We start from the raw sequence: 288,358 nt of genomic DNA, 5'->3' as shown, positions 1-288,358 counted from the left end.
GGTAGAATACGCCTATAGGTATCTTAAGTGTTGTTAAAAATCAGCAGGAAGGCAACAAAGAAAACATTAATGGGAAAGATGAAGGAAACAGGATGTAACAACGACACAAATGAATGAGTATCAAAAATCTGTAGGAACAAATGCACAGTTAGAATACGCCTACAGGTGCACAAGTATCTAACTGTTGTTGAAAAGGGCAGGAAGGTAACAAACATAACATTGATCAGAAAAATGAAGAAAACACTGAAAGGAGAAAATGAAGTACTTAGTTCCATAAGAAATGAAGGTTTTTTTTAATCCGACAAGGATTTTTTTCCCCAGACCCAAGGATTAGAAAAGCAAACACAGAAACTGAGCGCAATGCACAGTACACTGGTTTGTAAAGTAAATATGAGGGTCTATAAAAAAGTTAACTGTCTATTATGCAATATGGTAAATTTGGAAAAACTGCAAACACTAATACACCTTTTTCTTTCATCACAGAAATGGAAAAAAGTGATTCTTCCGTCAAGTATGATAACCAATTCAAAAAAAGTTTATGGATTCTGAACAAGGTAAGGAGTAAGTATATTGGCAGGTATTTCTACACATGGGAATCTACTTGTCTAATCTATGGTAGTAATATGCTGCAGTGCCTGTAGGCTGGCCTTTCATCTGCGGTGAGTAACCTACCACCTACGCCTTACAACCAAGTTTCAAGGAGTACAGTGCCTATCCACAACCATCGCTGCATATGTAAAACATGGTCCTTGTAAATTAGCTGCTTATAAATTTACTTTTCAGACCATCGTCTAAAGCCATGAAGTGAAGAAACTAGGGCATCAACACAATGACCACAATCCACCACACCCATATTAACTTGTAACACCACTGCTTATGACTTCAGTCTTGCGTGCATGGGCATCGGCCATGCACCCAAAACTGCAGGGTCTCCCCACAACCACCTCGGTGATGTGTGGTAGTGGGGGTTATTCTATAGGTGTGTTATCCTTCAGTACCTCTGCCCAGAGGCTTCCCTCCTAGGTGTATGTCTGTAGATCTTACATGGGATGGGTGTGCAGTGTCTTCCAAGTCTAGTACTTACCACTTTCAGCCATGCACCCAAGACTGCACGCACTCCCCACAACTTGCCAATCAAAACGCAACACTACGGGTGTGTGCATGGGTGGCACATGTGGCAGTGGTTGTGGCCAGGGCCTACAGTCTTGAAAGTAAGGCCTTCAGCCGACAGCCATGCATCCAAGACTCTAGGCCGTGGCCACAACCACCGTAGCATGTGCCACCCATGACGGCGTACAAATAAATATAATGATAGCCATTAGAAAAAATAATGCATTCATGGCATGTTGTCAATTTCAATGTTTCCTAACACCACACGTGTCCTTACAAATCTGACAACTCTCCTGTGCACTGCACGGGCTGAAATACTGGCCTTATTGGACCCCTCATTTTCTGTGCGTACAAGGAGGCCACGGGACATACGTCATAAAGTAGGTATAAGTGTATTGTGCATACAAGATGTCCATACACATTACATCATGACGAGCGACCCCCAGAAGAAGTGCATTAATCACCCATATGTTAGGACTGTAGCCCCTGGCCACAACCACCGTAGCATGTGCCACCCATGGCGGCGTACTAATGAATATAATAATAGCCAATGGGAAAAATAATGCGTTCACGGCATGTTGTCAATTTCAATGTTGCCTACCTATACCCGTGTGCTTTCAACAGTTACAAATTTCCTGTCCACTACATGGACTAAAGTGTTACAAATGTCCTGCCCACTACATGGACTGAAGTGCTATCGTTATTACCCCCCACATTTACTATACGTACAAGGTGCCCATAGAAATTACATCATGACGGCCGAAGAACAAATGCATAGATCACCCATTTCTTACTGTCTGAACCTTTCCCAATGCTCCGTGACACAGCAAAATAGGTTAATGAAAAAAGCATGTGTACGCTGGTTTTTGCTCCGCTTTCGTCGGATCCAAGATGTCGGGCGCATCCAAACCATCTGATGCAGAACACGTCTCGGAGCAGCCAATGGGCAGAGACGTCGCGTGTACGCGGTCATGACGGCAGCCCCTTAGCCAATCGGTTTCTTGTTCGTCGACCGAACAGGGAAGTGTGACTGCGGAGCGAACATAGATATCACTAATTATTTCAGACCTACTTTTTCATAATTATAAAGAAACGCACTGCACATATGGTGACAAAATATACAAAAGCACGCTTTCTGGACCAAGCCCCTGTACCTGCCGCAGATTTCGTCAAAATCTGTCCAGCGGTTTCACCTGTAGCCGTGCGCAAAGTTTTTCCCCCATTCAGTCTATGGGAAAAAAGACGTTTTGGGACCCCCCCTATAAATCTGCTCCCCCTGGACAAATTCTCACCAAACGTTACAAAAAGATTCAGAGTGGCCCATATATATTTTTTGCAAAGTCTGGTGAGGATTCGTCCAGGGGGAGCGGAGTTATAAGCCGCCCAAAAAGTGCTCTTCCTATGCAAACAGCAACTTAACCATAACTACATGGCCACTACCGTGGCCATGTAATATATGTACATATATATATATATATATATGAAAGGAAACTTTGTACTGTAGTACGTAGAGACAGAATGCACTCCAAAGAGCAGTTCAAAAGTACAAATGTTCTGTGAACACCGAGTCGAAGAAATCACCAGAAGTTAATAGGCAATAAATAGTCCTTTATTATATGATGCTGTAGAAAAAAGAAAGACACATCGAAAACGATGCTTTTCGTGGTACACACACTGCTTGGTCATGTGTACACATATATATGTATATGTCTAAAACAGGCCAGGCAAGCAATACATTATAAAATATGTATTTGCAATCTCCAAGAGATTATATAACTCCTGGTTTATATTCAAAAATCCCCAGTGTTCTGTGCAGACATGAGCTCCTCTAGTGTTGAGGGAAAGGCTAACATTCACCAGAAAAGGAGCCATGCGGAGATGACTCAGGTCCTCCAAAAAGCCCTGGGGGCCTCATTAGGACAAGCGCTACAGCAGATAGCTCTGATGGAGGACTGGCTCAAGTTCTCACAGGGTATGGGGGAGATTAAAGGGCTAAAAACACAGGGGAAAACAAAAGGGGGCATAAAAGCAGCCTGCAGGGCAGAAGAAGCCCACACCCCCGGGCACACCACCAAAGAGGAAGGGTGGTAAGAGAAGGAGAGTAAGAGTAAAGGCGGGGCCTATCAGGTGGCAGGATGAATCCTCAGACACCTCTGATGAGGGAGAGGAGGACTGGGAGCAAGAATTTTCGGTGGAAGAAGAAGTATATTCCATATCTTCCTCAGAATAAGAAGACCACAAAGTGCCAAAGAAGAAGAGGAAGGAGGAGACAGAGGAGGATGGTGCAGGTGATGATTTTAATCCTGAGGCACTAATCCACTCAAGGTCTTCCGAATGGGAGCCGCCAACGAAAATAGCGGCCTACTTAGGAAGTGCCTGAGGGCGCTTCTAGCTAAAGAGGCTAGGAGTAAAATGAGGGCAGAATGCCCTAGACCTCACCTCCCAGAGGGTGCAGCAGATACACCCGAGATCGATGACAAAATCATCACGTTCATGAGTAAGTACACTTAGGACATGAGAAAAGGTCTAGATAGGTCCTTGCGTTCATGCCAGGACCAAATGCTGGACATGACAGGGCCCCTCACTAAGATTCTACAGATTGGCAATGAGGCAGAGAAAAGAAAGGGGGAGCCAGTGGACCCGACGATCCTGATCGGGTGGGCCCAAAGGGCAATATGTATGTTGGGCAACGCCAACCATGCGATCACCACAGAGAGAAGGATTTCTCTGCTGGTAAAGATAGACTCTAAGCTAAATGAACTAGCTTCTTCAGAGTCTCGTCGACCACAAAAGGAAAACTTTTTGGAGATTCCTTCATTAAAGAGGTAACTACGTTCGCTAACTCCTATGCGGCACTGGACCTATCCAGGAAGGCTATTTCAGGCTACTATGTTTATTAGCTTGTAAGAGGTCATCAGACGTTAGAGCACTAGAAATCAACAGGAATAGTGTATCACCTAACGGAATGACCTTTCGCATAACGAGAAGGACTAAGACAGGTTTGAGAAGGGAAGTGAGACTTCCAAGAGTATCCCAATTACTAATAGCAATTTGTAAACCCTTTCAGGCCATAACACCGGCTACCATAGCCAGATGGCTTAGATGGGTAATGGAACAGGCAGGCATTGACGTAGTAAAATATGGCGCTCACTCAGCTAGAGGAGCGATGGCTACCAAGGCATTCAACATAGGGGCCAGAGTAGAGGACATTATGAGGTTGGCAGATTGTTCCAATGAATCGACTTTTCATACTTTCTATTTTAAACCAACGGAAAGTGTGGCATTGTTAGTGGTGAGTAAGCTTTGAACAAGCATAATCCGAGCCTCCGGCCTTGACGTAGAATTCAGATTTTAAACACATTTGTTCCAGAAAGTCATAATTCTATTAAAGACATGGAGGAGAAGGATTATCCCACCCTATCAATCGTAATAAATGTAATGGAATGTAAAAGTACTGGAATGTTTTACATGTTTTACTGCATTCAAGTGTTACAGTTTTGTTAAATGCACAAAAGGATAATATATAGAAATTGTGGTTGATTTTAGGATTTTCCCACCCTCTTTCAATTCATAGTCACCTGTTACTCTATGTATCTATAGGTACGGTGGCGGTCAACAAACAATCCGGATATTGAATTCATAGCAGAATGGAACGGACAGGATTGCAAAGTTCACTGAACGCATCCTCGACTGGGCAAAGAAAGGGGAAGTAAAGTAGAAGGACATGGTGATTTATGGACAAGGACTATTATGATTGGTTGAAGTTATCACATGGTCAGTTTGAGGAACAATAAGAACAGAACTACAAAGACTCTGAAACAATGGTTATTGTAGTTTATTGAGTTTTGTTTTTCATGTTTTATTGGTTTGTACTTTGCTGATGAACAGTAAAATGGAAAGAGAAGCAAAATCCTTCGCCTCTGTGTCTTTAATAGAATTAAGACTTTCAAGAAGGAATGTTTTGCAAATCTGAATTCAATGATATGTTGATCAAGGGATTGGTTTTAGTGTTTTGCTGTTTTGTCTTGCAGTGCCTGGTTTTGTAGGGAGTTTGTGTTACTGCTCCTTATATGACACCAGAATTTAAAAATGCGCTTTTGGATGTTGAGCATAAAGGGAATCTCCCTAGTTCTGCTCTGCACCCATGGTTTGGGCAATTTCTTTGCACACAGGACATGTTTGCAGAATTTCTGTTTTGATACATTTATTGAACTAACCAAAAATTCTGTGCAGAGATAGATTACAGCATTAGCTTTCGAAGTGCCACATACATCTTCCTCAGATGGTGCAGTGTGAAATTATATTATTTCACACTGCACCATCTGAGGAAGAAGTCTGTGGGACTTCGAAAGCTAATGCTGTGTGAAAGATGTGTCCAATTCATCATTTCATCATGCTCTTTTTAATATTGTACATAGACTCACTCCTGTAAAGAAGGATCGGATTAATGGTGCTGTCAAAAAGCTTTAGCATTCATTTTACAGGTGAATTGAAGTATGATAGTTGCTTCTTGATGGCGTAGATGCACAAGCGGCTTTCTCTCAGCGTGTTTTTTATTGTCAGTTTATAACTCCCAGTTGCACCTTTTCTGAGTCCTTGGTAAGTGTAGTCTAAAATGTGCTGAACTTCTATGCCATTAAGGAATCGTTTGAATGTGTTACTGTTCTTTGCTTCTGTGATGAATCAACTTCCGGGGCACTAGTGGTCCAGTGACGAATATCGGTTTCTAAACCATCAATCAGCCCCACACCTCTAGTAAACCAGAAGGGATCAGAACAGATTGGAAACACAAGCAAATTATAAACCTCCTTCTCCAATTTTGGTAACGTGGATGGAGCGGCAGGCTTTTCTCCGCAAGGTCGTTGATCGTTGGTTAGTTGCAAAACAGCGAAATACAATTATTACCCAATGATAAAATGGACCGTCTAGTCAAGGTTGTATAAAAATATCTACTTTATTATGATCACAACAGACAGTTCTAGCACACTACAAAAAACAACCCACCCTGTAAAAGAATGCAGAGAACAGACCGTTTCAAGACAAAAAGGGGATGCTGACAGGAGGGTAGTCAGCAAAGTAATTAACCGCAATAGTTCAAAGATACTTGGTTTCAGCACAAAGAGAGCAATGGGTTGTAGAATGTCTCTACGGGCCTTCGGAAAGAGGACCAGGGAGACACAACCACAATGTACCTTCTTCTTGTAGAGGTTCTTGGTGCTTGACAGGGTCGAGTCAGTTTCAGGGCACTTTCCAACGTCTGCAACAGAGTTCAAGACAGGAGACAGCTGCATGTATCAGGCAGCAGGCAGTTCGGTGAGCGAGGCTGGACGACGGCTGCAGGCTGGCCTACATGGTGGCTTGAGGTCTGGAATCATTGTCTCAGTGCTGGATGGCAGGTCTGAAGCACTGGTTGAGGCGTCTCGGGTGGCGTGAGTGACTGCGGCGCAACAACAGTCAGTGGTGTAGTCTTTTGCAGCTCAAGGGACTCAATTTGCTTGAATATTTCCTTTAAGGTGGAAGCTGGTTGATGCTTGTCGATGCACCCCTCCTAGCTTCTTCAGTGGGCATTTGTCGTCCTTTAAGTCGGACATGCCAAAGCTGAGAAGAACAGTGGAGGCAACAGACTTGTCCTTGGTTTGGCTCAGAGACCCAACTAGGAAGCTTTCTGCAGAGCTAGCAGGGCACGCTGTGTGCTGGCTGGGTACGAGTTCTGCAGCTGCTCGAGGGTCTTCTGGATTCAGTATCTCCCTCCATTCCCAGGGAGATGTTTAGGGGAGGGATCTTGCTTCCCTCTTGGAAATACTAGCCTTCCTTCACAGGCGGAAGTTGTTAGGCAGACTGTACGTTCAGCCAGGTTCCAATGCTGAGTTCTTCTTGTTACTCCTTGTAAAGTCTTCAGATGATCTGCCAAAAGAGGGTCTTGACCCTCTTTTAAAGCTAAGTGGGCCCAGTGATTGGTGTGGGCTAAGCCTGCCTTAATGAACCAACAATCTTCTGTATGTGTGAGGTCATAACCAGAGTGCTTTACAACAGAAAAGGTAAAGGGGTGAAAACATGTGCTACCAAGTCCCACCCATCTTCCTGTCTGTTGTGGATCAAAGGGTCTCTTTGGGTAATTGAGCTCTCTGTGGTTCCTGGTTAAAGCGGCAGGTCTCCCTTGAAGCTGCAGTGAGAACAGACTTTCTTTTTCCATTAATCCACATGCTTGTACCTTCTGATTCTGAAACGGGTCCCAGACATTACAGGTCACTGCACTTGATACTGAGAGGCAGGAGCTGGCTTCAGATTGATACAGTGCATATCAAAGGTTGCTGGGTTTTCCTCTTTTGTTTTAGCATCTGCAGCCAGGCCCTGTGTGGGCCTGTTTGAAGTATACTCTGATTAGTATGCAAAGCTGCCACCAGCAGCAGAGCTAACAAAACGATAGGGAGGATCCATAGAGCCTTTATTAGTTAATTAGGCTGGCCATGGCAGGAGGAAGGTTTTGCCTCCCCATCTGAATTGCCTTGATGTACACTTGGCTGTCATTTCCCAACTAAATATGACAGAGGGGACGGCGCATGTAGGCTGTGTCCACCCAGAGTACACGGGTCTGTGTGTATGTCATGCGGTGAGCATATGAAAATGTTTGTGGATCAGCCCCACACATTTTCCGGGAGGTTGATCTACCGTCATTCAATTTCATTTAAAATTTCAAAACAGCCCAAGTTAGCGCACACCCACCGTGCAGATGGTTGAATTCCTCACACCTTCAATCTAGAATGCCACAATTTTGCCCTTTTGTGGTTTACCTCTAGGTCCCAGGTCTTTCAGTTGGTTCAGATTGTATTGGAGTCCTTTCTTAGTGGGTGCCAGTATGAACATGTCAATTGCATGTAGCAAGCATTTTATTTCTGAGCCTTTCAGTCTCAGACCTGTGGCCTGGGATTCCTCACTATTACGTGGTGCCCATCAGAGGTGCACTGACAGGAGCTGAATATCTTTAGGACACCACCAGATTTCCTGTCAAATTCTGCAATGTGCCGTTCCTTTTTGACATTACACCTACAGGCCCTTCACTGGCCCCCATGCATTGTACCCCTCTCATTTCACCCTCACTCTCCACCACTCTATCCCTCCACATTCCCATAGTCTCCATCCCTCTCCCACTGGCTCATTCCACCCCTCTCTAGCTCATCAACCCTCAGATCCCCTCGATTTGGTTCCATGTGATAATATCCCCTCAAAAATGTCGCCATACAAGAATGTCGCTGTTTTTTTGCACCGATATTAGCACATGAAACCTGCAGGGGACATCCTGCAACCCCCACATTTTTTTTAATGGAGCAATGGATACCCACTCCCATTTACCCCATATATTATCCCCCTAAATAATGTTGCCTATGCCGTTTCCCAGCGACTATATCTATGGCGACATTATTTATGGGGATAATATTACCTGATACCCTAGATTTCTATCACTTCTTCAAACACTGTTCATCACTCTCTCGGGCCCCCATGAGCCTTCTACCCCCCATAGACCCTTACTCTCTCCGTCATTCCTCTCTTCACCCTTTCCAAGTTTGTCTCACCCCTCTCCACCCTGCCCACTGCCATTTGTCGCTCACTCCTTCCCCCTCTCTGGGACCCCTCCATTTCTCTGTCTACCCGCTCTTGCACTCCATCCATCATTCACCCCTCCTTATCCTTCTCTTCCAGTGCCATCCCTCTTCCAGCTGCTCTCTCATCTTCTACCGTTCCTCTTTAACTCAGTTCTCCCTCGTTTCTTCCTTCCTCTCCCACAAACATCTTTGACCCCTTCTATTTGCTATTATCCCTTGTTGCCCTCCTTTCAACCATCTCTCAATAATGCCCCATCCCCCTTTCACCTCATTGTTTGCCTTCTTCATCCCTCTTTCAACGCATCTCCTTCCTTCTTCATCCATCTCTTGCCTGCATCCCTTTTCACCACATCGATTGCCTTCTCTTTCCCTCTTTCACCTCATCTCGTCCCTTCTCCATCCCTCTCTCGCCTTCATCCCTTGTCCACCTAACCTCATGTCTTTTTCTTCCTCCTTTCACCTCATCTGTTGCCTTCTCCATCTCCCTTTCAAGTCATTTTGTTCCTTCTTCATCCCTCTTTCAACACATATTCTGCCTTCTACATCCTTCTTTCACCAGATCTCTTGCCTTCTCATCCCTCGTTCACCACATCTGTTTTCTCCATCCTTCTTTAATCTTATCTCCTGCCTTCTTCGTCCCTCTTTCACCTCATTTCTTGTTCTCCCCATCCCTCTTTCATCTCACCTCTTCCCTTATCCATCCCTTTTTCATCACATCTCTTTCCTTCTTCTTCCCTCTCGTGCCCTTTCCATCCCTTTTTCGCCCCATCTATTGCCTTCTCCTTCGATCATTCACCTCATTTCATCCCTTCTTCACCCCTCTTCCACCTCATAGCTTTCCTTCTCCGTTTATCTTGCAGCTCATCTCTTGGCTTTTTCATGCTTCTTCCATCACTGTTCTCCCTCTTCCCTTCTTTCAGCCCTTTGTCTCTCTCTCTCCCCTCACCGCTCTTTCTTCGCTCCTTCCCTCTTCCATTTCCCCTTTGCCTCTAGTCCTTGTTTACCGCTCTTCATCCTCCTCTGCATGCCGGCTGTCTCTTTTCCTTTTACCCCTCCGCTCACCTCTGTCGTCCCTCGTTCACACCCTAGTTCCCAAAATTCTTTCTTCTCCTGTTTTCTGCCATGTTTCCGACTTTCACCCCTTCTCTTCTTCGTCATCCCACACTGAACTCCCTCCATCCTTCCCTCACTGCTCACCCCCGCATCTCTTCCCCACCCCCTCCCTTGCCTTCTGCCTCCCCTCTCCTCCTTGGCCCTCATTTCCCACTACAGCATTCGTTCACCCTCTCCCTGCATCTTTTTGTATTGCAGTACCTCCTCTCTTCCCTCCAAACCCTCCCTCGTCCCCTTCCATGCCTCGCCTCCTCCGCAGCTCGCTTGCATCTGCACCATTCCCCTCTCGCCCCACCCCCTCGTCAGACCCCCTCCTTCAAGTTTTCCAGCTCGCACTTTTCCTTCAGAGTTTCAAGTTCGAGCGCCCTGTCCTCCGCCCCCACCTCTCTTTGGCCGTCTTGCTTTGTGCGCCCACGTTCATTTTTCTCAATTATAATCCCCTTTTCGTTGAATAATTTAAGCCAACTGTGTGCCTCAGACTGGGGGAGCTATTAAGAAAGTATTATTTCCAGATGTTTGTTTTTCTATAATGCCCAGAGGCTCCATGAGGTAGCTAAGAACATGTTAACCCCTCCAGAGCCACAACCAGTGGAGTTCTGAATGTGGAGGCTGTGGCTCCAGTTTGGCATGTGCGTCCTCTGTGCCAGGCAGCGGTGGAGGCGCTGCCCTGGGGGAGGTAGGGTGAACATGAATCTCAATCTCATCGATGAACAAGCTGGTGACCAGGAAGCAATCCATGCCAACCTCGCCTTACAGCAGGGCAATCACCTGGCCATGGTCTCAATAGGCATGCATTCAAGTCAACGCAGCCTTACATTGGGAGGATAGCTCAGGGTCAACGCCGTGCTCCCCTTGGAAGCAAGACGACACGGGGCAACACAGGTTCGATCCCCGGGTCCGCACTAAGAAACCTCTGGGTATTAAGCACGTTATAAATAACCTATCATGCATTGCATGTAGCCACGACTGGGGCTCCAGACCTCGAGCAAGCAGTCATACATGCATGCATGCCTGACCTTAGAATCGAAAACTGCGACAGCCTCCACAGAGGATACAGAGCCAGTAGACACACACAAAGGCAACCTCAAAAGAAGATCCAGACATAGGACCACCAGAGACACAGGCACCACTTACCTAAGAATCTAGAACTAGAGTCTACTCAGAGCCTAGAACCGCAGGCAACCTCAACTGAGGAACAAGAACTAGAGCCAGTAGAGACACGTGCATATCTGACCTTAGACGTGAATATCTTACCTTAGAATATAAACTAGAGTCTACACCAAGCCTAGAACCACAGGCAACCTCAACTGAGGATCAGGAACTATAGCCAGCAGAGACACATGCATATCTTACCTCTAGAAATACAGTTTATGCAGAATGTATAACTGGAGGCAGCCTCAGATGAGTAATCAGAAGTAGAACCAGTCAAAAACATAGATTTTATCTTATAATCTAGAACTAGATCTCGCACCCGATATAGACATTTTGCCAGCCTCGATGGAGGATCCAGAAGTAGGACCAGCAGGGGCACGGGCATGAGGTAGTTTAGAATCTAGAAGCAGGCTCTAGAAAGGGCTTCAAGTTGTGCAGGCCCCCTCACATGAGGATACAGAGCTAGAGCTAGCAGAGACACATGTAGGCCCTGCCTCAGAATGTAGAACTAGATCCTGCACAAAGGGTAGTACTGCATGCAGCATCAACGAGGGAGCCAGAAGCAGCACCACCAGAGAAACAGGCTTCCCCCAGCAAAGAACCTAAAACGAGAGTCTACACACAGCCTAAAACAGCATGCAGCCTCATGGGAGGAACAGGCATTTAAGGCAGCGGAAACAAAGGCTTGCATTACCTTAGAATCTAGAACTAGGGATGGCACACAGTGTAGATGTTCAGGCAACCTCAATATAGGATCCAAAACCAGAGCCATCAGAAACATAGGAGTACCTTGGGTTAGGTTACAGAACTAGAGCCTAGACAGAGCTTAGAACTGCAGGAAGCTTCACCTAAGGCTGCAGCTCCAGAGTCAACAGCGGCACATGCATGCCTCACCTTGCAATATATAGAGCGAGAGTATACACAGCCTACAATTGGAGATAGGCTTGGTCTAATCACATGTACTAACGTCAGTAGCAACTTTGAAATCAGAAGCATCCATGTACAATAAACAGAGCCTAGAACAAATATATTTACCCGAGAAGTCATCAGAATATACCCGTTTATTCATGAGTTCCCATCGTACCTAATTGGGTATCCAGATGACTCTTCCCCACTGTACACTAATGGGTAAAGCGATGGCGGGTGGGATGCACTATAAGATGGGGCGTGTTGCAGGAGCAGGAAGTGTCAGGATCCATATCTGGGCAGGTGTGGTGCAGGTGGGAGGGTCCCATAGGAAGTAGTTTAATGCCTCGCTTTGAGAATATTCTTCTGATGCCATAGGGTTGCTTCTGATCTGGGGATGATCAGTCAGCTGGTCCACAGTCTGTGTGCCATGGCCTCTAGGATGTCTCACAGCTTGTGGGGGTAAGGGGGGGTGGGGGATTGGCACAATGGCCACCTGCTTCCATCGTCATTTGACTGCTAATGGCCGCACTCCTGTGCATGACACAAGGGACATGGGTTGGGGGGGCAGTGGAGTTTGCCTGCCACTGTGCTTCTTTCAGCGAACACTGATACAAATCCCAATTCATTGGGTGGATGTCATGGTTCTTCACTTTATTTTTAATCATTTTTGGAAAGATGCAATAACTTAGTTGTGTGCCCATGGGGTTCACTGACTGCATACCTTAGGGAGCAAGGTGAATGATCAAGTACATGCATAAGAGCTGGTAAACATGACTTGCCATACTAATGCTGTAAGCACACAACCCTGGGCACAAGCATGGATGGTGTCAGTAGCCCCCGTCGTGTCACATAGGAACTATAATGTGATGTGGGGGAGCAGTATGGTTTAAGATCAGGGTGCTCCATTTCACTTAGGAGATTGTTAAGGGTTAAGGTATAGCCGTCACACACACCAAGAGCTGCCTGGATGCTCCCAAAGAGTAGGGGAGTCAAAAGTGATTATCATGCAAAGTTTGAGGACTTCGCCACTATGCAACGTTTGCCAGGTTTTTTCCACCGATGCTGGTAGCAGAGGTTTTTATGCCCGCACCATTTATTTAGCTTCTGAAATTACTCAATGAGTCTGTTTGCAGCTAAATATCATTGCATTCATGGGCGCATGTTAAGTAGTTCACAACAATACAGTTGTGCTGAAAAATTGAGAAGCATAACCCCATTTGCAAAGTGTATTACTTGCTACATTCACTGGGACATAAAGACACAGAGCCACATTTGCAAAACATTATTAGTCGCTAAAGTTTCATTTAATGGAAAACACAAGACGCATAGTACATTTGTGCTTGTTCATGCATGAAATAGGCCGAAGGAGAAGTCCATTTACACACACAAAACATGGGATCTTGGGTTAGCCTAGCAAATGCTTTCTCTTAGGCTCTGTCAGTGGGCATGTGTGGCTTGTGAAATGGCCCTAGCAGCACAAACCTCAGTGAGGTGGAGGTGGTCTGCCAGCCACAGTAGATGGCATGTTAAATGCCACTTATACTGGAGTGTGGTGGGAGGGCGCAGCTCCTCCCAGAAAGGAAGGCATTATAGGCGAGAGTGATCACCAAAATGGAAATGAGAAATGGTATTAAATGCACCCCCCAAACAGGCACATCATCGGGGAGGGGGGTGGGGCAATGTCTTACATGGAGAGCCGGGCCGGATTACGAGCCTGGACGTGTAAGTATAGGAGGCTGCGGGACCCAGGCCTGGAACCGGAGCAGAAGGCGCGGTGAGAGCAAGTTTAGTGTGAGATCTTTGTCTCATTTCAATTTTAACTTACTTTTAAAAACCAAACCCAAACTCTGAACTCTGTCTAAACTCTAAACAGTTTTAACTCTGAACACTCTAAATACATTGAACTCTACACTAACTGTAAAGGTCACTAGCTGTAAACTCTGAACTCTACCAGGCAATTCCTAAATATACCTGTTTTCTTTTGTTAGATTGAAATCAGGACATACAGTCACATCCTTCAGTGGTGCAGGTAAGTCACTGCACCAAAAGATGTTTGCATGGGCACAGGAACTATACCTTAGTAAGGCACAGCCACCGGTAGTGACCCACCCACAAACAGCGCCATCACCCACCTGCCACCCAGAACTGTGGAGGAGAATAAATGGCAAGTTCCAGGAAGTCTAGAACCAGCTGGACCATGAAGAATCCATGATCGGATGTTCTGGAGAAAGACACTGCAAGGCCTTCTGAAGGAGTGTCCTTTTATCATTTCCATTGACCTTGTTCACTTTTTTCCCTAAATAGAACTATTTTTGTGACACTAATATTCATTTGACAGTGGGACACTATTTTGCATGTATTGAATTGGCAATCACTTGTGTTTTAGCATGGGAAGAAAGTGAGGCTCATGCTGCAGAAGCAGTCACGAGGGGTAGTCAGTTTCACTACCAGACCAGCCAGGAGAGAAAAACAGGAAGTGGAAGAGTCTAGCCTGATTTCTAGATCATCCTTTTGAGCCAAAAGTAATTGGTTTGCAATAAATCAGTTCAGCAAAAGTGTTTTATGGGAATATTTCTCTGCACCACTTCCTTCGACCTGTGGGTAATGTTAGTGGAATTTGTTCTTTGGTTACAGCTATTTGCAGAACATCCCTTATCGCGCTATTAATCGTATATGTTTATGTCAGCGACACCCAGTTTGGGGGCCGGTGAAAAACGTATCATCCTCATAAAAGTTACAACGTTTTGTGGTAAACTTCACAAATTGTGCAAAGGAGAAGTCCTGTACCTTTGTAGAGCGCTGCTAAAGAGACCAGCTGCCTGCAATATGCGCTGTAGCCTATCGAAAGCTGGGGTTAGATCACTCAAGCTAGCTGCCGAGGTGACAAAACACGCAGTCCCTTGCTCAGAAGGTTCATTCAGACTTGCACTGTCCATGGCTCAGAAGGCCCGTCCCCCGCTCCCAGTCCCCCACTCACAATCGCCCTACCACAAGCACATTTTCTCATAGGAACAACATTGGCTCCCAATCCACAATTCACAGACACCAATTGCCTGATTCATGGAATTATTTGCGTAAAAAACGCAGATTTGCGCTTCTTTCTGCCCGAAAATCCCTGTTTGAAGTAGGGGTATTTTCGGGCAGAAAGGCGCGCAAATCTGCGTTTTTCACGCAAATAATTCCATGAATCAGGCAGCAAGTCTCTCACCCATCCACAGGACCAGGTCAGAGCCCCTTGCCCTGCCCCATACTCACTGTCCCCCACTCACAGTGCCTCACTCACAGTTCCCCCACTTGGAGTCCCCCACTCAAAGTCCATTGCTCGCAGTCCCCCGCCCACTGTCCCCTGCTCAGAGTCCCTCGCCCAGTCCCTCGCTAAGAGTACGCTGCTCAGAGGTCGTTGCCCAATCCCCCACTCGGTCCTATGTCATTTCATTACGGGATTTTTTTTCGTGGGGTTTTTACTGCAGATTTTTCAACGAAAAAACTCATCAAATTTTTTATTTTTAATTTTGGGGGTATTCACCCCCAAAACCCCATTCTCTTTTGTTTTTTTCTATGATCCCGAACACCCACACCCCAAATGTATATTATTCCAACCCCCGTTAAAAATTCGATGAGTTTTTTTTCATTATAAAAATTTGCGATAAAAAACCCTGAGAAAATACATCCCACAATGAAACCCCCCCACTCACAATCGTATGCTGAAAGACCCCACCCACAGGCCCTGCCTTGCAGTCCCCCCATCACTCAAATGCCACTGTTCCAAGCTGCCAATGAGTGGATTTCCTGAGATGACTTTGGGGGAAGTGATCTTGCTCTTGTTTATTAAAGCAACAAACATGTGCTTCCTTTGATGAAGTGCAAGATGGGGGAAAAGGAACACACGTCCAGCCCATGCTGGATTCATCTGCTGTGGATGGGAGGTGACTGAAGCCATGATGCGAGGCCTGTGAGACATACGGTATAAGTGGCGACAGATGCAAACACTGAACAATGCCAAATGTGTTCAATGCGCATGTACTGTCTACTGTCGAGGGGCGTGGCAAGAGTTGTGTACATAAGTCCACGCAGTTGAATAGAAGAGGGGACTGCAGTTTAGCATTGAGGTGTGATGGCAGGGCCACATATGAACCTATATACTGCAATAACAGGAGGTGCTTCATATCAGGGTTTATGTCTCTGTGCTCTGGCATTGGTCTCAGAGAGCAGCACTGATGTGCATTGAGAAATCTATGTCTAGGTCACATCACTGGAACAGCAGAGGGTTCTGCTGGCCGGGTTTGAGGTGCATTGGCATCATGGGCGTCGTCAGGGCCTTTCCACTTTTTCAAATGAAAGGGGGCTCGGGCCTCAGGGGGAGCCCCAGCACTGCCCCCATATTGCCAGTGAGCAGTCTAATTATACAGCAATATATTCCTTTATACATTATTTACGTTCTGGGGCTTACAGTGTGCGCTTTGCAGCACTCGCCTCACAAGATGCGTTTGCTTGAGTCCGACCGACCATCACTTCTATTGGGGAAACAGAAATGTTATCACCTCGTTGCCTTTCAAAACTGGTTTCTGCATGTCAGCCACTTGCTTACAAAAAAGAAATCATAGCTATACAGTGGACATTCAGTGTTTCAGCTCCCTGCTGGCTAGCTGTATTGTGATATTTGGTGGCTATTAACCTTATCTTTATCTCCATTATTATGTATGCCTGTGAGGAATTCGACCATCCGCACAGGGAGTGAGCGCTCGCCTGGGCTTTTTTGAAGTTTTGTAATTAAAATGAATGATGGGAGATGAACCTCAGAAAATGTGGGGTGCTAATCCTATGCTCGCCGCACAACAAACACATAGCCAAGTGTACTCTTGGGGGGGGGGAACACAGCCTACAGGCGCAGTCCTCCCTGTCACCTTTAGCTGGAATGTGACAGCCACAGGTACATCAACGCATCTCTGAAGGGGGAAGGCAACGCCTTCTTCCAGCCATGGCCAGCCTATTTAAAATATCAAAGGCTCCATGGATCTGCCTTGCCTATTGTTAAGTTCTGTGTGGTGGCAGTGCATACTGATGAGAGTTAATTGAAGCAGGCCTGCGAAGAGGTCAGTTCACAGAACTAACAAAGGGCAGGAAGCCCTTTTGATATGCAATGTGTCAGCTTGAAGCTAGCTCCCTCCCGTCTGCATGAAGGCCAGAGAATGTCATGTCTGGGACAAATGTTTACAGTGGACAACCCCTGCAGGGCGAACCTCTTACAGATGGATGAAGTATGTGATTTGAGAGGGACAGAAAGTCTGTTCTTGCCCCAAACTTCAAAGGAGACCTGCGCTTGGATCAGGAGTCCCAGAGAGCTCAATGAACCAGAGAGACACTTTGATCCACAACAGACAGGAAGATGGGTGGGACTTACTAGTACATGTTGTCACCCCTTAACTTTTCTGTTGCAAAGAACCTGGTTATGATCTCAGGCATAACAGAAGATTGTTGGTGGGGAAACAAGAATGTTCATTAAGGTAGGCTTAGCCTGCACTAATCACTGGGCCCATTTGGCTTTAAAAGAGGGCTGAGTCCCTCTTTTGGCAGATCATTGTACGACTTTGAAAGGAGTAAGAAGAAAGACTCATTTGGACCCTGGCTAAAGGTAGTCTGCCTTACAGATTCCACTAGTGAAGGAAGGCTAAGATTTCCAAGAGGTAAGCAAGATCCCCTCACTAAACATCTACCAGGGAACAGAGGGAGATACCGGACTCAAAGGACCCATCCAGCAGCTCGAGAACTGGTATCTAGCCAGCACACAGCGTGCCCTGCTAGGTTCTGCCAGCAAGCTTCCTAGGTGGGAAGCGCCAGAGAGTTTCTGAACAAAGGGCAAGGCCGTTGCCTGCAAACACTCTTCTCAGCTTTGGGCCATGCACCTAAAAGGGCGATACAAGCCCTGCTAAGAAGCTAGGAGGAGTGCCACAGCAAGCATCAACCAGCGTCCATCTTTTAAGGACATCTTTGATACAGTCGAGCCCTCGAAGCACAACCGGCTGCACCACTTACTGTTGTCACGCTGCTTTCACTAAAGCTGACCGAGACGCCTCGACCAACGTTCCAGATCAGCAACCAGCATAGAGAAAACAATTCTTGACCTTGAGCCTCTGTGTAGGGCAGCCTTCAGCCATCTGTCCAGCCTCTCTTGCCCAACTGCTTGCTGCCTGAAACCCACAGCTGTCTCCCGTCTTGAACTCTGTCGCAGAAGCTGCAAAGCATCCTAGAACCAACTCGACGCTGTCGAGCATCAAGATCATCTCAAGCACCAGGTACATTGTGGTTCTGTGCCCGTGGTCCTTCTCCGAAGGCCCCTAGTGACATTTACGACCCCTTCCTCCCTTGGTGATGAAACCAAATAACCTTGAACAGTTAAGAGTGATTGCTTTACCGACTACCCTACTGTCAGTATCCAGCATGCATCCCTTTCCTTCGTGACAAACTATATGTTCTCTGTGTTCTTTTATAGGGTGGGATGTATTTTGTAGTGTGCTCAAACTGTCTGTTGTAATAATAATAACATAGCTATTGTTATAAATCCTTGACTTGACAGTCCCTTTTATCATTGGGTAATAATTGTATTTTTGCTGTGTTGCAACTAACCAACGATCCACGACCTTGCGGAGATAAGCCTGCCATTCCGTCCACGTTACCAAAATTGTACAAGGAGGTTTATAATTTACTTGTGTTTCCAATCTGTTCGGATCCCTTCTGTTGTATTAGAAGTGTGGGGCTGATTGATGGTTTAGAAACCAATATTCATCCTGTGCCTCTGGTGCCCTGGAATTTGATTCATCACAATTCCCCCCTCTGCCCTGCCCCCCTCTCTGCCTCAATCCGCTTTCCGCTGTAAGCAAGGGAGGGGCAACCATCGTGTTGAAATGGGACCCTGCACATCTTGAGCCGGGCCAGATTGGCATTGGCGTGTGTGGATGGGAGTCAGTACTAAAATCGGATGGAGAGCCTCAAGTCAAGGCTTAGTTGGAACTGGAAGTGAGTGGGATTTCATTACTGCAAGACCTCATCTTGCTACAGGGCCACTTTAATGTCATTGGGGAAACATCTGTCAGTCAGTGAGGGAGACGTAAACGTACTGGAGTCATGGAGTTCTGCATGTCAAAAGGAGGTGCATTGAAAGAGCTCCATGTAGTATCTATGTGCTGCACTATGGGGAAATGGGGTGTTGCAGGATTGGGGTACTTTCCAAGAGCTGCGCCTGGGTTGAGGCACAGACAGGAATGGGTGCGCCAGGAAAGGTTGCAGGTACATTGATAGAGCTTGAATACTGGCATGATGTGTGGCAGGTGAGGATAGAGGTACATTTTCACAGCTGTTGGGGGAAGGGCCGTGATATATTGGGTGGAGTCCTGCAGGGCAGTCTAGGGGTACCTTCTCAGAGCTGTACGGGTAGTGGGGGAGGGGTAGATGAGGTGCTGTCCAGTACATCAGATTGGAGGTGCTTTGGCGGAGCTATGCTCAGGAATGAAGAGGCTGCAAGTCAGGAAGGGGTGCCTAGATCGTCAGCACAGCTATGTGTGGAGCATGGCACTGGAAGGGGCCCATGGTGTGAGTGCAGCTGCACGTGACAGGAGCCTGGAGAGTAGACAGTGGCTCCTGCCTCCCGCCGTCTTGCTGTGACTTTAAGCAGGGCCCCTCTTCACTGCATCACTCCCGGTTTCCTGTGGAATGAGGCTCTGCTTTGGCAGCCACGAGGCTCCAGATGTTTGGCTTAAAACAGCAGCCCTCCTTTGACAGGAGAAGATAAGAATTCTGGTAAGAGTCCTTACATGGAAATAGCAATAAAACAGGGGCTGGGGAGGATTAGCCGCCGAATCAACTGTATACGTTGAACTTTCTGTGCTTCGGGGATCTCCCAGCCTCTCTCCGCCCCCTGCATGCAGCCTGTGCCAGCGCCAGGCTGCTGCTCTCATTCCCCCAGAGCAGACAGGGCAACTGCTCCGATCGGGCAGGATGGGCACCTCTCATCGGTCATCTCTCCTTTCTACGCCCATCTGGGAGTGAAAGGGCACCTTGCTTTTGGAGCATCCGGTAAAGAGCGAAAGACATGATGGAACAGGCCAGGGTTTCTAGAAGCAACAAGTGGCAGGTTTTATGCGGGACACGGGTTCTAGTCTAGTCTCAGGTATAGCGGAGAATCTGGGCTTTTACGCTCTTCTCTGGGTCAGAGCATGGAGTCTTTGGGATTTCCGGTTCTAATAACTCTGCCCTAGCCTTGATGTGATTGGCTACAAACAGACAGATAGTAGCCAATCACATCAAGGTATGGGCAGATGAGCGTAAATCTCGCTCAGATTGGCGTCATTTGACGTTGGTTTTAGATGATGTCATCCACCGGGTTTTTCTTTAGCAAATATATGTTATGTTATGTTACTTTGCATTTATATAGCGCCTTATGTACCATTGCTATGGTCTCAAGGCGCTGGTAGGTTGAACACCCTCGGGAACCGAAGTTCAAGTCAGTAGAGAGAATAGAGAGAGTCAAAAGGTGCGTGTGAGCACCATATATGTGTGCATCTGGTGTGGCATTCAAGTGATAGCTGCTTCATAGCGGTAAGTGTGGTGGTTGAGAGATCAAGCATGTGTATGTGTTCGTTCTGGCCGGTTGTTATCCAGACCGATTCTGGCTGCGTTAGGCCTGAGGAGAACGCCTAGGCTGGAGGGTGTGTAGCCAGCAGTGTTTAGTTAGGGTGATGGGAGGTATGGGGCAAGTGATGGTATGAGAACAGTTATACCGAATGGTGTCATGGTATCGCTGTGTTCTATTTGAGTGGTGGTGTAAAGAAGAGAGTAAGCGTGGGGTGTGATATGGTGGTTTACCTTAAGTGGTTGAGATCGCGCTCATTCCAATAGTTCCATGTACTCCATCCGTTCCATGTGCTCAGACTGTTCCATGCATTACGACCGTTTCAAGCATTCAAAAACCATTCCTTTTAATGATCTTTCAAACGTTCCATGCACTCCGAACCATTCCATGTAAAGTCACGCCATTCTATGCACTCCGAACCATTACATGTATAGCCACGTCATTCTATGCACTCCGAACCTTTCCATGCACTCAGTCCGTTCCATGCACTCCAATCCGTTCCATGGACTCTAATCCGTTCCATGCACTCCAATCCATTCCATGCACTCCTATCCGTTCCATGCACTCCAATCCGTTCCATGCACTCCAATCCGTTCTATGCATTCCTATCAGTTCCATGCACTCCAATCAGTTCCATGCACTCCAATCCATTCGATGCACTCCAATCCGTTCCATGCACTCCAATCCGTTCCATGTACTCCAATCAGTTCCATGCACTCCAGTCCATTCCGTGCACTCCCAGTCATTTTATGCACTGCAACCATTTTATGCACTCCAACCATTTTATGTACTGCTCTTTTCATTCGTTCTACCCACGTTATCCTTTCTCCATGCATCATCCATCCATATACGTCATCTCCACACGTTCCATCCACTTCACTGGTTGCACCCATTTCACACGTTCCATCCACTTCACCCGTTCCACCAACTTCACCGGTTCCACCCACTTCACCGGTTACAAACACATGACCCATTCATCCACCTACTTCATCCGTTCTACCATTTCATCCGTTCTATCCACTTCACCCATTCTACACCCGTTCATCTGTTCCATCCACATACTTCAGCCATTCCATCCACATACTTCAGCCATTCCATCTACATACTTCAGCCATTCTATCCACATACTTCACCTGTTCCTTCCCATACTTCACCCGTTCCATCCACATGCTTCACCCATTCTATCCACATATTTCACCCATTCCATCCACATACTTCACCCGTTCCATCCACATACTTCACCCGTTCCATCCATATACATCACTCGTTCCATCCACATACTTTACCCGTTCCGTCTACAATACTTCACCCGTTCCATCCACAAGCTTCACCCGTTCCATCCACATACTTCACCCGTTCCATCCACATACTTCTTCCATTCCATCCACATATTTCACCCGTTACATCCACATACTTCACCCGTTCCATTCACATACATCACCCGTTCTATCCACATACATCACTCATTCCATCCACATACTTTACCCGTTCTGTCTACAATACTTCACCTGTTCCATCCACAAGCTTCACCCGTTCCATCTACATACTACACTCTTTCCTTCCACATATTTCCATATTTCACCTGTTCCACCCTGTTCACCCATTCCACCCAGGTCATCCGTTCCACCTAGTTCATCTGTTCCACCCAGTTCATCTGTTCCACCAAGTTCATCCGATCCACCAAGTTCATCCGTTCCACCCAGTTCATCCGTTCCACCCAGTTCATCCGTTCCACCCTGTTCACCCATTCCACCCAGGTCATCCGTTCCACCTAGTTCATCTGTTCCACCCAGTTCATCTGTTCCACCAAGTTCATCCGATCCACCAAGTTCATCCGTTCCACCCAGTTCATCCATTCCACCCAATTCATCCGTTCCACCCTGTTTATCCATTCCACCCAGTTCATCCATTCCACCCAGTTTGTTTATTCCACCCAGTTCGTCTGTTCCACCCAGTTCATCTGTTCCACTTACATACTTCAACCGCTCCAACCTCATACTTCCTCCGTCCAAACCACATTTTCATTTGATCCATCGACTCCACCTGTTCCACCCACATACTTCAATCATCCTATTCAATAAATTTGATCCATTTTGTCCACATACTTCACCCGTTCCTTCCTCATGCTTTATCCGTCACGTCCATATACATCACCCGTTCCTACCTTTACTAGAGCCATTTCTTCCAACCACTTTACACGTTTCTTCCAACCACTTCACCTGTTCCATCCACACACATCACCCGTTTGCTCCGCACCCGACACCCGCTCTGCACTCGTCACCCGCTCCACACTCGACACCCGCTCTGCACTCGACACCCGCTCCTCATTCTGCATTCTACACCCGCTCCACACTCTATACCCATTCCGCACTCTCTACCCGCTCTGCACTCTACACCTGCTTCGCACCATACCCTACATCAGCTCAACATCCTACATCGGCTAAACACCCCCGCACCGTACATCTGCTCAACACCCTAAATCTGCTCAACACCCTACATCTGCTCAATACCATCATACGCTATACATCCGCTCAACATCCTAAATCTGCTCAACACCCTACATCCACTCTACTCTATTATTCACTCACAACCTACATCAGCACCACAACCTACATTCGCACAAACGCTCTTATCTACTCTGTGCTCTCATCCACTCTATGCCCTCATACGCTCCATGCCCTCATACGCTCCATGCCCTCATTCATTCTGCGCACTCATTCGCTCTACGCATATGGCAGGTATGGTGCAGAGGTGAAACGGCTGGCAGATCAGCAAGCAAGCACTGGATCAGAACAAGTGTGTATGGGAGGGAAACATGTGTGCCAAGTGACACAGCTTGTGAAAACATTGGAAGGGATATCGGGGAAGTGGACTGGGTGGGCATGTCGGTAGGGCATCATCAACGTCAAGATACCCCCACACACACGCCCCGCTCCCACATATAGTGCTCACCATACCAGTCTGATCAATCGATCCATGGGCCACATGAGTCAGAACAGTAGCAGTTGGCCAGCCAGAATCCGTGCGAAGGGTCATCTGGTGGAAGGAGGCTATGGACAGCTTGTGGATTAAAACCACGTTTTAGCTTTTTAATTCACACCAATTTCAATGCCCAGGAAAAAAGTAGTTTTCTTTGGTGAACGTCCCAAGTCTCTAGGTCAAAGCATTCGAGGGTGTGAACCGCTAAAGTTAGGGTGAACCACAGAGTCACTGTGAATCTAATAACGCTCCAGGACTTGAAAATGTCCATAGACGATTCGAGCATCAGTCTGAAGGACCATAGAAATTATTGTGAACATACATTGGGCTAGCCAACCGTGTGCACCTTGGGTGCTGGGCTGCTGGTCCTGGCACCAAATTAAAATGTGAGTCAGTGACAGGGACGTGGGCGCGGTCAACTGATGCATGGTTCTGGGAGGGAGTGCCCTTCACAGGTCCATTCTTCATGCACCCCATGAAGAACTGCGGTGAATGTACAAGACTGGTGAAAGAAGCCAAGCTTGAGGCAAAAGCAACAAAAGGCATGATGGTACCCTGTAGCTGAGTTGCTGTAATCTCTTTGAAGATGAGATGGATTTTGCAACAGTCTGCAACCTGCGACTCTACGGAGGTTCTGCACTATAGCTTCCATGATCCTTCACAACTGACTATGCAGGGAAAGGTGGATGGAAATTGTGGTCCAAAACATCCGAAGAGCCAAAGGCTGCAGACCTCTGCTTTAGGGACAGGGGCAATCACAGTCCTGTTTCTCTGGTTTGGTGTCTAGTCCGTGTCAGGTTGCTTCATGGCCACTGTGGTGTCAGCTGAGACGATCAGGTACAGAGGCACTCCAGAGTTGTGTAAGCTTCCAGTAGATGACACCGGCCACACCAGGTGATCTTGCATTGCATTGAGAAGTGAAGGAGCCAGACTCTAGCAGGCTCACTGGATCGACCCTGTCCTTGAGTTACTGATTATTGAGAGCTGTCGGCTGTCTCAGTTTTCTGCTACACCTCCATACCAGCAGAAGGGTCATGGCCTAATCCGGTTCTGGCGAGTGAGAGAAGTTACAGGGGTGGAATCAGAGAGAGAAGTAAGCACCAGCCCTTGGTCTCACTCTGCGGGGTATTATTATTATTATTATTATTATTATTGTTAATAATATTAATAATAATAATAATAATAATAATAATAATAATAATAAATAATAAATAATAATAATAATATGGTATTTATTGAGTGCGGACCTAGCTTCGAGAAGCAACGGAGTGCTTAACAGAGGTATACAACAATACAGATACACAACGGAGCGCTTTACAGAGGTGTGCAACATGGTGGGCAGTCATAATTTCGAAAAAAAATGTCGACAGATAAAAATGTCGACAAAAAAATGTCGAAAAAAAAATGTCGACTTTCGTTTTTTTTAATTATATATTTATTTTAGGGGTTCGGGAGTTAAAAAAAAGGGAACAATTAAAAAAAAATTAAAAAAGGGGGGTTGGGGGGGACCCCCCCATTTAAAAAAAAAATGCATTGAAAAAAAAAGTCGACATTTTTTTTTTCAACATTTTTTTTTCGAAATTTTGACTGTCGACATTTTTGTTGTCGACATTATGACTATAAACCGTGCAACATTACAGATGCATAACAGAGCACTTTACAGAGGTGTGCAACAATACAGATACACAACGGAGCACTTTACAGAGGTAAAAACAGAACAGATATACAGCGCGGGGTGTAAAAACAGAACAGATATACAGCGCGGGGTGGGATACAGAGGGGCACAGAGGAGGGGTGCAGATAGACCATGTGGTGGGGAGGAGAGGGGCGGACGGCGTCTAGCGAGTCAGGTGGCATGAGGGGCGATGTGATCGCCTAGGTGTCGAGACGGAGCGATTCCTTGAAGAGGTGGGTCTTGAGTTCGTATCTGAATTTGCAGGAGCGTGGGGGCGATATTCAGGGTAAGAAGGCCAGTGGAGTGCATCACCATCAGAGGATCATGGGGAGGCTTCAGGAGGACTCTGCCTCTCACCCTCAAGTCAGCATCTTCTTTCCCCTGACAAGTAACTGAAATGCACCCTTCAGATGTATGCATCACTGGGAGTGTAGGGTAGACTTCCCAAGCTGTATCATGTCTACTGAACATTTGCCAGTCAGCTAATCAGTGGTGGTTGCCACACTCGAACTGCATGGCCTACTGCAGAGTGGAAAGGCTAGGCCTGTGGGTTCGCTCTGGCTTCCAGACAGCAGACATGCTGGCCTGTGAAGCATGAGCACCATATACATATGCAAGAAGCATGCATACATATGTCTGCTAGTATTACCTCACTACTAGATTCTTGAAATGAGGGTTGGTAGGTATGTACCTAGGGTGATGCTTTCCCCTAAAAATGTGAAATGTACCACAAACTATGGGGTTTCCTTACATCCAGTCAGCAGAAGTTACTTTAATAAGGTATCCTATGGGTGCATGGTATCCCCTAGTGGCCCCAGGGGTGCACATTAGGAGTTTTAAGCTCCAGGAATGCGATCTCACTTGTGAAAAGTAAAACATATCATCGATTAACCTGAGAGGAATACAAATAAACATTTGTGGCAATTGCTGGAACAGCGCTGCTGCTTAGGACTTCGGTCTAACCAAGAAACCTTTGGGGGATTTGGGCAAGTAGACCGATTATGGTCAGGGGTGGACTGGGAATCAAGAGTGGCCCCGTAATTCGTTTTTTTTTTAAAGTGACCCCATACTGCCCCATGTGAACAAATGTAGTGAGTGAGCCCAAACCCACTAATGGGGCATGGGGTAGATTACCCACCGAAAGAAAATTTAGAAAAATGTATCCAAATGTGAATTGCAAAGATCCTGTGTACAGTTATTAAAAAGTGACGTAACATAAAAAACGCCACCATTTATTTTATCATGCTTAAGCCCGGACTTCTCCAGCTTCTAAGTGACGGCTATTCTATTCTATAGAATGTGTATTAAGCGTAAACACGCCCGCAGGCTTCAGAGCGCTGACAGACGATACAGACATAAAACATAACGAGGAAAGTGGAATCGTGGGAGGATATCCGTCAGTAACTAGAGGGACGAAAGAAAGAGTAAGGCTTAGATTCCTCCGCCATCAAACAGATGAGTTGTTAGTGGGTTTTTTGAACTGAGCGAGCAAGAGAAGCTGCCTGGTGGATAGGGCTAGGTCATTGCAGACCACTGGCCCCCAAGCATTGAGACTCAGGTCTCCAAACCGCTTAAGTTTAAAACGTGATTGCAGGAGTAAATTCTTGTTCTTAGACCGCAGGGTCATATCCGTGATTTAATGGAGCTTGGCGCACTACCTTCAAGGCATTTATACACCAAGCAGGATGCTTACAGTGAATCCTTTCCTGAACCGGCAAGCAGTGCACTGCACTGCCCTGCTCCCTACCTAGTTATTAATATTTAGGGAAAAGATATGGACACTTGGGGATGTGAAGGATAAACAGAGAGAGCAGTAATGGGGAGGGGGGCTGGGAGACAGGGTGAGAGCAGCATCAATCTTATTTTGCTGATGTACCACTTAAGACTGTGCAGAGGCTACAGAGCAGAAGGCAGTTGGAATGGATACCTAAGGGCATTTATAATTACTAGGTTACAGAGCAAAAAGTGATCAAAGGTGCTGCTTGTTAATGGGAGTGGGAGTCAGAACCTAAGTGTCTGCTTTTCTTGGTCCAAACCTTCAAAGTGACATGAAAGGGATGCTACCGGTGGTCCACTCATCACAAGTGTGCAATGGCTGACAAAAGGGAGTCACGACAAGGGGTCTGAATAAGCAACACATCCTTGTGATACATTCAGACCCCTGGGAGAAGGTGATCAGTAACGGACAGTTAAGCAGTGTGTGTTTCAAGACAGTAACAGAGACTGCGCAAGTGCTACACTGCACTCTACTGCACCGCCCCCATAAGAAGGAACCAGTGGTCTCTCTTGGCCAACGAAACAACACTGTCTGCATGTTACGTGGGCCATGCTCTTGCTCTCTGACATTCCTGAAGTGGAATGGGTGGTTGTCATATGTTAAAATATGTTTGACTTGATACATGAAACTGAAACATGTTAGTTTCATGTATCCTTCCTTTGGATTGTTTTAGTCATCAAATTCCGACTAGGAAAATTGCCTGTTGCTGTGATTCTGAAAGCCTGGAATTTGGAGACCGCTGGCGTGTGGATATTGGCATAGTTGATCTAATGCCAATTTGACCAACTCCCATTTGACTACATCTTTTTGAGCTAATTCAGAAGGTCAAATGGTACACTTTAATAAAAAAATATTTGTGGGGTGGAGTAAGGGAATAGGTTGAGGTGGAAGAAAGTCGGTGAGGGGCACAGGGTTCTCCCACCGCATTAGTGGGGGCTGCAGGGCGTTTCCCTCTGCAGTAGGTAAAAAAAAGGGTAAAAAAAATTACGTCAAATGGCCAGTAGGTCAGGTTTTTTAGGTCAAACAACCCATATCCGGCATATGCCCAGCATGTAAGAAGGGCAAACAACAGGTACTGCATTTTATGTTCCTTTGCCCACGATATCATGGTATCCGGAGAAAGAATTTAAAAACCTGTACCTGTCATAACACCTATTGTGTGAGAACACTGTCAATGGAGTTATGTGAAGGGACCATGAACCCTGATGTAGTCTTCGCAGTCCCCAGTTATTGGAAATTTGCCTGGCATATTCAAAGTACTCTGATTAAGCGCAAAGTGTAATAAATAGTTGAATACTGGGAGGGGTTAAAAACATCTAGCAGGACGTATTTTTAAAAAAATCTCTAATGTTATGTGATTTTATATAATTATTATTTAAATTTATTTTGTAAATATTTCAGTATGAATGAGTAGATTCTGTTTTTATATGTATATGTTTGGTGTTATGACTTTTATCAAAATAATCGTGATGATAATGATGATTGCTTTTATTTTGTTTAAAAGCTGCCTTATCCTCGTGCCAAATAGAATTAATTAGCAAGGATGAGCTAACCAAGAAATGTATTCATGGATTTCTCATGGGGTGGGTTCTTGTCTGTGTAAAATACACAAAATGAACTAACGTTTTTCAAATAAATGACATTGTCTAATAATAATAACTACATTTGGCTATAAAATTTGGTACCATGCTAGCCTTGCAATTCCCATTTCCTCTGAAATATCTAGATATCATGAAACCCTGTTTTGCTACCCCAGAGAAACCTTCATCAGGGCACGCCACTTGCTAACCTCTTTAGTATCCTTCTCTCAAAGGTTAGCTGAAATTGACATTGCCTAGTTTATTAAGCCAGGACTAGTCACAGGATCAATCCCTTCCTGGAAGGTCTACCCATATATGAATTTCCTTATAGTGCCCGGCTGCCGACTACCCGTCTCCTCCTTCACAAGGTGCACATCATGCCCACACATTCACATTGGGAGGGTTTAGCGCTGCCCATCTCCCAATTCCAATCAACAAGCAAATATCTGCGTGTCCCAGCTGTTCTAGCGTATGCAGACATTTATTTCACATCATTGTACATGGACCGTGCAGCAATGCAAAAAATGCTGAGTACCCAAAGAAAAGAGGCCAATGACACATTGGCCCCCTGGGAAATGTCCAGACGTTCCTGTGGCCATTCCACCGCAGATTATACAAAGTAACAGTAGGAGTAGGCATGCAGTGGACACGCGGATGCATGACAAAAGGGAATTGGACAGGAGGAATTAGGGGACAAGATGGGGGTTCATAGGAGGAACAGTCGAGAAAAAGACATCATGGACAGATTGAGATGCCCAGGGGGGGAACAGTTGGGATCATAAGATGTAAGCCTTTCTGCGAGTTTACATTAGAGGGATTTTAAGACCTTGAATCCCAAAACATGGCTCATGTCGTGCCACCTGCCAGAGAACCACCACGTCACTGGTAAAATGAGAACTCAATCTTGCCTTTCTTGTGTTTCATTTTCCAGATTCTTGCTATGCTGTACTGCTGCTGCTCACCCTCAAAATGAAAATTGGACAAAACCCAGCACTGTACCCCCACAGGAGTGAAAACCAGGACGGCTCCAATATTACAGGTGGTCTGAGGTGGCCTTGGTCATTTTGGTTAGAGACAAAGCCAGGAAACAAAGGAACCAGACTAAAATACTTGTCAATTTGTTAATGTGTCCTTTCCAAATGAATAAGTTGATTGCTGCCTACTCCAGGCACACTTTGTGCTATTTGTACAGTTCAAATAGGTGTCCAGGTGATGTCAGAGAAAGTATTGGAGTGTGTTTATCACTTAGACAACTAATTGGTGTTTATACACTATTTTGTGACCCTAGTGATCGAATGTGCCTTATCGTGCCGCATTAGTCCGATCTACTTTAGTACACTATGTAAACTAGTGGGCCGAGTCACCGTAGCCTTAACTCACTTACCATCATGATGGTCCTTATCATTAGGCACATTTAACACAAATCCCCTCTTTTTTGTTTCCAAATAATACTAATAATAGTTATAGCACTATGTTAGAAACTCTCGAAACTGCTTCTTTGCTTCGAGTTTCCTCATTCCAATTGTAACGCTACCTTTCCAATATGGAGCTACGTATCTTCAGTACCGTCCATTAGTCCTTTTTCTATGATGACATACCTACCGACACAGCACGTACGTGTAATTGGGGTAGACGTACATTTTGCTCCGTGAAATGACGGACATGACGCCGTTTTGGTTGCTCTGGCGTGTCATTCAGTATACACCCTAGCTCTGCTCCCCGCGAGACCTCAACCTTCCGGTGAGTGTGCCCGCATTGATCTAGTTCCGATACGAACCTCTATTTATTCATTTATTATGTTCTCGTTTCTCTCGGCACCGAGTAGGGATACACAATAGCGTATTCCTTGTCCACGTCTTTGCATTTGTGTCGACCATTTTCCTAATGTATGCGCTTGCCTCCCGCACGTTCCCCATTTACACTGCACGGTCTATCTTCTTGAATTTTGTATAGCCCGGCACTGTTTGGCTCCATCAAGTGTGCAGGATGTGACATATGTTTTCTCTCACTCCTGATGCTTGCTTCCCTCGCTCCGTAGCTCCTGATATGTTACATGTTGAGGCACGTTCTTAAATTTGTGGTTAGTCCACTGTTTGATTTTATGAGACATGAACTAGCTTCACCATATTGGGTTTAGTTCCCCTTTTTGGTTGTGACCTTCACTTAGTTTCCATTCATTCATGCCAAGAAATGCCATGTCTGTTGTATACTATCTGATATAGACATTTATGTCTAAACACATGTATACTCCAATTTAACAGCTAATTGAAGCGTGCTTTGCCCTACAGGTAAAATCACGCACGACTACAATGTTTTTTGGTTCAACTCAATAATAGTACTTTGGAGAGAATGACAGTAAGTGCTGCAATTCTTTCTCCAATATTAACTTGTGTTAAAATGTAATGAGATTACTCTTTGTCTGCCACCGCTTCTCGTTTTTGATGACAGGACCTTTTGTGTCCTCATTGTATAAGCATAGGGATAAAGGTGACTGGATTACAGACCCTGTTACCAGCCACACAGGATGCGATACCGACATTAATAGACGGTAAGCACCACTATTATTCCGCTTACACTTGATATAGTGGATAATTAGATTGGTGACCATTACTAATTAGGTCCCTCTCTTTTGCTTTTGTACCCAGGTTTGGTCTAGACGCTTGAACACTACTATAAAGAGAAGAGCCGATGGAACAAGTTACTCTGCATTTCTTCCTTGGGGATGCATTTGAGCAATGTCACCTTTAATTTAAACACCAGTTGTTTGTTGCCAAAACCTAGTTTTGAACTGTGCTTGTAAACCACTGAAAGCTGTGACCCTTTGGGTCTACGTATGAGAAATATTATGCCCCTGAAGAAGTTCCTGGATTAATATTACTAATTGTAGGAACGAAACATGTAGGGTTCATTTTAACACTTAAACCAAGTGTTATGAGGTGGATTAATTACCACACGTGATGACAACAAAGCATTAGACAGCGTACACATCAACCTCAGAGTAATACTTCATTGGAGCACTCTGTGTGTGGTTTGTTTTCTTTTGCTGTCTTTGTGACTGTGGTTTATCATTTACCAACCAAGATTTTGAGTCTACTGAAATGAATATTACACCGAATGGTGTCCAACATTGTGTTCTGCCTGCTATTTGTGTGTTGTAAATAGGAGTTTAAATTATTGTAACAAGATTGCATATTTTGCACATTTTGACACCTTTGGGTGCCAACTACACCTTCTAGGTATCTGCACTTAGCACTTTGGGATATTTTATATTGTTTTTTTGTGATGTTTTACTGAATTGTGTTTTATAATTATGTATTAAACATATTTGTGATAATGTCAAGTTAGAGTGCGAGTGGTATAATTTTCCCTGCACTTGTTTGTAATTGTTCTGTGATGCCAAATTTTGAAAGGTGACAATCACCCCCTGAGTCTAGCGATTTTTCTTACCTTACCTGACGAGACAGGGAGTTTGTTTTATATTGTGATGTCAGAGATCAACCTTCACTGAAACCAGAGCAAATATCTTACTATTGAGGAATCCCTGAAAACAAGAACATGAAGTCTCTGTGAGGGGTCAGTAATGTGAGGCCGACAACTGCTTGTGGGTTTAGCAAAATATGCCATTTTATTAAAGAAAGAATATATGAAAACAAAGCCTTGCTTGCCCTACTCTACTGAGGAATTCCCTGCCTAGTCTATAAGCTAAGGGAACATTCTTCAGCATGGGATAACTGTCTCTCACACAAAACAACACACACACAAAGAAAATGTATGGAAACAGCATAGTAAACAATATTAACACAATGTCTGAATGATTTTCTCCTGTCCTGGGTAAGGTCCCTTCTCAAATTGTCCAGCAAAAGAAAAGTAGGTTTTGAACCAGTTCTTAATATTTCGAACTCAAAGAAAAAATTCATCAAACAAAAATCCACTGGTAACAAATCTTTGTTGCTGGATGAAAGACCCACTTCCAACTTCTAGAAAAGAAATAGCACCAATGGTAATCCTGGTTATGATTAATTGTCTCTCCTTCCAGATAGTTCGCCACAGTTTAAAATAAGGTGTAATATTCCACAATGTCAATAAAAAACGATTCTTTAGGACTTCTTTAGTTACAACGTTACATTGGTATATTTGTCAGGATATTTTCTTTGGCTGCTTCTTCCACCTCAACAACTTCTACTGTTGATACTATGAGAACGGTCACCATTGTCCCTCAGTACATTACTGATTCAGATCACTTCAAGGTTACATCTGCTGACAACTTAGTACACCAACATGGTGTAAGTACTACTACCACAGCTCAGTATTTTTAATTAGATACACTTCAACCTCTTCAGTTAGGCAAGGCACCCTTACTTTAAATTAGTTTCTCAAAAGGGGCAGTCTCTTGCCTCTCCTGTCCATCTACCACCAAAACAACCCGGGTCTGCCCATAACAGTCACTTCTCTCTGGTTTTTGCAGTATTTGGTACCAAAGGTTGTGTGTACTTCAGAATATGTTTCCCAAGAAATGAGTTCCCCTTCCCCAGCTTTACTCACACCTTTCTACCAGTTATCACCCCCAGTAATTACCCAGAAGACTTGGTGCCACTCTCTCAGCTTCAGGTAATGCTGGCACACTTGTATCTTAGGCTACTTGAGTTTTAACAATTTCACCATGTATCTGGATGACTCTTTAATTATTGGAAAGGTTGGTTTCACTATAATAAAAGGGGGTGCCTCTTGGCTTGGGTAATGCATGTTCTTCTCTTCAATAGTTTAAAATGTTCACTTTGTCGAAATGAAAAGAATGTCACTTCTAGATACAGAATAGGATTCAGTCTTTCAGTTGAAAACACAATTAGGCACACGTGATCCTCCTTTAAAGTATATTTCAAGGTTTAAAGATGAATAGAGAATTGTATTCCTGTGTAAAGGCAAAGGCTATAGTTCTGACTTCCTTTGGGAATCACAATTAGGTAACCGCCACCTCTTTTTGATGCTGTTTTCGCACCTTATAACTTGTAACTCAGATATTGTCAAGATTAGATAATCGGTAATGGTTTAGAGAGCGTTCACTCTTCTTAATTAGGGATACGCGACCACTCTTTAAATCATTCAACAATGAATTTCAGCAATTTTATCTTCTCGTGCGAGTGTTAGGTCTTTCGTGATAGATGTGAGTGCTACATATCCATTGTTAATAATATTGTGAATGCAACAACTTCTACTTGCATAAAGTCATATGCGAGTGAACAAGTACTGTTCCTGGCAAGCCTTGTGCAAAGTGTTAGAACCCTGTGCTTCATTCACCAGCTTCTAAGACACTTGCTTTGTGGGTTGCACTTCTACTTCTACTGCCTCTGGCTCGATGGGGACCCACACCCTTCTCTTGAACAGGTGTCTCCGGTCCGGCCACTCATATTGAGAGTTCCTTCTACTCCCGAGACCCTCAGCTTGCCTCTTGCTTCTTGCCTTAGTTTCCTGCACGTCCACAGCTCGGCGACCACTGCAATAGACTCACATGTGTGAGAAAACACTTGTGCACACGCGTGTTATGAATGACATATATCATATCATATCACATGGGGAAATCGTTTCTCCTGCACGTCTTCTGCTGTGCTTTAGACTTTGGGAGAACAGCACTCTCTCAGAACTTGCAGGTGAAATCTGCTGTTTTCCATGTTCCGGCATCCTTCTTGTTCTCCCACTTCTTTGTGGTTTGCCAGCCTCATGATTTATGCCTGCTTCTACTGCTACAGCCTGCACTCCATCTCACGTTCCAGCTCGTTCTATTCCTTCCTTCCTGAGGTGCCTTTTCTGCCTCCAGGTTCAGTAATAGGCTTCAGGTGTGGGCTATTAGCCTTAATTGCCTTGTGAAAACAAAATCAAAATATCAAGGCTGAGTACCCCAAAAGGAAATACACCAGACACGGGTTACAAGGAACATACAAAGTACTTTAATTTATACTGAATTCAGTTACAAAGAACAGAACAAAATCAGATAGCTATCGGCCCTCAGTGCAACACAGCGAACTCCAGCGTGGTTCGGTGTATTCAGTGAGAGACGCTGTACATTAAAATTAATTGTTCTTTTATACTATTTGCGAACACGATGTCCAACCCTACTTCGGGTTAATATTCCCCTAATACATTACTGATCTAGGGTCCATGCCGAGTTTGCATATCCACATGTAACTGGTTTGCTTTTAATACATATATCAACAAGCCTACACGGCAACTGTGTGTTCTGGGATTCTTCATACAAATCTTCTCAAACATTAATACAATGTAGTGAAACAAGTGTTCTTAGTTCAGTATTTGAATACATTGTTCTTAACATATGCTCGTGGATTACCCAAGTAATCCTTTAAACACAGGTCAACGAAGGACAAGGTCTCAGTTCACGACCTCAACAAGTGGCCTGCAGGCAAGTTACATATTAGCTACATACAGAGGTCAAGACGGCCATGTTGTATTTCAGAATGACATCGTCCACCATTTTAACTCACAGGGTGACTTTACAAAGTGAACCTAAAATGGCGGATTGACCTAAAATGGCGGCTTACATTGATTTTAAGGTCAGGACCTTGCAACACGGACTTTTCGCAAGTGACTTATAAGCAGCTTGGCGTAGGCCAATATACATATATTCATTGTAATAGGAGGCACAATATACTTTCTCATTTGACAAACCCTCCTTTTGGCCTATGCCAAGTGCTAAACTACTTCGGATCTCCTTGCAAATAACTCCATGCATCATCGTCCATGCACCCTGAATCACTGTCGGGAATATCTATTGCCATTAGGTCATTCGTTAGAATTTCTTTCAACACATATTCTTTGGAAGTTTTATCTTGGGCATACACTTTATGTCCTATCGTACCTATCACTTGTGCACAACATCCCCCTAGCATCGAACATATACTAGGTAGACACTGAATACAGCAACAAAGAAACAACAGAATTCCCAAAATAATCAGCAAGACCGAAAGTACCTTCCAACCCCAAGATCGCAAGAAGTCCCAGAACCAAGCACTAAGATCCCAGTTTCCCTCGGGAACATGCACTTCTGAACTAAGGACGTGCTGTTTCTGTATTGCCTTGAAGATAGTTGGGGAGGAATCTGGAACGAAAACACAGCAAGCGGACCCCACTAATTTACACACTCCACCACATTCAGCCAGAATGACATCTAATGCTATCCGGTTCTGAAGCGCTACTAATCTTATCGTTTTCTGTTCTAATGTCATATTACAGAGCATGTCCGTGGTCTGGTTGATGGTTCTCTCCAGTACTCTAGCTAGTCTTCTGATATCTTCAGAATTCGCTATCTGCCCCCAAAATGGCACATCTGATTTTGCTATATCTCCCAAGATTTGTGCTGGAGTGTCACCATTCTTGTCCCACCGTGGACGAGCCTTTGAAACTTCTATTGTAGTAGCTATAAACACCCCAGGTAACAGGATCCCTAAATAACAGGTTCCCTGCCAATCCCTGGGCAACCATGGGAATGCTACATTACCGCAGACAAAGTAGACAGGTGTGCCTACATAAAAAGGTCTGTTTTCCCCAGTCAAATTTGCCAAGTTGGCACAACCTAGAAAATCTCCCATTTACTGAGTGCCATTCCCCTGTATGCAAAAAGAAACTGAATCGGGGCTATGGTTAACAGTGTAAGAAGGAGGCATGGCATCCTTATTGCCTATCGGAGCCATCTTAAAGGAAATCAAAGATTGGAAAGGACAAGACAGTCTATCAGAAGGCCTAATAGAAGCAATGTTGGGTTTACTCCCATTTGCAAAAAGCGAGCATCCCAGGGGAGTCAGACCACGTTTCTCAAAGCTATTCAAATTAGTGCCATCAAAGTTCCCCGAGATGCTATCGTTCCAACGGCCAAAAAACAGTGCTCTAAGAGAAGCATAACAAGCAGTTGTCAAAGGTAAAGGACGAATATACCAACCTAGCCTCTTATCCCCGTGTTGCGGTAAATGTGAGCAGACCCAACAGTTGCTGAGAGTCCCTAGGGGACAGAGTATGCATATGTACAAAGGGAGTAGGAACAGTAGGTACATTTTCAGTAGGTAACAAGGACTCTAAAGGATGAGCTTCCTCAAGGTACCACAAACCTAAGACAGTGACTATTATAAACCCAAATATTATTAAAAAAACACAGCAATACGTTTTCGGGGCCCAGGTGCATTGTCCATTGTCCCGGTTGGTCACCCCATCATTTACAAGTCCCATACGAGTGGCAGCGGTGGCAGGCATTGTAGTCTTCAAACGGAAACCCCAATGTTCGTTGCTGGCGACCGTGTTGTAAATCTATCAGATACACAGCAAAACCGTGCCGTAAGTCTATTTTCTTGGACGCAGATTGTAGCTTGCTTTTCCCGGTACTGATTGATCTGGAAACAATGTGTCGTCACTACCTGTTGGAAGCAACGTATCAGAAACAAGTGACGATGCCGAATTTGAAACAACAGTTTCCGGATGCAAAACTTTTGGAGAGTGTGGAGACAAAATGGCTGCTTCCCCAAGCCTCACAGGCTCAGAAAGATTCTCCGACACACTCTTGGCGCTATCTACTGCTTTGGGATTGTTGGTTGCAGCGTTAGCTAGGGGTTCTGTTTCTTGTGTATCGTGTGGCACAGTGTGAGGAAGTTTCTTGACGTGGGACACATGGATCCAATTCTTTCTTCCAGAAACCCGCACTGCTGTTTGGGTGACCAACAGGACTTGGAACGGGCCCCACCAGCGAGGTGCAAGGCAAGAAGAGCACTCAAACGCCTTGATGAGCACCCAGCTTCCAGGCCCTATGCTGCGGCCCGGGCCCTCGTATCGCACAGGTAAAACCTCTCGCACCTGGTGATAAATCAAATACAGGTTTTTAGTCAACTGGCTGCAATAATCTGAAAATAATACATTTTCAACATTTCTTAAAGAGCTACATTTAGGAAGGTTCCAGATATTGGCAGGTCTCCCCATTACCACCTCAAATGGAGAGAGCCCAGTCCTAGTTTGAGGGGTTGTACGCATGAATAATAACACAATCGCTAAGGTGTCCGGCCATTTCAATTTAGTGCTAGCACACGTCTTAGCGAGCTTGTTCTTGATGATACCATTGTGTCTTTCCACTAGTCTGGCGCTCAGAGCGTGTCTGGCCGAATGGAACCGTTTGTCGATCTGCAATGCCGCACATATCTGCAGAATTACAGCAGCGACAAAATGTGGACCATTGTCCGACCAGATAACTCTTGGTAGCTCAAACCGTGGGAAGTACTCCTTTAAAATGGTTTTCGCAGTAGTCATGGCTGTAGCATCTTTAACGGGGAAAGCCTCAACCCATTTACTAAAAGCACAGATGACCACCAGCATGTGCTTCATATTATTGCACTGTTTCATTTCAATAAAATCAAAGTGGATAACTTCAAAGGGGACAGAGGGTGGCCCAAAACTTCCCCTTGGAGTTGCTGTCCCCTTTCCCACAATGTGTTGTAGGCAAATCATGCAATCCTGGACATAGCGCTGTGCAATTTTTGAAATTTTATCATTTGCCCAAACATTCTCTAACATTTTTGTCACTTTCTGTGCACATACATGCGTAGGACCATGGGCCATGATGACCATCATCATTACATACGCGTCAGGGAGTAGCCATTTCCCTTCAACTATGTCCACCCAACACCCGTCATCATCAAGTTTCCCCAAGCCTTCAGCCCACCTCTTGGATTCTTCTAACGTGGCATCAGCTTGGATATCCCGTACAGACCCAACACCCTCATCCATTGCATAAACATTTACAGTCTCCCTTGAAACATACATCTCCGTAAGGGGATTGGTAGCAGTTTGTCTAGCTATCTGATCAGCGAAAGTATTCCCTTTTTCTATGTCATCTGTAATCTTTCGATGTGCTGCACATTTCATGATGGCTAACTGAGTAGGGAGCACAAGCGCTGAGAGCAGTTGTACTATTAGGGAGCCATGTTATATCTTGGTGCCATGTGAAGTTAAGAACCCTCTCTCTGACCAAAGTCTCCCAAAGTTGTGATCCACCCCAAAGGCATACTGACTATCAATATATATGTTTACTGCAAGCCCTTCGGAAAGTTCACAAGCTCGGGTCAATGCTATTATCTCATCGGCCTGCACAGAGTTATGCGTGATTCTCTTGGTCTCCACAACAGTGCTTAATGTGGTGATTGCATAAGCAGCTGTGGATATACCATCCGAAAGTTTGAAACAGGGGCCATCACAAAACAGCTCTCCTTGCGGATTATCCAAAGGAGTGTCTTTCAAATGTTCGGTAGTGTACAAACAGTCATGTGACTCTTCATCGCCGCAAGTAGTATCTTGCGGGAAAGGTAGGAGTTCAGCCGGATTAAGAACACAACACCTCCTAATTTGAATGTGAGGAGCAAACAAGATCAATTCATATCTTGTCAACCGTGCGGAAGTGAGGTGTTGCGTTTGGGTTCGGTTCAGTAGAACATCTACAGAGTGAGGCAGCATCAGGGTTAGATCATGGCCTAGGACCATTCCCTCACTCTGTTTTACAGACGCAGCAGCAGCAGTGACAGCTCGCAAACATCTTGGCAAAGCGCATGCTACAGGATCAAGGGCGGAAGAAAAGTAACCGCACAGCCTATTCTTCCCTCGATGTTCCTGCGTTAATACAGCCAAAGCACATCCATCACATTCATACACAAACAACACAAAGGCCTTTTCATAGTTTGGTGTGCCCAAAACTGGTGCAGAGCATAATGCAGTCTTGGGCAAGTCAAACGATTGCTGGTGTTCCGCGTTCCACGGCAATGGCGAAGAAATGCCCTTCTTTGTTAAAGCCAACATCGGTTTGATCACTAGTGAAAAATTTGGGATCCACAACCTACAGTAAGAAGCCATACCTATCAAGGCTCTAACTTCCTTCTGTGTATTTGGGACAGACATGCCAGAAATGTGTTTTATTCTTTCAGGTGTCAATCTTCTTCCCTCCTTTGACAGGAGATAGCCTAAATAGGCGACCTCCTGGCAACAATATTGAAACTTTTTAAGCAAAGCTTTGTGACCATGCTTAGCTAGATAGATAAGCAATAACACAGTGCCCTCCTTACAGGCGCTCTCAGAGTCAGCAGCTTAAAGCAAGTCATCAACATACTGAAGCAATGTACAAGTAGAGGGCAATTCAAGGGTATCAAGCTGTTCTTTCAAAGCCCTACTATAGATGCTAGGACTCTCTGTGTACCCTTGAGGTGCACGAGTAAATGTAAACGAGCGTCCCCCTAAGGTGAACGCAAACAAATATCGACTATCCTTGTGTATAGGAATACTAAAGAAAGCATTCTTTAGATCCACAACACTAAAGTAAGTAGCCGTAGCTGGAATCATGGTTAATATTGTCGTCACATCAAGCACAATTGGAAGTTGTGGAGCAACGACTTTATTAATAGCACGTAGATCAATTATGAAAAGAAATGGAATTGCATTATCGCCTTTCTTGTACACGGGTAAAATCGGACTATTACACAAACTTCCTGAAATTTCTTCAATCACCCCGCGATACACAAAGTCGGAAACAATGCATTTCAAAGCTTGCTCGCCCTCAACTGAAATCTTATACTGGGGAATGCGTGGCAGCTCAATTCCATGTTTCAAAACTATCTTAACAGGCTCAATCTGTAAAACACCGACAACATTGTCGTCAACAGCCCATAAGCACTCTGGTACATTAATGAATTTTGGTGGCAAAGGTCTAGTCAAGAATTGCGAGACAGAGTATTTATTGCTGTGGTGAAATCGTCAAGCGCACTCCATCAGAAGAACAATAGATCACTGCATTTAATTCTTTTAACAGATTCAACCCCAGCAAGTTCTCTCCACAATTCGAAGTCAACAGAAATGGACAGTGGTCCGTAAAGGGATCCAAAGAAATGGGTACCGGTGAAGAAACTGGACAAACAACTGGTGTGCCAGAAAACCCTACAGAAACATTGGTTTGCCCTGACAGTGGAATGTTTGGAACCCTTGAATGATCAATGGAACACTTCTGTGCTCCAGTGTCTATCAAAAACGGATGTTTCCTATTACCCACCACCATTTCAACGTAGAGACCTTTCTGATTGACGGGAATAGGTGTAGGTTCCAAACCCTGCTTCGGGCAATCCTAACGAAACAGAATGTCATCAAAAGGAAGCTCTTCAGATGAATATGCAGCAGAAGGATGATCAAATTTGTTCCTAGTATCCACACTCGGAGTCTGATTATCCTGTGAAAAAGGTTGCTGAGGATCCTGTGTAAACTGACTTCTACCAGGGCCCTCTACACCCAGGCGACCTCTGGATCATCTACCCATATTCCCAAATGTGTTATTCGACCTTTGTTGAAGGACAGGGCATTGTGCACGCCAATGACACTCTTGACGACAATAGGCACACTGGTTAATGTTCACAGGACCCAAGGGCACATTCCCTTGCGGGACATGCTGACCTCTAATCTGCGAACTACCCCCTCTGGGGCCTCTAACAATTTGCTGTTATAGCACTTTAGTCTTTAAATCACGTTTTCGTTTCTCGACTCTATCTTTTTCATTATTGACACAATTCTCGTAGTACTGAGCCATATGCAGTACTTCTGATTTGGACTTCGCCTGCCAAGCGCTCTCAGAAGACATAATTTGTTACTGGATGTCAGGCAGCAATCCACGCACAAATGTGTCCACAAATAACCTTTTCCCAGACTCTGTGCCTAGGTCTTGTCCGCTGAAATCCTAGAATACCGGTTCGAACCGATTAAAGAACTTGGTAGCACCCTCAGACTTCCCTTGGACACAGGCCGTAAGTTTGTCCCAAATAATTATTTTCTCTGGAATTATAGTTTTCAATTTTGCAATGATTCTATCAGGAAAAGTTAGTATCAACTGAGGCGGTCTTTCACCAGCTGGTTTTTCTCCATCAAGTCTAATTATATTCGCCCATGTATCTCCCAACCCTGGCACGTCGTCTATAGTTCTAACTTGTTTCCACAAATCTACAGGCAGGAGTACAGGAAATAATAAATCAATATCGCCGATGGTGAATACTAAGGACTGCAAGACAGACTCTATTTCTTTATACAATCCTGCCGGATTTTTCCTAATATCGGGAATAGATTGTCCCATAGTATTCACTTCCTGTCTCGAGAACGGGACATGAACAAACTGCGATACATAATGTGCAGGAATGTTCACAGCAACTATACCCTGTGCAACATCGGCCGCAACCTCAACCTTCGGGACAAATGTCGGAGGAACCTCTCTCATAGGCAACTGAGAAGTAGGTGACTCCGAACGCTTACTAAGCAACAGAGCTAAGTCGAGCGCTAAAGCAGTCGAAGAAGTGTCAAGTGAAAAAGCTCTCTTATAAATGCTCAATAACTCTGTGGGACAACCAATCTTTCTTTTTACACAATCATCCTGTAGGTATTCTATCATTACCTGTATCACTTTCCTCTGCATTTCTGGCGTACACTGACTATATGTGTCATTTACTTCAACTGGAGTTATCGACATATCTGAAATCCATCTAAGCGCGTCCTTCATATAAATTCGTGTTTCCTCAGATATCGATTCTCGACAAGGAAGGAACCGTTTCTGTACATACATACTTTCCCCCTCGTCCTCCTCATTCTGTAACCTTTCCAACTCCTTTCTGTACCCAAATAACCTCTCGACATGCTCATTTACTTTCTCCACAGTGTCTCTAGAAAACGCTAAAGTATTTAGATCCCTTAACCCTTGCGGGAGATCTGTATTATTTAATTTTCCCCACATTACACATAAATGAATCCCTAAACCTTCGATAAAAACATTTTTCTCAGGAAAATTATCCATATTATAAAGTGTGTCAAAAACATTAGCTTGATCATCCCTCTCCATACAATGCTTAGCCCATGCAATCAAATCACGTTTTTTCTCTGGTGGTACAGCATTGCGAATGACAACCTTCGACCCTGCACCTCGACTGACTACAAGCGGCTCAGGACCACTTCGAAGAGAGGGAGCAGGCAAATTCAATGGGGGTACTGTTACTGGTGCGATAAGAAGAGGTGGAGGAGCTGGAGGAAGAGGAACATTAGGAGGAGCAGGAACAACGGCAACAACAGCAGGTAGAGCAGGAATAGCAGGAAGAAGAGGCAAAGCAGCAGGGGAACATACGGAGGTGGCCCAGAGGCACCAGGCCTTCGTTCATTTAACAATTTGTCTATGAATTTGTTGGAAGCATGGAGGTCTTTAGAAGGGTAGATTTTCTGAATTGCAAGTGAGAAAGCCCTATCCACATTCCTAATTGATTCAGAATGTTTATCTTGGTCATACAATAATGCTTTTTCGGCGTTCGTCTTATGACGGCGCACATGTTTTTTTCTACTTTTAAGTTGCGCTTCTTTTTTCCAATTCTGCAAAACATTGAATGCTGCAGGTCTAGCCTTTTTCTTTAATAAAATTGAATCTAAATACTCAATACGAGGGATTTCAAAACTACCATTGATTGGCCACTGAAGTTTGGAGGCATGTCTGGTTTGTCTGTGCCAAATATCATTAAATACTATACTTCCAATGCCATGCTTACAGTGCATAGTACACGCCGGCGACCCCTCCTGTGGTGCGGGACGGCTAAATTCCAAAGATTGTCTATCGCTGCGGAACAACGACCTGAAGCAGGTAGACAATTTCCCAGGCATATCAAATTATTGGTGTTACCTGGTCAATAATTGTGTCTGCAGATACAATACGCCAAAATCAAATTATCAGGATTATATTAAGAGTCGGGTCACGACTCACCTGATCAAGCCTAAGGAGGTCCGATCGCATTTCAAAGAATCTTACCTAACTAATCTTACCTCATGTATGGTGATTTTGGCAACTCTGCCCGCCTCGATAAGTGGACCCTCGTCAAGATGCTGTTCTCGGACCACAAGCTAATCGTCCAGGGATCGGGTCGTGCAGCACTGCTGAGGTGTCGCGTTTCATTCAGTGGGGCCCCCTTTTTGTCACACCGTCTGATCCCGGTCCGATAGCGAGGGTCAACCTTCGATAATCCGGCATCAATCTTGAGGGTCCCTATTCGGGCACCAACTGTGAAAACAAAATCAAAATATCGAGGCTGAGTACCCCAAAAGGAAATACACCGGACACGGGTTACAAAGGAACATACAAAGTACTTTAATTTACACTGAATTCAGTTACAAAGAACAGAACAAAATCAGATAGCTATCGGCCCTCAGTAAAACACAGCGAACTCCAGCGTGGTTCGGTGTATTCAGTGAGAGACGCTGTACATTAAAATTCATTGCTCTTTTATACTATTTGCGAACACGATGTCCAACCCTACTTCGGGTTAATGTTCCCCTAATACATTACTGATCTAGGGTTCATGGCGAGTTTGCATATCCACATGTAACTGGTTTGCTTTTAATACATATATCAACAAGCCTACACGGAAACTGTGTGTTCTGGGATTCTTCATACAAATCTTCTCAAACATTAATACAATGTAGTTAAACAAGTGTTCTTAGTTCAGTATTTGAATACATTGTTCTTAACATATGCTCGTGGATTAGTTTCATTGCACAAGTAATCCTTTACACACAGGTCAACGAAGGACAAGGTCTCAGTTCACGACCTCAACAAGTGGCCTGCAGGCAAGTTACATATTAGCTACATGCAGAGGTCAAGACGGCCGTGTTGTATTTCGGAATGACATCGTCCACCATTTTAACTCATAGGGTGAGTTTACAAAGCAAACCTAAAATGGCGTATTGACCTAAAATGGCGGCTTACATTGATTTTAAGGTCAGGACCTTGCAACACAGACTTTTCGCAAGTGACTTATAAGCAGCTTGGCGTAGGCCAATATACATATATTCATTGTAATAGGAGGCACGATATAATTTCTCATTTGACAGCCTGACTACTACAGTGGACACTAGGTGTAATTGCCTGACTGCTACATCTGCCTGCCTCTTCTGCCCTCTTCCTCATCTCAGTACTTCTAGGATTCGGGGACACATAGTTTCTATCAATAAAGTTTGTTTTTTCCACTTCTGCATTACTTGTGAGGCTTTTAATAGAGGGGCTATGGGAATGAGCTATTACAGAGGGAGATGATTTAGTGAAGACATTTGCATACTCCTTTACATTGTACCCTTGGGATTGAGGAAGGTGTTTAGTTTGGGATATTGAAAAGGATCTTTCTTTCGGTATAATTTTCTCTGGTTTTATAACCTTAGGGTTCACAACCCTAAATCTTACATAAGGTTTAGAGACATTAAAATGACAATACACCATTACCTCTTTAGGTACATTGGGAAGAATCTTCCTGTCAGAGGAAAAATGCTCTGTCTCCTCCCACAGAATCTCTTCACACACCCTGGGCCCTTTCTCCTCCCATGCGATCCTCCCGCAGTACACCACCCCCATGGTTGGGATCAGGACGCATCTGCCCTCCAATAGCCACCTCGGAATAGACTTTAGGCAGGGTTTGAGTGAGGGATCCCTAGGATTCTTCACATCTCCTTATCGGGGGTCGCACAATGTGGACCTGACCAACATTTCCCGTCACATTCATGATGCAGCTAATCCATCGGTAAAGCGGCCCACAAAGGACTCAACAGTACAGGAGGCACATTCTACACTTTTTCCTTCCACCACAGATCTTTCTTTATGTGCGGCTTCACCCTTCCGCTCTCACATTGAGGACCCTGTATATAGGGATGAAGCTGAAGAGTTCAGAGGAGGCCAACCTAGCCACCAGCCTTTGAAAACCATATTACTCTAACCAACCATGAACACTGAACTGCCCAATTGTAGTCAGACAGTCACATTGTACACAACAATTCTACCCAACCGATTATTAACATGATTTCAATTAGCTGCAAAATATGACTGAATTGGTCACAAATAATTGCTTAGTTGGTGCTAAAACACTCATCTGTGCCCCCCAAAATGTTACATATTTGTCCAAAATCAGCCGAAATTTTGGCTTAAAAAATGAAATACTATAGTATTTGGTCCACCATGTTAGAAATAAGTCTACGCAAGGCTATTTGCCTGAGCTGCATTTTGCATGATTCCGGTCCACAAACTCTTTCCTTCTGGGCCAGAAAAGTCTCCAGAAAGAACACAAGAGAATAAAAGGAAGGCTTCAGTTGCATCTTGGACTCCCTTGGTGCTGATATGTGAGAGGGACAACACAAGCTAAACAAGAGTGGCTTAGGGTTAGTTGGGGTGGTTTGCGCAGGAGTCCTTTAGTAGTCTCACTGTGCCTGCTGCCCCGTACAGTGCCCAGAAATAGCCGAGCAGACCTTTCAAGAGATCTTAGCGGCAGCAGGGAGACTGTTTTTCCATGCCCGTCTTAGCCAGCCGATAAATGGTGGAACTGGGTAATATTTCGATTCCCCCTCTTGGAACATACCCTGCTCACTATGTCTACATTTGACAAGCCGGTGTCCAGATACTGGTACCAGGAGAGAGCACAGCAGGTCCCTCTGGGCCAATGGCTGGGCATTATGTCTTCAGGGGATAGTTAGGGTTCTGCAGCTTTTGAGGTTCACCTGTGGGAACTGGGGCTGTGCAATCAAGGCCCAAGTTGTGTGGGATGGGTGTGTGGGTTGGCACCAAATGCAGTATAGGGTCTAGACAGTCAAATGTATTTAACTACACAATACAAATCATATCCACAAAAAGAAAGTAACAATAAAGTGAGAAGCCTTTAATCCTAGTCATTGAGGAATTCTGACCAGCAGTGTCTCTGAAAAAAACAAAGTGGGGTTGCAGCTGCCATGGGGCAGCATATGGTCAGTGTTAGCTAATGTGCTGATGCTGTCCTTTACTGTATCTGAGGACTGCATCCTTTACGCTGGGTCTTTCCTTATGCCCTCCTGCTCACTTCAGGCACGATGCTCATGGTGGGGGTGATGTGTATACTGTAGATCAAGGGTCTGAAACCTTTGGCTCTCCACGTGGTTTGGACTACATCGCCCATCAGCTCTAGCCAGAATAGTCAATGGTGAGGGATCATGGGGTTTGCATTCCAAAACATCTGGAGAGCCACAGGTTGCAGACCCCTGCTGTGGAGCCAGTTTTGGGTCTCCTGGAAATTATGCACAAAGCTTTCCACCTGTCTTCCGTCCACAGACGATCGTGTCCTGGTAGTTGCGGTTGGGGTTTTTCAGTATCCCTTGACATTTCCTTTAGGGGGAAGCCTTGTGATTGTGGTTTCCAGTGTCCCTCGGCAGTGATGGCGGTGATGGGTATCACATGTGACAGGAACCAGGATAGGTACTCCATGCAGTGCCGGGTGGCTGCTCAAATTTTAAGTGGCTCTAAGTACTGTGGATGTTTCAGGTCCTGGTGATGCAGCGACAGAGACTGGACAGACTCTGCGAAGATGTGCAGGTGTCAAGGGTCCTGACGAAGATGGGGTATGCAACACTGGGGAGCAACGAAACATCACGTCTCTATGATGGGTTATTTATAATGCACTTATTACCCGGGGATCGAACCTGTGTTGCTCTGTGTGGTCTTGCTTCCAAGATGAGCACGTTGCAGCTGAGCTATCCTCCCGAGACTCTTTGATGAAAGATAAGCACAGCAAAGGTGAAGGACACTGGGTCCTTCTCAGAGCTCACCTGCCATTGAGCTGAGAACTCAGTGCTGCTTGGGCACCAGACAGCATTGATAATGTCTGAGGTGATGCCCTGTAAAAGCTTCCAACTTGTGCTCTGGAACCTGTTTCTGGGTGCAGCCAATGGTGCTCATGACGGTCAGTATCACAACCACATGGTGCCCAGGTGTTGTGTGCAGTGGGTAGTAACCCCAAAGGCACATTGTGGTTTGCGATGGTCACTCCTGATCTCTCAGTATCAGCCCCCAATGTGAATCTGCTAGCTTCTTCCATTAAGGTTCTGGCTCCACTGAGCTGGTTGGCAAATGATGCAGGCTTGCTTTGACATGGCATCACTCTCAGCAGCAGGTCTTCCTTTCAGTGGGCAATCTCTCACTTGATTGGCATGAAAGTAGAACCATGATTCAGCGGTCAAGCACTCTGGTTCCAGGTTGTGCCCACTGGGACAAAAGCAGGCACTTTGAATATCCCCAGTAGGAAAGGTTGGTGTTCCAAGGTCCATGTAGATCTCCAGCCGCCCGGCCATACTCCAAAGAGAAGCACCTGCCTCCATTCATGAAGGCCACACGAGCCAGTCAGGTGAGAGTGCGTACCTCGGGAAGATGGAGTTTTTTGAGTAATTCCAACTGAACATCAACTCTGTCTGATTGCTGGGGATCAGAGGTTGAGTCTAGGAGGAAATTAGAGGGATACCACAAACTGTTTGCCACTTACGACTTTCAGTCTCACCAAATGCCTGAAGTTTGTCTTCACTTTCCAGTCTTTTGTCACATGCATCTCCACTGTATCTATTTCACTCTGACTTACTTCCGGGGTCGCGCTGCACTGGTGCTACAGAGGATGGGGAGAGTAAACAGTGTGTTGAGAGCATGTTATGCAAAATATATCTGGGTAACAAACATGTGCTTCGGTGCTGGGCGCCTCAGTGTTCCTCTCTTTTACCGGTCCCAACTGCAATGGAGTCCAAGGTTTCTGAGACATTGGGAGAAGATCCCTTTGCAGCAAGAACAGGTGTTCTGAGATGAAGAAGGTAGTGCAGCAATACCGCCCTCCTACTCCAAGCCCTGATCAGGCCAGTGTGGAGTGTGGTGTGCCTAGAGTGTCTATACAAATGATGCCTGGGGCACCCACCATTAGGTTTGCCAGATGACTCCATGTAGTGTGGGACACCCTACTCCCTGCCTGGGCTTTGCCTTTACCTTAGTTTTCCATCAGTCCATTGTATTCAGTTGAAATGACCCAACACTACAACTCCCAGCAGGCAACTGATAGAAAGATGAAAGCCCAGCACTGGGACATTTAGTCCCACCTGATATGAAGTCTTCTGGCAATTCTACCCATCGTATCACCATTCTGCATTTCATTGATACTTTAATCCATGTTGGCCTTTGCTTGGGTGGAGCATCAAGATGGATTGGCAGATGTTTGTAAGCTTATGTAATCGCCCAGAGTGATAACCATGAGGGAATGGAATGCTACCCAAAGTAAATGCCAGTGGATAAGAAGTGTTGGTTCTAGAACTTCCAGACATCACTTTTAGCAGGACAAGACTTTCCATTCTGCAGTTTGGGCACTGGAGACAACAGGGGCCAGATTACAGAAACGTTGCACCAGTGCAAGTGCAAAGTTTGCCCCAGTGCTAATACGGAATGGCGGTGTGCAGTCATAAAATCGAATAAATAATGTTGAATTACAAAAAATTCGAAACAATAATGTCGAAAAAAAAAGTCGAATGTTTTATTTTTTTATTTATATATTTTTTTGGGGTTCCGCATGTAAAAAAAAAAAGGGGTGAACCCCCCCATTTCGAATAAAAAACGTAATAAAAAAGAAATTAGATTTTTTGACTTTTGACATTACTGTATTCGATTTTATGACTATAAACCCGGAATGGTATTAGCGCTAGGACAAACATTGCCCTGATGCAAAAATGCATCAAAAAATGTATCTTTTTAGCACTAGGGCAATTTTAGCCCTTGTGCTTTTAATATGCCAAACTGCACTTGTCAAGGTGGAAATTTTTTTTTTATTTTGCCCTCGTGCCAATACTGTGCAAACTGTGTACTTGCACTGGTGCAAAGTTTCTGTACTCTGGCCGCTGTGTGGCCAGGGGATAAAGACCAAGGGCCAGATTCCAGAAACTTTGCACCAGTGGAAGTGCAACTTTGCACGGTATTACCACTAAATCCTCTTCTGGGAGGACCAGTCTCTTCTCATCAGCAGCAGTTGGCTGGCATCTGAGATTCCTCTGTCATGTCACTTCATAGTGTTGGAGAGACAGCCAAGCTTCTCTGCCCAGGGGATGCTTTTGCTCAGTTCCTGGCAGCAACGGGCACGATGTTCACATTCCTGATCGTGGCTTTCTTTTTGCCGACGTCCTTCCCCAGCAGAGACACATAGCCACGCTCCCCGGGGGCTGGGAGGATAGTTTAGGGCGACGCGTTTGTATTGGAAGCAAGGCAAATGAACACGAGTTTGAATTGCGGTCCCGAGCTTGATTTTAAACGCGTTGTAAAAAGATTAATACATGAATTCCTGTCCCACGGGATGTATATGTTTATATAACAAAGGGAGACAAATACACTTTTTTTTAACCTGCAGCAGGATATCTATTGCCGTGTCTCGGGCAGTGAGAGACATTTTATTCCAGCGATATTATCAGATAGAACGCGACAGCCATACAAGCTTCGTCTGTCTGAAGGACAGCCGCTTTATTGTTCGCACCGGCGTGTTTCTAGCAGCGAGGGACGGTCAAGCTTCCTTTGCCTGATCACTTTCAGCGCAGCGCATTCCTCTTGCTTCACCGCCAGGTGGCGCCGTGCCTCCTCTGGACCACCCTCTGGCGGTACAATGACGGCGAAGGAGCCACTGTGGCTCCAGCTGCAGCTGACAATTTCCAGATGTGGAAATACTCCCATATATGGAGAAAGGCAGCGCGCAAACCCGTGCTCTGCGACTGGCCTTTGACAGGGTTCCAGCTTGCGCCTTTCAAAGGCTTCAACTGCAGTCTCACAGCAGATCCTGTTTCCACTTAAGACCCCAAAAACAATAAAAGCAAACATATTTTTAAGGGCAGCAGCGTTCCCCATGCGGGAATAATTGTTCCTGTAAGTACAGTATGGGAGGCAGATGAGAGACAGCCCAGGAAGGGAGAGACAATGGCGAGGGGCGGGGGAAGGGGTGAAGAAAAGGATGAAGAGATCAAAAGCGGGACGGGGCGGTGAGAGAAGGGTGATCAAGGGCAGACGTAGAGGGGGAAGGGAAGGACAGAAAGGAACAGAAGGGAGGGGCGGAGTAGAGGATGATGCCAGGGAGGGAGAAAAGGAGAAGGGGGAGTGTGTGACAGAAGCGAGGACACAGAAAGAGAGAGAGACACATGATATAGAGAAGAGGTGAATCGGGGCGGAGCAGATGGGGCGAGGTCAAGCAACATGGGCAGAGATGGAGAATGGGCGAGAGAGGGAGAGGCAGATAGAGGAAGAGCGAGGGAGAGAACCATTGACAAAGGAGGCCATGAGCGAGAGAGGAGAGGAGGGGATGAAGGCCAGACACAGGCAGGGAGAGAGAGGGAACCAGAGAGAGAGACAGGAAGACAGAACGAGTGAAGTGGGGCGGCGAGGTCACGAGACTTGGAGAATGCGGGAGAAGGGAGATGAGGCGTCCAAGACGAGAGAAGGTGTTGGAATGAGAGGCTCTGGGAAGTCAAGGGAAAGGCGTAGAGGGGGAGAGCTACAGCGACTGTCATTCTGGCCCCCTCTCCAATCCGTTACAAAGGGACTTTTTAGTGGTTTATACGTTTGGTCCACTTTATTAAATCTATTATAAAGTTTCTAATAAAGCTGTTGAGCCATGTAAGAATTCTGAGTTTTGCAAAGGATGGGTCTATGGATATAAATGCAGGTGGGGGTCGGAGCTCTCATAATGGAGTTTCCGATATAAATGTGTGTTCGGTGAGAGAGCAAAAACACTGCGCAGTTCAGCCAAACCTTGGACATGCTAGTAGAGTTTAGTCCAATCCTGAAATATTTCTGAACAGTCTCACTAAATAAGAGGGCAAAAGGTAAAACCCTTATCAAGCTTTTTCCAAGACTTTCAATGGTCGGATCTGGGTTCACAGTTCAACTCGTGACCCAAGCATCTGATTGGCTGAATCTGTCTGAACATCTTTTGGACGATCTACTGTATCCGTGGTGAGATCAGCCAATCTCACTGTGAAGTATGTGCCACTCCCTGACAGCAGACCTGGAAAAATGGTGTTTAATGCGGAAACACACCTTCTTTGGCTTCCTGGTTCCCATAAGCAAGTGGGAGAGACTGAATTAATAAGGACACATTGGAATATTTCATGTACCCTAAATGGATCCCCAGAGTACCCCCATCTCCTTAAAGGGGAAGTTCACAAAAAAATTGTATTGTCTCAAAAGATGGGCCATAATCAATATATATATATATATATATATATATATATATATATATATATATATATATATACATATATATATATTTTTTTTTTTAAAGAAACTTCCTATGGAAAATTTTGAGCAAATGAGGCTCAAAGTCAAAAATGTCGAGCCCTAGGAGGCATCCATTTTGTGAAATGAATGAGCCTCCTGTACTTGTGCTAACTTCTGCCCTCTCGTGCAATAATGAAGCAAATGCCCCCAACTGGGAGCTTTAGCTTATCACAACGGAGCCCATAGACTGCAGTCAGGATCCGTCCTGCTGTATGCTGCTGTGCTGGTAAGATCTTATTTGTTATGCTTTCCCGGGCTCCCCTGAAAACGTAAAGCGAAAGTCCAGGTAATTACAAATACAACCGGGTTGCATTTATGATTGCTGTGGTTTTCTTTTTAAGTCTCGCAAACTCCCCTGAGCCTGTAGGGGGCATTTGCTTGATATTGCCGCCAGTGCACAGCTTAACATGGCCAGAGGAGGCTGCTTCATATCACAAAATGGATGCCCCTATGTCAAAAGTTTGAGCCTCATTTGCTCAAAATTTCACATAGGAACTTTCTTTAAAAATATTTTTTATAGATATTTTTGATTATGGCCCATCTTTTGAGACAATCACATTTTTTAGTGAACTTCCCCTTTAAGCATGAAACAAAGAACCATTAGATTTATTTATTTATTTATTCACATTTGTTAAGCTCACAGCAGCCCGTGGGCATTGTGGTGAAGGTTACAGAAGAAGTTCATATCTTAGTTACAGTAGTCACGTGAACACATACAGTATAGGTGGCATTGTGGCGCTTGTACAATAGGTGCAGAGGGCATGGCTGTGAGCAAGTACATACGGCGAGCTAACAGCTAATTGAAGAGTGTCGTTTTTAGATTTTTGCAGAAGGCATGGAGAGAGGTTTCAGCTCTGAGGGCTGTGGGAAGCGTGTTCCAGAGTTTAGGTGCCAGTTAGGGGAATCCTATTCCTCCTGCTTTGGCCCTTGAAATTCATGGCACAGTGAGTTGGTTGGTGTACTCTAGTCTGGTGGGTCTGGTGGATTGTGTTCTGACTAGGGTGTCTGATAAGTAAGGGGGTGTGGTAAGGTTGATGCATTTTTGTGCGGTGGAGAGAATCTTGAAAGTGATTTGGTCTTTAACTGGAAGCCAGTGAGCATTTCTTCTTGCTTGAGAAATGTGAACTCTTTTAGGAATACTGAGAGCTGCTCTGAGGGAGTTGTTTTGTGTGGTTTGGAGTCTGGCTAGGTTCTTTTTTGATATACCAGCTAGGAGTGAGTTGCAATAATCCAGCTTGGCTCCTATGGTGGCTCTCGCAATGGAGAGGCAGTTATCTTTTGTTAGAAACGGTTTTATGGCATTGATCAGTTTGGTGTTCAAGGCGGATGCCGATACAATGGCGCTAACTTGTTTATCCATAGATAGAGTAGCATCAATGTGGACTCCGAGCGTTTTAACTGAGGATAGGACTGGGATGACACAGTTGTCCATGCAGAAGTTTTGATAAGTCGGACCCAATTTGGCTAGTGTGGATTTTTGACCGAGGATGAGGATTTCAGTTTTATCCACGTTGAGGCATAGGCCATTGGTGGCCGTCCAGGCTTGGATTGTGGAGTAAATTTGTTGAAGGGTAGAAGCGTCTTGGAGATAGCTCCCGGTGAGGGGAAGGAGCACCTGGGTATCATCAGCATAGTTTGTGTATGTGATCCCAAGTGCATCCAGTTTATCAAAGAGTGGCTTTCTGAATAGATTGTAAAGCGTTGGGGCAGTGCACGATCCCTGGGGAACACCACAGTGTATGATAGTGGGTTCAGCGTTTGCTATATTGGAGAACACTTTCATGGCTCTGCCTTCTAGGAAGGAAGTGATCCACGTTGCTGCGTGATTGGAGAAGTGAGCTGCCTGCGTGAGGTGGTTGGTGAGGGTGTTATGGTCGACGAGATCAAACGCTGCTGAGAGGCCTAGGAGCAGGAGTAAGGCAGGTTTACCCGTGTCATGGATGGAGGTGATTTGGTTTTTCAGATCTAGTAAGGCGGTTTCCGTTCCATGTCCTTTGCGGAACCCTGATTGTCTCTTTCCAAGGATTGAGTAGGTTTCGAGGTACAGTTGGATTTCCCTGTGGGCAGCCTTATCTAATATTTTAAGAAGAAATGGGACGGTTGTAATTGGTCTGTAGTTATTAGGTTGAGAAGGGTCTAATGTAGGTTTTTTTAGGAGTGGACGTACCCAGGCCTCTTTGAGGCAGTTGGGGACTATACCTGTTTTGAACGAGGCGTTTATGAAGGTGGTAATTATAGGAGCGATTTGCCTAGCGCATTCTTTGATGATTTTAGGGGGGCATACATCGCCCTTGCATAGCGATGGTTTGAGATGTTTTAGGATGTCTAAGACATCTATCTCAGATATTTCAGTGAAGGAGAATTTAGGAGGGTTATTACCTGTGCGCTTAAGGTGTGTTTGCTTCTGGAACTTCTGTTTAGGTAATGCTTTGTAATGGTCAGAGATTTTGTTCTGGAGGAGGTCTATTTTTTTTATCATGGCGGCTTGTATGCTGGCGCACCAGGCTTCATCTTTAATGATTTCGTTAGTGCAGGAGGGAGGTACTGTTAGTTCTTTAAAGATGGTAAAGAGTTCTTTAGATTGTGAATTGGCCGAGGAGATTCTATTGTTGTAGGATTCTGATTTGGCTTTGAATATGGAGTCTTTGTATTTTTTTGCGATGGTTCGGAAGTTATCTTTAGTGGTGTCACAGGGGTTAGCCTGCCAGGTTTTTAGCGCCTGACGTTTGGAGTTGCGCAGATTTAGGAGCTCTTCTGTGAACCATGAGTTGGAGTGGAATGATTTATTTTCTTTTTTGTTTTCTAACGGGGCGACTGTGTTGATGGCGCTGGTTAATGTGTCTCTGAATAGTTCCGCTAGTATGACGGGGTCAGGTGAGAATGGTGGTGCTAGGCATGGGAGATTGAGATAGGCACTGATGTTCTCTGCAGTGAGTTTCTTTGCGCTTCTGGCTGCTATAGCCGGTGCTGGAGTGGTGGGCTTGGCGCATGGAGTTATGGGGATGGGGAATTGTAGGCAGTTGTGGTCTGTCCATGGGAGGGCAGTATTGGAAACCATGTTTGTGTCGCAGTTGTGGTCTATAATACAATCTAAGATGCGACCTTTTGTGTGCGTGTGAGATGTGACTTTCTGAGAGAAGCCAAGGTCACTAAGGTCTTTTGTGAAGGATGTGGCGGTTTTGTCGTTGGCGTCGTTGAAGCCTAGATTGATGTCACCTAGGATTAGCGTCTTGGTAGATTTTCTGAACTGGTAGATGAATAGAACTGTTCATCCCACATTTAATTAAGGTTAGCCGGGTGGCAACATTTGTTGTAAATTCCCAGTGTGATACTGGACCATCATTTTGGCCCCTCTTGATCCGCCCGAACGTTACGGAAATATTGTTTGGGTATATAATAATGTTTGTGCAGCAAAAGGATGTGGGCCGTGTTGGTACCTCTGCATCTTGTATTTTCCCACTACTTTATCCCAACTCCCCACTCTTTTTCAGGTACTCTAGAGTGCCTGGGACCTTATAAATGGCAGCAGAGCTTGATATAAATCTTAGTGACACAACATACCACATATGACATGTACACCAGCCCTCTAAATATCTTTAGAAAGGTTATTCAGATAAATCAGATGGTGTCCAAGTGTTCAATAACCCAACAATGTGATGGGTGGTAAGTTCCAAATGAATCTTAATCAATGGTATTGCTCTGGGCAGCCTTTCATGCCATTGCTTTTTTTAGCTCTTCTGTGCCCTTCCAGAACAGGACAAACCAAATACAAATCAGTCTTGACACTGCCACCTATCAGAGCATTCAAACCAAGCTGCCAGCCACTTTTCGTGTTCACAGAAACACATGAAACCCTAGCCAAGATTCAGCCTTGCTAGGCCTCCTCAGTGAGGTCAAGTGTTCATGACCACCATGGTATGACTCAAAACATACACCTACAGCCTAGCACAAAACTGGGCCACTGGAGCAACTAGACAAGCAATCTCACTTCAGGCTGAATCATTGTCAACCATTAACTCTGCTAAACAAGTGGTCCTCACACAAAACTTAAGCCCTCAAAATGAGAGCTTACACCCTTCTGTGGATTTATAAGAACAAACAATCCAGACAGGACTTTACTTTGATCTTCGTTACTTTAATCTTCACACTGAATCTGTTGGTTGTCTCCATGACCATCAGTCATTCAGAGCAGTTAGAAGCACAGAAACCACTCTCCTGAACATCCATTTAGGCCTGCTCTCTAACCTCGAATCTAATCTCCCCTCTGTACTCATCTTCCTCAATCCCAGATCTGCCTTTGACACGGTTAACCATGCCATCCTGCTCAATTGTTTCTTTGATAACCTGGGTATCACCGATCAGCCCCTAGCCAGGCTGACCTCTTTCCTCTCTGATCGACCATCCCAGGTCCAATTTGGGTCCTTCATTTCACTATCTCACTCTCTACCTGTGGTGTTCCCCAGGGGTCTAACCTCTCTCCCTGGCAGTTCAACCAACACCTGGCATCTCTTGCCTACCGCATTGCAGCTCTCTGCTCCAACGTTCAGTGCTATGTGGATGACACTCAGCTTGTTTTCAGACTCCCCTCTATCACTTCTTCTCCTTCTATCATCTCTGACTGCCTTTCTGCTATCCAGGAGTGGTGTGCCTCCAACAACCTCTGCATTAATGCCAGAAAGATGGAGATTCTCCTCATTGGCATACCTGCACCCTCCTTCCCTGTCACTCTCTGGTAGGACTCCCTTAGCCTTCTTCCTGCTCTAACCTGTGAGGCTAAGAACCCCAGGATCATCTTTGACTCCACACTCCCCTTTTCTCTTCACATCTCTGATGTCTCTAAGAAGTCAAACTACCAACTGCACCTCCTCAGAGGTATTCTTCCTTTCCTCTCCTTCCCCCAGAAGCTGACTGTCTCAAGAGCTCTGGTTCTGTCTAGGCTGGACTACTGCAACAGACTCTTTCTAAATCTGTCTGCTTCTACACTCTGCCCTCTGCAACTCATCCAGAATAGGACTGCAAGAATTGTCTTTGGCCTCAAGCCCAGGGATCGTATCTCTCCACCACTGAAATCTCTGCATTGGCTCCCAGTCACTGTGAAGAGTAAGGTCAAGACCCTCTGCATTGTCCACAAGGCTTTCTGTGGCCTGGTCCTCAATCTCCAACTCTCTCTTTGTAAATACCTTGCTACTCAAGCCCTTCACTCCTCCATCTCCAACTCCATCAGGGCCACTCGCTTCTCCAAGCAACTAGTTGCTGGTAGATCTCTTTCTTCGTCTGGGGTCTCCCTCTGGAACAGCCTCCCTGCCTCTCTAAAACTTGAGGGGAACCATCTCCGGTTCCGGAAGCACCTCAAGACTTTCCTCTTTGCTTCTGCCTTCTCTCTTACTCCCCCCTGCTGATTTCATGTCTGATACTTCACTGGTCACCTGGCTACCCTCTGATTTCAGGCCCAGGTCCCTTCCCGCACAGTTGTACACCCGCACTGCCTCCCAGCAACACTTGCACTTGGATCGGTATCTGTAACGCTACAGTCCCCTTACCTGCACCTTTTGGACACCTGCTGTCTGCACTTACCTTTGCACTTGCCACCTGCTGGCCACACTAATCACATGTACAGCACTGCCCCCTCCCCTTCCCCTGGCACTTTTTCCCTCCCCTGTCCCCTGCACTTACGTGATCTCCAGTGCTTTAAGTGGGGTAAGAAATTGAGGGGGGGCCCTCGTTTGGGGGCGTGACATCCGCTGTGGGCGTGGCCTAAAAGTGCACAAATCATAGTAGGGTGCGCAATATATAGATGTAGTAGAGCATTTATATATTTGTATGCGTACTAGTATGGTTTGTGTATTTTTCAAGCCTTCTTTTATAAACATAGCAATGTTACATATTTCTAAGGTGGCTTGAAAGTGTACAAACCATAGTAAGTTACGCACACTTGTGTGCTTACCTTACTATGGTTTGTGTACTTTTCAAGCCACCTTTTATAAACATAGACATTTGTAACATATTTCTATGTTCATAAAAGATGGCTTGAAACGTACAAGCCATCTTTTATAAAGCGTTGAGGACGGACAAAACCCAAGGTGGTTTTGTCCGTCGACAAAGCTTTATAAAAGATGCCTTGAACTGTGTACGTTTCAAGCCGTCTGTTATAAACGTAGAAATATTTCTACGTTTATAAAAGATGGCTTGAAACGTACGCATTTCAAGGCATCTTTTATAAAGATTTGCCAAAGGAGACAGGCACCTCGGGCTCAGTGATCGCTGCTCTGAGCAGAGATCAGAGATCAGAGCCCAAGGCGTCTTTCACCCTCTGGGAACCCGCGGGCTCCGTGATATAATCTACATATTAGATCATGGAGCCTGCAGGTTCACAGAGGGTCAGTGACCTGGCGAGGGAAAACAAAGGAACTGTAACTTCCCTGATGACCCCTCAGATGGGGGGTCATCAGGGAAGTTACAGTGACTGACAGAAGTGCCTGCCAGCCTCAGCGAAGCTGTAGCTGGCTGGCACTTCTGTCCACTTGCCGAACGTTACACTGGCGGGCGCATCTCCCGTCGCGGCTGCGGCCGTGGCGGGATAATGCGTCCTTCCATGGCATGGTGGGACCTGGGGGCCCCGGCAGGGCCCCGGCTCAGCCCCACTTTTTGGAGACTGGCGGGGCCCGGCCCCGGCAGGCCCCGGCCCACTTAAAGCACTGGTGATCTCAATGTCACGTGGCCTAGTAAGATTGCTGCCTCTGTCCACCCTCTGTTCCCCCTCCCTGCCTCGTTGAGCCTTGAAACACTTGTGTACAGGCGCGTTGTAAATGCCATATCCTATCATATCAACCCTTACAAAACAAACTACATGTTAATTCCGAATATATATATATTGGATCTCTATTACAGGTACTACCTCCCACATGAGAATCTATCTACAAACGTCTAACAGGAAGTACACCAATTACACAAAGTGGCATCCTGGAAGTCTGCACCGAAGAGAACCCGGTAGAATCCAAATGCTAGTAAAGACATTGCAGGCAGGAAGCATTGAGTGGGTGAATAAGTGCAAGTGAACAGTCCTGCACCTTTGCCAAAGCCAGGGGTGCTTCCTTCCCCTGCATACCTCCCAGGGGTATGCTCTCCCCTTACATTCTAGAGTGCCACCATCCACCCATATCATCTTCCATCCCTAACATTCCAGGTCGAATGTAGTGTGAGCAGCCGGGCAGGTGGGCCACTAACTATCCTCATCCCTCTATTTTTTGAATTATCCTATCCTCTTAAAAAACATTAGGTGGCTTGGTAGCTTCCTTGTATATTTCAGCCTCCTCCTACTACCCTCAATCCATCCCTCGCTGGTGACTTCTACACTAAGCTAACTTCCCATGGAGGTTGCTCCGCACTATTGCTATTCTCAGCACCCTGTTCTTCACTTTCCATATCCCATATCAAGAATTTCTTTCCAACCTTCTTGGTCATGCCTTTCACATTTTTCTACTTGACGACTCTATTGAGGTTCCATACTGACTCATGTTCTAATCCACACCGTTGTGGTATACTCTGGCTACTCTCATTGGTTCAGAGAACTTTAACCTCCCCGTTACTACTTTAGAAACTTACTTCCATTGATTCATGTTGGGTCACAAGCCTAAACCAAGATAGGAGTGTACTCACATTAGGGGTGGTCCTCGTGTTCCACGCAAAGCCACTTGCACCACCATTTTGTTAGAAAGAGCCAGTTCAATAGTGTCTGCCACAAACCTGTTTAAACTTTCTATCACTCCATTGTTCTCAGGATGGCATACAGTGGTGCATTTCCACTTGACACTCTTTCTGAAATGTACTTCTTTGCCGTGTCACACTAGAACTGTAGCCCATTGTTACTGTCAATTTCCTCTGGGTTTACCTCTCTCCTCAGGATTTCTACAAGGAATTCTACCACCGCTTTGAATGTTACTGTTATATGTATCTGGCTAGGTGAGGGTGGTTGCAGTAGGTGGTGGTGGAATGTATATTGTGAAGTGTTGGGGGAAAATGTTGTGATGCTTAGTGTTCTAGCATTCGATAGATGGCTGAGGAAAGAGACTGAGCTGATCGTGCTGGGGGCTGTAATTACCTTTCCTTATGACAATAAATAGTGTCATATAAAGTCCTGCTGTGTCCTGCTGACTTCATTTCAGTTACATTCTTCATTAATTTGAACTCTGAACACATGGTGAAGTGATCAATCATTACTAGTGCAAATCGTGTTCTCTGTCCCATACACAATGTATTCGCCAGCAGGTGAATGCACAGGAGTTTCCATACACACTTGGGGATATCCAGGGTTTTCAGGTATTTCCTTACCTGTGTCAGAGGCTTATCAGCAATTATCCATGGCCTGGATTCCCTCACCAGGCATTCCACTCTGCCATCTACCCCAGCAATCAATTCCATTTAGTGGATGATTCTTATCAGAAAGCTGGGCAATCTTGTTCCTCAATTCGTCTGGTGGGATCAATGTGTGGCCTTTGGCCAACAACCCTTCCTCAACAGCTAACTCCTCTTTGTCCTCCAACACAGCCCTTAGTTTCTCTTTGATGTCCTGCTTCCCGGGCCAGTCTAGCCTTACCCACACTTTGACCTAAACTAGACCGCCTCCTTCACATGCTTGCTCCATTTTCTCTTTCCCAGTGGGATCCTCAACAAGAAGTCCACCACACTGTTTTGCCACCTGTGGACATACTTCACCAAGTAGTAATATTCTTGCAATCTAGCACTTAGTCTCTATCCTGGGAGTCACATTGACCATCCCTCTTACAATGCACACCTCTGCTGAGGGTTTGTGATTGGTTCGTATGTTGATCTTGTTATCTCAAATGTAGTTCCTGTAACGCTTAGCACCACACACACAGGTTAACAACTCATTCCGATTATGGAGTAGCGCACCTCAGTCTCTATCAACGCTCTGGATATGAAACACACAATACTCTCTAATTCACTTTTTACTTGATAAAGGCAGATTCTCATCCCTTATTACTATTATCAACTTTAATTAACACTGGCGTATTGATGTTGTACCTTCTGTCATATTATTATTATTATTATTGTATTTATTGAGCGTGGACCCAGCTTCCAGAAGCAACAAAGCGCTTTACAGAGATATACAACAGCACAGATGCATAACAGAGCACTTTTCAGAGGTAATAACAGAACAGATTATACAGCGGGAAGTAAAACATTTCACCACTAAACAAAACAATCCAATCTCTGGGAAGGTTGATAAGCCTCTTTAATGGCAGTCAGCAAAGCAGCACGCAGATATCCACACAACAGGACGATGCAAAACACCCCAATCCCTTCCCAACACATATCCCATTTCAGTGCAAGCAGCCGGACTGCTGGGATGCTACAGACCCAAATGTGAATGTTTCAATCACCTAATAGAGGATTTAAACCCTGTTTACACTACTAACCACACACATCCGGTTGCCCGTTGGTTCAGACTGTACTCTTCTATTCAGCGCCACATGCATCTGCCATTAGGAAAGTGAGGCTTTAGAGCACAGTGACTCATCTAGAACTGTTGACATACTCAGGCCAGCACTAAGAGCCTCATTACAGTTTTGCCGGTGCGCTGAAAGCACCAGTAAAACTGATGGTAATTTCGACACATTTACTGCAACGGCCAAACACAAATTTGCCAGTGGGGGCACTGATTTACCTCCAGCCAAGATCTGGAGGTAAATATTGCCCCCACTGGCAAAACAATGCCAGAATTACTGGCAACCCCCTCCATGGAGTCCCATATGGATGTACCTGCCGTTCTGCCTCTTGGAATATGCCGGTAATCCCAGCATTCCAAGTGGTAGAAAGTGCATTACCATTTCGCTGGCATCCCACCAGATTTACCGGCGGGATATCACCAAAACTATAATGAGGCCCTAAATATGTCTGAGATGTTCAACCCTTTCACTTAAAAAAATAAACCCTCATGGCTATGCAAGCTAATATTGAAGGTAATCCTAGGAAATCATTTGACTAGGATTGACAGCTGTTCACAGATGGAGGATTTGTTTTTACCACACTGTAGGCAGTCTGCACACTGTCTGGTTTTTTTGTGTACTTGGTTTGGGACCCACTAACCTAGGCATCATTGCAAGCCAGCTAAAAGCTCTGAGGCACCATAAGTTCAGACCTGGATTTTCCATTCACTGTTCTGGTATACAAGCCCAATACCTCATGGGCTATACACTCACCCAGTGTTTGTATAGAGCCAGGGTGGTGTGGATGCTTATTCGTAAACTTAGCTAGAGACTATTCTGAGAAGTATCCGTGCTATCTTCTTTGGGGCCAGAAATCCTCAAGCGCTATTGCTTGAGCAGAAGACAAACATGAGACTTTGAGAGGCTCTGCAGTTGAACATAATTTTGTCATTATAGTAGGATTGGTCAAAGATATTCCATTTCATTTGGATTAGGCATACCTCTTGAAGAGCCAATATGGGGGCATACATGCCGTTTGCTGGTAGTTGCACAGGCAACCACATAGTCCTTATCTTCGCAGTGTGTTTTAATACCACCCCCTTCTGCCATTCATGCTCTGGAAGACTTCAAAGAGAATAGAGCACATTTGATTAGTTGTTCAAGAGGGGGAACTATGTTGATGAAAATGGCTTGAACATTGACATCCCTAAAACTGAAATCCTCAAGCTGGAAAACTCAAAGGGGAGGAAAAAGAAATCGCCATGCTGGATGTTTGCTGGTAACCGTATACGACCCGTCGCCTCAATAAAATATCTAGGGGTAATGATTAGGGCGAGTAGGTGCGAGAAGCCATGGATGGATTGTCTAAACATGAAAGTGAAGCAATTGACAGCACAAGGTATGGTGATTGGGAGGAAGTATGGAAAGTACTTGCTCCTCCCAATCATCAACTTCTACAATCAGAAGTTCATACCACCACTGACCTATGCCTCTGAGGCTTGTCTAGGATTGCCGTGGTAAGCTTGGGAGCGACTAGAGAGTCCCTTTTGGAAGAGGATTTTAAGACTCCAAAACACAACCCCAATGGCAATTATTAGACATGAACCTCCCATCACCATGTGTGAGAGTTGTCTGGAAATCTCTGATGATCTGACCTTTGGCAAATTGAACACCTCCGAGTGCCCAGCGCAATTCAAAATCATAATGATGAAAGAAGAGGGCATGTTCGATTAGCCATTGAACCTATGGAGAGAAAAACAAAAAGTGTGGGAATAATGTCCAATCTTGGTCTGTCAGTTGGCACCCTATGTAGAAACCCAATACTCGTAAAGAGGGCCTTATGGGCTGCTGACTGGAATGAAACTGAAGTTAAAAGATGTAACTCCAAGATTCACACATCTCTGGTCTACCCAACAAAACACCTGGATATTTGAAAAAATTCCCGAATGCCAAATACAGGCACCTGTTTCTCAGATTTGGTTTGAACACACTTCACACCAAAGCAACATTGCATAGATGTGGTGGCCTAGCAGAAGATAACCGATGCTGACTTTGCAAAAACCAAGCAGAAACATCAAAACCATCTGATTCTCTTCTGCCCGGAACTGGGAACACAGAGAACACTTTTACTGTACAAACGTATGACGAGTAGTTTTGGACCGACGCAGACACCGGGTGGGAGGCGCTTTATGGGGGGACCAATGTGGGCCTTATGCAGAACTTGGCAAAGTTCCTGGAGCTGATCTTTATGAAGACATTTAAAGAAACAGGAAGATATAAAGTGGTGAGTGTTAGGACAAATGGGACACTGCGCTCTCCTAAACCTAATTATCTTGTACCTTATATAAAGACATTTCAAAAGACACTACCCACTACAGCTGCAATAGTCTGGAGGCTGGAACACTCAGTCCACCCTGTGTATGAGTCACTAAGCAAAAGAAAGCCCAGACACTTATGCGCTGTGGATTATTTGCATACATTATTTGGTAATGTGTTCATAACATACACAACCTGTCCAACAATCTTGTAGTGACACTAATTAAGACATTCATTAGTCCAATAAATACGAGCAAAAACCTTTCATGGCAAAATAATAGACACCCCCACAACTGGGAGGGAACCCTTAAGAATCAGAAAAAAACAAGCATTCAGACTGAGTGAATTCCTCTAGGTAAAGCAGGAACCACAGACTACATTCTTCTGAGTAAAGCAAAGATTGGGTTTGCTTTAGGAATGCAATCTGTGGGTCTTGATTTACCTAGAGGAATTCACTCAGTCCCAATGCTTGTTTGTTTCTGATTCATAAGGGTTTCCTCCCAGTTGTGGCTGTGTCTTTTATGTGGCCATGAATGGTTTTTGCAGATGTTTATTGATATGATATGGCATTTATAAGGCGCCTATACACAGTGTTTCAAGGCGCGACATTGGACTAGTGAGCGTCTTTATTAATGCCACTGCAAGATTGTTGTACAGGTTGTGTATGTTATGAACACATTGCCAAACAATTTATAAAAATAACCCACAGCGCATAAATGTCTGGGCTTTCTCTTGCTTAGTGATTTAAAGAAACAGTTCTGCAATAAGAACAATCTCACTTGTAGGATCTGCGGTCTCTTCCATGACTATTCATTTGAGTGTTCTTCCCTTCATTGTAGTGCTGACGGATTGTGTGTTTTTGTTAAGTGTTCTCTTTTAATGGAGTGTAATGGAATAGCAAACGTTTGAAATAAACGAAATGCTAAATAAAAAAAATAAAGAGGGAAAATACCAGGTGACTTTCTATTGTCTTGGTGCATGCAATTCAGAAGCCGCTCAGAACTGTGCGTATGCCAATTTCTGGAGGTTTTGTGTCAAGGGCACAGAGGCATTTGTGTCCAAAGGGGGGACTCCTGTTACCAGGGTGCTAGGATGTATTGGTTGGGACTGTGATTATGTCTGATGCCTGTTGGGAGGGCAGTGTGCGTGCCTCGGTTGTATCGTATGGTGTTTCAGGGTTGCAGTCTGGAAGGTTACTGCCAGAGAAGTCAGTGGTGAACATACCTCAGGTGTGGCTGTGGTGCTGTCACCCTTGGGTAGCATATGAGTGGCAGTGCCTTTCTGAGAATGGAAATGTGAGGAGACACCCCGCAGCACCCCATGAGGGCCCACTTCCTTGGCAGTTTACAGAGTGCAGCGACTGGTCCTGAATAAAGGTGGAGAGACACAGAAAGAGGAAAGACATGGGACGATGAAAAAGTTTGTGCAATGGGTAAGCAGCGGGTTCAGATGATTCTCAGGAGGAGCTCTGGAGCAGGGATGCCCATTGGCAGGTCACCAGGGGCTGCGTCCCCATGAATCCCTTGGACAGAGTCAACATCACCAATGGAAAGGCCACAGTGTGATAAGCATGAGTGCATTACACACATGCCAGTGGGGCCTCCTGAGGCCAGCAGGGCATGAAATGCATTGGGACATGCAGGGGTAGTTTCAATGTGTTGAAACTGTGGTTGGCCCTGCAGTGGTATTGAGAGGCGTTGCCTGGAATGTAACAGTGAGGATTCTATGTGGCAAGGCAGTTGCAGGCATTATCTGTTTCATTGAGCGCAGGTGGTAGAAGCAGTTCTGAACTATAGTGTTCATTTGTAGAAGCAGAGTAAGTCCACTGGTCCTCAAAATCCCTAAATCCATCTCGGTGTTTTCTGACTCTCATCTTGAAAATGTTGTATGTGTGTCTGGGAAGTTATTGCAAGTGAGGCTGTACCTTCTGATGAATCCCATTGGTTAGACATTGCTGTATGACTTTGATAGGAAGAGAAATAGTCAGGCCATTGCTGTCCTTTCTGCAAGGATAGACCTCATGCATTGCAGCACAGTGTTGCCCAATCCTGCTTCTTGCAGTCTCTTTACTCGGGATGCGTGACTTATTGTGTCGACTGCTGCTGAGATGTCTAGGAGCTTGAGGAGTGAGGTGATGGCGGCATCTGTGTTGATCTTTAGGTAGTCCCAACATGAATAAGAGTGATATTCTGTTCCCCACATGGGTCTGACTCCTATCTGGGCGTGCTCCAGGATGTTGGTAGCCTCTATGGCTTGCAGCTTCCAGCAGTACTTCTGAGCAGTGGTTTAAGGAAAGCCATTTTGAAGTACTGGCATTTCCTCGTTTGGGATGTCTTTGCTAATGTATGGACAGATGAAGTCTCAGGTCAAACAACACAGGCCTACTGCAATCAGCGAAGGCAAAGTTGTCACTAGTGGAAAAGGGATGTTTTCCTTTCTCGACTCCACGCCTTTGGAATACCCTGCCACCTGACTTGAGCCTGTGCCCCTGTCTCGCTAGTTTCAGGCAGAATCTGAAAATGTTTCTTTTTGATCAAATTCCCTACGTTTCCACCTTCTCTCCGGTTTCCCTGATTTGTTTTCTGTTTTCTGGTGTTATGTCTGTCTCAGCGCTTGTATGCCTCAGGGCTCTCGTCCAGCGCTTTACACATAAATTAAATAAATAAATAAATCAGGGGAGTGTGGGGTGGCTGGAGAGCCTGCTGTGCTGCTTCCCTTCACCTCTTCGGAGAGTTCCGCAAGGGAAGGCTGCATGGGGACATTCTGAAGGAGCGTGTCTTTCCTTTTCAGTTCTGCTGCGCCTATGGTTTGCTGGATGTTCCTGGCCTTGTTTTGGAAGTTGTTGGTGAGGATTTTGCGTTGTCTCCGGGAGGGCGTTGGCGTTTTCTTACAGGAGGGAGGATTCTACATCTTGGTCTTGATTTTGAACATCTCTGTGGCTGTGTTGCCATTCTCAGGTGTTGCCTTATAGGGAAGTGTATGTGTCTTTATGGCTACTCCTTTGTAGTGTTGGATCTGCTGGTATGCTGCTTTGTCTTGCCGGTTGTAATGTTTTCTCCATTTTCTGATTCGTTTTCTTTAGGGTTTGTCATTGAACCAACTTGCTACTTGTTTTTTTCTCTGATGGGCTGAATTGTTTCATAGGTGTTATGATAATCTGGGCTTCCGTAACCCAGTTATAGAGTGTCTCTGATGGTTTCCCAGGAGGCATGCAATGTGGTGCTACCATGCCCGGCGTCCACATTTTGTTTATTAAGTTATTCCATTTCTAGAATTTGTCTTACTGTAGGCACTGGCCTCACAGGGAAGTTAAAAGGGTCCACCGTTGGCCCTCCCCAACTATCCCTGGGGCATCAGTTCCACTCTGTGGGGGCTGGGTGTCTTCACCTCCCCACCCCCAAACAAATGCAAGGGAAGAAGGCATATCCAACAACAACCACCGAGCCATGACTGCCATGCCAGGGCTGCACTTCAAGCGGCCCGGCTGAAAATAGCTTTTGTTCACAATTCTTTCTTTACTCTCTGCAAGCGGATCATCAGGAGTGGGGTGGAGGCCATTTAGACCTCAAAGTAAAATCCCAACTGGTGCTAGCACAGTCTTTCCTAAAGTGTTCTCTGCAGGACGCTCTGTTTTTTTTTTACTTTAAAAGGCGCCGGCAGCGCTGTTCATCTTGCTAACCGGGCCACCGCCTTTAAAAATTGATTCAGTTACAAAGTAAAAGTATTCTTCTGAACTGAAAGACACAAGCTGAGTTCTGTAACTTCTGTTTTTTTCTTTTTTTGTCCTAATCCAGCTTGTATTCACGTCATGCATACAAACAAGGTGAATGTTTCAAATAATGATTAAGATCAGGTGGTGTTATCACGCATACAGAGCTCAGAAGAGAGATCTCGAATCGCAATAAGTCAAGTGTATTATGCTTACTAAGGTATGGATTTTAGGCTCCCATCAAACGGCATTCTGATAGTTTTGGTTCCTTATTTATATGATAATAGAAGGACCGAAACAAAAGCCAGTATTTACAGAAGGTCGAAAACATTTTTTTTTATTTTTATTGATGTTGTTACAGGAATTGTTTATTTAGTTGCTTAATTGTTTTTTGTCTTAGTTGCGTATTTATAACAGTGCAGACCCGGGGATCAAACCTGTATTGTTTCATGTCATCTTGCTTCCAAGGAGAGCACGGTGCCGCCGAGCTATCCTCCCAGGACAATGACCAGGAGAATATGACAACTCTCCTTTGGCGCATGATCGATGAAAAGAAGTGAAAATGCGCGGAACTTTCAGTTGGCTAGTTCTTAGCTTCCCTTCATTCTGACCAATGGGATATTTGGGGTTCATGTGTTAGTTCCGCCGCAAAAATATCGCGATGCAAAAATATCATCATTTATTGCTGCCAAATTCCCACATGGACCCTGCGGGGGACACCCCTGCATCCCCCGCATAATTTTTTAATGTGCAGGGGACACCCCGGCAACCCCCGCTCCCACATAATACCCCCAACAAAAATATCGTCTATGGCGAACCAAACGGCCATATCTACGGCGATATTTTTGTTGGGGATATCATGTAGTGATATCATACTTGGGACTGACATGATGGAGAACCACGCAGCATTTCTATGTCAACGCTGAAAAGGGACACATAGGAAAACAAGGCACACGCTATCCCTGCCCCCGCTCTAACGTAGCCCCACCCTTAATTTCATGGGGCAGATCACCATTTACTCCGATGCCACTTCTGTTGCAGTCAGTGGTTGCACCTTAGTATGGAACATGTAAAAGTTGGCACCCAGGGAAAGAGTGCCAGACTAGCCTGCAGCAAGTTGGTGCACAGCTACAGATGCAATGTGAGAATGTGTAAACCGGTTGCTACACATTGGAAAACTGCAACCAGAAAACTGTGCTCCCAGCTAGGCTTCCCCACAAGACCAAGCTATGTGACCTTGGGCACATCGCTGCGCCTAAATACACCTTATTATCATTAGCTGGTAAAACGGAGGACCTAGAATTGATTCTGTTAAGTGTCTTCTAAACTAAACAACTCACTCATTGATGGTGTAATATACTTCACTGGTTACAACGTACGCTGTAATAATATGGTGATTAATGTAGTACACACCCGCGGATGAATTGCCCCACAGTTTTCTCATTGTTCACTTGTGGCCAGCAAAGTGAAATACTTATGTAGTGCAACATTTGGTAGTTAAGGGTGCTTATTATCTATTTTGCAGGTTTGCATACTTAAGTGGAAAATCAAGGTTGGTACATGAAATGCAATTGTATAGCGAAAAGCAGACTAAAAACATGTAATGCAGTGTCATGAAACTGGGTGATGCAAAGTGCGACCTTTGCCATTTGGCGAGCTCTCGATGCTACTAGAGTGTGTGATGCAAGGCTTAGAATGAATCATCCTCACTATCATTCCCCTGGGCGGTCTCACATGAAAACGTTTTCTGAGCCTTCTGGGCCACTATACGATGGGATCAGCCCTATGCAACTCAGTCAGGGTCCTGTCCCCAAAAGGAGCAGTGCAGTCTTGAGTACTCGGCTGGAGCCCTTCTGCACAGGAATGCAAGCAACCCCAGGCACATATGGTGTGGGCCCAGAGGTTGGGCTTGACTGCTCACTTCAGTGGCAAGACCAAGACGGATTTGCACACAATGGTATTGATAAGGGTTACAGCAATGGCAGTGGATAAAACAAACACTACAAAAGCATCCATCACTTTTGGGGTTTTAGTTTGTCCCCATGAAGTGAGTCACTTGTTTTCTACACATTGGGAATCCAGCTGCATCTCACTGGTTAGGTCCAACAATGTCAAGATATGTCTGGGACTGTGTATTTTCCCGTAGAAAGTGGATATGGCTCAGTAGTTCTGTCTGCGCGTCTCCCCTGTAGTGCTGTATACATGACTATTAGAGTCCATTGCAATGGTAGCAAGACGCAATGTGTGTGCAAAAAATAGCCCAAGCCCTTCTGTAATGGCACAGGTGGGCTAAAGTAATGATGCTGGGCTAGGTTGCCTAGAGCAATGCCAGTGGTCCTGAATAACTTTACACATTTCATCCCTCACTTTATAGTGGTGGTGGAAAAGGTGTATGCCACTGCTTACTTCCAGGATTGGGCAGCACATCCATGTGCCACCGCTTCATGTGATGCCACTCCCCATGATTGCACTTCCCATGGCACCAGTTGGGTCAAAGTTTACACCATACGGTTACCCACTCAGCCTGGCTTTCACCCTTAGATCATTTGAACAGAGTGACACTTGAGGGGCTTCACTCTTGTTTTTCTTGGCCATTTCTGGCTAAGTGTAACAGAAGTTTATGTAAAGGATGCAGATTTTTTGAAAGGTCCTCACTTGGTCAGAGGGGTCTTGACCAAGCAGGACTCTTACTAGGGAGCACCTCCACAAAATGAGTGCTGAACGAAAAAAGGGGTAAACTGATGAATGTTCCTGAGTTCAAATCATCAAGAGGGTTTATGAGATAGCTACTGTGCACATTCACAATGAAACCAGGTAATGGGAGACTTACTACACACATAAGAATGGCTGCAGAGGCCCAGGGCAGTGATTAATAACACCAGGGATGCTGGACAGAATTTAGTTTTAGTGAAAAGGAATTGGAAGAATACCTTGCAAGGTAAATGCAAATCTTATACAGCATTACAGAATAACATGCAAGGTAAATAGTATACAGTAAGGAAGAATAATAGCTGCTTCATGACATGTGCAAGATTATATGAAAGCTGTATTTACACAGTTCAATTGGGGACATTGTAAATCAGGTTGAATATTGCACAGATGGAATAATACAGACGGTTCAGAATACACGGGATATTCTGTATACAGAGGCAACTGAAACTATTCAAATGAAATACTGTACACTTTACCTTCAACAGGGACACTGAATCACCTTTCATAGCGACCGCCGCACACACTGGTTACGACACCCAGCATAGTAATTAGAGCAGTGCACTGTATTTTTTTTAAAAGAATTGCCATTATGAGTCACAGTTACATATACAATGGTTTATTTATGACACACAAGGAAAACACAGCTCACATATACATTTACCAAAGAGAAGCTATGTTGGGGATCTGATGAACTCCAGACACATTTTTCAAAATGAACAGGGTGAGAACCCACCCCTGATAACTCCTTGGCTCTCATTACGACCCTGGCGGAAAGCAACTGACCTGACCGCCATAGCGTAAATAGCGTTTCCGCCATGGCACGACAGAGTAAAGTGCGGCTAATTCTGACCCATCGGGCACGAGCACTACGCCTTGGCGGAAGTGCAAAGTCCGCGATGGCGGAAATGTCCCCAAAACGCCCCTCACCGCCGTCGTACGGCGACCTAGGTGCAATTCCGCCACCGGACATAGCGGTCACCGTTAAGAGCGGCAATCGGAAAATACGGTGACCGTAAATATACGGAAACGGAAGCAAAAACATGGTCCCGGAACGGGAAACAGCACGCCGTACACCTATAAAATCAGAACATTCACACAACCATTAAAAACACTACCCTGAGAGACATCCCAACTCGTCATCCACCCTAGTGAAACCAAAACAATGGGAAAAGTAGCGAAAAAAGCGTGCGACCGCAAGCGGCAGGTCCACTTCTCACGTGAGGAACTCACGGTGCTCACAGAGACCCTCCAGGAGAATGCTGCCGTCGTCTTCTCGACGCAAATGACCAGGACGGCACTTGCGAACAAGAAGGCCATATGGGCCCTGGTGGCACAGCGGGTAAGTGCGGTGGGGACCGCACCCCGCAACCCACAGCAATGCAGAAAGCGATGGGACGACTTGCGGATACGCGTACGGAGCATACTATCCGCCAACCGTAACATTGCCACAGCTACCGGGGGAGGATCGGAATCACCCATCAAGCTGACCCCCTGGGAAGAAATCTGTGCCTCCACCATTGGAATGGAGACCATAGAGGGAGTCGGAGGGATGGAGAAAGGAGTGCAGACATCCGAAGAATCAGGTAGGTGGCCCAAATAAAACTATGCTAAAACCACAATGTTCAATCATGTGAAGTACCATGTGTCCACATAGTGCAACAGAAACACATGTCCAGGAGAACGTCCACTCACATTGGCCTGATAGCGGACATTAAAAGTCAAATTAAATAAATAAATAATTAAAATTCCTAAAAACACCCTCTACACGTGCAGCAGGCACCCCCTAACTGCAGGCTGCAATACAACTGCACCCTCAATCCACACGAAAATGAAACCACCTCCAAGGCCCTGACCCAAATCACCCTCAGGTACCACCCCAATGCATGTGATACATTGCCATTCCAATTTCCACAGACCCATTAATAACGCTCGCCCTCCTTTACTCCACCACAGGGTCCGATTCAAACGACGAGCTCCAGGACACCCCTACCAGCACACCTGCAAAGAGGGCCAAGACCAACGGCCAAAGACCCTCCACCTCAGCTGCACGCATCAAGACACGGCAGCAGCACAAATCAAGTGGCAGCACACAGGAGGGGACTTCAACAGGCACCCCAGCAGCCAGCATGGCCACAACACCACCACCACCACCACAGGCCCCCCCAATGGATGCCACAGAAGGCACTGCTTCTGGTGGCAGCAGCACCATAGGTGACACTGCATTAATGGCAGCATGCTCCGACACAGAAAACGGTGATGTCGATGTACGATCCATCCATGACCTGTCTCAATCCCCCTGTTTGTTTCATCCCGTACAACATGAGGATACCACGCAGGGGCACTCACAAGACGACGACTGGCCATCCCCCACAAGCCCTGTGTCAAGGCAACATGAGGTGATCAGCCCCTCTGTGACACCACCGCAAATGGCCATGGCCCAGCAGAGGCAACAGTCCCTCGACCAGGTGATCGTGCAACAGCAGCAACTGGCCACGCTCCTCAAGGACCATGCTGATGAATGTGGGGGTACCAAGGCAGCCATAGAAACAAGTACAGAGACACTAAGGGCAGAAATGGAGAGAAGCACCGAGAGCCTGAGAGAACAAATGGAGAGAAGCACCGAGAGCCTGAGAGAACAAATGGAGAGAAGCACCGAGAGCCTGAGAGTACAAATGGAGAGAAGCACCGAGAGCCTGAGGGGGGAACTGCATGCGACGTCCAAAGACGTATGTGCTGAACTTGCCGCTGTGCGCCGTGTGCTCACTGAGCTCTCACAAACCCTTAGGGACATGCATGGACGTGAGCAGGCAGAGACATCATCCGTTGCAAGTTCCGTCCAGGGCAGCCCCCAACGTAGATCTGGGAGGAACCTGCGCTCCACAGGCAGGGGTGCCCCTGATACCCGGAGAGGGGGCTTGCAATAGCGTCTGCCCACTGACAATGAGCATCCTTGGACACTGGTGTTCGGGGGGGAGGTAGGAGGGTGGAGGGGGTGTGTTGGGCTTACTTGGGTGGCGGGTCGATGGGGTGTGTAACACAATTTCACATTTGCTATAAACATTTCACAATCATCCAATGAGATGTGTGGACATTGATCTTTGTGTACGAGGCCATCATAGGCGTACAGTTCATATTGTGCATGTTCCAGACACACACAGTGCCACAACTCCCGTGTCCATGTATCAACCACCAGGCGTGAGTGCTAGAAGCATGAATCTATGATAATCTGACGAATTTCACGGCCCTCCTGTGCCTCGCGGACTCCTTGAGGTTCTGCCACATCCCCACCCACATCATGACCATATTCTGGTGCTTGCAGTTCTGCGTCAGGGGGCATGGGCACATTTCTACGAATGCACATGTTGTGTAGCATGACACATGCCATGACCATCTTAGCAACCTTCTCATGGCGGTACAGGAGTGCCCCGCCAGACCTGCTGAGGCAGCGGAAACGACCCTTCAGTAGGCCGAATGCCTGTTCTATGACTACACGGGCACGTGAGTGGGCATGGTTGTAGTCCTCCTCATACTGGTCCTGTGGGTTCCGGAGTGGTGTAAGGAGCCATCTCTTCAGTGGATACCCGGCATCACCTGTATGTGGACAATAAAGGATGTTTGAGGAATGACATAGCTACGTAAGCACCCCCCCCCTTCCTGGCAGGTCATTGCCGCATCACATACCCCACATTATCATGCATGAAATGAGACTCACCGAGTAGCCAGGATCTGTTCCCTGCATGTCGCTCCATGTAGCGTGGTATTGTAGAGTTCCGTAAGACCATGGAATCATGGGTTGATCCAGGAAATCGGGCACAACAATGTGTAATGATCCTGTTTGAGTCACACACCATTTGTACATTAAGAGAATGATATTGTTTTCGGTTGCGGTACTGGGCCTCCATGGCATGTGGGACAACCAATTCCACATGGGTGCAGTCGATGGCACCAATGCTACCCGGTATGCCGGCAAGTGCATGGAATCCCACTTTTGTGTTCGTAATTTCCTGCTCCGAGCGTGGTAGAGAGATGTAGTCGTCTGCGTGCTTCAGGAGGGCATCGAGCACTTGCAATAGTGTCCGTGACAACAGTGACTGTGAAATGCCATGCAACTGTCCGACTGTGTGCTGGTAGGTGCCTGTGGCCAGGAAGTGGAGTACAGACACCACCTTCAGTAGGGGTGGGATGGCGGTTGGGCTATCTATCATGCTGACAAGGTCAGCGTGTGTCATGTCCACAATGGCGGTTATGGTGTCCCGGTCCAAACGGTAGAGGGTGTGGATCTGCTCATCAGTGAGGTTGAACGGATGTGCTCGGAGGCGTGGGATTGCGGGCTGCCTGCGTGGTGGTAGTGGCTGTGCTGGTGGGCCTTGCTGGCCCTGCCTTGCCCTCCTCCTCCTCCTGCGTCTCCTCTGTGCGGCCGGTTGTTGTAGTAGTTGGTGTTCGTCTTCTTCTTGTAGTTGGAGTACTTGCAGTGCTATCAGGTCCCCCAGGGCCAACATCGCAAGTCCTGCCGGTAGCATTTTGGAGTGGGTGTGGTTGTGGGAGGGGGTTGGGTGTGCAATGTATGTGTTTCCAAGCTGTATAGCCTCCACCTGTGGTGATTCATTCCACCTGTGCAAGCTGCAATCCCCTTTGGGCGAGCACGTCCCGCACACAACGCTGCAAATCGACGCATGGCATCTTGCTATTACAATCATGTATTTCATCCCGATGGCAGTGAGATCTTGCTTCATATGTTAAATCTGCTATGCTCCCATTGTTTCACATACTATCTTTGCAGTCGGGAACATACTTGTGAAGGGTCCGTGGAATGTAGTACTCGATTAACGGTGGACCCTCATGCAGCGCTGTACCGCGGTTCACCGACGGGCGGGGCGTCCCATTTGTGAGTGTAGCCAGTTGCCATTTTCACACACTGCCGCACTAAATGGATGGATTTGTTATTTCAAGCGGTCACAGATGCCTTTTCGACGTGATGTTGCAAATGAGGAATTCGAAGGACAGCGCTTTCGGTTTCCAGCTAGCGGCGAGGAGACGCCCACAGGTCTGACTGCAGATAGAAAGTTCTATTGTTTAATGTCCTTGGGACAGGGGCCATGCCGAGAATGCAATGATTGATATGAATAGTATGGGATGCGCAATAGCGTAGTGGAGGATAAGGCAGGACGTTCCCAAATACATGTTACTTCACAACACTAGAATTCCGGCCTGGAGCACAGTGGATTTTGCAGACTGCATTTAGCACAGAATCAATGGAAATTTCTAATGTTTGTGAGTAAATGATCAGGTTTTTTTATACCGGGATGAGGGAATGATGTATGGATGCATGGACAGATGATTTTATAGAGAGTCTGCCATGTACATGGCTTTTTGGAATCTATCAACTTCCTCTGCGCTATGTGATGCAGGGCTGCCATAGTGGGACCATCGTCTATCTGTCCTTGTTGAACCCTCCCTGTCTCGACGCGCCTTCAAACACTTGTGTCTATGCACGTTACTAATCCCATCTAATGGATTCTGTTTTAACAGACGCATGCACACAAACACTCGTTTGTAATAGTGTTTTCACCTCGATTTATATGGTTATGATTCGCAAGTGATTATTAGGTGCGAATAATCCTTTTGAGTGGGCTAGCATGCATATGGCTGTGGATTTAGTGTGATCTTTGAAGTGAGTAATTCAAATGGAGTTCAGATGCCCATACTATTCTTTTTCGTTTCATTTGGGTGACAGGTATCTCCTCCCCTTTTGCCGCTGCCATCTGTATGCCACTCCTGCAGATGGCTTTTACTCCCGACACCTGCTGCTTCGTGTTAATCAGTGGAGCACCATTACGATCTTATGGGACGATCGCCAATGGCCCACATGCCCTTACGCAGTACTAGTGGCTAGGAGCAACATTTCGAGCTTTCAGCTGGACTAGTGGCTACCTAATGGGACGGCCCTGCGGTTCTAGGCGCTTCCATGTTGCCTTTTTGAACGTGGATGTAGCCCCTGTGTACCATGGAGGAACAGGGCGTCACACAAGAAGAAGCTGGTCATTTATTGCGGATGCAGCCCACAATTATGAGATATGATTTGGAGTTCATGACCTAATAGCTGTATGGCCCGGGTGATTTTGTTGTGCATTAAATTTTGATTATGATATTGACCTTGTAGCGTTATTCTTTGCAAGTTATGTAGCATATTCCTATTTGTGGAGCGATGTATTGGGAGGAGATCTGCTTTGGGTTCGGCCTTCTGAGCATAGTTGCGTGGTACTGTACTGGGCGCGTTTGCCTACGAAGGCCAGTAAGGTCAGGAATAGGGGCTGCCATTATGACTGTTTTAATGATGTCATGCTCATGGGAGGGGGATTGGCTTTTGTGTAACAGATGCCGGTCAGCCAGGTGGATTGGTGGAATGATGTGATTTTCAGAATATGGCTGGTCACAGGTGCCTGTGTTTGCGTGCGTTTCTTTGAGGGAGACTGAGGTCATGTCCATTGGAATGGCTTCTGTATTCGTGCCATCTGTGCCCTGCTGCTCCCATTGGCCCCTCTTGAGATGTGCCTGGCTGCTCAGTCACTCTGCCAACTTGTGTGGTACATGCTTATGCTGCTGGTTGGTTTGTTTACTGGCAGGAGTACAGGGCTGGTGCAGTCTCACTCAGGATACTGCTTTGTATGTTGCCTTGCACTGGTGTCAAGCGATGGGGGGCCTGTTTTTGTTTGTCTCAGTTTTCAGTTCATGTTGCTGTACTTGGAGCTTCACATGCCTGTGCTGCATCAGTACGGCAATGGTGCCATGGCTAATATGGATGGCCACTCACAAGGCACTTGGAGCCCCTACATTCATTTGTTTGTTGGCATGCATGGGTGACTTGTACATTTCACTGGTTGCATTGTTTGACTTCATTGCACCTACGAGGAGTTGTGCAATGTGGCCAGGGAGTGGTGTACAGGCACTCAGTAAGGCCTTTTACGGTTGGTTTGCGATGCCGTACTTCTCACCATGGCGGAATGGTACTTTCCGCCATGCTTGATGGCGTTAGGTACATGTCCGCTAGGGTCAGAATTCCCGTACCGTTGCGCCATGGTGGTAATTACGGTTTCGCAGTGCGCGCGTGCGCGTACTTGGAGCAGTTAGCGTTGGCGTTCACTACGGTGTCGCTAATGGCATCGTACTTTACGGTGACGGGTCATAATCGCAACGGGCGGTATTCGATGGCGGTATTGCATTTCCGCCATCGTTTTTTGATTTCCGCCAGGGTCGTAATGAGGGCCCTTATATTGATGCTTAGCACCAGAGGCGTGTTTGCAGTAACTCCACTTATTTACACTGGCCCTCATTACAACTGAGGTGCTAAGTGCACCAACTTTACCACCATGGTGTAAACTACGTTTACACCATGGTGGATGGCGGATTTACCGCCCCATTACAAAGTGAGTGGGGCGGTAAATCCCCATTTCCCATTTTCCCTTCCCCATTCCCATTTTTGCCCCATAGGGCATAATGGGAGTGGGGAAGGCGCTAATTACGGCACCGTAAATTACGGTGCCGTAATTAGCACCAAGGTGCCTTAGCACCATGGAACTTAATGCCTGCAAAAAGCAGGCGTTAAGGTGGGAATCAGGCGTTAAGGGTTAACGGTGGCGTTAACCCTTAACGCCTGAGTTGTAATGAGGCCCACTGTCTTTTAGAGACATATGGTGGTTATGATATGATATGATATGATATGATATGGCATTTGTAACGCGCCTATACACAAGTGTTTCAAGGCGCGACGAGGCAGGGAGGGGGGAACAAAGGGAAGACAGACAACGATCCTACTAGGCCAGGTGTCATTCAGACCGCGCAAGTGCAGGGGTAGGGGGAAGGGAAAAATGCAAGGGGAAGGGGGAGGGGGGAGTGCAATACAAAAAAATGCAAGGGGAAGGGGGAGGGGGGAGTGCAATACAACATCTGAATAATACTTAAGGGGGGATACTGACCAGGTAACAGGGTGAGATAATCGCAGCAAGTTCAGCCAGGGGTTACCTAAGAGGGTGAAGGGCAGTTGGGAGTTGAGCTCCACCACAGGTCCATCCCACAGAGTGGACAAAGAACCTTCCGACTCCAAGCAATTAGGAGATCCTTTCTTTCTCCTCTAGTCTTTGGGCACTGAAGCTGGCAAGGTGGGTGAAGGGTAGCTGTGCCAACCTTCATTCTCCTTACAAGTACCATGGCTGGAGTTATCTAGTTCACAGGACAGGCAGCCTCAGTGGCAGTGACACAGATCTTCTCCCTCGCTCCTATCTGATTCTCAGACTTTGGAGTTGGGGCAGATCTCCCACAGTATGAGGTGGGCTGCGGTACTGCAGGGGAAACAGCTGTTTCAGCTGAACTCACACAGCAGCACTCACATCTAGATGCAGGATAGGGCAGGACACAAGGCCATAACACTCACCAGCCAGGCCACACAGCAAGGTCTAGCTCAGAGCGCAACTGGATGCAGGGCCAGGCTTCCTGGAAGAGGACCTGGAAGGCACAGTGTGATTGTGGTGAATCAACTTCTGGGGCATCAGTGGTCCAGGGATGAATATCGGTTTCTTCACCAGAAGGGATCCGAGTAGCTTATAAAGCTCCTTGTCCAATTTTGGTAACGTGGTCATAACAGCAGGCTTATCTCCAAAAGGTCGTGGATCGTTGGTTAGTTGGAATACAGCGAAAATACAATCATTATCCAATGATAAAAGAGACCATCCAGTCAAGGTTGTATACAAATATCTACCTTATTATTATCACAACAGACAGTTCGATAAACACTACTAAATACAACCCACCCTGTAAAGGAATGCAGAGGACAGATAGTTTCAAAGAAGGAAAGGGGAGGCACTCTGGATACTGACAGGAGGGTAGTCAATATGATTGATAACCACAACAGTTAAAGGTTTCTTAGCTTTAGCACAAAGGGAGCAATGGGTCTTTAAATGTCTCTAGGGGCCCTTGAGGAAGGACCTGGGGAACGGAACCACAATGAAACTTGTGCTGTAGGTGTTCTTGGCGCTCAACAGGCTCGAGTCGGCTTCAGTGCGCCTTGCAGGATTCTATGGCAGAGTTCAAGACAGGAGCAAAACTGGAAGAACGGCTGCAGGCTGGCCTACACAGTGGCTCAGGGTCAGGAATTATTGTCTCAGTGCTGGTCGGCAGTTCTGAAGCACTGGTTGAGACTGTGGCTTGACAACGATCAGCATTGCTGTCGGTTGTAGCTCAAGGAACACGACTGGCTTGCAAATGTCCTTTATGGCAGATGTCGGTAGATATTTGTCGATACACTTCTCCTAGCTTCTTCAATGGGCTCATGTCGTCATGTAAGGTGGGCAGCCTAAAGCTGAGGAGTGTGTTTCAGGCAGCTGCCTTGTCCTTTGTTTTGGGTTCAGGGACCTTTTGGCACTTCCCACCAAGGAAGCTTGTTGCACAGCCTACCAGGGCATGGTGTGTGCTGGCTGCGTACGGGTTCAGGAGCAGCTGGAAGGTCCTTTGGATTCGATAGCTCCCTCTGTTCCCTGGCAGATGTTTAGGGGAGGGATCTTGCTTCCCTCTTTGGAGGTCCTGGCCTTCCTTCACTGGCGGAAGATGTAAGGCAGTCTCTACCTTCAGGCAGTGTCCAATGATGAGTTATTCTTGCTACTCCTTGCAAAGTCTTCAGATGATCTGCCAAAAGAGGGGCTCAGCACTCTTTTAGAGCCAAATGGACCACATGGAATGGTGTAGGCTGAGCCTACCTTAATAGACCAATCCTCGGTCCCCACAAACAATCTCCTGTATGTTTGAGTTCATAACCAAAGTGCTTTGCAACAGAAAAGGTACAGGGGTTAAACGTTTAATACTAAGTCTCGCCAATCCTCCTGTCCGTTGTGGATCAAAGGGTCTCTCTGCATAAAGGAGCTCTCTGTGGTTCCTGATTAAAGTGGCAGCTCTTCCATGAAGCTTCAACAAGACCAGACTCTCTGGCTCCTGCAAACCACATTCTCGTACTTTATAAATGGGGTCCTCCTGCAGGATGGAGTTTTGTAAACATGCAGTGCCAGACATGACAGATCAGCTGATACTGAGGGTGGGAGCTGGCTTCACATTGACACAGTGCATATGAAAGGTTTTTGGAGTGTCATATCTCCTTTGTTAACCTCTGCAGCCATGCTCCATGTGGGCCTGTTTGAAGTGCACTCTACTGGTATGGTAATTATGTTAATTGCTGCCACCCACTGCATGACCCAACAAAAGGCCTGGGCGGATCCATGGAGCCTTTGTTGATAAACCAGAATGACCATGGCAGGGGAAGGGTTGGTCCTCCCCCTTCTAGTGATGCGTTGTGTTCTCCTCCTGTCATCTCCCATTGAAATATAACTGGGGGGACTGCACCTGTAGGCTGTGTCCACCCAGAGTACATAGGTCTATGCGTATGTTGTGTGGTGAGCATAGGAAAATGTTTGCGGATTAGCCCCACATATTTTCCAAAGGTTGATCTACCATCATTCAATTTCGTTAAAAAACAAGTTAAAAGACCAGGCAAGCGCACACCCACCATTGGGATGGCCGAATTCCTCACAGTTATGCAGGGATAGGCTCCTCTGCAAGGGATAAGGTAGGTATGGCACATGAAGTCTTGGCTCAGCTCTTGAAGGGCTTGGGAAAATGACAAGGACAGGTGCGGAGGTTCCGAAAGGTTATAACAAGTGCCAAACCCTGGCTGATGGTGCAATACCTATACATTTTCAACACAAAGTACATGACTGGAAAGCTACTAAAAAAACTGCGAGACTGTGATTATAATGATACAAACTTGAACATGAGGAATACAGCCACTCAATCTTTTAGGATAAAATGAAGTGAATTACTTAATTAAAACATCCACACTTACCAGGTTCACCTCCAAGGCAGCATCAGTTCTGGATAGTGAGAAAAGCATCTCAGTGTTAAGTATAGGAAAGCAACAGGTGTCTGGAAGAATGGTTTGCAAATGAGGATTCCGTTTTGCTGGCAAACAAACAAGCACAGTGCATAAGTGAAGGCCGAGGAGATGTGATGGCTCTGAGTTGTTTCTTTTGAGCTGACAAACAAGCAAATAGGGCAAAGGTGGGGGCTGGGGAGACTTGATGTCTCCAAGTGGTTTCAGAATTCTGAGCAGAGGAAAGCTCCAGCCCAGATGACTCCTTGTCCATTTAAACATGTTGCATTCCATTTAAAGACATGGCTGTCAGTGTAGTTAAAGTACATTTCAAGCACACTATTTCTCACCCTTCTTTCAATGTGGAAACACAGCTATTACTGCCACACATAAATGGTTCCTATGTTACCTGTTCCTAGGCTGGCCTTGCCTATGCGCATTTTATTTACTGGTACAGTGTGGTCTGTCCAGCCTTTCAGAGTCCGAGGTCCCACAGTCCCATGGCTCAGTGTTGCAGAAGCACTGTTCATGCCACCTGTATTTCATAGAGGGATACATAATGATCGATATCTTTTTGAAGTGTGGAGCTCGGTGTTCTACTACTTTAAATTTACAGTCATTACTCACACTGGTTCTTTGCCTCCTCAGAGCTCTAACACGTACTAAAAAATATAAGTAGGTTTAATTGAAGAAAACAGGATATTATCTAGGAAATACGTCTATGCTGCGTGCTGCTGTAGTTGGTTAAAATGATTGAAGTCGAACAATCTGTTAATTGAAAACACAAGCAGGTATTGTGACATTGCGTTGTATTGTGAGGTGTGTGCAGTGTATTTAAAGTCCCCAAACAGAAGTCCCTTTAACATGAATAGCAAGATTTTAAACACTGAAACAAAAATGGTCTGGCTGTTGCATTTGTTTTTCAAGTAAGATTAAAGAGCCATGTCGAAAGGGGCCTACCTGTTATTACCAATTGACAAGCAGCCTTTTAATTTACAAAATAAGGAGGACTCAAAGATCCCTGTCACACGGAAAACAGGATTTTTAAACATTGAAAACAAAAACGGCCTGCACATGTGTGTGCAAATAAAAACGGCTTTCAAAAGCAAAAGTGAAACAAATATCACTGCTCACAGAACAATGTCAGGAAAACAAAACATGATGTGTGGGTTGACAAAAGCAATGTATATTATGCTTCACCTACAAAACTCCAATGACATTTGAAGAGTCACTTTGTCTTCATGGAAAATGTCAGCCCAAGGCAGACCCTGTTTCTGGCTGTGGGCAAAACTTCACAAAGGAAAACTCCCGCTTCCAATCTGGATGTCACATCTCACATCAAATGACCACCCTCAATAAAGATGTGCTGCTAAAGGTGTTGAAATTCAGTGTTCTCCAGACTTGCTGGCTCTGAAAGCAGGGACTTCAAGGAAAATCAACCTGGATGGAGCACAGCTAATATGTGTGAAAATGGGGGCACCCACTTTAAAGAGCAAGCTTCCAACACAAAGGAGGCTGATGAAGGTACAGGCTGATCCATTGAAAACAAATGTCTGGAAGCAGAAATCGACATTTATCCCACAGGAAGATTCACAGTTAAGTTAAAAGGACTATAATCATTTAGGCATTTTCCTCAGCAACCATGCTGTGGATTGATTTCTTTTTCTGTACCATGTTTAATGTAATTTCTAGGTGATCTTGGGGATATACAAGGCATCTGCCTGTGACTCTGTGAACTGTAATGGCCAGTTAGACTAGGTTTCTGGCTGATCTGAACATGTTCCAAATGTGAGAATTGATGAGTGAGTGGAAAATTAAATTAGGGATATGCTTAATAACTTACATCTTCATAACTGTTGTGGTTTTTATAGAAATGGCAGAAATGTGCCACCTGGCCATATGACATCCTACGGATTTGGTGGTCGGTTTATCTAATTCGCCATGATTAGCTAAATCAGAAAATATGTTTAGTATGGCAGTTGCTAGTAAAATTAGGTGCTGGACTGCCCTTGTCGGCGGGACAAAGACTGATATGCAAATGGTTATTCGTCCTTTGTGAAAAGTACAGTGAGCAAAAAGCGATGGCTGCAGACTCTCAAAGTGGGTAAAAACCACTGAACAGGTTATCATGCCATGTTCTTTGTAGAGAAGGGCACCTGCTACCTTTTTTGTATTTTTGCAAGTTACTCAGGGTTGGTCACGCTAAATTACCTGGGGGAACCCAGATGTGGACCCCTTGCTCACTGTGCTCAGAGAGGCACAGCTCCACCTCACTGATGAGGCCCAACAAGGCTGAAACATGTGTCTGGGGTTGCTGTTGGTACTCTTGTTCAAAGGAGGTTTGCCTGGCATTTGGGTGCTGGACTGCCCTTGCGGGCGGAACAAAGACTGATATGCAAATGGGTATTCCTCCTTTGTGAAAATTACAGTGAGCAAAAAGCGATGGCTGCAAATTCTCAAAGTGGGTAAAAACCACGGAAAAGCCATGTTCTTTCCAGAGAGGTCACCTTAAGTTAACTGGGGTAACCCAGACGTGAACCCCTTGCTCACAGTGCTCAGAGAGGCACAGCTCCACCTCACTGATGAGGCCCAACAAGGCTGAAACACATGTCTGAGGTTGCTGTTGGTACTCTTGTTCAAAGCAGGTTTGCCTGGCATTTTGGTGCTGGACTGCCCTTGTGGGCGGGACAAAGACTGACATGCAAATGGATATTTCTCCTTTGTGAAAAGTACAGTGAGCAAAAAATGATGGCTGCAGACTCTCAAAGTGGGTAAAGACCACTAAACAGGTTATCATGCCATGTTCTTTCTATAGAGGGGCGCCTGCTACCTTTTTTGTATAGTAAAATTCTGAAGTTGTGATACATAACTAGTTTTAGCCAAAAAGTTGAAAGGAGAACAAAGGGGCGATTACACATCGGAATTGCCATATGGTGCTCCAGACCCCTAAACCAATCCTGACTTGCAAGCTGGGTTTGGTAGGAGAGAGAGAGGTAACTGCCCAATCCTAGTGGCAGGGATTATTGCAGGATACTTCCTAAAGATTGTAAAATTTGTGATGTCATTGCTGCTATATAAAGGGGACTGCACTAGGACAGGGACACACAAAAACCGGTGAGACAGAAAAAGGAGAAAGACAGTAGGACAGATAGAAGAGACAGACCATCAGGGAGGCTGCTGAAATTTACCATCTGACAGCTGTAAGAAAACACCAGATTAGATTGCTGAGAGTGCATCTGGGTGGAGCTGTCCATTTCTAGGAAGGCCTCAAAGCTTACTGGGTCCTGTGGTGGAGAGCGGGGGGCCATCTTTGAGAGTGGAGAAACCAGACCCCTGCCCTATCTTTCCAGAGTATCCTGAGATGCAGCTGGCTGTCCTGAATCTTAAACAGAGGCTTGCTATGTAAGTCGAACTAAGCCCTGGAAAACCAAAAGGTGGGGGGAGTCTGCTTGCCTTGAGTCCTTTCCCTTTATAGTGGGTGGGGGGGCAAAACTGTGTAGCTCCTTAGCCTTTGTAACCAACAATATTATTTTAATGAATTGTCCATTTGGCAGAACACTACAGGGTGAATTTTGTTAAAATTTGAAATTAACAAAGCTCACTTCCCAGTGTGTGCTGAAGACTATAGCCTATGATTTCATTGGGTAATCCTTGTTGTCCAGCTGGACATGACTTCTTGAAGGAAGAGGGGTGTCTTTGTTCTTAAATCAGTCCAACCTTTTTATCCAGCTTCCCCAACACAGGCCTTTCAGTAAGGGGGGGTCTGAAATCCAAAATTCCCCAGAGCATTCTGATTTTTCTGTCTGACTTCCCAACATACACTAAAGCAAGGGGGGGGGGTCTGAAAAACAAAGTGATAAATCACCCTGTGTGAAATTATATTATTAATCAGTGTAATTATTTTGTGAAGTGAAATTGACAGAAAGTGTACAATTGTGATTGTGTTCTTTTTAACTCACTTTTGTGATTTATTTATGCTGAGGGAAGATGATTGTGTTGTGCCACGGATAAAGTGATATTTTCTATATTTTCGTGCTCATTTCTATTACTGTTAATTTAAATAAATACCAGTATATTTTGCGTACACCGGCCTGGTTCTTGGCTCATTGTCAGCTCAGGGGAGAGGGATCCAGGACCATGATATGTGTCTGTGATAGGGCTAAAAACAAAGAATCTGATAGTTTGTCTCATAACCACTTGAGTGGGGAGGGAAGGAACTCCCTGTGTTGAGGGTGACCTCTCAATAAACCGCGACAGGTGTTCTGAGGGTGTTGACTGGGTTTGAGGAGTACAGCTAAAAAGGGATTTTTCAGGTTCTTTTTGAGACTACACTGGGTGCATACATGTCAATATTTCAGGTCTGTGGAAATGGAGGCGTTGACAAAAGGGAAAAAGGCTTCCCAGCACGGAGCTGGATGTGCTTCCAGAACACATTTGGAAGCATGTTGTACAGCTCCAGTGGTGCACTTGCACTGAAGCAGAGACCCACATCTGGAAGGGGTTCCTTGGAACAATAAAAGCCTGTGGCGTGATTCCATAGAAAATCCCATCATTCACAAAATTGCTGCTTAGATCTTAAACAGGGACCAGAAAATACGTTTCCAAGAAAAAGCAAAAGTCACTGTAGACTCAGGTGGTCCTTATTGGAAGGACCACCCTAAGTTTAGAACAATACCAGGTGACCAGGCCCTTAGTCAATTAAGAATTAATTACGTTCAATTATTTATTGAGCCCTGCGCCTGCCACCAAAGTCTCTTTGGCAGAGAGAGGCGAGCAGGTTTCCTTTCCCTCCCACCTCCCTGTGTCAGTACTTTCAGCAGTGTCTGTATTGGTTTTTTTGCATCCAGGAAAGGAAGGGCCATTACTGTTAGTAGTATCAACGCAGTAGGGTGTTGGATGCAGTCCAGTAGCTAGTATCTGACAAGAGGAGGGCTGCCCAGTGTGGCACATCCCCTTTAAAGGGCAGCGGTGGCTTGCGGTGGCAGTGGTGGATCCAAGTTGGCCAACACCGTGGATGAAAGTGGGTGATGCAAAACTATTCCCTGTGGTCTAACAAGGTCCAGGAGCTGCGAAGGCCCATGTGTATGACAGACCCCCTCCTATCTACCCTGCAGTGCCTTCTATATATTGGGGGGTGCTGACAGGTGACCCAAAATGCATAATTATAGGGGGGCATTTCGTTGCAAAATTGAGGCCCCACCTACTTTTTAATATACTATTGCTGCCGTATATTTAAAATGAAAGATACGTTGTAGCATCTTTATTGAGTCTGTGTGAGAGTAATTGTATGTCTTCCAGTCACTGTGTGAACTTTGGGGCCATCAGGACCACAGGCTGAAGGGGAGTTCTGCGGTACGCCATTCTCTGTTCTTCCCATCGCAAAAAGCAGAGGCCTACATTTGCATGGGTTTCTGCATAGAACAAACGCCGGCGATGTGAGCCCATAGAAAGGGAGCCAATGACAATTGCAAACCAGGTGACCTCCAGCTCAGCCAATGACATTGTTTGCTTATACAATCATCAGATTGGTGGCAGGCCGAACCAGCTGGTAACAGCCCACTTGCTTCAGCTAACAGCCTGGGGGAAGCAAGTGGCATTGCCAATGGTAGCAGCGTTGTTATCAGCCAATGTGACGCACCTCCAATTTAGATCATTATAGCCAATGGCTCCATACTCAAAATCCGGGGAAATGATTTGCGCAGGAAGTGCAAACATGTCCCGCCCAAAATAAAACGACAACATAAAAAGGGTCACCATCGAAAGAAGGGTGTGAGATCTAGTAAGAGAACAGAGGCGAGCAAATGCAGAAAGCATGTATTTGTAGGTAGGTGGAGCGGGAAAGGCATTGTCAGCAGTCGGAATGTGAGCAGCCCTCAGACTGCTCAGAATGGGGGATTTGATCTGTGAATAATGCCCCCACTCTAAGCAGCCTGATTGGCCAGGTGCTAATTGGGCCATAGTATTTTTTAATTTTTTTTGGCTTGTCAATTATCATTTTTTTTATTTTCACCAATAAAGTTTACAATACAATCAGAAATAAACAAGCTTCATAAAATTACAAACCTGGTCACAAAATTGAGTCCAAAAGAGAAGAAAAAGAAAAAAGCATCTCATAATGCATAACACAACATAAATAGGAAGAAAAGGTGGAATAAGAGAGAAAATTGAAAAGAGACCAGAAAAGGAGAAGAGAAAGAAACAGAAGAATATCTAACTGTATCATTTGGTAGTACAATTTATAAATAATCAATAAACACATCCCCACGTAACATGGCACGATCTTGGCTCGCATAAGAGCAAATCAGAATACATTTCAGGGTAATAGTGAATTTGGACAAAACACACCAGCATATTGAGTCACCATGAGACTTTAACCATACACATTGAGAAAGATCCCCATATGTCCATAAACTTTTCAGTCTCTCCTTTCAATTTGCAAATTACCTTTTCATAGGTGGAGATCGTAAGCAACTCATCCACACACTCATCGATGCAAAAAGAGCTGGACGGTTTCCAAGCCCTAAGAATCATCTTTATATTAAGAGTATAGAAAGCTGAAGAGCATCATCCCTGTAAACATGGATCCCGCACAATAGGCGGTCCAATTGGCAGTCCAGGGCAAAGCTTGGGCAACTTTAGAGACATGCAAACTTGCTGCTCATCCAGCTGCAACTATGTACAAGGTCCTGAGAACATGTCATAAGGGGAACTTAGGGACGGTGAATGGTTGGACAGAGGAGATATTTACAACAAGAGCCACTTGTTGGAAAATTATCTGTGCTGGAAATGCAAACAAGCACGAGGTACTTTAAGTCGTCAGATCTGGTTCTGTCCCAAGACTAAGGTATTCTGGGAGGGAGTTTGTGAGAGATTAGGTTTGGTGTTGAGCTGCACCATTCCAATGGTTATCTCTCTCTTAGTACTGGGTGATGTGTCTTTGTTAGAGGATGTTGACTTTAAAAAGAAAATGTGGTTCTTTAGGGCCTGTATGATTGCGAAAAAGTTGGGCCATAGTAACGTGTGGGCTGCTCTATGAAATATGGTAGCAGCCAATCAACCAAGTTAATAATGCAGGCAGTGCCACCTTACCACCCAGTATGACCTGCTCAATCCATCACTAAGAACCCCGGTACAATGTCCCTTTTTGGAAAGAAAATTTGGGATGAGTGGAGAGGAAGACATTTTCTCTCTTAATTTTTTTTTTAAAAGACGGGGTCAATGCAAATGGTGTAAGGACACCCAGGCAGGAGCTCTACTTTCATTTCCATGGCAGTCAAAAGATGGCTATGGGGGAATAGGCTAAGTACAGTGGGACACATATTTGGCTAGAGGCAGAGAGAACCAATGCCAACCATAGGCGAGACAAAATGGCTGCTTTGAATGCAGGCATGTAACGGTAGACATATTATTATTATAATTCTTTTTTTGACACATGGTTTATTTCAAACCTTAGTCATTCATCTAACAATCATCATCACTAAAACGCCAAAACCACAGGATATTCACAAAGTGCTTCTTGTCAAAGTTTTTTTAAGATCATTTCACCTTCTTGAATCACCTTCCCCAGTTTCGATCAATAAAACACTTCATTAAAAAATGTAACTAGTGCAAAAGTCAGTGAAAAGATATCCCCAGCAGCAAAACTGTCCCCCATTCCTCTGCAGAGTAAGTTTTTATCAGTTCTATGAATCGGGGTATATGTCGAGACCTTTGCTCCTTTACGCCTGGGCAGAAGAGTGTGACATGTTTCAATGATTCGACGCCCCCCATCCCCTCTGCCGTCTCCCCTGTAAAGTGTGCCATTTGCTGCACTTTCCATTTGATTATAAACCAGCAGAGTCTGCTTCGTTGAATATAGATTTAACCTAACTCTCAAGAAGCTGTATCTAAGGTATACAGTGATTATATTGAATATAAAATAACTAATGAAATTACAACGAATGCAAAAACAATGAAAACGTAAATAACTGGTTTTGGAAAAAACTAGAAATGGGGTTGGGAGTGGGAATAGTGGTTTTGGACGTGGGGGAAAAGAAATTCATTATTTTGGTATTAGTTGTTTTGTATTCATTGAAATGTCATTAGTTGTTTTGGGACTCTACATAAGCCCCTGTGCAAAGTGTGCACTGCACCAACTTCACTCCTCTGTGGCGCTGCCGGAAAGGTGGCAGAAAATACACCGGATGCTGGCGGATCTTCCTCCAGTTTTATCCGTAAAACTGGTGGAGCGATAACTCTCAAAAAGGTTCATTCTGCTGGCGGCAAAGCAGAAGATTTGACCATCGCCATACTCTATGTAAACTCCTATGTAAAGTATGCAGCCACCAGCTTCACTCGCCTCTGCTGCCAGCGGAAAGGTAGCAGGCAACATGCTGGATGCTGGCAGATTTTCCTCCAGCATTCCACCAGCAGAACACCAATATAAAAGTAATAACTCTCAATAGGCTTCGTTCCACCGCCCGCAAAACAGCAGATTTTACCGGTTGCCATACTCTACTATGAGCCACTATGTAAAGTGTGCACTCCACCAGCTTCACTACACTGTGCCACTGGCAGAAAGGTGGCAGAATGTGGCATCCTCTAAACAGTTGCTCTGGCCCTAAGGGTCCTGTGCCAATAGTAATTGATGTCTGTTCCTACTATGGGCGATTTGTTGTGTTGGTGACATGCAGTGTGTTTCATATGGTGGCAGTTGTTGATCCCCTTCTGCTCCTTGTAGTAGCAGCCGGTTCTGACCTGTCACACATGCATGATTGACTGTAGCTATGGGAAATGGGCCTGCTGTTGTCCATGTGCATATCAGTGTTGGCCGACACTGGCATTGTATGCTTGGTGTATGCAGGGCAATTTGTTTGACACATGTGTGGTCCAATCCGTGAAACTTAATTGCGCATGTGGTTGCGTTTGTGCTTGATGTGTGTACATAGGCTTTGTGGGTGGGCGGGTTGCATATGTGTTAGAAGGGGAGGGATGAGGTGGTGGAGCTCCTGTGTGGGTTGCATCTTTGGGTTGTGTTGGGTATGGATGTATGTGGCTTAGCGTGCTGTACTCCCTGACATGGCAAAGCGCCTGTTCTAGTGGACACAATTTATGATGTGTGCACTGCTCAATTTGTCTTCCCTGCAGAATGGTGGTGTGCACGTGTGAACCATGTAGATATGCAGTACGACCCTGCGCGGCCTGCTAGGGCACGGTTGCGGGCAAATCCCCTCTACAGTCACTCTGCACGTGTGTTTATTCCATTCCAAAGAGGTGCAAACATTAGGCCATTCTGGCACTTCCTGGGTGGGCCAGCATCATGTATGACTAACTCCCTGATGTGCTGTCACCCTGGACAATATGTCCCATGCACACATTGGTATGACTTAGGTATCGGCGAGTATTAGCGCATCATGTTCATCAGCGTAGTAGGGGGGCAAAAAGGTCACTTGGCAGGGACCCTTCATGGTGCAGATGGCTGACCTTGTTCTGTGCTTGATGTGGAAGTCTGTCCCCAGAATGTAGTCGACCAGTTGATGGCCATGCAGAGCTGTATAACTACATTCCACGAGTGTGTGTGCTGACGTCATTGCTGTGGGGCTTGGGGCGATGCACAATAGGTAAGGACTTGTGTTTGTCTCGGTCACTTTGCTGCACGGCCTGTGCTATGTGATGGAGTATGTGGCCCACTGCACTGGCCTGCTCCTAAGGCATGCTGGGGATGGGTTTTGTGTCTTTGACGTGATGTGCTTCAAAGCACGGCGACTTGCGGTCGTTGTACGTGTTTCCATACTGGGATGTGGTCCTGTGCTGGGCAGCCTGCTCGTGGTTTAGCTTTTTTGGTTGTTCAAGTTGTACGTGTGTTGTGCCAGCATGATTGTGAGTGTGCATGTGTTCATTACATTGCCATGCTGACAAACGATATCTGAGTGGAGGTGTCATGGCTGCATACATGTGTGAATGCTCTGCATTTTTCATGTCCCCATACATGTGTAGTGGTGTCTCAGGATGTTGTGTCCATGCATGACCAGACACTTGCCATTGTTTCATCATTGACACCCACTTGGCAGGGGTTCGTCACTTTTCCTTTCATAATATATGCAGGCCTAAGTGAAGAAGCTGTAGACCAGCTGATCCCTCACGCACTGCATTGACCACATGATCCCTTAGGGTTAAAGGCCTGACAGCTGGCTGTGGTGTCACGGTTTTATTACACGGCACATTCCAACCAGGGACGCCTTCCCCGACAATGAATGTGGCATACAATAAAGTGCTTTTCATTTTTAATAATTCGCAGGTTCTTTTTTTTCTAGTAGACCTTCAACCCATCTCGCACCCAACCTCCACAAACACCCCGTGTCACAATGGACCAGGAATCAGGCAGGTGTGTATCAAGAAGATATTTATTAATTTATTATTTAATGCAAAAGGAAAATCAAACAATTTCACAGCCACCAATGTTGTGGCAACACAAAATACAATAAGCTCTACAAAACAATTAGGTTAAGAGATCCTATTACAATTCACACAGTCTTTAATGGCAACACAGAAAAAGAACAATTTGATAAAGAGATAACACCCACTGTTTATCACTCCCCCCTGCAGCCCCCAAAACATCAGCTAACTTGATACCTTTGAATGGAAGGCAGTGGCAATGAGTAGTAATAGACAGAGCAAATTGGATTTGGGGTAAAGCCCACCACCCCAAGATGGGAAGCCAGCAAAGAAAGTGAAAACCCGTTTTTGGAGCAAAATGGCAGAATGGGATTTTAATTATTACTCACAACTGCTATGGGTCAGAATGAAAGGAAATTTGTGTTGCTTACACTTGAGGAGATAATGCTGATCAGCACACCAGGGCAAGCTAGAAATAAAGTAGGAAAATCGGTTTTGGAAGGAAACAAATGCAAAAAGGAAAAATACAATGGCAAATGAAAATTCGTTTTACACTAGATTCACACTGACATGCAGCTCAGGGAACGGGTATAGCTCAGAATAGGAACATTGGTTTTCAATTACAAGGACAGAGGCACCTAACAGAGAGAGATGTAGGCAAAAGGGAGTGCTCTCAATGGGACTACGATTTTGGGTTTTAATAGGACAGATGCAAATAGGAATTTGTGGGGTAATGCACACAATACACAGACATATTTGGTTTTCAGGTACAGGGAGACTAATTCTTTTGAGGCAATACTTTAATGACTATAATAATTAAAGAAAGACACCAGGGACAAGTGAGTTGATTTCAAATTTTAAAATGCTTGAACAGTGAATTTCAAATAGGGGAATCAATTGATTAATTTAAAAATATGTTAAGGATTTGCACAGACACTGAGAGATTTACCAAAGGGAATATGCTAACAAATACAGGCTAAATACATATTCTTCTATGGGAGGTGACTGCTTTACAGTGGCAATTTGCGGTTTTCAATGGGGTTTAAAACTACAAAAAGGAAGGGCTTATGCAATTTAGGGCTGAGGTTATTTGTTAGTTACAAAGTAAGCCTTGGTTTGGGATTCTGGAAAGCCAGCTGGATCTCAGGACACTCTGGACAGCTAGGCAAGGGGTCTGTTCACTGCACTCTGCATTGGTTTGTTTCAGCCACATTCTCTCCGTCCTCCTTCACCTGTTTCCCCAGATTTTTTTGTGTGCCCCCTGACCTAGTGCAGTCCCCCTTATATAGCACAAATGACATCACTCACTTTACAATCTAGGGGAAGTACTCTGTAATTACCCCGTCTGCTCGGATAGGACAGTTTACCATTCCTATCTCCACCCCCTGGCATTATTGGTTCAATGGGAGAGAGCACCATCTGTCTGTTGGCATTTATTACAGTTCTTTCTCCTCTTGGAAATATTTTGACAAAACTAGTTATGTCTCATAACTTGATAATTCTACAAGCCCCTGACATATGAACTAGATATGCAGTTTTAGTGGGTCATAAGGGATTAGGTAAGACAATCGCCAACTCCTTACAATGTAGCATCGCCCTGTGGCACATGTCTGTCCTTTTTTACAGAATGTATAACAGTTATAACTCTGCAAATGAACAAACATGTTCATAATTTCATTTTCCATCTTTCCACCAATTGTAATATTTGTCCCATTTTTAGATCAGCCAGAAAATGGTTCTAACTAGCCATTTCCGTTTCCAAAGTCCTAGGAAAATGCACTTTATCTCTTTAAAACCGACTGGAAATTACATAAAAATATAACATAAAATGAAATTATTCATCATTCTAATTGCTGCGAAAATTCCTAAAGCGGAAATCAGTCCTTTAATGTAAAGTAGAAGGATCTGTCCCCCTCTGTGGGAGGGGCGCTTCCTCCCCCACAGCCAACTGTCTTCCCCTGGCTCAGCTGGTGACCAAAGATTTTTATGACCCCCTTTGAAGTTGCCAGTTTGTTCTTGGTAGTGGGTGCAGGAAGGAGCTCACATCCCCTAGTCAAACTTTAGCCACACTTGCTTTCCTTGAAATCCTTGAGCCCCTGGCTTCAAGTTTGGCAGTGCGGGGAATTATGACACCCTCAGTAACCTCACATTTTACTGCATAATGGTTCACTGGTAGGTGCAACTTTCAGTCGGAGCGGGGCTTTTAATTATGAAGTTTCCTGCATTAGCCCCAAACAGTTTTTTCCTGTATTATGTGCCTCTTCAAAGGTTTTATGACTTGATGGTCGTGAAGATTATGGGGCCTCTGTCGACAAGTTCCACTCAGAAAGATACAAATAACTTCCTGAGCGATCCTTGAGGCCACAGGTTTTTTGAGTGCCGAAGAACACCAGGAACACCGGTGACCCTTCGACCGCTGTAAAGCAAGCAATGGGTCAGTACAATGGGAAAACAATACACTGAAATGGCGAGATCACAGATATCAAGGGGCTTACCAAGGTGGGGTCTGGGAAGAGCACAGAAGGAAATGGAGGTGTTCCGTGTGGTTGCAGAATGTAGCAAGCTGTAGTGAGTAGGCTTAGATAGTTGTTGAGTTTGGCACTGCAAAAACTGAATGGAAAGGGTAATCCGAAAACATCCGTTAAGAGTTCCAAGGTCAAAAGCCAGCCAAGTTTGTCAAAACCAGGGGTAATCAAAAGGAATCCAAAACACAGTTCAAAAGGTCCAGAAACAGTAAAACAGTATCCGAGAGCTTGACAGAGGAATCCAAGAATAACAGTCTGTAGTCCAGAATCGAGATGTGGAGACAGGAAGACGCTGAACAGTGCCTGATTGGGTCAGCTGTGAAGCACTGAATGAGCATTCCCTCTCCGGTTTTGAAGGGACCTAAGAGTGTCATATGACCCCATCAACGTGACTGATGAAATAGCACGTTTCTGTGTCACATGACCCAAGATTTCAAAGACGCTACCGGGTCTTCCTGGAGGCGTGATGAAGCAAAGAAAAAAGCCGGCGTCTCTGTCGATTATCTCCAAGATGCCAGGGCAGCTGCCAATGCCGCAATACGTGAGAATGACCATAAGGCATTGGATACCCTCATGTGTTCTTGTTGCATAGCCGCTACCGTGCTACTTGAGGGAGTGAGGACCTCAGGTTAGAAGTGGTAGGCAAATCAGGACCTGAGACGGAGGGCTTAGTGGCTGCACGGGTATTCGTGTGCGTAAGGTGACCAGTAGATGGTGTAACAAAAGGTGACTGAAGTTTTATGGTCGGAAAAATAATGTTCATTACTTTAGTCAACCCCCACAGCAAATTTCCCTGACATTTTTCTTGTGCGAACAGTGCTACATTTTCACTGTGGCTTTTTAAAGTCATTTTTCTTTTTCACAAGTGTGCAAGCCGTTTTTGCATTTAATGTTTGAATTCCTGTCTTGTAGGTCATTGGATTCTTTCATTTCTCCTTTTTGAGTGAGTTTGCATTTGCTGTTAGTCCATTGACAATGAAGGGTAGGCCCCCTTCCACGTGGTTCTTTGATTTGACTTGAACAGGAGAAAAAGCTAAGCCATTTTCCGTTTGCAGTGTTTGCAGGGCTGCTGTTTGAGTGAAATGGAAAGTACAATCCGTTTCTGATTGTAGTGTTGAAATTCTTGCCCCTCATGTGAGTTAAAAGTAAAGTAAGGCTGTTTTTGGATGCAATGCCAAACTTCATGTCATTCACGGGAAATAAAAGAAATGCAGGGCTGTTTTTGGATCCAGTGCATAACCTCTTGTAATTCAGATGAAATAAAAGCAATGCAGGGACGTTTTTGGATGCAGTGTTCAAATGCTTGCCACTCATGTGACAGGGAAAGCAAAGCACGGCTGTTTTTGGTGGCAGTGTTTAAATACAGTGTTTCAAGTGAAGGGGATTTCGGTTTAGGGCCTTTAAATGCACCCCACAGAACCCTCCTGTTCTTCCATGACTTTTTGTTGGGGAAGAGGAGGGCAGAGTGGGGTTTCCTTCTGTGTAATGTTCCTTCATCAGGGAGTGGGCACTCCAGTACCCCCTTCCATCTCTGGGTTGGGGAGTGTGGCATGGTTCCCCTTTCCTTCATTCCTTTCATTCCTTTGGGAACGGGACTCCAGTATCCCCTTCCATCTTTGGGTTGGGTAGTGTGGCACGGCTCCCCCTTTCCTCCTTTCCTTCCAGGTCGCCGGGATTTTCCTCTACAGGCTGGAATTTAAGAATGTTAGTTCTCGAATAGAAGATTTAAAAAAAGTATCAGCACTTTTTATAGACATTTTTCCCAGAAGAGTTATAAATAATTTACAGCGACAACAACTTGCAATTTTTATACAATATCAACTTTTCTTTTTTTTTCTCTAATTTTTACAATAACACCAAGTAAATTACTCCCTGATATATATATATATATATATATATATATATATATATATATATATATATATATATATATATATATGAATTTCTTCGTCCAGGATTCCTGGGCTCTACCCTCACTGGGATTTAATCAGACACAATTCCTGCTCTCTTAATTTTTAGGGGGGATGGTGGATTGTCAGCCCAAGCCTGCGATTGTGTCGTCTTCTCCATTTTGAACTTTAACTGCCTACTGTAGCAATGGAGCTGACCGAAATGCTTTTTCAGGATTGTCAAAGCCCCTGGGGTTACCCTCCAATTGGGACCAGACTTTGTACTTAATGAGGTCCAAATAAATTGTGAATCGATTGAGAATGTCACTGCCTAAGTAGAAGGCAGAGGGGACATCTCAAAAGACCCAACAATTATGCTCTATGCTTTTATCACCAAGAGAAATGACTAGCATGCACCTGCTAGGTAGGAGATGTTTGGAACCGGGAGTCTCCAGACCCCATACCCACTGACAAAACAACTCAACTGTTGGATTGGTCTGATCTTTTGGGAGTTTCCTGGATAACGCTTCGCTGATTAAGCTTTTCTCAGTATTCAGGCCTACACTCGCGAGAACAGGCTCGCCCCTCATTTACCTGAATGGGGAGGAACAACTGTTCACCCTTTTTCTGAATTCCAGTCAAGCTTCGAACTGGATTTACATCACTTTTTAGCATGGGATTTGGGTTTTCAAATTGTGGATCAGTATAAAATTTCAGGGTATTTCCTTCCAGTGTGGAATGCCCCTTAGAACTGGAAGGAAGGATAATTTTCAGGAATGGAGATGGGTTCCCCTCACCAGTTTGTTGTCCTACAGCAATTACTGTGATGAAGGGGACTTGATTGTTTCTAAAATGGAACTCAATTTTGTCAGACCGCTGCTCAACCATGTGGCATGTGCCATTTAGGCTTACATAGTTGGGCTCTGTTTTAATTTTATTGGCCGGTTAGTCTGGGTGCAGAGGATCTTGTTCACGCAGTCAATTAGTGGTGACAATCTGCAAAGGAGATAATTTCCTAAGAGACAGGGTGTTCCTTCTGGAGTGATGACTATGACTGGGTGCCTCACCTTCTGTCACCCAATTTTGATCTCCAGATCCGCAGTCCCCTCGACAGGAATGTCATTCCCGTCGAAGTTCTGGAGTTGTCCAGGAAGAGGTGTGAGGGGAATTTGGTGACTCTCCCCCTTCCTGAATTGATTTTTTCAAATTCCTTTTTAGACAGGAGGATGACTTGTGATCCTGTATTAACCAGTGCTGGAAATGCACACTGCCCTTGTACCCGGATGGGGGCATAAAACCTATCTTCTTTCTCCTCCAGTGGGCAAAGGAAATGGCATTTTGGGTCAGTTGGACCGTTAATTTCTTTATTTTGGACTCCGACACCGTGGGGTCTTGGGCAGTTTTCTGTGTCAGAGTTTGGGAATCTGGGATGAAAATTTAGCATCCTGAGATTTGGGGAGTTTGTGAATCCCCTTTTTCACTTGATTCTGTGCTGTCCCGCTTCTCCCGGAGACAGTCATTTGAACCAGTTTGGGGGGAGGATCCTTCATTCATTCCTGAGTTCTCAGGATGAGATTTCTGGGGTTCAGGGATAAATGGTTCTAGGTCAGTCCCCATACCTACCCAGTCCGAGTTATTGTCTTTTTGGGACACATTTTTCTTTGGGAGGAATCCCCCCATCCTTGAAAGAGAAGACTTTCTTCACAGAATCCTCTAGGGATTCTTCCCCTTCAAAATGGAGGACGCGGACAAATTTGGTCTTCTTTGTCCCTTGGTTTCTCCTACTTACCCTCTAATCCCTAGGTTGTAGCTTTTCGGGGTAGGAGATTTGGGTTCAGGTTCAGAGGTTTCTAGGGGCTTTTCATAGCTAAGGAAGGACACTTGCTCTAGGGCTTTGCAACCCCCTTCCTCCCGATCCTCCTCCTGTGGAACATGCTGGTTGTCGGGGTTCTGTCCGCATCATTGTTCCAGGGTGCCAGACCCTTGGTTTGAGCTGTCTGAGCAGCCATGTTCATCTGTGGTTTCTGCTAAGCCCTCAACTTGCGACACAGGTCTTGGATCAAGCTCTGTACCTGACGCTCCAGTTGTGACACCCTCTCTGGCTGATACGGGTGTCTTGAGTCAAATCTTTGCTGCTCTCGGGAAGGGTAACTGTCCCTTCTCCCAGAGTAACTTTGATATGGAAAGTTTCCCTGGTAGTCCTCCATTCTTGGTCTCCCTTCTCCCTGATTTGGTGGTCTAGACTCCTGAAAGCGGGGAGAGAAAGGAGGGTTGCTCTGTAGGTTGGGGTTTGGAGGATATCTGAGGAAGAAACTTAAAATAGAGGGTGGAAGATTACTGCCCTCCTGAGGGAAGGTTGGAGGGAAGTTGGGAGGAAGATTTCCTGGGGCCGTACTTACCTGGTTGGATACACCCCCCTGAGCCGGGGGAGTCCATATGTACCCCAAGATGTTTCTATTCCCCTTGTACCTCGGGCTGATGTAGATGACAGAGTCAGGTGACACATTTGTGGGGGGCCATGCCTTGCTTCCCCCTGCTTGGGACTGGTCATAGGGTCTTCTCTGCCACTGGTTTGTTTGGTTGGTGGGAGTTGTATTTTTAGGCCCCCCATCTCTAGGTCTAAAATGGGGGTAACCTTCACCTCCGCCACCTTGGCAGCAGTGGGGGTGCTGGTTGGTTTGGAATATTTGGGGGAATTCTTATTTTCTACTGGCTTTTGGACCTCATAGATCCCGGTAGCTTGTTCTATTACCTAGTCCAGGGTCCTTTTATTGTGGAAGTCACTAACCAACTACGTCATAATGTACTTAGGGTTTGCATGGAAATAGGTAGTGATGAACTCCTTACTGTACGTTTGCACCCACCTAGTGGTTTGTGCAAATGCCTGCTTCAATTTTTAGACAAATTCCCTCGGGGTCTGATCCTCTCCGCACTGCAGGTTGTAGGCCACCTTGCAAGCCTCCTGGGGGTTTCAGTGCACATAGAAGTGCTTCAAGATGGCCACCTTGTGGGTAGACCACCTTGAATGATCATGATCCTCCAGCCAGCAAAGAAGCTGGAGTATTCTGGGGAGAATGTCCATTTGGCAAACTCCATAGAATTCTGGTCATTTTCAATGCCAAATGAGGTCATCATTTGGTCATACAGTTCCAGATGCTCCCAGACTGAGTACTTGGCGTTTTTATAGTACAAGGTCATGACGTTTTTAATGGCTTTTATTTGTCTACTGGGGTCTTTCACCAAAGTTCTCTTTTGTTTGGCTGCCTTCTTTTTCTGCTGCACCTGAATCCATTCGCCCTCAGATTCAGAGCTGATGTTATTTGAAGTCCTATCCCTATCCTCTAGGCGCTCCCTGATTCCTGGAGACTGAGAGTCTCTCCCAGAATGACTCGGCCTAGTCTCTTCTCCCCTGTGGTATTGTGGGCTCTCTGGGTCACTTTCCTTGGACTTCCTCTTTCGCATAGGGGAGTACTCCTCACACTCCCCCCTTCTTCTGGGGTTTGTGGAGAACTCGCCCCACCTCCCTGATTGGGTGGAGGTTTTCAGGATGCTCTTTTGGGGCCTAAACTCAGACTCCTTTTTATCTGCAAAGTGGACCAGGTGGTCCCTTTGTAGCTGATGTTTCTGCCAGTCTAACTCCCTGATCTTCTCTTCAGAGGAGTCTTCCTGATCAGACACATGGGCCACAATATTTTTTAACCTAAACAGGGATGCACATCTATCAATCTCTGATGGACGCTGGCATGCCGGCCCAATCATGCTAGGCCTAATTGAGTCGGGCCGCCCGATGGTTCCTGGTTCTTGTGCACTTGTAGACATGAAGTTAGCAGCACCTTGCGCATATAGGGTGGTAAGTCGGCTTGAGGCCCTTGGTACAGAAGGCATCACACTGTGATCCAGGGTTGCCCTGCCACTCTCTAACTGTTCGGGGTGCCTCAAGTCCTTATTAAATCTAGCACACTCTTTTTCTAACCTCTCGAATTTCTCTTTCTCAGCCCCTATTTCTTGATAGTATGCATAGGCCTGAGCCTTGTGCTCTGCTATCAGGGCCAGACTGACGTCTGTGACCTTCCCATGTGCTACTACTTGGCTCTGGAGTCTCCTGTTCTCATCAGAAAGGGCCTCCTTTTCATTCTGTGCTTCGTGGATTGCCTGGGAATACTCCGACCATTTCTGTTGCAGGAGATGCATCTCCTCACTCTGTGCATTTTTGGTCTGTATTGTCTGTTCTAGTCATTTCCTGCAAACGTGACTCACTTTTCTCCGGGTCTGTCTATAATGTGCACACTTTGTGGCATAGGGCATCTTTTTCCTGATACAGTGTGCTATTTAGTTCACTAAAGTTATCACTCTGTTGTTTCATAGCGCTTGACTTCCTACGTTCCTGGTCAAATTCCCCTTGGGAATGGACCTCTTTAATAATTCACTTGCTATTTTCCTCTTCTAATTGCTTCTTCTGATTTTTAAAAATGCCCATATCCTCTAAGCACACTCTATTGTATGTCACTTGTTGGTTCAATTTTAGTTGACTCTCTTTCAGGGAATGAACCCTTTCTTGGCATTCCTCTTTTAGTGCAGATAATTGGGACTCTCACTCTGAATTGGTTTGTTGCTGTACTGCCAACTCATCCTTTTGCTGCTGAATGGTATTTCCCAATTCTAACTCAGAATGTTGTCTCTCTCGCATTTTCTCCTCTACCTGCCTTAACTCACTCTATGTTTCATTTTAAAGCTCAGACTTATTTTTCACAGATGTTATACTTTCCTGGTACCTTTCTTTCATGACTATCATGTGGAAGTACATGTATGCGGTGAGTTGTACCATTTTAATTTGTTCATCTTTAACATTCTGCGCCATATAGAAGTCAGTCAGAGCTTGATGTAACAGGCCACTGTCCTGCCACAAATCCATAATTATAGAGGTCACCTGTTGCATCATACTAGAGAGCCAGGTTTCATGTTTTTGTTCTTCCCATTCCCCTCTAATGAATAATTTGGACAGAAGGTGCTGCCTAGCCATGTTAATTTCCACAGTGCTCATTATGAAGAGTGTTCTACTGCTGGTGGGTTATCTATGCAAGGGCAAACTCTCCACCCTGCTCCTGCCTAGTTTATGGTTACAATATTTTATTCTGAGACACAGCCCTGATACCTCAGTCACACGTTTTTGGTTGGCGCTTTGAAAATGCAACCCAGCTTTCTAGCCACTAAAAGTAACACTACCTTCAATGGGTTAGCTTGCTGTGTTCCACTGTCACGGTTTAAAACTCTAACCTCAATCATGGCACAAGCCCCCACCTTGTCACGGTTTTACTACACAGCACACTGCAACCAGGGACTTCTTCCCCGACAACGAATGTGGCATACAATAAAGAGCTTTTTATTTTTATTAAACCATGGGTTTTTTTTAGGTTTTTTTAGTAGGCCTACAACCTGTCTCTCACCCAACCTCCACAAACACCTGTGTCACAATGGACCAGGAATCAGGCCTGTGTAAATCAAGAAGATATGTATTCATTTATTATAAAGGAAAATCACAGCCACCAATGTTGTGGCAACACAAAATGCACTCATCTCTACTAAACAATTAGGTTAAGAGTTCCTATTACAATTCACAAATTATTTAATGGCAACACAGAAGAAGAACAATTTGATAAAGAGATAACACCAACGGATTAGCACTCCCCCGTCCAACCCCCCTAAACTTCAGCTAAATTGGTTTCTTTGAATAGAAGGCATTGGCAAGGAGAGGAATAGAGAGAGAACATCGGATTTGGGGTAAAGCCCACCACCCCAAGATGAGAAGCCAGCAAAGAAGGTGAAAACCTGTTTTTGAAGCAAAATGGCCGAATGGGATTTTGATTATTACTCACAACTGCTAGGGGACAGAATGAAAGGAAATACGCGTTGCTTACACTTGAGGAGATAGGCAAGCTTAGATAATACTAATCAGCACACCAGGGCAAGCTAGAAATAATGTAGGCAATTGGTTTTGGGAGGAAACAAATGCAAAAAGGAAAAATACAATGGCAAATGGAAATTCGTTTTACACTGGATTCACACTGACAGGCAGCCCAGGGAAGGGGTATAGCTCAGAACAGGAAAACTGGTTTTCAATCACAAGGACAGAGGCACATAACAAATAGACTTGTAGGCAAAAGGGATTGCTCTCAATGGGACTACGATTTTGGGTTTTAATAGGACAGATGCAAATAGGAATTTGTGGGGTAATGCATACAATATGCGGACGAATTCGGTTTTCAGGTACAAGGAGACTAATTCTTTTGAGGCAATACTTTAATGACTATACTAATTAAAGAAAGACACCAGGGACAAGAGGGTTAATTTTGAATTTTAACACTCTTGAACAGTGAATTTCAAATAGGGGAATTCATTGATTTACTGAAAAATATGCTAAGGATTTACACAGACACTGAGAGATTTACCTAAGGGAATATGCTAACAGACACAAGCTAAATACAAATTCTTCTATGGGAGGTGACTGAATTACACTGGCAATTCTGGGTTTTCAATGGGGTTTAATGCTCCAAAAAGGAAGGGCTTGTACAATTTAGGGCTGGGTTTATTTGTTACTTACAAAGTAAGCCTTGGTTTACTATTCTGGAAAGCAAGCTGGATCTCAGGAAACTATGGACAGCTAATTAAGGTGCCAGGCGACTGCACACTGCCTTGGTTTGGGATTCTGGGAAGCCAGCTGTATCTCAGGAAATGCTGGTCAGCTAGGCAAGGGGTCTGGTCACTATACTCTGCCTTGGTTTGGTTCAGCCGCCTTCTCTCCACCCTCCTTCTCCTGTCTCCCTGGATTTTTTTGTGTGCCCCTGACCTAGTACAGTCCTCCTTATATACTTATAACACAAATGACATCACTCACTTTACAATCTAGGTGGAGTACTCTGTAATTACCCCTACCACTCGGATAGGACAGTTTTCCATTCCTCTCTCCACCCCCTGGCATGATTGGTTCAAGGAGAGAGAGCACCATCTGTCTGTTGGCAATTATTACAGTTCTTTGTTCTCCTGGCCATTTTTGACAAAAACCAGTTATGTCTCATAACTTCATAATTCTACCAGCCCCTGACATATGAACTAGATATGTGCTTTTAATGGGTCATAAGGAATTAGGTAAGCCAATCACCAACTCTGTACGATGTAGCCTGGCGGCACATTTGTGTCCTTGTTTCAAAATGTATAACAGTTATAACTCGGCATATGATCAAGCAGGTTCATAATTTCATTTTCCATCTTTCCACCAATTGTCATATTTGTCCCATTTTTAGATCAACGAGAAAATTGTTCTAACTGGCCATTTCCATTTCCAAAGTCCTAGGAAAATGCACTTTATCTCTTTAAAACCGACTGGAAATTACATAAAAACATAGCATAAAATGAAATTATTCCTCATGCTAATTGCTGCAAAAATGCCTAAAGAGGAAATCAGTCCTTTAATATCAATTAGGAGGATCTGTCCCCCTCTATGGGAGGGGCGCTTCCTCCCGCACAGCCAACTGTCTTCCCCTGGCTCAGCCTGTGACCAAAGATTTTTATGACCCCCTTTGAAGTTGCCAGTTTGATCTTGGTAGTGGGTGCAGGAAGGAGCTCACACCCCCTAGTCAAACTTTAATCACACTTGCTTTCTTTGAAATCGCTGAGCCCCTGCCTTCAAGTCTGGCAGTCCAGGGAATCATGACAACATCAGTAACCTCACATTTTACTGCAGAATGGTTCACTGATAGGTGCGACTTCCAGTGGGAGCGGGACTTTTCATTTTGAAGTTTTCTGCCTTAGCCCCAAAATGTTTTTTCTGGTATTGTGTGCCTCTTCAAATGTGAATGAAGGTTTGTGAGTGGAAAAATAATGTACATTATTTTAGTCAAACCCCACAGCAAATTTCCCTGACATTTTTCTTGTGTGAGCGGTGCTATCATTTCACTGTGGCTTTTTAAAGTAATTTTTCTTTTTCACATGTGTGCAAGCCGTTTTTGCGTTTAATGTTTGAAGTCTTGTAGGTCATGCGATTCTTTCATTTCTCCTTTTGAGTGAATTTGCATTTGCTGTTAGTCCATTGACAATGAGGGGTAGTCCCCCTTCAACGTGGTTCTTTGATTTGACTTGAACAGGAGAAAAAGTTAAGCCATTTTTTGTTTGCAGTGTTTGCAGGGCTGCTGTTCGAGTGAAATAGAAATCAAAATCAATTTCTGATTGTAGTGTTGAAATTCTTGCCCCTCGTGTGAATTAAAAGTAAAGCAAGGCCGTTTTTGGATGCAATGCAAAACTTCATGTCATTCACGGGAAATAAAAGCAATGCAGGGCTGTTTTTGGATGCAGTGCATAACTTCTTGTCAATCAGGTGAAATAAAAGCAATGCAGGGCTGTTTTTGGAATCAGTGCATAACTTCTTGTCATTCAGATGAAATAAAAGCAAAGCAGGGCCGTTTTTGGATGCAATGTTCAAATGCTTGCCACTCATGTGACAGGGAATGCAAAGCACGGCCGTTTTTGGTGGCAGTGTTTAAATTAAGTGTTTCAGGTGAAGGGGATTTCCGTTTAGGGCCTTCAAATGCACCCCACAGATCCACCCTTCTCCTCCATGATTTTTTGTTAGGGAAGAGTAGGGCAGAGTGTGGTTTCCTTCTACTTAATTTTCCTTCATTAGGGAATGGGCACTCCAGTATCCCTTTCCATCTCAGATTTGGGGTGTGTGGCATGGTACCCCTTTCCTTCATTCCTTTGGGAGTGGGCACTCCAGTATCACCTTCCATCTTTGGGTTGGGTATTGTGGCACAGCTCCCACTTTCCTGCTTTCCTTCCCGGTCCCCAGCATTTTCCTCTACAGGCTGGAAATTAATAATGTTTGTTCTCTAATAGAAGATAAAAAAACAAGTTTCAGTACTTTTTATAGAAATTTTTCCCAGAAGATTTATAAAGAATTTACATACAACGACAACAACTTGCAATTTTAATATAACATCAACTTTTCTTTTTTTTCTCAATTATTTTCATTTTTACAATAACACCAAGGAAAGTACTCCCTGTTTTATTTTATATATATATATATATATATATATATATATATATATATATATATATATATATATATATATATATATTCAGTGAAAAAACTTTGTTAAAGGGACGTTATGGTTAAGTTGCGCTGCTAAAAACCTATGAAATTCAGTGAAAAAACTTTGTTAAAGGGACGTTATGGTTAAGTTGCACTGCTAAAAACCAATGAAATTCAGTGAAAAAACTTTGTTAAAGGGACGTTATGGTTAAGTTGCGCTGCTAAAAACCTTTCAAATTCAGTGAAAAAACTTTGTTAAAGGGACGTTATGGTTCCAAGTAAAACCGAAAAACCCTTGAAATTCACCAGTTATGGTAAGCTAAGCAACCATAACTCGTGCCACCACCGTACACTGCTAAGCCTAACACCCATGACATCAAAGATGACATCACAAATGTCATTTATGACATCACTGATGACATAACATGTCTGGCTCCCTCTTTTTTCCATTACTGACATATCTAGGCCACATGGTTTTCTTCAGTAACAGTCAGGAACTAAAAATTGTAAACGTACTATATTTGTAGACTTATCCTTCAAGTATGTTCTTATAGTAATTCCCTTAGGGTCCAGTCATATCATATGAAACATATACATAGGGAAAGACACAAGCTTGAAACACAGCACTCCTTTCTGTGCATGAAGATAATCAGTAGAGTTATCAGCACTTTCTGATAGTTATGTGTTTTTTTATTACTGTACTTTCCCTGTATATGCTCATATTTGTATACATTGTACTCACATTACTTTCCTTAGGGTCCAGTCACATCATGTGATACATATACTTATGGTAAATAGCAGCTTTCAAACAGAGAAATCATTTATTTGCATAAAGATAATCAGTTAGGTTATGAATTATTTCTGCTACTACTTCTGCTTTTTTGCTTACTTCACTTTCCCTGTACATACCCATATATGTATGTGTTCTTGTCTCTTTGTGTTTTGTTTGTAATACTGCAATTATGTAATACGTGGGTTTTATTAGCTACTTATTACATATTTCAAAGTACGCAAAACTCTAATAAGAAAACAGTTATCATTTCATTATTCAACATATCAACATTATGAATATTGTACCTTCATCATATATTCTGCACACAATGCCTATGTTTCTGGATGAGTAGGTTAGTATACTGAATAGAACTTCATACTAGAATGCTATTTATATCAATGCATTGCTTAATGCACTAATTAGCTCATGACATTTATTCCAATGATCCTTGGCAGTTTTTTAACAACATTATAATAAGAATCCCTTGTACACACATTTCATGAAAAGTAAATACACATGTGATGTCATCAGTGATGTCATCAATGACATTTGTGATGTCATCTTTGATGTCCTGGGTGTTAGGCTTAGCAGTACACGGTGGTGGCGCGAGTTATGGCTTAGCTTACCATAACTGGCGAATTTCAAGGGTTTTTCGGTTTTACTTGGAACCATAACGTCCCTTTAACAAAGTTTTTTCACTGAATTTGAAAGGTTTTTAGCAGCGCAACTTAACCATAACGTCCCTTTAACAACATTTTTTCACTGAATTTCATTAGTTTTTAGCAGCGCAACTTAACCATAACGTCCCTTTAACTAAGTTTTTTCACTGAATTTCATAGGTTTTTAGCAGGGCAACTTAACCATAACGTTCCTTTAACAATGTTTTTTCACTGAATTTCTTAGGTTTTTAGCAGCGCAACTTAACCATAACGTCCCTTTAACAAAGTTTTTTCACTGAATTTCATAGGTCTTTAGTAGTGCAACTTAACAATAATGACTTTGACTTTATATGCATGTCATATGGAACTGACTGAATCTCTTCTACTGTACTTGATGTCCGCAAACTCATTTAATGTTCGCAGACATATTCACAGAACAGTACCACTACCTAAAAACTCTGGGGGGTTATGTTTGATTGTTATATCATAACATAGGAACATTTAACAAATTGAAAAAGGAGCACACAAACACATTATATGTACCAATACATAACAAATATAACCCATATATACAACACACTAACCATTCATTTAAATGCACTATGTTCTAAAATGGAATATACCACAAGAAGATAAATTGGCTTCCAACATAATTACCTCACAAACACGACAGAATTGAGAACAAGAGCAGACCCACTGAGTACATAGGACATATCTTACCTGAAATAGTAAGTGTACTTAATTCTATTCATATATTTATAAACTTTCTGTATTAGATAAAAAAATATATTATCTTTTTTTTTCTCACAGAAATATCTAGTACTCTGAAATGGCTAGAGGAGCATTTCCCACATGAAGAAAAGTCACAAGATAGTGAAACTAATGGTAAACACTTTATAATATAAACAATTTAATTATTATTATTTTGTATACATTTAACATATATATATATTTTTTTGTACAGAGCATACCAAAATAGAAAATACTTCAGAAAAACCTGTTATGGATAACACTTTTCACAGTATAGAAGAAAAAATGGATTTATTGTTGACTAATTTTAATAAATTGAAAACTTTTGTGGAAGATCATTTTAAACCAAAAACCTCGTACCATTGCCCCACATGTACTTGTCCCTCCTCACCATATCCCAGTCAATTATCCCCAAACCCTCTCCATAACCCAAAACGTTTTGATGAGACTTCCAACCCTTCTTCACCTAATAACAATCGTGTTGAAACCCCTAATTCTCCTGTTTTTGTTTCTGTTTCTGCCTCACCTTCTCTGTCATAAATTATTAATATATGTTAAATAAAGTTTAATTTTTATATTGTGTTGTAAATAGTTTCTTTTTTTTTTAAAAAAAACAATGTAGGTTCAAACTGTTCTAAGAACACAGGCGGTGTCCTGAATTGTTCGTAATTAAACGAAAATGGAGGTGTCTTAAAGACATATAAAGACTATACCTGTCCATACTGTTCGCTAGCAAGTTGAAACTGTTCTAAGAACACAATTGGTGTCCTGAAATGTTAAGTACATAAACAAAATTGGACGTGTCCTGAAGAACACTATATCTGTCCTTACTGTTCGCTAGCAAGTTTAAACTGTTCTAAGAACAGACGCAGTGTCCTGAAATGTTTGTTTCACGTGTGACACATTTTTAATTACTTCAGGACCCGAACAGTGTCCATAGAACATCAATGCGCATGCGCTAACCAATCTCTGTGCATTTGGTGTCCTGCGGACATGCGCTTCCTTCATGGACTTATTCGCGAACAGATCATATGACCGCACCCACGCTGATCGCTTGTTCTGAATGCGGACACTGTTTGTGTCCCTGAACAATTTAAAAGTACATTTTCAATTAATCCATAATATTTTTCAATAAAATCTCACCATACCACAAGTCCCACATAGTAATCCTGAGTTTCTACATACCTTTTGAAACTTTTCAAACTTTTTTTTGTGTTCGATCTGTCCGCGGACAGCGCACCTGTCCGCGGACCGCGCACAAGCACCCCTATAAAAGACCACGCCCTAGAGCTTATTCTCATTGTGTTTCTGGCTATTCTTGAGAACACAGCGATTTTTGCTGCCACCTGCAGATAACACCATCATCGAGATGGCATCCATGGCTGAACTACTGCCACCTGGTGCTGCACCTGCTTCAGCACCACCCCCACCCCCTCTACCACCACCACCTCCCCAAGGGCCTGAAGAGGGGAACAGGAGTGAGGATGCAGAGGAGGAAGAAGAGAATGATAAGAATGAGGTAGAGGAAATCCCTACTACCCGCACTAGGCATGAGTCTTGGGTGTGGCGGTTATTTACCATTCATGGGAATGGTCCTAAGGCTTGTGCGAACTGTGTTACCTGCAATGAATGCAAAATGATACTCAGTCGCGGGAAGCACGGTAAGTACACCTTTGGGACCACTACTATGAAGCGACACCTGAGGTCATTTCACTCTGGGGCTATTCGCAAGGTTGTACCTTGCGAAGAACTTAGCAGTAGAGGATGATTTCCTCTACTTCATCCTCTGTTTCTGATCCTGTCACCACAAGGACCACCTCTTTGGGACAGCGTCTTCCTCAAGCTGCCTCATAGGCCATACAGAATGCTGATGACCCCTACCTTTCCAGGGTCACAGTTGTATGTATGTACTGTGACACAGTACTCTGCAGGGGGGAGTGACTTCGTAGTGCTTTTTAGACTATCGTCTCAGAGGACGAGAAGATCTGCTCACTACCCAAATAAAACCCACTCTACATCTTCCTCTCTCAGCTCGCCCTTTCTTATTCCTGTGGTTGATGTCCCCCCCTTTACCTTCCTTTCTCCTCCTCTCCTAGTGTGCCATGTATAAAAAAACAAAAACAATACAAAATATCAGAAATCAAAAAAAAATAAGGCTCTTTTCAGAGCCGCCTTTCACAGTTAAAAAATAGAAGTGAAAATAAATGAAGCAGGGCCCTTTGTATTTTTTAGAAGTCCGCGGACAGTTCGCGAACATTTAAAAAATTGGGTTGCTACCCTATCACAAACATTGCAATTTTCTCTGGGAGGAAGTGGTGGCTCTGAAAAGAGCCTTTGGGAGGTGTTTGTAAGTCAAAAATTATAAATACTTAACACCTACTTCAAAATGGATGTTGTAATTCCAAAAAAGGTCGCAATGCATTTTGTACATTTCTCAGAAAAATCTGATTGCCACCATATGTAAGATGGACTCCATCTCTGCGAAAAATGTTTGTACTACGAAACAGAATATTTTCATTGTGAAAAGAAGACATGCCAAAATCTTTTAGAAAGGCACAAACAGTTTTATTAACATTGCGCCTTGCTTTTTCCATTTGTGGACCAAATGAAGAACGAAGCCACATTTGTCTCTGCGCATTCCATGAAAATATCACTTGAGAATTAGGAAACATGTCCATAACCTTCCCAAGTCCTTCTTTCATAGCAAATTGCAAAGAAAATTCCAGTCACATGTCCTAAACTGTTCCCTCCACAATGAATTACAATTATGTCTGGATGTTGCTCTGTCTCCAAAGTAGCACAGAGAGGTAGCAAGTCCAACCACTTCATTCCACGTACTCCATGCCAGTGTACTTCCACATGTGGGAATCCAAGATCTACAGCTACTCCACAGCTTTCTGCATGCACCTTCAACCAATATATCCATGAATCTCCCAAAATCCATACAATCTTTTTCCTAAAACACACAGACATAGCTATCTGTTGTTCTCTCAATAAAAACAGTATATGAGAAACTCTCTTCTGGCACAACACACCCACTAAACTTTCCTGACCAATCCCTTTCAGTACTCATTCTCATTTGCATGACTTCTGAACCCAAAAATCCCCGGATGTAACTCCCAATGTCCGTGAACTACCGCCATGTCCGCGGACATATCGTAACATGAACAGCCCTTCTACCATTTCCACTTCACTCTTTCTGCCTTTCCCTCATTGGATGTAGCTAAGAAGTCACATGGCCATGCAGCAATCACATTCAAGACCTCTACATCTAACTACATCATCATAGATCAGCACTGCAAATGTACTGTGAATCTCTCTGAGTACAAGTGTCATATCATTGGCAAGCACCATCTACCAGAAATACTGTACAAGTCTCCAAGATTTCTACTTGCAGCTCCATGCATATCCATATGCATGAACACAAACTTCAGGTATGCATATTTTCTGTACAGTAGATGAACACATTTTCAAACAGACTTTTAGCTTGTGTAATCTGTAAAATGAATTTACTGTATTTTTTTCAATTTCCTAAAATCAACTATCACTTATAAACCTTTATACTATTTACTTTCTTTATACACATACACTCAAATCATGTTAAACTAACATTTTTTAAATGGAATATATAGACTACATATATTCAAACAACATTGCATGCAAGCACAATCTATGTTTAAATCTTTAAAAAAAATACTTATACAATTTCATATTTTTTTGTTTTTATTTATTTATTTACTTAATTACTTTAATTTAGACATGACATTGAGGCGCTATTACATAGAACAGCTTAGTTACAGAAATAGTGGTATTCACTGGTATATTATACATTTCACAAGATATTATTTTTGCTACAGTTAGTCATTCAATACAATTTGTTCATTAAGAACATATCTTATGTACTGAACTGATGCAATGTATCTTATGTAAATAAATTAGTTTAATGGTTTTGAAGAAGGCGCTGAGGATTTCAATTAAAAAAATCAATATCTAAATTAAAAACAGCACTAAATACAAACAAAATTACTAATTTGAATCTTTTACAATTGCAGTGAAGACCAGTCTCCTGAAAAGAAGCAGCCAAATTTGAAGAACAAAGAAGAACTAAGAAGTTACCTGTTACTTTAAGAAAAAAAGTAAGTAGAATATCAACATAATATTTGTATTATTACTCAAACATATTGTAAAGTTAATACAAGCTATTTCTGTGCCTAAAAATAGAGATTGTGTATCATTTTGTCCAAAAATCTCCATGTCTTAAACAGCGATTTACAGCCAGAATGGCCCACAAATTCCTATTTTTGGACACACAAATTACCCAACTGAACCGCTACAATTTTCATATTATAGAACAAACAACTCTTTTAATTGTATACATTAGATTTACTATTTGTACTTTTCCACACCACTAGCTTACTTTTTTTTGTCATCTGAACCCCAGTTTAGTAACATATAAATTCAAGAATACCTATCCCGACTAGTTGTAGTTCCCAATGCACAATCGCACACAATTACATACATCTTTATCATCTCACTCAAACACTCATGCACACAGCACACATACATTGCAGAACACCCCAACCCATACCTTCTTTATTTTTTTCAACAGACCCTAAAGAATGCCTACCAAAAGTCAAGTCCGTAGAAAGCAACGCAGAAGTAGAGCAAATGAAAATAAAAGTGTCCAACATAAGCATCCATCTCTAGCAGAATTTGTAAAAAAAAAGTTGAAACAAAACAGCTAATACAGTCATTTAGTGAAACACAAGATGTTTCAAGTACAAAAACGGTGCCTCCTCTATCAAAATGTAAAACAAACCAAAAATCAATTAACAGAAAATCAGCTATCACTATAGATAAAACTACTTCTTTAAATTTTAATATAGTGCAAAGTAAGCATACCAAGAAAAGTATTTTAGCCAAAATGTACCGTCACAAAGTCCTTCAAAATCTTATAAAAACAGGAGAGAAATCAGGTTCAATGCTTAAAACCTATCGTAGGAAATTAATCTTAGAAGCGTTGATGGACAGTGCAATTCTTCTCAACAGAAAGTTATTCATTTTAGTGTTAAACAAAATGAAACCACTAACAAAACTAATAACTAAATTACAAAAAAGACTTCTTAATAAGCGATATGTCAACAGAAAGAACTTCTTAAGTATCTGCGGAGGTGAATGGAATCACACTACGAGCACAGAACCATATTTTAATGAAGAAGCGTACAAACAAAACCAAACAAATACAATTGCCCTACATAGCAGTGGTCGAGGTTATGAAAAAGTGAATAATACTATAATGGAACAAGAAGTACTCCCTACAAAAATATGCCCTGAAAACTTAGAATTACCCCTCCATTCAACTGAATCAGAACGTATAGTGTACAAATGGCCATGCACGTCAATGTGTAACATTCCCAAACAATGTTTCAAATCTTTACGCCAATTCCTCAATAAATATGTAAAAAGCAAAGACAAAATCAAAATTAAATTACTGCAAAATATGGATACCTGTCCAGTGCGCAAGTACACAGGACTACAAGGACATTCATTGGCCTGCATTACAGGACCTACTTGTAAAACCACTGTCCATGATATCAAAAGGATATCAACACATCATTCAACTATAAGAAATCTAGTCTATAAACTGTACTATGCTAAAAGTCCTGCTTTAGAACTAGCAAATTTAAATAACATCCTTCTACATGGTACAGCAAAAGACCTACTTGAAGAAATTGACTATATCCAGAAAAATATTTTGGAAGTGAAAGCCATTTACAGAATGAAATAACTTTAAACCAATCAAGCAACAATTCTACACATGACAACCTTTTGCTAAACACATACAAAAAAGAAATACTAAAATTTAAAAGTACATCAGCTGAAGTACCAAACCATGCATGTGTATGTTGCCGTAGAACTTTTTATAAAAGTAACACAAAAACTGTAGACCTATCATACAAAATAGAAGACAATGAAGATTCTAAATGGTTTGAATTAGCTCTCTACTTTGTAGCAGAAAACAAATACGAAATAACTGACCCATTAATACTTTGCAGTTACTGCACTATAAAACTTGACAACAACCAAACTCCTTCACATGCTTTCACAAATAATTTGGAATTATACCCAGTACCAAAACCCCTACAACAACTTAATTTATATGAGAGCATCACAATTCAAACAGTACACCCATTTCAAGCAATAATACGCCTTCAACCAAAAACAACAAAATTACCTCCCTCTGAATTGTTAAAAGGCATTTGTGGAAAAGTAGTTTATTTACCATTAGATCTAAAAGAAAATGTGCATACTCTAGGAGTGCAACGTCCAATGCAGCAATCTTTAATTATCTTAGTAAATCGAGTACCTACAAAAGACAAAAAAATATGGCAACAGCTGGTAGATTTACATAAAGTTAGACAAGCCTTGCAATATCTTAAAGAGAATAATTAATATTACAAAGAAATTGATATTGAAGAAAACTTGAAAGATACAACTGAAATAATACAAGAAACACAAGAAGCTGGTCAATTTGAGCTACTAGATCCTGCTACAATATCAAATACTTTAGACCATTATACAATTCATCCTTTGCACTCTAATGACACCATAAAAGATGTACTGGAAACGCACCAAATGCATCAAACAAAAGGATCGCCAATCAGCATATGGGAAAAAAGTACAGAAGCACATGCTTTTCCTCTACTCTTTCCTAATGGCAAAGGAGGAAGGTATGATGATAGACCTATTCAAATATCAGCTTCAGAATACCGCTCATTACGGATGTATTCTGAAGATCCCAGATTTAGACAAAATGTGGACTACATATTCCACCTACTCTTTGAAAGTGAACTAGCAACTTTATGTTACGGAGTTGCACACATACTAAAATCAGGATCACACTTTCAAAAGGATGAGGTTTTACAATCAAATATTACAAATCTATTAGCAAATATGCGTGGTACTAAAGAGTACTGGTTTCGACGTCATGGAGATGTACGTTGTATGATCAGAAACCTTGGCCCACCCACTTGGTTTGTTACATTAAGTTGTGCAGAATATGCATGGGAAGATTTACATGATTTCCTACGCATATCAAATAAAAACAAAACAAACATAGATATACTAACACCTGGAGAACTTTGTTTTTTGGATCATGTTAATGTTTCAAGATATTTTCACCATCGCTTCGTTGCTATGCTACATTTTATTTGTAATAAAACTGTTCCTTCCCTTGGAGAAGTGCAACACTTCTTTTGGAGTAAAGACTCCCAAGCCAGAGGAGCACCACATATCCACATGCTTTTATGGATTAAAGATGCTCCTAAATTTGGTCAAGACAGTGATGCCACTGTTTTACAGTTTATTGAAAAATATGTCACTTGTGAAATTCCATCAGAAGCCAGAAATAGTGATCTTCATGCACAAATTTTACAATTTCAAAGACACACATGTGGAAAATATTGTCGTTGCAAATAGAAAAACAAAGGGAAATACTACACCAAATGCCGATTTGGTTTCCCTAGACCAGTTACAAATACAGGTCAAGTGAACAACCTCATGTCTTCAGTTAGATACGTCACCTAAAAATACATATTACATAAAAAGAAAAGAAGAAGAAAAATATATCAATGATTATAATGCAATCATTGCCCACTTATGGAATGCAAACATAGATGTGCAGTACATTGCAGCCAATTCTACTGCATTTGCACAATATGTCACAGCATACTTAACTAAAGCAGAAAAGACAGAGCTCCAAGACCTCTGGAATGACCTGTCATCAGATAAAACAGTGTCTCAGAAATTATACAGCTTGGGCATAAAAATGCTCACCCATAGAGAATGTGGATCATATGAAGCAGCTGATCGTTTAACTGGTACTGCATTGTATGGTAAATCTGAAAATATAGTATGGCTAAGTCTTGGTCCGGCTAAATCTAGAAAAAGAGTTCTAAAATCATATGAAGATATAGAAACAATAGCCAAACGTGATCCCAACAGCCAAGACATTTAAAAAAACAATTTATTGGACACATACTACCCAAACAGAAGTAATACTTTGGAAAACATGTGTCTACACCACATAGCCCAAAACGACACATACAAAAATAATATGAAACCTGATAAAAAAAAAGATAAAAAAAAGGTAAATATAAAGTGACAAACTGTGAAGGCAGCTTAGTTAAACTCACTAAACCAAATTTAATTAATCATATCAAATTGTCATTAAAGACTCCTCAACATAAAGAAGTATATTACATGTCCCTGCTACAACTCTTCAAACCATGGAGAAAAGAAGAACAAATACTAGATAACTATGACTCATATAAGGATGCTTTCAAAGCAAATGAAAGCACTATAACTGATGTAAACTTTACACAATACAAAACAATGTTGCACAATGAACAGCAACACGAAGAAGAACTCCAAGCCCAACTAGATAAGGACACTCCTGACAGTAGTCAACCTTCTGTAACAGGAAGCCAAGAACCACTGGGAGAACCACTAATAATAAATGAGGCAGAATTAGCTATGATAGAAGTAGAAAACACCATGTGTCAGTATGAAGATAAAGAAAACTTAACTATACTACAATCAAAACTAAACAATGAGCAATGTAGCATTTTTCAAGAAGTAACAAAACAAATTGCACATGGTGTAAAACATGAAAATAAAGAATGTTCCTGCCATAATTATAAACCTATACTACTGTACGTCAGTGGTGAAGCTGGTTCTGGCAAAACATTCCTAATCAAAATCATTAGTAAGTTCCTTCAACAATTGACAAACAGCAAACTGTCAGCTGTTGTCACTGCCCCCACAGGTTTAGCTGCCTACAACATAGGTGGTGTTACATTACACCGATTACTACTATTACCAGTAGAACACGAGAACAAATTAGACTATTACAAACTTTCTGCAGAAGCTGCAATGGAACTACGCAGAGTATTGAAACAAATGAAAATGCTACTAATAGATGAAGTGAGCATGGTCTCCAACCTGATGTTAGCTTTGATTCACCTCAGATTACAAGAAGTACTCAAAACAGACTATGAAGAGCTCTTTGCAGGAAAACACATTATTGTTTTTGGAGATCTGCTTCAATTAACACCAGTAAAAGGTGGGCCTATTTTTAAAACATTAGGACACAAACTCTGCCGTAAAACTGTTGGCAGCATTGGAAATGTCAACGTTTGGCAATACAGAGAATTAACAGAAAACATGCGGCAATCTGCAGATCTCACTTATGCCAACATTTTAAAAAGTATCAGAGTTGGTATACTTTCTAAAGAAGCAGAAGCAATATTGAAAACCCGGCACATTAATGCACTTTATGGTGATAATGCATGTGCTACAGATGTTATGGAACAATTAGCCCACAAAAATGTCAATTGTATGGCCTTAATGCCAACTCTAGCAAGCTGTTTCAAATTCAATGAAATCATGCTAAGTAAAGAAATGCAACCAATCAAGGAAATTAGCGCCACAGACATAAATGTACATGGTATGACACTACCCATGTGTGACCAAGCCACAACAAGACTAAATAGTTTAGAAAAATCAATCTCAAACACAGCAGGCTTAGAAAAAATATTAAAATGATCCTTAAATTGCAGAGTAATGCTTAAATGTGACCTTGACGTGGACCAAGGACTAGTTAATGGAGCACTGGGTACAGTTGTTGGCTTTCAAACATACCCACGCGACAACAAAATTCAGTTTGTCAATATACTCTTTGACAAACTTTGAAAAGTAAAAAGGATAGGAGGCTCAACAGCTAGATTCCGTCTCTTCAAAGATATGTATGTACGCAGAAAACAATTTTCTCTAACTCTTGCATACGCAGTCGCGATTCATAAATCACAAGGTCTTACCCTAGACAAAGCAATGATAGATATTGGTAACACAGTCTTTAAAGAATGCATGAGGTATGTAGCACTATCACGCTTACGTACACTTGACGGTCTATTTCTAATCAACTTTGATGCAAGTAAAATAAACGCTGATAATCCTTGCATTTTAGAATACAATAGACTTCGCTCACTATACACCCCCCACCTAAACACATATTCTGTTCCACAAAAAGTAAAATGTTATAAAAGAACAATAAATCAAACAGAAATGCAACAGGACGTCACTGCAAATCCTGCGAAGAGAGTAAAAGAAACTAATACTTCATCAAGTACCACAAGCAAAAAAGAATCAAAAAGGGAAAGTAAACCAGGTATTTCTTTAAAGAAGGAAGACAAACTCCAAAAAATGCAGTTAGATACAGAACTACCTGGACCATTTAAATCCTCAAATATAGTTGGTGTAAGTTGCTACGCAAATGTAGCAATGAATATTCTATTTCAATTACCACCAATTGTTGACAACATTTACTTACACAGTACAGATCCATTGTGTTTGCAAATGTTAGTACTTCACAGAAATGCAGCAAACAATCCTGACAACACGTATAGTGTTTATGGAATAAAACAACAATTGGACTACTGTGCTGGAATGGTGAAATTCACTATAGACTCACAGGAAGATCCACAAGAATTTCTAATGTACTTACTACAAGTACTGGAAAACAAAAACATACCTATAAATAAAATATTTCACATTTCATACATGTGGAAACATACATGCACTCTCTGCAACAATGTGACACAAGAAGAAATCCCCAATGAACGCTTCATATATGTATCAATACCAAATTGTGAATCCATTCCATTTCAGCGACTTGTACAAAATGCAAACCATGGTAGATTATGCTCTAAATGCAATTCAGATAATCGCTCCACGTTAGTAAGACAAACACATAGTAAATACATAATACTAATGCTTCTACGCTACAATGCAGATGGTACCAAAAACAACTGCAAGCAGACTGGATTCACACATGGTCAAATATCACTTGGTAAGAAAACCTTCACAACAATAGGTATAGTCTACCACGCAGGAGCCACAACCAATTCAGGGCACTACACTGCATATATAAAAAAGAAATGTGGATGGTTTGAATGTAATGATAGTACCATTACTCTAAAGCAGAGATTACCAGCAAATCTTACAAACGCTTATTTGATGTTCTTAAAACCAAAATTTGATAACTAAACTGTATTTAAACCCTAAGTAAACTTGTGTTAAAAAAATATAAACTGTTAGAATACTCCAAAAGCTATCTAACTGCTCAAAGATTCTACAACAACTAATCAGATAAATGAATACCACTAAATTAGACCAAAAAATACACAGTTAGAATACGCCAATTGGTATCTAACTGTCCCAAAATTTAACAATAGATAAATCAATACCACTAAAATATATTAAAAAAATAGACCGTTACAATACGCCAATTGGTATCTAACTGCTCCAAAATGTTATAATATCCAAACAAATAAATAATATGTTACTGCTCCAAAAAATGCATCAAGCCAAAGTATAAAGCATTAGCCAGAAACAAGTGAACACTGAAAACAAACAAACAAATAAACTGTAGCATAACAGAAAAAGTTTTTTTTTTAATCCAACATGGATTTTTTTTTCTCCCACAGACCCAATGATTTTAGCGGACATTATGAGTGTTCTTAGAACACTTTCAACTTGCCAGCGAACAATACGGACAGCGTTTTCAGAACACCCCCTATGAACATTTCAGAACAACGCGATAGTTCTTAGAACACTTTCAACTTGACAACGAACAATACGGACGGTGTCCTCAGAACACCCCCATTTCGTTTATTTGCGAACATTTCAGGACAACGCGAGTGTTCTTTGAACACATTAAACTTGCCAGCGAACAATACGGACTACGCCTTCAGGACACCCCCTACGAACATTCCAGGACATCGCGAATGTTCTTAGAAACGTCTTCAGAACACCCCCATTTTGTTTATTTGCGAATATTTCAGGACACCGCGAGTGTTCTTAGAACACATTCAACTTGACAGAGAACAATATGGACAGCATCCTCAGGACACCCCCATTTCGTTTATTTGGGAACATTTCAGGACACCGCAAGTGTTCTTAGAAGCGTCTTCAGAACACCACCATCTTGTTTATTTGCGAACATTTCAGGACACCGCAAGTGTTGTTAGAACACATTCAACTTGCCAGCCACAACCCCCCATTCATATTTGCGAACATTTCAGGACACAGCGAGTGTCCGACAACGTCTTCAGAACACCCCCATTTTGTGTATTTGCGAACATTTCAGGACACCGTGAGTGTTCTTAGAACACATTCAACTTGACAGAGAACAATACGGACAGCGTCCTCAGGACACCCCCTACGAACATTCCCCGGACACCGCAAGTGTTCTTAGAAACGTATTCAGAACACCCCCATTTTGTTTATTTGTGAACATTTCAGGACACCGCGAATGTTCTTAGAACACATTCAACTTGCCAGCCACAACCCCCCATTCATATTTGAGAACATTTCAGGACACAGCGAGTGTTCGACAACGTCTTCAGAACACCCCCATTTTGTTTATTTGCGAACATTTCAGGACACCGCGAGTGTTCTTAGAACACATTCAACTTGACAGAGAACAATACGGATAGCGTCCTCAGGACACCCCCATTTTGTTTATTTGCGAACATTTCAGGACACCGCAAGTGTTCTTAGAACACATTCAACTTGCCAGCCACAACCCCCAATTCATATTTGCAAACATTTCAGGACACAGCGAGTGTTCGACAACGTCTTCAGAACACCCCCATTTTGTGTATTTGCGAACATTTCAGGACACCGCGAGTGTTCTTAGAACACATTCAACTTGACAGAGAACAATACGGACAGTGTCCTCAGGACACCCCCTACGAACATTCCCCGGACACCGCGAGTGTTCTTAAAAAGTCTTCAGAACACCCCAATTTTGTTTATTTCCGAACATTTCAGGACACCGGAAGTGTTCTTAGAACACATTCAACTTGACAGAGAACAATACGGACAGCGTCCTCAGGACACCCCCATTTTGTTTATTTGCGAATATTTCAGGACACCGTGAGTGTTCTTAGAAGCGTCTTCAGAACACCACCATCTTGTTTATTTGCGAACATTTCAGGACACCGCGAGTGTTCTTAGAACACATTCAACTTGACAGAGAACAATACGGACAGCGTCCTCAGGACACCCCATTTTGTTTATTTGCGAACATTTCAGGACACCGCAAGTGTTCTTAGAACACATTCAACTTGCCAGCCACAACCCCCCATTCATATTTGCGAACATTTCAGGACACAGCGAGTGTTCGACAACGTCTTCAGAACACCCCCATTTGGTGTATTTGTTAACATTTCAGGATTCCGCGAGTGTTCTTAGAACACATTCAACTTGACAACGAACAATACGGACAGCATCCTCAGGACACCCCCATTTTGTTTATTTGCGAACATTTCAGGACACCACGAGTGTTCTTAGAAAACATTCAACTTGACAGAGAACAATACGGACAGCGTCCTCAGGACACCCCCATTTTGTTTATTTGCGAACATTTCAAGACACCCTGAGTGTTCTTAGAAGCGTCTTCAGAACACCACCATCTTGTTTATTTGCGAACATTTCAGGACACCGCAAGTGATCTTAGAACACATTCAACTAGACAGAGAACAATACGGACAGCGTCCTCAGGACACCCCCATTTTGTTTATTTGCGAACATTTCAGGACACCACGAGTGTTCTTAGAAAACGTTCAACTTGACAGAGAACAATACGGACAGCGTCCTCAGGACACCCCCATTTTGTTTATTTGCGAACATTTCAGGACACCGCGAGTGTTCTTAGAAGCGTCTTCAGAACACCACCATCTTGTTTATTTGCGAACATTTCAGGACACCGCAAGTGTTCTTAGAACACATTCAACTTGACAGAGAACAATACGGACAGCGTCCTCAGGACACCCACATTTTGTTTATTTGCGAACATTTCAGGACACCGCAAGTGTTCTTAGAACACATTCAACTTGCCAGCCACAACCCCCCATTCATATTTGCGAACATTTCAGGACACAGCGAGTGTTCGACAATGTCTTCAGAACACCCCCATTTGGTGTATTTGTTAACATTTCAGGATTCCGCGAGTGTTCTTAGAACACATTCAACTTGACAACGAACAATACGGACAGCATCCTCAGGACACCCCCATTTTGTTTATTTGCGAATATTTCAGGACACTGTGAGTGTTCTTAGAAGCGTCTTCAGAACACCACCATCTTGTTTATTTGCGAACATTTCAGGACACCGCGAGTGTTCTTAGAACACATTCAACTTGACAGAGAACAATACGGACAGCGTCCTCAGGACACCCCATTTTGTTTATTTGCGAACATTTCAGGACACCGCAAGTGTTCTTAGAACACATTCAACTTGCCAGCCACAACCCCCCATTCATATTTGCGAACATTTCAGGACACAGCGAGTGTTCGACAACGTCTTCAGAACACCCCCATTTGGTGTATTTGTTAACATTTCAGGATTCCGCGAGTGTTCTTAGAACACATTCAACTTGACAACGAACAATACGGACAGCATCCTCAGGACACCCCCATTTTGTTTATTTGCGAACATTTCAGGACACCACGAGTGTTCTTAGAAAACATTCAACTTGACAGAGAACAATACGGACAGCGTCCTCAGGACACCCCCATTTTGTTTATTTGCGAACATTTCAAGACACCCCGAGTGTTCTTAGAAGTGTCTTCAGAACACCACCATCTTGTTTATTTGCGAACATTTCAGGACACCGCAAGTGATCTTAGAACACATTCAACTAGACAGAGAACAATACGGACAGCGTCCTCAGGACACCCCCATTTTGTTTATTTGCGAACATTTCAGGACACCACGAGTGTTCTTAGAAAACGTTCAACTTGACAGAGAACAATACGGACAGCGTCCTCAGGACAACCCCATTTTGTTTATTTGCGAACATTTCAGGACACCGCAAGTGTTCTTAGAAGCGTCTTCAGAACACCACCATCTTGTTTATTTGCGAACATTTCAGGACACCGCAAGTGTTCTTAGAACACATTCAACTTGACAGAGAACAATACGGACAGCGTCCTCAGGACACCCACATTTTGTTTATTTGCGAACATTTCAGGACACCGCAAGTGTTCTTAGAACACATTCAACTTGCCAGCCACAACCCCCCATTCATATTTGCGAAAATTTCAGGACACAGCGAGTGTTCGACAACGTCTTTAGAACACCCCCATTTTGTGTATTTGCGAACATTTCAGGACACCGCGAGTGTTCTTAGAACACATTCAACTTGACAGAGAACAATACAGACAGCGTCCTCAGGACACCCCCTACGAACATTCCCTGGACACGCGAGTGTTCTTAGAAACGTCTTCAGAACACCCCCATTTTGTTTATTTACGAACATTTCAGGACACCGCGAGTGTCTTAGAACACATTGAATGTGACAGAGAACAAAACGGACATCGTCCTCAGAACACCCCCATTTTGCTTATTTGCAAACATTTCAGCACACCGCGAGTGTTCTTAGAAGCGTCTTCAGAACACCACCATCTTATTTATTTGCGAACATTTCAGGAATCCACGATTGTTCCTAGAACACATTCAACTTGACAGAGAACAATACGGACAGCGTCCTCTGGACACCCCCATTTTGTTTGTTTGCGAACATTTCAGGACACCGCAAGTGTTCTTAGACGCGTCTTCAGAACACCACCATCTTGTTTATTTGCGAACATTTCAGTACACCGCGAGTGTTCTTAGAACACATTCAACTTGACAACGAACAATACGGACAGCGTCCTCAGGACACCCCCATCTTGTTATTTGCGAACATTTCAGGACACCACGAGTGATCTTAGAACACATTTGACTTGACAGAGAACAATACGGACAGCGTCCTCAGGACACCCCCATTTTGTTTATTTGCGATCATTTCAGGACAACGCAAGTGTTCTTAGAAGCGTCTTCAGAACACCACCATCTTGTTTATTTGCGAACATTTCAGGACACCGCGAGTGTTCTTAGAACACATTCAACTTGACAGAGAACAATATGGACAGCGTCCTCAGGACACCCCCATTTTGTTTATTTGCGAACATTTCAGGACACCGCGAGTGTTCTTAGAACACATTCAACTTGACAGAGAACAATACGGACAGCGTCCTCAGGACACCCCCATTTTGTTTATTTGCGAACATTTCAGGACACCGCGAGTGTTCTTAGAACACATTCAACTTGCCAGCCACAACCCCCCATTCATATTTGCAAACATTTCAGGACACAGCGAGTGTTCGACAACATCTTCAGAACACCCCCATTTTGTGTATTTGCGAACATTTCAGGACACCGCGAGTGTTCTTAGAACACATTCAACTTGACAGACAACAATACGGACAGCGTCCTCAGGACACCCCCTATGAACATTCCCAGGACACCGCGAGTGTTCTTAAAAACGTCTTCAGAACACCCCCATTTTGTTTATTTCTGAACATTTCAGGACACTGCGAGTGTTCTTAGAACACATTCTATGTGACAGAGAACAATACGGACATCGTCCTCAGAACACGCCCATTTTGTTTATTTACGAACATTTCAGGACACCGCAAGTGTTTTTAGAAGCGTCTTCAGAACACCAGCATCTTGTTTCTTTGCGAACATTTCAGGACACAGCAAGTGTTCTTAGAACATATTCAACTTGACAGAGAACAATATGGACAGCGTCCTCAGGACACCCCCATTTTGTTTATTTGCGAATATTTCAGGACACCGCAAGTGTTCTTCGAAGCGTCTTCAGAACACCACCATCTTGATTATTTGCAAACATTTCAGGACAGCGCGAGTGTTCTTAGAACACATTCAACTTGACAGATAACAATACAGACAGCCTCCTCAGGACACCCCATTTTGTTTATTTGCGAACATTTCAGGACACCGCAAGTGTTCTTAGAACACATTCAACTTGCCAGCCACAACCCCCCATTCATATTTGCGAACATTTCAGGACACAGCGAGTGTTCGACAACGTCTTCAGAACACCCCCATTTTGTGTATTTGCAAACATTTCAGGACACCGCGAGTGTTCTTAGAACACATTGAACTTGACAACGAACAATACGGACAGCGTCCTCAGGACACCCCCATCTTGTTTATTTGCGAACATTTCAGGACACCACGAGTGTTCTTAGAACACATTCAACTTGACAGAGAACAATACGGACAGCGTCCTCAGGACACCCCCATTTTGTTTATTTGCGAACATTTCAGGACACTGCAAGTGTTCTTCGAACACATTCAACTTGACAGAGAACAATACGGACAGCGTCCTCAGGACACCCCCATTTTGTTTATTTGCGAACATTTCAGGACACTGCAAGTGTTCTTAGACCACATTCAACTTGCCAGCCACAACCCCCCATTCATATTTGCGAACATTTCAGGACACAGCGAGTGTTCGACAACGTCTTTAGAACACCCCCATTTTGTGTATTTGCAAACATTTCAGGACACCGCAAGTGTTCTTAGAAAACATTCAACTTGACAGAGAACAATACGGACAGCGTCCTGAGGACACCCCCTACGAACATTCCCCGGACACGCGAGTGTTCTTAGAAACGTCTTCAGAACACCCCCATTTTGTTTATTTCCGAACATTTCAGGACACCGCGAGTGTTCTTAGAACACATTCAATGTGACAGAGAACAATACGGACATCTTCCTCAGAACACCCCCATTTTGTTTATTTGCGAACATTTCAGGACACCACGAGTGTTCTTAGAAGCGTCTTCAGAACACCACCATCTTGTTTATTTGCGAACATTTCAGAACATTTCAGGACACCGCGAGTGTTCTTAGAACACCTTTAACTTGACAGAGAACAATACGGACAGCGTCCTCAGGACACCCCCATTTTGTTTATTTGTGAACATTTCAGGACACCGCAAGTGTTCTTAGAACACATTCAACTTGCCAGCCACAACCCCCCATTCATATTTGCGAACATTTCAGGACACAGCGAGTGTTCGACAACGTCTTCAGAACACCCCCATTTTGTGTATTTGCGAACATTTCAGGACACCGCGAGTGTTCTTAGAACACATTCAACTTGACAGAGAACAATACGGACAGCGTCCTCAGGACACCCCCATTTTGTTTATTTGCGAACATTTCAGGACACTGCAAGTGTTCTTCGAACACATTCAACTTGACAGAGAACAATACGGACAGCGTCCTCAGGACACCCCCATTTTGTTTATTTGCGAACATTTCAGGACACTGCAAGTGTTCTTAGACCACATTCAACTTGCCAGCCACAACCCCCCATTCATATTTGCGAACATTTCAGGACACAGCGAGTGTTCGACAACGTCTTTAGAACACCCCCATTTTGTGTATTTGCAAACATTTCAGGACACCGCAAGTGTTCTTAGAAAACATTCAACTTGACAGAGAACAATACGGACAGCGTCCTGAGGACACCCCCTACGAACATTCCCCGGACACGCGAGTGTTCTTAGAAACGTCTTCAGAACACCCCCATTTTGTTTATTTCCGAACATTTCAGGACACCGCGAGTGTTCTTAGAACACATTCAATGTGACAGAGAACAATACGGACATCTTCCTCAGAACACCCCCATTTTGTTTATTTGCGAACATTTCAGGACACCACGAGTGTTCTTAGAAGCGTCTTCAGAACACCACCATCTTGTTTATTTGCGAACATTTCAGAACATTTCAGGACACCGCGAGTGTTCTTAGAACACCTTTAACTTGACAGAGAACAATACGGACAGCGTCCTCAGGACACCCCCATTTTGTTTATTTGTGAACATTTCAGGACACCGCAAGTGTTCTTAGAACACATTCAACTTGCCAGCCACAACCCCCCATTCATATTTGCGAACATTTCAGGACACAGCGAGTGTTCGACAACGTCTTCAGAACACCCCCATTTTGTGTATTTGCGAACATTTCAGGACACCGCGAGTGTTCTTAGAACACATTCAACTTGACAACGAACAATACAGACAGTGTCCTCAGGACACCCCCATTTTGTTTATTTGCGAATATTTCAGGACACCGCAAGTGTTCTTAGAAGCGTCTTCAGAACACCACCATCTTGTTTATTTGCGAATATTTCAGGACACCGCGAGTGTTCTTAGAACACATTCAACTTGACAGAGAACAATACGGACAGCGTCCTCAGGACACCCCCATTTTGTTCATTTGCGAACATTTCAGGACACCGCAAGTGTTCTTAGAACACATTCAACTTGCCAGCCACAACCCCCCATTCATATTTGCGAACATTTCAGGACACAGCGAGTGTTCGACAACGTCTTCAGAACACCCCCATTTTGTGTATTTGCGAACATTTCAGGATACCGCGAGTGTTCTTAGAACACATTCAACTTGACAACGAACAATACGGACAGTGTCCTCAGGAAACCCCCATTTTGTTTATTTGCGAACATTTCAGGACACCACGAGTGTTCTTAGAACAGTTTCAGCTCGCTTGCGAACAAAACGGACACATATTGGGTCCTCAGAACACCCCCCATTCAGTTCATTCAGAACATTTCAGAACACCCGTGATGTCCGCAGACAAATCAAACCCAAAAAGAACGTCTAACACATAAAAAAACACAACTTTCATTCTATCTCATACACTCCCACCCTCCCCAAACACTCCTACACACCAACACAGTCTACTAAATACAAATTTTGAACAAAGTTTCACTGCGCTGTCCGCGGACGTCCGCGAATCCAAGATGGCGGGCGCTACCGAAAATCTGACGCGCTTCACGCTCCAAGCCGTCCAATCAGCAAACACGTTGCATGTCCGCGGACATCACGCAAGCCGATTGGCCAATCAGGACACTGTCCGCGGAGCGAACAGGGAAGTGTGTCTGCGGACCGAACACAGATATCACTAATTTTTTTTTACCTACTTTTTGGTCATTTTAAAAAAAACGACTGGACGGATTTTCACCAAATTTGCAAAAGCACGCTTTCAGGACCAAGCCGCTGCTCCTAGTCCAAATTTGGTGAAAATCTGTCCAGCGGTTTGTGCTGTAGACGCGAGCAAAAATGTTTTCCCATTCATTCTATAGGAAAAAAAACGTTTTGGGAACCCCCTATAACTTTGCCCCCCCTGGACGAATCCTCCTGGACGAATCCTCACCAAACTTTGAGTGACCCAAATACTTTTTTTGCAAAGTTTGGTGAGGATTCGTCCAGGGAGAGCAAAGTAATAAGCCGCCCAAAAGGTGCTCTTCCTATGGAAACACCAACTTAACCATAACTACTACCGTGGCCATGTAATGTATATATATATATATTTATGATTTTCTTTGTCCAGGTTCCAGTTCCTTACCTGTATTCTTTGGAGGATTCCTGGCTCACTGGGTTTTAATCAGCCACAAGTCCTGGTCTCCTAATTTTTAGTGGGGGTGGTGGATTGTCAGGCCAGTCCTGGGATGGTGTCCTCTTCTCCATTTTGAACTTCAACTGCCTACAGTAGCAATGGAGCTGACCGAAATGCTTTTCAGGATTGTCAAAGCCCCTGGGGTTATCCACCAGTTGGGCCCAGACTTTGTACTTAATGAGTTCCAAATTAATTGCAAATCGATTGAGAATGTCACTGCCTAAGGAGAAGGCAGAGGGGACATCTCGAACGACCCAACAATTATGCTCTATGCTTTTATCACCAATAGAAATGATTAGCATGCCCTGCTAAGTAGGAGATGTTTGGAACCGGGAGTCTCCAGACCCCTTACCCAATGACAAAACAACTCAACTGTGGGATTGGTCTGATCTTTTGGGAGTTTCCTGGATAATGCTTTGTGGATTAAGCTTTTCTCAGTATTCAGGCCTACTCTGGCGAGAATAGGCAACCCCCCCTCATTTACCTGAATGCGGATGAACAGCTGTTCACCCTTTTTCTGAATATCAGTCAAGCTTTGAGCTGGGCTTTCATCACTTTTTATCATGGGATTTGGGTTTTCAAATTGTGGATCAGTATAGCCTTTCAGGGTATTTGCTTCCAGTGTGGAGTGCCACTTAGAACTGGAAGGAAGGTTGATTTTCAGTCTCTTCTCCCCTGTGGAATTGTCCGCTCTCTGGCTCACTTTACTTGGACTCCTTCTTTTGCATAGGGGAGTACTCCTCTCACTCCTCCCTTCATCAGGGGTTTGTGGAGAACTCACCCCACCTCCGTGATTGGGTGGAGGTTTTCAAGTTGCTCTTTTGGGGCCTAAACTCAGACTCCTTTTTATCTGCAAAGTGGACCAGGTGGTCCCTTTGTAGCTGATGTTTCTGCCAGTCTAACTCCCTGATCTTCTCTTCAGAGGAGTCTTCCTGATCAGACACATGGGCCACAATATTTTTTAACCTAAACAGGGATGCACATCTATCAATCTCTGATGGACGCTGGCATGCCGGCTCAATCATGCTAGGCCTAATTGAGTCGGGCCGCCCGATGGTTCCTGGTTCTTGTGCACTTGTAGACATGAAGTTAGCAGCACCTTGCGCATATAGGGTGGTAAGTCGGCTTGAGGCCCTTGGTACAGAAGGCATCACACTGTGATCCAGGGTTGCCCTGCCACTCTCTAACTGTTCGGGGTGCCTCAAGTCCTTATTAAATCTAGCACACTCTTTTTCTAACCTCTCGAATTTCTGTTTCTCAGCCCCTATTTGTTGATAGTATGCAAAGGCCCGAGCCTTGTGCTCTTCTATCAGGGCTTGACTGTCTTCTATGACCTTCCCATGTGCTACTATTTGGCTCTGGAGTCCCCTGTTCTCATCACAAAGGGCCTAATTTTCTTTCTCTGCTTCTTGTATTATCTGGGAATACTCAGACCATTTCTGTTGCAGGAGATGCATCTCCTCACTCTGCGCATTTTTGGTCTGTATTGTCTAATCTAGATCACATTCTATTTGTCTTATGTGCCCCATTAATATTTCATTCTCTAATTTTATGTTAGTCAGTTCCTGCAAACGCGAGTCACTTTTCTCCAGGTCTGTCTTTAATTTGCACACTTCCTGGCATAGGGCATCTTTTTCCTGATACAGTGTGCTATTTAGTTCACTAAAGTTATCTCTCTGTTGTTTCATAGCGTTTGACTTCCGGCGCTCTTGGTCAAATTTCCCTTGGGAATGGACCTCTTTAATAATTAACTTGCTATTTTCCTCTTCTAATTGCTTCATCTGATTTTTCAAAATGCATATATCCTCTATGTCACTTGTTGGTTCAATTTTAGTTAACTCTCTTTCAGGGAATCAACCCTTTCTTGGCACTCCTCTTTTAGTGCAGATAATTGGGACTCTCGCTTTGAATTGGTTTGTTGCTGTACTGCCAACTCATTCTTTTGCTGCTGAATGGTATTTCCTAATTCTAACTCAGAATGTTGGCTCTCTTGCATTTTCTCCTCTACCTGCCTTAACTCATTCTGTGTGTCATTTAAAAATTCAGACTGATTTTTCACAGAGGTTACACTTTCCTGGTACCTTTCTTCCATGACTATCATGTGGAAGTACATGTATGCAGTGAGTTGGACCATTTTAATTTCTTCATCTGTGACGTTCTGCGCCATATAGAAGTCAGTCTGAGCTTGATGTAACAGGCCACTGTCCTGCCACAAATCCATACTTATAGAGGTCACCTGTTGCATCATACTAGACAGCCAGGTTTCATGTTTTTGTTCTGCCCATTCCTCTCTAATGAATAATTTGGACAGAAGGTGCTGCCTACCCATGTTAATTTCCACAGTGCTCATTATGAATCTCCACCCTGCTCCTGCCTAGTTTATTGTTGCAATATTTTATTCTGAGACACAGCCCTGATACCTAAGGTACACGTTTTTGGATGGTGCTTTTAAAATGCAACCCAGTTTTCTAGCCACTTAAAGTAACACTAACTTCAATGGGTTAGCTTGCTGTGTTGCACTGTCATGGGTGAAAACTCTAACCTCAATCACAGCACAAGCCCCCCCCTTGTCACCAGGGATCCTTCCCCAACAATGAATGTGGCGTACAATAAAGCGCTTTTTATTTTTAATAAACCATGTTTTTTTTTTTTTAGTAGGCCTCCAACCCGCCTCTCACCCAACCTCCACAAACACCCTTGTCACAATGGACCAGGAATCAGGCATGTGTGTATCAAGAAGATATTTATTAATTTATTATTTAATGATAAAGGAAAATCAAACAGTTTCAAAGCCACCAATGTTGTGGCAATGCAAAATGCACTAATCTCTACAAAACAATTAGGTTAGAGATCCTTTTACAATTCACAAAGTCGTTAATGGCAACACGGAAAAAGAACAATTTGATAAAGAGATAACACCGACGGATTAGCACTCCCCCCTGCAACACCCACCCCCAAACATCAGCTAAATTTATTCCTTTGAAATGAAGGCAATGGCAAGGAGTAAGAATACAGAGAGAAAATCGGATTTGGGGTAAAGCCCACCACCCTAAAATGGGAAGCCAGCAAAGAGAGTAAAAACCTGTTTTTGGAGCAAAATGGCTGAATGGGATTTTGATTATTACTCACAACTGCTAGGGGAAAGAATGAAAGGAAATTTGTGTTGCTTACACTTGAGGAGATAGGCAAGCTTAGATAATACTAATCAGCACACCAGGGCAATGTAAAAATTAAGTAGGAAAATCGGTTTAGGGAGGAATCAAATGCAAAAAGGAAAAATACAATGGCAAATGGAAATTCGTTTTACACTGGATTCACACTGACAGGCAGCTCATGGAAGGGGTATAGCTCAGAATAGGAAAATTGGTTTGCAGTGACAAGGACAGAGGCACATAACAAATAGACTTGTAGGCAAAAGGGATTGCTCTCAATGGGACTACGATTTTGGGTTTTAATAGGACAGATGCAAATAGGAATTTGTGGGGTAATGCACACAATACACGGACAAATTCGGTTTTCAGGTACAAGGAGACTAATTCTTTTGAGGCAATACTTTAATGACTATACTAATTAAAGCAAGACACCATGGACAAGAGGGTTAATTTTGAATTTTGAATTTTAACACTCGAACAGTGAATTTTAAATAGGGGAATTCATTGATTTACTTAGAAATATGCTTAGGATTTACACAGAGACTGAGATATTTACCAAAGGGAATATGCTAACAGACACAGGCTAAAAACTAATGATTCTGTAGCAGGTGACTGTATTACACTGAAAGTTGGGTTTTCAATGGGGTTTAATGCTCCAAAAAGGAAGGGCTTGTGCAATTTAGGGCTGGGGTTAGTTGATACTTACAAATTAAGCCTTGGTTTGGGATTCTGGAAAGCAAGCTGGATCTCTGGACCCTCTGGACAGGAAAGTAAGGGCGCTGGCCACTGCGCTATGCCTTGGTTTGGGATTCTGGAAAGCCAGCTGGATCTCAGGACATGCTGGACAGCTAGACAAGTGTTCTGGTCACTGCACTCTGCCTTGGTTTGGTTCATCCGCCTTCTCTCTGCCCTCCTTCTCCTGTCCCCCTGGATTTCTTTGTGTGCCCTCTGACCTAGTACAGTCCCCCTTATATAGCAGAAATGACATCACTCACTTTACAATCTAGGGGAGTAATCTGTAATTACCCCTACTGCTCGGATAGGACAGTTTACCATTCCTCTCTACACCCCCTGGAATGTTTGGTTCAAGGGGAGAGAGCACGATCTGTCTGTTAGCATTTATTACAGTTTTTTGTCCTCCTGGCCACTTTTTGACAAAACCAGTTATGTCTCAGAACTTCATAATTCTACTAGCCCCTGACATATGAACTAGATATGTGGTTTTAGTGGGTCATAAGGCATTAGGTAAGCCAATAGCCAACTCTGTACAGTGTAGCCTGGCCTTTTGGCAAATTTTGTCCTTTTTTCAAAATGTATAACAGTTATAACTCTGAAAATGATCAAGCATGTTCATAATTCCATTTCCAAACCATTCTACCAATTGTCATATTTGTCCCATTTTTAGATCAGCCAGAACATTGTTCTAACTGGCCATTTCCGTTTCCAAAGTCCTAGGAAAATGTACTTTATCTCTTTAAAACCGACTGGAAATTACATAAAAATATAGCATAAAGCAAAATTATTTCTCATTCTGATTGCTGCGAAAATGCCTAAAAATGAAATCAGTCCTTTAATGTCAATTGGGAGGATCTGTCCCCCTCTGTGGGATGGGCGCTTCCTCCCACACAGCCAACTGTCTTTGCCTGGCTCAATAGATGACCAAATATTTTTATGACCCCCTTTGAAGTTTCCAGTTTGATCTTGGTAGTGGTTGCAGGAAGGAGCTCACACCCCCTAGTCAAACTTTAACCACACTTGCTTTCTTTGAAATCCCTGAGCCCCTGCCTTCAAGTCTGGCAAACCAGGGAATTATGACAACCTCAGTAACCTCACATTTTGCTACGGAATGGTTCACTCATAGGTGCGACTTCCAGTGTGAGCGGGGCTTTTAATTTTTAAGTTTTCTGCCTTAGCCTCAAAATGTTTTTTTCTGGTATTGTGTGCCTCTTCAAAGGTGACTGAAGGTTTGTGGGTGGAAAAATAATGTACATTATTTTAGTCAAACCCCACAGCAAATTTCCATGACATTTTTCTTGTGAGAGCAGTGCTTTCATTTCACCGTGTCTTTTTAAAGTAATTTTTCTTTTTCACACGTGTGCAAGCCGTTTTTAAGTTTAATGTTTGAAGTCTTGTAGGTCATGCAATTCTTTCATTTCTCCTTTTTGAGTGAATTTGCATTTGCTGTTATTCCATTGACAATGAGGGGTAGTCCCCCTTCCACATGGTTCTTTGATTTGACTTGAACAGGAGAAAAAGTTAAGCCGTTTTTCGTTTGCAGTGTTTACCGGTCTGCTGTTCGAGTGAAATGGAAAGCAAAATCCGTTTCTGATTGTAGTGTTGAAATTCTTGCCCCTCGTGTGAATTAAAAGTAAAGTAAAGCAAGGCCGTTTTTGGATGCAATGCAAAACCTCATGTCATTCACGGGAAATAAAAGCAATGCAGGGCTGTTGTTGGATGCAGTGCATAACTTCTTGTCATTCAGGTGAAATAAAAGCAATGTAGGGCTGTTTTTGGATGCAGTGCATAACTTCTTGTCATTCAGATGAAATAAAAGCAAAGCAGGGCCGTTTTTGGATGCAGTGTTCAAATGTTTGCCACTCATGTGACAGGGAAAGCAAAGCACGGCCGTTTTTGGTGGCAGGGTTTAGATGAAGTGTTTCAGGTGAAGGGGATTTCTGTTTAGGACTTTTAAATGCACGCCACAGTGGATTGAGGTCAGGTACAAGTTCTAGTTCTGCTTGTATCCCCCTGTGCACTGTGATGTTGTGTAATGCTCAACACGTGTGTGATGATGTCACACACATCTTGTGGCATCCATAAGAGTACACCCCGAGTGGTCAAGGCATCTGAAGTGGGACCTCAGGATGCTAATTGCCTGCTCAATGATGGCCCTGGTGACCGTGTGTGCTGTATTGTGGCAGTGCATTGGTATAGTGGTGGGGTATCTGTATGGTTTCAAGAGATAGATGCAGAGTGGATAACCGGCATCACCTATGTAAGGAAGGACATGATTAATATTGGGTGCATTGGATGTTCATTTGTGTGATGTTGAATATGTGAAATAATTTGCTTTGTGTGTGCCATGTAATGGTCACATGGTGATGTGGACATGCACCCCTGTGTACATGTGAGGGTGCTTATGAATGCACATATGTGGTGTGTACATCTTGTGTATATCTGTACTTACCTAACAGCCACATGACCCCATAGTCTACAGTTTCCAAATGTGCACACACCATTGAACACCTGAATATGTGGCTGTTGTGGGTGGATGGCGAGAAGTTGGCATAGACCTTTGTGAATACACCACCACCCTAGTACCCATGTGAAATTATGCAGGGAGTAGAATTTCCATGCTGCCTGCCCCATCTACTTCTGGGACTGTGGCATACAGATGTATTGTTCGGTATGTGCTGTGATGCATATAGTCACCTGGTGTACTGTGTGTGACCGACGTTCCTGTGATATGGCTGCTGCTTTGCCGCTGACCCTATGAAAAGAAGCTGTTGCAAGGTTATGCACAGCGGCCAACAGTTTCACATGTGTCCAAATGGCATGTGAATTAGCACTCATAGGTTGCAGATCTGCCTCACACATCTGCAACATGTTTATAATGACATGTGGAGGGAAGGGATGTCTCTTCAATACCTCTGTGTCGGAAATGCCAAAGAATGCTACCCTGGTGTGGAATGCCCGCTCCCTATGCATCCTCTTCTGCTATGGGGTTGAAGTTGCAGCTGTATCAGCATCCTCCTGTTTCTGGGCAACAAGCTTGAACTCAAATGGGAATATTGTGTATGTCTTTATGATGGCACGTGTGCTGCCTAGAAGTGTGTCCAGGATTATTTAATTTGATGTGTACTTCCTTGGTCTGTTTGTGGCTGTGTTAGTATGGGTGTGCCCTTTAGGGGTTATTGGTTTAGTGGAGTCCTGTCTGTGTTTGCCCAATGACTTTTTTTTTATCTGCCTTTGTGTTTGTATTGAATCTGCTTTCACTCAATGGCCCTCATTTACTAACTATGGGCCTAATTATGAGCGTGCCGATCTGGTCAAAATGTCAAAAGAAATGCCAGGAATACCAGATACGACATTTTTACCAGACCACACACTATGAGTACTACCATTGCCAGTGATTGGGGAAAATCCATTCCATGGGAACTTACCGCCCTTGCCGGTGCCCATTATATCCCAGTAAGACCAAGACCGAGATATGGGGCGCCGGTAAGGGTAAGGAGAGTTTGCAGGCAACCCGCCGGTAATACCGGGTTACCGGAAAACTCATAATGAGGCTCTATGACTTTTTTGTGTGTAATTTACTATAAAAGTAATTTAGTCAAACGTGCAGTGTAAGTTACAACCAAATTTACAAAGTCAGACGCAAAGATTCAACGTATCTTGCATTGTGCACAGAATCAGACGTAAGTGAAGCCTGATTGACTAAGAAAAAGCTCATACATCCAAAAACCCTATATAATTTTGTCAGCAGAACACAAGCCAGCATAAGTGAAAGTGCCAAGGAATATTGAAGTCAAACATGATGAACATGCGCACATTACTATAGAACAATATGGGTATGAGATTTCACAGCCTGTGTATGTGAGCAGTCATAGACATTTAATCAAACAAATATAATTTTATGAAATCCAATATAATTAAAAATACCATAAAAATAACAGTCCAGAATAGAATCTAATGTTAAAAGGTATTATAAAATATCATTCTTAGATAGTGACTGGGGTAGCGTAAACATCAAGTCCACTAAAATGAGTAGTCTAAAAAATATTCAGACATAGGCAGTATATGTTCTAAACTGACAAGTTATTGTCTTTGTGTTGTTCCATTTAACACATATCCTGTGTGAGTTATTTGTCCTCCATGTTCAGCACAACACGTTTCTCTTCTGTCCCATGGTGAACATTCATCAGGAGGCAGCTAAATGTTGTCACTTCTTTAGAAATACATTCAGGTATAATGATTCCCAGCAATTTATTTTTGTTTCCAATCTTGCTGGCACGACAGTGTGTGGCTGCTTACTCAACCCAGGCTGTTTAAAAAACAAAGACAAAAGGGAGGCTATAAATGCTATGTCTTAAGTCAGGAATTATAAACATTCCAAGTTAAACCAATTCACGTTGAATAATTACCTCAATTGGAAAGGTGGTGTAGGCTGTCGGGGGAGACAGTCTTTGGTTTGGACTCAATGGGCCTCATTACACGGATGGCGGTAAGGGTTTACCGGTACCAGTATTTTACCGGTACCGGTAAATCCTTACCGCCTTACTACGAGGTCCCTTTGCGGGTTGGGGAATTTAAAGCCTGCCGTATGGGGCAAAAATGGGAATGGGGAAGGGCAATGGTGAAAGGGGGAATTACCGCCCCGCCAACCTTGGAATGGGGCGGTAATTCCCCTTTCCGCCAAGGCTGTGCCGGTATTTTACCGGCATGAACCATGGCGCTAATAGCGCCATGGTTCTCCGCCATCCGTGTAATGAGACCCAATCTCTTATAGATATGTGGATACGAACAATGGATGTGTACATTGTTTTAAAAGCCTACATTATAGGACTACTTGTTTCTACTCTATTGTCCTAGATAAGATTAGTGGTATAAAACCTAATTACCTTTTGTTGGCAATCTATTAGGAGTGGTAAGTTCTCCTTCTGTCTTTCCAACATCTGTAAGGCTTCTGTAAAGGGAAGTTCTTCATGGCAATACCTAGGAAGTAGTTCTGAGCGGACACGGAGAAAGAAAACCAAAATCAGTGGTACCTATGTATGAGTTGGTGTTTGACCCACATGTAATACTCACTGGAATCGCTGTCCAGTGCATGTGTTAATCTGTGTCAAGGTCTCTGTATCCAGATCAGTTGCTCTCACCTTTGATAGTGCACTCATCTGAGACCTGCAACAAATACCATGGTATCTAATGTTACTACCAGGTAAATACCCGGACTGAAAAGTCTGCACTCATAACAAGCTCTCGCTTGAAGTCGCTTGTTCATATACGTAGACTGTGTGGTTATAGCAAAAGAGTGTTTTCCCAGCCATAGAGTTGTATTTCTCCAACTCGGTAACAGTAACAGGATTTGTTATGTGCTTACGTGGCTAAATACAAGCATTAGGTATTTATAGATAACGAGGCAAGAAAAAGATCTTGTCCCTAGCACCCTTGCTGTAGACATATACAGTGTTATGAGAAAGTAACCACCTAATGGTGTCTAACTAATCCCAGTAATAATGATTTTCTTCACTAACTCTGACAGCCGCGGCTTGCGATCGCATACCTTGTTTAGGGCTTAATGCGTATCACGAGCGCGTGCACTGGTGTCTGTGCTGTATGGATATGTATCCGCATTATACTGTCTCCCTTCTCCCAGACGGTGTGCAGAGGAAACTGATACTTAAAGCACCTCGGCTTGCCATCGCAAACTGTGTATAAAAAATAACACGTGTGTCGCGAGTGCGAGCATAGGTATTAGGAATAAATATGCCTCTGGATCTATAACAGAGATAACGCTCATTAGTGGCGTTAGATCTCTAAAATCTAAATAACTATAAAAATCTCTTACCACTGGTAGCTGTTTAGCTCACAGTGTTTCTCTAGCCTCAGTGTGGCAAAGCTGGTGTCTCTGTAGCCATTGTGATTAAGAGAAGTAGTTGGGAAGTTGAAAACAAGATAGGACTAGTGGGCATTGCAAAGGGTTCGGCCATCTTTGAAGTGGTGTAATCCAGCCCTAGGCTATGTAGCTGTGATGAAATAGGCATTCAGTTATAAAGTCACTGAGAGTAAGGTGCCTGCAATCATAGCACACAGTGCATATCTCCAATGTGTTTATCTATATGGCAAAATTAAAATATAGAGCTACATTACACAAGATAGTATAAATCATTTGCAATACTAACATTTTGTCTAATTGTGTGCCATTCCACAGCCTCGTTTAGGCCTTTCTTGTCACTTTTGCTATAAAAAATGAGTTCCTGTTCTCTCTTAAGCAATTTTTCTTCCCTAGTGGTTTGATTAGTTCCGTCAATCACTCGTAACACTGTCCGTTTGAAATCATCCCAGTTGTGATTAATTTGGGTGAAGTGTTTGACCATAGGGGCTTTTTCAATTTTGTTTATGATGCAACTTCTGTGTTGAACTATTCTCGTTTTGATGTTTCTATTAGTTTTCTCTATGTATTTGAGATCACATGGGGAGGTGATCATGTATATAACATGATCTGTGTTGCTGTTCGCGAATGTTTCAATTTTTTAGTGAGGCCTATGTCGACATCTTTGGATTTTGTGGTTAGTTTACATATAGCACAATTGCCACAGGGATGATGTCCTATAATAGGATTAAAACCCCATAGGGATGTCAAATTTTCTGTGTTTACAACCTCTGTTTCTAGTCTGCTTTTGCTTATACAGTTTCCAATTGAGGTGCTTTTTTTATATGCAAAAATAGGTCTGGCCGTATTTGGTTCTTTTGGAGCAAAAACTTTTCAGTGTTTATTGATGATGTTTTTGATGGCTAAACTTTGATTGGTGAAGGTGGACACGTAGACCAGGCGTTCAACTTTCATATGTGTAGTGTTTTCTTCCAGCAGGGCTTCCCTCTTATTATTGTAAACATGTGCACATACCACCCGCAAATGTTTTTCCTGTAAAACCACAGACTTACCAAACATCCTTGCTGCCACTGTATGAATCAACAAACTTATCTGCATCGCTCAGCACACTTACACCACCAACCTAATTGTTTAACTTATGACACTCCACACACACCTGCCAAGATCTGACTTTACTTAAATACCACCATAATTACACCCTTTGAGCATCACACTCGGCAAGAATCACTACACCCCGGCACGTTCAGCAAAACATGGACAAACCCACTGACCTCCCCCCAAATGAATGGGCACACCCACTGATACACACCCCAATGGATGGACACTCCCACTGACACACCCACCAAAAACAGACACACACCCCTCAACATGCCCACAATTCACTGGACGCACCCGCAGAAACGCCCATGCGACATGGCCAAGAAAGGGAGAATATCCTTATCTACACGTACACATTACAGGCCGGACATCCCGACTCAGAAATTACACCACGGAATGGAGAAACATTTGCCAGATGGCATATGTATGCTAGATTTTGCATCGACAATGTAAACATAGCCAACACAATGCAAGACACAGGGCAACCACATCACAAGCGACACAGACACAATCCAACACAATCCAACACATACCAAGACACAAACTTACAGAACACACACAGCAATCTAGCTACATATGTGACAACATCAAGAACATGTGGCTCCCCAATAAGCCAACAAGGTGCACACTAGGAATAAGACCCACATCTGGTCACAACACCTGCGCACACACCCAAGCAATGCAGCACACATGGTCAAAACCACAAAACTGAATGATGCACACACCCCAATAAGAGTCAAACGTCTACACCTACACCTTTGACAAACCATAAATACCATACACATGTGGCCCCAACACTGCATAGGTCATGGTGTCCCACAAGATAGAAGGTGCAAAGGAGATCTGGTGCAAAAAGAACTTCACAGAAAGTGAGCTAGACCTGATGGTGGAGTTCATACAAAGACACCAGGCCCACATGCTCTGAATGCCTGTCACCGCACCATGTGGAGCCAATGATATTCACACTGGCTCAGGCTCACTGAGCAGGTAAATTCCCTGGGCATCAAGCAGCACAACTGGAATGAAATAAAAAAGAAGTGGTTGGACGAGAAACAGAGGGTCAAACTGAACTACACTGGCCCACGCTTCTGGGGGAGAATCGCCAGCCCCCGGGTTGTGACTGACACCCAGGGAGGAGAAGATCATGAGCCTGATCCCGGATGAGGTGTAATCTAGCTTTCGAAGCACAGTGACAGGCACAGACTTCCGTGGGAAATACATCACCTTTGTGCAAACACTCACCCACGCAACACTCCCAGGGAAGACAACATGAATGCACACAGGCCAAGATCCATACCCATTTCATGTACACCACAATGGCCAACTGCATGAAGTACATGCAACAGCATAAATGCTGCATAAGGATATGGATGCACACATCCACATAACATAAATACACATGACGCACACAAGTCAGCATACCCCCTGCATATGACAGCACCACTGGCCCATGCATCCCAGAGTCCACAGAAAACACACACTCGCACAACCCAGACATATGGATGTGTCAGTTGCTACCCTAGCACAATGCGCGAGGACCATCCAAGCAACTGAATGAAAGAAAGTGTGAGTGAAGAGATCAAATGGATGGTAGGGAGAACCAAGAGACTGCATTAAAGGGGAGAGCAGAGAGAATGGAAGGGACAAAGGGAAGAAACTAAACAAAATGTAAAGTCAAGATTGGAGGAAAATTAGCTATAGAGAACAACAGGAAGGTGCGACTAAGAGAGGATAGTAAGGGAATGAAGGCAAAAAAAGTGATCAAGAATGCAAGATTGAATGTGAGAACACAAAAGTTAGTGTAAAAGAGTGAATCAGAGTACAGACCAGACAAGCAAAGGAGGGAGAGCGGGAAGTGTGATGGAAAAGGAGGGATAGAAAGAAAAAGGAAGGAGAGTGAAAGAGTGAGTAAGAGTACAGGCAGGACATCCAAAAGAGGGAGACAGGGAAGCGTGACAGATGTGGGGTATAATTAAAGACCCCAAACCAATGGAACTGAAGGGCCCACTAAAAATGATCTGCCAGAATGTATAACAGAAATTCACACTGAAAACGGGCCTATTGAGGCAGCCTGTGGGGTTTCTGCAGGTAACACAAGGAAGGGCCATGTGAAAAGGCCCATTGGTCATTGCAAAGAAACAGCAGCATTTTGATTCACATTGGCAGAAGAAATGGGTTTCTAGTGATTGCATCGAAGGCCAAAGCATCGAATGCCTTAGTATCTAAAAAAAAGCAACGAAAAAAAAATATTTTGATGTGGAGTCCCACCCAAACGCCCTCCAAGCCCTTTTTTTTTTACCTCTTAAAAAACCCATTATACTTAAAATAAAACCTTTACCTTTGAAAAAAATGCATTCGATTTTTTTTTTCAATGCATTTTTTTAATGCTTTTGGCATTCAATGCTTTGGCCCTCATTACGACCCTGGCGGAAATCGGAAAACGATGGCGGAAATGCAATACCGCCATCGAATAGCGCTCGGTGCGACTATGACCCGTCACCGCAAAGTACGAAGCCATTAGCGACACCGTAGTGAACGCCAACGCTAACTGCACCAAGTACGCGCGCGCGCGCCATGCCAAACCGTAAATACCACCATGGCGCAAGGGTACGCGAATTCCGACCCTAGCGGACATGTACCTAACGCCATCAAGCATGGCGGAAAGCACCATTCCGCCATGGTGAGAAGTACGGCATCGCGAATCAACCGTAAACGGCCCCACTGAGTGCCTGTACACCGCTCCCTGCCCACAAAGTACAACTCCCCGTAGGTGCAATGAAGTCACAATGCAACCAGTGAAATGTACAAGTCACCCATGCATGCCAACGAACAAAAGAATCACAAGAGGGGCCAATGGGAGCTGCAGGGCACAGATGGCACGAATACAGAAGCCATTCCAATGGACATGACCACAGTCCCCCCCCCAGAAACGCACGCAAACACAGGCACCTGTGACCAGCAATATTCCGAAAATCACAACATTCCACCAGTCCACCTGGCTGACCGGCATCTGTTACACAAAACCCAATCCCCCACCCCTGAGCATGACAACATTCAAACAGTCATATTGGCAGCCCCCATCCCTGACCTCACTGGGCTCCGTAGGCAAACGCGCCCAGCACAGTACCACGCGACTAAACTCCGAAGCTGGAACCCAATGCAGATCTCCTCACAATACATCGCTCCCCAAATAGGAATATGCCACATCACTCGCAAAGAAGAACGCTACACGGCCCATATCAGAATAGAAATTTAATGCACAACTAAATCACCAAGCCCATACAGCCATTAGTCCATGAACTCCAAAACACATATCACCATTGTGGGCTGCATCCGCAAGGAATGACCAGCTACTACTTGTGTGACGCCCTGTTCCATCATGGTACACAGAGCCACATTCACGTACGAAAAGGCAACATGGAAGCGCACAGAACCGCAGGCCCGTCCCAATGGGGAGGCACTAGTCCAGCTGAAAGGCCGAAATGTTGCTCCGAGCCACTAGTACTGCGTAAGGGCATGTGGCCCATTGGCGATCGTCCCATAAGATCGTAATGCTGCTCCACTGACTAACACGAAGCAGCAGGTGTCGGGAGTAAACGCCATCTGCAGGAGTGGCATACAGATGGCAGTGGCAAAAGGGGAGGAGATACCTGTCAACCAAAAGAAAAGAAAAAGAACAGAATAGCCATCAGAACTACATTCGAACAACTCACTTCAATGATCACACTAAATCCACAGTCATATGCATGCTAGCCCACTCGAAAGGATCATCACCACCCCAAAACCACTTGCGACTCATAACTATCTATATCGAGGTGTAAACACCATCACAAACGAGTGTACCTGTGCATGCGTCTGTCAAAACAGATTCCATCAGATGGGAATGTTAACGTGCATGGACACAAGTGTCTGAAGGCACGTCGAGACAGGGAGGGCTCAACAAGGCCAGATAGACGATGGTCCCACTATGGCAGCCCTGCATCACATAGCGCAGGGGAGGCGGATAGATTCCAAGAAGCTCTGTACATGGCAAACCCTGTATCAAATCACCTGCCCATGCATCCATTCATCATTCCCTCATCCTGTTATAAAAACGCCTGAATATTTACTCACAAAACATTCGAAATTTCCATTGAGTCTGTGCGTTATGCAGCCTACAAAATCCACAGTGCCCCAGTCCGTAATTGGAGTGTTGTGAAGTTACATGTATTTGGGAACGTCCGGCCTCATCGCCCACGTCACTATTGCGCATCCCAAACTATTCATATCAATCATTGCTTCCTCGCCATGGCCCCTGTCTCAAGGACATTGAACAATAGAACGTTATATTTGCAGTCAGACCTGTGGGCATCTCCTCTCCGCTAGCTGAAAACCGAAAGCGCCGCCCTTCGAATTCCTCATTTGCAACATCACGTCGAAAAGGCATCTGTGGCCGTTTGAAATCACAAATTAATCCATCTAGTGCGGCTGTGTGTGAAAATGGCAACTGCCATCGCCCACTAATGGGACGCCCCGCCCGTCGTTGCAACTCGGTACAGTGATGCATGAGGGCCCACCGTTACTCGAGTACTACGTTCCACTGACCCATCACAAGTCTGTTCGCGACTGCAAAGATTGTATGTGAAACAATGGGACCATAGCCGAATGTACATATCAACAAATGTTACACGGCCATCGGGTACAAATACATGATTGCAATAGCAAGATGCCATTCCTCGAATTGCAGCGTTGTGTGCGGGACGTGCTCGGCCAAAGGGGAGAGCAGCTTGCACAGGTGGAATGAATCACCACAGGTGGAGGCCATACAGCCTGAAAACACATAAATTGCACACCCAGTCTCCTCCCACAACCACACCCACTCCGAAATGCTACCGGCAGGACTCGCGATGTTGGCCCTGGGGGACCTGATAGCACTGCAAGTACTCCAACTCCAAGAAGAAGACGAACACCAACTACAACCGGCCGCACGGAGGAGACGCAGGAGGAGGAGGGCAAGGCAGGGCCAGCAAGGGCCGCCAGCACAGCCACTACCACCACGCAGGCAGCCCGCAATCCCACGCCTCCGAGCACATCCGTTCAACCTCACTGATGAGCAGATCCACACCCTCTACCGTTTGGACCGGGACACCATAGCCGCAATAGTGGACATGACACACGTTGACCTTGTCAGCATGATAGATAGCCCAACCGCCATCCCACCCCTACTGAAGGTGGTGTCTGTACTCCACTTCCTGGCCACAGGCACCTACCAGCACACAGTCGGACAGTTGCATGGCATTTCTCAGCCACTGTTCTCACGGACACTATTGCAAGTGCTCGATGCCCTCCTGCAGCACGCAGACGACTACATCTCTCTACCACGCTCGGAGCAGGAAATTACCAACACAAAAGTGGGATTCAATGCACTTGCCGGCATACCGGGTTGCATTGGTGCCATCGACTGCACCCATGTGGAATTGGTCGTCCCACATGCCATGGAGGCCCAGTACCGCAACCGAAAACAATTTCATTCCCTGAATGTACAAATGGTGTGTGACTCCAACAGGATCATTACACATTGTTGTGCCAGATTCCCTGGATCAACCCATGATTCTATGGTCTTGAGGAACTCTACTATACCACGCTACATGGAGCGACATGCAGGGAACAGATCCTGGCTACTCGGTGAGTCTCATTTCATGCATGATGATGTGGGGTATGTGATGCGGCAATGACCTGGCAGGAAGGGGGGGGGTGTGCGTACGTAGCAATGGCATTCCACATCATACGTTTATCGTCCACATACAGGTGATGCTGGGTATCCACTGAAGAGATGGCTCCTCACACCAGTCCGGAACCCACGGGACCAGCATGAGGGGGACTACAACCATGCCCACTCACGTACCCGTGTAGTCATTGAACAGGCATTCGGCCTACTGAAGACTCGTTTCCGCTGCCTCAGCAGGTCTGGCGGGGCACTCCTGTACCGCCATGAGAAGGTTGCAAAGATGGTCATGGCATGTGTCATGCTCCACAACATGTGCGTACGTAGAAATGTGCCCATGCCCCCTGACGCAGAACTGCAAGCACCTGATGATGGTCATGATGAGGGTGGGGATGTGGCAGCACCTCAAGGAGTCTGCGAGGCACCGGAGGGCCGTGACATTCGTCAGCATCTCATTGATGCATGCTTCTAGCACTCACGCCTGGTGGCTGATACATGGACACGGGACTCGTGGCACTGTGTGTGTCTGGTACATGCACAATATGGACTGTACGCCTATGATGGCCTAGTACACAAAGATCATTGTCCACACATCTCATTGGTTGATCGTGCACTGTTTATGGCATATGTGATATCATGTTGAACACCCTATCGACCCGCCACCCAAGTGAGCCCAACACACCCCCTCCACCCTCCTACCTCCCCCCCGAACACCAGTGTCCAAAGATGCTCATTGTCAGTGGGCTGTCGCTATTGCAAGCCCCCTCTGCGGGTGTCAGGGGCACCCCTGCCTGTGGAGCGCAGGTTCCTCCCAGATCTACGTTGGGGGCTGCCCTGGACGGAACTTGCAACGGATGATGTGTCTGCCTGCTCACGTCCATGCATGTCCCTAAGGGTTTGTGAGAGCTCAGTGAGCACACGGCGCACTGCGGCAAGTTCGGCACATACGTCTTTGGACGTCGCATGCAGTTCCCCCCTCAGGCTCTCGGTGCTTCTCTCCATTTGGACTCTCAGGCTCTCGGTGCTACTCTCCATTTGTGCCCTTAGTGTCTCTGTACTTCTCTCCATTTCTGCCCTGAGTGTCTCAGTTGATGTTTCTATGTCTGCCTTAGTGCGCCCACATTCATCGGCATGGTCCTTGAGGAGCGTGGCCAGTTGCTGCTGTTGCACGATTAACTGGTCGAGGGAGTGTTGCCTCTGCTGGGCCATGGCCATTTGCGGGGGTGTCACAGAGGGGCTGGTCACCTCATGTTGCCTTGCCACAGGGCTTGTGGGGGATGGCCAGTCGTCGTCTTGTGGGTGCCCCTGCGTGGTATCCTCATGTTGTATGGGATGGGACAGACAGGGGGAATGGGACAGGTCATGGATGGATCTGACTTCGACATCCCCGTCTTCTGTGTCGGAGCATGCTGCCATCAATGGGGTGTCACCTATGGTGCTGCTGCCACCAGAGGCAGTGCCTTCTGTGGCATCCGTTGGGGGGACCTGTGGTGGTGGTGGTGTGGGCATGCTGGCTGCTGGGGTGCTTGTTGATGTTCCCTCCTCTGTGCTTCCACCTGATGTGTGCTGCTGCCGTGTCTTGATGCGTGCAGCTGAGGTGGAGGGTCTTTGGCCGTTGGTCTTGGCCCTCTTTGCAGGTGCGCTGGTAGGGGTGTCCTGATGCTCGTCGTTTGGATCAGACCCTGTGGTGGAGTAAAGGAGGGCGAGGGTTATTAATGGGTCTGTGGGTATTGGAATGGCATTGTATCACATGCATTGGGGTGGTACCTGAGGGTGATTTGGGTCGGGGCCTTGGAGGTGCTTTCATTTGTGTGTGGAGTGAGGGTGCAGTTGTTTGGCAGCCTGCAGTTAGGGTGTGCCTGCTGCACGTGTAGTGCGTTTTTTAGGGGTTTTTAATTATTTATGTATTTATTGTGAGTTTTAAAGTGCGCTATCAGGGCGATGTGTGTGGACGTTCTCCTGGACATGTGTTTCTGTTGCACTATGTGGACACATGGTACTTCACATGATTGGACATTGTGGATTTAGCATTGTTTTATCTGGCCCACCTACCTGAATCTTCGGATGTCTGCACTCCTTTCTCCATCCCTCCGACTCCCTCTATGCTCTCCATTCCGATGGTGGAGGCACAGATTTCTTCCCAGGGGGTCAACTTGATGGGTGATTCAGGACCTCCCCCGGTGGCTGTGGCAATGTTGCGGTTGGCAGAGAGTATGCTGCGGACGCGTATCCGCAGGTCGTCCCATCGCTTTCTGCATTGCTGTGGGTTGCGGGGTGCGGTCCCCACCGCACTTACCCGCTGTGCCACCAGAGCCCATATGGCCTTCTTGTTCGCAAGTGCCGTCCTGGTCATTTGCGTGGAGAAGACGACGGCAGCATTCTCCTGGAGGGTCTCTGTTAGCACAGTGAGTTCCTCACGGGAGAAGTGGACCTGCCGCTTGCGGTCGCACGCTTTCTTCGCTACTTTTCCCATTTTTCTTGGTTTCGCTAGGGTGGATGACGGGTTGGGGTGTGTCTCGGGGTAGTGTTTTTAGTGGTTGTGTGGTTTTTGTGGTTTTATAGGTGTACGGCGGGATGTTTCCCGTTCCGGGCCCATGTTTTTACTTCCGTTTCCGTATATTTCCGGTCACCGTACTTTCCGGTAGGCGCACTCTGCGGTGTCCGCTGTGATGGGTGGCGGTATTGCACCTAGGGCGCCGTACGGCGGCGGTGTGGGCCGTTTTGGGGTCATTTCCGCCATCGCGGACTTTGCACTTCCGCCATGCCGTGGTGCTCGTGCCCGATGGGTCGGAATGGGCCGCACTTTGCTCCTTCGTGCAATGGCGGAAACGCTATTTACGCTGTTGCGGTCCGGTCAGTCACTTTCCGCCAGGGTCGTAATGAGGGCCTTTGTTTTTGATGCAATAACTTGATACTAAGAAATGCATCGAATTGCCCCTTTCATATGAAAAACAGGCTTTTTAAACACTGACAGCAAAACGGCTTTGCATGTGTGTTAGAAGCTTAAAGCAAGACATCACAAAAATATACCCCTGTTAAAATAAAGATTTCAAGAAAAAGATGTGGTGCGTCTTGACAAAAAGTAATGTATACTATGCTTCTAATGCAAAATATCGGTAAACATTTCAAAAGAAAAGCTCTCTTTGTTTCCTTGAAAATGTTCCAGCAGACCCGAGGCAGACCCTCTTGCTTGCTGTGGGACCAATGTCACAAAGCACTCCCCCACTGAAAGCCTGGCTGGCATCCCAGCTCTTTACAAATGCAATAAAATGTGGGTTGTCTGAAAAGTGTTGAAAATTAAGTGTTGCCCCGACTTGCTGTCTCTAAAGGCAGTTCTATGCAGAGCAAATGGCAGTAAGGTGCATCCCAGGTATTTACAATCTGCAAACAAACAACTTCAAACAACAAAAAGACAAATGGCCTGGAAAACAAAGGGGATTGGACATGGGAATTGCCATATGTCTATTCCAGACCCCTAAACCAATCCTTAGAGAGAGGAGGGTAACTTTCCAATCCTATTTGCAAGAACCCTTAAAGGGTACTGGCCAATATTGTAAACTTTATGGTGTCATCCAGCTTTCCCAATTCATGCCTTTAAGTGGAGATGGGTCTGAAATCCAAAATTCTCAAATCATCCCAATTTTTACTGTCCAGCTTCCCCAACACATGCCTTTAAGTGAGGGGGGGTCTGAAATCTGAGATTCCTAAAACATCCCAATTGTTCTGACTGACTTCCCCAACACTGGCACACTTCCCATCTTTGAGGTGCATTATTAATGTCTACAAGAGTGGCACTATCATGACCCAGGGCTCTCAACCCAACCTCCTCCATCTTGACGGTTGTCTTCCATCTCATTAACTTCCTCCCTTCTCCTGCCATTCAAGGCCACACATGACCACCGCCAACCACCCCCTTACCACTCCACTATGGAACAAAGTCATAATAACCCCAGATCTAGCACTCCTCAACTCTCTGTATATGCCTGGCCTCCAGGAAGGACTTCCAACGATCGAATCCTATGACCTCTGGCTTACAAATTCCCTCAAACCCCTCTCTCCAACAAAACGGACCTCTCAGAGATCAGGACCAATGCCCAGGTGGCTCACCGCCAATCTCAAATCACTCAAAACTCTCAAGCACCGTTTAGAATGGACCTGGAGAGCCGACCCTTCAGCCAGAACAATAACCGCCCTAGCAAGAACAACCAAAACATACAGAATGGAAATTTAAAAAAGCAAGAAAATATTCAATGGGAACAGAATCCTAAATGCTTGAAACCCGAGCAAGGAACTACATAGAATCATAACCAAATTCAAATCCCCCACATATTCGAGACAGCCCCCTCCAATCTCCAAAGCCCTATGTGACACCTTATCACTGCACTTCGACAATGCCGCTAATGACAGACACGCCGCCATCATAAAAAAATTAAAAGAAATGCCCCGCCAGCCACCCGCCCACTGACCGACCTTCAAATCCCCCTGATACAAATCCTCTACTCTTTCTCTCCCATCCACACCAAGAGTTCCTCTCCCTCATAGCAGATAGCCTCCCTTCATGCTCCCCGGAGGACCCCTGCCCACCCTCAAGCATCAAAAACATACTAGCCTCCAACTGTGCAGGTAGTGTTGCACGCAAAATCCTCAACCACTCACTCACATCAGGATCTTTCCCGAAAGCCCTAAAAACATCCTACATCAAACCCATCCTCAAAAAACAGACACTCGACCCGCTCCTCCCCCAGAATTACCACCCTATCTCCAACATATATTTCATCACCAAATTCATGGACCGTGCGCCATACAAACAGCCTGGACATTTTACAGAAGCCAGCAACCTCCTAGACCCTGCACAATCAGGCTTCAGGCCACTCAGGGGAACATAATCTTCCCTAGTCTCCATCTGAGACGACCTAAAAAGAACAGCCGGTGCAGAAGCTATGCTATACCTCTCCGCAGCCTTCGATGCCATCGATCACACCATCCTACTAGACAGGCTATAAACCCTAGGAATCAGAAACACAGCCCTCACATGGATCTCCTCTTTTATCTCCAATCGATCACAAATCATGCACCTCGGCCAGTTCACATCCACATCACGACCAGTAAGGAAAGGTGTCCCACAAGGAGCATCCTTATCGCACCTAATTTTCAACTTCTTCCTAAAACCCCTGCACGCAATCATCCGCTCATACCATCTTACCTGCTACAACTACGCAGACGACACACAGATCATCCTCAAAATCCCCAAATCTCCAGGCTCTGGCAGTCAGGACCTGTCGTCATGCCTCTCGGATATTGACCACTAGATGAAGACCAACCACCTCATCCTCAAGCCTGGCAAAACTGAAATCCTAATCTGCGTGAAAACAGCCCTCTTCCCCCAACCGATTCCGTGGCCTCAACCCCTGGGACAAGCACCGACGATCTCCAACGTGGTATAAAACCTGGGATGCACACTGGACTCAGACGTATCCCTCACCCAACGCACCACCAACAGACCACTACTGTATCTAAAACCTGCTTCTTCCATCTACGGATTCTCAGGTGTATCTTCACTTACCTCACCTATGCACACTGTTTTTTGGCCATCAACTCCATCATCCTGTCCCACCTCTACCTAGGCGCTCCAGCATCTCAACTATGGAAACGCCAAAGAATCCAAAATGCGGCAGCACGCCTGCTCATTAACCTACCCGCCAGAGAACACATCAGCCCTATACTAAAAGCCCTCCATTGGCTCCCGATTGTTTGTTTGTTTGTTTTATTATTTGAAATGCGCGCCAGACCCAGAGGTATCAGGGAGCAGAGAAGAGGCAGATACATGAATACGTTTGGCTTGGGTAAAGATACACATTAAGATACACATTAGGTTACATAGTGGTGTAGAAGAAGAGAACATTTACAGCAGATGTATAGAAAAGAAGCAATTCATGAATAGAATGCTAGCAATAGGTGTGGACTATACAATGTTACAAAATTTACACATAGATGATTCACACCCGTAAAGGCGGTATCTAGTCATTACATCAAATTAAATTGCCCTACCATAGAAAAAAAGCATTGAATGCATTTTTTTTAAGGTAAAGGGTTTACTTTAATTATAATGGTTTTTAAAGGTTAAAAAAAATGGGGTCTTGGGGGGAACCCCCATTAAAGAAAAAACATTTGATGCTTTTTATGCGATGCATTTTTTTAGATGCTAAGGCATTCGATGCTATTTAATTTGATGCAATGACTATAAACCGTAAAGGCAGTAGGGAAACTATTTACAGTACATGATGATAAGGAATGAAAAGTGAGGACAATAAGGTAGTGGCTAGCACGCCTTAGTGGTCCTTTTCTCTGAACCAGTTGATGATGTGTGTCTGAAGCTTGTATAGGTTTGGTCCGCCATTAAGTGGGGGGGGGGGAGTTCCATAATTGTGAAGCTTTGACCGGCAAGCTGCTCCTTCCAGCTTTGGTCGATTTAAACCTTAAACCAAGTAGGCAGTTTGTGTTCGCAGTTCTGGTAGGACGATTGGAGATTTTTCTATTAATTCTCTCCATTAGGTAGCGAGGTGCAGCGTTGTTGAGGCACTTGTGTGTTAGCGATGCAGTTTTAAGTAGGATTTTATCGTTAGTGCTGAGCCACTTATTCTGTCTTCTTACCTCTGAGATATGCTCTCTTCTAGATATACCCAATGCTGCATTATTCTGTAGAATTTGAATTTTATTAGTGATGACTTTATTGGCACCTAGGTAAAGGGAGTTGCAGTAGTCCAATTTGGACAAAATTAAAGCTCTGGCCAAAGTTATACAGATATACTTGGATAGGAATGGTTTGCCAGCTCTAATCCATTTACAGGTGTATGCCGAGGCAGAGGCCAAGGCATTAACCTGTTTGGTGAGGGTGTGGGTGAGGGTGGAATCTAGATAAAAGCCTAAGGTTTTTACCTCCTTAGCAACATTAAGCAGGTTGCCATCGATATTTAAAGAAGCGTATTCCTGACCTAGTGTGTTGAGATTGAAGGTAGTTCCTAGTATGATGAGCTCTGTTTTGTCATCATTCAGGCATAAACCGTGGGTAGCCATCCATGCCTGGATGATAAGGTACATTTTGTTTACCAAGGCCAAATCCTTATCATAATCCCTAGTAAGTGGTATAAGAATCTGGGTATCATCTGTATAGTTAGTGTAGGTGATACCAAGATGGTCCAGATCATCGAAAAGGGGCTTAGTAAATATGTTGTACATGGTGGGGGATACACAGGAACCCTGGAGGACTCCACATGTAATCGTAAATAAGGTCAGCTGCCGCAGCTGGTGAGAAGACTCTCATGATCCTGTTGCTCGGATCCAAACGGTGGCCTCCTTGGAAAAGTGAGCAGCTGTGTCAAGGTGATGTCATTAAATTTTGTGATCCACCAAGTCGAAAGCGGCTGATAGGTCTAGGAGAAGTAGTAGTGCTGATTTCCCTTAGTCCTTAATCTCATCGATCTGGGCCTTGAGATCAATCATTGCCGTTTCAGTGCCGTGTTGGGACCTGAAGCCCGATTGGTGGACACCGAGGTGCTGATTAAGCTCTAGATAGTTCCGTATCTGGATATACGCCACCCTGTCTAAGATTTTAAGTAAAAATGGCACAGTCACAATGGGCCTATAGTTCGTGGGTATGGTTGGATCTAGTGACTGTTTTTTGAGGAGTGGGAGTACCCAGGACTCCTTTAAATTGCTAGGGATTTTATAACCGATCTAATGCATTGATTAGTTCGGTTATAAAAAGGCATCTTTAATGATTTGGGCAGGATATTTGTGTCCCTGACAGTTTGAAGGCTTAAAGGAGAAAATTATTTTTTCAAACTCAAGAGTTGATAGTCTTACGAGCTTGAAACGTTTTAGAGGTTTAAGGGAAGGCATGGGGGTGCTAACTGGAGTACTAATATTGGGTAGCCTCACTTTCTTGCTAGCGATTTTGTGCTGAAGTAAGGTAACTTTATTGGTTAGTGCCTGATGTATATTGGTGCACCAGGTTTTGTCCTTCACACAGTTGTCTGGCACTGGAACTGGGGCTTCAGGCTCTTTTAGGATTACAAAAAGTTACTTTGTACTTGAGTTTGCTTGAAGAATCCTATTGCTATACGTTTCCTGCTTGGTCTGAGGTATTGATGAAGGAGATGTTGATATGGTTGGATTTGTTTTAATCGGAAGGTAAGTGCCTCCAGATGACTTCACTCTTTTTTCCGTTCTCAGTGTTTTAAGGTGCAGCGTGAACCAAGAGTTCAAATGTGCTCTAGGTTTACTTTTCCTCATTTTTAAGGGGGCAATAGTATCTAAGGCTTCAGTCATAATTTTGTTATAGTCATTTACTAAGGCAGTAGGATTGGCAGTATCTGGGAGTGAGTTAAGGGTCGGTAAAATAAGGGGTAAAAGCCTATCTACCGTGATGTTATTTTTATTTCTTGTTAGAGTAGGAGGAGCAAATGAGCTACTTTTAGTTATGACTATTTTGACTGCTAGAGTGAATGCTAAACGATGGTGGCCTGTCCATAGCTGAGGGGTTATGGCGGTGATGGAGGCACTGCAATTAAGGTCTGCCACCCAAAAAAGTATTCTCCCTTTGTCATGTGTTGGTAGTGTCATTCTTTGGGTGAGGCCAAGTTCTGTGAGAACGTTGGCGATAGTAGAGGCTTGTTGGTCTTTGGGGTCATTAAATCCTAAGTTAAATATCTCCTAGCAGGAGTACCTGAGAGATATTTTTCAAGTTGTCAGATAGGATGGTGGAGATGTCCTCCTCGAATGTGCCAGTGGGGCCTGGTGGTCTGTAAATAAGATGTATGGTTAGAGTTTGGGAGTCTAAAATAGGTAGTTTAGCAGTGAGAGATTCAGAGGATTTAAGGTCAGTTGAAGGGGCTACTCTCTATTTAAGTTGGACTTAACTATAAGAGCTATACCTCCCCCACGTGCCCCATCCCTATCTGCTCTGAGAATATTGCAGTTATCGGGTACTGTGAGCATAAGTGCGGGACCTGCTACAGCATGTAGCCATGTTTCTGTAATGGCTAGAAAGTCATCGTTTTCCACCTGAATTAAGTCCACTATCCCTCTCCTTTCTGACTGCTTGACACTGCTTTCCATCCACAAAGAATTTAGTCAGCAGGTGTTTGGGGGAAGTGTTGCAGGGGGAGTGCTTAACCTGTGTGCTATCTGTTATTTTGAAGAGAAGTGATTTTGTTTCCGTTTCTATTAAAGGTTTATGTATCTTATGTTAGGAGTGTGAAGTAACTGTATTGTGGGATTTTTGCATGTATACTGCCACGCCGTGGTGGCTGCTGCCCTAATTTTGATTTTCTTGATTTTCTTTGAATTCTAAAAATTAATAAAAATTTAATTGTACACACCGGCCTGGTTCATAGTCCATTGCGACACGTGGTGTTTATTAAGTTGGGTGTGAGACGGGCTGGGTGCCTTCTCAAAGTAGAATTTTGAATCCGAGAATCAATAAAGATAAAAAAAGCTTTTTTATTGTGCCCCACATTCATTGTCAGTGGAAAGAGTCCCTGGCTGGAGTGTGCCATGTTCTAAAACCGTTACACAGTGGGGGCTCGTGCCAGGATTGAGATAAGTGTTCCCACCTGTGACAGACTAACACACCAGTCTAACCCAGAGAAGGTAGTGATGCTTTTGGTGGTTAGAAAACTGTGTTACACTGCAAAGGCGCCATCCCAAAACTTATATCCTATGTATCAGGCCTGTGTGTCCAAAATAAAGTAAACTTAACCCTAAACTAGACAAAAGTAGAGTACAGATTTGTCCTTGCATAGATAATTAAATAAAGGAAGAACACTCTTCATAATGAGCAACGTAGAGATTAATATGACTAGGCAGCACCTTCTGTCCAATCTATTCATTAGAGGGGAATGGGCAGAACAGGAGCAGGAAGCCTGGCTATCCCGCATGATGCAACAGGTCACCTCCACAAGCGTGGATATGTGGCAGGACAGTGGCCTGTTACATCAAGCCATGACTGAGTTTTATATGGCTCAGAATGTTAAAGAGGAACAGCTTAAAAGGACCCAATTCACTGCCTACATACACCTCCACATGGTGGTTAGGGAAGAAAAATACCAAGAAAGTATAACCTTCGAACAAAATCAGTCTGACCTCTTAAATCAAACCCAGGGGGAATTAAAGCAGGTGGACAAAAAATTGCAAGAGAGTCAGAATTCAGAGGTAGAATTTGAAATGAAGTAGCCCAAAGAAGAGTTGGCTGTACAACGACAAAAGAATTCAGAGCAAGAGGCCCAATTAGATACATTAAAAGGGGAGTGTCAGGAAAAGGTTGACTCTCTGGAAGAGAGTCAACTAAAATTGAATCAACAAATAAAATATAACAGAGCATGCTCAGAGCAGATAACCACTTTACAAAAACAGATAGAGAAATTGGAAGAGGAGAGTAATAAGTTAATTATTAAGGAACTCCAGTCCCAAACAGAATTTGACCAGGAGCGCCAGAAATTAGGCGCTATAAAATAATAAAGAGATGAACTGACTGAACAGATTGGCACCCTGTATCAGGAAAAAGATGCCTTATACCAGGAAGTGCACAAATTAAAAACAGACCTACAGAAAAGAGAGTCAGACCTCCAGGAACTGAATGAACTGAAAGTAGTGTACAAAAATGTTATGGGGCATATGAGACAAGTAAAAGGTGATCTGGAAGAGACCACCCAAGCCAAAAATGTGCTGAAGCAGGAGATGCATCTCTTGCAACAAAAATGGTCTTAGTGTTCCCAGGGAATACAAGAAGCACAAAAGACAATGAGGCACTTTGTGATGTGATGAGATAATGGGACTCCAGCGCCAGTTAGCAGCAAAAGGGGAAGTAATAGGGGTCAGTCAAGCGCTGATAGTAGAGCAAAGGGCTAAGGCCTTTGACTACTATTAAGAGGTAGAGGCTGGGAAGGAAACATTTGGGAAATTAGAAAAAGAGTGTGCTGGGTTGAATCAAAACCTGAGGGACCCCGAACAGTCAGAGAATGGCAGGGCAACCCCTGATCACAGTGTGATACCCTCTGTACCAAGGGCCTCAAACCCACTCACCACCTTGTACACACTAGGCACTTTTGACTTCATGTCTGCCGGGATCCATGAGGCAGCCAGACTCAATTAGGCCCAGCATGATTGAGCTGATAGGTCAGCGTCCATCAGATACTGAACAGGCGTCCCTGTTCAGGTTCAAAAATGTCATGGCTGATGGATCTGACCAGGAAAGCTCCTATGATGAGAAAATCAGGGAGCATGACTTCAGATAGAATGGAACCACTTGGTTCGCTTTGCAGAGAAAAAAAGAGTCTGAGTTGAGGACCCAAAAGAGTATTCTGAAAACCTCCACCCAATCAGGGAGGTGAGGGGAGTTCTCTGCCAAGTCAGAAGACTACTCTCCTGTGCGAAACAGGGAGTCCAAGGAGAATGACCCAGAGAGCACAAAGCACAACAGGGGAGATGAGACTAGGCCCCATCATTCTGGGAGAAGCTCCCAAGCTCAAAGAATTAGGGACCGCCTAGAAGATAGGAATGGAACCTCAAATAGCAGCAGAGGGCGAATGGACTTAAGTGCAGAGGCAAAAGAAGACTAACAAAAGAAAATTCTGGTGAAAGACCCCATCAGACAGATAAAAGCTATTAGGAGTTTCATGACTTTGAACCACGAAAAGGCCAAATATTCTGTCTGGGAGCATCTGGAGCTATACGACCAGCATTAAAAATGACCAGAATTCCATAGAACTTTCAAAATGGACGTTCTCTCCAGAGTACTCCAGCTTCTTTGCTGGACTGGAAGACCAGAACCATTCAAGGTAGTCCACCTATAAGGCAGCCATCTTGAAGCACTTCTCTACAAACAGAAACCCCCAGGAGGCCCGCAACGTTGCCTACAATCTGAAGTGTGGAGAGGATCAGGGCCCAGGAGAATTTGTTCAGGAACTAAAACAGGCATTTGTGCAAACTACTAGGCAGGTGCACACAAATAGTAGGACATTTATAAATACCTATTTTCATGCACTCCCAAAATACATCATGACACAGTTGGTAAGGGATTTCCAAGATAACAGGATCCTGGACTGGGTAATAGAGCAAGCTACCCGGAGTCCAAAAGCCTGTAGAAAATAAAACTCCAACCAAAAACCCCAAACCAACCAACACCCCCACTGCTGCCAAGGTGGCAGAGGAGAAGATTACCCCCATTTTGGACCTAGAAATTGGGGGGCCTAAAAATACACCTTCCCAAAACCAACCAAATCAGAGGCAGAGAAGACCCTCTGACCAATCACAAACAGGTGGGAGTCAGGTAGGCTACCCCACAAATGTGCCCCTAACTCTGCCAATTACATCAGCCCTAGGTACAAGGGCAACAGACCCACCTTGGGGTATGTGTGGACTGCACCGGCCCAAGGGACGGATCCTATCAGGTGAGTACGGCTTCAGGAAGCTTCCCTCCAAACTTCCCCCAGGAGGGCAGTAATCTCCCAAATTCTGGTTTAAGTTTCTTCCCCAGGTACCCTCAAAACCCCATTATGCAGGACAGCCCTCCTTACTCTGTCAGCTTTCAGGAGTCTAGATCACCAAATCTGGGAGAGGGGAAGCCAATGGTGGAAGGAAACCCCCAGTACACAGGTTACTCCGTGAGAAGGGATAGTTACCCTTCCTGAGAGCAACCCAGATTTGACACAAGACCCCCGTAGAAGCCAGAGCGGGTGTCCCAGCTGGAGCGCCAGGTACAGAACCTAACTCAAGATCTGACTCGCATGTTGAGGGCTCAGCAGAACCCTCAGATAAACATGGCGGCTCAGAATAACTGAAACCAAGGGTCTGGCACCCGGGAAAAATGCCGGCGAGAGAACCCCGACAACCAATCGGTTCAGAGGAGGAGGCACGGGAGGAAGGGGGATGCAAAGCGCTAGAGGAAGCGTCCTTCCTTACATGTGAAAAGACCCTACACACCTCAGAACCGGAACTTAAATGTCCTGCCCCCAAAAATCTGCAACCCAGGGAACAGATGGTGGGTAGGAGCAACAAAGAGACCAAAAAGGCCCATTTTGTGGAGGCAGTCAGTGTCCTCCAGTTTGAAGGGGAAGAATCCTTGGAGGATTCTAGAAAGAAAGTCTTCTCCTTCAAGGACGGGGGAATTCCTCCCAAAGAAAAATCGGTCCCAAAAGAACATAATGCAGACTGGGTAGGTGTGGGGACTGATTCAGAATCGCCCATCCCTGAACCCCAGAAATGTCAACTAGAGAAAATAACGATCACTGAGGGATCCTCTCCACAAACTGGTTCTAGTGACTGTCTCCAGGTAAAGGGGGACAGCACAAAGCTAAGAGAAAAAGGTGATTCTGAAATCCCACCCATTTCAGGATGCCAAATTTTCTTTACAGATTCCTGAACTCCTACACAGACAACTGTCCAAAACCCCACAGTGTCGGAGTCCAAAATAAAGAAACTAACTGCCCAGCTTGCCCAAAAAGCCCATTTCCTTTGCCCCTTGGAGGAGAAAGAGGTAGGTTCTATGCCCCCGTCCGAGTGCAAGGGAAATGCGCATTTTTAGCACTGTTGGACACCGGATCCCAAGCCACTCTTCTGTCCAAAAGGGCCTTTGAGCAGCTAAATTCAGGAAGGTGGGAGAGACACCAGATCCCTCTCACCCCTCTTCCTGGACAACTCCAGAACTTCGACGGGAATGAAATTCCCATCGAGAAGACTCTGGATCTGGAGATTAAAATTGGGCGACACAAGGTGGATCCCCCGGTCATAGTCGTGATTCCAGAGGGGACCCCCTGTCCGTTAGGGAATGACCTCCTTTGGAGGTTGTCTTCCCTGATAGTCTGTGTCAACAAGATCCTCTGGATTCAGGCTAACCGGCCAATAAAATTAAAATAAAGCATCAACTATGTCAGTTTATTTATTTATTTATTTATTAACATTTGTATAGCACACAGCAGCCCTGAGGCATCGTGGCACTCTTACAGTGAAAAAATGGTTATACATACGTGGTTACAGTCAATACAAAAGGGTGCAAGGTTCGGCAGGTAACAGTGGGAGTGTCAGTTGAATAGTGTGGTTTTGAGGCTTTTGTGGAAAGCAGTGAGGGAAGTTTCAGCTCGAAGAGCATTGGGCAGGGCGTTCCAAAGTTTGTGAGCGAAGGGAGGGAAGCCTATACCCCCTGCTTTAGCCCTTTTGATGGGCGGGATGTGCAGTTGGCTAGCGTGGTGCGTTCTTCTGGGACGTGCAGAGGTGTCGCTGCTGATGGTTTCGAATAGGTAGGAGTGGGCAGAAAGGCTAAGGCATTTGTGAGTTAAGGTTAGAGTCTTAAATGCAATTCTTTCCTTAACCGGGAGCCAGTGGGCATCTCGTCTGGCTTGTGTGATGTGATCTCTTTTGGGGATGTTTAGTGCTGCCCTGAGCGTGTTATTGTAGACAGTTTGGAGCCGGTTTAGGTTTTTAACTGAGGGGCCTGCAAGGAGAACATTACTGTAATCTAACTTATTATCAATTGTTGGCCGGGCGATAGAGAGGCAGTTTTGGTTGGAGAGGAAGCGTTTGATAGCGTTTATTAGTTTGGTGGTTTGGGCAGAGGTGGAGGCAATGTCACTGACCTATCTGTTCAAGGGTCTTCACTGAGGAAGAGACAGGGATGGTGGTGTTATCAATGATGAATTTGCCGTACTTTTGGTTCAGTTTGTCCAGTATTTCTTTTGGGCCTAAGAGAATGATCTCTGTTTTGTCTCCATTGAGGCATAGTCCATTGGCCATTCAAGTTTGGATGGTGGAGTATATTTGGAGAAGGGCTGCAGAGTCGTGCCCATACGAGCCAGTAAGGGGAAGGAGAACTTGTGTGTCATCGGCATAGTTGGTGTAAGTTATGCCGAGGGAGTCCAGCTTGTCAAAAAGGGGCTTGATAACAGGTTGTAGAGGGTCGGCACAGTGCATGAGCCCTGGGGAACACCGCAGTGTGTGGTGGTGGGAACAGCGTTGGCCAAATCTGAGAAGACTTTCATGGCTCTACCTTCTAGGAAGGAGGTTATCCATGAGGAGGCCTGTTCAGAAAAGTGGGCTGCATTGGTCAGGCGGGAAGTAAGTATTTTGTGATTGATGAGGTCAAATGCGGCTGATAAGTCCAGTAGCAGTAGGAGGGCTGGATTACCTTTGTCCATCATCTTGGTTATTTGGTTTCTAAGTCCAGGAGAGCAGTTTTGGTGCCATGGTCTTTGCGGAATCCAGATTGTCTTTTGCCTCGGATGGAGTTGGTTTCAAGGAAGTGCTGGATTTGATTGTGGGTGGCTTTATCTTGGATCTTAAGCAGGAATGGGACGGTGGTGATGGGGCGGTAGTTGTTAGGGGAGGAGAGATCAGGGAAGGGCTTTTTCTGAAGGGGGCAGACCCAGGCTTCTTTTAGACTGGATGGGATGATACCTGAGGTAAATGATGCATTAATGAATGCAGTGATGAGGGGGGCCAAGGAGTCAACACTATCATTAATAATGCTGGGTGGACAGATGTCACCTTTGCATGTAGATGGTTTGAGGTGCTGGATGAGAGCTGTGACTTCGGTTACAGAGACGTCTCTAAATGAAATGAGTGGGGGGACTTCTGCGTGGGTGTGGCGGGTGTGGCAGGGGGGGTTAGAGTCGGACTTAGGTAATGTGTTGCATTGTGATTGTATTTTGTCTTGGAGAATAGAGATTTTGTTTAGAAGTGCTGCCTGTATACTTGTGCACCAAACTTCGGCTTTAATGATTTCATCGGGACTGGTGGGCAAGGTGGTGAGATCTTTGAAGTTGGATTTGGAGTTGGCTTTAGAGATTCAGAGGTTGATGGCATTGGATTTGGCAAGGAAGAGAGCTTTTGTATAATGTGTTGAGGTTCTTTTGAATTCTTCATTGGTGGAGTCACATGGGTTGGACTGCCAGTTGGTTAGGGCAGCACATTTGTTTGAGTGGAGGACTAGTAAGTCATCCGTAAACCAAGAGTTGATGTTCATGGATTTTTTCTCTTTTTTAGCTTCAGTCAGGGCTATACCATTAATGGCTCTAGCGAGAGGAAGAGCGTAGATGTCAGCAAGGGTTTTGGGGTCATTAGCATAAGTGGGTTTCAATTCCTTGACATCTAGGAAGGGCTGGAGGTTTTTTGTTGTCAGGTTTTTGAGCTTCTGACCATAGCTGGGGGGGGGGGGCATAGGAGAGTGGATTGGTGGTGGGCTTAGTGGAGATGGAGAATTGGATGCAGTTGTGATCCATCCAGGGGTAAGCCAGGTTGGAGGTTATGGTGAAGGAGCAGTTGTGGTCTGCCACCCAGTCAAGGTTGCGGACTTTAGAATGGGTGGGGTGAGTGACTTTTTGTGTAAAGCCAAGGTCTTTGAGTTCCCTAGCAAGGGCTGAGGCTGCTTTGTCCTTGGGGTCGGTGAGACTGAGATTGAGGTCGCAGAGTAAGATGGCTTTGGTAGAGATTTTTAGAGTTTAAATGGCACATGCTACATGATTGAACAACGATCCGACCAAATTGGGTTCCATTTTCAAAACAATCAAATACCTGACATTACTGTAGGACAACAAATGGTGATGGGAGCTCCTCTCCATTCGTGAAAATCAACCTTCAATCCAGTTTAATGTGGTATTCCACACAGAAAGGAAATACCTTGAAATTTTATACTGATCCCCAATTTGAAAATCCAAGTCCTTTAGTGAAAACTGATGAAAAAACAGCTCAAAACTTGGCTGAAATTCCAAAAATGGACCAACAGCTTTTTCTCCCTATTCAGTTAAATGGGGGGGGGGCTGTTCTTGCCAGAGTGTGCCTGAATATTGGAAAAAGCTTCATCAGCGAAGGTGGTTCAGGAAACTCCCAAAAGATCCGACCATTCCCACATTTAAATTAGTTGATAAGTGGGAAATCGGCCTGTAAACTTCCAATTCCGACCATCTCCTGCCTAGCAGGTGTATGCTAAAAATGTCCATAGGTGATCAAAGCATAGAGCATAATTGTTGGGTCATGCGAGATCTCCCTTCTGCATTATATTTAGGCAGTGACATTCTCAATCGGTTCACAATTAATTTGGACCTCATAAATTACATGGCCTGGTCCCGACTGGGGGCAACCCTATGGGCTTTGATGATTCTGAAAAGGCATTCCGGTGAGCTCAATTGCTACCATATGCAGTTGAAATTCAAATTGGAGAGGAGGTCACCATCCCAGGACGAACCCAACAATTTCCACTTGACCTCAAACTGAAAAGAGGACAGAAACTCCAAAACCCAGACGCTTATGTACACCTTAATTCCCATCTCCAACAGCAGGGGTTGGGGTTGAACCCGACACCATTAGCGGACTAAGAACACAGCACCATTCCAATATTGGAGGATAACAGCGGCCCTAGGAGTATTTCTCTGGGCGCAGACATCTTTATTTGAATGTTGGTTGATGACCAGCATTTTCCACTGACTTAGGGAATGAAATCATAGGACCAATCCCCAATGACTGCTATGACTGTGACAATGACATACTGCCAGAAAGGATCTTCACCCGGCAAGGGGGGAATTTCCTGTTGTACTCTTCCTGCCCTTATGGGGGGGAAGAAGTGACATGTGACATCAGGAAAGATGAGGTGATATTCCACTTCCACAATTACTGCCTCTCCTACCTGAAACCCTCTGTCCAGATCAACACCCTCACCATCTCTCCACACTGCTGGAGGAAGCTGCTGAGATTGCGGTACCCGAGGTCTTCGCAGGCTTCAGACAGATGGTTGAAGAATGGGTCAACCACGCTGATGCCTGTGAGACCGAGGAACAAAAGCAAAAATTGAAACAGCTGTTTTTAGATTTTCAAAATATCTTTGCTGTGGACTCGTACAACTCTGGCCGCACCGAGATACATTCTACCTCAATTCCCACGGACCTTGGAATGACTCCTGTATTCCTGAAGCAATATTGCTTGCCTCTCGCTTTTATGGAGTCCCTTACAGAAATCATAAAATACATAGAGTCCCGTGGGATAATTCGTCCAGCCCACAGTACCTTTAATAATCCAGTACTGGGGATTTTAAAACCAAATGGCCAATGGAGACTTTGCGCAGACCTTAGTGAGCTGAACAAATGGGTTCACATGTCCCGATGGCCTCTTCCCTACATTGCCCAGGGACTGTCCCAGATCCAGGCGTCAATGGTGTACACCACCATTGACCTGACCAATGGATACTGGACAATACCCGTCAGTAGGGAGGACCAGTACGAACTGGCCTTCACCTTCGGGGGCAGCAGTACACATGGACCCAAACTTCCTTTGGATACATAAACTCCTGCAATGAATTCAACATCTTTCTACAGAAGCCCATGCCCGACTTGGGTGAAAGGGGTAACCTGGCCTATGTGGATGATGTCCTGATTAAAAGCTGAACTGTGGAGGAACACATAGCGGAAATCCGCTCTGTTCTGACCCAGTTGAAGGTTGCCGGAGCAAAACTGTCCATCCAGAAGGCACAGTGATATAGGACCCGTGTAAACTTCTTGGGACATGAAATCACACCTTAAGGGTCTCTGTCCCCAGCAAAGAAAGTAGAAGTACTACTGAAACTAAAAGACCCCACAACTCTGCGTGAACTAAGGAGACTTCTTGGACTGACTAATTACAGTAGGAAGTTTATTGAGGATTACGCAGAGGTCACAAAACCCCTGGTCCATTTGTTAAAGGGGGGTCAAGTGGGAGTGGGGTCCAGAACAAGCCGAGGCAGTGAAACAACTCAAAAGAAGCCTCTCACAAGCGCCTTGTCTAGCTTACCCCGTCAAAAACAAGGAGTTCTTCTTGGAGACGGGGATCTTGAAATACATGCATAACAGCAGTATTATTTCAAAAGCATGACAAGGTCAATAGAGTCATCTCCTATGCAAGTAAGACTTTTTCCTCTGTGGGGGAAAAATGCAAAGATTGTGAGAAGGCATTCCTGCCAACGGTGTGAGCATTGAAAAATTAACGCCCGTTCATCCATGGGGAGCACATCATAGTGGAGACTCTGCAACAGCCTTTGCAATACCTCCAAAGTGACAGAATCCAGGCAGGAAATGTTAGTAATTCCAGAATTACTTCCTGGATTCTGTCCATGTAAGGCTTTCCTGTGGAGGTCAGATATGCCCAAAACAAGAAGTGTCCCCTTTCGTAAGGTTTGGCTGACTTGCATGATTGTGCCTGAGAAAACTGTCTCGAGGACGAAAGTCTCAAAACCCAAGACAACATGGAGGCGTACCTGAATTAACCGCACAAGGCCTTTGAAGAAGTCACGTGCAAGGTGATGCTCACAGTTTATGTGGACGGGTGCTCCTACCATGTTGACAACAATGCGGAAAAGGAACTGGTTGCTGTGTTGGGAACGCCTGGGTAGATGATGCACTGGAACCCTCCGCTGGGTACAAGATCGGTCCCAGCAGTAGTCAGGTGGCGAAGTTGATGGCAGTTCACCAGGCCATCCTCACTGCCATGCAACACCGACTCAACAAACTGGTCATATTCACTGATTCAGATTATATCCAAAACGCGTTCGTGGAGCACCTGATCAATTGGAAAACCAGAGGCATGCTGTGTGCAAATAAACCACTCAAGCATGGCAAACTCATGCAAAATATTGATGATCTGGTCACCTCTAATGGGATGATCATCTATTGGAAAAAGATTAAGGGTCATTCTAGAATAGAGGGACCAGACAAAACTGGAAATTACCTGGCTGATCAGTTGGCCAAAACCAGGGCCATCCAGCGGGAACTCCTTGAGATCGAGTCCCTGTTGGGGGAAATCCAGGTCACTGCTGTCACCAGGTCTCAATCACTTGCCCACAATGAACTCTCAACTGCCCAGTGGAGTAAGGAGACCCCAGATGCTGATTTAATCACTGCAAAAAAAGAGGAGCTGATCATTGGGAAATATTACCAACACATTGAGGACCCTGTGAACTTTCCGGAACCCAATTACATTGAGAAAGAGGATCTCCGGGTGTTGATGAAGTTTCCCAAAATGTTCCGAATCCAAGACGGTTTGCTGGTAAGGAGATCCATCTCTGGATGTAACCAGTGGGTGGTACCAACCTCATTCAAAGCCTGATGCTAAGTCACGGCCACAGCCGGTGATCAGGTGTTTCACACTACTTCAGAAATCTTTCAGGAGGTTGCATACTTGCCACACATGGGGCAGGACCTCAACCAATATTTGAAGGGGTGTCTTGTCTGTGCACAATTTTAGCAAGGTCCACTCACACACAGAGCTCCCCTCCAGAAGAGGGGGATGACTCTGCCCTGGTCAGATTTACAAGTAGACTTCATCGGGCCCGTGATTCGCTCCTCTAGTGGGAACAAGTACATGTTAACAGTAACATGCTTATTTACCAAATGGGAGGCATGTCTCCCGGACCCAAATTGCAAGCCAGAAACAGCAACTTCCCTGACGATCAACCACATCTTCTCGCGCTTTGCCCTACCCCACAGGATTGAGTCAGACCAAGGAAGTGACTTCATCAGAAAAGTGATGACAAAGATGTGGGAGATACTTTGGGTAAAGAGAAAACTTCATATTGCATACCACCAATCCTCTAGTGGGGGAGTTAAGAGGTACAATAATACCATTGTGAGCATTCTTAAGAAGTTTGTGGCGGATTCTGGGCCAAGTTGGGACATCCAATTACTGCTTGTCCTGATGGCCATCAGATCTACACCATCTTCTGTGACCAAAGTGTCTCCATTTGAGCTAATGACTGGACTAAAAATGGTGCTACCTCGGCATCTGCTCAATAGAACACAAGAGCAGACCCTGATTAACGCCTCCACAACACATGAATATATTGAGAATCTAAGAATACACCTTCAGCATGGTTTTGCGTATGCTCAGCGGAATCTGGAGAAATCGTCAGAGGGGATAAAAACCCACTAAAACTTAAAAACATCTAAAAAAAGAATATAAAGTAGGAGACAGGGTCTACTTATACAATTTGCAGAGGAACCAGACTAAGGAGAGAAAATTCCTCCCCTCCTGGTGGGGTCCCTTTGAAATTGTAGACAAAATTTCACCTATCGCCTACAAGATCCGCATGCCCAAAGGAGAGCTGTCAGAAGAGAAATGGGCCCACATCAATCAGTTAAAAAGTTGTCACCCCAGACACACTTTGCAGCTGATTGATGAGCCAAATGAAAATCAAACAGAGGAACCATTGGTAGAATGAGGAGAAAGGAAAAGAAAAAGCAGAGGGAAGTATTTGTGTGCATAGGTATATTTATCTAACAGGGGGTATTTTTATTTAGTGTTACTGTAAAAATGAAAAAAGGTGTTTTAAAAGTCAAGTTGTTGACCTGTTCCTGTTGAGTAATTTGTGATGTTATGGTCAAAATGTGAGAAAGAGATCACCGAAAAATTGTAACTGTAATCATTGTTTCACTGTTGTAAATCTTCCAGGAATACTGTCATTGAAAAATCCTAAAACCTGTTTTTATCTATCTTCTATTAGATGATTAACTCCATTACCTCCTAACCTGGTGAGGATCTCCCCGGGGTCCTGGAAAGGAAGGAAGGAAAGAGGGTGCTGCTCCATACCCTCCCACCAGAAAACGGAAGGGAATCTAGAAGTGCCGCTCCCTGAGGATGGAGGATTCCACCAAATGAACCCCACTCTGCCCTGCTCTTCCCTCAACAAAAAGTCACAGCAGAGCAAGGGGGGAATATGTGAGGGTACATTTACCAGCCTTAACAGAAATTCCCTTCCCCGCAAAGTCGCATTTCATCATTTCACCCAGAAACAGCTGTGTTCTGTTCTCTTTGGCACAGGTGGGGCGAGCTTTGAACACTGTCACCCCAAAAAATGGCTGCATTTGTTTTTGCTTCAAATCAAGCACAAGAAAAATGAACTGCATTCAAGACGGTATTACAATTTGTTCCTCCTTTCATTTTAAACACCACAAAGTTTTGCTCCATTAAACACAGCCCTGTTGTGTATTTCATCTGATTGCCATGAAGTAAGGCAATACCTTCCAGAACGTCATTGTTTGCACTGAAAGGGTACATGCAGAGCAAGAATTCTGTTTTCAGTCAGCACGGCTAAGATTTCCTTTTGAAATAGACCAGCACTCGAAATTACAGCAAAGTAAAGAAAAAGCGTGTCTCTCTCTCTCTGCTCCCATGTCAATTTCAAAGGGATTCCTTACAAGATACTTTTGTGTCCATGAACCCATAGTCTAATGTAAAAGCCCTCCAGAAGGTTAATCAGAAAGGAACTGTGTGCAGCAGAAACCGCATTTGTGACTTGACATAAAAAGGAAAAATGAACCCACGTGTAAACCGATGCTTTTACACATCAGGGGAATGCTGTTTGAAAGCGAAATACAATTACAACCTCTGCGCACACAGAAATGGGATTGAATATGTGGGGATGGGGGTTTTGCTATAAAATGTGTATGATATTTTTTCCCAAAAAGACTTGGTTTCTGTTGAAAGAAAGAAAAAAAACATTGAAACCAGACGAACAGGTTTTTGGACCAGGCATTTACTTCAAAGGTGCATTGCCTCCGATGCGGAAAGAATTACCTTCACAAATGAACTAGCCCCCATGGGCATATGAAAGGCCCAAAGTGTGGAGGTTTTCAGCCTCGTCAGACTTTCCAGCATCCCTACAGAAAGGAACAAAGGACCCAAGGGGAACTAGTAATTCACCAAGAGGTGTGATTTCCTTCTACACCCAGTCCCAGCCCCAACTGCATGACTTCAAATGGCATCATGGAAACCCTTTGTTCAGGCTGATCCAGGGGAAGACAATTTGGTTGTGGGGATGGCCAGACCGCCCACACGGTGGCTAATCCAGTCCATTGAATTTAAAAGAACTGTTGAACATTAAGACAGTTGTTTCAGCACCCTAAATAAGCAATAATTTGATATTATGCCAGTATTTTATGTTATTTTTAAACAAGCAAAATGAGACCCAATACAGGTTTCTAGCACCTGGGGAACTGGAATGGCATAAAAACGCATTTCTGGGTGAAGTATAAATGATGCAGACATAAAACTTGGTGAACATATGCGGAATAGTAGTGGGCATGTATGTAGTTAATGACTTTTAAAAATGATGCTTCTCCTTATAATGGCAAAATTGTGCCAAAAAGCGATGCTATTTCACACAGAGTCGGAGATCAGACTATCCAATTCCCTGTGAAATATGGAATCGGCATATCTGTTTTTATGATGGTGACTAGTGTAAATCTGATGTTTTGATCCATAACTCATTTTGTCAAGAAATAGGCTTTGTGAGACAAAGGAAGTCATAAATGCTCACACATAAAATGATGTCATTTCCCCTGAACCAATCAGCTCAGGGGGAGGAGGGAACACCAGTAGCCTGACCTATTTTAGGATAGGAGTAACTCCAGAGTACTTCCCCCCAGATTGTAAAATTCTATGATGTCACTCTGGCTATATAAACGGGAGTCAGAGAAACACATGAAATTCAAAAAACTCAAAAACCAGATCCCGAGGCAGCTGATTTCATCCAGGCAGAACCACCTATCCAGATCCAGGCATCCCCAATAATCCAGGGAGAAAGGAGGAAAGGCAGCTGATCCCATCCAGGAGAGCCCAGCTGTCCATAGTGACCAGACCTTGCCTAGCTCTCCCACATCCCATCCAGGGAAGCCCAGCTGTCTCAGTCACCAGATCTCTTGACCCTTCTGTCCCTGTGACCAGATCCTTGGCCCGCAGTCCAGAGACCTTGCTGGCTGTCCAAATTACCAAACTCAAGCGTATCTTGTAAGTATCACATCACCAAGTACCCAAAAACTGCATATCCCGCTCTTTTACCCTTGCATCCTATTCAAGTCCTACTAAAATCCCATCCAAAATCCCAAATTGCCAATAACATTTGTTCACCTTTCCTTAGAAGAATCTCTGTTCGTCCATATCTGTTAGTGTATTCCTTTTATAATTCTTTCTGTTATCTGTGTAAATCCCTAGTACCATTTTGAAATTAATTAATTAATTCCCCTATAAAGAGATTCACGGTGAGCTGGTTGCAATTCAAAATCAACCACCTCACGTCAATTGCCTTTCTTTAATAATTATAGTCCTTAAAATATAGTATCAGTAGAACCAGTCATTGTGCAACAAAAATTGAATTCGCCTGTGTATGTTGCTTTTTTTAAAATAAAATCTGACTTGCATTTCCCATAGTAAAACCCACACCATCACCCTATTAAGAGTAATCCTTTCCCCTCAGAATCCTACCTCCTATGTGCCTTTGTTTCTCATCCCAAAAACCAATTTCCGATTTTGACATCTAAGCCCCTTATTCTTAGCTGCTTGTCATTTTGAAGCCTGTGAAAAATAAGAGTTGCAATTCTGCCATGTGTGTTTTCTTCTGCATTGTTTTCCACCCCAAAATCGATTTCCTTACCTGTGTCACGTTGCTTTGGTGCCTTGCTCAGTAGCCTGTAAACTTCCTTGTCTCCTAAGTGCAGCCACACAAATTTCTGTCCTACCTATCCTACCGCAATTGTAAACTGAGATACAAGTAACAAGTAAAATCTGAGTATGCCATTTTGCTCCTTTTGAAGGTTTTCATCTTTTTTTCTGGCCTCCCATCTTGGGGTGGTGGGCTGAATTTTAAATCTGATGTTTCCCTCTTCTTTCTGACTCCTTGCAGCTGCTTTCCATTCATAAAGAATTTAGTCAGCAGGTGTTTGGGGGAAATGTTGCAGGGGGAGTGCCTAACCTGTGTGCTATCTGTTATTTTGAAGAAAAGTTATTGTCTTTCCGTTTCTATTAAAGGTGTATGTATCTTATGTTAGGAGTGTGAAGTATCTGTATTGTGGGATTTTTGCATGTATACTGCCACACTGTGGTGGCTGCTGCGCTAATTTTTCTTTGCTTGATTTTCTTTGAATTCTAAAAATTAATAAATATTTCATTGTACACACTGGCCTGGTTCATAGTTCATTGCGACACGGGGTATTTGTTAAGGGGGGTGTGAGACGGGTTGGGTGCCTTCTCAAAGTAGAATCCAAGAATCAATAAAGATAAAAAGCGTTTTTATTGTGCGCTACATTCATTGTCAGTGGAAAGAGTCTCTGGGTGGAGTGTGCTGTGTTCTAAAACCGTTACAGCATGCCACCACCCACAGCCAACTCCTGGATAAGGGCATGCTCGACATACCGACTTCCGGGGTGCCTCCCTTTCCATGTGCCAGCTAACCTCACAGCTATGGATAGGTGGCCAGCACACCTGTAAACATGCTTCTTCAAGGGGACCAATGCTCCATGGTGAAGCCAAAGGCTTAACTGTGGGGCTTGGCAACTTTTAGAGGGCCCACTCCTCCAATGATTAGCATCGTTTTGAAAATAAATTGCATCTGGACTTGGGTGAAAGAGACCTCTAATGGGCCTGAGAAAGGCTTAGTAGCTATTCAGCCATGTGGGCTGAGGGGGAGGCTGTGGGGTCGACAGTGTAATGAGGTTAATGGCCCCACTCACTGCCTGCTTTCAAAACTTCTACCCAGCCCTCCAAAATGTTGAGGCTGTCTTCACGCCTGGTCGGGTCTGATCATCGGGGTCCCTGTTAATAAGCTTTCAGATGTTAGCTGTGTGAATCGTCGCTAGGGTTTGAACCATGCATCCAGAGTCCTTTTGGACCCCAGCTGAGTATGCCCAAAAACATTCCTTTGGGAAATGGGAATGGGGCCCAACGCGAGTAAATATGCACCGCCCACAAGGTCTGTGAAACAGGTCCCTCCCCTTCCATGTGACGTGAAATTGCGGCCTACTTGCGCCCCTGCCGGCCGCCATCGTAGCAATGCTTAAAGGATGTTTTACAGATGTGTCAGTGGGGCCTTGCAAGGCAGTCCCTCTACCTGCTTGAAATGCAAAGTGTAGGGGTGGGGGCGGGGGGAGCAAATAGAAGGAGAGGTCTTCTATCCGAGCTCAGAAGTCTCACAGGGAAGAGTGGGACCCGCTGATCCCGTGCCCAGGCAGCTGCCCACTTCCCTCCCCTCCCCGCACTCCCAAGGAAAGGCTCAGCACCCATTAATTCTTTGGCCACTCTTCTGGGACTGCAGGCAGTGCTCAATTGTGAAAAGATCATCCTTGCTAAAATAAGTGATGTAACTGCCACCATAACGTGTTATTAAAAGTACAGCAACACTGCTTCACAAGTGCCAGTAGTGTCCCACCACTGAGCATATGACTGCCGCGACCACAGGCACAAAGATACAACAGTGTGTCCCCGCAGGAATTACGTACAAGGTATACTAGTCCAACCAATTGACTGTAACCTACCTCACTATGAGGGTAAAACCCTCCGCTCACTTCCCTAAATCGGTATGTGATCCCTTTACGGATCCCGACCACGGGCACAGCAGCTTTCCTGCTGAGATTATCAGCTGCCAGCAGCACTGCTTTGGCTTCCATGCGCACACAATCACGACAACATGTGGGCAAATCTCGTTTTCAAGCTGCGCACAACAGAATAGAAAAAGCCAAACCTTTTAGTTTTGTCAATGTGTATCTAGGTTCTCCTCCAGAGCGCTTCCCTCTTTCCCTGACTTTTTTTTTCTACCGCCCACTTTCTTTCTCAGCCAATATCCCTCCGGTGCCCCCATGCCTCGTGCTCTCCTCCCTCTCCCCTCCGTCCTTCTATTCGTCGTTTCCCTCCCACTCATAACTTTTGCCGCCACCCTTCTGAGATGTACCCTCCACCCCTCCGTCCTTCCCACTTGCCTGAGTTCTGCCCCTCTGCCTTTCTCTCCCCTCCCTCTGTCCCCACCCTCTCCCCTCTCCAGGCCCGGAGCCCTGCCGGCATTTAGTCCTGTCCTGCCTCCAAGAGCCCCGGACCCCAGTCTCTGCTCTCCCTGTGCCCTGCTCGTGCTGTACCTCAGCCCCATGTCAGAGCTGGTGACAGCTTGAGAATGTTCCAGAGAGACTCGCTGCTCGCGCTGCTGCAGCTCTGCCTGCTATGCCACGGGACCTTGGCTCAGCAGAGGCCCGGGGGCGGCCAGCGGCCGGGGGGGCAACGACCCGTGGGGCCTGAGAGCGGGACCGGGGGAGACACCACCATTGTCGCCCCCAACAAGGGGTCGGCCTTCCAAGGTAAGAGGGTCCTCTCACTGCCCCAGAGGATGGGGCATTCGGAGCAGACCCACAGGTATAGGCGCCCACAGGAGGGGGTGTAGCCCCTCTGATTATACCCCCCCCCCCCACCCTCAGTAGTATATTGCGCTCAAAGGGGGTACGGGTTGCAGTAGTGCAGGGTTATTCACGTGTATAGTTTAAGAAACCCAGGGAATAGAGGTGCGATAAGAAGTGCTCCTCTTCGCCCTCCTCACCTCCAGGCGCTATGGTACCCTAGGCCTTGGGTCTTTCCGGAGGGCGGGGAAATCGCCTCCAACGGCGGGTTGGACACAGGGTTCTCCTGCCAGGGGGACCCCCTCATCGCCGAGCTTCTGCTGCACGCCCCAGAGAGAGCGGGCCCACCTATGCATCCCCACAGAGCCCCCAACATGCCCGGCGTGATATCTCCCCCTGGCTGTAGTCGCGCCTCCTGTCCCGCCTGGGTCACGAGTCGCGACACACTCGCCTGAGGTATTATGTACCTGAGCGCTCAGAGGAGCGAGCCCCGGCGGACTGCTTGATTTTCAAGGTGGGGCTTCACACGCCCCCACCCCCAAAAAAGGGACGCATTGGACACCCAACAGGACTCAAACACGTGCAGTAGTGCAGGAGAACCCCTTCCCGGGCGGGGTGCTGTGCTGTTAATGAAGAGAAGCAACCCCTTCTCTTTAACTGAACCGTAGCCCACGCACTTACTAGCAGGGCTGCTCTTCATTTAGTGGTACACACCTTAGACATTGCTGTGGGCGGGGAGGGCTGTTGTACTTTTTCAGGGCATAGTGCCACCCGCATGTGTTCGCAGGAAGACTGCAGCCACTTTGCAGAAGTGTCGCCGTGCTTTTCATGTGACTATGCAGGCAGTTCTCAGTGCGGGGACAGGGTGGCAGGGCTGTCGGCGCAGAGGCGTCTTAGCGGCAGCGCCGGTGTGTTGACGGGACTCTGCTGAGGTTCCTCGCAAGGGATGCTTTGCCGTTCACGGAACGGCACTGACCCTTCCCAGACGGAGCCGGGCGGGTGCTCCTCATTTAGACTTGGCGGGCGCTTCTCAGCAAGGCTGCTGTACTATTAATTGGACAATAATGGCCCTTAGGATCGGGCCACTGTGCATTTAAGCGGACAGCGGAGCCCGCGCTCGCCAGCAGGGACGCGCCTATACTTCTATTAGGACTAGGCGGACGCCTGGACACTTGCACGCCTGCTGCACGGTTATAGGGGAAGTGCCGGCTCTATTTGGAGGGGTGACTGTGGGTTTAAGGGCAGCGCGGGCGCCTATAGGCCGCAGGTTGCAATTGAGTGTGCACTGTTCGGCCGGACTGAGTACCTATACCATAATACCAGACCCGGTACAGTACTGGCAGCCTTGACCAGTCCCGAGCAGGATGTCTCATCTTTTAGGGGTAGTGTTGGCATTACTTTGCACGCCTGACGTGCCAGGGGCAGCCTCTCTCACACTGGGGCCGTTCGGCTACCAATGGCCGGGCCTCTGTTTCCGGGGCAGCCGGGGGGCCAGGGATGGACACTGGAGGGCCGGCCCAGGCCCAGGGACGGAGCTGTGGCTCCAACAGAAGGAGCCTGGGCTGGAGATGTGGGGGGCTTCCCGTTCCACCGGCAGAGGTTGTAGCAGAAGGCTTGCGCCCATCCCTCGCTCGCGCCAGTTACCGGCCCTGTCGGAGCGGAGCCTGTAGGGAGCGCTGTTCCCCTGCACACCCTCCCTCGGCTGCTCTCGAGCGCTCTGCCCGCGCGGCTCTGATGCTGTTTCATTCACACCTTCTTTCTTTAATGATTCAAGAGCCGGCAGATTACGGGGATGCAGAATATTGGGGAGCAGGGCGGTGCCCGCTGCCCTGGCCATCCCCTCAGGAGGCAAGAGGTGAAGAGACCACTCCATTGTTCACTCACCAGTGGCACCTCACTTACCTTCACGCAAACATTTCCATCCGCGCACCTCTGGCATGTTGCACGTCGACGTGTTACACCTCTGGCATGTCCCATGCATGACATACCTCCGTCGTGTCACAGGCTAGCATGTCAGCATGTTGGATGGATACTGGCATGCTACCCACCTAGAATGTCACATACCTCACTTGGCATGTTGCACCTTTGACATGTCACATGCCAGCATGTTACGCATCTGGCATGTCGCATTCCGCCATGTTGCACCTCTGAACATGTCGGCATGTTGCATGTCATGTAGACATGCATTTTACGCCCTGGGCATGTACCATGCTTGCATGTTACACCTGCGGCTGCACCTCCAGCATGCCATTAGCCACATGCCAGTAGACCCCTTTCACTATGTGTGTGTGTGCAGTGTGTGCAGCACTTATCCCATGTTTAGATTGTTCACTATATAGCACCAGGACAGCACACTATGAGTGCAGTGCTGCTGCATGTCTTATGTGTGCAGTGATGCACTGTAAGTCATAGTTCAGTACTGTGTCATACATGTGCACTTCCATGCTATATGTCATGTATGTGCAGCGTCATGCCATTCCTTATGTTATATGTGTCACGGCAGGTGGTGCAGCTGCCGCGCTGTACTCTGTGCTGTGAGGATGCCGTGGGGTGTAGCATGCCGACACTGCACAGCCGTGTATCCATTGGGTGCAGTGCTGCTCGCCTCTGTGTTGTGTGGATGATGTGCGGCGTTGTATTTCGTTTAGATAGTGCTGTCCTGTATGTCGAAAAGACACAACACTTTGCTGCATATCGGATAGAGTGCTGTACGGCATGTCGTATTGCCGTGCGCAATAACGTGGCAGTGGTGTGCGTATATAGGATTCAGGGTGCTACCTATAGATTCGAAATATGCAGTGCTGTTTCTTGACATAAAGAAACGGGGATGTATGTCCTCCTTATAGAAGCGATGCAGTGCTCTCTCTCCCTCTCTCTCTCTCTCTCTCTCTCTCTCCGTCTCTGCTCCTCTCTCACCCTGTCTCTTTCTTTCCCTCTCTCTCTTTCTCTCTCTTTCCCCGCTGTCTCTCTCCCGCTCTCTCTATCCCTCTCTCCCCCTCTCTCACGCTGTCTCTGTCTTTCCCTCTCTCCCGCTCTCTCTTTCACTATCTCTGCTCTTTCTCTGTGTCTTTCTCTCTCTCTCCCGCTCTCTCTCTCTCCCCTCTCTCTCTTCCCCCTCTCTCTCTGTCTCTCTCTCTTCCTCTCTGTCTCTCTCTCTCTCTTCCCCCTCTCTCCCTGTCTCTCTCCCTCTCTCTCCCCCCTCTTCCCCTCTCTCTTCCCCCTCTCTCTTTCTCTCTTTCTCTCCCTCTCTCTCTCTTTCTCACCGTCTCTCTGTCTCTCTCCCTCGCTCTGCCTTTCTCCCCCTCTCTCTGTCTCTCTTCCCCCTCTCTCTCTCTTTATGCCTCTCTTTCCCCCTCTCTCTCGCTTTCTTTCCCTCTCCCCTCTCTCTCTCCCTCCCCCTCTCCCTCTCCCTCTCCGTCTCTTTCTCTCCCTCTCTCTCTCTCTTTGTCTCTCTCCCTCTCCAGCTCTCTGTCTCTCTCCCGCTCTCTCTCTTTCTCTCTGTCTTTCTCTCCCCTCTCTCTCTCCCCCCTCTCTCTCTCTGTCTCTCTCTCTTCCTCTCTCTCTCTCTCTCTCTCTCTCTCTCTATCTCTCTCTTCCCCCTCTCTCCCTGTCTCTCTCCCTCTCCCTCCCCCTCTCCCCCTCTCCCTCTTCCCCCTCTCTCTCTCTTTCTCTCCCTCTCTCTCTCTTTCTCACCGTCTCTCTGTCTCTCTCCCTCGCTCTGCCTTTCTCCCCCTCTCTCTGTCTCTCTTCCCCCCTCTCTCTCTTTATGCCTCTCTTTCCCCCTCTCTCTCGATTTCTTTCCCTCTCCCCTCTCTCTCTCTCCCCCCTCTCTCTCCCTCTCCGTCTCTTTCTCTCCCTCTCTCTCTCTCTTTGTCTCTCTCCCTCTCCAGCTCTCTGTCTCTCTCCCGCTCTCTCTCTTTCTCTCTGTCTTTCTCTCCCCTCTCTCTCTCCCCCCTCTCTCTCTCTGTCTCTCTCTCTTCCTCTCTCTCTCTCTATCTCTCTCTTCCCCCTCTCTCCCTGTCTCTCTCCCTCTCCCTCCCCCTTCTCCCCCTCTCTCTCTTCCCCCTCTCTCTCTTTCTCTCCCTCTCTCTCTCTTTCTCACCGTCTCTCTGTCTCTCTCCCTCGCTCTGCCTTTCTCCCCCTCTCTCTGTCTCTCTTCCCCCCTCTCTCTCTTTATGCCTCTCTTTCCCCCTCTCTCTCGATTTCTTTCCCTCTCCCCTCTCTCTCACTCCCCCCTCTCTCTCCCTCTCCGTCTCTTTCTCTCCCTCTCTCTCTCTTTGTCTCTCTCCCTCTCCAGCTCTCTGTCTCTCTCCCGCTCTCTTTCTTTCTCTCCCTTTCTCTCTCCCCTCTCCTCCTCTCTCTCCCCACACACCGTGTGGTGCAGTATCCGGTATGCTTGCTAGTAACATGCTATCGCTCGTGCAGCCACTGTGGTGCGTGGCAGTGGTACATGCAGGGCGATGTGGCACGTGAGATGAATGGAGCGCCGTAATGCATGCTGCACAGCTGCAGTGCTGTTTCTCGCATATATCTGTTGTGCAAGGCTGTATGGCCCACAGAGGCAGTGATGGGATGCATGTTGTACCACCACAGGTGTGAGCTGCGCGTTGCAACATGTTGTATATCCGCGGAGTTGTGCTGCGTGTTGTGTAATTGCTACAGCATCGGGCGGCGAACGCTCTCCCGGGACTGAGGGATTGTACCGAGTAGCTGCAGCATGTTGTTGATGCAGGTGCACAGCGCAGAGATAGGGCAGCGTGGCAAGCTTTGTGTTGCATGCCCACAGCTGCATACGGTGTGCTCGGCCAGTGCTCAGTTGCATTCTGCGAGCAGCATCGTGCGTGCTGTAGAGTTCTAAGGTAGTGCGGTATGGTGTGTGTCATGGTTGAGTTATGCCCTCTTTTGAGGCGTGTTCTTGTACATGTTATCACCTGTTTGTGCTGTTTAGAAATGATGTGGCATTTGTAAACACACAATCAGCGCACAGTGATCCTCGAGCTCTGTCACAGGAGGAGTTGCTGTCCTTTCTTATTCTCCCAGCACAGCTCCCAGCATGGGGGAGATTCTAGGGACCCAGGGGTAGTTTCATTCACTGGGAGAATCTCAAGACCGTACACAGAATCACCTCATTTCACCTCTTCTCCTTCCCTCCCTTCGTTCCTCCCTCCTTCCCTCCCTACCTTCCTTCCTTCCTTCCTTTTCCTCCCTCCTTCTCCCTCCCTCCCTCCCTCCCTCCCTCCCTCCCTCCCTCCCTCCCTCCCTCCCTCCCTCCCTCCCTCCCTCCCTCCCTTCCTTCCTTCCTTCCTTCCTTCCTTCCTTCCTTCCTTCCTTCCTTCCTTCCTTCCTTCCTTCCTTCCTTCCTTCCTTCCTTCCTTCCTTCCTTCCTTCCTTCCTTCCTTCCTTCCTTCCTTCCTTCCTTCCTTCCTTCCTTCCTTCCTTCCTTCCTTCCTTCCTTCCTTCCTTCCTTCCTTCCTTCCTTCCTTCCTTCCTTCCTTCCTTCCTTCCTTCCTTCCTTCCTTCCTTCCTTCCTTCCTTCCTTCCTTCCTTCCCTCCTTCCTTCCTTCCCCAGTCTTAAATCCAGTGCAGCCATAGGTCCTAGTACTTCCTTGGATTCCCAGTCTCTGCACCCCCCCCCTCTTTTACCTAAAATCCCAGTGTGCCCTGGGCCTCCAGTTCTAGCTAAGCTCATAGTAATGACTCCAAAGTTGTGTTTGTGCACCCAGTTCCCCACCCATGTGGCTGAAGTCTGGACCTGCCGAAATTGCCTCGAGACACAGGTTGAGACCAGATTAGGTAATACTTGCACAGTCCTTTTTTTGGATGCCACGGCTACCTACTTGGTATTGGTGAGGGTTCTTGGGTGTGGGCTCCTTGAAGCCCCTGTTGCTTGGAAGAGCTTCACTTTTCACGAGCCCCCATAAGAGCCCAAGGCCTGTGTTGGTCTAAAGGGCGGGAAATCATAACTCCACACTGAATTTTGCAGAGATCAAGGACGGCTTCATTTCGAGTTATGCCAGCTGGTTGTAATTTACAATAGTGATGTTGACGTTGCCCTGTGATGTTTGTATTTCGTTGTTCCATTTTTATGTATTGTCCACCATTGATGTGCTCTAGCAGATACCCAAGACTTTCTAAATTGACTACCAACTTCCCCAATTAAGGCCCAAAATCTCCGCGAAATTGGTTTCACCGTTGTCGAACTCCAGACCTCAACGGCCGGATCCATGTCGGGTTTTCAGTATGTGGATGTCCCTCATTAATATTCATCAGATACATTTGCATGCAGTGATTCTAAATGTATGCACATTTTTCTCATACATTTATTTATTTATTTATTTTTGTCATTTGTAGAGCACACAAAACCCGGGGCAACTAGGCGCTGTTTACAGAAATCGCAATTGAGTTAAGCTTGAGCACAGTTGATGTTAGCACAGTTACAGTAGCAAATTCATGAACACAAGGCAACAAGGCACTGGTTACAGGGGCGTGGTTGATTGAATTAATTTTAAATAGGAGCAATGTTAGTACAGACACATTATTCATTACTTAAAATACGTTACCTAGGTTCACTGCATTGGCTGGGCTGAAAAGAGGCTAGCAGGAGGTTATGCGCAATTAGAGGAAAGCCCTGTTTTGAATCTTTTACGGAAGGACCAGAGTGAGGTTTCAGCTCTTAGGTGAGATGGTACGGCATTCCAATATTTGGCTGCCACCAGCGAGAAACTGCAGCCTCCTGATTTTTGGAGTTTGAATCTAGGTATAGATAGACAATGGGAGTGGGAGGCTCTTGTAGGTATGTTGGATTGAGATTTCATGATTTTATTGGATAGGTATTTTGGGCCAGTGTGGGCCACACATTTGTGTGTGAGAGTTTTGAATTGAATTCGATCCCTGATGGGGAGCCAGTGGGCATTCTTTCTAGCCGCGGAAAAAGGATCTCTTTTTAGGATGTGCAGTGTTGCTCTAAGGGCATTGTTTTGAATAACTCATAATTTTTTTACATTGCCTATGGCGGTTCCAGCGAATAGTGAATTGCAATAGTCTAATCTAGAGACAATGAGGGCCCTGGCTACGGTGAGGCAGCTGTTAGTGGTGATGGCAAAGGTGATGGCAAAGGATTTTGTGATCCACCATGTCGAAGGCTGCCTAGAGATCAAGCAACAGAAGGAGGGCTAATTTACCAAGGCCTTTAGTTTCGTCCATCTGTATTTTGAGGTCAAGGAGAGCAGATTCTGTTCTGTGACACGGACGGAAGCCGGATTGGCGCAATCTTAGAAGTTTGTAGGTTTCGAGATAGTTTTGGATTTGTAAGTGCGCTGCTCTGTCTAGGATTTTGAGGAGAAAAGGGACAGTAGTCATAGGGCGATAGTTGGTAGGTATGCATGGGTCAAGTGTTGGTTTCTTAAGGAGCAGGAGGACCCAAGCATCTTTTAGGTTGGTGGGTACCTTACCAGTGGTAAATGATATGTTGAACAATGAGGGATCAATTAATGAGGGATATCCTGAAAACCCGTCAGGATCCAGACCCTCGAGGCCTGGAGTTGAACACGATTCTTAAAAAATTGGGAACTCTCTAAAACAACAATTGAACGTGATTTACAACTCACCCAGATTAATAATGTGATGCATACTTTCTATAAATCAAATAGTGACCCAGCTCTCACAAGGTCACAGCGGGTTTTCTGCTGCAGTGTGTTGAATCATGTTTACAAAGGACACAAATCTCCAGGTTACCAAAGATCAGGGCTGCCATAATCGCCATAACCAATTATCAAGACTCAGGAACCATAGCAGTGGGAAAACGAAGGTAAAGCCGCAGTCTTACCAGGTGTGTGGGGTGGTCGGAGGCAGCAGCCGATGGGCAAGCTGGTCCTCTTCGGGAACAAGGCAGAGTAACTGGAACTAGAAGCCTCCTTGTACAGTGACAAGTTGGTGATTCTTGCTCCCAGAATGCTCTTGGGTGTTGGAAAATCCCAGACCTAACCTCAAAGACCTGTCTGGTGACCTGGAGATATGTGGTCAGAACCACGGTATGATTAGAAGTTCATCGTCATTATTACGTTGAATGTCTGTAGCGCTGGTTGTCTTGTTCTCTATTGTTATGTCTTGTCATACTCGTCTCTTGCCATTGTCAGATCTCCTGCTATGAGCCTGATTGCGTGACCATGTGTTTTCTCTTGCAGACTGCCCCGTGGACCTGTTCTTTGTTCTGGATACCTCTGAGAGTGTCGCCCTGAGAGTAAAACCTTTTGGCAACCTTGTCGGACAAGTGAAACATTTCACAAAGAGCTTCATTGATCAGTTAACATCCAGGTAAAGGTCACTTTAACCTTACCTGCTGCACTATTCCCAACACCAGAACAAGCAATACATGGCCTTCAGGAAGTCCAACCTCCATTAACGCCAGCCCTAGCCTTCCGCCAAGCTTGGAAGTGTCAGGAAGTAGGGCAAGCCATGTAACATTGTAGCTTCAGCTGGAGTGGTGCGAGTAAATGAGTGTCCATGCTTATATAGTATGCATAACCGAGGGCATAGTCTCTAGGTGTAGGTAAGGTATCCCTTGTTTGCAGAATGTTACTTTTTTCAGAATGCTTCTCTTGGATGTATTTTGTGTTAGTATTTATTGAAGAATGGGGTGTAATTTTGACCAGAAAGGACATACAATGGAAAGAGTACAAGAGACATAGGCAGTCCCAAGAGGGGGGTCCCTTCGCAAAATATTGAGGGCATATGGGAATCAGTAGCCCATTATTGAAGAGGATTGGTAATGTGATACAGAAACCTAGTTACATTAATACCATAAATCCAACGAAACTGTGGAGTTGTAAACTAGAGCTCTATGATCATTAATATAAATAGTCATACTAACTAAATGATTTGTTTCAGAAAATGTCCATGCCCACATTACATTTCATGCACACTTTTATTTTTTACATGCATTTAGGCTCATAGTTACATAATGTAACATTTGCCTTTTCTGTATTTATTCACTTTTTACACAATGTACCATAAAATTCAGAATTAGGTTCATTCCCTGACTGTAATTAGGCCTGACATGCACATGTTTCTGTCGTTTGATTGATATTATTGTGTGGACATTCATCAGGGGTATCATCTCTTTCATCTTCTTTCTCAACTTGGCGCTCAGCTCTTTATTGCAATTAGGATTTAGATCTTGTAATATACTTTATTTCCTCATGGACCTCTATTCTGTAAGAACATCAAAGCTCTGTGTCATCTTAACTTAATGATGTAGCAATTGATGTAATATGTACAAGATGTAGGACATATCTTTAAATGTCTCAAATCGTTATTGAGTTCTCTTTATTATCTGGGCTGGAGGAGTTCTTATGGAGAACATACTTGTCTTGAAAACAAGTATATGCAGAACAGTTCAGGGTTCATATCCGGTTCCACTCTTAGAGGCTGGAATCCAGCAGACAGGGCGATATGAAAAAAGCAACATAATAGATCTCTATAAGCTGCATAAACTTCATTTTCTTCATACTACAAGATTAAAACAAGTAGAATAGTTACTACCTACTATCTCGTGTTGGCTTTACTGTATCATTACAAGTACATTATGTTTGGCTTAGACTACACTGAATTGTTGTTCTATATTCCTTGATGTTATACATGGTTTTCCATATTCGTTCTTCTAGTTCATGGACTCAATTATTTATGATGTACTGTAACTTTTTAACGTATTATCTGTAAATAGATAAAATGGCACAGTATAGTGTATGTAATGGCAAACTTGATCGTTTGTGCAATGCTACTTTCTCTATTTCAAAGTGGTTATCTCTGCATGCTTACAATTGTATAGCGTGTGAAATTGGTCATTTTTAATTAGTTTTCCCCAGTTTTCTGAATTGATTTTCAATAATTAGTCCATGACTGTGACAAATCAACTTCCTGTGCACCTGTGGTCCAGTAATGAATATCGGTTTCTAAACCATCAATTAGCACCACACCTCTAGCACACCAGAAGAGATCGGAACAGATTGGAAACACAAGTAAATTATGAACCTCCTTGTCCAATTTTGGTAACGTGGACAGAACGGTAGGCTTATCTTTGCACGAACATTGGTTGTTGGTTAGTTGCAACACAGCGAATATACAATTATTACCCAATGATAAAAGGGACTGTCCAGTCAAGGTTGTATAAAAATATCTACCGTATTATTATTACAACTGACAGTTCTAGCACACTACACAATAAAACCCATCCTGTAAAGAAGTACAGAGGACCTACAGTTTCAAGAAGGAAATGGGATGCACTCTGGATACTGACAGTAGGGTAGTCAGAAAAGTAATCAATCGTAATGTTCAATGATGCTTGGTCTCAGAACAAAGGGAGCAAGGGGTCGTACAATGTCTCTAGGGGCCTTGGGAGAAGGACCAGGGGGACAGAACCACACTGTAACTTGTGCTCATAGAAGTTCGTGGTGCTAGACAGGGTCGAGTCGGTTCCAGGGTGCTTTGCAGCACCTACGACAGAGTTCCACATGGGAGACAGCTGTGGGTATCAGGTGGAAGGCAGTTCGGCGAGCAATCAGGAATCATTGTCTCAGTGCTGGTCGACGAGCCTGAACCACTGGTTGAGGTGTCTCGGACTACGTTAGCGACTGCGATGTGACAACAGTCAGTGGTGCAGTTGGTTGCAGTTCAGGGGCTCGACTGTCTACAAAATGTCCTTTCAGGTGGATGCTGGTTGATGCTTGTTGATGCACTCCTCCTAGCTTCTTCACTGGGCTTGTGTCGTCCTTTCAGGTGGACGGCCCAAAGCTGAGGAGAGTGTTACTGGCAACAGCCTTGTCCTTCTTCCACTTCAGACCCTCTCTGGCACTTCCCACTTCGGAAGCTTGCTTGCAGAGTCTAGCAGTGCATGCTGTGTGCTGGCTGGGTACCGGTTCTGGCGCTGCTAGAGGGTCCTCTGGATTCAGTATCTATCTCTGTTCCCTGGGAGGAATATTGCGTCTCTCTTGGAAATCCTGGCCTTCCTTCACTGGCAGAAGCTGTGCGGCAGACTGTACCTTCAGCCATGGTCCAAATGAGTCTCTCTTGTTATTCCTTGTGAAGTCCTGAGATGATCTGCCAAAAGAGGGGCTCAACCCTCTTTTGAAGCCTAAAGGGCCCCATTGATTGGTGCACCAATTGAACCAATCCTGGGTCCCCAAGAACAATTTTCTGTTATGCGTGAAGTCAAAACTAGAGTGCTTGGCAACAGGAAAGATAAAAGGGGTGAAAACATGTACTACTAAGTCCCACCCATCTTCCTGTCTGTTGTGGATCAAAGGGTGTCTCTTTTTAATTGAGCTCTCTGTGGTTCCTGATCAAAGCGCAGGTTTCCCTTGAAGTTGTGGCAAGAACAGACTTTATGTCTTCATCAAATCACATACTCCTACCCTCTGAATGGGGTCTCCCTGTGGAGGTTGCCTACTGTAATTACATGTATCAGACATGACAGCTCACCGTCTTTGATCCTTTAGGGCGGGAGCTGGCTTCAGGTTGACACAGATGCATCTCAAAGGGGTGTTGGTGTTCCTGCCCTTTGTTAGTTCTGTGACCACGCCTCTCACAGGCCTGCCTCAATTAATCCTCTGAGGTAAGCAGCAGTGCACATGAGCTGTCACCAACAGAACTGACAATGAACAGGGCGGATCCATGGAGCCGTTGTTATTTTATTAGGTTGGCCATCGCCGGAGGAAGGGTTGGCCCTCCCCTGGAGCTCCTTTCATGTACTCCAGACTGTAACATTCCAACTAAATGGGTAAATGGGACAGGGGTGCATCTTGTAGGTTGTGCCCACCCAGAATACACAGGTCTATGTTTTTTATCGTGCAGTGAGCATAGGAAAATGTGTGCTGATTCCCCCGACAAATTTTCTGAGGTGGATTTACCATCATTGCATTTTCTGTTAAATATCAAAAAAGCCCAGGCGAGTGCAAACCCGTCGGCGGATGGTCGAATTCCTCACATCAACATTCTGAAAACCTTATAGTTCCATGTTATCTAAATAACCTGCCGAATGCTCAAATATGAGATTGTCTAGCTATATTTGGGGTATTATGGTCTAAATCCTTGCTCTATCACCTTTTGTGTTGCTTAATAATTTTATTAAGCCCCACTATATAGCAGTGTGTACTAAAATCATCATGTGTGCCATGCCCAGTCAGAAGCGTCCTTCCTAAGTGGAAGAAATTCCGTAAACCAAGTTATTTGAACCGTGCTCATCCTCATAAGAGAGGGGCTCCCACACTCTTGTATGTGTTGTCAGATATGCTGTTGACCACACACATAGGTCACATCTGAAAGAAGTTGTGAATGTAACAGTCTCACCCCGCATTGTTTTAATTCTTGCTGTTTAATTCCTTCTTGAGTTTGACTTTTGCTTAGATAATTGACCCTTTAGGGTGCTTGCAGCACGTTGTTAGAATTCAGCATTAGAGGGGCAATTTCATTTCAACCCCATACACTCCCCGAAAGGCCGGTTCCCTATTGAAGATGTGGGATGGAACCTGTGTACATGTAAAATGCTATTGGTAGGATTCCTAAATAATAACTTTTTTTAAATGTCCAACATGCACATTGATACTTACATTCAATAAAGTGACACTTGATTTACTTCTCAGAGTATATTTATGTCACAACATATTCTTTAAATATATTCTTTACATTCACTCTTAGTAACATCCCGAATATTTCAAATTATACCAGGGTCAGCAATTATGCTTATTTCCCAAATGTTGCTCTTGTGGTTTCTCTTACATGGCGGTGCCCACATCTCCACAGTGCTGTTGGGGAGCGCATGGTACATTGTTGCGCACCTCCATGGCGCTACTCTCATGATGAACCTGTAAGAGTTAACTGGCTTGCCTTGGTGCCCCTTTTTTATGAATCACAGTTCACCCATCCCAACTCTGGTTGCTTATTGAATGACAGGGCACGTCTGACATTGGGACCTTTATGAATGTCAGGCAGCCAATCAGTCTGCCTCTTTCAAAGATTGCAGTTGGGCCATGAGACCATTTCTTTGTTGAACAGTAGGTCTCCTCTGGGCCTGTTCTTTGTGGAATTGTAGGTAAGTTCATTAGGAAGGAAAACCAGAAACAAAACATTAGCTGTAGAGTATTTAAAATCTAGAGTTTTCAATATTAATTCAACTTTTGGAATATTTTTATTCGCTTAAATACAAGCAATTATTTATTTTATTTTTTTTTAAAATTTTATTATTGTGTTATACAGTACTACGGTACTTTTAACACATATATGTACAATCCACAGATACACAATCCAGCATACAAATAACCAACCTTTATAAAATTACAGCAACTTTCTTTAAAAATTCTAAAACATGTATGGTCAAACTTAATTCATTACAATTCATTATCCTCCACCATAGTTCATTCTCGGAGGAGTAAACCAAGCCTGCTAAAAAGCATGTCCGCAAATCAATCAGTTTTGGACAAGTCACACACAAGTGCTTTAAGGTCTCAATGTTTGTGTTAAAGTGCCGGCATAGCCTCTGATCTTGCGGAACGTTCGCCCGACGACTCAGTACTTCTTTTGTTGATAACAAGTTTAACCTGAGTCTTAGCACTTGAGACCTAAAAGATCGCGAAGGATGTTTTTTAAGATAAGGTGCAAGTGTGTTAAAGCTTTTACATGACCAAAGAAAATGATCCCCAACGCATTTGTACGCCATTATCTCAGATCTCAAGTTAGACCATACATGTCTACACCATCTTAGTTTTGCAACCTTTGGTGTCAACTCCAGTTCCTCCAGAGGAATATTTGCCTGCTGAAGCATTAATTGACAATTCTGAACCCAGTCCCTGAGAACCCTACAGCCGCCCTGAAGTCTTACCAGATTTAGTTGTTCGTATATTGACGACCCTGGTGGGTTCAGTATATTTACCAGCAACTGAAGCTTGCCCCAATCTACCAGAGTTTGTACTGGTAGCAAGCCTAATTCAAACAGAATCCCTACTAAAGGGACAGACTGCGGAAGTTGGAGCAAACCTTTCCATAATGCCCCCTCTAGTAGTGACCAATTAATCGGCTGATTCCGAGTTTGTGCTCCATAGATTAATTTTGGGGTTAATTGTTGTTTGTATAATTTTAGGACTGGTAAAAGAGAGTATCTACCGAATTTTCCATCGAAAATTCTAAGTTGTATGCCAGCCCCTACAAATTTTGCCCGTAAGTCTTCCTGTAGTTCGGAACCAGAGAACTTGTCGTAAATTGTCAGCCCTAAGTACACAAATTTATTTACAACTTCTATTTTGCCGTTTTTCAAGTACCAGGGCAGTACTTTACAATTTTTCCTACTCCCCTTAAATACCAGAACCTTTGATTTTACAGTATTTAGTGCTAGGTCTAGTTTTTCCAGGAACCCCTCTACGGCTAATAAAGCTCTTTGGAGCCCAATAGCTGTGAGGTCACATAAAACAATATCATCTGCATAAAGTAAATATTGGACAACCATAGCCCCCAATCTTGGAGGGAAAGTTTTTACGGAATCCATACAGCATTCAAGTCCCAATAAATACAAGCAAAAAAGAAAGGGTGCCAAGACACACCCCTGTCTTAAGCCCCTGTTTGTCTGTATCCAAGGGGAAAAGTTACCCAGTTCGTCCAACCTTACCCTAATCCTTGTGTTTGTATGGAGGGCCACCAGAATACTTATCAGGGCTATGGGACACCCCCGGTCGTACAATTTTTTCCACAAAAGGGCCCTGTTGACCATGTTGAAGGCTTTACTAATATCTAAGAAAGCAAAGAATACTGGCTGTGCTTGCTCCTTTGCTTGATGTGCTAGTAAATCTAGCACCATGCAATTGGTTGATGTACTCAGCCCTTGCCGAAAACCTGACTGAACAACGTCTAAGGAGTCTGATTCCACGGCCCATTTTTGTAGAGCTTTCAGCAGTATTTTCGCTAATATTTTGTTCGAGGCATCTAGTAAGGATATAGGTCTATAATAATTAGGAGAGGACCTATCCCCACCTTTAAACACAAGGATTAGGGTTGCCGCTGAGCAGGTAGAAGGAAACGAATTACTAGCCAAGATATCCATGAACAAAGCAGACAATACCTGCGACCAAACTACTAAATTGCCTTTGTAGTTCAGGTTAGAGAGACCGTCTGGACCTGGTGCATTCGAGGACTTACTTTTCTTTATCAAGATCTTTAAATCCTCCAGATCCCATTCTATAGCACCCCTCCAGTCCGCCTCTGGCCATGTGACTGACTGGTCTAGACCTTCCACCCTGTACAAATCTGAGAAATGTTTTACCCAGCCAATGTCACTAACCGCCTGTGCCTGAAGATAATCTTGTGTACCTTTCGGTTTAATTAGGTCCCAAAATATACCCGGCCTATTCCCTAACATACAAGCCAGCATTCTCTCGGCGTCCTTAATGTATAATATGTACTTTCTACCTTTTGCCCAATTCCTATATGCTTGTTTTAGTTTCCTCACCTTTTCCATGTAACCCGGAAGTGCAGATTTTTTGAGAAGCCTCACTTCTCAATGTAGTTCCTTTTTGTGAACCTGAACTTCTATATCAAAGGAGTGAGAACCCTTCCTACTTGCCACCGTCTGGGTTAGACCCCTATCTGTTGTTAACCTTCCTAACAACTCCCTTACCATAGTAGGGTATCCTTCTGCTGTGCATAAGCGGGCCATCTTGTTTGCTGGCAAATTTACGATTCCAGACAAAAATGCCGCCGCAATTCTAGGGTCCCACTTGACCTCATTCTTTCTTGAGTTTATCTCCACTCCCACAGTGTCTGATTCGCTATATTTTGCCACACCAAGCAATTTAAATTCCAGGAGGGAGTGGTCGCTCCATTTCAGGGATTATATTTCCAGGGAAACTCCTTTTGTGATAAGATCGTGCGAAATGAAGATGTAATCTATTGTTGATTTCCACAGCCCATTCTGCCATGTAAAAGCTGGCGGAATGTCCATCTGTATGTTACCGTTGATTATACTTAGGTTCCATGCCTCAAATTCCTGGGTGATCCTCTTCCCTCTCTCCCGGGATTCCTTGCAGACAGACTTTCTATCAATCTCTAGATACCACTTTTCATCGAGGCATTCTGCGTTAAAGTCTCCAACAATTATCACTGAGGCCCCTTCCTCTGGAAATTCTCCCAATAATGTGAAAGAAATTGCCATCAAGGCTTCTTCCAACTTATCCTTTAAGGGACTGAAGTAAACGTTTACCAGGAAACATTTGCTTGTGGGACTCTCATCATCTTCTTGCCATTCTAAGAGTACAACCAAAATGTCTGACCTGTCTACCTCAATTACCTGCATTGAAAGCCCCAAAGAACGTTTAACTGCAGTTAGGAGACCCCCAAACGGCCTACCCTTCGCTCCCCGTTGGGCCTTGACGTAGACTGTGTTGAATCCATCTATCATGGGTGTATCTAACAAAAAAGTTTCCTGCAAACAAATAATGTCAAAATTTAAAAAGAGTTCGTGATTATTCATAATATTCTTGTGTCCTCTCGAATTCCATGTAATTATTGACCAATTAGACCATCATGTGTGTTGGAATCGATTTTCCTCCCTTTCCTGGTTTATCCCTCTGCCAAATGGAACTTGCGTATAACCTCTGGAACTATAAATCTCCTTGTTATATCTTTCTCTTTCATCTTGTATCTTGCCTTTCTTTACTTGGTGAATGGGTACCAAACTTGATAAAATTGAGGGCCCTGTATCTGTAACTTCAAAACCAAGGGCTAGGAAGCGTTCTCTCTCCCCCAATGTTATTTCCTTTGTTAAGTGTGACCTTAGATGAAGTCTTACAATATCTAGGCAGTCGTCATAGACGAATTCTACCGTCTTAATGTCCCCTGAGGATATCAATTTCAACTTTTGGATTTCCTGCATTAAAGCCAAGATATAATGTCTGTTTAAAGGGTATATATTAGAGCTTTCGAAAAGGCGACTCATGAAGATGGTTAACTCGCCGTTAACAGGCGTCTTTTTTTCCAAGTTTGGCTCTTGCCTTGGATTCCACTTTTTAGGCGATCTTGCTTGCTCCATACTCTCTCCCACCCCCTTGGATTGATCCAGGAACTTACATTTTGGGGTCCCTAGGCCCACTTCCTCCACTAATCTCGAGGTCAGAAAAGGAACTAATTGAGGAACCCTTAGCTGTGGCAGCTTCCCCGAGTCCATCTTCACCACCCCGGGTTTCGAGAAAATTGCATACAACGTAGGAGCCGGAAAATTTCCTGTTTCTACAGCTTCTACCAAAGGTTTCACCAGACCCTTTCCTACTGTTATAAATGGTGGGACCGGTAGTCCTTCTACCAGAGGACAACTCTTTCCAACTCCCTTCCCAATTCCAGGTTCAATGTTTTTTATAACCTCTAATCCCTTAGTCCATTCGAGCTCTACCTCTCCCATATCTACTGGATAGACGGATATATTGCTTAGATCGAAGGAAGGACTATCACCCTCCTGCACAGTATCCAACACAGATGAAACCTTATCAGCTTCCTTAACCCTTACTGATTCCTTGTTTAGACCCCTTTTCCTGTTTATAAAGAAATCCTTCTTTCTCTGGTCTAATATGTCTCTATCAATTTGCATGTGTTTATCCACAGCCAACCTTAGGTTACGTAGGAATTTCCGTGACCCTTTATTCTGTTGTGAAGGTGGGGGTTTACAGTTTTTAGGTTTTTTTTGCTGAAGAGACTGCTTGTTTATATTACTAAGTTTGCTCTCCTTTGGGCTACTACTCACCGGCTTGATTTCCTGTACCTGTTCCTTCCCCAACATTGATACTGAAGGGAGGGCTATTTCTGATACCTCATGAACTACTAAAGCACAGTCTCCCTTTAACTCAGCCTTCTCCCCCTGTATTCCCAAATTTTTAAGTTCAGCACTATTTCCTTGTACCACCCCAGACCCCTCAGTGTCCATCTTATTTGGGCTTACAGTATTTAAAACTGATACTGCCATTATGTAGCCTTCCAAGAAGTGCACTTTACTCAGTACTTCCTTCATTGATTGTCTTAACTCCCGAATTCCATAATTCAATGTATCGTAGCCTCTATACATAGAGTCCATAATTCTAGAGAGAACCGTAAATGATAGCTCATCTACCGGGGGTAGCTGATCATGTAGGGAGACTTCTTTAGTTTCAATAGCCTCTGGATCTTCAGCCTCGGTCTCTGGCTTCTCCACTAGGAAGTCATCATCCCCTGATTTAACACTTTCACTGCCCTGGAGTAATAATGGGGAAGTCTCGTCCCTTCGCCCAATTTCCCTTTCGTACTTGTGACTGAACTGGTACTGTGACAATTTCTCCTTGTAGCCCCATTGCTTAGGTGAGAAGACAGCGGATGCTGGCTCTTTCCATTTGGGGTCTCTTGGGCCATGAACTTTCCTAGAGAGTTCATGGGACAACAGTGGGCCCAATATGGAAGTGTCTGATACTAAATCTCGCTCCACCGCCATTGGTTCGTCAGCCAAAAAGTTCATCTTTGACTCAATGTTTAACAAAGTCAGGTTTATAACTCCCACCACCTCTACCATAGAGTCTGTTTGATTAATTTGCTCTGGACCGAAATCCGTAGGAACCTCTTTACCTGGAGAAGTAGGACTTCCCTGGGGGGCTACCAGAGTCACTTCTCCAGTGAATGGAGCAGAACCCAACTTAACAGGTTGAAACGCTTGCGACAAATGTGGAAGAGAGATTACCACCTGTGGTGGGACTCTACCCCCCTGTACTATGGATTCCTCTGGGATACTTCCCATGCTTCTGAGTGTGACTCCCATTATATAAACTCAGGGGGTCACCTCTCTTAGAGAAGTTATGAAAAAATATAAGTATGGATTGAGTAAAGTTAAGTATTGCAAAAATGTTTTAAAAGGTATCCTAACCAATCATTTGTTTGACCATACAAAATTTAAAAACAGTTAGATACCACTGCACGCTGTCGTACTAAAAGTAAGTGCAAGTATATAGATCTGGAAATCCCATGCAAAGAACATCAATGAATAGAAACTGTGCAGAATAGTTGATTATGAAGAACTCCGAAGGAGTGACAGCGTACTCTGCGCCCTTACTTGACCGCTATACAATGATTTCGCCCCCTCAGCCCCGCCAGCTCCCCAACAGCCGCACAACAGTCGAAGGGCTTGACCCCGCCGGGCTTAAGGGCGATAGCCTCCGGGTTTTGAAGGGAAGCCAAGTCACGTGATGTGGTCACGTGCAATACACACCACGCCTCCTCCAGGAAGCGCTCCTCCGATCCGATGCGGCAAGAGCCTTTAGCTCGCAGTGCCGGATGAAAGTCTCACTGAGACTAATACCTGCTCCAACACGCCTCCCAGGAGCACACAGAGAATCCAAGACCACTCGCTCACACTGGGCGGGCGGCAGCCTCCGGGTTTTGAAGGGAAGCCAAGTCACGTGATGTGGTCACGTGCAATACACACCATGCCTCCTCCAGGAAGCGCTCCTCCGATCCGATGCGGCAAGAGCCTTTAGCTCGCAGTGCCGGATGAAAGTCTCACTGAAACTAATAACTGCTCCAACACGCCTCCCAGGAGCACACAGAGAATCCAAGACCACTCGCTCACACTGGGCGGGCGGCAGCCTCCGGGTTTTGAAGGGAAGCCAAGTCACGTGATGTGGTCACGTGCAATACACACCACGCCTCCTCCAGGAAGCGCTCCTCCGATCCGATGCGGAAAGAGCCTTTAGCTCGCAGTGCCGGATGAAAGTCTCACTGAGACTAATAACTGCTCCAACACGCCTCCCAGGAGCACACAGAGAATCCAAGACCACTCGCTCACAATACAAGCAATTATGTACAGCAGTAGCCTGCGGCATAGTATGTACAAATCTACCAGGATGTAGCCTTTTGTAGGTCTTAGCCTGGATGGGTCTTACTGTCTGACTTCTAGCCTACAGAGACTGTGCAGAGCATGCTGTGTGCACAGATTGCTTGGCGGAGGGACTTAGGTTGTAGCTCTGCAGAGAGAGAGAGAGAGAGAGAGAGAGAGAGAGAGAGAGAGAGAGAGAGAGAGAGAGAGAGAGAAAGAGAGAGAGTGTGTGTGCAGCCATCCTACTCCCTCCCGCTGCCTTTATCCATGCCCTCCTCCGGATTCCCTCCTTTTCTCCTCCCTCTCTCTGTGCACTGTGTTTCTCCTTCTCTTTTCCATGCCCTGAGCTGTGCGCTACCAGCACCATTCCTCTCCCTGGCACTGCCAGTCTCCTTCCATTATTAGCATTTGGAAGCATGTATTGAGGATACAGGTGTTTGGAGTGATAGCGGAAGGTTGTTACAGACCTGGAACAGGACACACACAGAAGAAACTGCTTTAGAACAGACTAGAATGTTCAGTTGTGGAAGAAAGCAGAAAGGTCAGGGAGGAGTAGTAATGTGGAAGTAGGTAGAATAAGCACCTTATTGGATAAGGCGGTGAGGCATGAGTGGGGAACTGGAATGAGTGGACAGTAGTAGAGTTTTTAACAGGTCGGGTAAGGGACTACCGGTAAAGTGGTCATACAAATAAACAAAGCCCGTTGTTGCTAACGGGGAACCCTATTTGCACTCTTATGGGACCTCAGTCCAGTTTAGTTTTTAGTGCAGACAGTGGCTACACAGTGAGGTTAATTTGATCCAAAAACATTAATAGAAGAACTTGAAAGGAAATGTTAAAAGTTAATCTGCGGCACAATGAACTTTAATGGTATTTGGGTGGACCGCCCACCCTAAATTCATATCCAGATTAAGACCAAAAAGTCAATCAATTGTAAAATAACAATTTTCAGAACAAAAATGTCATACAAATCAAAGGGTGACGTGTAGCAATTTATCACAGTTAAATGTCCCAGTTCTAATCACTGAGAACCTATCATTGAAAAAGCATCAACAACATCTTCTGCTGTGCTAGCGCATACATATTACTCATTTCAGACAAATCAAACTTAGTCCAAAAAGCTCAAAATGTGGTGAAAGCAACAATTATAGCCAACACATTTCGGATTTAACATCCACCTTCAGGCCAAATTGTAAAGCAGGTCACGAAGAGAGAAGGAGCGGAAGCGAGAGGGAGCGCTGGGTGGATGGGGACACAGAGATTAGGGAGTGAAGAAGAGTGAAGTCAGCAGAGGGGGGTATTGCGATATTGTGTTTGCTAGGAAGCAGGGAGCAAGTGAATGGAGGGATTTAAAGAGAAACAGAAAAAACGATGGTGCGAATATTTTCCCATCGAGAGCCAACAGGCAAGGACTTTAGAGTAGGGAGGGAGGGATACCTGCTGACAATTGGAAGGATTATGAGGGTCACCGGAGGGTTTTTTAAGGTTATGAAGAACAGTTGCCAGCGTCACCTTAAAGCAGACGCCAAGAAAGATGCCAAGAGAAAGGGAAACGTTCAACAAGGAGGAGAGATGCTCGCTCCATGACTGTGAGGGGGGCAAACTGATCAACTGAGGTGCATGAGGGCTTGGCAGTCCTGAGGATGGAGGCACATACAAGAGTAGAGTTTGGGTGGACTGAGCACACGTAGGATATGGAAGAGAAAGCTGGAGGGGGAAAAGTAGCAGGGGGGGCAAAGTGAAATGGTGAGGGTGTTCTAGATTCTGTTGCCATTTTAGAAGAGATGTACTGGGCAGCAAATTCCTTAGAGGAGAGGGAAGAGCACACCCTTTCTTTTCACCTCAGTTTATCTACTCCACGCCCTGCACTGTGCGCCCACTATCCTCCTGCTGGTCCCTTCCGCCTGTCTTTATCTGAGCACTTCCAATTGTCTTTCTCCATATCCATCTCATCTCTCCATGTCCTGCATCTCTCCTCCTCTACACACCCTGTACAGACTGCTCCATCCTCACCAGTCCCTGCATCTCTCCTCCTCCAGCCCATGTCCAGTGCTGTGTGCAAGGTCCTTTCCTTTTCTTCCCTGTGCCAAGTGCACTGGCTGTGCTAGGAAGTTGAGCTGTGCATAGAAGCTGAGATTATTGCATAGACCTCTTAAGCTTTAGTCGTTATTTAGAAATCAAAGTTATGTGACCTTGATATTTTGCCCTCAATATTTTCACCACATCCTGTTGAATTGCAAGCCATTTCTTATCCTAGCACTTTACCAAAAACCACATGCCACGTGATTGTTGTTCTCCGTTAATAAATGGTAGATCCCCTCTGCAGTGATTTCTTTCTAAATGGCACGTTTTCTTTATGTAATGTCAGTGACCATGTTTTTTTTGTTTTTTTTTTCTTCTATCGCATGGAAGGTATTACCGCTGTGACCGCAATCTGGTGTGGAATGCTGGTGCTCTGCACTACAGCGATGAAGTGATCCTGATCAAGGGCCTAACACGCATGCCCGACGGACAGACTGAACTGAAGAACAGAGTGGATGATGTCAACTACATCGGGAAAGGCACTCACACAGATTGCGCTATCAAGAGAGGCATTGAGGAGCTCATGATTGGGTGAGTGCCGGCCAATCAAGCTACTCAAGGCTGGGAAGCTAGAACAGAGTCTGTTTAATTGGTGGGGGACTAAGGAAGTTATAGATGGGCAAATCTGTCTTGAAGGTAGGGGCAAATGTTCAAGATGGCTGAAAGAAGAGGGGCAAAAGCAACAAGGTAAGAGATAGGGGGTTTGGGAAGAGCAAAATGAATGGGCAGTGGAGGGCGGAGTCAAAGTAAAACGACAGAGCAGTTGGAGAAAGAAAGAAAACAGAAGAAGCACTTGTTTGAAGTGCGCAGCGTAAAACATACCATCAAACTTAGAATTGGTGGGAGATCAGCTAGTTCTCTTCTCTTCATAGAAAGACATTATGTTCAAAATACGGCTGCTTTACATATCTGAAAACGAATTAATTATATCAAAGGTTTGTTGAGTAAGTTACTGCAGTTGGCTTCTTAAGAATGTTTATGAACCATTTTTTAAAAATAATGCAGCTTACTTTAGTAAGTCAAGAACATTTATGGTTACATTTTATTTATTTTCATAGCACACGAAAAAGAGCGAGACCAAAAACATGTCATCCAAAAGGTTTCTAGACCAAATCTAACCATTCCTTCATCAATGAAAGTCTTCATCAATTTGCATTAAAGATATTGAACAATATTCTTCGTGTTAAGCATTCTAGAAAGCTTTTTAATTGTGTATATTTATATATATATATATATATATATAGTAATGGACGCTTTTGTATTATCAAGATGACATTTTGACATTTGTAGCATAATTACAGGCTAGTTTTAGAAATACTTGTGGCTCTCACTATATTATTGTCAGGTGGGGAAGGGCCAGGGAGATTGGAGCCAGCACACACAGAGGACGGAGACTGATAAGTACCCAAGGAAAGGACCAGTGTGGTCTTGGGAGCATTTGCCAAAATAGATGAGTTACCATTTCAAATGCATCATCCCTGCAAGATATCATGAGTAGCGCGAGAACGCCAGCGAGAGCCAGAGGGGGGGAGAGAGAGGGAGAGAGTGAGAGAAAGAGAGTGAAAAGCTCATCAGAAAGAATGTGAAAGATTCAGATAGCAACAACTGAAGAGACATAAGACCAGGAAGGGGGAGCAAGGATGGCCAGGGAGGCATAAAGACACAGACAGAGGGGGGCGAGGGGGGGCTCATCCTAATAGCAGGAGTAGCCACTGCATTGATATCTGTGCCCTGTTACAGGGGATCGCACCAAAAGGAGAACAAGTACCTGATCGTGGTGACGGATGGACACCCTCTGGATGGCTACAAGGAGCCCTGTGGAGGCCTGGAAGATGCTGTCAGTGAAGCCAAAAATCTCGGCATCAAAATCTTCGCTGTGGGCATTTCTCCAAACCACTTGGTAGGGGTCATGAAGCAATGTATTCATTAAAGAGTGTGGACGCTAGTTGCCAAATGACAGTCTATTCCAGGTACGGGCTACGGAGGGTTCCAATGTGAGAGAACAGTCTGGGGGATACATGAATACACGAGCTACACCATTTCTAGTCCTGGACCCTGAGAGACTCCACACGTGGCACAATACCTAATCCAACATTTGATGGACTCCAGGTGTGACATTGCTCCTAATAATGGTCCCCAATGGGCTTCAGACATGACCAGGCCCCAATATAACCACTGGCAGGCTCCAAATACCATAATAGCCACGGAAGGATAGGTCAGGAGCAACGTGCTCACCTTGGAAGCAAGATGACACGGAGCAACGCAGGTTCGAACCCTGGATCCGCTCTTAGAAACCTCTGGGTATTAAGCGCGTTATAAATAACCTATCATATCATATCATATCATACCTCAGTCCTACTGAAGATCTCTGATGTACTCCCTGTATCACACCAGTCATACACAGTGCCTAACATGGCATCAATGTCCTAATACTCATTCCCAATGGTACCCCAAGTGACAGTGCTCTCAATGCATCACCTGCAGTGGTCACATATAACGCCATTCAGACTGTTCACCGCTAATGGACTCCAAGTGATGGCAGCCCTTGTTCTGGCCATGAACTCCACATGTAACCAGTGTCTGTTCTGCTGCCTGATGGCATCCACGTGTGCCATTGTTTCCAGGGAGGTTCAGAACCAGCCATGGGGAAGGATTCGGAGAGGTCAAGCTAGTTGGCACTCAAGGTTAGAGGCACTAGGTCTAGACAAACTCTCACAAGGTAATGTAAGCAGAGCTGCAAGGCAGGCAGGCTAGGAGAACAAGTGGCGGTGTAAGGGCAGTAGTGAAACACCTAGAGGCATGCAAGTCATGAAGCTGCATGCAGAAGAACGAAAATACACTTATACTGCACACTACGGAACACATACATACGCATACATGTCCTTGGCTGGTACTCCACCGATCACAGCTAGCTAAGGGTAGTGCTCGGCGGTGGGCCTTGAACCAATGAAATTCCTATGGGGCAAGGGGAGGACCTTCACAGTAGCAGGAGAGGCCTTGTCAGTGGATGGGCACCCCATATGATGGTTCCGGGACACTTCTAATGTTCACCAATGGTAGTCCTCAAGTGCCGGTGCAAGACCGGTTGGACCACCTTTTCAGGAGGGGAGAAGGCACCAACAAGGGCCTTCTCTGGTCTCAGGAAGGACTTCTCCAGTACGGGGCATGGGCAGTGCTGGTTGTCCTTAGCAGCAGCCTTCTGGGTGTTCAGTGAAGGTTTCTCTTCTTTTGAAACTTGGTTCCAATAGGGGACTTACACAATGGCTGCGGGTCTCCCCTTGCTATCCAAAACTCAGGCTGAAGGTTACCCCAAGCGACCAATAGCAAACACCTGCACCAGTCAAACAGCCGAGGGCTGTCCAATCATGGAGAGCTACACACCTGCCTATTCCCAGCCACAGGCACTTCCTGGCAGGAATATGTATTGGGCCAGAACGTCCAAAACCCAGTCCTGAACAGTTCAGTCACACAGAGGCACTTGCCCAGGAATCCAAGCTGGACCCCGCAAAAGTGCATGACCATATATGGAGTTTCCTGACCTGAGAGGGCAGGAAGGCGGCCAAAAAGCAATATGACGGCTGGCCTAAATATAGGACTTAAACCACACGGTACTGCCATCCTGAATATATGGTACTCAAAATAAAAAATGACTGTGCACGGTAGTGCACTGGAAAAAAAGAAGAAAAACATGTTTCAAAAAGATATAAATATTGTTGCCAGATAAACATGCAAAATGGATACAAAAGTCCCCCTGCGGCAAGTAAGGTGGTGTGTGCTACATTAAAACAATATAGAGAAGATGATTGAGGGAAGCAGCCCCCCTGCACCAGTAGCCCCAAGAACTCACCAGTGCCCCCAAAATAAAGGAAAGGATCAGAGAAGGAGGTCTGAAAAGGCTTTTCTTGCCTGAGAATGAAGCAGAGCGCCGCGACATTGGCAATGACGCCAGGGTTTCCACTGAAATATCTCTTGGGAAAGGGTACATAGAACATTCTTCCCTAGCAGACATCACCCTCCCACTTACCCTGCAGAGATGCCACATGGGGCGCTGGTGAGCTCTGAGAGGCATCACAGGTGCGATCATTTCTATAAGTGGCTGCGGATGGTCTCAACATGACACCCATCCTAGTGCTAAGAATTGCATCGTGCTGCAGCTGTCTTGTGCTGAACCGGCTTTGAAGGCCTGTTTCACATTCTCTGGTAGTACCTGTGCTCTGAAGTAGGTCACCCACTTCACCAGAGACCCTCACACCTCAATGACTGAACACTCTCAGCTCTCCCGGAGGATTACTGTGCTCTCAAGACGTCCACTCAATCCTCAGGTTGTCTCCATTTTGCTCGTCTTTGAGTAAGCTCACGTACATGTCTTCTGCCTCCCACTCCCCTCTGAATAAGCTTACTCTCATACCCAGGAAACTCACTCCCTCTGAGTAAGATTGCTAGGCTCATCAGTGAGCCTGACATCTCTCTGATAAAACATACTCAGAACCTCAGGCAGTCTCAATCTCTCTGAAGATTGCCCCTCATATCTCAAGGCAGATGTATTCCTCTCCCGGAAAAGATAAAATGTGTATCTAAGTCCTTAATCTACACGCTAAATCCCTGTTAGTTTGTGAAGGGGAGTTTACAATGTACCTGGAGGATAATAGATAAGATGCCTTGGAATCTAAATGAGTTATTATATGATATGATAGGTTATTTATAACGCGCTTAATAACCAGAGGTTTCTAAGCACAGACCCAGGGATTGAACCTGTGTTGCTCCACGTCGTCTTGCTTCCAAGGCGAGCACGTTGCCCCTGAGTTATCCTCCCGAGACCTGTCAACCAGTCTCATTATTCATACATGCCATACGTTTCAATGATAATGTTTATCCTGCAAATTATCAATTGGTTGGCACATAGTTAAAGGTCTCATTTGCACATTCTCTCTCTTATTTATGTTATCCACGGCATAAGGTGGTATGACCCTTACCTGAGCCCAACCCACAGCATTACCACACACACAGAAACACACCAATCAGGAGGTGCGCAAGAATCATCACCTGCTGTTTCTCACACAAAATCTCCTCTCTGAAGAAGACTCCTCAAACCCAACTCCTCTTTGAAAAATCTCACTAACATTCAAAGGAAAACTCAGCACTCTTTGAAAAAGCTCACTCGTGTCCGCAGGGAGCCTCACTGCTCTCTGAAGGATCTCACTCCCATTTGCAGGAAGCCCAAACCTTCTCTAAGAAGCGTAGTCCTGTTTAGATTGAGTCTAGCTCAAGAAGCTTGCTCTCTTCCCAGGGAGTCCAAATCTTCTCTAAGAAGCGTAATCCTGTTTAGATGGAGTCTAGCTCACCGGTAAACAAGCTCACTCTCTTCCCAGTGTGCCCAAATCTTTGCTAAGAAGCGTAATCCTGTTTAGATGGAGTCTAGCTCACCGGTAAAGAAGCTCACACTCTTCCCAGGGAGCCCAAATCTTCTATAAGAAGCGTAATCCTGTTTAGATGGAGTCTAGCTCACCGGTAAAGAAGCTCACTCTCTTCCCAGGGAGCCCAAATCTTCTCTAAGAAGCGTAATCCTGTTTAGATGGAGTCTAGCTCACCGGTAAAGAAGCTCACTCTCTTCTCGGGGGAGCCCAAATCTTCTCTAAGAAGCGTAATCCTGTTTAGATGGAGTCTAGCTCAAGAAGCTCACTCTCTTCCCAGGGAGCCCAAATCTTCTCTAAGAAGCGTAATCCTGTTTAGATGGAGTCTAGCTCACCGGTAAAGAAGCTCACTCTCTTCTCCGGGTAGCCCAAATCTTCTCTAAGAAGTGTAATCCTGTTTAGATGGAGTCTAGCTCAAGAAGCTCACTCTCTTCCCAGGGAGCCCAAATCTTCTCTAAGAAGCGTAATCCTGTTTAGATGGAGTCTAGCACATCAGTAAAGAAGCACACTCTCTTCCCAGGGAGCCCAAATCTTCTCTAAGAAGCGTAATCCTGTTTAGATGGGGTCTAGCTCACCGGTAAAGAAGCTCACTCTCTTCCCAGGGAGCCCAAATCTTCTCTAAGAAGCGTAATCCTGTTTAGATGGAGTCTAGCTCACCGGTAAAGAAGCTCACTCTCTTCTCAGGGAGCCCAAATCTTCTCTAAGAAGCGTAATCCTGTTTAGATGGAGTCTAGATCACCGGTAAAGAAGCTCACTCTCTTCTCCGGGGAGCCTCATTCCTCTCTGTGCTTTCCACCATTGCAGGAAGACCGCTTGAATGTCATTGCATCTGATCCCAGCCATCGACTGAACTTCACAGCCACCAGCTCAGTCGGACTCTCGAAAGACGAGCTACAGAGCACCATCAGCACCATCATTGACAGCATTGTGAGTACACCTGCCAACCCCTCTTCCACTGGTCACCCTTTCTCCTTCACTGCTCTTTTAATTCGTCAGTCACTACACCTGTCCTGCTTTGTCTCACTCTTTCTTTCCACGTCCACTGCCCCTTCCTTATGCGTTCTCCTCCCATCCTTCGACCTCATCTAATTCACGTCTTGTCCCCCCTGATCTACATTCTTCGATTGAATTCTTTTTTCCAAAGATGATATGTTGTTTTCTTTCCTTAATCTCCTTTAACACACCCTACTCCCCATCCTTCAATTACTCCACCCTTCCAGTATTTGAATTTTATTTATCAACATATCTTTGTTTTCTGAGCATCTCAGTTACTGTTCTCGGGACAATTATTCAAAGAATTCTTTCCAAAAAACCTCTCAAGTCCATCTCTATCTAATATTGGACCAATCTTCAGTCATTCACGGGATGTTCCACACGTGCTAATTGTGTTCTTGAAAAATGCAATAATTTGGTTAATTTGATCTTTCTTTTCTTTTCTTTTAGAAAGCAAACGTGGAACAAGTGGTAAGACTCTTATTTTCCCATGTCCTACAATTGTGCATGCACAGTGTCCTACACTCTGCTCCATTATTGTCCTTATATTGGAAGGTGTGTCTTTGGTTAAGTCTTTCTCATTGACAACTATAGAGGAGGAACCAGGTAGAATATTGCTTTCAGCCATGCTCATGCTTATGGGCAACCCTTCCTTAAATATGACAACTCCGAGAGTGCATATATATGAAAGCCCAAATTCTGATTGGGGGATTATTTTTAGGGTGTGCCTCCAGTTTGGAATGCAGTTATTTGGAATATTATTTCCTGTTGAAAGTGAACATTTTTAGGGAGTGGGGGTGAGGACAGTTCAACAGAGAGCTGTTCTGGTTGGCGTAGCATTAACAAGGGAGATATTCTGGTTGGAGGTTCCATTGTGCCGGTTGGGAGTACCACTCTATAGGGAGACGTACTGTTTCAGAGTGTCATTCCATAGCGAGCTCTTCTGGTTGGAGGTTCCAATCTTTAGAGAGCTGTGCCAGTTTGGAGTACCACTCTATAGTGAGATTAACTGTTTGGGAGTCTCATTCTGTAGAGAGCTGTTCTGGTTGGAGGTTCCTTTGTTTAGAGAGCTGTGCCGGTTGGGAGTACCACTCTATATGGTGATGTACTGTTTGGGAGTGTCATTCTGTAGGGAGCTGTTCTGGTTTGAGGTTCCAATCTTTAGAGAGCTGTTCCGGTTGGGAGTACCACTATATAGCGAGATGAAATGTTTGGGAGTCTCATTCTGAAGAGAGCTGTTCTGGTTGGAGGATCCATTCTTTAGAGAGCTGTGCCAGATGGGAGTACCACTCTATATGGTGATGTACTGTTTAGGAGTGTCATTCTGTAGAGAGCTGTTCTGGTTGGAGGTTCCATTCTTTAGAGAGCTGTGCCGGTTGGGAGTTCCACTCTATAGGGAGACGTACTGTTTGGGAGTGTCATTCACTAGGGAGCTGTTCTTGTTGGAGGTTCCATTGTTTAGAGAGCTGTGCCGGTTTGGAGTACCAATCTATACGGTGATGTACTATTTGGGAGTGTCATTCTCTAGAGAGCTGGTCTGGTTGGAGGTTCCATTCTTTAGAGAGCTGTGCCAGTTGGGAGTACCACTCTATATGGTGATGTACTGTTTGGGAGTGTCATTCTGTAAGGAGCTGTTCTGGTTGGAGGTTCCAATCTTTAGGGAGCTGTGCCGGTTGGGAGTACCGCTCTATAGCAAGATGAACTGTTTGGGAGTGTCATTCTGTAGAGAGCTGTTCTGGTTGGAGGTTCCATTCTTTAGAGAGCTGTGCCGGTTGGGAGTACCACTCTATATGGAGATGTACTGTTTGGGAGTGTCATTCTCTAGAGAGCTGTTCTGGTTGGAGGTTCCATTCTTTAGAGAGGTGTGCCGGTTGAAAGTACCACTATATAGCGAGATGAAATGTTTGGGAGTCTTATTCTGAAAAGAGCTGTTCTGGTTGGAGGTTCCATTCTTTAGGGAGCTGTGCCATTTGAGAGTACCACTCAATATGGAGATGTACTGTTTGGGAGTGTCATCCTCTAGAGAGCTGTTCTGGTTGGGGGTTCCATTCTTTAGAGAGCTGTGCCATTTGAGAGTACCACTCGATATGGTGATGTACTGTTTGGGAGTGTCATTCTGTAGGGAGCTGTTCTGGTTTGAGGTTCCAATCCTTAGAGAGCTTTTCCGGTTGGGAGTACCACTATATAGCGAGATGAAATGTTTGGGAGTCTCATTCTGAAGAGAGCTGTTCTGGTTGGAGGTTCCAATCTTTAGAGAGCCGTGCCGGTTGGGAGTACCACTCTATAGCGAGATGAACTGTTTTGGAGTCTCATTCTGTAGAGAGCTGTTCTGGTTGGAGGTTCCATTCTTTAGAGAGCTATGCCAGTTGGGAGTACTACTGTATATGGAGATGTACTGTTTGGGAGTGTCATTCTCTAGAGAGCTGTTCTGGTTGGAGGTTCCATTCTTTAGAGAGCCATGTCGGTTGCAAGTTCCACGTTATAGGCAGACAAACTGTTTGGGTGTGTCATTCTCTAGAGAGCTGTTCTGGTTGGAGGTTCCATTCTTTAGAGAGTTGTGCTGGTTGGGCGTACCACTCTTTAGGGAGACACACTGTTTGGAAGTGTCATTCTCTAGAGAGCTGTTCTGGTTGGAGGTTCCATTCTTTAGAGAGCTGTGCCGGTTGGGAGTTCCACTTTATAGGGAGACGTACTGTTTGGGAGTGTCATTCTCTAGAGAGCTGTTCTGGTTGGAGGTTCCATTCTTTAGAGAGCTGTGCTGGTCGGGAGTACCACTCTATAGGGAGACGTACTGTTTGGGATTGTCATTCTCTAGAGAGCTGTTCTGGCTGGAGGTTCCATTCTTTAGAGAGCTGTGCTGGTTGGGAGTACCACTCTATAGGGATACGTACTGTTTGGGATTGTCATTCTCCAGAGAGCTGTTCTCGTTGGAGGTTCCATTCTTTAGAGAGCTGTGCCGGTTGGGAGTACTACTCTATATGGAGATGTACTGTTTGGGAGTGTCATTCTGTAGAGACCTGTTCTGGTTGGAGGTTCCAATCTTTAGAGAGTGGTGCCGGTTGGGAGTACCACTCTATAGCGAGATGAACTGTTTGGGAGTGTCATTCTGTAGAGAGCTGTTCTGGTTGGAGGTTCCATTCTTTAGAGAGCTGTGCCGGTTGGGAGTACTACTCTATATGGAGATGTACTGTTTGGGAGTGTCATTCTATAAAGAGCTGTTCTCGTTGGAGGTTCCATTCTTTAGAGAGCTGTGCTGGTTGGGAGTTCCAACTATAGGGAGACATACTGTTTGGGATTGTCATTCTCTAGAGAGTTGTTCTGGTTGGAGGTTCCATTCTTTAGAGAGCTGTGCTGGTTTGGAGTACCACTCTATAGGGAGACACACTGTTTGGAACTGTCATTCTCTAGATAGCTGTTCTGGTTAGGGGTCCATTCTTTAGAGAGCTGTGCCAGTTGGGAGTTCCACTCCATAGGGAGCTGTACGGTTTGGGAGTGGAAAGTAAAACAAATCTCTCCTATCCAATAGGTACGTGTGATCTGGTTCTAGATCTATAGTTAGCTCAAAAATGCATGGTTCCTTTGTTGATCATAGCAAAGAAATTAAATATTTGAATGCACTCAATCTTGAAATAAGCACACATTTATTTAATGTACAAAATCAGCTGACACGTGTTTCAACCAAATCAGTCATCTTCAGGGCTGTGCACCTTAGAGGATAACAATATCAATTTATATTTTCATTGTTATAGTGAACATATACATTAAAAGATAATTCACAAACACGCGATAAATACAACAATTGAACAGACAATATAGAAAAATATTTACCACAGCTGTCAATGATGCAAGTACATACACCACCATGACAAACACAGTAAAAACACAAAGGGAAACACTTAAAAAAATTGATTTCGTATTGGGTTTCATATGATTGGTAGCTTCATTATGTAAAGAGCTGTGCTAATTTCCCAGTGCTATTCTTTAGAGAGCTAGAAAGGTTGAAAGTACCATTCTTTAGAGAGCTGTCCCACCTGGGAGTACTTTATACAGTGGCATTGTTTACGCAGTGGTTTCTTAGAGTGTGGTTGCAGTTGCCAGTGCCATTTCTGACACAATTGTCACAGTTTGGAGGGCTATGCTTTAGAAACTGCTTTATAGGGTTGTTCTACTTTGGAGTGCTATTTCTTAGAGCCGGGGTCTGCAACCTTTGGCTCTCCAAATGTTTTGGACTACACCTCCCATCATCTCTAACCAGCATAGCCAATAGCCAGATATCATGGGAATTGTAGTCCGAAACAGCTGGAGAGCCAAAGGTTGCAGACCCGTGCAGTTTTAGAGAAGGATTCTGCTTGGGATCGCTATCATTTACTGTATCTAATTGAGAGCCCTATTTTTGATAGAGGGATTCGGGATTGGAGTGCCATTCCTTAGACAGTGGCTCTTGATAGTGTCTTTTTTTCATAGTGGGTACTTCCCATTTGGTACAGAGCGGCACTATCTGACAGCTGAAGGCCTTTCTTAGCGTTGGCAGTTTTCTGAAGATCGCTTATGACAAGTTTCAACTCCTCAGACCTTTATTTCCCTGTTAACCATCTTCCATGTTGAGCACCAATTGATTTAAGCTGCGCCTGAAAACGGAACTAGAAAAAGGCACTCATTTTACTAATCACATGTCTTTCTTTTATTTCTCCTCTCCTATAGTGCTGCTCCTTTGAGTGCCAGGTAAGTGTTCAGTAGAGCAATGCCGGGCCCTATAGCCACCAGTTGTTGCTCTGTGTTTCCGCACTTGCCTTCCGCTTCTCCATGCTGGTGTGTGTATGGGCAGGCTGTATGTTTTTTTGTCTGTTTGGCGTTTACCCGTTTGTCTCCGGAAGTGATGAGTGCCCATGCGTTCACATGACCCACTATCGCGAGAGTGCCCTAGAGTTGCACACCACGTGTCGCTTTCCCCTGGGACAGCACTGGGAGAATGGACTGTGAATTCACATCGCTTGGCAATTTCCCATAGGCCACTGCAGGGAGGCTTCCTCAGGGGCCCACACTACGCTCAGCAGGGGCCCTTTCAAAAGCATCCCCTGGAGATCTTCCTCAGGCAGCACTTTCACTTGGGACTCCATCAAAGGGGTTCTCTCGGGATCCCCCTCTCTGCGGTGTTATTGTCTGACACTCCTGTGGCATCATGGAAAGCTGCAGTGTTCACTTGGGATACTTGTGAGCGTGTTCCATGAGGATGTTCACCCATCTCTTTCTTTCCATATATGATATGATGTGGCATTCATAGTGTGCCTGTACACAAGTGTTTCTAGGCGTGAAATGTGAATGCCAGTTAGCTCATTTGGGTAGACAGATGGCCTCATTACGAGTTGGTTGGTATTCCGGTGGTAAATCTGCCAGAATACTGCCCAACGGAATTACCGTTAATGCAACTTGGTCCGGTGGTGGTGACGGTGTTAGTCCCTGTTAATTTGGTCTCCATTGGAGATTTCGGTGGAATTTCACCATGGCAATTTTGCCGATTTTTCTGTGGAAAGTATATGCTGGAGGTAATTCCCCCACTCCAGGGACATACTCGTAGTATTGTGGAGTGGGAAAAGAGGTGGTAATTCCGTTACTGCCACTTTTTCCCCACTCTGCCATACTCTTACGCTTGGTGGGCTTCACCATGGATCCTGGAGCCAGAATTAGAAAGTCATATCTTTTTGTTGCCCCAAGGCAGTGGCACTTCTCTCTCACTATAGCTTCCCTCCCTGTTCGGCACTTGTTCAGATCCATGACATTAGAGGGTGCACTGTGCGCCCTCGATCCTTACAGATATCATGGGTGAATGTGTGTGCGTGCAGGAGTAGTGGGTATGTACATCGCACCTGTCAGTTTGCGTTCGGTGTGTTTGCCTGTACATGAATACTGTACACGTCCTGGCCTCATATTTTTTGCGCTTCACATGACTGTCTTTAGGTATGTGCGTTTTGAATTTCTAAACATGTCACATGCATTTCTGTATATGTTATGCATCTATCTGTCTGTACATGTAGCATGTGCTCGTGTGCAGTGCTCCACTATGCATTGGCCATGCGCCTGTCTGTACATGTCTTGTAAGTCGTGAACCTAAATGTGTTCAGTCTGTCTGACTGTACATGTGGTGTGCCTTTCTCTAAATAGCACTAGCCTGTTTGGATATCCATGTGTCCCCTCCAATCAGTTTGTACATGTAACATGTGGGTCTCTGTACATGTGCACAGGACCTGCTTAAATATCTCATGTGCTTGTCTGTACATATCACTTGCCTGCTAGCATGTGAAGGTCTTGACAGTGTGCTAGCTCAAGTGCCCCGTGCTTCTCCGTACATTAAACGTGTAATATGCCGGTATGATTGCACAATCTGTGTGCCCATCTGTTTGCACCTTTAAAATGTACATCTTCTTGTGTGACCAGGTACTGTCCTGTGTATGTCTCCATTCAAGTGGCAGTTAGTCATGTGGCTGTGGGTTTATTTGTGAAAGTCTCACATGTAGTGTACCCATGTTCACTCTTTACTCTATCAATGTTTTTCAGCCGGCCAAAGGCCCTCCAGGACCCGTCGGGAATCCAGGCAATGAGGTGAGCAAAACACACGTGTGTAACTGCACCCATGATCATGTGTTGTGTAGTCCCCAAACATTTACCTGTTGCCTTTGAAGCGCTTTTAGGAGTTCGAAACTAAGTCCCATTGCCCACAGGAGTATATTCTAAGGAAACATATATTATAATGGGAAAAGTGAAATATTTTTGTAATTATTTCTTTGCACCTAGTTATTCCTGTAAATGAAAAGATACATGCTTGCCTCTTCAGCAGTAATAATAGTAGTGTCTTCCTGTGCTACTACGTGCTCTACTGCTCAAACCATATCCATGGAACTGTTTGGGTGAAACCAAGGGCACAAGGTCCTACGTGTATGTTTCCTATTTTTTGTTGGGCGTATTTTTACTCCCTGTTTTTATTTTTGGGGAGGTTTTGCCTATTTATAGAGAGTACAAGTGGCCAATACACCCATTATCTGCAGGGCTGCTCTCAGTCATTAACATGAGTGATAAGGTGAAAGAATTCGGGCGGGGCCTAGCTTTGTGCTGCCATAGTAATAATATCATCAGTGGCATTTACTTTCAACTGGTCATACTGAGGCCAATCCTTCCACCCACTCCCAATGAAGACATTGTTCATTTAGCAGGGGGCGGGAGGGGGGGCATTGTGTGACTCTCCATTGGACTATAGCAATGTCATCTATTGTGCAGTCTGGTCCAGCACCTGCAGACTGGTCAGAATGATGTGGTAAGGGCCACTGGATCTAGATTGTAGAAGAGCTCTCTCACCATATGGCCGTCTCCCCCTTGTCACCACCACACTACTCTCTCACTCTCAATTTAAGGTGGGATCCCACTCTAATCACCGTTTGCACTCGATGACCCCCTCAACTCTCCCAACTCTGTCCTGGGCTCGCCCTCATCACTGTCCCCTCCCCGGCCAACTTACCTGCTCTCTGCCTCTCACAGAGCATAGACGCATATGGTGCTGGATGAGGAGTGTCACAGCACATGTGAGCTGCGTCCTATGAGACGACATCCTGATGGTGACGCTTGTGCGTGACACCCTCCTGCTGGTGGCCTGCACAGTTACACTGGGGCCAAATAGGGAGCGCAGATAGGATATCATGTCTCAAGGGTTTGGTAAGCTGTGCACTGAATGGCAATTGAATTCTGAGATACGTACACGATCGGCTGTATCACATCTATCGCGTAGTATGGCTCGGCACCCCTTTACTACCCAATCTTTCCCTCCTCACAGCTCCATGTTTTACTGAATCCCGCTTAAGCAGGCAGGGGTTTCCATTTCAGGGTCCATTGATCTGGAATGAGCTTCCACCCGAGTTGGGGGAGAAATCTAACTTTGTTGCTTATAACATCAATTTTCTGCTAGCTCCCTAAGTTGTTGGGCCCACTCCTGGAACAGTTCACTAGCGCCTTGAGATGGTTCGATCCATAGGAGAGTGCCTTTCAAATGACTTCCAATTCCTATTCCCAACTCAAAGGGGTTCTTCCATTTCCAAAGGTGATGATGCTAGACAGGAAAAAGGATCTTGTAGCTACAGCCATAACTGAACACAAACAGGCATAAGAGCAGCAGTTCAGAAGGTATATGAACATCACAAGGGTCAATGTATTCATAAGAGACCTATTCTAATCACAATGACACATCTTACACATGATAAACTACCATTACTCATTGCAGTATGAAATGTGAATTTCCTTGCCAGGATAATTCCCTTTTCCACGCAATATCCAGCTTCCTTTAATCTCCCAAGGATAGGGAATCCCACTTTGACATGGGAAAGTTTGCCTCACTATTGTAAGTCTCCTCAATCATGAGATTCCCACACCCCAGTTAATTACCTGCTACAGAAAACCACCACCTGTTACACCAAGAGAGAGCTTATAAACATGGAACTTCTTGGCGAAGCATCTCGTCATTTCAAATCGTTACTCCTAATCAGGTCCAGCTTTCCTCTCAAGGTCACGCTTGTTCTACGCATGAGCGATCTCCAAGCAATGACTCATACTACACGTTATTTGGCAAATACCTTCCCACCATGTCAGATCATTCTAACCACACAGCATGTTCCTTAGTCACATATTATGCCCCTTAAACATAGTACATCTTCACAGACCAACACGAGATTGTGCACAATCATGTGGAGCCCCTCATGATAAATATGAACTTGCCAAAACATGTTATGACCCTAGTCATTGGAGATGTTTTTTCAAATGACAAGATCACATAGTACCAGAAATATTACATTCCCATGCAATATGTTTCTGAGAGTAGTTTCCTCAGCCCTACCCTTTGGGCATCCATCCCAGCCAGGTTATGTTTCCTAGAGTTGGGGCACCAGTCTTAACCTTTGAACTATATTATGTTTCCCAGTGTTGTGGCATCCATCCGAGCTTTGAGCATCCATCATAGCCACAGAAGGTTTCCCGGAGGTGAGGTACCAGGAATAACCGTGGACAACCATGCATTCCATATTATGTTACCCAGAGTTGAGGCATCAGTCCTAACCTTGGGCACCCAATCCAGCCAGGTGAACTCTTCTGTAATTGGAAATCAGTGATGACCCTGAGCGACCCCTTCTGATCATTCTAAATCTTCATGCATTTCCCCTGATGCTAGAACATCCTCAGCTTCATGATACAACATAAGGTAGAGGTCTAGAGAAGGTCTATGGCAAGAAATGACTCCTACGAATTAAAATGTTCCCCCTCACCAAATTCCTCTTAACCACACAACAGAGCCACCCTTCAATTAAATATCCCCTAATCAAAAAATGAATTTTTCTTAACCATATAAAATGCATTTGATTACAAATGTTGTAATTCGGTTGAATCTCTCCATACACAGTCAAGTCAATCCATCTCCCTAAACATTCCTCAATCAGAAGGACTCACCCCTACAGATGGAAAACAATTTCAACCATTAAAAGTCATTAAAAGTCAATCCTATGTTGCATTAGTCATATCCATGAAAAGACTCCCGTAACCATCTTATCTTTCCAAGCACAATTGATTTCCCTTGAACAACAACAGATTCCTCACCACAAGGGATACTCCTAACGCTACTATACGTCCTGTAACCAAGAGAACCATCTCGTAATTGTATGGCAATTTCCTTATTTTGGGGAACTTACACTAAGCTTCAGAAAACTTCCTCCATCCTTGTAAATCTAGCAATATTGCATACATTTTTCCCAGCCGTGAAGTGGAAATTCTATACCATCGAAGAAGTTTAAAAAAAAAAGAGAAATCATTTGTATTGGGCAACTATTAATACACTCTTAGATCCTTACAGCCTGTGTGAGCTCTGACCCACTAACAGGCCACTGTAGGGAAACTGGGCAAAACCTGGTGGTAGACCTGTCCTATAGTTGGATTTGTGCCGAGCATGCAGAGTATCAGACATGTCTGGAACACTCTTGTTAACAGTATTTATACATTTTTTTCTAGGGTGAAACAGGGAAGACTGGTCTGCCAGGAGAGAGGGGGATACCCGGAGACCCTGTAAGTGTCACAATTGAAAGCACATTTAACTTGCATTTAACTTGCATGTATTGTGGGCAACTCAATAGCCCGGCATCACCAAAAAAGTGTGATAATGTGGCAGCTATTGTTTGTGTAATGAGAATAATTGCACTAGGTTGATAACATTCTGAAATATTTTCAACAGGCTCTGAAGTACCGTCCAGGATTATGACCAGCTGTGAGATTTGCTCATCACAGGCTTCAGCTGGTTATCAAAAACAAAACTTGTTTCTTATTGTTTGAAATATACTGATTTATGCAAGAAAGACTCCTTGCAAATATAAAGTCTCTGCACCTCTCCCACGCCTGTATGTATTGGGTTTTATAGCACACCTAGCTGGGGAGCCACTGAGTGCTCTTCAACAATAGGATACACTAATAGTGTACAATAATATTATTACAACTATAAGGAAAGAATATTAATGGCACACTTACAAGTATATGGAACGATGAGATACAGAGGGTTACAGGTTTGGATGATAGAGCCGGACCCAGTCTAGGTAGTGGTGTTCCGCATATTATCAGTGTCATACTCACCTGAAAGACTGCCCCTTCTTTCTTAATTTATCCCATAGCAATTGGGCAGCTCTCCTCCATAAGACAATCCCAATTGTCCCAAGTATGACATCTTCATGCCCTATTCTGTAAACTTACCTGGCCTGGTTTACAAAGATCCGCACTGATGCAAATGAGGAGATGCCAGTGAGCATCTCAGATCTGCACCTGCTACCTAAATCATAAAGCTTCCAACTGGAGAACACCTGGAGATGCCTGGAGCCTCTCAGATCTGCACCTGCTGCCTAAATCATAAAGCTTCCACTGGAGAACACCTAGAGATGCCTGGAGCCTCACAGATCTGCACCTGCTGCCTAAATCATAAAGCTTCCAACTGGAGAACACCTGGAGATGCCTGGAGCCTCTCAGATCTGCACCTGCTGCCTAAATCATAAAGCTTCCAACTGGAGAACACCTGGAGATGCCATGCCTGGAGCATCTCAGATCTGCACCTGCTGCCTAAATCATAAAGCTTCCAACTGGAGAACACCTGGAGATGCCATGCCTGGAGCATCTCAGATCTGCACCTGCTGCCTAAATCATAAAGCTTCCAACTGGAGAACACCTGGAGATGCCTGGAGCCTCTCAGATCTGCACCTGCTGCCTAAATCATAAAGCTTCCAATTGGAGAACACCTGGAGATGCCTGGAGCATCTCAGATCTGCACCTGCTACCTAAATCATAAAGCTTCCAACTGGAGAACACCTGGAGATGCCTGGAGCATCTCAGATCTGCACCTGCTGCCTAAATCGTAAAGCTTCCAACTGGAGAACACCTGGAGATGCCTGGAGCCTCTCAGATCTGCACCTGCTGCCTAAATCATAAAGCTTCCACTGGAGAACACCTGGAGATGCCTGGAGCCTCACAGATCTGCACCTGCTGCCTAAATCATAAAGCTTCCAACTGGAGAACACCTGGAGATGCCTGGAGCCTCTCAGATCTGCACCTGCTGCCTAAATCATAAAGCTTCCAACTGGAGAACACCTGGAGATGCCATGCCTGGAGCATCTCAGATCTGCACCTGCTGCCTAAATCATAAAGCTTCCAACTGGAGAACACCTGGAGATGCCATGCCTGGAGCCTCTCAGATCTGCACCTGCTGCCTAAATCATAAAGCTTCCAATTGGAGAACACCTGGAGATGCCTGGAGCATCTCAGATCTGCACCTGCTACCTAAATCATAAAGCTTCCAACTGGAGAACACCTGGAGATGCCTGGAGCATCTCAGATCTGCACCTGCTACCTAAATCATAAAGCTTCCAACTGGAGAACACCTGGAGATGCCTGGAGCCTCTCAGATCTGCACCTGCTGCCTAAATCATAAAGCTTCCAACTGGAGAACACCTGGAGATGCCTGGAGCCTCTCTGAGAAGCCCATGAGCAAATCTTTGAGAATCACTTTTCACCAGAGCATCTCCAGATTGGCTCGAGTTTTAGACTTTGGAAATCAGCAATTAGATAGCAAGCGCAAATCTGAGATGCTAACAGGCATCGCCTCATTTCTTCCTATGTAGATATTTGTGAATCGGACCCACAGTCTGGGTCCTCCATTGGGTTGTACTCAGCAGCTATATCAGACAGTACCCTGGATTCTTTTCAGTCGAATAAAACTGGAAAAACTGGAAAAAGCTTGGATTTTTCCCTGCATTATAGAGCTACCTATATGAAGCAATGCCGCAGTTTCCCAAAGATGCTTGAGCTCTATCTTCTTGTGACATTGGAAGGTTGAGCTCCAAGCTCCTGGTGCACCAAGAAGTAGTGCTTCACCTGTTGTGTAGAGTAGTGGTGTTTAGCCTGTAGTTCCAAGCTGTTAAGGTTTTCTTGTACTATAAATTCCCAGTCAATGGGGGTCATTGCAAGATTGCCAGTTCTACCGGTGGCTTACCAGCAATCTCGGTTTACCGCTTCCACCTTCTGATATCCCGGTATTACCGGAATATTACGGGCAGTGGAGTGACAGTAAGTTCCCATTCCCGTGGATGGGAACCACTGAATCACCAACACAGTTGTTAATGGTGCCGGTGATTCAATGAATTCACTGCTGGTAGGGGCCTGAACTACCGGCAGGTCAGGCCTGCTTGCAGTTCACTGCCCCTACCATCAGACTTGGAGTTGCCGATGTTGTTACTGGCATCTTATTTCCAGACCGGCATACTCGTAATGACCCCCCCAAAATATTTGAAATAGCTAAAATTGAGTTTCACCTGTTCTGCCGAGGGCTGGAGTATTAACTATAGTGCATTGCAGGGCAGTGAAGTCCAGCGTGCAGCACTAAGCAGAGAATGTAAAGCTGAGGCGTATAAGGACAGAGGTTCACCTGTAGTCCAGAGGTGGCAGGTTTTGCCTGTGGTGCAGAGCAATGAACATGATGAATGGTGTAGTTGTATCTGTATTGTGGGAGGGTTCTACTTGGCAGTAGTATAGAATACTCAAGATTGTCCTTTAGGGCCAAGCAGTAGCACTTCACATGTAGTGCAGAGCACTAGAGTTCTGTCTGAAGTACAGAGCGGTGGACTTACACTTATTGTGAAGAGCAGTGGAATGTTTTACATAGTGCAGAGTGGTGGCGTTTAGCCTGCGGTGTTGGAAGAATGCAGTTTCACGCGGAGAAGAAACAAGTGCTGGGCTTAGTGTCAATGGGTGGACATTTGCGAATAGTGCGAAAAGTGCCAAGTTATGGAATTTGCACCATAGGGTAGAAGGATGGGTTCTTGCCTATAATTCAGGCTGGTTGAGTCCATTTTACTGACAATAGACAGTGCTGGTGTTCTGTCTGCTGTGAAGATCAGAGTATTTTAACTTATTGTGTAGAATATAATGTGGAATGTTTTGCATAGTTCAGAGTGGAGAAATTTTGCCTGTAGTGCGAGAGGATGGAGTTTGACCACCAGTACAAAAGTATGTAGGTTTAGACGTCATTCCGACTGTGCTGGTCTGGTAAAAATGCAGGAAAAAAATGCTGGTAATACTGGCTCTGGCATTTTTATCAGACCAGCGCACTCCAACTTTGCCGGTAGGGTCTGATCCAGCGGCAGGGCTGAGCTGCCATTAGTTCAGGCCACTACTCGCAAATAATTTACACAATCACCGGCACCGGTGATTAGTTCCAGTGCCAGTGATTGTGGCAAACCCATCCATTGAGTCCTACGTGACTCCATGGAATGGGAACAGACCGCCGTTGCTGGCACGCGTGATATCCCGGTTATACCGGCGTATCAGGTACCGGTAATGGTAAGGCAGGTGTACAGGAGAGAAAGCGACCCCTGACCGGCCCATGGAGTCAGAGCTCGCTCTCAAGTACTTTAAGACGAGATAGCTGCACCTTGAGGTGGATGAGGGTGCAGGTTTTTACTCCAATACCAATCAATAAGGACAACTCAATGGTTTGGTTTAATGACAAGTACAAAAACCGGGAAACATGGTTATCAACAGTGATGCAATAGTCCTTCTCGCTTCAACTCCAAACGACTTTATGCAATCAGTAACAGTTATACTCAAAATTTGTCATCATTGACGTGTAACATTCAAAAGTTTGGCATGCAATTCTATTGGTTGAAAAAGGTAATTTAAATATAGGTGCTATATCTGTACATGGTAACGGAGTGTGAGGATTGGATAAACATCATTAGGTGGGCGTCTAAGCCCTTCCCCCAAAATTACTAAGGTGAACGTAAGGTTGGCTTCAACCCCATGCATAAATCTCCACTTTAATTAGCAGCACGCAGAATGGTCAACCAGGTGCAGGATACCCCAAGATTCACCCAGCCTCCCTTCCATCAATCAGTACTTTAGTGCTATGTGTCAATTAGTTGGCTGTGGTCGGCCTCGAAACTGTAGCTTCTTGTCAGGAAAAGTTATGTTCTTCTGTTTGGGAGACAGCCAGGCGTAGGTGGCTCTTCTCGCTTGGCTGGTCACGTGCTAGCACATCGTGAATCTGCTTAGTTTTCCTTCTATTTGTGCATTAAATTCTTTACTCGGCTTGCCACCTGCCTGCGCCTCTTTATCTCGACCTTCACGGGGCAGGCTGCTCTGTTTTTAAGTTACGATTCTCCGGAGCTACTGTCCGCCTCCCTCTCTTGGTTTGACCTCGATTTCCCAGGCACAAGCTGCTTCTTGCTAAGTTTCGATTCCGCCGTCTCTTTTCTTGTTTTAGCTGGAATACGATTCCTGTCCTGTTTGACCCTTAGTAACCTGCGTTAATTCTGCTTTTGTATAAAGTGGACTCACACTTATATAGTGTGCTTTGTTGAGGTAGATATATAGGTGGCGCCTGCCGCTCTATTCTTCTACTAAGCATAGTAAGCCGCACTGTTTTCTTATCTTCTTGCGGTTACAAGCATATTTACAGGCGTTAGCTGGTTGAATAGCTTCATCCTGCTTTACAGTTTAAATTTCTTTATATTTCAACATTGTCTTTCTTTCTATGTTCATGATATCCTTATTCGTGGTGTTTTGTCTCTGTGTGTCCATTTTTTGACTGTCGTTTCTTTCATATGGGAGTCTGTCCGGGCCCTCGTGATGTCATAATTCATTTTCAATTAAGGCCTGTTGAGTCTCTTCTGGGACAGTGTTTAAGCAATCTTCATTTCGTGTTATTTGCTGGTTGGGTTTTCTCAATGGATACCTTACTCTCCATGGTTGCCTGGTTATTAGTACTTCAATAGGTATTGCTCTTCTGATAGGCACTGGGCAGAGCTCTCTGCTGGTTTATCTGCTCATCATACTTCACATATCTCATTGTGAACATTCCTGGTACTTCAAAAAGGGCGGCTGGAGTGCAGGCTATATTTGGGACCTCCTCTACACAGGTTTGCCGGTAACCCGCCGGAATTGCTGGCGGGTTACCAGCAAACCCATAATGAGCCCCAGTATCTTTTGGTGGAATTTTACTTACGGTGCCAAGTGGTGTCACTTCAGTCCATAGGCTAGAAGGGTGTAGTCTTGACTCTAGTGCAGGATCGTTGAGCCTCTTTCACCTACAGTGCAGCGAAATAGAATTGTGCATATTTAGGGGAGTTGTGGCATCTCGCCTCCAGCACAGAAGTTAGCATTTTCCCCTACATTATAGAGGAATTGAGCTTTTCTTGTAGAGCAGAGCGATGCCACGTTTCCTTAGTGTAAGTTTGAATCTCACTTGAAGTGCAGAGTGGTGGCATTTGGCCAGTATTTTAGAATTACAGAACTGTACTCTTAGTGCACGTACATGGCCTTTTAATTCATTATCTTTCGCACAGCTGTTGAGTTGTGCATAGAGGAGTAGAGTTGTGTCTGTGGCTCAAAGCCTGAGTGAACTTTCACGCATGATCTTAAAGATATCCACATATGCCGCGAATGAGATACTACTGTAGCCGGCCGCTGGGCTCTTCAGTTTCACACTCTATTTTTTTAGGAAGCGTAGGATGAGAGTCACATGATGGGTGATATTAGGCACGACAGCTTGCAGATGTAGCATATCGTCACCGGGGGAAATCTGACGGCCATTTTGTATTTTTTTGTAGGGACGACAAGGAGACATCGGACCCGTCGGTTACCAAGGCCCCAAGGTGAGTCTCGTTGTCTTACAGGCAGAATTCAAAGTCATTTCATTTAAAACATAGCACAGCTTTGCAACCTTGGTTGGTGCTCATGTATAACTAACACATAATTTCCTTTTGTACCCCATAGGGTGACAGAGGCAGCCGTGGTGATAAGGTGAGTGTTGCTTTTTTCCAGTCACTGGAGCAACTGGACTGGAAGCAATTATTTTCTTAAATAATATCCACATCATTCGTTACTCTACACTGTGCCTTAATGACAGTGCCGCACAAGATGGCTTCAAGCAGACAGAGGAGTAGGGAGGAAATCCACAACCGTCCTATCAGATTCTGACAAAGTCACTATAAAGCACAGCACTGCATCATATGGCCATCACTGCACCGGACAAAGATGTCATTGCAGTCTTGAGACCTGCATTCCTTTCTCACGAGCAAGTCGAATTTATGTAGTTGACAAGATACACCAGCTCCAAATCCATGGCGTTCCACCAAACACGAGATACTGACTGCAGGGACATCATCGCCACTGCAACTCTCAGACTCATGACATTCCCTTCAGACAGGACAGACACAGGCAGTGGATGCTCACTACAAACTGCGGCCCCCACCACAGATCAGCAAAGCTCATGCTGAGATGGAACACCCATTCCAGATGTGTCAGGCCCATTGGAGATCCATGAAAGTGCCCATTCCAGTTGTTTAAAGTCTCCTTCAGACACGTGACACTCTGCCGGAAAGTGTGGCAGTCACTTCAGTTGCATAATGACTTCTGCACATACACAATAGCTTCACCAGATGACCCACACTCACTAAAGACATGTGAGGCTTTCGGACTCTCAACAATGACTTGAGACACACAACACAAGCTCCAGAAACTGGACGACCCTCTTAAGATTCCACTTCAGCATGATGCATGTGCTAGCTGCCCGCTACATGTGTTCCACAGGCACAGGATGCCTGTCATAGAGACAAGTCCCTCAAAGTAGCCATGAGATGCCAATCTCTGCCCCACACGAGTATCATATCCTGGATGCGTTATGCTGAATCACAATGTGAACTGTCTTCTCCATGTGCTAAAAATATACCCAGATAGTAGACCCTTTATTCAAGAATTTTTTTAATTTTTTTATTTATTCCACAGGGAGGACGAGGTGCCAAAGGTTCAAAGGTCAGTACTGAGTTGCATGAAATGTTAAGTAACTGAGTCTCTTTATAGCGGAAATGTTTCCATGTACATAGCTGGCCTGTTGACTCTTTGCGTCCTGCATGTAAAAAGGTGCTTTTTCAGTGGATTAGTGGGACTGTTGGGGTGCACAGCATGGGTTTCTATTAGGTTATCTCTGTGAAGCTGCCTGGGAGTTACCCTTGCGTGTTTGTGGGTGTGCATATGCTTATATGCTTAGTGTGTGGTGTGTTTGTGTTTTTGTTGGGTGTTAGTTGGAAAAAGAGAGACTGGATATTGAAAGATATCAATGTTGGGCAGTCAGGAGGGGTTGAGCTGAGAAGGGATTTGCCCAGGAGAAGAAGGGATGGGTGTGGATGATTCAATTTAAGGTCTATATGATGGTTTGTACTGGTTCTGTTCACAATTTTGGACTAGTAAAGTCAATGGTGACTTTAGTAGAAAAAAACAAACCCCAAAAATCCAGCAAAGCTGCTGGGGGACTCACTAGGTTTGGGAAATTAGCCTTATAAGAGAATTCTCCCTAACAGCTTGACTTGTAGATTTTCACTCTATGTAGCAGCCTTTTGTCTATAGAGTTTAAATGTCTTCTCTTTTTTCTTAGGGTGATAAAGGTCGTATAGGCATTGATGGCATTGATGGATTGAAGGTAAGTTTCTCAACAAATTCATGACGTCTTGGACAACACATTTCTCCCCTGAGTTCCACCCGCTAAACTCCAATTTCTTGCCATATCAACCCGCCTCCTTAAACTAATCTCTCACAGTATTTCCAATGTGACTACCTACACAACCTCAAATACCAACCTCCACCAGCCTTTAAGGACCTTCAACCTTGATACAAATTTTAATTTCCAGTGACACCATCCCCTCCATCTATAATTCTAACCTCTATCCTCCGAACCCACCATCCAACCAACATTCAGTCCCACTTCTCATCCAACCTCCATTCTAAAATCCCACGTTCCATCCAACCTCCATCCTCCCTTCTCACATTCCATCCATCCTCAAATTTTACTCTTTATCCGACTTCTTATCCCATCCTCCACCCATCCTTTACTCCTACTATCATGTAATCTCTAAACCAGCGTTTCATTCAACATCCATTTCCACCACACATCCTACCTTCCACCCAAATGTACAGACACCCTCCACCAAAAACCCAATCCCTTCCACCCATCAGTCCCAACCACCTACCCAACAGTCCCAACCAACCAACATTTGCCATCCAATCTGACATTTACTCAAGCTTAAAGTTCCCCATCCCTAAATACACATACCGTCCTCCGCTAACATACATTTTATCACCTCACCCCAATCATACTCTGCCTCTTCATCCCTACATCACTCTCTCCCTCACAACCAATCCTATACAATCTTCATCAAACCCCACAGCCAACCATCACCAAGGGTAATCCCTCTGTGCCTTCCTTCTAGCCTCCTTGCTATATCTGACTCTGATTCTAATATTGCTTGAGGTCCATCTATTTTAACTCTGTGAGTGGTGCCTGCTGCAATTTCTTCTCATCGCCCAAGGCTACGTCTTGTTTCTGGGGTGTGCGAGTCAAGTCTTTTGCTGTTCCAGCTGATTCAAGGTGGCTATATTTTTTTCTTATCATATTTCGTTGTGTTCTCTTGTCAGGGCGAAGTTGGATTCCCCGGGTTAGCTGGCTGCAAAGGATCACCTGGATTTGATGTAAGTGATTCTACTATAAGAGGCCTAGTGGTGGAGGTGAATGTATTAAGGAGGAGCAAATTAGCTCCTCATACTGATCGACTACATAATAATTTGATTCCATGTCGGAGTTCTATAGCTTCTAAGCACTTTTTAAATAAATGTTACTATTATTACCCACGTGTGGTACTCAACTTATCAAACTGGGATATAGGGCTGATTTGATTGGGTATAACGCACAGCATTGCCCTGTTCCCAGTGTGACTGTGCTTCACTTGAGTTAATTCGCTCTCAGATCATCTGCCACTATTTGACAAAGATGTCCTTGATTACATCGATTTGGCAAGGCTGTCTTCACATGTACGCTACGGTTCTCCAGGGATTACAGCAAAATAAAAGGGTGATGGCTGAAAGGTTTTGAAATAATCATAACCACGGGCACAGCTCTGGGCAACCCTCCAGACCATCGTTTTTCAGCCTGCCAAGCCATTACAGAAGGCTAAAAACCAAATGCAAATCAGGTCTTGCCCTACCCCAAACGGGTGAGTCCAGCCCAAACTGCTAGGTCACATCCCTTCTGCAGGAGACCACAAGCATCCCCAGACATGTTTCAGCTTGTTGGGCGTCATTAGTGAGGAGTAGCTTGGGTCTCTAGGCCCGGCAAACTCGGGACCCACATCTGGACATACCCGTCCCACTCGGGGTGACTTTAGCAAAACAGAAAGGTGATGGCTGGAAGGTTTTGAAATAATCATAACCACGGGCACAGCTCTGGGCAACTCTCCAGACCATCGTTTTTCAGCCTGCCAAGCCATTACAGAAGGCTAAAAACCATATGCAAATCAGGCCTTGTCCTATCCCAAAAGGGTCAGTCCAGCCCGAACTGCTAGGTCACATCCGGGGATTACAACCCAATAAGTATGGCCTCATAGATCTACCTTTAGCAAACAAGACTGTCTTAAGGTACTCTGACAGTTCTCAGCCTCGGTGGTCTACATAAAACTACCAACACTACCCTCACATGTCTTCCTCCAGTTAACAAGATTGTCCTTGGGGGCCTACATTAATCCTAGGGACTGACCCAAGAGATCTACCTCTGTCTGATAATGGAGCAGATGTTTTGAGAATTGGAGACGTGTATCTAGATATGGGGACAGGTATTTGGGTAGTGCAGGCAGATATGAGGATATTGCAGTGAATAGATGGATAACGGGGACATGTATGTAGATAACGGAGCCTTTGTCTTTATCACTGAGGCAGCGGTATGGATGATGAATGCCTTTACACTGACGCTTGATTTGGAAATCCGAGCATTGATCAGGAGCTTAACTTCCTGGTAATGGCAGAATGCTATGTGTAGGTGGGTGAATGCCTGAAACATGATGCTGGTGAAAGGACAGTTCCATGTGTTTCTACCAAACATTTATTCACCAATTTCTTCTTATCGCACAACCTTTATTGATTTTGTGTCTGCTAAAATCGTCCACCTCACCGACCCACCTCTCCCCATCTCATATCACATCACATATTGCCACACCCAAACCGACCCCCTGCATTTTGTGGGAAATATGCAGTAAAGATAATGTGTGGTAAAAAAAATGTGCTGTTTACAATTCGTAAAATAATCACTGACTACCAAAGGGACTGTTCTGTGAGTGATAAGGTAGCATGGGTATTGGGTTGGGTGGGCTGAGCTATTGATAAAGGGTGCTGATGTAATGGACACGCCTGGGCAGGGTGCAAACATCCAATAAATGCATGGAACATTATGAAATCATTGCATCATCTGACATGAACTTCTCATATTAACAGGGAGAGGCTGGCCCACCTGGGCCGAAAGGAGACCCAGGATCTTATGGCCCAAAGGGAGGCAAGGTGAGACCATGTACCCGACTTACCATCAATCGTATGCTTAACCGCCATCTCTACTCTTTCAGCGTAATTGAAGGATGAATCACAAATGTCGCTAGACCTTGGCTTTGATGATCCACCTACTGATGTTTGGTCGATACAACCTCTGATGCCTTGTACACATTTGTTTAATAATTTCACATTATACCTTGACAAAGTTATTTGAGCGGCAATGACAAAAAGGTTGGGAAAGTAGGTGTTCGAGGTTAGTGTGTATCACATCAGGTAATAGTCAAGTGAAGAGCTCTCATTCTAACTCAAGAGAAACGCACTTCAAAGAAAGACATTGATTGGTGCGGGGTAGCTGATGAGGCAAGATATCAAAGGATGAGTATCGGCAATAAAGGTGATATTAAGATACTAGTCTTCCTGATGAGTAATGTTTCCTGTATCAAGATTGTGTATTTGTCGCTGGAGACAACGAACACGAGGATGCATTTTCTAGGGGGATCTTGCAAGAGTGAACAGAAGAGTAGTAAGGGGAATTCAGGGAACGACAAACGAGAAGAGGAGAGTACGGCACCTGTAGGAATTTTTAGATGACACAAGTTGACCAAAAAGGGATAGATACGAGTGTACTCAGCTTGTGGATATTTAACCGTATGTAGCCAGACCTCAAAGCTACTTTGACTAATGTTCTAGGTAATGTTCAGTGCTTGTCAAGCTCTCATACTCGCAACTATTGTTCTGAGCTTGGTAGTGTCTGGGGTCTTAGTAAAATTGGGGGTATGGCAGAGTCTACTTTTCAGTATGTTGTGAGAAGCAATACCAGATAGCCGCCTCTGGAGTTTCCTGGAAAGAAGCGAAAATGGATGCAAGAATGGAACCATGTAACAAGTCTGCCAAAATGCCAGATAGGGGTATGTGCCAAAAAAGGCACTTTTCCTGGGTGACATACATCCTTGGATCGATCCCGGATAATGTACTGGGGCTTACTGACTCTGGTATCCTTGGTATTTTTGGAGGTCTACAGAGTCAGCATCCTGGATAATGTTCTTGGTTTGGCAAAGCTTTTATCTTGATAATTGTTCTTGGTGTTGTTGAGCCTGAGCCAGGTGTCAATGGTCGTATGTGGTTGTTAGACTCTGATGTCCTGGGTTGGTCTCCTGAGAAATGTTCTGGGTTCGATAACGTCAGTCTCCTTAGCAATGGGATGGGTTTGGCAGGACTGGGGCTCTTGTTATTTTTCTGAACTTGCCTGTTTCTGGTTTACTAGATCTTGTTCTAGATTTTGTAGCATCAGTGCTCTTGGAATTTTCTGGGGATGTAGCATCATCCGGAACCTGGGTGTAGTCCTGGGTAATGTTATGGGGCTGGTTGCATTTGGTTTCCCTGTATTATTCTACATTTGGGGCTCAAATAGCCTGGGTATTGTTCTGCAGTTAATAGAATAATGGAAATATGTTACTTCTATAGCACATTGAACATGTTATATACAATTTGCATTACCGAAGCTACATTTGATGTTCTGATGTGGCAGAGCCTGGCGTCCCCTGTAATCTTCGGTGAATGTTTGCATTTGGCTTCTTGATAAGGTGCTTGTGTTGTTAGAACCGGGTGTCCTGTGTTGTGTGCTGAGCTTGGGAGAATCTGCTGTCCTTGGCAGTAGCCTTGGTTTAGCAGACGTCGTGACGCGAGCTTTGTTCTGTGTCTGGTAAATCCTAGTCTCGTATATATTGTTTGGGGCTTCACAGAGCCTTCAGTCCTGAGCCATGTTTAGTATTTGGTGGCTTCCATTTAGTGTTACTGTTTTGGTAGAATCATGCGTCCTGAGTTGTGGTAAAGATTTGTCAGTGTCTGATAGCTTAGTAGACTGCACGATCTGGGTTTTGCTCCGGGTTTTATGATAGAATCCAGCTTTCTGGCTGTGTCTGATGTGCGGGTACCGTTCCGCCTTTGCTTTGGTGGATCCACTATTCAAGGTTCCAGGCTTGCCTGAGTCTACTATCATGCTTAAAGCTCTGGGTGTGTAAATAGTTCTGTCTTTTTCTGTATGACAACTTGCTGAATGTGGTCTGTCTGCAGCTCAGAGTAAGCTAATTTATTCTCCCCCCTCTGTCTTTGTGCAGGGAGAACCAGGGGCAAATGGAGGCCCCGGCAGAGTTGGGAACAGCGGAAACCCCGGCGATAAGGTAAGGCTCGGGACGGGTTGTGGGCATTGGTGTAATGGGTGTTTTCCAGACAACTCCCTGTATGCTGCTCTTCCACACCACTAACCACACCACCACACCACTAACTTAAAGTACAAGCTGAAAAACCGCGGGCTGGGGAGGGGGAAGGAGTCGTGCAAGGGCACTGAAGGAAAAAGCACTTAAGTCTTAACATGAGGAATTATTACAAGACACGCTGCTACTAGATTGGCATGAAGTGTTATATGCCAGCATGTCTATGGCATCAGGGTACCATTTAGATGGCTCCTGTGTCACCTTTATAACATAGAACAGCTGCCTGGCAACCACCGCCCTGGGTATATATGGTGTGAGCCATATGCCAACCAGTGCTTTTCTCCAGCATGCAGAAAGATGTAGTGTAAACCACCATTGCCACCCTCCCCCGTCCACCTTGAAGGATTTCAGCTGTTTTTTGAGGACGAATCTAAAGCAGGCACACACACTTTACTATGTGAAAACCAATATCAGAGTGGGACGAAAAGTGTTTTTTCATTGGCCGTTTATATTGCAGGTTTCCATTGGCCTGGATTTAGCTATAAAGTATTACTCCATTGGTCAGATCTACTGTAGGGTTTAATTGAATAGTTTCTAACCTTAACATGTTTATCGGTTGGGTAATTTGTCTACTGTAGAACGTATTTCCTTGTATTTTTTGTCTACTCAGTAAAGCGTTTTTCCTGGATTTCTAACTGATCGGAATGTTTTCTTAGGTAAAGTTTGTAATGTCCAGCATACTTTCTTTGGTGAAGTTTGTAGTGTGCAGCATGGTTTCTTTGGTGAAGTTTGTAATGTCCCGCATACTTTCTTTGGTGAAGTTTGTAGTGTGCAGCATGGTTTCTTTGGTGAAGTTTGTAATGTCCAGCATATTTTCTTTGGTGAAGTTTGTAGTGTGCAGCATGCTTTCTTTGGTGAAGTTTGTAATGTCCAGCATATTTTCTTTGGTGAAGTTTGTAGTGTGCAGCATGCTTTCTTTGGTGAAGTTTGTAATGTCCAGCATATTTTCTTTGGTGAAGTTTGTAGTGTGCAGCATGGTTTCTTTGGTGAAGTTTGTAATGTCCCGCATACTTTCCTTGGTGAAGTTTGTAATGTCCAGCATATTTTCTTTGGTGAAGTTTGTAGTGTGCAGCATGGTTTGTTTGATGAAGTTTGTAATGTCCCGCATACTTTCCTTGGTGAAGTTTGTAGTGTGAAGCATGGTTTCTTTGGTAAGTTTGTAGTGTGCAGCATGGTTTCTTTGGTGCAGTTTGTAATGTCCAGCATATTTTCTTTGGTGAAGTTTGTAGTGTGCAGTATATTTTCTTTGGTGACGTTTGCAGTGTCCAGCATGTTTTCTTTGGTTAATTTCCTACTATTTACTAAGTTTTCTTTGGTGATGTTTGCAGTGTCCAGCATGGTTTCTTTGGTTATTTTCCTACTGTGCAACATAATTTCTTTCGTGAAGATGATGTTGCTGAGCTTAATTGTTTTGGTGAAGTGTGTAATGTCCATCATATTTTCTTTGGTTAAGTTTGTAGTGTGCAGCATGGTTTCTTTGCTTACTGTCCTACCATGCAGCATATTTTCTCTGGTGAAGTTTGTAGTGTGCAGCATGGTTTCTTTGGTGAAGTTTGTAATGTCCCGCATTTTTTCGTTGGTGAAGTTTGTAGCGTGCAGCATGGTTTCTTTGGTGAAGTTTGTAATGTCCTGCATATTTTCGTTGGTGAAGTTTGTAGTGGGCAGCATGGTTTCTTTGGTGAAGTTTGTAATGTCCCGCATACTTTCTTTGGTGAAGTTTGTAGTGTGCAGCATGGTTTCTTTGGTGAAGTTTGTAATGTCCCGCATATTTTCTTTGGTGAAGTTTGTAGTGTGCAGCATGCTTTCTTTGGTGAAGTTTGTAATGTCCAGCATATTTTCTTTGGTGAAGTTTGTAGTGTGCAGCATGCTTTCTTTGGTGAAATTTGTAATGTCCCGCATACTTTCTTTGGTGAAGTTTGTAGTGTGCAGCATGCTTTCTCTGGTGAAGTTTGTAATGTCCCGCATACTTTCTTTGGTGAAGTTTGTAGTGTGCAGCATGCTTTCTTTGGTGAAGTTTGTAATGTCCCGCATATTTTCTTTGGTGAAGTTTGTAGTGTGCAGCATGCTTTCTTTGGAGAAGTTTGTAATGTCCCGCATACTTTCTTTGGTGAAGTTTGTAGTGTGCAGCATGCTTTCTTTGGTGAAGTTTGTAATGTCCCGCATACTTTCTTTGGTGAAGTTTGTAGTGTGCAGCATGGTTTCTTTGGTGAAGTTTGTAATGTCCCCCATATTTTTTTTGGTGAAGTTTGTAGTGTGCAGCATGCTTTCTTTGGTGAAGTTTTTAATGTCCAGCATGCTTTCTTTGGTGAAGTTTGTAATGTCCTGCATATTTTCATTGGTGAAGTTTGTAGTGTGCAGCATGCTTTCTTTGGTGAAGTTTGTAATGTCCCGCATACTTTCTTTGGTGAAGTTTGTAGTGTGCAGCATGGTTTCTTTGGTGAAGTTTGTAATGTCCAGCATATTTTCTTTGGTGAAGTTTGTATTGTGCAGCATGCTTTCTTTGGTGAAGTTTGTAATGTCCAGCATATTTTCTTTGGTGAAATTTGTAGTGTGCAGCATGGTTTCTTTGGTGAAGTTTGTAATGTCCCGCATACTTTCCTTGGTGAAGTTTGTAATGTCCAGCATATTCTCTTTGGTGAAGTTTGTAGTGTGCAGCATGGTTTGTTTGATGAAGTTTGTAATGTCCCACATACTTTCCTTGGTAAAGTTTGTAGTGTGCAGCATGGTTTCTTTGGTAAGTTTGTAGTGTGCAGCATGGTTTCTTTGGTGCAGTTTGTAATGTCCAGCATATTTTCTTTGGTGAAGTTTGTAGTGTGCAGTATATTTTCTTTGGTGATGTTTGCAGTGTCCAGCATGTTTTCTTTGGTTAATTTCCTACTATTTACTAAGTTTTGTTTGGTGATGTTTGCAGTGTCCAGCATGGTTTCTTTGGTTATTTTCCTACTGTGCAACATAATTTCTTTCGTGAAGATGATGTTGCTGAGCTTAATTGTTTTGGTGAAGTGTGTAATGTCCATCATATTTTCTTTGGTTAAGTTTGTAGTGTGCAGCATGGTTTCTTTGCTTACTGTCCTACCATGTAGCATATTTTCTCTGGTGAAGTTTGTAGTGTGCAGTATGGTTTCTTTGGTGAAGTTTGTAATGTCCCGCATTTTTTCGTTGGTGAAGTTTGTAGCGTGCAGCATGGTTTCTTTGGTGAAGTTTGCAATGTCCATCATATTTTTTTTGGTTAAGTTTGTAGTGGGCAGCATGGTTTCTTTGGTGAAGTTTGTAATGTCCTGCATATTTTCATTGGTGAAGTTTGTAGTGGGCAGCATGGTTTCTTTGGTGAAGTTTGTAATGTCCCGCATACTTTCTTTGGTGAAGTTTGTAGTGTGCAGCATGGTTTCTTTGGTGAAGTTTGTAATGTCCCGCATATTTTCTTTGGTGAAGTTTGTACCGTGCAGCATATTTTCTTTGGTGATGTTTGTAATTTCTCGCATACTTTCTTTGGTGAAGTTTGTAGTGTGCAGCATGGTTTCTTTGGTGAAGTTTGTAATGTCCCGCATACTTTCTTTGGTGAAGTTTGTAGTGTGCAGCATGGTTTCTTTGGAGAAGTTTGTAATGTCCAGCATATTTTCTTTGGTGAAGTTTGTAGTGTGCAGCATGGTTTCTTTGGTAAAGGTTGTAATGTTCTGCATACTTTCTTTGGTGGTGTTTGTAGTGTGCAGCATGGTTTCTTTGGTGAAGTTTGTAATGTTCTGCATACTTTCTTTGGTGGTGTTTGTAATGTGCAGCATGGTTTCTTTGGTGAAGTTTGTAATGTCCCGCATATTTTCTTTGGTGGTGTTTGTAGTGTGCAGCATGGTTTCTTTGGTGAAGTTTGTAATGTTTCGCATGCTTTCTTTGGTGGTGTTTGTAGTGTGCAGCATGGTTTCTTTGGTGAAGTTTGTAGTGTGCAGCATGGTTTCTTTGGTGAAGTTTGTAATGTTCCGCATACTTTCTTTGGTGGTGTTTGTAGTGTGCAGCATGGTTTCTTTGGTGAAGTTTGTAATGTCCCGCATACTTTCTTTGCTGGTGTTTGTAGTGTGCAGCATGGTTTCTTTGGTGAAGTTTGTAATGTCCCGCATATTTTCTTTGGTGGTGTTTGTAGTGTGCAGCATGGTTTCTTTGGTGAAGTTTGTAATGTCCCGCATATTTTCTTTGGTGAAGTTTGTAGTGTGCAGTATGGTTTCTTTGGTGAAGTTTGTAATGTCCTGCATATTTTCTTTGGTGAAGTTTGTAGTGTGCAGCATGGTTTCTTTGGTGAAGTTTGTAATGTCCCGCATATTTTCTTTGGTGAAGTGTGTAGTGTGCAGCATGATTTCTTTGGTGAAGTTTGTAATGTCCCGCATACTTTCTTTGGTGGTGTTTGTAGTGTGCAGCATGGTTTCTTTGGTGAAGTTTGTAATGTCTCGCATACTTTCTTTGCTGATGTTTGTAGTGTGCAGCATGGTTTTCTTTGGTTAATTTCCACTGTGCAGCATAGTTCCTTTGGTGATGTTGATGTCGCTGAGCATGTTTTCTTTGTTGAAGTTCTTACTATGCAGAACGTGCTATTTTATGAAGTTCCTTCGATACAGAATGCTTTCTTTGTAAAATGTTGTGCTGTACACCATGTTTTCTTTTGTAACCTTCATATTGTAGACGCATGTTTTCTGTGATGAAGATCCTCATATACAGCATAGTTTCATAGCGGAGGTTCTGATTGTAGAGCATGTTTTCTTTGATGTAGTACACACTGTACAGAATGCATTCTTTGTTGAAGTTCTTAATATGCAGAATATTTTATTTGATGAAGGTCCTCCTATGCTGTGCTTTTACTTTGGGGAAGTTCCTGTGTTACAGCATATTTTTATATCGTTCATACTGCACAGCATGTTTTCTTTGATGAAGTTCCCCCTACACCATATTTTCTTTGGGGAAGTTCCAATAGTAGACTATTTGTCTTTGGTGCAAAAGGCTACTCTGGAGCCTCATTTCTTTCTTGAAGGTCCAACTATGCAGTATGTTTTCTTACTTGAAGTTCGTGTAGTACAGCATGTTTTATTTAGTGGCTGCAGAAAGAGTTTAGGGATTTTCCCACTGCAAACTTATTTTCCATTTGCCAATGTTCTTCTGTGCAGTGTGGACATTTTCCTATCATAGCATGTCTTCGTTTGGCCCTTTTCCTACTGTGAAGGGGATATCCACTGTTAGGTGTCTCACTATAATATGTTTTCCATTGTTCTCCTTTCTTCTGTGAAGTGTGCATCCACACTACAGTTTTCTACTGTCTAGTGGTTGTTCCATTTGCTGCATTAGTTTCCATCAGGCATTTTCTTGAAGTAAATTATTTTATCCAGTAGTCTTTTTCATACGGTATAATTTCCTTCCATTGGTCGCTCTCCTCCAGCATGGCTCCTCCTAACCACAGGTCAGTACAATATTATGCAGCACTTCTGCACTGTTCAGTTGTCCCCTGGTTAGTTCAGAGTTGTGAGTATTTATTAGTCCCTCTTCTGTGGGGACTACCCAATTTCAGGATCTGATTGGCCAGACCGAAATAGCACATTTCTGTTCCTCCACTCTTGTTACTGGTCCACTTTTGTTAACTCTTTACTAGCTAGTTAGTTCTTGTGCTGTGTTCTCTTCTCCACAGGGTGATGCTGGAGGTCCCGGGCAGCCTGGAGAAAAGGGCGAAGCCGGAGATGAGGTAAGAGAACAAGGGATTATTTCCCGTGTGTTGATTGTGAAGTGAGAACCTCTCCATCCTGCTGTTGTTTTTCAAGCAAAAGCATTAATTGTTCTTCATTTTCCTTTTCCTCAGGGTGATGCTGGTCCAGACGGGCCCCCTGGAGAGAGGGTAAGACCCAACACAGTTCTTCTTCATTACGAGTGATGTGTGACCTGATGAATACTGAATGCTGGAAATAGTCTGTGCCAGGAGCAGGGCCAGATGCACACTGATAGACACTCACACCTAGATATCAACGGAATTGTACTTTAAGTTAAAAACAAGTTGTGTTTGATGCGAGAGCAACCATTGCATTACAACCACGTGCACGATATGGCCACACTGTGGGTACACCCTGAGTGTCACACTAGCATTCGGGACAGCACCACCAGCTGAAGCCAAGAATGAAGAAGAATAGGCCAAAACCCTGCACATCATGTTATACTAGCCAGTCAAAGTGCACCATAAGTAATGTATGGCGACCAGAGGGAACCCCCTAACAGCAGGGCATCTCACCATGCGTATCCAGAAGCTGGCCAGGCAGAGTAATGCAGGGTACACATTACATGGCCGTTGTTCAATGTATAGGTGGCCAAGCCTCCCCCATTTCTAGCCAAGCAGAGTTGAACAGCTCACGCCACTCTGTCGGTTCAGGAGCAACCCTTGTTAGCAGTGCAACCAGGTGGGTGGGGTTGGCAGCACAGAGGGGTAACTAGTCACCACAGGTACTCGAGCAAGAGGCATTGCACACTATGCCTGACGTCCCGAAATGATAACATGGGGCTTCCAGTGGCAAGTGGCAAAAGGCTTCTTTCATGTTGGGGAGTCTCCGTTACACCCTTCCAACACCAGGGTGAAAAGCCCCTTTGCCGTTCACTGTCCCGATGGAACCCCGTGTTACTTAGTTTGGTGCTATCATCTTTCAGCTGTGTCCTGAATGCCCTTTCACTCTCACCACGTTGTTACCCTTCTCCCTTGCAATTAATTCAAAACGTGGAAACACATAATCAATTCATACCATTTGTATTGGGAAATGTGATTATTGTGAGTGCCCTTCAGTGTATTACATCATCTATAACATTATTCATAAATAATGAACACACAAAAAAACACTCTTAATTAAATGTGCCTAACTTAGAATATCATTGTTCTTAAGCCATTTTCAATGGGGCCTTTTATTTAGTGAAAAATACGAATGCTAAAAATGATAGTTTAGATTTCTGCCTCAACCCCATTGACTATCAGGAAAAGATATATTGTTTACATACCAGAACCACATCATTCAATATAAAATCCTGAGGTTGTCATTAAGTAATTTTGTAATCATTTCTTCAATTCATAAGAAAAATATGAAATGATATAGGAGAAGGGTTACAATCACTTGTGATAATGACCCTTCCCCAACCCATGGCCGTTGCCTTTGAGTCAGGTTATAATGGGTGTGGTCATTATCCCTCAATAATGACCCCATGATCGGTCTATATTATGTCATAAATACCTGCACAAATATGCTTGTGTATGAATTATTTAAATGGCTGCTCCAAGTGGGTCAGGGTCATTTCTGTTGTGAGTTAAAAGGGTCATGTCAGACACATGCTTAGGAAACCCTGTGATATTAAAAGGTTCCCCAAAAGTTAATAAACTACCGTATGTGAAAAGTAAAACGCATATAAAGTAGCATGGAATGCAAGTGTACTATAACATTAAGTACTAAGCGAAGTACTGTGACTAAAGTACAGCATAAACCTCCACACTTGGTAGATAAAGTTTATATACAGTACCACGTGATGTGAATAAAATATAAAAGTAATATGTGATGAAAGAAGATATAATGTAGCATAACGTGTTCATAAAGTACATATACTGTACAATGGCGGTAAATAAATTAAATAATATGAATTTTCACGAAGTACAAAAAAGCACTCGTGAGCAATATGGTTGGAACAAAGTACATATTAAGTACTGTGTGGGGTACATAGCATTCTACACCATGTATACCTGAATGTAAGAGAGTTTCTCTTAAAGTACATAAAGTACCAATGATGTACCATTTGGAATAAACAAAGTATACATGCAGTAAAACATCAGGAAATGAAGTACATTTAACACACCACTTAAGATACATATAAGGTGCATTTTTCAGCATATGAGGTCACTATTTACATATCAAGTGATGTTTGCAGCAAATAGATGTCCGATAGTTATTTACCAGGTCAGGTAAATACGATATTGCAGAATGTACCAGATGATATAAATAAGGTGCATGTTAAGTGACATGTGAGGTTACTAGAGTGAACACTGAAATACATAGTAAACCGAGTGCCTTCAACCACCCAATCCACCTCTCAGGCATTAGGCCCTCAAGACCACTCAATGTTATATGTCAAAGTGTAAATAATGGCCTCAGGCTGTCAATGGCAAACAAGCGAGTGCTATGCTCGTCCGTTCCTGTCCCTGGTATACCTTCCCGCTCCTACCACTTCACCACCTGGTATATGTCACTCAATCAAGGAATGCTCTTATCTAAAGGCACCCTTCTCTAGGACTGCCTCTGCCCACTGTTGTTACCTACTTAGTAAGTCATATCTGTTCGCAATGACTCGCTAATTGTCAATAAATCCAAATACAAATACATTAAAATAATTGATCTCTCAGTCAAATGCCACGCTTAGGGATCATAAAAGTTGCCTTCAAATGGACCTTGTCTGTCACTTTCAGTCTGTTGACTTAGGGGGCTATGTTTCTCAAACAAAAAGTAGCCTGCGTGGAGTCCCACAGGGTTCGGCATTGGCACTCTTGCTTTTTTAATGTATGCCCTTAGTCACTCGCTTGATGACTGTTCAGGAATGCAGTTGTTTATGTATGTGGGCAACACCCAGATTTCTCTGGGTTGAGAAATTAATTGAGACGATGTTAGAAGGAGTCAGGAAGACCAACCTACTATTTCCAAGGCTGAGGTCCACCAGTGGATGAATCTCAACCGACTGAAGTGTAATACTATGAAGACCAAAGTGTTGTGGCACTCCAGGCCACAAGCATGAATCCAGGCCTTTGGCCAGCAGTCTTAGGTCACGGCCTTTCCCCAGTAGCAAAGGTCAGTATTTTGAGCATCCTGCTGGTCAGCTCATTCGTTCTAGAAATTAACAACGTGACACAAAATAATTTGTTTTCATCTGAAACTGCTGAAGAGGATTTCGGGCTACTCTGCTTTACCCTAGTGGCTCTAATACCTAGGTCTACTTTGCCAGTCTATTAATAAGCCACAGTCTGCAGAAAGAATGTGTTAGGAGATTGCCCCTCGGATGGCACACCACACCGGCCCTCCGACAGCTTCACTGGCTGCCAGCGGCTGTAGGCATAGAATCATCAGTCAGATAACCTCTTAAAATACAGAACCCTCTTTTAGCTTCAATATTCTCCAGGCCGGCCATTACGGCCTGGCGGGAAGGGACTTCAACACGCCCCGGAATCCAGCCTTTCGCAGTACAGGCAGGCAGCCTATGGAACAGAACAGCATTCCCATTCATGTCAAAAGAATAGCGGATCATCTGTGTTCAGGAGAAACCTAAAAATCTTTTTGTTCCAAAAGGAATTCTAGATCTTGTCCACTGATCTTTGCCTGGCCCACAACTGTTGAAGTAGCGGTTGGTGTGCGGTGCACCTCCGCACCGTGGTGCTCCATTCTGGGGGTATGTTAGTAGGTACATACATCCCGGCACTGCATATAAAGATCACTGCGAAGTATATTTTTTTTCAGGTAAGTAATCTTCATTTAAAGAACCATGCGATGTAAAATACATATAACTTTCCTGTGTGAAGTAAATGAAGCACTTGCAAAGTACTGTACAAGGCGAGGTTAATATGTTACATATAAAATACTGTATGCGATGAATAAAGGGCATTTTCTGTGCCATGTTAGATAAACAAAGTATCACATGGGGTCATTACCACATTTGGGGCATCATTACAGCTTTAGAGGTTCAGTAATACAATGGTGGTGAATTCCTTTTTGATAGTAATAGATTTACCAGCACTTTTACCACATTGGCAAATTCTGAGTTTGGAGATAAAGGGTGGAGTTGCCTGTGGCATTTAGCTAAAGGTAACTCCTCCACTTTACTTCCTAAAACAGGAGAATGTGCCAATCCGCGGAAATACCATGGAGTAATGCAGATTCCGAAACTCCATATCACCATTAGTACTCTGGTGGTGAATCCAATGGACGGAGTGGACAGTAGCTCCTCTGGAATTGCCACCAAACTCATAGAGAGGTCCAAAGGACTACTGTTCTTGTAGTCCCGTAAGAAAGGTCTAGCAACGGAATTACTGTCAATTTTACCAAATTGCTATCATATGAGTTTGACAGTAATGTGGACGAGATACCTCCAACACTTGGCTGGAGGTATATCCTCCACCATAGTGCCCAAAACTGGAGGAACTACTGCCAAGGACCTGTGGTAATTTGCCAAAAAACGTCCCCCACTCCTACGGCCTCTGAAAATGGGGATTTACGCTGCCAAGCTGCCACTTGTAATCGGGTGGATTTGTACTGATTGAAAGTGGCAGTAGTGGTAATCAAGTTGGGTGGTAAGTCTCCATGAGTGCTACGTAAGGCAAATGAAATACCACATCAAGCACCTACATTACCACACTGAACAACGCATGACAGGTTGCAATGTAAAAGACAGTGTGGTGTTATGTTACGCGTGAAGATATGTACCGTGTGTAAGTGACGAGTGCACTGCATGGTGTGTATCATCTATTCTTACGCATTGACCTGTTAATTGTATGTCATTGTTTCAAAACTTACCTTCTTTCCTTCCTTTGCTGTTCAGGGTGGGGCAGGAGAAAGGGGGCCTCCAGGAATCCCGGGGGGACGTGGAACCAGAGGAGACAAGGTAAATCCTGAACAATGTTCACACAGTACCTGGTTGCCTACTATTAGAACTCTTAGACAGGACAATCAACTTCCCACAGTCCCAAGCCGCTCACTGAATCCACTAGAGGAGCAGAGTGAACTGTGGGCCCCGATAAGGATCTTCTGGGAAGACATAGAGGGACCTCTGAGCATTCCTGGGGCACAAGGTCAAAGGAACACAACTGTCAGAGCTTCATGACAAGGCAAGCACCTTGCCATAACCCCATGCGCTCATTAAATCCTCTGAGAGAAGCAGATAGTCGCACTGTACCCAGATCCTCCTGTGGGCCCCGATAAGGATCTTCTGGGAAGACATAGAGGCACCCCCGAGCGTTCCTGGGGCACAAGGTCAAAGAAACACAACTGTCAGAGCTTCTTGACAAGGCAAGCACCTTGCAATAGCCCCATCCACTCATTAAATCCACCGAGAGGAGCAGATAGTCTCACTGTACCCAGATTCCCCTGTGGGTACCGAAAAGGATCTTCAGACCTGTGAGAGGGTTTGGTTTAGGGGACAGTCAATTGTAAGGGAGAATGGGGAGCAACTGTTAAAACTTAACATGGGTGCAAGAGTAAGGGGTCAAAGGTAGAGTAACCCATGCGGGGAAGGCTGGTGCCAGCCTGATCTTGCAATTGGATGGCACCTTTTGCCAGCCAACTGATTTCATAGAAGCGGGGAGCGTGGTAACAATTAACTGCACTAGGACCTATGGCGCGAGGGTTGGGGAACAGAAAAAGGTCACTGCAGACCCCAGCGAGCGAGACTAATGGCCTAAGGTAGCGCAACCTACGAGACACTCTGGGTTAAGGCGGGTATGGTGCAAAGATAAAGTAACCTGTGAGAGTTTTTAGGGCGCAGGGGCTTGGTGACTTGGTCCTGCTTTGCATTTCAGTAAAATGTTGTTTATGCTTCTTTGTGTATAACTCATTTATATTTAAAGAGTCCCCCCCTTATTTTCTGGGCACCGCCCACTGCCTGAAATGATCCCTATCTCCGAGTTAATGCTGTGGCAATTTGCTCCTGTTTTGGTTATACCATGTGCACACACAGACCCGGCACGGATCATATCGCAGCAACCCTGGCGACGGGTTGGCTGCTTATGATCCGACCATCTTGGTGGATTACAAAAACCGCCATGCCTGGTCATAAGTGACATATTTCACAGTTCATCCATGTCCAGCCAGCATTGTGCTCACTCTGTCTTTTCCAGGCCGAGCACCCATGCTCAGCTCTTGCTCACACTGCCCACTGCACCCTGAGGTGGCCATGCTGTGCTCTGTGGCCAAGTTCCTTGCTTGTGGTCTTCAGGGTCTGCAGGTACTGGGGTCCTGCCTCCAAAGAAGATATAGGACCTCATTATGACCCTTGCGCTGATGGAATGAAGGGGGCCGGTACGGGACCGGCCCCCTTCATTCCGTCAGGGCTGATTACGAGGTTCCCTTTGCGGGACCTGGATCAGACGTCTGGTAAAACCAGACTTCTTTTCTGGGTCCCGCGAGGGGAAGAGGGAGGTAACAACGGGACACTTGTAATGTGCCCATTGTTACCTCCCTCCCTCCCTCCCCATTCAATGGGAATGGGGAATGGTTCCTGCAAGGAGGATTTACCGGGTCCTCTTATGTCGGAATGACCCGGTAAGTCCCCATTGCAGGAACCCGGTAATGGAGCCGGTTTGGAGGCAGCCATGGAGATAATAGCTCCACGGCTACCTCCAAACTCGTAATGAGGCCCATAGAGTGTCCAGGACTGAAAAGCATGCCGTAAAATGTAGGCCAGGAGGTTTCCAAGATGGAGGAACTTGTCTCCAAGCAACCTATGTACTACAGGCATTATAGCACGTGTTCTCAATAGATGAGGTCAAGACTGGATCCTGGGACCTTCAGCCCAACATTAAACTCCACATGAATGTGTCACGTGCCTTACGCCATGCATTCACTGGGAAGCTGAATGCCCGCCGTGATATCAAGTACTAATCCCACGGATAGCTACGTGATCCTCACAACAATCCAGGTTTCAGTGTGGTGGGCTACCCGCCCTTACTAGAGTGCAACGTACGCAGAGACGCCGCTGCCCCTTTCTCACGGGTGAACCGGGAACCAGAGGAGGCCCTGGAAATAATGTTGAAAGTGCCCACATTTTCAGCAGGCCCAACCCTTTTCCTATAAGAACATCTGGAAATAAAATAGATTACCACACAAAAGAGGTCCATGGTGTAGAGGCCTACCGGGAAATGTCCCGGGTTCCCTAGAGGCCAGTCCACCCCGGGCCCCAGACTTTAAGGCATCGTAAAAAGAACTGCACACTTTTTTCCAGGAGTTAATGAGGTTGTACTTTTGAGTTGCATATTTCCCCCAAGCACGTCACTGTCCCCATTAGCCATGCAGGCGGGTTCCACTGTGAACTTTCCGCAAGATGTTGGCTCATGGGTAGAGGGTGGGGTGAGGCGATGCAGCAGAGGGGGTGCTGTGCTTGGTTCCAGAATGCCCCTCTTTGTTCTCCTTTTTGAATTCCACCCTCCTGGCACCTGGATGAGCGACCGGCATCGCCCGCATTGTGGCAGCCAAGAGAAGCCAAGGGCCAACATCAACACTCAGTAGGTCCTGGGCACCACCAGGCTTGCAGGAAATGAAGTCACTGGATTTCGATGCCTTTTTTAGTTACATTTGGAAATAGCAGCAAGAGCCACCAACCTTTCAGGTTAACTCTTGGAAAAACGTGCCCACCCAGCTGTAAAAAGTGCAGCTCCGCCCATGAATCCAAGTATAAGGGCACGGAGCTCAGCGGGCTGCTTTGCAGGTGCAGATGGAGAACAAAGCCTCAGCTTATTACTGGGTCATTTGAGTGCAAGGTGCAGTTGTTTCTCTTCACGCATAGGACTTCCAGCTTTTCTATGCAGGATTGTCCACGCGCTTGTTTATTTATTTATTTATTTATTTATTTATTGCATTTGTGTAACACCCAGACCCGAGGGTATCACAGCGTTTGTACAGACAGTTGGCAGATAGGGGTACAGCCCTAGCTCGTAGGCTAGAGAAAGTCTGGACAACATGGCTTTGCATATATGAGCGTGCAGGCTTTTCCCAAGTGCTGATAGTTACCCAGGGAACATGGAATCACTTCTATAAGAATGTAAGGGTATGACGCAGAAATACACTTGTTAACGTGGTGCTGAGAACATCGAAGTGGACACGGAATGTCACCTGCAGCCATTTGCAGCATAGGAGGGCACTCTTCACCAGAGTAGAGAGAACAGCACAGCTGGCACAGAACTGCATCTGCATGCGCGCAGGTGTTAGCAAGGGGGAGAGAACAGCACTGGGAACAGCATCAGCATGGAATGCATGCTGTAGGAGAGTGAGTGTTAACATGGTGCTGAGAACATGGAACAACAAATGTCTGAAAATAAGCCGCAGAAGAGCCGGTGCTAACAAGGTGCAAAGAACAGCATTGAGGACATGGGAAAAGATGTCGCTGTAAGTGAGCGGGAACGGTCTGAGCGGTGTTCCACTACTTTTATTGTCTTCTTTTTTCCATTCCTCTACTTTTTACGACCATATTCACCCTTATATACGGAGTATTTGTCCAGTCACGTCCCTGTGCCAGTGTAAAGTTGTAATAGGAGCCTTAGTTACTAGTCAGATACACTATTGCAATACTTCGGCTGCAACACCTTGTCACATGTTGCACTATGCTTCCGCCTACTCTCGCCCCTGCCGAGATCACAGTTCCACTACTTTTCTCGGTGCACTCCTACCACTGCTGATAATTCCCGCACCAGCATTTTTTCTGGACCAGGCAAAGACAAGTTTGTCTGGGGGCAGCGGGGGGGAGGGGGAGCTCCACAGATCTACTGGGTGGCCTGACCTGCTGGTAGATCTGACCCCTATCGGAAAATAATTGCCGGAATACCTGGCACCAGTACTACTGGTACTGGAAACTCTGGCAAACCTATCCCATGGAGTCCGGTGGGAGTCCATGAAACGGGAACTTACTGGCATCTTTGCCGCCCGTAATATCCCGGCAACACTGGGATATCAGATGGTGGAGATGGTAGGATCAGTTTCCCGGCATCCCATCGGAATTACCGGCGGGATACTGGGAAACTTGTGATGAGCCTTATGTATATAGGTTAAAGAAGAATAGGTGTTAATAGTAAAATACAACAGCTTTTTGGGAATATTTTCAGTGGAGGCGATTTCCGCATTTGTGGGTTGGTAAGAAACCCTGCCTGTATTTTACCACTCGGTTGGATGGAAAGGTAGCCCGAAGGATAACGGCACAGAACACATGGAATTACATAATGCATAATGCTGAGGAATATATACCCAGGAAGTGCAGTCTTGAACCCTGGGCTGAATGCAGCATTGAGGACATAGTATGGCATCTTCCGAGTGAAGAGCAAGTCAATAGGCTTTAACGTGATGCTGGAAATAGCATAACAACCCCTTGGAGACGAGGTTGCATTCAATACACTATTTGGGTGAGACATTAGACAGGGCATGCATTATACAAATTAGGCACCTGTCCCGGCCTTCTGCTGTAGGCAAACAGCTCTTAGGGCCACATTATGCATTTGGTGGTATCCTGGCAGTAAATCCACCAGAATACCACCAAACGGAATTACCATAACCACCACTTGGTCAAATGCTGGTAAAGCGGTGTTAATCCCCATTTACGGGTCTTTTGGCAGAATTGCCACCAGCGGAATTACAATCCTATACTTTTCCTCCAAAAATCTGTAGAATTTCAACTCGGTAATCCCACCGGTGGTAATTCTGCCAAACATGTATTTTGGCGGTGCAGGAAAAGTGGCAGTAACGGAATTACTGTCACTTGTTTCTCGCACCACTACCGTTGTAATGAGTTTAGTGGTTTAGAAGCCCACATACTCCTTGAAACCCCATTTTATTTCCTTCCTTGTGTCTTTATTTCTCCGAGTGGTACTCACGCGAGCAGTAGTGCTGCAGCTGTAGCCAGATGTGTTATGCGGCACTGACTAATTGAGTCTCGGTTGCCTCAGTGTTCCCCCAAAGCAGAGGTAGTTCCTTTCATGCTGCTTCTCTGTGGATACACTGGGTTTGGTGCTGAAAGGCCTCTGGTCCAGGCAAGACACCCCAGAACCTTGACGCGGGTCCTGCTCTCTGCCGTCCATGGCAAGCCTGCACAGTGTGTGCTCACAGGTGTATTACCATGTCCACATTCCACGCGACTCATCTGGTGCAGTCAAGTGTGTTCCACATACACGGGCATTGGCTGCTGAATATGCCTATTTTATTTGGGTTCCCCGCGCTTCAACGTGGCGATACAAGCCCAATAGTTCTCTCTCTGGCTCATCATTCCATGAAGATGTTCCATGCCCTTGATGGGGGTGTCAGGGGTTAAAACCTTGCTGTCGTTGCTGAAATGTTACAGAGTTCCTCTTCCTTCCTGACTTCAGGTGGTAACGTGTTACCTATCAGTGCTGAAGCTTTGTAAAATGAAACTCCTGGGGGAGGAGGTGCGAATGGCCATAGGGTAAGATGTTGAGAGTGGTTAATGTATCCATGCTGCCCATTATATTTTGGGGAATGCGCTGCAGCACCCCCCCTGTATCCCTTTAAGGAGATGCCCATCAGTCTTCTTGAAGGCAGAAAGTGGCACATACGACCCTTCAAGGCTTGATGTATTGTTTGACCAGGGCAGTACATTCACTTTACGGCCCTGTATGATTTATTGAATGCAGCTCATCTTCTTGAGGGTAGGGGGCAGGGCAGGAACCTTTATCTGTGGCCTTGCCTTATTTGGTGGACTTCTGGATCTGTCTTCGGGTCTGAAGGCGGGAGGCTCTCTAAATAAGGAGGTTCTCTAAAGCAGTTGCTGAATGCTTCTGATCATTCTTCAGGGACTTAGACAGGATGCTTTCTAAATCAGTGCCTGCATGCCCCACTCTTCTTCAGGGGAGTACATGGTCTTTGGACTCTAAAGCCCCAGGCCTGTTGCGCAATAGTCTGTCAGTACTGTACTGGGATTCGAAGCTGTGTTGCTCTGCATTGCCTTCTTTGCAAGACAAACACGCTGCCCCTGAGCTATCCTCCCGGTTTGTCTTGAGAGAAATTACCAGATGTCTGTTTTGAGTCTTGAAGATAACGCTCTATGAGAACTGAAGCCTCGCAGAAAGACGAGCATGTCTACATGTAGCTGGAAGCATCTTGGTCCGGCATAGGAGCTTGGAAGAGGTGGCTGTTTGCAGATCAATTCTGATTAGAGAAGCAGCGCAATAAGAAGTGAATCGTCACATGGACAGTACTTAATATAATGCTTGCGGTCCCAGACTAGAGATGATACCACACCTGTGAGTCTCTGAAAAAGGGATACAAGAGCTCTTCCTGTGTCGGATCATTGCCATTCTCTGGTGACACTACTTTCACAGTGGTATGCTTCATTCCCATCCCCCCTCATGTGTGCTGCCAAGCATTTGTATTCTTTTTTCTTTCTTAGCACAGGGGCGACATACATGTATGTCTCCCCAGTCGACCCTCTTTTATTTAATTCGTTTGGCAAGTTTAACTGCAATAGAATTCCATAGCCTTTATATGAAACCCTACTTATATTTACGCTGTTTGGGAGTCTGACCTAGTTTAAGCAGTTTGGGAGTCTGACCTCGTTAACGCTGTTTGTGAGTCTGACCTGATTACGCTGTTTGGGAGTCTGACCTAGTTTAAGCTGTTTGGGAGTCTGACCTGTTTACACTGTTTGAGAGTCTGACCTCGTTAACGCTGTTTGGGAGTCTGACCTGATTACGCTGTTTGGGAGTCTGACCTCGTTAACGCTGTTTGGGAGTCTGACCTGATTACGCTGTTTGGGAGTCTGACCTGTTTACGCTGTTTGGGAGTCTGACCTGTAGTTTACTCTTTATGGAGCCCTAAATGTACGTTGCTGATTGTACTCAATTGTACACTTGAAATTGGCAACCCTACCTAGTTCACAGTCCTAGAATCTGTCAGATACTAGTAAAATAGGGAGCCATGTAAAGAAAGGGTTTCATTTGAAGCACGGATGGCATCAGGACCGTGAGTCCATGCCACACTGAACAATATTCGTCCATTATGAGACAAACCACATCAGACTGAACTACACAGTGCATACACAATATTTACATACACTTAATTCCAGGAATCACCCCAAAAGAGATGCGTTTTCTTCAGATGTTGAAAGAATTTGCTGCAGTTGGAGAAGAAAAACAGTGTTCCTCTGTGATGTGTTTTACTGAATCCTTTCACTTTCGTTCGCAGGGTGAAGCTGGGTTGCCTGGAGACCAAGGACGAGATGGGCCAGTTGGAGCTTCCGGAGATGCAGTAAGCAGCACAAGATGTGCAGCACCTTGAGCAGTGTTTTGTTTCTAAGTGCAGTAGCCATATCTTGTGCCTTTGAGCTTGAAATGTTTTCTGTTCATTCGGATCCTATGTGCGTGACCCTATTGGTTAGCCAGGGGCTGCGCATGCTCTGTCCAGAGAGTGAGGGTCTGTGGCTTACCAGATTGCCGTGTGCAAGTCATCTGCTTCCCTCAGCTGTTGCATGATGGTTCTGCACGTGTCATGGGAATGTAAGCGAGTGATGGAACACTTAAGCCTTGTTATCCCAGGGTGGTTCGATGCGTCACATGGCAACACACTGGGAAACCCCCATGCGCAGCATTGCCCAATGGACCTAGATGCGGCATGAGCTTGCAACTCAGAGATGATGCCTCAGACATGAAGAGCGTGTGAGTACCATGACACAACCCCACATGCATTGAGTCACAGAATGTTTCTCGATATGGTGCGACGATGCGAGTAGCATAAGAGCTGGCCTCGTGCATAGCGCCCTTCCATCATGCTGCACGACCTGGGAATGTGAGTACCGGGCAAGAGGCCCGTGGGCATGGCGCCTTGCATTGTTATAAATGTGAAGGGGGTACCCAGAGAGAGTCACCCATACACGTTTCCTACATGTGAAGTAGACGGGAGCAGCAAGCTCCCTTTCTCCTACTTGGCAGAAGAGTCTAATTAGCTATGAGTTATGTTTACTTTGTGAAATTAGGCAATAATGTTCCGGAGTTATCTTCCATGGAAGAGATAATGCAACAAAGACCGGCGTTGATCACAGGCGCTGCGCAGACACCTGGTTCATTTGCTCGGTTTCTGTTGTGTCTATGTTTTTAGGGTTCCATGTCTTAAAATCGCGGCAAAAATGGCCATGAATACAAAATATTGCGGCAAAAATGCTGTGGTTTCATAAATAACTGCTTCCCCAGGTCCAGCTGGCCTGAAGCAGGGGCTCACGCTCCCTGTCGCAGCCACACCACCATGTGTGCATTGTGGATATCCAATGGGCCTGCTTGATAAGGCAGATGTGTAACATGCATATGGGGCGCAAATCACCCTGAGCACAGCACGTAAACACTTATCAGATGTTGTCTGGGGCCCAGGCAAAACACACATCCTGTGAGGGGGTTCAGTGCTTACTTTTGGGGGGCCTGCGTACCTAGAGATGCTGGAAGGAAACTGCAGAGGCCTCGTGGTTTTGGCGGTCTATATTCCTGCAGGGGCTGAGGAGGGGAGAGCAAGAGCAGTGTCTGATGGCAGATCCCATTTCCACTGGAAAGGAGGGGGACTTGGTTGCTTTGGCAGCTGATGTCACCAGGTGAGTAGGCGACTTCGTGAGCAAGGGGTGATGCATGAGGCAGACAGTGTGCCCACTGAGGGGGCGTCAGCTGTAAGGGTAAGGCCTGGTGATTCCGGAGCCTTCGCCGCCCTGATGGGCATGTAAACAGCCTCAGCCGAGACTTGAGAAAGAGGGCTTTACCTCCCATCCCCTAACATATCCCAGCACAGGTCTCCATTCTGCGAAGATGAGACTCTGTCCTCTGCTTCTTACAGACTGAAACACAGGTCTGAATACCTGTACTACGTATCTAATATACCCATAGGTACGCCTTGTCTTTGAAGATGTAAGTTCCTCACCCACCTCGAACACATCCCAGTTCTAGTGCAAGTCAGGAAGGCAAAGGTATCTCTGGATCTGATCAGATTCATCTGCTGCCCACATGAGCTTCAAAAAGCTTCTGAGACACAGATAATGTGGAACAGCAGCAGCTCCAAGATCTGCTGAGCAGAGGCAGAGCAGGTGGAATGTGGGACAGCAACAGCATCAGGAACTGCTGAGACGAAGCAGTGCAGGTGGAATGTGGAACAGCAACAGCTTCAGGAACTGCTGAGACGAAGCAGTGCAGGTGGAATGTGGAACAGCAGCAGCTTCAGGGTCTGCTGGGCAGAGGCAGTGCAGGTGGAATGTGGAACAGCAGCAGCTTCAGGGTCTCCTGAGCATAAGCAGAGCAGGTGGAATGTGGGACAGCAACAGCATCGGGAACTGCTGAGAAGAAGCAGCGCAGGTGGAATGTGGAAGAGCAACAGCTCCAGGATCTACTGGGCAGAAGCAGTGCAGGTGGAATGAGAAGAGCAGCAGCTTCAGGGTCTGCTGAGCAGAAGCAGTGCAGGTGGAATGTGAAAAGCAGCAGCCTCAGAGACTGCTGAGCAAAATCAGTGCTGGTGGAATGTGGAACAGCGACAGCGTCAGGAACTGCTGAGCAGAGGCAGTGCAGGTGGAATGTGGAACAGCAGCAACTTCAGGATCTGCTGAGCAGAAGCAGTGCAGGTGGAATGTGGAACAGCAACAGCATCAGGAACTGCTGAGCAGTGGCGGTGCAAGTGGAATGAGGAACAGCAACAGCATCAGGAACTGCTGAGCAGTGGCGGTGCAAGTGGAATGAGGAACAGCAATAGGATCAGGAACTGCTGAGCAGAGGGGGTGCAAGTGGAATGAGGAACAGCAATAGGATCAGGAACTGCTGAGCAGAGGGGGTGCAAGTGGAATGAGGAACAGCAATAGGATCAGGAACTGCTGAGCAGTGGCAGTGCAGGTGGAATGTGGAACAGCAACAGCCAGAGGCGTTGCTAGGGGAGTCTTGGGGGGCTATAGCCCCGGGTCTTTTGGTTGTAGCCCCGGATAGAATCTCAGGGGCTACAACCAAAAGGCTGCCTAGCCCCTAGTCCTTACAGTTCCGACATTAGCGTAGCCCCGGATCTTTTCCAGACTTAGCAACACCCCTGGCAACAGCATCAGGAACTGCTGAGCAGAGGCCGTGCAGGTGGACTGCATTCCGTTTGTGCTCGGTTCCTGAACATGACAGGACACAGCAGGACAAAAGCCTTGTCCCGAGGTTGTGGGAGATATTCTAATGTCAAATTATGCCCACAAGTTTGTACATGTGCATTGGTGTGTATGTGTGCGTGTGTACATGAGTTTGTGTGATTGTGCCTATCTGCAGTCTGTGTATGTTGGTGTGTTTGTATGTACAATTGCCTGTATTTGTGTGGGCATTTCATTACATTCCATGCATGTCTGTGTGTGCGAGTGCAGTGTATGTACGTGTGAACACTGCATGCTTTTTTAAGGGTGTTTCGCTCATCGGTACATGCTGCCTTGCAGACAATTCAAAATTGGATTGAGCAGCGAACTGCGAGTACATGAAGAGGTTCACGAGGTAGTATTCTGCGGTACATGCATGACGCGCTTTGTGCCAAAGGCAGAGGTTCGAAAGACGGCAGTTCCTTTATCTGAAGTCAGTGTAAGGCTTTGAGTGCCGGGGAGGTATGGTCAGGCCTTTTCTGGTGGAAGTAGGGTAATGCACGTGCTGCAGTTTCCCCGTGAGCATTGTCTGCCCCAGTCCGACCCTAAACTAGAATCAGTGGCGCCATGTGAGGCAGAGATGCGTCGAGTCCCTTTATCGCGGGGAGATCACTTTCGTGCGGCGTAAATCGGTGAGATAATCCGTGGAGAACTCACATCAGATCCAAACAAAGGCAATGCATTGTGGGGCCAGGAAAATAGCAGATGACGCTGAGAGTGCTGAGCCAATCAAATATGCACAAAGGTGGGCGTATGATGCGAAGCCGGGTATGGGTGGCAGTGCCGAGTGGCAACAGGGCAGATAAAGCGAGGGAAGGCCTGTCAAATGCCAAGAATCGCCGTCCACAGAAGCCTGCCTCGAAGGACTGCGGTAGACATACCCAGCAGCGCCCTCAGCAGCGCTTGCCGCAGCATGGCCCAGGCTTCAAGCCGGTAGAGCAGCAGGTGTGTAGATGTCTCCTCAGGCGGCTGCTCAGGGACACCTGGTTCCTCCCACCACTACGGGTGCTGCTGGCTGATGCATGACTGGGAAGGGAGCTCCTACAAACCCAGCGGCGGGAGCGCACGCATGCTGAGGAGCAGCAGACCCTCCCTTTGGCGGGAATCCCTGTCACAAGAGAGTGGTCCGAGAACATGCCCAGACACGCAGCTTCTTCCTGATATATGCCAGGGTTTTTTGTTTCTTTTTTCGTGCGAATATTTCCCTTTTAGCCTAGACACGCTCCTGTGGTTGGTATAATATTGTTGGTGACATTGCAGGCACCTTAATCTTGCATTAAAGCACCTGTGATGTTTTGTTGCTCATTATGCAGGCGAAGGTCTAGGGTGGGGGCGTTCCTCTTGGGCAGACATTGCTGGCACGTGCTGTTGGTTTGTACCAATAATGAGGAGAATTAGACTTTCGCCCCCAAGCAGGGCCCTGAGGTTCATTACCGGTCACTCTACACAGACTTAAAGGGTCTCCCTAGTGGCTGGCCTCATGGATTATGGGACTGTGGTGGACACCATGTGAACAGATTCAGACCCTCCACTCCCTCTGTCTTGATGACTCACTCCCTTCGTCCCAAGCCTCACTAGACGTTACTTCTCTCCTTGCTGCCAGGACATTCTCCCCATCTGATGTATTCTTCCGCGTGGGCCCCGTACAACTGAGAAATAAGTGAACCTGGAAGACTTAACAATGTTCCTGGCCCTGGCAATAGTCTACTGAAGGTTCACAGATGTAGCCACAGACCACAGTATGAACGCTGCCAAATGGCTTTATGATCCAAGCGAGGCTGTAGCGAAGAAGTGGATAGGAGCAAGGCCGAGAGGCTGGACTGAGACGAGGAAAAGAAGAAAAGGCTGGGGATTGGATAAATGGAGAGAGGGAGACATGTAGAGGTGTAGAACAGGAGCAAGCAAGTGATGGGGGAGAGACAACATCAGAAGTGGAGAGAGAGAGAGAGAGAGAGAGAGAGAGAGAGAGAGAGAGAGATATCATATCATATCATTAACAAATAGTGACATTGATTGGGAGCAATGGAGATGGAAAATGGAAAATTGAGATGTTTTGAGATGTGTTTCGGTTCTGTTGTGTCTTTCTGTGGGTGGTAGATTGTGGGTGTGTGTCCCTACCTCATGTCCAGGCTGCAAGATCCTTAAAAGTGGAATAATCTATCCCAGAGGTCTGACCGCTTGCCACTAGTGAGCTCACCAGGTGTCTGAATGCAAGATGATCTTTATATATTGTTTCCTTTTTCTGCAAGATCATTGATGTGTGTGTGTGTAAGGGGGGGAAAGGCGCACTAAAGAGTTAATACAATACCCCCATACATACTTACAATACATTTCTGTCCAGGCAGGCGGAACGCACCAAGTCCTGCGCTTGCAGGGTGTAGCCAAGGCTGATTGACCTCAGACTACTCATGTATGACGGGTAGTGCGATCATCTGACATATGTAATTCTCTTTCCTAGGGCGAGCTTGGGCCACCTGGACCAAAGGGATACAGAGGCGACGAAGGACCTGCTGGGCCTGAGGTGAGTTTTGCTGCGCCCTTGGTGGATACGTGGCGCAATGTAAGTCCCTTTCCATCTCTCCACCCATACATTCTTCATTGGTGCATGCAAAGGACATCCTGTCAGTGGACTGAGCTGTGTAAGGGAACACATATCACAATCCCACTGCAAGAGCTGCATGTTGCCGCATCTCTAGGACGGACCTGCCACCTGCGCAGAGCAACCTTCCTGCATCCTTTCCAAAAGATGCCTCTCAAAGCTAAGAAAGGGATGAATGCTACTTTTTCCAGCACCCTATTCCCCCATCCTGCCTGGGCCTTCATCCTAATCTCCCTTTCTAGCATGGCCACTGGCAAACCAACCAATGAGACGCTGATCAATGAAATGCAGAGCGCACAGCAATGCCATTGGCCAATGGGTATTTTCTCAGGTTGCGGTCTGTGGAATGGGTGTCGTCAGCTAGTTGTTCATGTCCGGCCTCAGGTGGTCAAGGATCTATGTCCAACTAATTATTTATTTTGTGGTCAAATGGTAATTTCAGAGATCCCAGCTTGATATCCTGCTGATTACGTACAGGGATCTTATAGAGCTCTCCATAGGTCTGAAATGAGCAAGCAAGGACTGGCCTTGCTTCCTTGGCAGGGACTCACTTTGTATTCCCCGCTGTGAAAATTCACCAGGAGCCCTCCCACAAGATGTCTTTACCACAGACCAAACTCTAGGAACAGTTAAGCACTGATGGACAGATCGCTTGTATCCTTCCATTCAAGCTTATTTCCCACGAGGTCTCTCCCACAAGGATCCTGCTTTTGATGGCCATACCTGCCAAGATGCATCTGAGAGTACTAGGGGCACATGGGAACTCTGCGTCTGACTGACAGTGAGTGTGTGCTGAGTAGTCCCCCGATAGGGAATACTCATTGCGCCAAAAGCATCTAAACATTGTTTACAAATTACAGTAGGAAGGTTTCAAAGAGCAATGGTGTCTTCAGTCTTAACCCCTCCACGTTTGTTCGAAAGAGAAACCCAAGCAATGCATGCCATGATTAAGAAGAGCAGTGTGTTTCCAGGCTAGTGGATCTCCAAGCAGAGGGAATGATAATGGTGTTTTACTTCTATTGCAGGGCTCCAAAGGACCCCGAGGCCCCAAGGGGCTCCCGGGAGACAATGGCCTGATGGGAGAAAGGGTGAGTGAAGCTACGGCCTAAAGTCCTGCCCTATTCATGCTGTGACCCGTGTACTAAGAAACTGGGCCATGCCTGACAGTGGAAACAGGCCATCGTGCTTTATATGAGGAGGCCAGAGTTTGCTCTTGAAGCTTGCAGTGTAACACACCCAAACCATGGATGCTCAGCTATGGAGGGGCATGTGCTATGATCGAAAAAAAAGGGACCCATGCGACCAGAATTAACAACAAACCCAACACTATTTAACCCACTGCATCCCCTTTTTGGTTCCAAGTACGAACACTGATGTATGCCATTCAGCAAACAATTCAAGACCATGAACACGTAATAGAATACACCCTATAGACAACCTAGTGGCACATAACGATGGTGAAATTATGCATGTCAAGCATAGTACAGTTTGTTTCTGCACGGTCCAGCTATAGATTATCATTTCATGAACCCTATTATTTGAACCAACATGTGGATTACATCCATGAGAATATTAAGTACAGCACAACAGAGAATTAAATAAACAGATATAACAGTTCCCCTTTAATACATGACCAAATGTATACAAAAAGAAACAGAGATATAAAAAAAACTCTCAAGTGTATAAAAGAGCTTCTGGTTTTGCAGTCTATGTAAGTTCCAAAACACACAATGGGGAGAGTGCAAAGCTTCCCTCTGCCATCTACGAGACAGCAATGGTACCAATTGTCCCCGGAAGGGAGTACTCCCTCCCTATTCCTATTGGCAACCAAGAGAATGGAGCGATATCTCTGTTGCAAGATTTGATTCACATGCATATTGGTCTTTTTGTCTAACCTGCCCAAGAAGAGAAAAAAGAATCGGTGTGAATGAAAACTATATTATGTAACATATTAAGCCACCACATTTTTTCTTTTCCCCATTGGATGACACCGTCAAATGGTGGCATTGTTGGCATTATTCTCAAACGCAGAATTGATCGTAGATCCTCGGAATGTGTAGACTAGGCCCATCTGTGCCCACATTGACTAACACTTTCATGGTCATCCCACCATGTGCTTCCCTCCTACATCATTCACTACCTTTATCAGCTTCCCATGGACTCATCAAAAGGGTGATCTGGATTCCTCTGCCCTTCCAATGCAGCCTCATGACTGTCACTGCTTCTAATCAATGACAGCGTGATCTTCTGGAAAGAATCAGGGCAGCCGATCACACAGGGGTCACGTCATGTTGCCAATGCACCCGTGTTTAGCCCCTTTCAGGATATGTGCCTGCACACATGTGTATGCTGATGGGGTAGTTCAGCATTCTAAATGCATGCATTGGAAACTGACTGACCAACTGTGTTGAAGATAGGCTTAAACTTGATCAATTTGTCTAAGCAGCCTGAGTTTGTCATGAGTTTGTATAAGGCTTTGTTCGTCAGGATGGGTGGCGTTTATGTGACTGGTGAATTTAATGGTTAGATAGTTGGCACATTGAATGTGTTGGCCGCCTAATGTTTGGTGTCTACACATTGACTGTTTGGTAGGTATACTGTTTGGGTGATTTGGTGAGTGAACGGAATGAGTTGCTAGGTGGAGATGTGGTTGGTGAATACAATTTACTATCATTAGTTTTAAGTAAGCTAGGCAGGTTAGCTGAATGAACAATATTTTAGTTTGTTAAGTAGATCCATGCTTGCGTAAGTGCTCAGTTGTTAAATGGGGGAATTGTTAGACAGCTAACCATTTTCTAGTAAATACATTGCCATTTGTGTGAGTGGATTGGTGTCCGTTTGGTTAAGATGTGACAGCTAGGCAAGTGTATTTGGAGTGATGGTTTTCAAGTAGATGGTTGATTTCTATTATGTGTATGGTGGAGTTTACCACATCAGTGAGTGGTATATGTTGTTGATAGGTTGCATTAGTTAGTATGTAGGAAGAGTTCTGGTTTTTGGCATATAGACCTTATAAATATGTACGAATGGCACTGTTTTGGTGACAGGCTAGTTGTTTGGTTATTTACTTGTCTGTTATTGGTGGTGGTCTCGTGGGCTGCTTGGTTTTGCTTGCTGGTTAATTTGATGGCAGTTTAGTTAAAGAGTTGACTATTTATATTATTAGCATATTCTGATAGATAGTTGGTTGGTTGGCTGGTTTGTTTTTTGCTGCTGGTGGGTTTGTTGGTTGACTGATTGTTGGTTGTCTTATTACTTTGTCAGAACATGTTAGCTGGTTGTTGAGTGTGTTCAGTGATTGCAGTGACTTGTTTGTGTGAACTGGCCTGATGGCTGTTCAGTTAGTTGGTTGTCGGTGCAGATTGGATTCTGTTAAAAAGGGCTTTGGTGGGTTCTGGTTGGTTAATGCTATTTGATAGTTTTTTTGGTGCTGATTGGTTTTGATTGTGCTCTATACATATATTCTTGTTTCCTTCTAGGGTGAAGATGGTTCTGCTGGAAATGGTACTGAGGGATTTCCAGGATTTCAAGTGAGTTTTCATCTGCAAACATGCTTTTATCTATGAATTAAAAGGAATCACACAGATGTTTTTGATATCTCAACAATGTTAACTGGACCCTCTGTTGTTGCTCTTCTCATCTCCCAGGGATATCCAGGAACCAGAGGCGATGCTGGCCCCAAAGTAAGTATATTTCTCTTTGACGTTTAAGATTCTAAAGAAGTTAACATTTCTTGAGAAGAGCGTAAAGAGGACACCCCCTCATCAGAAACAGGATCAGGAGTGTACGTCCAGAAAATACTTTCATTAAGAAGCCTGTGGTTCCAAATGGTACGATGCAGATTCAACAGAAAGAGCATGCACGGGGAGGTAACAAAGCCCTGACATGGAATTAACAATAACTCTGGAGGGACATAATGACAGCTACGATGGGATGAAGCAACGCAGAGACATTAACATTTCGAATCAAGGAAGAAGCAACAACCAGAGACAGAAGTAACATCATATGATGCAGGAAACATCAACACCTAGAGATGACAGCGACTTAACACTACATTTGCCAGCGTGGGAAGTGACAACAGCTATAGAGGAGTGTAGCAACAGCTGTGGAGAGAAACCACAGAAAATATGGAGGAAAGTCCCAATAAAAGAAAAGTGATTTCCCAGCAGCCAATCAGGGCAGTGTCACAAGATTGGCAGGTGTATCACAAAGCTGAGGACAGTGATGCCATCTACAGAATGAACTAACACAATCTCTGCTAAGGCTTGAAAAGCCCACAACTAGAGAGACAAATAAGAATATGGGATGAATTAACAAATGCTAGGGAGAAAAGCCTCAATAGTTAGAGAGTCACATTTACTTGTGTGGAAAGTTACACCAGAAACTATGAGTAGAACAATAAGACCTGCTAGCAAATACATTAACAGCTGGGGAGGTAAATCACTGTAGCTCGTGGGGAGCAAGGGTGCGGGGGGTTGTTACAGGCACTGAGGGAAAAAGCTATGGAGGGAAATCACATTAGCTTGGGAGCAAAGTTGCACCAGCAAGGGAGAGACATGACCACAACTAGAGAGGGACATGAGGAATGGCACACCAGCAAGGGAGAGACATGACCACATCTAGAGAGGGACACGAGGAATAGCGCACCAGCATGGGAGAGACATGACCACATCTAGAGAGGGGCACGAGGAATAGCGCACCAGCAAGAGAGAGACATGACCACATCTAGAGAGGGACACGAGGAATAGCGCACCAGCAAGGGGAGAGACATGACCACATCTAGAGAGGGACACGAGGAATAGCGCACCAGCAAGGGAGAGACATGACCACATCTAGAGAGGGGCACGAGGAATAGCGCACCAGCAGGGGAGAGACATGACCACATCTAGAGAGGGACACGAGGAATAGCGCACCAGCAAGGGAGAGACATGACCACATCTAGAGAGGGACACGAGGAATAGCACACCAGCATGGGAGAGACATGACCACATCTAGAGAGGGGCACGAGGAATAGCACACCAGCATGGGAGAGACATGACCACATCTAGAGAGGGGCACGAGGAATAGCACACCAGCAAGGGAGAGACATGACCACATCTAGAGAGGGGCACGAGGAATAGCGCACCAGCAAGGGAGAGACATGACCACATCTAGAGAGGGACACGAGGAATAGCGCACCAGCAAGGGAGAGACATGACCACATCTAGAGAGGGGCAGGAGGAATAGCGCACCAGCAGGGGAGAGACATGACCACATCTAGAGAGGGGCAGGAGGAATAGCGCACCAGCAAGGGAGAGACATGACCACATCTAGAGAGGGGCACGAGGAATAGCACACCAGCAAGGGAGAGACATGGCCACATCTAGAGAGGGGCACGAGGAATAGCGCACCAGCATGGGAGAGACATGACCACATCTAGAGAGGGGCACGAGGAATAGCGCACCAGCAAGGGAGAGACATGACCACATCTAGAGTGGGGCACGAGGAATAGCGCACCAGCAAGGGAGAGACATGACCACATCTAGAGAGGGGCACGAGGAATAGCACACCAGCAAGGGAGAGACATGGCCACATCTAGAGAGGGACACGAGGAATAGCACACCAGCAAGGGAGAGACATGACCACATCTAGAGAGGGGCACGAGGAATAGCGCACCAGCAAGGGAGAGACATGACCACATCTAGAGAGGGGCACGAGGAATAGCGCACCAGCAAGGGAGAGACATGACCACATCTAGAGAGGGGCACGAGGAATAGCACACCAGCAAGGGAGAGACATGGCCACATCTAGAGAGGGACACGAGGAATAGCACACCAGCAAGGGGGAGACATGACCACATCTAGAGAGGGACACGAGGAATAGCGCACCAGCAAGGGAGAGACATGACCACATCTAGAGAGGGGCACGAGGAATAGCGCACCAGTAAGGGAGAGACATGACCACATCTAGAGAGGGGCACGAGGAATAGCGCACCAGCAAGGGAGAGACATGACCACATCTAGAGAGGGGCACGAGGAATAGCGCACCAGCAAGGGGGAGACATGGCCACATCTAGAGAGGGGCGCGAGGAATAGCGCACCAGCAAGGGGGAGACATGACCACATCTAGAGAGGGACACGAGGAATAGCGCACCAGCAAGGGAGAGACATGACCACATCTAGAGAGGGACACGAGGAATAGCGCACCAGCAAGGGAGAGACATGACCACATCTAGAGAGGGACACGAGGAATAGCGCACCAGCAAGGGAGAGACATGACCACATCTAGAGAGGGGCACGAGGAATAGCGCACCAGCATGGGAGAGACATGACCACATCTAGAGAGGGGCACGAGGAATAGCACACCAGCAAGGGAGAGACATGGCCACATCTAGAGAGGGACACGAGGAATAGCGCACCAGCAAGGGAGAGACATGACCACATCTAGAGAGGGGCACGAGGAATAGCGCACCAGCAAGGGAGAGACATGACCACATCTAGAGAGGGGCACGAGGAATAGCGCACCAGCAAGGGAGAGACATGACCACATCTAGAGAGGGGCACGAGGAATAGCACACCAGCAAGGGAGAGACATGGCCACATCTAGAGAGGGACACGAGGAATAGCACACCAGCAAGGGGGAGACATGACCACATCTAGAGAGGGACACGAGGAATAGCGCACCAGCAAGGGAGAGACATGACCACATCTAGAGAGGGGCACGAGGAATAGCGCACCAGCAAGGGAGAGACATGACCACATCTAGAGAGGGGCACGAGGAATAGCGCACCAGCAAGGGAGAGACATGACCACATCTAGAGAGGGGCGCGAGGAATAGCGCACCAGCAAGGGAGAGACATGGCCACATCTAGAGAGGGGCGCGAGGAATAGCGCACCAGCAAGGGGGAGACATGACCACATCTAGAGAGGGACACGAGGAATAGCGCACCAGCAAGGGAGAGACATGACCACATCTAGAGAGGGACACGAGGAATAGCGCACCAGCAAGGGAGAGACATGACCACATCTAGAGAGGGACACGAGGAATAGCGCACCAGCAAGGGAGAGACATGACCACATCTAGAGAGGGGCACGAGGAATAGCACACCAGCAAGGGAGAGACATGGCCACATCTAGAGAGGGACACGAGGAATAGCACACCAGCAAGGGGGAGACATGACCACATCTAGAGAGGGACACGAGGAATAGCGCACCAGCAAGGGAGAGACATGACCACATCTAGAGAGGGGCACGAGGAATAGCGCACCAGCAAGGGAGAGACATGACCACATCTAGAGAGGGGCACGAGGAATAGCACACCAGCATGGGAGAGACATGACCACATCTAGAGAGGGGCACGAGGAATAGCGCACCAGCAAGGGAGAGACATGACCACATCTAGAGAGGGGCACGAGGAATAGCACACCAGCAAGGGAGAGACATGGCCACATCTAGAGAGGGACACGAGGAATAGCGCACCAGCAAGGGAGAGACATGACCACATCTAGAGAGGGGCAGGAGGAATAGCGCACCAGCAAGGGAGAGACATGACCACATCTAGAGAGGGACACGAGGAATAGCAGCTATTGAAGTAATAGGCACTAGTTACTAAACGCTGGTAATGGGCGTCCTAACCACTATGAAGCAGGTCACAATAGCCAGGGGGAGGAATCTTAACAGCTGGCTGGGGAGTGATAAGGTGCCCGCTTATATGACAGGTCATGTTTCTGAGGCTTGCCTCACAGATTCTTATTTTTAACGGTTGCATTTGTCCCATTTTCTTTAGGGTCCTAAAGGTTACCCCGGCCCCAAAGGAGATGAAGGAGAGCCCGGAGAGCCAGGGGATGACGTAAGTAACTGCAGCATGTTCTCTCCATTTCTAACTTGCTCGTGGTGTTCGGGGGTTTTCTGTTATTTGGAAGCATATTATCTCAACGGGTTTTATAAAAGTGATCAATGTAAGGGGCCCTGGATCTCGCTCGCAAGGCATGCAAGGGAAATGTCTGAGCCTGACATGGCAGTGTTACTATGCACTGAGCTCTCATGCTTGAGCAGGACTCTGCGACTCTGTGATGATAGTAAGTTACCTTGAGTCTACACACGTGAATGTTGTTGCACTGGTTGGATATTGACGTGAGTGGTTGCCTCTTCAGAACGCCAGGTATCCTCTCTTCATGCAGTTCTGTGCACAAAGGGGGGAGGTGCTAAGAACATTGAGGTGTCATCCTTCTGGGGTCATGAACTAAGGGCCCGAAAACACAGAGAAGCGTGCTATTTCTTCATGGCAGGCAGAGGAAACATATGCTTCTCTCTCCATGTCTCCAACCAAAACACACAGAATTCACTCGCATGTACCTTTGACATTCAGCCAAACACAGCAAAGCTGAAAGGATTTTGTTGTATTTGTGGATGAAACTGCAGAGATGGCACTGCCTGGAACCTAATCGCGCCCTGGCGGATTCTACTGTCAGTGTGGTCAGTGATAACAGACCCCCCATGCCTAGACCTCCCTGATTCAAACTGTCTACTTGGCACATGGTTTCCCACCTTCCACTTTTCTGTACGCGGCTCCTCTTTCCCTTCATGGACGAGCCAACAACAAAAGCAGTTCTGGGATTGCCTAGGGCGCAACCTGGGACACCACAGGGTATCAGACCTGGTCCCGCTGTGAGAGTGGCGAGGTGTCAAAAGAGGGCTTTGCTTGGGACGGCATACATCCATGCAAGAGCCATGTTCTTCTCCCCGCAACACGCATGCCTCTGGACATCCTCCTTGAAGGCTATTGGCCTTATGCTAACCTGTTATAACATTGATATAGTTTAGTTTATTACTTGTATTGCGCACCAAACCCAAGGGTAATCGGGCGCATACTCTGCGCCCGACCCATACTCTAGGAAAGGTTCCCCTCAAACCTCTGGATGGTCGGCCCTCCCCATCTCAACCCTCTGAGCTAGGTAGGGTTAATCATATTGATCAACATAGGGACCTTCTATGGTGACTGACCGATAGGGTGCTTCTTAATAGGTTTGACTTCCGGTTTGATCGGGAGCGTGAAACCTACCATAACCGAGTCTTCCATACCAGTGAGCCTGTAACTATGTCGCATTCACTGCTGTGTGGAATACATTCATTTAACACAATGAAAATGATGCAATCGCAATGATGCAGAGTTAAGCCAGCTGATCACTGCAAATACATTATGCTTTCGCAATGAAATCCAATTTCCTTTAAATGTGTTCCTGTGTAAACCCAGCCAATCTCGTTGATACTCCTGTGTTCGCAATTCAATTCAGCCTGTCATTGTCATGTAATTGTAATGAAATTAACAGAAGGGGGCGTGGGGTGGGGGGTAGCACCATTGCTTAGTGCAGCCTGCCAGGCATGAATAATTCTGGCATACAGTTTTGTTATACACGAGATGAGGCCTGTCAAAGCTTTCAAACAAATTCCAAAATCGACATTCAGCTACCACCCCCATTGTGCATTTACGATGAAATCCATTGGGGAAGTCTACCACCCACGCCCTAAGGGCGTGCTGTGATGCTTCCATGATTCCAGTTACAGTCACTGTAACCAGCACTCCTCTTGCCCAATGCGGCTTGATAATAGCACTGTGCTTGCAATTAAGGCAAAGTGCTGTATAATACCGTGATTGTTCAAAAATGCATGATTGCATTTAGGTATTGCAGTAGTCATCCTTTAAAGCAAATGCCACATAACCATGGAATTGCACCTACTCTACTATGCAAACAAATATGCTGTGACATAAATACGGCTGTTGGCCAATTGTTCTGTTGTTGCACTTACAGTAGCATGCTAACAGCTATATAATTGAATCCAAAGTGGAACAATTCACACTCTTTGATATCGCTGAAAATAACATGTTCACATGTTTTTTTTTTCGATTGCCAGACCACATTTGAAAATGGATGCTTCCCCGCCTTATCTAGAATGGCATCCATATCTAAGATGGCTGCTGAGAAAGGCATTCTCCATACTATATCCCCATCTCCTTTAATTAGGAACGGCCCCACAGAGAGCAGTCTCAACTTAAGCTGGTCGGTATACCTCCAAGAAATGCTACAGCAATTCCCGTGATAAGCTACAGAATCATTCGCTCCCACTTCTGCAGCAGAATTGCCTTATGAAACCCCAACCGGTCGAATACTTCAACTGCTCCATTCTGCTGCTCCTCCGACATGATGTGTCTTTATCCTGGACTCATACCCTGAGCTGCCAGCCCTCCAAGCTGTGTCAGTGGAAGACAGGGAAGGAAGGAAACAGGAGGAGGTGCCGAAATTCCCAGTTGTTTCACCAGCCGTGCATGGCCACTATGATCCCACAGACAACTGGGCCTCTGAATCCTGCTCTAAACAACATGCAGGTGCTGCTGGGCTTGTTCCGTACTCTAGACACAGTGGCACATATACACGAGGAAAGAGACCACGTACTGTCCTGTGCCTCCCTCAACATTACGCTGAATCTACTAGCCATGACGCCCTACTCAGTTGCCCATGCCTTGAAATTCACACTTGCTGCACGAGGGTCTGAATGACACAATCCCTCCTCCAGCTAGATTGCTCCAGCAGTGCCCCCATGCAACATATGTGGTGCTGCATTCCTAAACAGCAAGGTCCATTGGTGGGTTCCATCCCTAAGGCCGAAAGTCAGAATGTAGTCCCAATCTTATGACCCAAAACTTCTGCTCAACCCATATTTCTGCAGGGAAGTAGACCTGAACCATAGGCATGTGAGGAACACCACGGTGCAACTCCGTGGTCATTCTGTCCTCATGCCCTACAGACGTCCAGTATTGTTTCCAAAGAGATCCTCTAGTTGGGCTTCAGCTCTACACATTGGGCTCCCGCCCTCTTGCCCATCCCTTGCTTCCAAGGGTCGTGCGCCATCTTTCTTCAGCCAGGAACCACCAATAGAAACACACCCAGCACCCCTTATTCAAGAGGCCTTCTCCTTTTATTGTCACCCTTCAGGGCTATCCCTAATATGTCCTCTTCTCCTAACATGTCTCTCCTGTCACAGTGTCGGTCTCTTGAATGCCCGTGTTCTGCTCTCCCGGCACCTCGTAGCTGGTATTCACTGTCCCCAACCTCACGCCTCATAGCTGAGACTCCGTGGTCACAGTGCACATGTTTCAAATGTGTTCCCAAGGTCACGAGGACCTTTAAAGGGAAGCTCAACGTTGTTGAGTGTGGGTTTGCTCTATTGTCGGGGTGTGGGAGTGAGAGAGATTGTAGGAACTTCAAACTCCTAAAATATTTGATGAGTCCAGTGGGAGTGCAGCAGCCCAGCCACCAGTGTGGGAAAATATTCCCAATATGAGCTGGATCCTGGAAAGCCCATCACGGGGAGGGCTCATTAAAATGTTAGCTTATCTGCCCATGTAATTAGAATCCGCTCTGTTCACACTCTCTATGGAAGCACAAGGAGTGCCTATTATGGGGCACAGGATATCCTAGAGGGGACAAAAAATGTCCTCCCTGGTGCGCAGGATATCTTCCATACGACACGGGATTCTAAGGACACAGGATGTGCTTCCTCGGCCAGTGGAAGTTTGCCTTTGGACACAAGTTGTTGGCCATAATATACAGAGTATTCTCCACAGGACCCAAGCTGTTCCCCATAAAATGCATATGGGACATGGAGGGGCCTTCTTAGGTCATGGGGAATCCTGCATTGCAAGGAACATTGTATGTCCCCGTAGGACTCGCAGTATTTTCTACACAACACAGTGTGGTATATATGGTGCTTGAAAGAGCCTCTACAGGACACGATATTTCCTCCATCAACCATGGGCCCTCAGACAAATCATGTCTTCCAAAGGAAACCTTGTATTCATATACAACAGAGATTGTGTTTACTAGGACATGGGATTTCCTTCAAGGAACACGGGATACCCTCAATAAGACATGCAATGATAGTCCCACAACGCAGAATGCAATCCATTAAACTGGATTTCTTGCATGGGACAAGGAATATCCTCCAGGGGAGAAATAATGACTCCCTAAATAGGGACCTGCATGTGCTACATGGGACATTGGATCTTCTTAACAGAAGACACATGTATGCTCTTCTTAGGATGTGGCATATACTCCACAGGACACACAATGTCCTCTATATGACACATGATTACCTCTGTGGAACATGGGATGCTCCCTATGGGAAACAGGATGTCCTCCATGGGACATTGGATGCCCCCATGGAACACAGTATACATTCAATTCTATGGCCGCCCGCTTTCTGTTTACCAATGGGGATACTCCAAATGTCACCCTCTGTAAAAGGGCATTGCAAAATCAAATGTGGACCGTGAAAAGCCTGGTTGGTGGCAAGCTACCAGGCACCTACTTTTGTGTGCATGCAAGGGTTGATAACAGAGATAATAGAGAGAGACCACCAGAAACCTGAAGCGTATACATGCTCCAAAAGCTGGTGCATGTCTACAGTTTTTGGTCAAAGGGAAGACACAAGAGAAAACACAAAGAAGTATTCATTCTCATACATGTTATTACTGTTCCTTTACAAAGCAAAGTTATTCATGTTATTGACCTGTGGTCGATAGCAGGGCAAGAGGGACTTGCTGTCATTCAGACCTCTGCCCTGCAAGTTGCAGAGACATATCTGATTGGGACCCTCAAGCCCACTGAAACATCACATCAATATATTCATGAGGTACATGCCATGTGTGCCCCCATAGTGGCATGGGTATACGGAAGAAGCAGGATTGAATTAAAGAAGGGTCAGCAACAGCTGCAGCCATCCATTAGGAGTAGAATGTGCAGGAAGAGTTAGGAACCTCCTCTCTCTAGGGTTGCTGGAGGTGCAATGGGTTGGGTGTGAGCAAAACACATGGTACAAGTAGTTCCTGCCCGCAGTACCTCTCTTGGCCTCCAGATGTGTGAGCGAGTGAATGAGTGAGTATGAGCATGTGCATACATATATTAATGCATGAACGGACACAGTTATATAGTGTTTTCACCCACAAGAGCAAGATATAACATGCTTAATACCTGAGATCGGTTTCTAAGCGCGGATCCGGGATTCGAACCTCTGTTGCTCTGCATGGTCTTGCCCCTGTGCTATCCTCCCTTCAGCTTCCTTCCTGACATAACTTAAATCTTTCAAATAAGTATTGTAGCTTCTAATGTGAGGTTGAAAGTACTACATCAGGTAGCGGGGTAGTGAAGTGGGGTGGGCTCAGCATACTGGGCACTTTCTATATGTCATGCTATGAAGTGTTGCTCTGAACTGTCCATGATGTAACTTTATGCGCTTTTTTTCTAGAACCGCACACCCGGCACTCAAGGAGCCAAGGGGGCAAAGGGCCACCGAGGTGGAGAAGGACCCCCGGTGAGTAGCCGATTGCAGCATGCATGCAGATTTGACAAGAAAATCACAGAATAGCTGTAAACAGAGCAATAGCGTCCACCACCTGGGAAAGGGAGCAAAGGCAGGAGCATCCACTGCAGGGTACAATGGCATTAGGGAAGAGGTTGAGATGCCTGTAGAGGCAGTGTAGAAAGGTGTGTTGCACAGAAGGCGTATGATGTAGGCTAGGACGAATTTAGTTATGGGGTTGGAATACTTATGGAACCTGTTAAGAGGACTTTGGGGGCAGATTGGAGGAATTGTGGGAAGAAGGTAAAAGATTATCAAAGAATGGGAGGAATGCATGGTAGGATATGAAGACATCAGAGCACGGCAGAAGGATTTAAGGTAGATCTGAGGGACTTTATGGTGGAGTGCAATAATGTTATGGACAGATTAGAAGACATGAAGGGGCGTGTGGTGAAGAAGCCATATCTGGACTTTTAGTATATGGGTGTGTTGCTCAATGGGGCAGGGTAGGAGGTCTTTGGATTGGGGCTGATTGTTATTAAGACATAGTGGGAGGATACACAGAGTAGAGAAGTGGGGCTTCAAGGGTGGGGTAGTAGTTTATTGGCAGCATGGTAGGAGAAAATGAGGGCGTGGGTATAAATACACTAAAGGAAGGGAAGGAAGGGTTGTAGGATATTTTGTGGAAGTTGATGATTCAACATATTATAATCCACAGGAAGGGTGCTCTCCTACACGTTATAATCCAGAGAAAAGGTACATCTCCACACGCTACAGACCAGAGGAAGGGTGCTCTCCTACACGTTATAATCCAGAGAAAAGGTACATCTCCATACGCTACAGACCAGAGGAAGGGTGCTCCTCCTACACGTTATAATCCAGAGAGAGGGTGCATATCCACACGCTACAGACCAGAGGAAGGGTGCTCCTCCTAGATGTTATAATCCAGAGAGAGGGTGCATCCCCACACGTTACACACCAGAGGAAGGGTGCTCCTCCTACATGTTATAATCCAGAGAGAGGGTGCATATCCACACGCTACAGACCAGAGGAAGGGTGCTCCTCCTAGATGTTATAATCCAGAGAGAGGGTGCATCCCCACACGTTACACACCAGAGGAAGGGTGCTCCTCCTACATGTTATAATCCAGAGAAAGGGTGCATCTCCACACGCTACAGACCAGAGGAAGGGTGCTCCTCCTACATGTTATAATCCAGAGAGAGGGTGCATATCCACACGCTACAGACCAGAGGAAGGGTGCTCCTCCTACATGTTATAATCCAGAGAGAGGGTGCATCCCCACACGTTACACACCAGAGGAAGGGTGCTCCTCCTACATGTTATAATCCAGAGAGAGGGTGCACCTCCACACGCTACAGACCAGAGGAAGGGTGCTCCTCCTACACGTTATAATTTATAGCATTCAGAGGAAGCCTGGTTTGAATAGTCTCTAGAATCTTTCACATCAGCACTTTTTTCTGTTTTTTTGGAGCCGGGGTGGACTGGGAGCCAAACGAGACCCTGGAAATAATGTTCAAAGCCACTCCATTGTTACACATTTTCAGCATGCCCAACCCTTTTCCTATGGGAACATTTGTAAATACCACATAAAAGAGGCCCAGGGTGCAGAGGCCTACCAGGAAATCTCCAGAGTTCCCTATAGGCCGGTCCAGCCCTGGTTTAGCACAAACAAGACCCCATGTGTGAGTGTTCTAGAACATTAAGACCACAATATGACTCAATCTTTAAAGCCAATAGACATAGGAAAGCAACAACAGACAGCAACCCACACTGGAGAACACTCCGATCTTGATTAGAAAAACAACCCCCACCAACAACGTTTCAAAGGTTTCTGAAACAGCAAGACTCTGGGGATAGACTCTTCCAGGCGTTCAGGGCATTGCTAGAACGGGAACCTTTGCAGTTCGGAGGCTTGAGGAATTTAGGAATCAATACGTACACCAATATTCCAAGACACAAGCCAGGTGACACGGAACAGACAACTTTTGACCCAGTAATTGCCAGTTTAGTGACAAGGCCTTGTTCTCCCAATGGTGCTAGAGATACAAGAATGATAGGTAATGTATCAATAGTTTGAAAACGTATCGTAAGGAGGGCATGGTTTTTAAATTTATCGTCATCATCATCGAATACTTTTTATTTCGGCTTTGCCATAAAAAGTGTAACAAAGCAATCACAATAAATACATAAATAGATAGATACATGCATAATATGGCAGAATAATGAAAGATTCCATACATTCCTTGGGAAATTTCATTTTGATAAAGATCTGCGTAAAATAACATAGCAGTTACCTATTGTAGGTGGAAAGGAGATGTTGCAAAGGGTACATGTTGCGCATCCACTGTATACCTGGGAAAACTTGTGTGCGAGACAAATAAAGATGAGAGTTCTCCTCTTTGACTCTGCAATCAAGACAAGTCATTTTCCTTGGCACAGGCAGCAATTACATCACAGGTTTACATGAACAACTATGTCCCAAGCATTTCGATCATGCATCAGCCGACATGTGTTTCGGTCAGGGCGCACTTTATCAATGCTGATCAGTTGCATTCTGCAGGGTAATGCCATTCTCGTGGTGTGATTTTGCTTTTTTTGATTATCGAATTGCAAAAATGGTGACTCCCAGAATGGCTGGTGTTGGGTCGGTGTCCCACGTTTTTTCTTGACACAGGCACCCGAAAGCAGGAGTGCTTCTCCTTTACTCTGGAAACCAAGGAGGATTGTCTATGGAATTCTGAGGAGGGGAGCTGCTCCTAGACTCTGTCATTTTAGGGAAGGGATACCTCCCTGAGATTTTGCAGTTATTGAGGGAGGGTGCTTTTCATAGACACTGTAATTGTCATCAGGGCGAGTTTCTTTCATGGGATTTGTGTCTGGCTCTTTGCAGCTCCTTCTGTAAGCAACACTTTCTGTTACTTGCACGGGCTGGGTGTCAGGGGGCCGGGGGGGGGTGGAAGTATGCTTTGTTTAGCTATTCACACGGTTTACATCCTGTGAATTCACGCCAGCAGCCCAAGTCAATGACCAAATATGGGATTCCTTGTCATCTCGTGAAGCCTTAGTGAACCATTGCAATTCACTGCTCTGCGGCTCTGCTCTGTCTTATTCCCGTCAAAGCAGATAATATTTTGGAGCTGGAATGTAGTGTCCTCAGTGCTCCATCCAGCTGGGCCTGTTGCTACAGCCAGACAGGCATTCCTAGAGATCAAGCAGACCCAGGATCAGGGATAACTCCCAATCTGTGCCCCTAATGGAATGATTTAAAGAAGGCTAGATTGATTACATGCTTTTCTTCAAATCCATTCATTCAGCCAAGTGTCACAGAGTGTGACTGATGGTTGAATGGGTGTTTCCACTCATACGACTGAACTCTGGGTATTGCTGCACATCACTACACTTCATATGCTTGCTTTATAACTCTAAGTCTGGCCGCATCTGGGTCATAGGGTTCCTTCCATGGGACCCGATCACCCATATGGAATCTTGACAAGGGTTATGTTTCAGAGACAGGAGTCACTAATGCTAATTGCATTTTGGGAACACTTTCAAAGAATTTAACATTCTATTTTGGCTAAACATCTGGAATTACATGTAACCTCCATGATCTGGAATTATGTGGAATTGAGCAATGTTTTTGATTTTTATCATGCCAGATTTGAATAAATCTGTCTTGGTTGCTGTTTTGTAGACCCTCAAAAAATCATCTGGTAAAGGCAGTGTCAATGCACTGACACTCCTCGATGTGTCAGCGACTCTTGGTGCTCTCAACCGTTCCATCATATTCATGTACCGGGATTAAGGATGGAATTAGTGGGCATCAGTCTCTCCTGGCAGGAGTGCTTTCGTTCCCACCAGGTCCCAGCTGTGTCTCTTCCTCTGTCATGTTCAACCTCCTGCATCTGAAATACGGTATATGCTGCACTCGTTCCCCAATAGACTTTAAAATATATATCTAGCCTCCAGCTTCTCTGATCTCAACCTTTAGATGACAATCAATCCTGAATCCTAAATAGTTGGCGAGAGGGCAAAACCTTGAATTCCTCCTACTGGCCAACCCCATAGGACCCACACATGCCAGTGGCATTTAATAAGGGTCTTTCGCTTGTCTCTGATATTAGTATGGTGGCTGGACCTTGTTTTTACCATCTTAAATTTTGAAATGTATACCTCCTTTCCTCCCCTTTGTGATTGACACACTCTCTCCCCATTTGTATTATGTGAATGCTCTGAACATGGGTCTCCCCTCCCGCCCTATAGATTTCGGTAGTTATAGCTGGTGCATAATTCAGAGCCCAGATTGTTTCTGGCGTTCAGCCATTCAGCCCTCCTTTCCTCAGTTTCTTTCTCTCCATCGACTCCCTATAAGGCAACATGCATCTTTCAAGGCCCTTTGCATTGTCCAATCAGACAAGTAATGGGGTTGGCTCTTGCTTTTTAAAGGATAAGCTGTCCGGGTCTCTTGCCTTCTGACCGCTTTGATCAATTCAGTTCAATTTTCTGCCTGTCCCCGATTGTAATATCCTGCTTTGTGTTCAGATCTAGAGAATTCGTGTCCAGGTCAAAGGCATCATCTACGTCAAAAGTTGACTGTTATCTCTTAAGGACCTATGTTGTCTTCAGGCCTAGAGCATGCCGCACTCGGGCCATGGTGGATCAGGACTTATATCATGCTCGGTTCTAAAGACTACTATAGGAGTCCAGGTCAGAAAAAACCCTGTCCGATTGTGACCTACATTGTGTTCAGGTTTAAAAAATGGTTCAAGTCACAGGAAATTTAAGTATATTCAGGTCTTGCAAAAAGATACAGGACAGAGGATACATTTTGCATGATACATTCAGCATATTGAGTTCAGAAAACGTAGCATACCAACAGCACAAGATGTAGGGGAGTATTACTGAGTTACAATTTGAGGGAATTAATGCAATTCAGTTCAGTTTAGGTGCGTCAGGATCACAAAGGTAAGAGCGGAAGGCCGCCCAGGCATCTCGGGCTCTGGATTGGTGGGGGAGATAGGAAATATATAGATCTTCACACTCTTGAGCCCATGTCAGTGCAATCACCCATTATTTTGCACTTGGGGGATTTCTGTCCTTCCATTTCAATAAAATAGCTCTCTTTGTGATCATGCATGCTATATACAAACGAGCGATGGGTTTTACTAATGATAGACGGTCAGATGCCGAAGATTGTGCCTAGGGGGTCTCGGTCTAGTGGGATGGATAACATCTGTGAAATTGTGTTCAAGATACGGTCCCAGTATTCACCTATCTGAGATTATGCCCAGAACGGTATGCAGTGATAAAATCATGGCAAAAATGTCGCCTGTAAAAGAAATTGCCGTAGTTTGACCCGGTGAAGGTGTACCTCATTATACAATTTAAGGGGAGCTGGGGTTTCGGGGGTGCCCTTAAATGGTATAATGGGTCCAGGGGTTAGGGGGGTGTCCCCCGCATCCTCTGCATTGAGATGCCCCCCCCCAGGAGACCAAACCTTGACAATATGCCTAGTATTATCAATTTAGGGCAACCTGCTGCTGCTAGTAAAGAGATCATAGGTACCATATAAGCAGGCATCAAGTTCTCAGGTCAGGCCTAGGCAGGGAGGTTTTCCCTGGTCAGGTAAGACCCCAGAAAGGAACCATGTTCCCATTCCAGGGAAAGGTAAGTCTCAACCAGGGAGCTTATTATCCTCTAAAGGCAACGTGAGTGCTAGGCAACTCACCAGGGCACCGTGAGTCCAAGCAGGTTACCTGCAGACATGCATTACAAGAGGGAACCCAAAAAGGTTGTGTGCTACCCAATCTAGGCACTGCAAGTGCCTGGGTGACGGGATACGTATCATGGCAGGATAGGGCAGAATGTGTTCTGGTTGGGTGATATGCTCTTCGGTCAGAGTAGAGGGGGTTCTGTGGGGTAGTTGTATTCCCCAAACGGGTAAACATTCATCCTGCGAAGGTGGATTGTCCCCAGACAGTGCAGAGTGTCATGTGGGTAAGGGCTGAGTGAGATGTCTCCAGGCATCCAGAGGGAGTCATAGGTAGCCTGGCTACTCCAGTGAGATCCATTAATGGGGCATGTATCTGGTGGTGCATATCAAGGACCAGGCAGGTGGCATGTCTTTCTTGAGGAACAGTGACACACAGGATGGCACCATGCCCCTCTACGTGTAGAGATTCCACTTGCAAGAGACCTTTCTCTAAGCCGAGTGACATCCATGCGAGGGGCATGTGTCTAGGCTGGCAGAGCTAGACCACGGCAGGCAACATTCCTCTGGGCAGTCATGTGTTGAATTGGCAATGAGCAGGCCTCCATACTGGCAGAGAGTCAGCTACAGGCAGAATGCAGAAAGCATATCTTGGGTGGCAGCACAGCCAGACAATGACATACTTTCACCAACTTACTAGGGGGCGTGGAAGTGACATTCTGTCCTTTAGGCTTTAGTGACATTGCACTCGTTAACACTACATGACCATTTTCCCAGCTGACAGTGCAAGAAATAACAGCAAACAGTTGTTCAGCCGAATAAAGTCATTGAAATGGAACAAAATACATTGTACAAAATTTGTAAAACTAACAAATAACTTCAAAATCTGACAGAAGCAAAGAGACAATATACCTAGGAGGAGTAAATAGAAGTGCAGGGGCAGAGCTGCTTGTCCTGTTGGCTCATTAATGCTGCACCTGCGGTCAGGTACTCTGTCGCAGAATGCCTGTCCCTCCCCTGGGGGTGCCACTGCCACCCTGGGAAATGATTGGGTAGTGTCGATGAGCCCCCGTGCAAGTCCTAAGTGGTGTCGATGCCTATGGTGTACAGTGGATGACACCCACTTCACCTTGTTGACTTGTCTTTGAAATATCGTGTTACCATCCTAGCGCTTTACACATACTGCATTACCCAATAATCATCTTCTTATCAATACCTGTGTTATTCAGGGAAGTCAAGGACCACCAGGACCACCGGGACCAGATGTAAGTACCACATGTCTACCAGTTTCTGATCTATTGTTTTCATCTGATAATTTCTCCATGAGCTCCCTTCCGCCATTCTCTCTTCTGGCTTCTCTTTCGCCTGTTCTTTCCATCTGTATCAACTTTGGAGGGATTCTCTGCTCTTCTTTTTGTGCTATCCTTTTATGCCTTCTCACCCCATCCTTTGCCTTCTGGACTCTCCCCTTCAGCAGTTTTTTTTGTATTGACATATTTATAAAATGTACAGAATAGTTGTCAAGAACCCCAGTCTTCCCCAACAGTGTCACAGAGTTAGTACAATTCCAACAATCTGCCCTGGATACTCTTGAATAACTTGTTTTTCTTCGGATGTCTGTAAGTAACTCTCTCCATCACCACAAGCTTGCAGATGTCTTCAATCCATGTGCTCTCCTCAGGACGAATCTTCGTCTTCCAATATCTCAAGATCAATTTCTTAGCCATCATTTCAGCATTTTTCTGCTCTCCTGCATACACGTGTTTACCAGCATTCTTTGAATCCCAGTGTATGAATATGGGGCATACAATTCAAGATCTATGAATGGACACATGTCTGGAAATCCATAGGCATGGAACCACCAGCAAAGCGTTCACCGTCTTCACTTGTCGGTAGGGGCATGCAACGGACCGTCTTTGGGATTATGGAACCGGTGCAGGCTGGTCTGGATCATTCTGGGGTGAGGGATGGCAGGGACTGCGATTCATAACACCCACGGGTGCATGACACACACCCCAGTTGAGTAAAACTGGAAATGGTAGTGCCGCAGCATATGGGGGTTATGAGGTAACCCCTGCCCTCATTTGTAAATGGGACAGCATTGATCTTGTCACGATGGTCGCTGTTAGCCAATAGCAGGGCCTGCCTTGCACAAGGGTGAGTGCAATGGTGAAGGTTGTGCCAGGTCATGTAAAGGGTAGCCCCCCCACCTCCCCATTTATTATGGAACAAAACTATTTGGCAAGCAAACTCTGATCCCAAAGCAAATGGAATCAGGCAATAACATATTGACAAGTTGGGGTGTGTTTTCAGATACAGGGATTCTCACAGGTGCAATCTCACACTGTAATTCAGTCAACAGGAATTGGAAGGAACACATAAATGCATCTGAAGATTATGTCATGGCACTGGATCCCTCCAAACCTCATATGTTCGACTTCACTCTATACCTTTCAATTCTTCCTATTCTTTAATTATTTAATCGTGTGCCTTTTCGCTCTGCAGGTAGCGTCTTCTGATCTCCTTCCTCCAGCACTTTCCCCCTACTATCCCCTGATTAGCCTTCACCTGCTGGCCTCCTGCTTGAAGCCATGAGCCTTGGATATTCTCCATTCATTATATGGTATTCGTAGTTGGCTGAGCTCATGCCATGGGAGTGTTCCATATAGATCCTTATGGGCGCTATTCCCATTTGAGCACCATGCTGAAACTCTGTCCAAGATGAGATGTTAAGGGAGGTGCAGTGGAACTCTTGCAGTATGTTAGTTGCATTGAAATACTGTCCATTGTCTCGGGAGGATAGCTCAGGGGCAACACGCTCTCCTTGGCAGCAAGACGACGCAGAGCAACACAGGTTCTATCACCGGGTCCGCGCTTAGAACCCTCTGGGTATTAAGTATGTTATAAATAACCAGTCATTATTACTATGCCAGTAACTCTAATAAAGGTTTGACTGGTAAATGTATGCACAGAACTTAAATCACAGATTCCAACAGAGGTTGACGCAACTAATCAGCAGTGGCAAAATTAAGAAACATGGAAAATAGTTAAAAATAAACTTTCAACACTTTCTGCTAAACGCTTCAATTTGGGGTCACACCCTCTCTTGTCCACTTCGGGCCCCATAAAGAACATTAAAGTTCTTTAGATGTGAAATGGAACTACATAATTAGGCAACTTGAGGGAATACTGTTACTCCTAGGAAATGTCTGTTGATCATTTCAATATGTGCATTTTAAGGCTGGCCAAGGTGCCCAAGCTGTCAGGTGCGGGGCTTGTCTTGGCTGACATCTTTGTGATCTATCAGTCCGTGATGTCTCTGCGCACTATTGGACTCGCCACAGTAGAAGAGAACAAACACCTCTTACGAGGACTCCTAACACTCGTCTGCTTGGGTGGCCCTTGGGACACGACCATCAGTGGCAGGCTTCTTACTCCCTAAAGAGGGAGGGTCCAAACGTGAAGGGAGGTCTGCAAACTCTGGCAGGTGGCCATGTTGGCTGATCTTGCAGCTCAACATCGGGTCGATGACCCGGTAGGGACTTGCAGTTGAAGGCAACCTTTTGGGGGGGCTCTACTATTTAAGAGCTTTCTCAGTGTTCACATGCACACTGAGAAAGCACCCGCTCATGGCCAAAGTGAGTGTGACAGGGATATGCTTCTTTAGGGTTCTATCAGACAGAAGGGTTCACAGCCCCTAATTCTTGACCCTTCACAAAACACCCGGGAAAGGCAGGCAATTGGTCGAGAAGGACTTCAGGTACAGAGGTCCCCACTGCCATAGAGGAACCATCACTTTGGGCAAAGTCTAATTTAAGAACAGTCTTCCAGCGGTGCTGTGTGAGAAGAGCCCAGGGATATCACTCAGATGAATTTAAATTGTAGCCCTGCAGTGTACTTTCACACTCAATCTAATGAGTGCGGATGCAGATGAAAAGTGCAGATAAAACCTTGCTGCACTTTCTCCCGGGTCCGCTCCATTGTAATAAGGGTGCAGATTATTCCGCGCATGGTGCAGGAAACCGACATGTGCACTTTGACTGGAGTTCTTGTACCAGATTCCACAAAAATGCAGGGGCTGACTCCAGTTGATCTGCAGGGATCAGCATCCTGATAAGAGTGGTGTTGCTAGATTTCTGCAGACTGGTCCACTTTCCTTGCACCAGGAAAATAAGACGCTGTCCTCAGAAAACAGTGGGCAATGACTTCCACCATGCTTGCACAGACTGTGGCACTCACTCCCAATTCAGTGGATGTAGCGGTGGAAGTCACGGGAACCCGAGATCCACCTTGGTTCCTTTGCTTTTCACCACTGCATGTGGTGAGTCATTAGGCTGCGGGTGGAAGAGCTTAGCTGTGCATATACACAAGGGGCCAGACTCTTTGACCCTCCTCTACTTTGGTCACAAGCGTGTGACCCAAACATTGCACCTCGTAATTGACTCATTACAGTGTATATCTTAATTCAAAAATGTCTTGTGTTACATTCCCTTCACTGCCATCAGCTTTTAGTCTCTTTTCTTCGGTCTTTGTCTTCCGGTCTCCCTTCTTAAGATTTGTGTGCATTCTTCTCCTCTCTCTCTCTCTCTTTCTCTCTCTCTCTCTCTCTTCAGCCTCCATTCTCTTCTCCATCTGACCTTCGCCTTCTAATTTTTTTCAACCTTTAACTTCTGGTCTCGCCAATCTCATATCTTCATCTTCACCGTCTTGTGTTTTCTCTCTAGCTGTATCTTCTCAGCCTTTGATTGTCTGGCCTGCATTCTCTCTCTCCTTGATCTTCTGCACTAAATCTTTTGTTTCTGGCCTTGGTTCTCAGGCTTTCCTTTTCAGATCATCTCTCCATGTCTCCAGCCCTCCCTTTGGTTGTTTCTCTGTCGCTGGCTGCTGCTGTCTCCTTTTGCTTTCATTCGCCCATACAGCCTCCCTCGTCCCTGCTTTCCAGGCTACACCGCACGCTCTATTTCCGTAGGTGTGGCTCCAGAGTGCCATTTCTAGATCATTCCCAGTTAACGACCTCTGTTCCATTTCAGGATTGTGAAATCTTGGACATCATCATGAGGATGTGCTGTAAGTCGCCATTTTATTTTAAATTGAGCTCCTTGCAAATGAGAAACTGCTTTCATTATGAATGCTTTGAAGGTAGTGGTCGCAGGATGGCTAGAGCGAAAGAAGCTGGCAGAAGAGACAAGATTGCTAATACTGGGCAGCAACGGCAGAATAGTGACTGGTGGGCACAACATTGTTACCTCTGTCCTCGCTCCTTGTAGTTCAGAAAACCTACCTAAGCGACCCCTTTGCCACAGGGTTATGAGCATGTTTGATGCAGGGCATCTCCAGTAGCTCTCATCGTTCTGTGGGTAACCCCCACTACATGTCTCTTTGGTACAAGCCACCTTCATCATCAGTCCTGTGCTCATCACCTCTATTACCCGCCCTTGTATTAACACCCCCATTGAATCTCTCGCCGCTGTCCATTAACTGCCCTGTCTTCTCTGTGCTGCGGAAGACTTCTTCGGCTCTCCCTGTGTTTCAGGGCACCATAACACCTGCCCTTTGCTGCAGGCCCTCTCTATTAGCTCTCCCTATGTTTCTGGCTGCCAGGCACATCCATGGCCTATTCACTGCGCTCCATGCTGGAGTACCTTTCCATCACAGGTTCTATGCTCGCCGTGCCTAAGGGAGGCTCCCTTACGTTCCCTTGACTGGGCAAGATGCTGGTCATCTCCATTCCCTCAATGGTCATCTCCATGCCCCAGGACGTCCCCCTTACCTCTCTCTATGCTTTGCTTGCAGCATGGACCCTCTGCTAGTTGCCCCTATGACAGGGGCCTGCAACCTGCACCTCTCCAGATGTTTTGGACTATGACTCCCATGATTATTCATCATTGATTATGTGGGGGGAGGTGACAGAGGTTGCAGTTCAAAACATCTGGTGAGCCAAAGGTTGCAGACCTCCGCCCCATGGTGTCTGTATCACAGCAAACCAAACGTTTCTGCCCTCTGGTCCTCCTGCTTCGGGGCACTTCCATGAGATTTGATAGCACACCCACTCTCTGCCCTCAGCTGCAGGCCCTCTCCTTTACCTCTCCTTGTGTACCCTATGGTGCAGGACGCGTCCATTACTTGTAATCCTACCTTCGGTGCTGTAGGACCCCTCTATTACCTGTCTTTCCCCCATGGCACTTGAGGCTGGTTCTAGTCACAGCAATGGTAGGCAGCTGTCTAGTGCACCGCCATTAGGAATATGCAGACTGAAGCTAGGCTGGCACCGCTACTACCTGCTCATGCCCTGAAGGAGGCCTAATGATCTAGGGGGTTCTGTTTCTCATGTAAATCTGCTGTAGGAGTGAGCAGACCAAACCAACTTCTTTTAATGTGATTGTCAAATTGGCCGACGGCATAAATATCGTCTGACATTTCACTTTTCTTCCAGCTTGCTGTGGTGAGTACCCTGCACTATTATCCTGTGGTGGGTATCCTACCATCGCTTTGTTTCCTGTCCTCCCGGTGAGTACTCTCTTCATGCTCTATTTGCTCTTTCATTGGCGAGTAACCTAGCCTCTGACCTATTGGATCCCACACTACTGAGCACTCCCCCTCTGCTTCATTTGTTCGCTGTGGTGGGCGCTCTGCCCCTTCTATTTGCTTTCTCAGTTGGGAAGACTAGGCCCGCTCATCCATTTGCTCTGTGCTTGTGGTGAGTACTATGTCCCCTGTTATGTTTACTCACCCTGTGGTGAGTACCCTGACCCTGATATATTTGCCCCTGCTATATCTACTCTCTCTGCGGCGAGTAATGAGCCTCTAGTATATTTGGTTTCAGTGGTGGGAACTCAGTGCCTGCACATGTTGCTCTGTGAGTGATAGGTACTCTGTCCCTTGCTTCGTTAACTCTCTCTGTGGTGAGTCCACTGCCCCATGCTCTGTTGGGGGTACACCCACTATAGTTGCTTTGTCTGTGGTGAGATCTGAGTCCCTCCTGAATTTGATTTCTGTAATGAAAACTCTCCCCTTGCCCATTTAATGAATGTTCCTCTCTATATGGTGAGTACCCTGCCTGCTACCCTGTTTCCACTCCCTGTGATCAGTCCCTTGCCTCATGCTATAGTTGCTAATGTCTGTGGTGAGTACTAAGCTCCCACTTTATTTGCTTTCTGTGGTGAGAGCATAGCCCCTGCTCATGTGGTTCTCTTTTTAGTCAGGACTGTGACCTCTGCGTTGTTTACCCTCTCTTGACTCAGTACTCTGCCCCATGCTCTACTGGCGCTTAGTGTTGAGATGTCTAACCTACTCTACTATCTCCCTTTCTCTGGTGGATCCACTGGTCCTTGGTATGTTTGTACCTGCTGCCCATTTATTATATGCAAGTGTTGACTGGGGCTGTTGGAAGAAGGCCATACTGTAATTTCTGGATGAAAGAAAGGGTTTGGTGCAGTGTCAATGTCAACAGGCGAGCAATGATGCTCATCTGGGGAGTCCATGCGCCCTGTCAGCTCAGAACATGTCTGCACTGTGTGTGAATGAGGTGTGCTTGCCATAGATCCTCATAAGCCCCATGTCTGAACCCGCATCTTTTCTTACGAGCGCAGAGTGCACATGTGGACCCATAGATGTCCTGTTCGTGGTGGACAGTTCGGAGAGTATTGGTCTCACAAACTTCCAGATCGCCAAAGACTTCATTATTAGGGTCATCGACCGTCTCAGCAGAGATGAGCATGTCAAGGTGAGCATGTCGGCATGGCAACATGCGCTGTGGCAAAAACATAAAGACTCTATCAAAAGGGATGGGTGGAAAGAGGGATCTATGCCCCACCAGGGATTGGAACTAACTGCAGGTTTAGGGCAAAGACAGACACATAGTGACACGCACCCTGCAAGGGACCATGGCCAGTTACTGCATCATGTAAGAGTTGGTGGTAAACAGTTACTCTTGCCTTGGCAGGGATCAGGCTCAGCCACTGGGTCACATTACAGAGGGTCACACAGTGACACAAGTCCAGCCAGAGATCATGGACGTTGATGGCATCATGGCAGAGACAGAGGCACATAGTGACCCCTGGCCTGCCAGTGATAGGGATGGAACATCAGGGCATGGATAGTTAAATAAGATTCACTCTGGCGTGATTTGGCCCATCCTGCGCTGACCACAGCCTGTGCTGAACATGGGAGTTGCAAATTCTCCACCATGAATTTAAAGGGAACAATGGTAAACAATAGGGGTAGAGGTAATGGATTGATGGACGGGTGGGTGCAGGGTTTGAGAAAAGAAAGAGATCCAGTTTGGAAGAGATGAATTGTTAATGTAAGAGAGAGGGAAAGAGGTATATGGATGGATGGGTGGATGGATGCATTGGCAGATGATAAATGGATGGCTTTGAGTGCACTGGGAGTTAAAAAGGGAGGAACGTGCAGAGTTTTGAAATAAGTGGATATTAGAGGAGTAGATGAGGGATTGGATGGATGGATCATAGAGCGGGCTGCAGGAAGTGATGCAAGAAGGGGCAGAGAGAGAGAGTGGGAGAGAGAGAAAGAGAAGGAAAGAGGGGTACGCATAGATGGAAGGATTGAGGGAGTGTTGAATAGGTGCAGGGAGGGAAGAAGGAAAAGGGTGTACGAGCAGGGCAGAGAAGAGAGAGATGTTTTGTGGAAGGGAGAGAGTGGTGATCCCAAGAAAACAGGAATACACAGGTGCATATGTGGAGGATGGATGTGCCACTCTGTGTTTTGATCGATGAATGAATGGGTGGATGGATGGAAGGAGTGAGAGAAAGAGGGATGGATGGATGGATGGATGGATGGGTGGGTGGGTGGGTGGGTGGATGGGATAGCTGGATGGATGTGATAGCTGGATGGGTGGATCGGGTGGATGTGTCGGGTGGATGAGTTGGTGGAGGAGCGTAGTGGAGGGGATGGGTGAATGGGTTGAGTGGATCGAGGGATGAATGGTAAAGGGAAGGATCAGTGCTGGAAATGAGGAGGAGATACAAATGTGATGGAGGCATAAATATGGAGAAATTCATGAAATAAAGGGCACAGGGGGAGTTGAGAGGTAGGAATATGAAAGAAGGCCAAGGTAATGGTGAGGCTGACGATACATAGTCAGAAAACACTACTCACTAAACAGAAACTGCCAGTTGTGTAGACAAATTGAATGGACCTCATATGCAATCTGGGGCATGCTACATATGTTTGGGTGCAGACACTCAAGCCTAGGCAGCTGGAGAAGAGGGCTCACTGTCAGTTGTCTTTCTTCTTTTTGGCAACTAAAAGATTATTACTTATTCCTTCTTTGTTGTGTTTGTAGTTTGACTCTAAGGAATCGCGCGTGGGAGTCGTGCAGTACAGCCACGGGAACACTCAGGAGACTGTGGCCATGGGCGATGGCAACATCCAGACCATTGGCCAGCTCAAAGAGTAAGTTTGCTGAAGGGGCCCGTGTTCCCTGTAGGCTCCCTGCACCGGGACAACCGGGAGAGGTAACCACAGATATCTGGGCACCATGTTTCATGTCACACAGAAGCTCTTGTTGCTGGAGATCAACTGTGTGAGAGAACTGGAATTAAGTGTAGAGAGAAGTGACCTCCACAATGGAGCAGGGAGTAAAATAGAAGTAAAATAGGACTGTACAGAAGCTATTATTTGAGACTTTACTGTAGAGAAGTATTTGCAGAGCTGTAGTGTGGCTGTGGGGAGAGTTTGATAGAGCAGTGATGTGGTTCTAGAGATCACGCTGTATATGAGGCCATACTGTGGTAATGCTGTCATGTGGCTTTAAAATCCTACCTAGTGCTGAGATCATACTGTGGAGGGACCATTGCAGACCTGTGATGTGGCCGTGGAGATGATGGCTTAGGACTTGGATGGGGCTATCCATATAATATTGTAGAGATAATGGTGTAGATGTCATTTGACTATAGTGATAAAGTTGTGACCTGGCTATGGAATCTGTGAATTCTGGTGATCTTTTTAAGAAGCTGATTATCACTATAGAGGCTATATATAGATCAAGGCTGTACAGACAATACTTGTAGGGCTGTGACATGGCTGTAGAAATCATTCATAACAAACCCAAAAAAGATTAACTCAAAATAAAACTTGTAAAATGACAAAAATATATAAAAAAATAATACTCAAAATAGTGCATCCCTACATTTAGCTATAACACTTTTTTAATCTAGTGGTTGCCTTTGTCACCCCGCTCTCAACTCTAGAAATTATTCTTTCCACTTACCTACAACCAATATTCTGTGCTGCTGTGAGTACATGCTGTCTTTATTTGAACCACAGTGAAGGCGCTCTTTTGTGACAAGCTTTTTTGATAAAATATGAATGTGTATAGCTGTGAAGTGTCTTCGGACTCTATGGTGTAGGTCTGCGGTGTGGCTGTAGAGGTGCTGTGTAGGGCTGCCCCGCAGCCTTATGCTTGATCTTGCGCTCACCTGCTCCCATTGTGCCCTCAGAGCCGTGAAGAACTTGGGATGGATAGCAGGTGGAACATGGACCGGCGAGGCACTGCTGTTTACAAAGGAGAACCTCCTCAAGCGCTTCTCCTCCGAGAACAGAGTGGCTTTGGTGCTGACGGATGGGCGCTCAGATACCCTGAGGGACCTTACGCCACTGTCTTCCCTTTGCGAAATCAACACTCAGGTAGGAAAGTGTGATTGATACGTAGATAGAAACACCTGGCAGGATGCATTCAGGAAGGCAAACGAGAGAGACCAGAAATTAGAAGACTTGCAAACTGCACTTGTGATGAGGGGGTGGGGGGGTGTACATGAGACTTAGCCTTCTGAGGTGTTAAGATTGTGATGAGCCTATCTACTTCAAATGAGGAAGAGAGCAGGTAAACAAGATATCTGACAGTTTAAGCCACATCAGACAAATGTTTGTGTTGAGGGCTATACAATTGATGAGCTAAAATCAGTAATGAGGAAGCACAGCCTCCAACAAGACCCTTACCAGAGTGCTGAGCCATAAGCGCTGCACCTATCCAGCAACCAGACCAGCAGCAAGGCTGCTCTTAAAAGTTGTGATACTGGCAACAATCCCCCCTATCTAAAGTCTCCAAAACGTTGCAAAGGCCCCAATCCACTCCATCAAAGCCATCAACAAGGCTCCTAACCCAACTGCCCAAACCATCAACAAGGTTCCTAACCCAACCACCCAAACCATCAACAAGGCTCCTAACCCACCTGCCCAAACCATCAACAAGGCTCCTAACCGAACCGCCCAAACCATGAAAAAGATTCCTAACCCAACCGCCCAAACCATCAACAAGGCTCCTAAACCAACTGCCCAAACCATCAACAAGGCTCCTTACCCAACCCCCAAACCATCAACAAGGCTCTTAACTCAGCCACTCAAACCATCAACAAGGCTCCTAATCAAACCGCTCAAACCATCAGCAAGGCTCCTAACCCAACTGGCCAAACCATCAACAAGGCTCCTAACCGAACCGCCCAAACCATGAAAAAGATTCCTAACCCAACCGCCCAAACCATCAACAAGGCTCCTAAACCAACTGCCCAAACCATCAACAAGGCTCCTTACCCAACCCCCAAACCATCAACAAGGCTCTTAACTCAGCCACTCAAACCATCAACAAGGCTCCTAACCAAACCGCTCAAACCATCAGCAAGGCTCCTAACCCAACCACCCAAACCATCAACAAGGCTCCTAAACTAACCACCCAAACCATAAACAAGGCTCCTAACCCAACTGCCCAAACCATCAACAAGGCTCCTAACCCAACCACCCAAACCATCAACAAGGCTCTTAACCCAGCCACCCAAACCATCAACAAGGCTCCTAACCCAACCACCCAAACCATCAATAAGGCTCCTAACCCAACTGACCAAACCATCAACAAGGCTCCTCCTAACCCAACCGCCCAAACCATCAACAAGGCTCCTAACCCAACTGCCGAAACCATCAACAAGGCTCCTAACCCAACCACCCAAACCATCAACAAGGCTCATAAACCAACTGCCGAAACCATCAACAAGGCTCCTAACCCAACCGCTCAAACCATCCACAAGGCTCCTAACCCAACTGCCCAAACTATCTACAAGGCTCCTAACTCAACCGCCCAAACAATTAACAAGTCTCCTAACCAGAGTTTTCTGAAAGCCATCTGCACGACCCCTATCAGAAGCACACATAGGTGATCATAACGCTTCCCCGGGCAATCACAGCTGTCAGGAAAGTACATACCCAGCCTGCTCGAGAGGTCAGCAGTGCAGCTTAGCTTTCCAGAAGACAAGCTGGCAGCCAGCCCTTTTCCAAAGCATCCACACGATTAGAAGCCCTTTATCCAAAAGATCGAAGTCAGAAACAGTGTCCCTCGTCAGAGTGTTTAAACCTGACACAAGACCCCTGTACACAAGCCGAATGGTGGATCTATACGTAGCCAAAATGTTTCGCAGACCAGAAAAATAAAGGCAGTTGGGATCCCCAAAGTATGTTTACAAAGCCTGCCAGTTGCACCTATATGATTTGGTGATCTCCTTCACATGTGCCAGGTTACAGTGATTTTTGTAATGCAAATGTGGTTCTGCAAACTGTGTCTAGAAACTGCCAGTATCCACTGGCCATGTCCAATTACCATAGAACTGCAATCCCCCTTTTACTAGCTTTGTAATAGTGCCTGAAACACTACAGAAAACATACAGCCTAAACATTTCTTTCCTAAAATAGTTATTTTCATTACACACGTCTCCATTGAGTGATGCGCCACACCATAGGTTTGTGTATTCACATCTAGCACCCATGGAGAACCACAACCACAACAGATAGGATTCACGCAGTCACAACTCTTGGAGATTTTCTAAGAAGGCTGGTCGTGTTGGGGAAATGTCTTTGTCTGTAGGAGTGGTCGAAAGGTCTGCGCTCCTATGCATCACTGCTCCATAAGACATTTGCTCATTAATTGATCACTTTTTGTGTATTTGGATTTTTGACAGGTGGTCTCCTTGGGAGTGGGTGATGTTTTCCGGGCAGCTCCAAATCCGGAACAGTTGGACCAGATTGCTTGTGGCGGAACTTCATACAATCAGGGGCTCTCTCTGCAGAAGGACAACTATGCCGAACTCCTAGAAGATGCCTTCCTGGAGAATGTCACGTCGCACATCTGCAAAGGTGAGCAGCTGGAGCCCAATCAGGAACTAGGGAGTACTTCTGGGTACCGGCAATGGGTCCTAGGAGGTAGAAGCAGTTGTTCATGGGAAAGGTACAGGGACTGTAAGGAAAGTGCCACAGATGGTGGGAAGGGGCTGTAGTCATCCCAGAAGAATGACTGGAAGCAGGTGCTGGAGGAGAGGGGGCGTGCACCGGAATGTTTCCTGAAAATGGCCAGGTGGTTATTAAACGCGTGAAAGGGAACTGGAAAGAACCAGGTAGCTAAATATCCGAACACAGATAAAAACGAGCCTGGAACATTTCACCACTGAGATCAGTGTGGCAGAACCTCAAGCACAGGCAGTAGGGGTAGCAGCATGTCTGGTCATAGAAATAGGCTAAAGAACATCTGGCCACAGATGGGGCAGCAGGGAATTACACTGCAGAGCACATTGTGCTACAGAACATCACACCAAAGACCGAAGAGGGTACAGAGCATCACACTGATTGCCGTAGAACAATATAGCCACACAATAGGGCCACAGAACATCCCCCATGCTGAATGGGACATATGGTATGATGCCAATTTGACCTATTCCCATTTGACCGCATCTTTTTCACCTAATTCGGTAGGTCAAATGGTACACTTTAATTAAAAAATAGTGGTGGGGTGTGTTAAGGGAATAGGTTGAGGTGGGGGGAAGTCGGGGGCTGCAGCAGGTCTCCCCTTGCATTAGGGGGTATGTGGGCATCTCCTGCCCGCAATAGGTAAAAAAAAAAGTAGGTCCAAAAAATTAGGTCAAATTGCCAGTAGGTCAAGTTTTTTAGGTCAAACAACCCATATCCAATATGATAGAACAGACAGCAAGAGATCGAAAACAATATAGATCTTCGGGGGCACAACATTATCGCATTTTAGAGCTTCCGGGGCACCACCGACATAATAAACCACAGAACACCACACTAGAGTTGCAAGAGGCTGCAGAAAAGCATAACTGCACAGAATGAACTAGGGAACTTCAGAGCAGAAACAGCAGGGGCGAAGGAACATCCTATCACTGCACAGAGAGACTGCACGGGCAAGATAACATCAGAGACACAATGAGCCCGGGTATATCACATTATAGCACTGAAAAAATGGGCCAAATAAGATCACGCCACGCAGAAAGAGTGAGAGTGCATCACAGCACAGGGAGGGAGAGCTTGCAGCATCACAACACATAGGTTTAGGGCTTAAGAACACCCACCGAAGACAGCAAGAACTAGAGAGCACTGCACAACATGCACAGTTGGTTGGGTAAAGCAGGCAAGCCACACACATAAGAGGTACACAATATCTGGTCACAGCGAGTGGCAAAAGAGTAACTGATGACAGAAATGAAAATATCTCGAGCATCACCCAGGAACATAACCCACAGGATATCAACCTGCAGACCTAAGAGACTGCAGAAGAACATAACTCCACAGAAAGGATGAATTACAGAACACAGAGCGCATAAGCGAGGGAACACCACACCAGGCCACAGACAGAGTGAGCCGGGAAACATCACACCACAGCTCTGACAGAATGGGGTAGACCATATCAAAACAGACGGAATCAGCGAGAGTACTTCACAGCATCACACCACAGACGGCGGCCCACCAAATATCACAGGAGCTAGAGAACATTGCACCACCTACAAAAATGCCCAGCTGCATCCCATACATAGAAAATGAGCTACAAAACCTTATACGACTGAAAGCGTTTGCAGAATACCCACTCACAGATTGAAGGGCTACAGAGCACCTGACCGCACAGACAGACCAAGCGACAGAACACCACAGGCCAGACACAACATCTCGAGGCAGAAAGAAAGGGCAATGAAATATCTGAGACAGAGAGAAGGAGCTTCAAAACCTTATACCACTGAAAACGGTTCCAGTTACCCAATCACATATAGAAGGGCTATGGAGCACCTGGCCACACAGACAGACTAAGGGACAGAACATCACAGGCCAGACGGAACATCGCAAGGCAAAAAGAAAGGGAAATGAAATATATGAGACAGAGAAAATTAGTTACAAAACCTTATACCACTGAAAGTAGTTACAGAATACCCAATTGCAGAAAGAAGGGTTACAGAGCACCTCACCACACAGACAGACCAAGCGACAGAACATCACAGGCCAGGCACAACATCTCGAGGCAGAAAGAAAGGGAAATGAAATATCTGAGACAGAGAGAAGGAGCTACAGAACTTTTGGCCATAGACTTGAGTATCTGGCCTAATTGGCTAAAAAACAAAACACCACAGACGAAAGGGGCCAAATGGGGCCTGTCTTCGATTATCTCTGCAGTCCCATCGCCACACTTAGACTGTGCTTTCTTTAAAAAAAAATATTGTCTTTGCTCAGTGTAGGAAGATAACGTTCAAGAGGATTTGGCAGCAAGGGAGTGCCTACATGTGTAATTGGTTATTTATGACACGCTCAATACCCGGGGGTTTCTAAGCACAGACACTGAACCTGTTTTGCTCTGCATCGTCTTGCTTCCAAGACGTGCGTGTTGCCCATGAGCTATCCTCGTGAGACGTATATAAATCCATGCACATTATGCATAGCCATCTTTTTCTTTTGCCGTATTCCATTCTTGTCTACTTTACAATCAGATGTTCTGTGCAATTTCCAAACCTTGGTGTTGGTATGTTCACAGTGATTGTTGGATTGTAGCCTTCGATGTTGTGCTGTCAAATATGCTTTATAGCTTTTTGTACAACTGTGTTTTGGTCATTCATTCTCGCTACTATGAGAAAATAAAACTTAGAAAAAAATGTTTTCTAACCTTTCATTCTTTGCTTTTCACAGACAAGAAATGCCCGGACTATACCTGCCCAAGTGAGTATTCCTAGAATGTTGGGGTGTGGGCTCTATGCAGCCATGGCACCCGATTGGCACTCACACTGAACCTTTACCTTTGTGATCCATCCTTTCTGGGCCCTCCTTGCCTGCCTGAAACACATGTGTACTAGTGCTCTATGATGTACTGCATGGGGGCAGGAGGAGGGGGGGGGCACCTTACTTTGCTAGTGAGATTTATATTGAATAGGTGAGCAAGAATTGCCAGGATTAAGACCCTTCAGATCACCAAGCATTGTATCCTATAATATTCATCAACCCCACAACAGATCTAATGCATGCAATGCATAAAGCTCTTCCGTTTGTTACTAAGCATATAGGAGACATATCTTATGGGAACATGGCAACTGCTTATTGGCCCATGTCTGCTTCCTCGCAGTAATCTACTCCGCCAATCAGCAAAGAGATCATGCAGTGGGGCCTCCTGGTTCTCAACCATCTTCTCTGACAGTAGTCACTTTCCAAACACTCTGACCTGTCCTGTGTCAGCCGCAAGAATGAGCATCCTAAAAGAAATCTGTCACTCCGTGTGATGGTCAGTCCTTTCCCAGCCATTGCCATGTCCTTACTGAGCTGCGTAAATCAAAGAACAATGGATTTCGGCAATTTAGACTGAAAACAAATTACTTACAGACACTGTTTTAGTCTTATCAGTATCACAACATATAGTAGTTTATTTACATATAGTGTTCACAGTGTTTATGTGTACAGCTTCTCACTGAGAGGAGCAAAAACAATATACCAATGTATTGCCATACGTATATACATACCACCATTCATACCATCATTCATTCACATACATAGTACCACACTAGGTGTTAGGAATTGGTAAACAGTCTGAGTTTAACTGGCTTCTTCAATAACCCAATTGTGTAGATATGTGTAGTAATCCTCCAAGTGATCCTCCAGTGGCTGGTGCTCTCCAGTGACCTAAAAGAACCCACTGCCTATCTATATGTGATCGTCTGGGGTCATTATTATCTCCTGGCTAGAGTGCTTGTTGTCCTACAAGGGGCTATATACTGCATATCGTATCTCTTGACCATCCATTAGAGCTCACTGCCCCATAAATGACCCCTTAGGAACTGTCACCTCTCCTGACGATCCATCGAACACCACCTTTCTTTCTGTAGGTGGTCCCCAAGACTAGTCTTTAAACTCAGCCATCCAAGGCAATCATTCCATTTTCTCTCCATCGTCTTGCCTATCCTTCACTTGATGACTCTCTAAAATCAGTCTTATTAGCGGCAGGAGTCCACTCGTTGGGTGGAAGATGTGGTTTACAAGAAATTACACATAACTAAATGAAGCAAAAAGAACACCTCGGGAGACACCTATGTTTTTCGTGACCCAGCCATCTATCATCATTCTCACTCAGTCACACTCTGTTCAGAAAAGTTATACCTGCATTAACATTACCGTTCTCAATGGTTTACAGTAGAAAAATACATGTTTTTATTATATAAGGAATATGAAAGCACTCAATAGGACCAAAAGACAGTTTCAAGTCCACTCTCGATGGGCTACCATTCACAGTAATTGGTGACCGGGGTTAGTAAAAGTGACTCAGAAAACAGCTTAAAACTGAAATATTACACTTAACAACGAATTCACTTTTTTATTACACAGACACTGGCCTGGACTTGTCACCTCAATGCCTTTCCTCTGGCCAGTAAAAATAGTCATACCCTACTACAATATTTTCTTCTGGCCAAGTGACAGTGGCAGACACATGACAATCTAAACTAACTTTCAACTGTCATGTGCTCCATCTCAGACCTGCATATTTTTTCTTGAATGCACTGTGTATTAAACAAACAAAACAGTGTCGACAGACGTGTGTTTCGGCTGCTTCTGGGGGGGTCATTTCTTCACCACCCCTCAATTTGACTAGGCGTTCGTCAGGACGGACATCAATTGACTCCCCACGATGAAACTGAAAGGTATATATGCACGGGTGGGCCCTTATCTTCTCAAGTATCTAAAATCACTCACACCAAAAGATTATATTTCCTTCTGCATATATTTCTTGAAATCAGACCGTCAGAGTTCACAAACTTACTTGGGACTCTTAGTTGTTTTCCCTCTTCTATGCAGCAGATACTGTTCTATCTGATTTTAGGGCACACAGATTCCCTTATTAACTGGTTTATCGGCAATGAAAACCTAATTTCTCCATTTTGCTCTCTGAAGTGCACCCTACTAGAAGGCTCCTTCTTAAAGATATGATAGGAATTACCTTATCAAACATAACTAAATGTTACATTGTGCCATTATGCCCTGGCTATGTATGAAAGCACGCTGGCATTCTGTGGTCAAGCCTGCTAGTGCCAGGGCTCAAGTCTATTTTTATGGTTGCATTTTATATAGTTTTTTTTAGCTTCTTTTTCAAGATTTCTTTTTTCAAAAATAAACTTTTCGTTCCACTTTTTCCCCAGTTACGTTCACATCACCTGCTGACATCACCCTCCTAGTTGACAGCTCCACCAGCGTCGGCAGCCGAAACTTTGAAACCACCAAAAAGTTTGTGAAGCGCATGGCCGAGAGGTTCCTAAGTGCAGGAAAGACAGCAGATGACGGCGTGCGCATCTCCATCGTTCAGTACAGCGGGCGCAACCAGCAGAAGGTAGAAGCCTTGTTCCTGTCCAACTACAGTGTGATTGCCAATGTCACTGACGGCATGACCTTCATCAATGATGCCACCGATGTCAATGCCGCTCTCCAGTCAGTCATCCGTCTGTACCGCCAGAGCCCCCGCGCTGGGGCCAAGAAGAAGGTGCTGGTCTTCTCAGATGGAAACTCGCAAGGGGTGACAGAGAGCATCATTGAAAAGACTGTGCAGGATGCCAAGCAGGCCGGCATCGAGATCTATGTGCTAGCTGTGGGAAGCCAGACCAATGAATCCAACTTAAGGGTTCTGGTCACAGGGAAGACCACAGACTATGATGTCACCCTTGGGGAGCGCCACCTCTTCCGAGTGGCTGACTACCCCTCACTTCTGCGGGGTGTTTTTTATCAAACAATCTCTAGAAAGATGTCACTTAATTAAAGAGCTGGAGTGGTTCCTGTAGTGGCCACCTCAACAATGTGTCTTAATCATCTGTCCCACATCAACCATATCTATCGTCAATCGAAGAAACTGCATGAATCGCAGGACGTCTACACGACTTCCTATTGAGACAGGATGCTCGCCTTGTGTGAGCACAGAAAAGGGAGCACAGGCTTCCCTTTAGATGGAGCATCCACCTCAATCCCATATTGCCCCCACATTATACAGATCGGTATTTTTTCATAAGTCTCATTAGTGGTCACCATATTGTCCCTTCTTACCCAAAGATGCACGCTTCAGAGAGTCCAAGTCTTCCTCTGAGCCAGAACACGTCTTCCCTACTGCAGTCTGTATGGAATATCCAGATCTCTCCTCTGCATATGTGGCAAAGCTGTCATACGAAAGCGTGGGATCGCCAGCCCAAACCCTAGTTCCAAATACTTCTTAGACCATCTGGTCATCTGGTTTGCATGTTCCATTCTAAGACCGGTGGTCCTAGGATGCTCTGGGGTGACAGAAAGTAAGCACGTCCAGCCCCCAGCTCAGCTTATAGGATCATAGTTATTGTGAAGGGCAGCACGTAAAATGGAGACCTCAAGAAAACATTATGTAGATTTAAATTTTGGAAGCGATCTTCTAGCAGGCAGAACAGGAGCAGCAGGTTGTAGTTTGCATGGCAGTTCCCCCCCCAGATATTGAAGGCATCTGAGGCTCCGAACTACATTGGTAAGACAAGCACCCCAGGGCATGCTGGTGCCGGGTGAGCATGGGAGACAGCCCCTGGCAGATGAGAAGAACCAAATAGTTGAGTCCTCCAATAATGATTGTGAGCTGGGACCAACAACAAATGTGCAGTCTCAGAGGTTAGCTCCTGGTCTATGAGGGTACTAAGGAAGACAAGAGTATTGAGGATGGGAGCAGGAAGTCACACAAGTGCTTGATCCAAAGGGTGTATGCAGGGACGTCTCTGCCAAATTGTGGGCATGAGTGTGGAGGAACAGATTATTTTCTGGTGGTCATCTTCTTGGATTGAGGCAGCCTCAAAGCCACAGATTTATTTGGTGATCTGCACAGCTGGGTCTACAGACTCGGTGACAGCCAGGTGGGACTCTGATATCTGCCTTCCAGCTATCCGTATCCCCTGTACATGTCTGAACATTCAGCTCAAGAGGAAATAGAGGTGCTCTCCGGCTCCTTCCAATGCTTCTCTGTAGGGTGGGATCACACATCATGTGGGCCCATATGGGAAATCTGCTCTTGAGAGTGGCTCAGAATAGGGATGCTCTTGATTGACTGGTGTCTCTCTTTAATCTGGTCCTCTGTGCTTAATTGCAATGTGACAAGCACTTTATAGGGTCAGCGGTGTTCTCCCAATGTCCTCTTCCCAGGCAGGTGTGTTTTTTTTATTGTAACCTCTACATTTGTCCCAGAGGCATGACTCAATGATACAAGGGCAATTCCGCTGCCTCATCCCTCCCAGGACATTTGTTTTGGTTTACCTTTAAGACCCTTTCGTTCTCCCATCTCCCATGGCAGAGCGTTTCGTCTCCTGCTTCCCCTTGAGTCGATATTTGCTCTGATGTACCCCCAGGGCGAGTTCCAGGGGGCCAAAGTGATGGTGCTTTTAATTACTGACTAAGGTGCTTTTACCAGTGTTATTTGTAGGTTGTGTTGTAACCCGGATTCCTCCAGGGGTTGTGTTTTCTATGTCTGACTGAATCATGTCACCATCGTCAATGTGTCAATAAATCAGTTGCCCCACTAGTGGCCTCGCTGGTTTTTTTTCCCCTGATTCTGCTGCTTCACCATATGAGTACAGAAGACTTCGCCTAAGCAGAGGATAATCACACAGATCTGTTGCATCTTTCAAGAAAGAGGAACAGATCCAGAACTTGCCTGCAAGTTGCACCCAGAGCAGCTCTTTCCGAACACAGGGTAGGTCATTTTAAAGTAAAACGTGCATTGCACAGAGGGAACCGCCTCCACTTGGTCTTTAGTTCAGAAGGTCCCCTAACTGCAATATACCCCATTTCCACCAGGTAGTAGAGAAGTGAGGATTAACACATAGACAAAACACCCCTTACTTTTCACTTTTTCACTACATTGGCAGAAAAGTGTTAATTCCTCCCACAATTAATGATTGTGGAAGGCATTTACAAATGGATTCCTATGGAAGCCCCCTGCATTTGCCAGGTGGTCATTTTAGATGGATATTAACAAGGGGGGTCCTGGGAGTCCCTCTGCCAGACATTAGTCCTGGTTACGAGAGACTTACCCAGAGTCTTTAGCTCACTATCTTTCACAGAGAAGAAATATCCCAAACATATCAGTTTTTTTCATGCCCTTGGGCAGTCCAGCACCGAAATGCTAGGCAATTCTCCTCTGAACAAGAGTACCAACAGAAACCCCAGACACGTGTTTCAGTCTGGTTGGACCTCATCAGTAGGGTGGATCTGTGCCTCTCTAAGAATAGTGAGCAAGGGGTCCATGTCTGGATTCCCCTAGTAACTTAGGGTGATAGACTGATATGTTGAGGATATTTCTTCTCTTTGAAAGATAGTGAGCTAAAGACTCTGGGTAAGTCTTTCATAACCAGGACTAATGTCTGTCAGAGAGACTCCCAGGACCCCCTTTTCAATTTGCATTTTAGATGGATTCCATACAAATCCATTGCACAAGCATGGATATCCTTAGGACGGTGTCGTATGGATGCAAAAAAAGCTCTGGTCTGCCAAAAACTTATTTAGGTGTAGCAGTCACTCCTGACTGCTGGGCACCACTCAGGGGGACCAGGCCAGACCTGTGGCAGTTATAAGCTTTCCAACTATCCAAATAACATAACAATACAAATATAATCCATGCTGCCTCTGCCATCTTTTCTCCTCTAGTGAATGGGAATCACAAATTCAGCCAAAATGCATTGGTTCATCAAAGACAAGAGAATTACGTGAACCGGAAGTAGGATCTGGTGGCTTAGCAGGGAGAACCTAACAAGCTCATGACATTACAGGATACGTTCCCTTCACATCTTCTATTCTTTCGCTCCTGAAGTTGAACATAGGTTTGAAGGGCTAAATTTCTGTTCGTTTTTGGAAATTGTTGGGGTGTACAACTCATGGCAGCTTCTCCCTTTTGTGCTCCTTTACTATCCCACAAAAGAAGTATATTGTGACCTCTCCACCCACCTTCATTCAAAATCCAATTGTTTAGATCTATTGACATAGGAGAGGCTGTTCGTGGACCCCTTCACCAAATCACACAGTGCTTCTTCTGCATGGATTGCAACGACCAGATGATCAAACATCTACAAGGCAGCATCTTTTTATCAGAAGGTCTCTGCAGAGACAACTTCCGGCATACCCCAAGATAAGTATGCACCGGTCTGGTTACTAATAACAAATTGAATCTTAGAGAGGCTGCAAGAAAAATATTGTGAAAGCAAGGTAAACTGAACAAGGCGGGAGTCAAGGAATTCATTGTCCCTGCTTGGTTCCCGACCAAAATTATTATTATTGGGTTACAAAAGGAGGATTTGTAGCACACATGAATGTGTGGCCTTGGGTTGCGTAAGACTTACATTTCATACTAGGGACTCTGGATTACAGCATCTAGATTCTAAGCCATACTCACCATCTAATATAATTGGTCAGTATTCAAAGAAGAAAACATTGGCGTTGCCACCTCTTAAGCGTGGGGCCTGCAGACTTCACTCTCCTCTTTATGCACTGAGCTAAGGATGACTTTTTACCCATTTAAGCACTTCTAAATCTGGAAAGAAGGCAGCGTGGTAAACCTCCTATTGAAACAGGTATCCAAAATGGGAGCTGACTGAAGTCGGGAAACAATTCAAGTGGTACATTGAGGCATCTGAAAACCAGGAACACACAGATTTGCAGTCTGTCAAAACCCATAAGGAGAGTAGGTGCTGCAACACACCTGATTGCCACGACAACTTATCTGGAAGAGAATAACTCAAAATATGCTGATGGCCATTTTGCAAATATCTCATTGAACAATCGACAACTGACACAGTGTGTACAAACAAAATCCAACCCCCCAATAATGTCCTCTTCCCAATCTAATAGCCGTGTGAGGACAAGGACACCAAACAAAACCATTATCACCAATGGTACGGAAACCAAGACACGGATGCCCTGGGCTGCCACGGTAGCCCCAGTGCTCCATATGGTGCTGTGTCTTTGCTGCACTGCTCTACGTAGCATGGGTATTAAGCACGCCGACTTTGCAGCGTGGATGTTCACCACCCTGAAGATGGCACAGGATTGGG

The 288,358-nt window shown here is 45.2% G+C and overlaps 2 protein-coding genes across 3 annotated transcripts; one reads left to right on the top strand and one right to left on the bottom strand.

Annotated features, from left to right (window-relative positions):
• Window positions 1-95,640: 95,640 nt before the first annotated feature.
• Window positions 95,641-170,428, bottom strand: LOC138488767 (uncharacterized). 2 transcript variants are annotated; one of them, XM_069616049.1, is made up of 2 exons: window positions 170,315-170,428; window positions 95,641-104,436 (listed from the first exon to the last, which is right to left on the bottom strand). In XM_069616049.1, exon 2 carries the CDS (start codon window positions 99,746-99,748, stop codon window positions 98,549-98,551), a length of 1,200 nt encoding a protein of 399 aa, XP_069472150.1. In that variant the 5' UTR covers window positions 99,749-104,436; window positions 170,315-170,428; the 3' UTR covers window positions 95,641-98,548. The 2 variants fall into 2 exon arrangements, with proteins under 2 accessions (XP_069472150.1, XP_069472151.1); XM_069616050.1 differs by lacking the exon at window positions 170,315-170,428 and adding an exon at window positions 170,109-170,277.
• Window positions 170,429-170,528: 100 nt separating this feature from the next.
• COL6A1 (collagen type VI alpha 1 chain) lies at window positions 170,529-285,834 on the top strand. Its single transcript, XM_069616051.1, has 36 exons — window positions 170,529-170,918; window positions 172,729-172,809; window positions 179,138-179,267; window positions 193,228-193,428; window positions 194,638-194,797; window positions 199,113-199,235; window positions 199,752-199,772; window positions 204,003-204,023; window positions 205,854-205,898; window positions 209,334-209,387; window positions 215,462-215,506; window positions 215,628-215,654; window positions 216,639-216,665; window positions 217,285-217,329; window positions 218,322-218,375; window positions 220,167-220,229; window positions 222,335-222,397; window positions 228,150-228,203; window positions 228,318-228,353; window positions 233,060-233,122; window positions 240,415-240,477; window positions 245,808-245,870; window positions 246,974-247,036; window positions 249,428-249,478; window positions 249,596-249,631; window positions 253,713-253,775; window positions 259,229-259,294; window positions 266,240-266,275; window positions 270,041-270,077; window positions 271,444-271,452; window positions 272,600-272,733; window positions 274,315-274,424; window positions 275,471-275,657; window positions 277,973-278,147; window positions 280,971-281,000; window positions 283,460-285,834. Exons 1-36 carry the CDS (start codon window positions 170,738-170,740, stop codon window positions 284,068-284,070), a joined length of 3,228 nt encoding a protein of 1,075 aa, XP_069472152.1. The 5' UTR covers window positions 170,529-170,737; the 3' UTR covers window positions 284,071-285,834.
• Window positions 285,835-288,358: the final 2,524 nt, after the last annotated feature.

This window comes from Ambystoma mexicanum, chromosome 9 (assembly GCF_040938575.1).
Source record: "Ambystoma mexicanum isolate Mex_15411 chromosome 9, UKY_AmexF1_1, whole genome shotgun sequence".
Lineage (NCBI taxonomy): Eukaryota > Metazoa > Chordata > Amphibia > Caudata > Ambystomatidae > Ambystoma > Ambystoma mexicanum.
The sequence above is the reverse complement of the archived record's forward strand: the minus strand, read 5'-3'. Positions and strand labels throughout refer to the sequence as shown.

Bases quoted from the DNA above. Each gene is read 5' to 3' on its own strand.
- COL6A1 (XM_069616051.1), top strand. From the start codon at position 170,738: ATGTTCCAGAGAGACTCGCTGCTCGCGCTGCTGCAGCTCTGCCTGCTA. The intron at 222,398-228,149 runs GTAAGGCTCGGG...TCTTCTCCACAG, and splicing joins GCGGAAACCCCGGCGATAAG to GGTGATGCTGGAGGTCCCGG. The intron at 274,425-275,470 runs GTAAGTTTGCTG...TTGTGCCCTCAG, and splicing joins ACCATTGGCCAGCTCAAAGA to AGCCGTGAAGAACTTGGGAT.
- LOC138488767 (XM_069616049.1), bottom strand. From the start codon at position 99,748: ATGCATCTCCTGCAACAGAAATGGTCGGAGTATTCCCAGGCAATCCAC.